The following is a 288,358-nucleotide window of genomic DNA, read 5'->3' as shown; positions in this document are numbered from 1 at the left end:
CTTATCTAGATGTGTGGTGAGCACTTTGAACCCCCAAGTGCTTCACAGAAGTTTATAACACAGAATCATGAAAATAAAAAATCTTTTTTTTCCTCAAAAAATGATTTTTCGCCGCAATTTTTTATTTTCACAAGGGTAACAGGAGAAATTGGATCACAAAAGTTTTTGTCCTGCGTATGCTGGTACCCCATATGTGGGGGGGAACAACTGTTTGGGCACACGCCGGGGCTCAGAATGGAGGGAGCAACGTTTGAGTTTTTGAACGCAAAATTGGCTGGAATCAATGGTGGCGCCATGTCGCGTTTGGAGACCCCCTGATGTGCCTAAATAGTAGAAACCCCTCAATTCTATCTCAACCCTAACCCCAACACACCCCTAACCACAATCCTAATTCCAACCTTAACCACAAGCCTAACCATAATCCCAACCCCAACACACCCCTAATCTTAACCCCAATTCCAACCCTAACCCCAATTCCAAGCCTAATTCCAACCCTAACCCAAATTCTAACCCTAGCCCTAATGGAAAAAAAATCTTTATTTTATTATTTGTCCCTACCTATGGGGGTAATAAACGGGGGTTAATTTACTTTTTTTTATTTTGATCACTATGATCGGGTCTATCACAGTGATCAAAATGTACCTGAATGACTCTGCAGCCGGAAGATTCGACAGGCGCACTGCGCATGTGCCCACCATTTTGGAAGATGGCGGAGCCCATGCAAGATTCAGCAGGGACACCGGGAGAGGCGCCAGGACTCAGGAGGTACCGAGAGGGTGGAGGAGGGGATCAGAAGTTGGGGAAGGGGAGGGGGAGCAGAAGCTGACGGCGGCGACTGATCGCTGCCGTCAGTCGGTGGCGGGGGCCGATCGCCCCCGTCAGTAGTGGGGGGGGTAAGATCTCGGTTTTCCAGCCATGGCCAATGGTATTGCAGCATCGGCCATGGCTGGATTGTAATATTTCACCAAATTTCATTGGTGAACTATTACAATTGCTCTGATTGGCTGTTTCACTTTTAACAGCCAATCAGAGCGATCGTAGCCATGGGTGGGCTAAGACACCCCCCTTGGAGTGAAGTACAAAAGGTCTCCTCATGACACAGTATACGCGTCACAGGTCGGATTGGCACCGACTTTCAGGACGCATACGTTGTGTCACAGGTCGGGAAGGGGTTTTAATTAACAGAACTATGGCGTTTAGAATTATGCCAAAAAAAAGTTTTGTTTTTTTATTATTCAACTGTACATAAGTAATTTTCCAGGATAGATTTGGCCTATGCATCTCATGATCTTGAATTCTCAGTTCATGATATTATTTATATGCCATGGGGAATATCTTATCATCCCACCTTGTAGCTAAATAGTTCTAAAATCTGACATGTATCCTTCCTAGCTAGATTCTCTGGCAGTTTCTGAGGCAGTTTATGCTGTACATGTTGATTTTCTGTGCTCACAATATTGATCACCGTAACCTATTTTTATCAAGATTTCAATGAAGGTGTTTCTCACAAAATTAAAATATCATCAAAAAGTTAAATTATTTCAGCTCTTCAATACAAATAATTAAACTCATAGAGTCATTACAAACAGTGATTTATTTTAAGTATTTATTTCTGTTAAAGTTGATGATTATGGCTTACAGAAAATCAAAACCCCAAAAAGTAGTGTTGAGCGATACCTTCCCATATCGGGAAATATCGGATCGGATTGGATCGGACCGATACCCCAAAAATATCGGATATCGCCGATTCCGATACCGGAAACCAATGCAAGTCAATGGGACAAAAATATCGGAATGAAAATAAACCCTTACTTTCCTTGTACGTTAATTCTACATGAAGGAAAACAACTAAGAATAATGTAGAATGTATTGGGGGAGGTGGAGGAGACATTAAAGGTATAGAGGTTTAGCCCAATCAAATGAAATAGCAGGAATTAATTTTTTTTTTAAGACGTTCGGAGTTACAAAGATATTGACTATGTTAAGCTTTTTTATATTTTGTCAAATATTTATGATTCACTACTTCCATGCTCTTCACCTTCTTTTTTACTTCTCCCACACTTTCGCCTTCATCATCCACTTCAGGGTCATCTTCTTGGTCTTCTTTGGGGGTGGTCTTCAGGGTCGTCGTTTTCCAGGTCGTCGTCGTCTTAGGGGTGGGCTTCAGGGTCGTCGTCTCCAGGGTCGTCGTCTTCTTCGGGGTGGTCTTCAGGGTCGTCGTCTCCAGGTTCGTCATTTTCGGGGTCGTCGTCTTCGGGGTGGTCTTCAGGGTCGTCGTCTTTAGGGTCGTCATCAGGGAGATCCAGAGTGATTACCAAAAACCATTTCAAAAAGCTTGAACTTGGAAATGTAGCAGAAGGTACAAGAAGGCTGAGGAACTGCTGAAAACCAGCTAACGGTACTGGAACCTGGATGGGTAGCCGAAGGTACAAGAGCCAATGGAACTACCAAGGACCAGCTGATGGTACTGGAACCCGGTTACTGAGCAGGAGGTACCTGTGCCAGAAAGCACTACCAAGGACCAGCAGACGTTGGTGGAACTCGGATACCGAGAAGGAGGCACCTAAGCCAAAGGCTCTGCCTGGAACCATCTGACGTTACTGGAACCCAGGGAGACATATTCAAGATTGACTTCCAAAGAAACAACTAATGGTACTGGAACTCGGGCAGCAGAAGGTACACATGAAAAAAAAAGTTGCAAGGCCGCGATCCAGCCGGAGTTACCGAAAACCACAGTCCTACAGGGGGAACTTGTCCTATTGGCACTACGGAACCAGCCTTCATTGCCAGATCCCGCAGTCCACATAGGAAGCACCTAAACTGCAGGCACCATAGAGTCGGCTAACCCGACCACAACACGACAGGACAACGTATTGGAGGCAAAGTGACGCTGACACTACCTGAAAACAGCTGGCGTGCTGGAACCAGGCTGGGCAGGAGGGAGTACCCGTGCCAAAGACACTTCTGAGCAGCAACTGGCGGTGTTGGAGCCCAGGGATTACAGTAGAAACAGAATGTAGCCAGAGGCCTAATTGGAGCAAGTTTAATGTCTGTAGTAGTGTGAATGTGGACAGAGCAGGAGAAATTGGCGGACACACAGCAGGGGATCAGCTGACATTACTGAACCCCAATAACACTGGAGCATGTGTTGACTGTGCAGACGACACTTCTGAGCAGCAAGTGGCGGTGTTGGAGCCCAGGGATTACAGTTCAGGTGGTAGAAACATGAACACAACAGGAGACCTGGATACTGTTGCCAACCAATTATTTAATCTGGAAGAGGACTGGCAAATTCCTGCGAGATCCAGGCCTTGTTCATTTTCAAAAAAGTAAGCTGGTCAACGTTATCGGAGGATAGTCGCATGCGACAGTCTGTTAGTACACCTGCGGCACTAAAGACGCGTTCCGATAATACTCTAGCAGCAGGGCAAGCCAGCACCTCCAATGCATACTGGCTAAGCTCTGGCCACGTATCCAGCTTAGAGACCCAAAACTCGAAGGGGGAAGAGCAGTGTGGGAGAACACTGAGAGGGCAAGACATGTAGTCTGTCACCATCTGACGGAAACATTGCCTCCTGCTGACTGGAGCTGTCTGTGATGGTGTAGACCTTTGTGGCGGGGACACAAAACTTTGCCACATTTGGGCCATACTGGTCTTGCCTTGTGCTGAGGCGCTGCTTCTGCTCCCTCTTTGTGCAGAGCTTCCTCCACTGCCTCGACGCACTGAGCTGCTTTGTAAAGCACTAGCAGCACTGCTCTCGGGTGGAATGGAGAACATGATGGAATGCACCAGTGTGTCTTGGTACTCCCGCATTTTACGCTCCCGGTTCAACGGTGTTATGAGGCTTTGTAAGTTGTCCCGGTAGCGAGGATCTAGGAGGGTGTATACCCAATAATCAGCCGTGTTGAGAATGTGGGTGTTGCGGCGGTCGTTTCTCAGGCACTGCAGCATGAAATCAACCATGTGCTGCAGACTGCCAACTGGCCAAGAAACGCTGTCCCCTGCTTGAGGTGTCATCTCTGCCTGCTCTGCATCACCCCACCCTTGCTCTACATACTCACTACTAGAGCATTGTGTACCTCCCTCCTCTGGACAGATGTCTTCCTCCTCTATTGACTCCTCCTCATCCTCCTCACAAAGTGTCCCCTGCCTAGGCCTTTGTGAGGAACCACATTGCGCAGACTGTCCAGAAAAAACAGAAAGCAAAAAACACAAATATCCTGAACTAAAAGTAAAAAATATACTGCAAATAATGCATAAAGGTAATAATAATAATAAGGGTATTTAGTAAACATAATTTTGATCAAAATAATGTACAAGCCATCCCGCCACGTCACGGCAACCCTTGTGGGACAGTCCCTACTCTAGTATTTAAAACCTTATCACTTGCCAAGTGGCGTGAATGTGAATAAGGGTCGAGCGGCTGAACCACTTGTAACAGCTTAGGCCAGACTGGATGGCTTTCCCAGCTCAGAAAAAGGGCGGTCACACCCCTATATGCACTGAATGCACAATGAAATGAATAAAAAACAAATCTGAACTGAGACAAGTAAGTTAATGTGTATGCACAATGTAAGTGCATTTTAACACATGACCATTAACCAGAGAAAACAGAAAGCAAAAAACACAAATATCCTGAACTAAAAGTAAAAAATATACTGCAAATAATGCATAAAGGTAATTATTATTATTACCTTTATGCATTATTTGCAGTATATTTTTTACTTTTAGTTCAGGATATTTGTGTTTTTTGCTTTCTGTTTTCTCTGGTTAATGGTCATGTGTTAAAATGCACTTACATTGTGCATACACATTAACTTACTTGTCTCAGTTCAGATTTGTTTTTTATTCATTTCATTGTGCATTCAGTGCATATAGGGGTGTGACCGCCCTTTTTCTGAGCTGGGAAAGCCATCCAGTCTGGCCTAAGCTGTTACAAGTGGTTCAGCCGCTCGACCCTTATTCACATTCACGCCACTTGGCAAGTGATAAGGTTTTAAATACTAGAGTAGGGACTGTCCCACAAGGGTTGCCGTGACGTGGCGGGATGGCTTGTACATTATTTTGATCAAAATTATGTTTACTAAATACCCTTATTATTATTATTACCTTTATGCATTATTTGCAGTATATTTTTTACTTTTAGTTCAGGATATTTGTGTTTTTTGCTTTCTGTTTTCTCTGGTTAATGGTCATGTGTTAAAATGCACTTACATTGTGCATACACATTAACTTACTTGTCTCAGTTCAGATTTGTTTTTTGCAGACTGTCCAGAAGCAGATGGCATTTGTGACTCCTCATCCTCCACCTCTTCCACAACCTCCTCCCTTAGTGATTGCAGTGTTTTTTCAAGCAGGCAGATAAGGGGTATAGTCATGCTGACTAGTGCATCATCTGCACTCGCCATCCACGTGGAATCATCGAAGGCACGCAAAACATGGCAGATGTCCTTCATAGAGGCCCATTCAGTGGTGGTGAAGTGTGAACGGCGAGCAGTGCGACTTGTTTGCGCCTGATGCAGCTGGTACTCCATTACTGCTGCCTGCTGCTCACACAACCTCTCCAACATATGTAACGTTGAATTCCACCTGGTGGGTAGGTCACATATGATGCGATGTTCCGGAAGGCGGAATCGGCGCTGCAGAGCTGCCATGCGCGATCTTGCCATGCTGGAACGCCGCAAGTGAGCGCACTCTATGCGGACCTTGTGCAGCAGTGCATCAAGATCCGGATAGTCCCTCAAAAAACTGCACGACCAAGTTGAGCACATGTGCCAGACATGGGATGTGAGTGAGGTTGCCTAGGCCCAGAGCTGCCACCAGATTTCGGCCATTGTCACACACTACCATGCCTGGCTGGAGATTCGCTGGCACAAACCACACGTCGCTCTCCTGCTTGATGGCATTCCAGAGCTCCTGCGCTGTGTGGCTTCGATTCCCCAAAGAAATTAATTTCAATACCGCCTGTTGACGTTTGGCCACGGCTGTGCTCATATCGGTCGTAACAGGTAAGCGTTCACGTGTCCATGTGGAGGTAGACTGTGACTGCTCCTGCCGCTCTAATTCAGAGGAACTGGAGAATGAGGAGGAGTCAATGTGTACAGACTGGATTCCTGCAATCTTTGGAGTTGGCAGAACACGTACAGCACCACTCTCAAGATCTGTACCCGGCTCCACAACATTTACCCATTGGGCAGTGAGGGAAAGATATCGTCCCTGTCCATGGTTACTGGTCCACGCATCGGTGGTCAGGTGGTCCTTGCTACTGATGGCGTTTAGTAGCGCATGTTTAATTTTTCCCTCCACATGCTTTTGCAGGGCAGGGAAGGCTTGCCCGCTGAAATAAAAGCGGCTGGGCACGTTGGATTGTGGGACTGCCAATGCCATGAAGTTATGGAAGGTGTCAGACTCCACCAGCCTGAATGAGAGCATTTCAAGGGACAGTAGTTTTGCAATGCCAGCATTCAGAGCCTGTGCTCAGGGGTGGTTTGCCGAGTATGGGCGCCTTTTCTCCCATGCCTGTGCTACCGATGGCTGTAGACTGGCCTGGGAGTGTGAGGATGACAGGGAATGTGGTGCTGTGGGTGGAATGACACTGTGTCTCTGTACAACAGTGCCAGAGGTTCTTCCATGGTGATCCTGTGAGGAAGCCAAACCAGCTGTGTGTGAGCTGGAGGAAGAGGCTACAACACGAGCTGAAGAGGTGGTAGGTGGCGCTGTAGGTTGGCCTAGGTCTTCAGTGTGTCTTTGTAATTCCACCACGTGCTTGGTCCGCACATGTTTCCACATATTTGTGGTATTGAGGTTGCTGACACTTTTCCCTCTTTTCACTTTCTGATTACACAGCTTGCATTTGACAAAGCAAATGTCATCTGCAACTGTGTCAAAAAAGGACCAGGCACTGCAAATCTTGGGAGCGCCCGTTTTGGGTTTTGGAGGAGGCATGCTCCTAGTGGGTGCCGAAGTGGAGGCTACAGGCAACCGAGTCTGCCCCCTCCCTCTCCCTTCTTTTTTGACTGTTCGGGGAATCTCTTCCTCAGAGCTGCTCCCACCACCTTCCTGTACCTCACGCCATGATGGGTCAAGGACCTCATCATCTACACTATCCTCTTCAAACGACTGCTTCTCCTGGGTAGTCTCGACAGCACAGTACGCACCAGAAAGTGGCACCTGAGTCTCATCATCAGATGCGTACTGAGGTATGCTGACTATAGGCACTGGCCCACCTGCCTCTTCAGATTCAGAGAGACAAAGCTGTTGCGCATCACTGCATACTACCTCTTCAAATTCTCGAATGCTGCTTGGCTTGCCACCTCTTTCCAAGCCAACAGATTCAGAGAACAGAAGTAGAGATGGCTCCTGTCCAGGGCTCTCTGACTGCCTGGGCAATTTGGCAGGTGGTGAAGAGACAGATGGGTGCTCTTCAGTGCTCTGGACCTGAGAGGATCTGGAACTAATTGAAGTCAATGCGTTAGCTGCTATTCATCCGACAACAGCTTCACTTTGTTCGTCCCGCAGCAGTGGGGTACGGTGAGCTTCAAAGCTGCGCATAAAGGACTGTTCACCGGTAAAACTGGGGGATGCTGAGTCACTGGTGCCCGTAGCAGGCACAGAATCCCCACGTCCTCTCCCTGCAGAAACTCCACGACCACGTGCCTTACTCCCTGCCTTCTTCATCTTGGTAGACTGAGAAAGATAGGCAGAAAAGTACTAAGGGCTTAGTGTGCTTATTCCTGAACAGCTGCTTACAGGTATAAGAAACACTAATTTTATAAAGTGTGGACTAGATTTTAATATGAGCTAATGTGGCCTACACAACTGTAAAGTGGAGTGTTTGGTGAACTTTATTAACTTTTTTTTTTCACAAAAAGACACTGGATGTGCCCAAAGATGTAAAACCGATAGTATCACAAACTTTTTGTAGCTATTACAATGCAGGAAGGTAACCTACAATGCAATAGATGAGGCTCCAAAAAATAGGCTAATACTAATCTGGCTGTGGCTGCAGGGCACAAACCAGCAGAAAGGCTCCTCTATCTACTCCTATATAGTGTTTGCAAATATTCTAGCTGGATACGGATGAAACCACACTAATAGGAGAAATCTGGAAAATTGAGCAGCACTAATGCAAAAAAGGACAATGTATGAGGCAGTGATACACGCTGAGCGGACTACAACCGGAGGTGGCTGCAGAACACACTACAGCTTGAGCTGCACTCACACACACAGACCTCACAGACAGCCATGAACAGCGCTGCAAGGCTGCAGAAAAGCTCCTCTATCTACTCCTATATAGTGTTTTCAAGCAATCTAGCTGGATATGGATGGAACCACACTAATAGGAGAAATCAGGAAAAATGAGCTGCACTAATGCAAAAAAGGACAATGTATGAGGCAGTGACGCATGCTGAGCGGACTACAACCGGAGGTGGCTGCAGAACACACTTCACCGTGAGCTGCACTCACACACAGAGACCTCGCAGACAGCCGTGAACAGCACTGCAAGGCTTCAGAAAAGCTTCTCTATCTACTCCTATATAGTGTTTTCAAGCAATCTAGCTGGATACAGATGGAACCACGCTAATAGGAGAAATCAGGAAAAATGAGCTGCACTAATGCAAAAAAGGACAATGAATGAGGCAGTGACGCACGCTGAGCGGACTACAACCGGAGGTGGCTGCAGAACACACTACAGCATGAGCTGCACTCACACACAGAGACCTCGCAGACAGCCGTGAACAGCGCTGCAAGGCAAAAGAAAGCTTCTCACACAGCGGTTACTAAAGTAGCCTGGGTAAAGCACAATAAAGCAAATCGCTAGCTCAAACTGTCCCTCAGAGTCAGAACAGCAGCGTCCTATCCCTAAGTAAATTCACAGCAGAGTGAACCCAAAATGGCGGCGGCGGCTTTTATAGTGCATCATGACATCATTTCAGCAGCCAATCACAGCCATGCCATTAGTTAACATGCCTAACATGCATAACAGGATGTGCCCACACTTCTTAGGATTCCTCATTGGCTGAATAAAATCAAACTGGTTCATTGCATTATGGGAACTTCCGATTCCGGTATTCGATATTCTAAAAGTATCGGAACTCCGATACCGCGAATATCGGCCGATACCCGATATTGCAGTATCTGAATACTCAACACTACCCAAAAGTCATTATCTCAGTAAATTAGAATACTTTATAACACCAGCTTGAAAAATTATTTTAATATCTGAAATGTTGACCTACTGAATGTTCAGTAAATCCACTTAATACTTGGTCAGGGCTCCTTTTGCATCAATTACTGCATCAATGTCTTGTGGCATGGAGGCGATCAGCCTGTGGCACTGCTGAGGTGTTATGCAAGCCCAGGTTGCTTTGATAGCAGCCTTCAGCTCATCTGCATTGTTGGGTCTGGTGTCTCTCATCTTCCTCTTGACATTACCCCATAGATTCTCTATGAGTTAAGGTAAAGCGAGTTTGCTGGCCAATCAAGCACAATGATACTATTATTTTTAAACCAGGTATTGGTACTTTTGGCAGTGTGTACAAGGGCCAAGTCCTGCTGGAGAATGAAATTTTGATCTCCAAAAAGCTTGTCGGCAGAGGGAAGCGTGAAGTGCTCTAACATTTCCTGGTAGACGGTTGCACTGACTTTGGTCTTGATAAAACACAGTGTACCTACACCAGCAGATGACATGGCTCCCCAAACCATCACTGATTGTGGAAACTTCACACTAGACCTCAAGCAGCTTGGATTGTGGCCTCTCCACTCTTCCTCCAGACTCAGGGACCTTGATTTCCAAATGAAATGCAAAATTTACTTTCATCAGAAAACAACACCTTGGACCACTGAGCAACAGTCCAGTTCTTTTTCTCCTTGGCTCATGTAAGACACTTTTGGCATTGTCTATTTGTCATGAATGGCTTGACACAAGGAATGTGACACTTGTAGATCATGTCCTGGATACGTCTGTGTGTGGTGGCTCTTGATGCAAGGAGTCCAGCAACAGTCCTCTCCTTGTGAACCTCCCCCAAATTTTTGAACAGCCTTTTCTTAACATTCCTTTCAAGGCTGTGGTTATCCCAGTTGCTTGTGCACCTTTTTCTACCACACTTTCTCCTTCCACTCAACCTTACATTATTATGCTTGGATACAGCAATGACCTTTCGTTGCTTACCCTCTTTGTGGAATGTGTCAATGACTGCCTTCTGGACATCTGTCAAGTCAGCAGTCTTCGCCATGATTGTGGAGCCTACTGAAACAGACTAAGGGACCTTTCTAAACGCTTAGGAAGCCTTTGCAGGTGTTTTTTTTTTCATAAATTCTTTATTTAAGAATATTATTACAGAGATATTAACGGCATAGAAGTCAATATAATGAACATTCAATTTTCTTTATGGGGAGTGAAATTCAGGGAAAGAAATTAGGAATAAGGGGAGAAGGGGACGGGAGAACAGGCATGACTGATGTGGGGGAGGGAAAGGTAGGGATGACAGTCCTGCCGTTTGATGACCTCTATCATTTTATCCAAAATATAAGAAATTGAAATGTATACAATCATGTATAGCACAAACAGTGTATAGTAAGATAATTCCGGGTGTTAAAGTTTGATAGTATTTTGATATATGAACCATTGGTTCCAATTTCTTTGTAGCTTATCCTGATTACGATAAGTCAGTCGAATTTTTTCCAAAGAGTAAATGCTATTGGTGCTTTTTGTTAATTATTTTAATTTACCGAGATAATGACTTTTGGGCTTTCATTGACTGTAAGCCATAATCATCAACATTAATAACAGAAATAAACACTTGAAATAGATCACTCTGTAATGACTCTATAAAATGAGTTTCACTTTTTTGTATTGAAGAGCAGAAATAAATTAACTTTTTGATGATATTCAAATTTTGTGAGAAGCACCTGTACTTCTAAAAATGACAGTGTCTCCCTGGTAGTAGACTCCTTTATATCCGGTCTTTCCCTTTGGTGCTTGTCTCATAAGCAGTCAGAGGCAATAGATGCCCCGATTAGTGAAAAAAGAGAGAACATGCTATTAAAGCACTACCTTCTAGGAAATCTGGCACCGATGGTTTGGTATAAGACTGTGATTTTGTTAAACACCGTTTGTCTGGGCTCTGAGACATTTCTTAAGCGAGATGAGCTCCCTGACTTTATGAGGGAGGCACTAGTGGTTGTCTGACTGAAGCCAAGGAAGGACCCCATGTCTCCAGATTCTTCTCGCCCTGTTTCGTTACTTAACATGGATATCAAAATTCTAACTAAAACTCTTGCTTTGAAATTGAATCGGGCATTGTCATCATAATTCACCGAAAATGGTGGCACTTAAACAGTTAGTTAAAATGTAACCTTTAATTAGATAATGTACAAATATATATAAAAAAGACAAACAATTACAATAATAAGCCTAGGGGGAAAAAGATGTCACTGTTTCGTCTCTTATTCTTTGGCCTGTTTCACACTTCATTTTTTTTTGTTTCAGTTGCAATCTGGCAAAGATGGCAAAATCTGATTAGTTTCCGTTGTGACACCAACGGATGTCATCAGACCGTTTTTTTTGACGGATCTGCTGAAGTTGGAAAGGTTGGGAAATTTAAAGGAACCGCGGCCTACAGAGAGAGAGATTTTTTTTCGCCACTTCCAGACGGCATTTAGGGTTAAAATGCATCGCTGACAAATTCTCCCGGGCAGGCGCAGTCAGAAAAAGCAGTCCGCCAGTGTAAAAAAAAAAGTTTCATTGTCCGTCTGCTCCGCCCGGGAACTGCTAAAATTTTAGCGAGTCCGTCAAAAAAACGGATGCAACGGATGACCATCAGTCAAAATCTACCGCTAATGTAAGTCTATGGGGAAAAAAAAGGGGAGGATCCGTTATTTTCTAAAAGTGGCGGATTTTGAATGACGTAAAAAAACTGAAGTGTGAAACAGGCCTTACTTCTACCTTACATCGGAGTTTGGCACCCAGCTCACCAACAGCTCACCCTTCTTTTTCTATTAATCCCTAGGGGCAAAAAGGGATAGGATTATCAACAGTTACTAGTGCCAATTCATGCATAGGTTTTATTGATATGTGGTCAAATTTGCATGCAATTCATTTAAGAGTTGTGTCCTCATTTGTCTGCATCTTCTAATAACCTTAGATCATCAAGTAGCTAAAAGAAAAACATCTCTATCCACCATGAGATCACTTAATAAAGTAGGAGTCAACCTTATTTAGTCCAATATATACACCAAAAAGTGGCTCAATCATATGTACACCACCTCAAAGCAAAAAAATATGCAAACAACATCAAGGAATAACGCTTTACAAAAGTGACCATTAGATGAATAAAGTTCATTGTAAACAAAATAGAACCAAAAGGTTCATAAAAAGAATAAAAAAAAACTAATGGGGTGGGAAGCAGCGGGAGTCTATGCGGGGAGCGGCCGCCGATGCAAGTCTCTCACGTGTCACTTGTCGGTGAGTCCGCAGCTTTCCTTTCACAGGCCCCTGTCGGTCTCTCCACAACACACCGTCTGCTCCCTCGGTCCTCTCTGTCTCACACGGCTTCCTGTCTGTTGTTCTGCTCTCTGTCAGCTGCCACTTCAGAGCGCCCCCTGCTCCTTTTAAGCTTGCTCCGCCCCCTGTTTCCCTGACAACTTCAGTCAAGTCTTTCCTTTTACTGTCCTCCCAGTATCGTTCCCTCAGGAACCCTGATGGCGGTCCCCTGGGTACCTGCCCGGTCACTGTCTGGGAGTCCTCCTCCCCACACTCCCCCACCCTGTAAGCTCGCCAGTCCTCGGGCGAGGGCCTTAGTCTATTGAGATCGTTCTGTAGAGGTTTCAATGTTCGTTGCCATATGAATTGATCTTGCTCATATCGTTCAGGGGGTTTACCGGCTGTTGACCGCTCGGAGCGTCTAAGTTCGACTGAGGCAGAGTCGTCTGGGGTGGTGGACATCGGTGGGCTGGTTGGTGCGGGCGGGCTAATTGTGTCAGATGATTCATTACTGAGTGAAGGGCCTCCGGGTCCTGGGAGACAATCTTCGTCATCGTCCGGGTCCCAACATACGGAAGACGGTTCAGATGTCGACGGTATAGGCTCCGGTTGCTTCAGGTCGGAGGAAGTACATGGGCGTAACGTTTTACGATGCACAACACGAGTGGGCAGTGTTTCATCCTCCTCGGGTCGTATTTCGTACACCGGTCCGTCCGGATGGATACGGCGTAAGATCCGGTAAGGACTTTCTTCCCAATGCAGCTCCAGTTTGTTCTGGGGGTGTTGATCTAGTACAAGCACCCGGTCCCCACTTTGGAGGTGAGGAGGCGGGGTTGCATTCTTCCCTGGGTGCTCCCAGTCTCGGAGCTTGGTGTGTACAATTCGGTGAAGAGTTTGCAGCCGATGGCGATGATTTCGGACCCAAGACAACATTCCAGTCCAGGGCTGAGGCTCTTTGGGGTCTAAGTCCACCTCCGTGATTCCTTTACCTTCTCGCCCAAACAGGGAATAGGGGGTATAGCCAGTCACTCGATGTACCCTATTGTTATAAACCCAAACTAATTCGAAAACATATTCGGGCCAACAGGCCTTCTTGTCACACTCCAGAGTGCGCAACATCTGAATCAATGTCCGATTAAATCTTTCACAAGCCCCATTCCCTTGCGGGTGATACGGTGTGGTCCGGGATTTGTGAATTCCATAGAGGTGATGTAGTTCTTCCATGACTTTTCCCAAAAAACATGCTCCCTGATCAGAATGTATTAGTTGAGGACAGCCGTATACTTGGATAAAGTTTCTACAAATGGCGGAGGTACCTGACTCTGCGGTCTGATCCCGAGTGGGGGTGACCACACCGAACTTGGTGAAATGATCTACCATAACGAGACAGTGTTCGTATCCCTGAAATGCAGGCCCAATGGTCAGATAATCGACCGTCAAGAGCTCAACGGGCGCTGAGGTCACAATAGTCTGTGTTGCGGCTCGCTGAGCAGGTGGTTTGGCTAGTTCACACAAGCGACAGGTCTGGCAAATTTTGTCCACAACAGCCGGCAAGTGCAGGTGGTAAGCTTTCTGTTGCAGCCATTGCAAAGTTTTTTTTGTACCGAAATGGGCCCCTTTTTTGTGAGCCTCCCGAGCCAGTACGTGAAGTTGGGCTCCTGGCGTTACCACCTGCCAAACCGTCATTGAGGTTGTTTGTGATGTTATTTTACGATACAATAATCCCTTTCGGATAACCAACCTCTCCCATTGTCGCAGCATAAGCAACAGGTCTTGAGTCAAATTTTGCTGTTGAGAGTCAGGGGGTAATTGCCCAGCGGCGACCCATGTCCTGAGAAGGCCAACCTCTTCATCTTCTTGTTGCTGTTATATCCACTTATCCTGGGATTGTTCTAATATGCCCCTTGGGGTTTCAGAGGAAGATATTTTTTTATTGTCAGTTGTGAGCACGGCAGCAGTGAGAGCGAACGGTATTTCCTCTCCTAATTCTTCGTCTCGATTCTGTCCTGGAGTTGTATGTTGAATCCTGGAGAGGGCGTCTGCAAGGACATTCTCGGCCCCTCTTTTGTAGATAATCTTATAATTGTACTTCGCCATCCGGGCCACTCATCGCTGTTCCAGAGCCCCCAATTTGGCGTTTTCCAAATGAGCCAGCGGGTTGTTGTCAGTTCTCACCACCACCTCGGAGCCCGCTAGGTACTCTGCGAATCTCTCCGTCATAGCCCACACCACTGCGAGGAGCTCGAGCTTAAAAGAACTGTGATTGTCAGGGTTATGCTCAGAGTCATGGAGTGAGCGACTTCCATATGTGATCACTCTCTCCTGGCCATCCTGAACCTGTGACAACACAGCCCCCAGCCCGTGAAGACTCCCGTCAGTGTGCAGGATGAACGGTTGGGAGAAATCCGCATAAGCCAACACTGGGGCATCCGAGAGCACAGCCTTGAGGTCTCGGAAGGCCTCTTCCTGAGGGTGTTGCCACTGGATTTTTTGCCCATTGGCCCCAGCGGGAGCCCCCTTCAGTAGATCGTGCAGGGCTCGAGCTCGACATGCAAAATTCTTTACGAAGCGACGGTAATATCCGGCTAAACAAACGGGTTCTTAACTCTCCCACATCAGTAGAGTCCCCATGGGTCTGTGCGTCACCTTGCTACAGGCAGTAGTAGAGGCCCCCATCCGGTTTGCTAAGGGACCCTGAGCAGAGGTTGGTGAGCGGTTATATTTAGAGACTGCGTCATTACCGCGCCCCATCAGCACCGTTTCTTCAGGGCCTGTTGCGCCCCACCGGCATCACTTCTTCAGGGCCTGTTGCGCCCCACCGACACCGTTTCTTCAGGGCCTGTTGCACCCCACCGGCATCGTTTCTTCAGGGCCTGTTGCACCCCACCGGCATCGTTTCTTCAGGGCCTGTTGTGCCTTCTAGCAGGTTCGCAGGATGCAGTGACAAGACACGAGACTGGGTGTGATTTGTGAAAATAACTTTTAGAAACTGTAGCCGCTGGGGCTATATTGAGCAAACAAAAAGTATGAACAAAACACCAGTCCACACAGGGACTCAACAAGCCTAACAATACTTTCTTGTGGTAAATGCGACTAACCCGGTTGGCCCGGGTGCTATAGGCCACGTTTGACCAAACTGGGGGTCCTTATCTCCTATAGTACACTTATCCTTCCAGGGGTCTGTCAGGATCACAGGCGTGGCCGCGGAGAGGTCGCTGATGCGGCTGCCTTGACGCCTCGATACTCCGGGATGAAACTGGGCTCGACAGGCCCTTGAAGAAACGATGACAGTGGGGCGCAACAGGCCCTGAAGAAACGATGCCGGTGTATGGGACTGTATGCGGGGAACGGCCGCTGGTGCAAGTCTCTCACGTGTCACTAGTCGGTGAGTCCGCAGCTTTCCTTTCACAGGCCCCTGTCGGTCTCTCCACAACACATCGTCTGCTCCCTCGGTCCTCTCTGTCTCACACGGCTTCCTGTCTGTTGTTCTGCTCTCTGTCAACTGCCACTTCAGTGCGCCCCCTGCTCCTTTTAAGCTTGCCCCACCCCCTGTTTCCCTGACAACTTCAGTCAAGTCTTTCCTTTTACTGTCCTCCCAGTATCGTTCCCTCAGGAACCCTGATGGCGGTCCCCTGGGTACCTGTCCTTTCACTGTCTGGGAGTCCTCCTCCCCACACAGGAAAAAATGGTGGGTATGGCTAAATATGGCAAAATGTATAATGCACAGTTGAGGGAGTACACCATTAAACATTATAAAGTGCAAGTGCCTATATTGACTCCTCAAAGTGACCTCAAATGTGATGTGGTCCCTAAAAAAAATGGTTTTGTAAATTTTGTTGTAAAAATGAGAAATCGCTGGTCAACTTTTAACCTCTATAACTTCTTAACAAAAAAATTTTTTGTTCCAAAATTGTGCTGATGATAAGTAAACATGTGGGAAATGTTATTTATTAAGTATTTTGTGTGACATATCTCTGATTTTAGGCCGGTTTCACACTAGCGCTTTTTCAGCGCGCGCACGGCCGGGGGTAGCTCCGCCCCCGAGCCGGCTCTCTGCCCGGCGTGCCCGCCCCTTCCTTGTAGCGCCGCCTCCTAGCGGACAGCGGCGCCTGCGATCGGCGCACCCTATCTTTAGCATAGGGTGCGCCGATCGTGCGCAGGCCGTGCGCTAGTTGCGCTTTGACCTGCGCTGCGCACTTTTGACGGTGCGCCGTGCGCGCCAAAATCAAACTTTTCGGATTTTGCCGCGCACGGCGCACCGTCAAAAGTGCGCAGCGCAGGTCAAAGCGCAACTAGCGCACGGCCTGCGCACGATCGGCGCACCCTATGCTAAAGATAGGGTGCGCCGATCGCAGGCGCCGCTGTCCGCTAGGAGGCGGCGCTACAAGGAAGGGGCGGGCACGCCGGGCAGAGAGCCGGCTCGGGGGCAGAGCTACCCCCGGCCGTGCGCGCGCTGAAAAAGCGCTAGTGTGAAACCGGCCTAAGGGAATAGAAATTTGAAAATCGCAAAATGTTAAAAATTTTCACCATATTTCCATTTTTTTCATAAATAAATGCAAGTCATATCAAAGAAATTTTACCACTATCATGAAGTAAAATATGTCATGAAAAAACATTCTCAGAATCAGCGGGATCCGTTAAAGTGTTCCAGAGTTATAACCTCATAAAGTGACAGTGGTCAGAATTCTAAAAATTGCCTGGTCATTAAGCTGCAAATTGGCTCTGTCACTAAGGGGTTAAAAGTATACATTTTCAAAGTGTGGAAATTGTAGATTTTTCTACATTTTCATAAAATTTGAGTTATCATAAAATCCCACAAACAGAAATGACAATATGTAGGAAAAAATCACAATCTCTGGGATGTGTAGAAGAATTTGTTATTGCCACATAAATTGATATGTCAGATTTGAAAAAATGTGTCCTAGTCAGGAGTGCCAAAATTGCTTCAGTCAACAAGATGGTCAGCTGTGTGTATCTGTCTATAAAGTAACTATTTTACGTTGTGTCATTATGTATATTTGTATTTCTTGTGTGTTAGGTGAAAGTGTACAGGTTATAAAACGCCTTCAGATATTTAAGGCATATTTACTACATTTAATTTAATTGGAGCACATGGCTGTCACAGACCCACCGCTGACACCGGTATGTCACGGACGGGGGGATGCGATGCACTGCCAACACACGGCTATCACAGGCACCGGGGGGCTTATCTTAGTTATCCCACCGCTGGCACCATGTGATAAAAACAGCAAGCTATTCTTGCCGTAACAATTTATCGCAGGAGGGCTATTTTGGATGTCCCACCACTGCTAACAATCTCCCACGGACTGCGGGGACTTACAGTGCCTACAAGTAGTATTCAACCCCCTGCAGATTTAGCAGATTTAGCAGTTTTACACATTCGGAATTAACTTGGCATTGTGACATTTGGACTGTAGATCAGCCTGGAAGTGTGAAATGCACTGCAGCAAAAAAGAATGTTATTTCTTTGTTTAATTTTTTTTTAAATTGTGAAAAGTTTATTCAGAGGGTCATTTATTATTCAACCCCTCAAACCACCAGAATTCTGTTTGGTTCCCCTAAAGTATTAAGAAGTATTTCAGGCACAAAGAACAATGAGCTTCACATGTTTGGATTAATTATCTCTTTTTCCAGCCTTTTCTGACTATTTAAGACCCTCCCCAAACTTGTGAACAGCACTCATACATGGTCAACATGGGAAAGACAAAGGAGCATTCCAAGGCCATCAGAGACAAGATCGTGGAGGGTCACAAGGCTGGCAAGGGGTACAAAACCCTTTCCAAGGAGTTGGGCCTACCTGTCTCCACTGTTGGGAGCATCATCTGGAAGTGGAAGGCTTATGGAACTACTGTTAGCCTTCCACGGCCTGGACAGCCTTTGAAAGTTTCCTCCCGTGCCAAGGCCAGGCTTGTCCGAAGAGTCAAGGCTAACCCAAGGACAACAAGGAAGGAGCTCTGGGAAGATCTCATGGCAGTGGGGACATTGGTTTCAGTCAATACCATAAGTAACGTACTCCACCGCAATGGTCTCCGTTCCAGACGAGCCCGTAAGGTACCTTTACTTTCAAAGCGTCATGTCAAGGCTCGTCTACAGTTTGCTCATGATCACTTGGAGGACTCTGAGACAGACTGGTTCAAGGTTCTCTGGTCTGATGAGACCAAGATCGAGATCTTTGGTGCCAACCACACACATGACGTTTGGAGACTGGATGGCACTGCATACGACCCCAAGAATACCATCCCTACAGTCAAGCATGGTGGTGGCAGCATCATGCTGTGGGGCTGTTTCTCAGCCAAGGGGCCTGGCCGTCTGGTCCGCATCCATGGGAAGATGGATAGCATGGCCTAACTGGAGATTTTGGCCAAGAACCTCCGCTCCTCCATCAAGGATCTTAAGATGGGTCGTCATTTCATCTTTCAACAAGACAACGACCCAAAGCACACAGCCAAGAAAACCAAGGCCTGGTTCAAGAGGCAAAAAATCAAGGTGTTGGAGTGGCCTAGTCAGTCTCCTGACCTTAACCCAATTGAAAACTTGTGGAAGGAGCTCACGATTAAAGTCCACATGAGACACCCAAAGAACCTAGATAACTTGGAGAAGATCTGCATGGAGGAGTGGGCCAAGATAACTCCAGAGACCTGTGCCGGCCTGATCAGGTCTTATAAAAGACGATTATTAGCTGTAATTGCAAACAAGGGTTATTCCACAAAATATTAAACCTAGGGGTTGAATAATAATTGACCCACACTTTTATGTTTAAAATTTCTTAAAATTTAACTGAGCAACATAACTTTTTGGTTTGTAAGATTTATGCATCTGTTAATAAATCCTGCTCTTGTGTGAAGTTTGAAGGCTCTAACTTATTTGCATCTTATCAAACCTGCTAAACCTGCAGGGGGTTGAATACTACTTGTAGGCACTGTATGTATATCCCACTTTTCAGTTCCACTTTGGAACTCGCAGCTCTCCGGTGCCCCCCCTTACCTCAGGTTAGTCAGGGATTTACACCTGGGATAATGGGTCGCCGGCTAGCTGCTTCAATGAGGTGTGGCCACCCGGCACGCTGCAGTGAGGGAATTATAAAATGCTCTGGCCGCAGCCACCCAATTAGCTTATAAAATCCCTTCCGTCACTCTCAGCAGTACCCAGGGCCCAGATCACACTTTGCCGCCACCAGCTCCAGAGTTTCTCTGATTAAGTTATAAACTTAATAGAGGGGTTCGAAGCCAACCCAATTCAGTAGCAATTATCTTAAAGGCACATGTTCATTTCTAGAGCATGAAAACAGCCTAATAAAGTTATAATTTATTCCCCAAAAGGAGGGGGCAGTGATTACACAGATAAAAGATGTTACAAAGTTGAGACATTAGGTATGTACAATGCAAATATAAAATAAATGGGATTAACATAGAAAATCAACACTTGCAGTTGCTTAATGGTCTTTAGGCTGACCATGTGGTGAGGTGGGGCCACACGTCGCCCTGCATCTGGGGTCCTTTCGGCAACAAACCTCCAGCTCGAATGAATGATTTCAGGGAGGGAGTACCTTATAGTTTTGGGTTTGTGACATCACGAAAGGGCGGTCTGGTGATGTTCCTCCTCCTGCTCTAGAAGTTACAATTCTGACTACAAAACCTATGACTATATCTCGCAGAGGGTACCTCGTATAAACACGCACTTGGTATCATTCTTTTTAGCCTGTCGCAGGCAATAGTTAAAGACCAAACATGCAGTCACACCGTTTAGGAGGAATCCAGTTCTCGATTTCTGTGAGTGCTGGAACCGTGAAAATTATGGGCCAGAATGCTGGTTTCGTGCATTTTGCAGAAATGTAATTTTCATGTCTCTGCCACGTATGGTTTTCGAGATTCAGCCTCTTGAATATTACCCATACTTATATACAGCCGCATGTTGCTTCAAACAAAGACATACTTTCCACCTAGCTCATTAACATTCCTTAGCTGTGGCGAGGAGAATGTTTGCACAGGAAACATCTGGTGTAGGGTTACAAGCAGGCACATAACTGCGGTGTGAGTGTAAACTGTTGGCGAAAAGAGGAGGGGTGGCAGCTATGTGACAGGCTGGTTCTAATCTGTAGTGTAATTATCAGGGAACCTTAAGTCATACCTTACAGACATATCTTACTTATTATATTTTGATCATGCGCTTTTGAATGAGTCAATACTAAAATATGTGTTGTTTTTTTTATTTTATTTTTAGCGGGACAAAAGGGGAGTGTTTTGAATTTTTTTTATATATTTTAATTTTTTGAAAAACTTTTTTTTATACTTGTTTCAATAGTCTCCTTAGAAGACTTGAAGCTGCAATCTTATGATCACTTGTGCTACACATAGCAGAAATGTTCATCTGCTTTGAATGCCGGCAGAGCTAGTGACGCACTTTCGACACGAGCATGTTAAATGCCTTTGTCAGAGATTGACAGCGGCATTTAACATGTTAACAGCTGCATTTGGATCGCGATTCCACCTGCGGCTGTTAGAGTCACATGATGGCTAATCAGATCAGTTGTTATGTGCCTGAAAACATGCGGGCTCAGCGCCAGAGTCTGCATCAATAAGGGGAAGGCGACCTCTGATGTACCTATACGTCATAGGCTTTAAAGGGGTTAATTTATAGAACTGAATGGTGAGAAGCATGCAACAAAAGCTAAATCACCTTTCACAAAGACACAGCTAGACTTTTTGCCGAGGGAAAGACTTGTTGATGTCTCCCTGTGATAGACTGAATCAGTGGCCGGTAACCTTGATAACAAGCTGTAAACTATTAATTTAAAAATCCTTCTGTGCTGGATTTGGCAAGCACCTAGCAAATTTACCTAATCAAGATGTTGAGTAACCTACCGGAAGGAGTAAATTAACACAGAAAGAGATAGATAGATAGATAATTTTTTTTTTAAAGGTAAAATTTTATTAGCACATAAAATCAAAAGCAAATAAAAATAGTGGGGGCTATGTACAGAAGAAAGTTCCACGATAACACATATAATGAATGGGTGAAATATAAATAATGGTGGTGTATTTTCTAAAAATGTATACTGATCTGTATATAGAACACAAAGCAAAAAAAAATTTAGTATATAAAAGTGAGTGATTAGTTCTAAAACACTTGAATAGTTAAATATAGTGAAAAAACTTTGCTTCTATCAAATGATAGACGTAATATAAGGAAAAAAAACTACACAAGTATAGAAACCCCAAAATTCCAACGTACGTTTCACTCAGTGGCAAATTACAGTTTTCTGCAACATGATATCTTGCTGCATTGTGGTATGCATGATAGATTAAGAATTGCTATGTTATGGAAGAAACTATACAAAAGGAAGCCTAAATCATTTTGCTTGGGATGCAAAAGATGGTCACCTTCCCAAGCATGTCTCATTGGGAAAATGAATTGAATGAGAAAATGAGTTAAAAATGCATGGGTATGTAGCACGGGCTGGGATTGGGGGGTGGTCCACTGCTTACCACGACCGGACGATGCAAAGACGAGACGGAGGCAGAGTTCAGTTGTAACAGATCCGGGTTTATTGGCCGTCCTCCTGACGACCTTAGCCATGTAAAGCAGTTCCTTCACAGCTCTCCGTTTCCAGGCCCGGGTACCTTTCAGCTTTCCTTTAGTCGTGATGAAGTTCCTTGCGGATCTTTTGCTGGGGCTGACCTAGACCAATCTACCGCCAGCGCTTCACCTGCCCGAGGTCGTCGTCTTATCGGTACCCCCGGGGCCTCGACTGTCCTGCAGTACGTCGTCTCAGGGCCATCCCCCAGACTGTCTTCTCCTGTCAGTCCCCTGGTCGAGCTCTTCACTGTTCTCCGTCTTCTGTCCTGAGTCTTCCGCTGCTGAGCTCCTCCCTGGACTAACCTCTCTGGAACCCCAACCAGTCCTATTTATCCCCTCTCTCACTGGGAATTCCTGGGTTCCTATCTCCCCACCCCCATGACTAAGCAGTTTCTATAGCCGTAAGCTGATGTTAAGTCCTGAACTACACTCCCCCCTGCCATCTTGTGGTCAAATTTCAGTACTGCACTCCATTTCTGTCTTTCCCTGCTGTTACCTTTCTGTCATTACCAATCTCCGTCTGTAGTGCACACATCGTCCCCTCCTACTTCCAGTCAAGTCTGTCCGTCGAGTCACCTTCCCCACAGGTACCAAAGACATTCAGCATAAAGCCATCCCTGTACATCGCTGTGACTACCGTCCCCATATCTCTGCAGATCCACTACATTTGGTTTTTGTTAGGTTACACCTGATCAGAGGCTTTGCACACACTTATTAAACTTTCTTAAAATTATTATGTATTTAGTTGTTGACATTTTATGGAAAGTTCACATATGTGAATTTAGGATGCAGGTTATCCTGACAGCCAGGCATTATAGGGGTTGTCGAGGACTTTTATATTGATGGCCTACCCTTGGGCCATCCTTGCAACCCCACCAGCTGTTCACAGAGCCTGCGACGGCCGAATGTGCAGAATTGTGGAGCTGCATACCTTCGTCAACCTCATAGTGGCCGTGGATAGGTACTGCAGATCAGGCTCCTACTCAAATCAATAGAGGGCGGATGTGCAGTACCTGGTCACAGACACTATACAGTTGATGGAGCTATGCAACATCTGGAAGCCATAGGCATCGGGAACAGCTGTTCAGCGAGGATGACACAGTTCAGATATTGATGGCTGATTCAAAGAACAGGCCAGAAATATAAAATAACAGGGCAAACCCTTTAATGATCCCAGGTAAAAACTTGGTAGACATTGTTCATAATAAATGTCTTTTACATAATTTGTAGGAGTGGATAGCAAAAAAAAAAAGTCCCAATGATAAAGCATTGTGAATCATTTCCCTAACGTTCTCTTCTGGGAGCAACTGCCACATCTGGTCATAAAAAAACTTCTGTATGGGGGAGTCTTCCAGAGAAGTACAGGAACTTGTGAACACTTATCTAGAATACAAGCTGCTTTCTGACCACATTGCTGTGTCATCATGAAACTTTAAGCTTCCCTGCAGAAAGCACACAGAGACCTTGTGCCCCCTTCCATAGAGGCAGTATCCAGGGGTTATTACCGCTTTACCCTAATTAGGTATTCTTGTATCAAGCACCCCCCACACTATTGTGTCAGCTTCAAGCTCCCCTCTAACTTACTAGATTTACATCTTTCTCCCTTTTTCCCCCCACCAGTATATGCACATCCAGATATATTGAGGCTACTCCTCAAAGTCACCATCTGGAGACCTTCTCTTCATAACTGGTTGCAAGACCTGGTGCTAATGTGGCTTCGAACTGTCGAACTGTAGGATGGGAATCCCTGCATTAGTATTAGCTTCATCAAACCGTTATATGGCCAGATAATCGTGTATAAACTATTGCATCAGCTCTCATCCTGACAAGCAGCCATCTTTTGTCATTAAATTTAAGCTGCATTTAGATGGGCCGATTTCTGTCCATAAAATGAGCACAGATCAACTATGCACAAGTCCATCTTTAGTAGGAATTTTTAGCCCCATTTAAAATGTGCTGTGCATTGCAGACATGGAAAGGTGCTTCCGACAGTCGTGATTTTAATGTTGGCATAAAATTCAGATTATCGGCCTGTGTTCGATCTTTTGGATTATGGAGACGGGATTTATTCTGCCATAGTTAGGAAAATAATCTTAAAGGGAACCTGTTCCTTGATTTATTCTGCGCAAAGCACGGGCAGCAGGAATCAGCCTGGCTGTACCACTGCAGCCAAATATATGAAAGCCGGAAATCTGGAGCTGCACCAGACTAATCTCATATATATTCTGATTAAGGCGGCATGACCGCTGAAACGCGTATGATTTTAAATCCACTTTAAACCTGTGACTCTCACTGGTAAAGAACTACCCGTTTGTGTGTCTCTGGATATAAAGATGGATTTTGGGACTAATGTGCTTTTAAAGAAAATGGAATAAAAGTTATTTTTTATGGACCTCACCCACGCTAGACTTCTACTTTTTACATACCACCCGACAAAATCCCTCTAGTGGGCTTGGCCTTGCTCCATATAATTGTATAGAGCAAGGCTGCTCCCTGTCTAGTGATGCGGCTATCAAGTGGGTGTGGTGGACTAGAGGGCACGGTTTTGTTTAATATTAATCTATGGAATCGAGGCTGCACCCTGTCTACTGCTGTGGCCGTCAAGTGGGTTTGGCTGACTTGAGGGCACAGCTTCGCTTAATAAAAGTGTATGGAGCGAGGCCACGCCAACTGGCTGGGGAGTTTGGATAACACATACATACCCTCCAGTCCCAGGTCAGAAACCAGTGGAAATCCCAGTGCACAGCAGGGATTCATAAGTCTGCAGTCACAGATGGCAACATATGAGTTAATTAGAGAAACGCCTACGGATGTATTTTAATGCACACCTGAAACACACTGCTTCTTTGTGTAGCATGATGGGATAGTCTCAAGAAACCAGCCAAGATATCACAAAGAGAATTGTGGACTTGCACAAGTATGGCTCATCCTTGGGTACAATTTCAAGATACCTGAAGGGGCCTTGCTCATCTTTACAAACAATTATATGCAAGTACAAACAAGATGGGAATGTCCAGCCATCATACCGCTCAGGTAGGAGACAGGTTCTGTGTCCCAGAGACACGTACTTTGGTCCGACATGTGCATATCAACCCAAGGACAAAAGCAAAAGACCTTGTGAAGATGATAGCGGAGGTTGGTAAGATTGTGTCAATAGCCACAGTGATACAAATACTGTATCATCATGGGCTGAAAGACTACTCTGCCAGAAAGAAGCCATTACTCCAAAAGAGACATAAAAAAGCTAGATTAATGTTTGTAAATACACACAGGAAGAAAAACCTTAATTTATGGAGACATGTCCTGTGGTCTAACGAAACATTAATTGAACTTTTGGGGCATAATGATCGTTATGTTTGGAGGAAAAAGGGAGAAGCTTGGAAGCCTAAGAACCCCATCCCAACTGTGAAATAAGGGGGTGGCAGCATCATGTTGTGGGGTTGTTTTGCTACAGGAGGGACTGGTGTGCTTCATAAAATAGTTGGTCATGAGAAAAGAAGATTATATGTGGCAATACTAAAGCAGCATGTTAAGACATCTGCCAGGAAGTTAAAGCTTAGGCGGAAATGGGTCTTCTATATGGACAATGACCCGAAGCTTACTGCCAAAATGGTAACAAAGTGGCTTAAGGATAACAAAGTCAATGTTTAGGAGCCATCACAAAGCCCAGATCTCAATCCTATTGAAAATTTATGGGCAAAGCTGAAAAGGCAGGTGCAAGCAAGGCGGCCTAAAAACCTGGATCAGTTACACCAGTTTTGTCAGAAGGAATGGGTCCATATTCCAACCAACTATTGTGAGAAGCTTGTGGAAGGACATCCCAAACATTTGACCCAAGTCATCCAGTTTAAGGGCAATGGTACCAAATACTAAAAAATGTATCTGTATGTAAACATTTGACTTTGCAATAAGTAAAATGCCTTAAAGCATTCTCTCTCTCATTATGGAATTTGGCAAATATTAATAATTATGGCAATCCTAATTGACCTAAAACTCGAAAGGTTTATTCTGTTTTCATGTCAGACATTGAGAAAAGCATTCATATGTCTCTATATAGTGTATGTAAACTTATGGTTTCAACTGTGTGTCTGCCGCATTATAGTGAATGGATCACTCAGGAATTTCATCTGAATCACGTCACTCAGAGATTTAGCTGGATACCACATTTAGCATCCACATGTTTGGCATTTCTGCAGTGATGACGGCCCACCTAATTTACTTGTGCGTGTCTTTAGAAGTACAAGCTGGGCACAATGTACTGGTCAATACAATGTACTGATCAATATAACGGCAGTTTGCAGTTTTCACTCAGCAACATCCACTGCTGCTTGTTTCTAGAAAAATCATCACTACACCTGTAGATAAATTGCCAAAACGGTGTAATTTACAAAATGGGGTCACTTGAGGGGAAATTCTGCTCTTCTAGCACTTAGGAGCTCTGTATATGGAGTCCACAAATTATTCTAGGAAAATCTTTTCTCCAGGAGGCAAATAGCGTTTCATCCCACCTGAGTCTCGCCGTGTGGAAAAGCAGTATGTTACAGCCACATATGGGGTATTTTCTAGATTGAGCAGTAACTGTAGAACAAATTTTGGTGCCATTTTTACCCATTTTGCTCATGTGAAAATGTGAAATGTGGGGCTAAAACAAATAGTATAAAATTCTGTGACACACCTGTCGTGTAAATATGATCACTACACCCTTAGATGAATTAATTGAGAGGTGTAGTTTGTATAATGGGATCACTTATTAGGGGTTCTGCTGTTATGGCACCACAAGGGCTCTCTCAGTGGGATAAGGCACCAGGAAACCATAACAGTAAAATCTGCACTATAATATGGCGCTCCATCCATTCAGAGCTTTGCACTGTGCCTGAAAAGTATTTCCCGATTACATTTAGAACATTGGTTGCCATGTCGCATTTGGAGAGCCCCTGTGTGCCTAAACATTGGAGCTCCCCCACAAGTGACCCCATATTGGAAACTAGACCCCCCAAGGAACTTTTCTAGATGCATAGTGAACACTTTGAACCTCCAGGTGATTCACAAATTGATCCGTAAAAAAAGTACTTTTTTCACACAAATTTTCTTTTAGCCTCAGTTTTTTCATTTTCACATGAGCAACAGGATAAAATGGATCCTAAAATTTGTTGGGCAATTTCTCCTGAGTACACCGATACCACATATGTGGTCATAAACAACTGTTTCGGCGCACGGCAGGGTCCAGAAGGGAAGGAGAGCCATTTGACTTTTTGAGTGGAAAATTAGCTCCCATCGTTATTGGACACCATGTCACATTTGGAGAGCCCCTGTATGCCTAAAAAGTGAAAAACCCCCACAAGTGACAGCATTTTGGAAACTAGACTCCTTAAGGATCTTAACTAGATGTGTAGTGAGCACTTTGAACCCCCAAGTGCTTCACAAAAGTTTATAACAGAGCAGTGAAAGTAAAAAATCATTTTTTTCCCTCAAAAATTATATTTTAGCATGCTATTTTTTATTTTCACATGGCTAACAGGAGATATTGGACCCCAAAAGTTGTTGTCCAGTTTGTCCTGAGTACGCTGGTACCCGATATGTGGGGGGGAACCACTGTTTGGGTGCACGGCAGGGCTCAGAAGGTAAGGCGCGCATTTGACTTTTTTAAATGAAAATTAGCTACAATCGTTAGCGGATACCATGTCGTGTTTGGAGAGCCCCTGTGTGCCTAAACTTTGGAGCTCCCCCACAAATGACCCCATTTTGGAAACTAGACTCCCTAGAACTTATCTAGATGCATAGTGAGCACTTTGAACCCCCAGGTGCTTCACAGAAGTTTATAACGGACAGCCGTGAAAATAAAAAATATTTTTTTTCCTCAAAAAATTATTTCTTAGTCCGCAAATTTTTATTTTCACAAGGGTAACAGGAGAAATTGGACCCCAAAAGTTGTTGTCCAGTTTGTCCTGAGTACGCTGGCACCCCATATGTGGGAAGGACCATTGTTGGGGCACACGTCGGGGCTCGAAAGGGAAGTAGTAACATTTTGAAATGCTGACTTTGATGGAATGGTCTGCAGGCATCATGTTACATTTGCAGAGCCCCTGATGTACCTAAACTGTGGAAACCCTCCACAAGTGACCTCATTTTGGAAACTAGACCCCCCAAGGAACTTATCTAGATGTGTGGTGAGCACCTTGAACCCCCAAATGCTTCACAGAAGTTTATAACGCAGAGACATGAAAATAAAAAAATCATTTTTTCTTCCAAAAAAATTTTTTTAGCCCCCAATTTTTTATTTTCACAAGGGTAACAGGAGAAATTAGACCCCCAAAGTTGTTGTACAATTTTTCCTAAGTACGTTGATAAACCATATGTTGGGTTAAACCACTATTTGGGCACACATCGGGGCTTGGAAGGGAGAGAGCAAAATTTGACTTTTTGAACGCAAAATTGGCTGGAATCAATGGTGGCACCATGTCGCATTTGGAGACCCCCTGATGTGCCTAAATAGTGGAAACACCTCAATTCTACCTCCAACCCTAACCCCAATACACCCCTAACCACAACCCTAACCCCAGCACATCCCTAACTCTAATCCCAACCCTAACCATAACCCTAACCCCAACACACCCCTAACCCTATTCCCAACCCTAACCACAAGCCTAAACCTAATCCCAACCCTAACCCCAACACAACTCTAATCCCAACCCGAACCCTAATTCCAACCCTAACCCTAATTCCAACCCTAACCCTAATTCTAACCCTAACCCTAATTCCAACCCTAACCCTAATTCCAACCCTAACCCTAATTCCACCCTAACCCTAATTTCAACCCTAACCGTATTTCCAACCCTAACCCTAATTCTAACCCTAATCCTAATGGAAAAATAAAAATATTTTCTTTATTTTATTATATGTGCCTACCTATGGGGTTGATAAAGGGGGGTTTTATTTACTTTTTATTTTATTTTGATCACTGTGAAAGTTTATCACAGTGATCAAAATGAATGAATGGAATCTGCAGCCGCAGATTCCAGCGGGCACACTGCCAAGATGGCGGCGCCCATGATCCGGGACCGCGGGACACCGGGAGCAACAGCAGCGCTCGGAAAGTACCGGGGGATGGGAGGGGAGGTGATCGGAAGGCGGGGGGAGCAGATGATGACAGCGGCGGCCGAATGCCACTGTCATTCAGTGGCCGGGGGCAGATCGCCCCCGTTACCCAGTGGGGGGGTCGGATCAGTGTCTCCAGCCATGTCTGATGCTACTGCAGCATCGGCCATGGCTGGTTTGTAATATTTCATCAAATTTCATTGATGAAATATTACTATTGCTCTAACTGGCTGTTTCTCTTTTAACAGCCACTCAGAATGATCGTAGCCACGTGGGGGTGAAGCCACGCCCCCTGTGGTGAAGTACAAAGCCCCCTGAATCTGTGGGTCGGGTGACCTTTCATTGACCCCGATCACCCGACCCGCAGGGGTTGCTTTAAAGTCATGACACAGCATATGCGTCATTGGTCGGATTGGCACCGACTTTCATGATGCATACACTGTGTCACTGGTCGGGAAGGGGTTAATGGTGACAATTATTCTTTCTGAGGAAAGTAAAAAAAAATCCCAGCTTCACAAAAGATCCATATTTATTATAAAGGTTAAAAAACCATGACAGAGTCCACATGAATGTTCAAAAGTGACGCTTTTCGAACACTGAAACCGTGTTCTTTCTCAAAAAGCTGATAGTCAAACTGACTTGAAAAAGTTTTATACACAGCTTTGACCAATGACAGCAGTATACACACATATGTTGCATGAAATTAATTAAAATTTTGAACACCAGCATAAGATCAAATTGTAACTGCACAAACAACATACAAAGTTACATCAAACAATATAAGGTGAAAAAAAACAGAAAAAAGAAAATAGTTTTATACATAAGTTGCACATTAATAGTGATACATCATTTCTCTGCGTGCATTTAAGTCAGCTGGAGCACATGTTCCCAGAGAGAATATCCAATATGCTTCACGTGTTAATAGTAGCTTTCTAATATTTCCTCCTCTTGGTTGAGTGGCAATTCGTTCTATACCAATGCTTTTAACGCAGCAGCATTTCTCTGGTGGTGGAAAATAAAATGTTTAGAAACAGAGGACAAATTACGATTAGAACTACCCACAGAAATAATATCAGTTATGTGTTCTGAGATTCTAGTTTTCAATTGTCGGGTAGTGCAACCAACATAATAAAGATTGCAAATAGTGCAACTAATTAAATAAACTACATTTTTAGAGTTGCAATTTATATACTGGTTTATTTTGTATTTTTTAGAATTATCACAATTAGAAAAACTGTGAGCAACCGCAGAATGTGCACAAGTCCTTCAGCGCAGGGTGCCACATTTATAAAAAACAAGATAATACAACCAGTTTTTTTTTTTTTTTTGCCTTATTTGGATTAAAAAGACTAGGCGAAATCAAATTACTAGTAGTGATTGTTTTTTTTGCCACAATATGACAACCAGATGAAGGAATAGAAGAAATAGAAGACAAAATGTCATCTTCGTATAATATTGGAAGATGTTTCTGAATAATAGATTTTATAGATTGGAACTGGGTACTGTATTGTATGGATAAAACCATTTTTTGGGCTAAATTATTATTATAATGATTATCTTTGGGAAAAAAAAATCTTCTCTCTTTTTTCTGTTGGACAATATTAACGGCTCTTCTCAAGGACCATTCAGGGTACCCCCTCTTTTTCAATTTTTACAACATACTTCTATCTCATCTTTCAGTTGTGACAAATTGTTACAGTTTCTAGAAATTCTGGTTAATTCCCCAACAGTGATGGACTTTAGAGGTGAGGCTCGGGAGAGAATGTGTTTTCAAAGTTGGATATGGAATCAGTCATTGTTTGTGGACCATTTACACAATACAAGGGATAAATTGCGATATTCATCCCTAACGTCCTATATTTTATATGTCAGACCCAAGGACGGTCATGGAAACTAATATGTATTAAAGCGAACCTGTCAGTAGAATTTTGCTAAGTAAACTACAGACACTATCAGGTTGATGCTGTTATACTGATTAAAATGATACCTGGGATGAAGAAATCTGTCTTGTAGTTCTTGTGCATTCAGTGTTAGAAGATTTCAGTTAACGATATGCCCGTGCTGAGGGGAGGCCTGTAGGCAGAGTGTTAGCTTCCTGCTCTAAGCCAGAGAAACCAAGGAAAGACCTGCCCACAGGCCACCCTGAAGCACAAACAGTCTGTCTCTCTCTCTGCCTCTATGATGAGGTGATGAGGAACATGTTGGTGTGGAAAAGAATCCACAGCTTTGTCAACGTGACATCAGCAGGGACAGCTGAATCGCCAGAAGGAATTGTCTGAGACCGTTCTATGCCAGGGAAGAATGGCGTCGTGCAACGGCAGGCTGGTAAGTAGCAACTACCTGATTGTTAGTGCTTAAGCACATTTTTTGTTTTTAAGAAAGTACCAGCTATACCATTTAATATATTGCAGTCATCATATTATACAGCACTGTGTACTTACAATTGCTCATTTTGCCTTTCTACCCAGTTAATTCTTCCCTTTTCCATTAGGTCTATGACATCACGTGATTAATAACTGATGAGCTAAATCCTTCTAAGTATCTCATGATAACAGATCCAGCAGCATAATCAGTGCCAGGGGAAGGGGCACACAATGGTAACCCCCCTCTTAGATATCAACACCCACTCCACAATACATAAGAAAATAGGAGAAAATCGGAGTACCCGGAGATAATTATAAAATTAAATATAATATTTATTGGATTTCAAAAATATAAAACCAGTAACAGCATCACATTATAACAAGAACTTCAAGACGATACAAAAAATGGGTGGCAGTCACCGCTCAAAAGTAAAGGGATAAAGTACTCATATTAAATCAGAAATGGATTAGAGTTGAGCGAAACGGGTCGGTCAAATTCAAAAGTTGCCGACTTTTGCTAAAGTCGGGTTTCGCCGATCGAAACCCGACCATAGCGTGAGGTCGGCCATGCGGTCTCCGACTCAAGCGCCAAAGTCGCGTTTCCCATAATGCTTTCAGGCGCCTTTTCTCTGCCAATGAGCAAGGGCGCACACTGTGGGCAACGCGATGACATGGGCAGCAGCCACCACCATCTTAGCGAAGGCCATTGCAGTGATTGGCTTGCTTTATGTGGCGTCACAGGGGCTATAAAAGCCCTGAACCCCGACTGCCATCTTACTTCTGCCGATCTTAGCATAGGGAGAGGTTGCTGCTGCTTGTTCTCAAAAGGGAGAGTGTTTAGGCAGGAAAGAAAAAAAAAATCTGTGCTTCTGCTGATAGCGATTTTCACTGTACAGTGTGTTAGTGTGCAGTGACAGGGGAGGATATTTGTTGTGTGCAGCAGCGCTGGTGGTTATTAGGCTGCCTTATAAGGCTACCTGATAGCTGCATTGCTGTGTGCACACTGCTGTGCAGACTGCTTTTTTCAAAGCAAAAATACTTTTATTCCTTTTTTCTGCACAGTTACAGAGTGTTCATTCTTTCACACACCGTATAGAGGTGTACGCTCCTCATACACTACCGTGTACCGACTGGTATCACGGACGAATACTATGCTATATGTGTGTGACGCCGTAAAAAAATAGACGGAGATTTACCTTTTTCCATACATACACCGTATAGAGCTGTTCACTTCTCAAACAGTATCGTATATCTGCTGTTTGGATTACAGTCACATCTATACAGAGACAGCGCGTGTGTGTGACTCCGTTAAAAAATAGACGAAGATTTAAAATTTTCCATACATACACCATATAGAGCTATCCGCTTCTCAAACAGTATCGTATATCTGCTGTTTGGATTACGGTCACATCTATACAGAGGGAGCGTGTGTATGTGAGACTCCGTAAATACATATATGGACATTTCCATTTTTCCATACACCGTATAGAGCTGTCCGCTTCTCAAACAGTATCGTATATCTGTTGTTTGGATTACTGTCACATCTATACAGAGACAGCGTGTGTTTGTGAGACTCCGGAAATACATATATGGACATTTCCATTTTTTCATACACCGTATAGAGCTGTCCGCTTCTCAAACAGTATCGTATATCTGCTGTTTGGATTACAGTCAAATCTATACAGATAGAGCATGTGTGTGTGAGTCCGTAAATACATATACGGACATTTCCATTTTTCCATACACTGTATAGAGCTGTCCGCTTCTGATACAGTACCGTATATCTGCTGGTTGTATTACGGTCAAATACATACTGGCAGAGCGTCTGTGTGTGACTCCGGAAACAAATATGCGGAGATTGACATTTTCCAAAAAAAAGTATACAGCTGTACACTTCTGATACAGTACCGTATATCTGCTGGTTGGATTACGGTCAAATACATACTGGGAGAGCGTCTGTGACTAAGGAAATATATACGGAGATTTTAACTTTTCCATACACCTTATACAGCTGTACGCTCCTCATACAGTACCATATCTCTGCATATCTCTGCTGGTATTTTTGTTACATTTTCCCCAAACATGAGGAAGTATGGTGGAAGAGGCCGTGTTTGTGGGCGGGGGAGGCGCAGCTGGTGCTGATGGTGGTGGTGCATCTGCTGGTTATGCCAAAAGCACAATAGCAGCTAAGGTAGGAGGTGTTGAGCCTGCGTCATCGTCTGGCACAAGAAGGCCTTTAAGGTTCCCTTTTCTGGGAGTAGGTAAACCGCTTTTAAAGCCGGAACAGGTTTTGGCTTACATTGCCGAAACAGCCTCCAGCTCTATTGCCTCCTCTTCTGAAGTTTCAAAAACTGCAAGCACTGAGTCGTCAGTGCAGGCTTCTGGTCAGGAACAACACCTTTCCTTGTGTCCTTCACCCACACCAAAAGTGAAGGATGCGGCAGGCCACACTTCAGATTACTCCATGGAGCTCTTTTCACATACCATGCCTGGGTTATCAAGTCAAAACCTGAATTCCCCAGTCCAAGATGACTCTGACATGGAGTGCACTGATGCACAGCCACTGCTAGATGATTCTGCTGGTACATTGACCCAGAGCAACACATTTCCCTCGCCGTCTACTGAGCCGGAATCACTCCCTGATGAAACTCAGGTGCCCCTTCTCGCATACTATACCACCTTACACGGTGACACAGAGGAAGGTGCAGATGAAATTGAAGAGGAGGTGATGGATGACCCAGTTGTTGGCCCGGATTGACATCCATTGGGGGAAGAGTGTGGTACTGGCAATAGCTCAGAAGAGGAGAAGGATCCGCAGTAGGAATCAACATCGCAGCAGCGGCTATCTGACAGGCCCGTAGCTGTACAAATGCTTGTTAAAAAAAACAAAAGAGTTGCAGGACAGCTTGGCCAGACGGTCAAATTAGCACAGTGTGCAAGCCGTGAAAATTTATACCATAATAGGAAGAGTGCAGTGTGGCACTTTTTTGACCAAAATCCTATTGATGAGGCAAAGGATATCTGTAAGAAGTGCGGAAGGACCTTTAGCCGAGGTAAAAATCTCCAAAATTTGAATACCAGTTGCATGCTTAGACATTTAACCACCATGCACTTGCAAGCGTGGACGGACTACAAGACCTCAGGTAACACGTGCACCTGCTCCGACTGAAGGTAGCCAGCAACACTCCATCGCTTCCCCCACTGAAAGCCCATCGGTAAGCACACCACCAGCAAGAAATGTTGAGGTGTCTTCGCAAGGCCAAAGCAGTCAGGGAATCACAATGTTTTTGCAACGAAAGACTGAATCTAGGCCATCACCACCATCACCAACCCCCTCTCAATCCGTCAGGTCCACCGCTAGTTCCCCCATATGCAGCTCTCAAGTCCATCTCACCCTACTAGACACTCTGAGTAGGACAAGAAAGTACTCATCCGCGTACACTGGCTTTGAACGCCTTCATTGCCAAACCGATCTCATTAGAGATGATGCCCTTCTGTTTGGTTGAAAGCAAAGCATTCCGAGAGCTCATGGCTTACACTGTCCCACACTATGACCTACCCAGTCGGCACTTCTTTTCTCAAAAAGCCATACCTGCCCTCCACCTGCATGTGAAAGACCGCATTGTCCATGCACTCAAACAATCAGTGAGTGGAAAGGTGCACCTCACAACAGATGCATGGGACAGTAGGCATGGCCAGGGCCGTTACGTGTCCATCACTGCGCACTGGGTTAATGTGGTGGATGCAGGCTCCAAAGGGGACAGCGACGGTGGAACAGTGCTGCCTAGCCCATGGTATAGGAAACAGTTGGCTGTAGGCGTTTGACCCTCCTCCTCCAGAAGCGAAAGCTCGTCGACAGAGCGCAGTCGCATGAGCACTCCATCTGCAGCTGCCAGTGTTGCACACGAGATGTCCCACTATCGAATAGCTAGTGGTAAAGTGGCAGCAGGCTGTTTTAAAGATGATGTCTTTGGGCGACAACAGACACACTGCGGAGGTACTGGCCGACTACTTGCATCGACAAACTGAGTCATGTTTGGGCAGTCTACATTTTGAGCCAGGCAAGGTAGTCAGTGATAACGGCTGGAATTTTGTGGCAGCCATAGCCCTTGCAAAACTCAGACACATACCTTGCCTGGCTCACACCTTGAACCTGGTGGTGCAGTGCTTCCTAAATAATTATCCGGAGTTAACAGCCCTGCTCCATAAGGTGCGAAGACTGTGCTCGCACATCTGTCGCTCGCCCATACACTCCAGTCATATGCAGAAGCTGCAGCGATCGCTCCACCTCCCCAAGCACCGCCTAATCATAGACGTTGCAACAAGGTGGAACTCCACCATGCACATGGTTGAGAGGCCGTGCGAACAGAGGCAGGCTGTAATGCATTTGTGGGAGGATACATTGGCAGGCAGTTTGAGGGCAGACATGGAGTTGTCGGGAGGGCAGTGGTCATAGCTGAAAGACCTCTGGAAAGTCCTTCAGTGTTTTGAGGAATGCACACGGCTGGTAAGCGCAGACGACGCCATCATTAGCATGAGCATACCACTTGCAGCAGAGGAGGAGGAAGAGGAGGAGGGAAGCCTTGATGACAGTCAGCCATTGTCAGCGAGGGCAACTGACCTGGATAAGGTGGAGGAAGAGGAGGAGGAGGATGAGGGGGATGATTATTTTGGGGAGGAGGATGTTTCTCAGGGGGCAAGAGAAAATGTTGGCGTGCCAAGGTCAGGTACAGGGTTTGTGCGTGACTGGAGGGATGTGGATTTGCCAGAAAGTGCTCCTCCACCCACCACTGGAAGTGCATCATTGACACCTGCAACATTGGCCCACATGTGTGATTATGCCTTGCGGATCCAAAAAAGGGACCCCCGCATTGCCAAAATGATAAAGGAGGACGACTACTGGTTGGCCAGCATCCTCGATCCACGCTATAAAGGCAAATTACAGAACATCATGCCACTGGACAACCTAGAGATAATATTGGCTAACAAACAAGCAACTCTGGTAAACCGTTTGTTGGAGGCATTCCCAGCACACAGCAGCGGTGATGGTTCTCCCACGAGCTGTAGAGGGCAAAATGGAAGAGGTGTTTGTGGTGCACACAGCTGAAGTGGCGTTGGAGACAGGGGTTTCATGACCATGTTGTGGACTGATTTTTCAAGTGCCGCTCACACGACTGGTAATACTCTATCGATTGCAAGTGACAGGAGACAGCAGTTGTCAACTATGGTTACAAACTACTTCTCATCCCATATCGATGTTCTCCCTCACAGGCCATTCCCCTTTGACTATTGGGCCTGTAAACTGGACACCTGGCCTGAATTGGCACAATATGCCTTACAGGAGCTCGCTTGCCCTGCTGGTAGTGTGCTATCTGAAAGAGTCTTCAGTACTGCTGCATCAATCCTGACATAAAAAAGGACCCGTCTGTCGACCCAAAATGTTTATGATCTAACCTTCATTAAAATGAACCATGCATGGGTTTCAAAGGATTTTGTCCCACCATCCCCTGATGACACATAGGTTGCAATAAAAATGGCTCGCTTTTGTCCTCATCTTCCTCGTACTTCTCCACTTCCTCCATTTGCAGCTGCTGAATGTCCATCCTACACATCAACATATGCCATTTTTTCAACCTCCCTAACTGGGCTTTCCCCACCCCAGGGCCGGAGTCACCACCTGGCACACCCGGGCAAGTCGCGTTGCCCTGAACAGGTGGGTGGGCCCACTTTTGGGCGACGGCTCTGGCACAGGGCCCCTCATAGTACAATAAAGTGTCTCTGACGGTGGGGGGCCCACTCGCCGTCAGACACACCGGCGTACTATGAGGGGCCCTGTGCCAGTGCCACCGCCCATGAGTGGGCCCCCCCCCTGCTTGTTCAGGGCCCCAGGACTTGCAATACTTACCTCTCCCTGCTCCACCGCTGTGTAGTCTGGGCAGTTAAATCCTTCACAGGGACGGTCACTACAAATTTGGTGAACTGATCGATGATGGTTAAGACGTAGCTATGGCCTGTCCTGCTGGGCTCTACCTTCAGATGATCAATAGCTACCATTTGTAATGGACGTCGACTCACAATCGGATGCAGTGGTGCTTTATGATCAGCTTTCACAGTTTTCCTAGTCACAGACGTGTGACATTCCTGCCACCATTTTTCAATGTCTCCTCTCATGCCAATGCAATAGAATCGCCTACGGCCTGTGGCTTCTGTCTTTTGCACTCCAAAGTGAACAGACAGATCATGATAGGCAGTGAGGACCATGTCTACATCTCTCCCTGTGATCACAATTTGATGGAGACAAGTAACGGTCATGGGATCCACGCTACTGCAATACAGCAACCCTTTCTTCACAAAGAACCGTTTTCGCAGTCTCCACAGACAAAGTAATTGAGGGTCAGCATCGCCTCTGCGAATTCTCCAGGGATGTTTTCCTGTAATTAGTAATTTGAAAAATTTCGGCAATCACTCCACTTTCCGTCTGTACTTGTATTCATCTAGTTTCCTGTTGCGGAGAGTCTGGACTGGCTTACTGACACTGAAATATATACGAAGATTTAAAAGTACCCCAACACTGTATACTGGTGTACGCTTCGAATACAATTCCCTTTTTCTACTTTTTATATTCTGGTGTAATCCATACTGAGCCTGTGAGAGTTTGTGTCTGACTCTGGTAAAATATAAGGAGATTTCAAATGACACCAACACTGTATGCAGCTGTACGCTTGTAATACATTACCCTTTTTGGACTTTTTATATTCTTGTCTAATCCATACTGAGCCTGTGAGTGTCTTTGTCTGACTCCGGAAATTTAGACGGAGATTTACAATTACCCCTAGACTGGATACACCTGGTATCTGCTGATACAGTACCTTTTTTCAACATTTTGGATTACGGTTAAATCCATACTGACTGGGTGAGTGTCTGAGGGTGACTCCTGAAATCCGGTGGTTGGACAAAATAATGGAAACACCTGGAAACATCAATAAAAGTTAGTTAAATAAGTTGTAGGTCCACGTTTTGCAGCGATTACAGCCTCAATTATCAGAGGTATGGATTCATACAAGGAGTGAATTGTTTCCAAAGTAAGTGTAGCCCATTCTTCAGTTAAAACACCCTCCAGTTCTTTGAGCGACGATGGCGGCGGAAATCAACGTCTAAGGCTGGTTTCACATTAGCGCTTTTTAAGCGCACGCACGGCCGGGGGTAGCTCCGCCCCCGAGCCGGCTCTCTGCCCGGCGTGCCCGCCCCTTGCTTGTAGCGCCGCCTCCTAGCGCACAGCGGCGCCTGCGATCGGCGCACCCTATCTTTAGCATAGGGTGCGCAGATCGTACGCAGGCCGTGCGCTAGTTGTGCTTTGACCTGCGCTGCGCACTTTTGACGGTGCGCCGTGCGCGCCAAAATCAAACTTTTCGGATTTTGGCGCGCACGGCGCACCGTCAAAAGTGCGCAGCGCAGGTCAAAGTGCAACTAGCGCACAGCCTGCGCACGATCTGCGCACCCTATGCTAAAGATAGGGTGCGCCGATCGCAGGCGCCGCTGTGCGCTAGGAGGCGGCGCTACAAGCAAGGGGCGGGCACGCCGGGCAGAGAGCCGGCTCGGGGGCGGAGCTACCCCCGGCCGTGCGTGCGCTTAAAAAGCGCTAATGTGAAACCAGCTTAACTTGAATCTCTAAAATCGGCCATAAGTGCTCAATAATGTTGAGGTCTGGGGATTGTGGGGGACAGATGAGATGCTCAACTTCATTACAATGTTCCTTGTGCCATGCTTTAATGATTCTAGCTGTATGAATTGGTGCATTATCATCCTGAAAGATGGCGCTCCCCACTGGGAACAGTGCTTGAACCATAGGATGCACTTGGTTGCCCAAAATGCCTAAATAATCGCGGCTGTTAATTTTTCCATGAAGGGATATCATTGGCCCGGCGGATCTCAATGAAATAGCACCCCAGATCATCACAGAACCTCCGCCATGTTTTACGGTTGGGAGAAGGCAGTCTGGATGGAATGCTTCTTTCGGCTGTCTCCAAACGTACAATCGGGCGGAGATCAGAAATAGGGTAAACAATGATTCATCTGAGAATATCACATGTTTCCACTGCTCGAGGGTCCTATTCTGGAGGTTTCTACACCACTCTAAATGCTTGGAAATATTTGTCATTGAGAGCAGCGTTTTTAAAATTGCAGCTCTTCCGTGGAATCCTGATTTGTGCAGCTCCCGATGAACATTTTTCGTGGAAACTGTGTTCTGTAGGTGTTCTTTGAGCTCAGCATTGATTTTCCGAGCCGTGGTCTTGCAATCCTCTCTCACAATTTGCTTTACAGTCCGACAGTCTCTCTCAGTCAACTTCGACTTTCGGCTGGACCTGTGCTTTGCTGCGGACGTTTTTCCTTCTCTTTCAAATGCAGTCATTACTTTGGAGACAGTACCTCTTGACACGCCAAGCATACGGGCACTTTCTGCTACACTAGCGCCTGCCATACGAGCATCAACAATTTGGCCTCTTTGAAAATCAGAGAGGTCTGCCATTGGTATCGGGTTTTCCTCAATGTTCTTACAATTATGCAAAACAAACAGTTAATTTACATACACATATCACATAACACATCTGGACGCTTCTGATACAGTACCCTTTTTTGCTATTTAGATTCTGGTGTAATCCATACTCAGCCTGTGAATGTCTGTCTGTTACTCCGGAAATATATTTGGAGATTTACGATGACCACAACACTCTATACAGCTGTACGCTTGTGATACATTACCCATTTACTGCTTTTTATATTCTGGGCTAATGCATACAGAGCCAGTGAGAGTCTGTTTCTGACTATGGAAATTTATACAGAGATTTACAATGACCCCTACACTGTATACAGCTGTACGCTTCTGATCCATTACCCTTTTACTGCTTTTTATATTGTGGTGTAATCCATACTGAGCCTGATAGCGTCTGTGTCTGCTTACTGAAATATATACGGAGATTTAGAATGTTTAAACTATACTATATATACCTGATATCTGGTGTTACTGTACCCTTTCTCAACTTACTATATTCTTGTCGAATCCATACTGAGCCTGAGAGCATCTGTGTCTGCCTCCTGAAGTATATATGGAGATTTAGAATGTTTAAACTATGCTATATGTACCTGGTGTCTGGTGATACTGTACCCTTTTTCAACTTTTTATATTCTTGTCTAATCCCTACTGGGCCTGAAAGCGTCTGTGTCTACCTCCTGAAATATATGCGGAAATTTAGAATGTTTCAACTACACTATATATACCTTGTATCTGGTGATACTGTACCCTTTTTCAAATTTTTATCTTATTGTCTAATCCATACTGAGCCTGTGAGTGTCTGTGTCTGACTCATGAAATATATACTGAGATTTACAATTATCCCTAGACTGTATACAGCTGTACGCTTCAGATACAGTATCATAAATCTGCTGGTATTTTGTGTTTTTTTTTTCACAAAAATTAGGAAGTATGGTGGAAAAGGCCGCATATGTGGGCGTGGGGGGCCAGCTGGTACTGATGGTGGAGGTGGTGCATCTGCTGGTAGTGCCAAAAGCACAATAGCAGCTCAGGAAGGAGGTGTTGAGACTGCGGCATGGTCTGGCTCCAGAAGGCCTGGAAGGCTCCCTTTTCTGGGAGTAGGTAAACTGCTTTTAAAGCCAGAGCATCAGGAACTGGTTTTGGCTTACATTGCCGAAACAGCCTCCAGCTCTATTGCCTCCTCTTCTGAAGTTTCAAAAACTGCAAGCACTGAGTCGTCAGTGCAGGCTTCTGGTCAGGAACAACCCCTTTCCTTGTGTCCTTCACCCACACCAAAAGTGAAGGATGCGACAGCCCACACTTCAGATTACTCCATGGAGCTCTTTTCACATACCATGCCTGGGTTATCAAGTCAAATCCTGAATTCCCCAGTCCAACATGAATCAGTGATGGAGTGCACTGATGCACAGCCACTGCTAGATGATTCTGCTGGTACATTCACCCACAGCACTACATTCCCCTCGCACTCTACAGAGCCATAATCTGACCCTGATGAAACTCAGGTGCCCCTTCCCGCATACTGTACCACCTTACAGTGACACAGAAGAAGGTGCTGATGAAAGTGCTGGTTCCCTGAGCAGGTGTGGGGGGCATACTCGTGGGCGACGGCACTAGCACATGGCCCCTCATAGTACGATAAAGAGTGTCTGCTGGTGGGAGAGCCCACTCGCCGTCAGACACACCGGCGTACTATGAGGGGCCCTGTGCAAGTGCCGTCTGCTTGCTCAGGGCCACAGCACTTGCAATACTTACCTCTCCCTGCTCCACCGCTGTGACGTCTTCCGCATTTCCTGACAGCGACATTCAGGTCAGAGAGCACGATGACATCACGTCTGCATGTCCTCTGCCTAAACAGTCCAAGTGCAGAGAGCTGGAAGATGGCAATGCTGAGGAGTCCAGACTAGAGCAGTGCCCAGTGAGGAGAGGTATTTAATTTTTTCAAAGGTTGGGAGCAATTTTTGGTGAGCACTATATATTGGAGAATGATATATGGGGCCCATCATACACTGGAGCATCATCCATGAGGCCCATCATATACTGGAGCATTCCAAATGGGGGACATCAGACACTGGAGCAGCATTTACGGGGCCCATTATACACTGGAACATTAGATATGGGGCCCATTATATATGGAGCATTATTTGGGCCCATAAGACACTGGAGCATCATCCATGGAGCCCATCATATACTGGAGCATTCTAAATGGGGCAAATTATATATGGAGCATTATTTGGGCCCATCATACACTGGAGCATCATCCATGAGGCCCATCAAATACTGGAGCATTCCAAATGGGGGGCATCAGACAATGGAGCAGCATTTACGCGGCCCATTATACACTGGAGTGTTAGAAATAGGGCACATTATATATGGAGCATTATTTGGGCCCATAAGACAATGGAGCATCATCCATGGGGCCCATCACATACTGGAGCATTGTAAATGGGACAGATTAGATATGGAGCATTATTTGGGCCCATCATACACTTGAGCATCATCCATGAGGCCCATCATATACTGGAGCATTCAAAATGGGGGACATCAGACACTGGAGCAGCATTTACGGGACCCATTATATATGGTGCATTATTTGGGCCCATCATACACTGGAGCATCATCCATGAGGCCCATCATATACTGGAGCATTCCAAATGGGGGACATCAGACACTGGAGCAGCATTTACAGGGCCCATTATACACTGGAGCATTAGAAATGGAGCCCATTATATATGGAGCACTATTTGGGCCCATCATACACTGGAGCATCATCCATGAGGCCCATCATATACTGGAGCATTCTAAATGGGGCAGATCAGACACTGGAGCAGCATCTATGGGGCCCATTATACAATGGATCATTAGAAATGGGGCACATTATGTATGGAGAATTATTTGGGACCAGAAGACACTGGAGCATCATCTATGGGGCCCATCATATACTGGAGCATTCTAAATGGGGCAGATTATATATGGAGCATTATTTCGGCCCATCATACACTGGAGCATCATCCATGAGGCCCATCATATACTGGAGCATTCCAAATGGGGGACATCAGACACTGGAGCAGCATTTACGGGGCCCATTGTACACTGGAGCATAAGAAATGGGGCCCATTATATATGGAGCATTATTTGGGCCCATAATACAATGGAGCATCATCCATGGGGCCCATCATATACTGAAGCATTGTAAATGGGGCAGATTAGATATGGAGCATTATTTGGGCCCATCATACACTGGAGCATCATCCATGAGGCACATCACATACTGGAGCATTCTAAATGGGGGACATCAGACACTGGAGCAGCATTTACGGGACCCATTATACACTGGAGCATTAGAAATGGGGCCCATTATATATGGAGCATTATTTGGGCCCATAATACAATGGAGCATCATCCATGGGGCCCATCATATACTGAAGCATTGTAAATGGGGAAGATTAGATATGGAGCATTATTTGGGCCCATCATACACTGGAGCATCATCCATGAGGCACATCACATACTGGAGCATTCTAAATGGGGGACATCAGACACTGGAGCAGCATTTACGGGACCCATTATACACTGGAGCATTAGAAATGGGGCCCATTATATATGGAGCATTATTTGGGCCCATCATACACTGGAGCATCATCCATGAGGACCAACATATACTGTAGCATTATGTGGAGCTCATCATATACTGTATGGAACATTATATGGGACCAATTATTCGTATGGAGAAATATATGGGGCTCATTATTCTGTATGGTGCACTATGTGGTGGCCATAATACTGTATGGAGTAATATACTGTCCGTTTTTGAGCTATTGTAGAACTTAAAATAGATATCAGTTATGTCATGTAAGCAGTGAAGTATTTTTCATTGTACTATACCTATATTTCTGTGCCGTATCGGAGCATTATGAATTGTGGTATGTGTTAAAAGGGCGCACTGACACTCTTTGGCCCAGGGCAAACGAAAACCTGGTGCCAGCCCTACCCCCCCACAACTTTAGCCAAATAGCCCCCAGTTTTCAATGCGTAACTAAAGTAAATTAAGGTTGACAAGCTTAAGTAATAAGAATTGATGTTGTTGGCATTGAAATGGGCACTGTAGGTTTGTTTACTGTCCTCCACTCCCTGTCGGACCCACGACTTTTCCCTATAGTTGGCCGATTTCGTTCGACTCGACTCTTGAGAAAGTTGGGTTTCATGAAACCCGACTCGACCCTAAAAATGGATTAGAACCCCCACAAAAGTCATTACAAGTTAATGTGCAAGTAAAGAGTGAGTCACATAATTACAAAAGGGGAGAGCTTACCAAGGCTGATGAAATGGTATGGTGGTGGCCCCCAGCTGGATGTAGAGCCCGGACATGCGTTTCGCTGACTAGAACACAGCTTTCTCAAGGGGATAGTGAAGTACCTCATGAGGACCTTCAAATAGCCCCTATATTAGGTCACACAGTCAAAATTTGACCAATCGCGGCGGCGCATGTGCAGTGTGTGTCGCAGGTCCTGAATAATTCCCCCTGGCGTGTCCAGGGGACATAAATACACCTGACCGTGCGCAGGACATGATCAACAACAGCGCACATGCGCACAGCCAGGCGATACCTCATAGGTGCTGGATATATTGGGCATAAAGGCAGAAGTATGATAAGAACAAAACGGCCGCTCAGAAAGAGAAATATTTACCGATATGGGTATGAAATTATTCAAAAATACTGTAACCCTTACATATAATAACACATATGATAAACATAAACATGCAGCAACAAAAGGAAATATCATATGAATAAATAGCATCACAATCAACACATCTGAGGCAAATATAGAGTAGGACATTAAAATATTACAAGAAAACCTAGGATGATAATTGCTTCATCAGCATACTTGTTCCTAATGCCAAGAGGATGGAGACTGGAGGGCGAAGTGAAGTTGAAAGTACACACTAAAAGTCAAGAATTCACTACAAAAAATATAAAATAAAAAAATTATTAAAAACAGAATAAAAACAACATCCGGAAGAAAGGTACCCAAGGACTTAGGAATCCATTACAGAAATGAGGCAAAGCTTAAGGACTCATTCAAACCCTTAGGAACCATCGTATCCAAGGTGACGATGCACCTAGTTTCCATCTGGGCAAGAAGTTTTTTTTATTGTCGCTACCTCTAATGCCTAACTGTAGCCTGTCAATCCACCTAACCCTAAGTGATCTAGCGTCACAATCATGAAACAACTTGAAGTGGCGTTGAATGGTTTTTAAATCAGAGTGATCAGACACAGTGTTAGCTGTCCTGATGTCCTGCACATGCTCCTGTACCTGTACACGGAGTTCCCTAGTAGTCAGGCCAACATATATCTTGGAACAGCCACACGTGGCATAGTAGTCAACATTTGTGTTGCCACAAGATATACGCTGGCGAATGTCAAAATTCCTAGAGCCATCAGAAGATTGGCCACTCAGAAATAGAAATATTTACCGATATGGGTATGAAATGATCCAAAAATACTGTAACCCTCTGTCACCGCTGCTGTGCACGTTACTGTGCCTGCCTCCACCACTGCTGTGCCTACCACCGTCGCTGCCATGGATAGTGGTTCCTTTTGCTTCTCCCCCAGGTCTCGGCGCGCCCTTCCCGCACAGTCCCGCCGCGTCTCCCCTCTGCTTCCGGCCTCTCGTTCCTCCCGGCATCTGCGCATGTGCCAGATCCCTTAAGGGGCACCCGCACCTGTCTCACGCATTATTTTCTCGGATGCCTCCGCCCTCTGAAACTCGGTAGCCAATCTGGGTTAGTCAGGGGCTATTTCTGGACACCTCATCTATGGGGAAGTGCCTGGTTATTCAGTCCATAATCGCTCTATAACTCGGGCCTGCGCTTGCGGCCTCGTGCGCTTGCGTCTCTACAGATCCCCTGTGCACTCTTGCATTGCCTTGCTTGCTATCGCACTCTCGTTCATTAGTGTTTGTCGAGCCTGCTCTATCCCCTTACTCTCTCCACAGCTACCTCCTGTTGCAGCCATCCTGATGTCCACTTCCGGAGTCCCTCTTGTACGTGCCTGTGTCCTGGGATCCATGTCTCTGACTCCTGTTCTCTCCAAGCCTCCATCCTCCCGTGGCTCCACTCTGTCTCGTTCCCCAATCTCTGCTTGAGCTGCCCCTCTTGGTATCGGCTGCTGTGATGCTGTGACCTCTGGGCTTGCTCATGACAATCCCTGTATAGGGGTCGGCTTCCACTAAGTCTACTCGCCCAGGGGTAGGACAGTTCCACAGTCCAGAGGGTCCACTCTTGCCCTCTCTTCCTGCAGCGTCACAGAATAACCAGGCTATGGACCCCACCGGTACCGCATTTTTGGCCCAGGAAGAGCTGGGTCACTTGCACGAGAATCAAAAGTGCATCATGACCTTCATGCAAACCACGGACTCCTGTCTAACCTCGTTATAGGCCTCTGATCCGGTTAATGCCACTCAGCTTGCTGGTCTCCAGCAGGAGCTCACTCAGCAACATAACACACAGGTTCATATGCTGAGTTATATGGCCTCAGTTGATGACCGCCTGTATAACCTGCAGACCGCTGCGGCAGTCCTCGCTCAAGCAGCTTCCTGAGGCCTTAGCTCGACTTCCCAGCCCCATCCATGCCGCATTTTGGTAAGCCATCCAGGTACAGAGGGGACCCCAAACTCTGCAGTGGATTTTGAATCAGTGCCGTCTCCAGTTTGAGCTCCTCCCCCATCAATACCCCACCGATCACGCCAAAGTAGCTTTTGTAGTATCCCATCTAGAGGGGGAGGCTTTGGATTGGGTTAATCCCCTGTGGGAACGTGATGATCCCATAGTCTCCCAGTTGGCGGTATTCCTAGATACCTTCCGTAGGGTCTTTGACGAACCCGGACGGTTGGCATCCATGACTGAATCCCTTTTCATTCTCAATCAGGGTTCACTGTCGGTGGGTCAGTTCGCCATCCGCTTTCGCACCCTTGTAGTGGGGGCCCAGATTGGGGGGTGGTCCACTGCTTACCGCGACCAGACGATGCAAAGACGAGACGGAGGCAGAGGTCAGTTGTAACAGATCCGGGTTTATTGGCCGTACTCCTGACGACCTTAGCCATGCACCGCAGTTCCTTTACAGCTCTCCGTTTCCAGGCCCGGGTACCTTTCACCTTTCCTTTAGTCGTGATGACGTCCTTCGCAGATTTTTCGCTGGGGCTGTCCTAGACCAATCTACCGCCAGTGCTTCACCTGCCCGAGGTCGTCGTCCAGTCGGTACCCCCGGGGCCTCGTCTGTCCTGCAGTACATCATGTCAGGGCCACCTCCCTGACAGTCTTCTCATGTCAGTCCCCTGGTCGAGCTCTTCACCATTCTCCCTCCCGGGACTAGCCTCCTCTTTTGGCCTTTTGCAGCTTGCTAACTCTCCTAAGCATGAAGATGGAAACTCCCTCGATTCGGTCTTCTCCTGGATTCGCTCAGTGGATGATTTCACAAACTCCCCTCTCCCACTCTCTGACCAGAAGTTTCTTTCATTCTCTATCAAGAACTGCCATTCCGCTCAGTTCACCCCCACTTTCCACAATTTTAGAAATATACAGGCCATTAACACCCAGAAAGTTATGAAGAACTTGCAGTCATCATTGGCCCCTTGGCCCCTATCTCCTCCCTCTCATGTCCTGATTCTGCACTGAACCATTATAATGAAACACTGCAAAGTACCCTGGGTGAAACTGCACCTCCGATACATAGAACAACTTGGCACAGACAGCGACAACCCTGGCACACGCTGCCAACATGTTTCCTACAGCGGTGCTCCAGGTACGCTGAACGTCTGTGGAGAAAACCCGAAGATTTCATCCCTTATAAGTTTATGCTTAAAACATACAACACTACCCTTCACCTTTCCAAACAAACCTATATCAACACCCTCATCACCTCATTATCCAATAACCCTGAACTACTCTTTGACGCTTTTTATTCCCTACACAACCCAAGAGTGCAGACCCCAACAACGGATCTCCACGCTGATGATCTGGCCAATTATTTCAAAGAAAAAATTGACCATATCCGACATGAAATTATCTACCAATCCTCTTACCACTGTTCACTGTCCTCGCTCCCCCACTGCATCAAGTTCACTCTCTTGTTTGGAACCAGTCACAGAAGAAGTAGTAGTCAGGCTCCTTGAATCTTCTTGCCCTACCACTTGCACCAGTGAGCCCATTCCGTCACATTTCCTCCAGTCCCTTTCCCCTGCTGTCACCACTCGCCTAACAAAAATATTCAACCTCTCTCTCACTTCTGGTATCTTTCCCTTCTCATTTAAGCATGCCATCATACATCTATTACTTAAAAAACCATCCCTCGACCAAAACTGTGCTGCTAACTATAGACCTGTCTCTAATCTTCCCTTCATCTCTAAACTCCTGGAGCGCCTGGTCCACTCCAGTCTTATCACCTATTACTCAGATAACTCTCTTCTTGACCCTCTACAATCTGGTTTCTGCTCTTTACACTCTACTGAAACTGCCCTCACTAAAGTCTCTAATGATCTACTAACAGCTAAATCTAATGGTCACTACTCCATAATTCTCTTGGATCTCTACAGCATTCAGCACTGTGGATCATCAGCTCCTCCTCACTATGCTCTGTTCCATTGGCCTCAAGGACACCATTCTCTCCTGGATCTCTCTGACTGCTCCTTCACTAGATCTTTTGCTGGTTCCTCCTCCTCTCATCTTCCCCTTACTGGTGGGGTTCCTTAAGGATCGGTTCTAGGCCCCTTCCTCTTCTCTTTGTACACTGCCCCTATTGGGCAAACAATCAGTAGATTTGGTTTCCAGTACCATCTCTATGCTGATGACACCCAATTATACATTTCTTCTACTGATATCATGCCTGCCTTTTTAGAAAACACCAGTGATTGTCTTACCGCTGTCTCTGACATCATGTCCTCCCTCTATCTGAATCTGAACCTGTCAAAAACGTAAATCCTTGTGTTTCCACTCTCTACTAACCTACCTATGCACGACATTGCCATTTCTGTGTATGGTTCCACCATTACTCCATAGTATAGCATCATGCCCGCTGTTTTGGGGTCATACTTGATTCCGAGCTTCCATTCACCCCCCCCACATCCGATCACTGGCTCGCTCTTATCCGCACCTCAAAAGCATTTCTAGAATTCAACCCTTTCTTTCGACTCTGCAAAAACTCTTACTGTTTCCCTTATTCATTCTCCTCTGGACTATTGTAACTCTCTACTAATCGGTCTCCCTCTACCAAACTCTCCCCTCTCCAATCTGTCTTGAATGCTGCAGCCAGGATCATATTCCTCACCAGTCGTTATACCGATGCCTCTACCTTGTGCCAGTCATTTCACTAGTTACCCATCCACTCCAGAATTCAGTACAAACTTATTACCCTCACCCACAAAGCACTCCATGGCTCAGCACCACCCTACATCTCCTTCCTCGTCTCAGCCTACCACCCTACCTATGCCCTCCATTCTGCTAATGACCTGAGGTTAACATCCTCAATAATCAGAACCTCCCACTCCCGTTTCCAAGACTTTTCACATGCTGCTCCAATTCTTTGTAATGCACTACCCAGGTTAATTCGATTAATCCCCAATACCCACAGTTTTAAGTGTGCCCTAAAAAGCATTTCTTCAGACTGGCCTACCACCTCAAAACATTAGCCTAACTATCCCTGTGTTACCCATTCAAAATTTTTACCATAACCATGTTCCTCGTATCATGTTCTCACATGCTTTATGCATTTAATAGCCCTGTGTGTCTGTACTGTTACATACTTAGGCTGATAACTGGTTCACGCAGCATTACATGAACACCCGATTCTTACACCATGGCTGTTCCGAACAACGAAAGCAATTGTTACCATCTACCTTTCGTGTCTCCCCTTTTTTCCTCATAGATTGTAAGCTTGCGAGCAGGGCCCTCATTCCTCTTGGTTTCTGTTTTGATCTATGTGTTTATTGTTATGCTGTAATGTCTATCGTCCGTACAAGTCCCCTCTAAAATGTAAAGTGCTGCAGAACTTGTTGGCGCTATAGAAATAAAATTATTATTATCTACAAATGGTAAAGACATGGAGCAGTGGTGAACCTTCCTAGGAGCGTCTGGTTGACCAAAATTACCCCAAGAGCATAGCAACGACTCATCCAAGGGGTCACAAAAGACCCCACAACAACATTCAAAGAACTGCAGGCCTCACTTGCCTCAGTTAAGGTCAGTGTTCATAACTCCACCATAAGAAAGAAACTGGTAAAAAAAAAATGGCCTTGGCAGAGTTCCAAGACGAAATCCAATGCTGAGCAATAAGAACATAAAAGCTTGTCTCACTTTTGCCACAAAACATTCTGACGATCTTCAAGACTTTTGGAAGAATACTGTTGACTGACGAGACAAAAGTTGAATTTTTTAGAAGTTGTATGTCCCATTTTATCTGGTGTTGAAGTAACATCATTTCAGAAAAGGAACATCATACCAACAGTAAAATGTGGTGGCGTGGGCTGTCTTTCTGCTTCAGGACCTGGGAGACTTGTTATGGTAAATAGAACTATGAACTCTACTGTCTACCAAAAAATCCTGAAGGAGAATGTCTGGCCAGTGAGAGTATGCTGGTATCCAAGGTACACAGCGGGTAACTAAGCGCGCGCGGCGCTTAGTTACCCGCTGTTTACCTTGGATACCAGCTCTCAGCGTCTGCTTACAGCCCTGGGAGCTCGCTGATCGTTGGTCTCCCACTGCCACACGCCATGCGTGCTGGCCAGTGGGAGACCAATGATCAAACAATGGCCTAGGACATTCCTGCACGAACGGCGATACCCGGTGAGGGGGGGGGCGGTCGCTGTTGCGTGCCACACACAGCGAGATCGCTGATGCGTCACAAAATCGGTGACTCATCAGCAATCTCGCTAGCGATCTCGCTTAGTGTGAAGTACCCCTTAGATAAGTGGCTCTGCGGGCTGTATTACACATGAAGGGCATTGGATACGTGGCACTGAGGGCTGTATCACAAATGATGGGTTTAGATATACGGCTCTATGGGCTGTATCACACATGGTAGAATTAGATATGCAACTCTGAGGGTTGTATCACACATGATTTGCAACAGATAGGCGGAACAGTTAGCTGTATCACACATGATAGGATTAGATACTCGGCTGTGCTATGGCAGTGTTACTCCTCCTTCAGATGCTGGATCATCTGAATGAAGCTTAAACTGACATAGCAGAGCTCAGTCAGTGTTCAGAGAATAGCAGCGGGATAATTACACTCCTGTGCTTAGAACACGGCTGTGACAGCGGCGGTGGGCGGAAACTTGATATTGTGCTACCAATCCCAGGCTCACCACTGGAAGAAGTTGCCACCGTTGCTTTCACCACTCAGAGTAGCGCTGTGGTGAGGTCTTATCCAATGGTAAGAACAGCACAGTAGCCTGACAGTAAAAAGATTTGACTGAAGTCTGGAGAAAAAGCTTTGATGAATCGGCAACATAGTGCTAACCACTGAGCCACTCTGCTGTCCACGGAACATGTGATATTTTGTTTCAAAAAGGTAACAAACAAAAAAACTGCATTTTTGATTTTGAGTAAAATTCAATATACAAAAATTAAAACCGAAAGAAACGAACTGAAGCATAAGTTCGTATACATGCAATGTATAGGAGCATGTTCACACTGACCCTTAAATAGACAAAACCTAAGATAGAAACAAAATGAACATACACCCTGCTATAAGTAAGCAAAAAGCAATAGTGCATATAAATAACACAGGACACTTAGGCAACACCGTTTTTGTTAAAAAAAACAAACAAACATAAAATCCATCCCAACAGAACCATGATGTACCCAAATCGGGATGGTCCTAACTTCTAGTATTAATACCTTGCCATGTGTCAAAGTGACATCAATGTGAATAAAGGTCAAACAGGACCAGAGCCACCTACTGATACCCTGCAATGGAAAGCTATATAAACATAATATCCAGCTCAAAGAAAGGGAGGCTACGAATTGTAGTTGTGAGAAGCTTTGATACCATTGTCCATTTTACTTGTGAACATTTCCTCATACTGTCTTGTGGTTCTGTGCACACAGAGCTATTAATAACGTAAATTATCTGTTGCCACATACCAGACTGCAGCTGGTCCCAAATGATAAAGAATGATCTTTCCTGCTCTAATGTCTCTCTGGTCATGGAGGGAATAAAGCAAAAGCCTAGTGGCAGTAGTGTTACTAGAGTCTGATGGGCAAGATTTGGACCATCCTGGTATATATCCCCCTATCCTGATATAACGTGTCGGACTAGGGTGCAAAGGGCCCACCAGTAACATTGACTTTGGGGTTCCCACTTTTCACCTACATACAAATATTACATTACCCTCGCTCACAGACTTACTTATATCTCTGTACAGAGTGGATCAAGTGAATTATGCCAAGTACTGACCATACAGTGGGGTTGGGGGCCCAGATCTGAACAGGCACTCCCCCTGTTTCCCTATGGTTCATTCCGAGCCTGCTGATATATATGTTTCTTAGTCTGCTAGGGACTCATAATCCTATACACAGTGGGTGAAAATATATATGTCCTCCATCCTGGTATATATCCCCCTATCCTGATATACCGTGTCGGACTGGGGTGCCAAGGGCCCACCAGTAACATTGAATTTGGGGTTCCCACTTTTCACCTACATACAAATATTACACTACCCTCGCTCACAGACTTACTTATATCTCTGTACAGAGTGGATCAAGTGAATTATGCCAAGTACTGACCATACAGTGGGGTAGGGGGCCCAGATCTGGACAGGCACCCCCCCTGTTCCCCTATGGTTCAGTCTGAGCCTGATGATACATATATATATATATCTTATTCTGCTAGGGTCTCATCATGCATACACAGTGGGTGAAAATAAGTATTTGATACACTGCAAATTTTACAGATTTTCCCACCTACACAGAATGGAGAGGTCTGAAATTTTTATTGTATGTACACCTCAACTGTTGGAGACAGAATCTTAAAAAAATACAAAACAATGATACTCCCCTTCTCTTCATGCCCCCACTGCGCAGCTTCCTCTTGTGAAGCCAGCAGCTGACTTCATCATGAAAGTGATGGGAGCACATGACGTCACTGCCACGTGTCCCCAGTCACGTGCACTCCAACATCAGCTGCTGGCCTCTGATTGAGCAGCAGCATGAATTGCAATACACTTCAACTGGATGTGCGTTCAAGGACGCACTTCAAGTTGGACTGTATGCTGGCATCGACGGACCGCTCACCCACACGGCCCCCACCCGCATGGGCTCGGTCGTGATCTCTGCGACTGAGGTTGTTATGCCCCTGCATATTGGTAAATACCAGATGCAGCATATTCCACAAAAATGATAGCGAATACGCTATACTGACCAAAATTGAATTTCCCGAACTAAAGAGCTAAATCATGGGGAAACTCATTCAGATCCAATAATGTTTTTGGAGAGTATGAGAAACAACATCTAAAAACACTATGCAAACAAGGGCAGGATATAGAAACGACAGCATAAATGCTGGAGGTCTAAGGAAGTCTAAGAGAATGTGCACATGTTGCGGATTGGGCTCAGGAATTTCCTGAGCAGATTCTGCATCAGCAGGTCAAAAATCCGCACAAAGAATTGACATGCTGTGGAAAATAAACCCCTGCGGATTCCGTGCGGAATTTTCCGCAGCATGTGCACAGCAATTTTATTTTTCCATTGGTTAACATTGTATGGTCAAACACTTGCGGATCTGCAGCGATTTTGCGTGGAAAATCCGCTGCGGATCTGCAACAAATCTGCAACGTGTGCACATACCCTAAGGCTATGTGCACACTTTGCGGATTTTGATGTATTTCCGCAGCGTTTTATGGTCGCGCAGAATTGCATCAAATCAGCAGTGTAGTACAGTACCAATGATAGTCAATGGGAATTTGAGAATTGGTGTGCACATGCTGCGGAAGAATCCACGCGGATTCGCAGCGTTTTATTTTCCGCAGCATGTCAATTTTTTGTGCGGAAATGCAGCGTTTCTGCACCCTTTGACTATACATTGAGTAAGGCAAATCCACACATTAAAAAACGCATGACAATCCGCAAGAAATCCGCATCAACTTCGCAAGAAATCTGCAAGCATTTTTGCCTGCGTTTTCTGCCAAGAGATGCAGATTCTGAGCTGAAAATTCCGCAGGTCAATCCAAAACGTGTGCACATAGCCTTAGACCGGGGTCACACCTGCGAGTGTGATGCAAGAAACTAGCGCGAGTCTCTCGCATCAATACCCGGCACTGCCACCGGCACTCGGGAACGGAGCGCTCAGCTGCATAGAAATACATGCAGCCGCACACTCCAGTCCAGAATGCCGGTGGCGGCAGTGCTGGGTATTGAGACGAGAGACTCGCGTGAGTTCCTAGCATTGCAGTTGCAAGTGTGACCCCTGCCTAAGACTCAATTGCTCTAGAGCAGTCAATGAATATTGCGGGACAAATTGCATTTTCCCTGAAGGGATCCATTTCCATTTTTTGGTGAAAGAAATTAAATTGCATGACAATAAATGTAAACATGTGCATATGCCCTTATTGAAGGGATACTATAATGTACATAAATTATCAGCTGTCCCCTGTATATTGTAGGTGGAAATTGTTAGATTGGTGTGGGCACATCAGCTAGCACTACCATTGAGTGTCACTGCAGGGGTCTTGTTTCCCCTTGAAACAACAGCCAGAAAACGTTAAATGGAGTAGCTTGCATGCATTTCTATTTTTAAGTCTGTAGCTCTAGCAATCTGAAAATGGTTCTGTGCTCTGCTATCTTTTCAGTGCCATTGACTTTGAATGTGTGACCAGGGTTGCCACTAGGAATTTTAGGGCCCCATACTGGCAAAATTTTTGGGGCCCCCTTGAAACTCCACCCAGGCTCCACCCTAGCCTCGCCTCCACCCTGAAAACCTTCCACAGTCCCACCACCCTCTCTTGGAAAAACTACACTTCTGCACCACGTCCTCACCAATCACACATTAACCACATGCATAGCCAGCAGCTTTTGTTTTGACCAAGAGATATTTTAATCCACCACTATGACAAGGTAGATTCTTTTGGCCGGGCTCTACGCTACTGTAACTTATTAAACATTTGTTAAAATATCCATTACAATTTTAGGTATATTTTTATTTATTTTTCAAATTTTAAAATGGCCAATAATATCACATACAAGAGACAAATACCACCGCACCATGACCAGACAACATATTATCACCACAGTAAGCGAATAATATCATATACAAGGAACAAATACTGCCACACCATGACCAGACCACATATTACCTCCACAGTGACCGAATAATATCATATACAAGGAACAAATACTGCCACACCGTGACCAGACCACATATTACCACCACATAGTGACCAAATAATATCACATACAAGGAACAAATACTGCCACACTGTGACCAGACCACATATTACCACCACATAGTGACCGAATACTACATACAAGTAACAAATACCGCAGCACAATGACCAGACCACATATTACCACCACACTGTGACCAATAATTCCACATACAAGGAACAAATGCAACCACACCATGACCAGACCACATATTACAACCACAGTGACCGAATAATAGCACATACATGGAAGAAATACCACCACACAATGACCAGACCACATATTACCACCACATAGTGACCGAATACTGCAATACTGATCATTAATAAAAAAAAACACAATACCAATGCCATTATACACAGGAGATCTGTACTTAGTAAGCAGTGTCCGTGTACAGCTAATACAGTAATCACCAGTGACATTATACACAGGAGCTCTGTATATAGTGTAAAGTGTACAGGTAATACAAGGATCAACGGTGACATTATACAAAGGTGCTCTGTATATAATTTCAGCATACAGGTAATACAGGGATCACCGGTGACATTATGGACAGGAGGTCTGTATACAGTGTATAGTGTCAGTGTACAGGTAGTACAGGGATCATCAGTGACATTATACACAGAAGCTCTATATATAGTGTCAGTGTACAGGTAATACAGTGATCACTAGTGATATTAAACACAGGAGCTCTGTATATAGTATGCAGTGTATAGTGTAAGTGTACAAGTAACACACTGACTCACCGGTGACATCTCTAGTTGAAGTCCTTCATCTTCGCTTTTCTTTTTCATCCTCTATATCCATTTCAGACTGCCATCACTTCTTCCAGCCAGGACTAGTCTCTGAAGAAAATAACACAATTATCTAGAGCACATTCCCCAATTTTTCCCCAACCTCTGTATTACGCCAGATGAAGAAAAAAGTGACCGTGTTGCCTTGCACAGTAGCAGGAGCACTCCTCTCCCACACTGAAAACAGTATCCTCAAAAATATTATCTTTTAATTAGCCCATACAGTAATAATATACCACATTCTGGACATCACATGTCCACTCATTCTACCTCATATCTCTCCATATTGCCCCCATAGTCACCCATAAAAGTATAATGTATCCCATAGTAATATAGAGTAGCATAATGCAGCCCCATAGGGGTATAATGCCACCCTATAGCAGTACAATGCAGTCACATAATATAATGCATCCCCACAATCTAATGCACCCCATAGTGGTATAATGCAGCCCCATAGGGGTATAATGCACCCCCATATGGGTGTAATGCAGCCCCTATAATATAATGCACCCCATAAGGGTATAATGCATGCCCATAGGGGTATCATGAGCCCTATAGGAGTATAATGCCGCCCCATAGGGGTATAATGCCGTCCTATAGCAGTACAATGCAGTCACATAATATAATGCATCCCCACAATCTAATGCACCCCCATAGTGGTATAATGCAGGGCCATAGGGTTATAATGCAGCCCCATAGGGGTATAATGCTGCCCCATAATATAATGCACCCCCATAAGGGTATAATGCATGCCCATAGGGGTATAATAAGCCCTATAGGGGTATAAAGCACCCCCATAGGGGTATAATGCAACACCATAATGTAATGCCCCCCCATAGGGGTACAATGCATGCTCATAGGGGTATAATGTGCCCCCATAGGGGTTTAATGCGCCCTCATACCGTGGCTTTACAACAAAATAAAAAAAGTTTCTCCTTACCTGGCCGAGCTCCAGCGATGTCCCCCATCCACGCATCTGAGGAGCAGACCTTCGATCTGGCGTATGACAGTGATGTCATACGCCGGCAATGTGCCCGCTGACGTCAGCTTCCGACCTGTGATTGGCCGGCGGCTGTTAACTGTTGCCGTTCGGGAGGAATGTCCCACACGACAACAAATTTGAACTGCCCGTGTGTCTGAGGACACACGGCAGTTACTGAGCTGACAGAATCCTGCGCTGGGGTCCGATGACCAGAAAAATGGGGTCCACTGCGGGCCCCCTCTGGTCATCGGGCCCCATACGCCAGTAAGGGCAGTTATGCCCTGATGGCGGCCCTGGTGTAAAATATAACTCCATTTATCTTCTGGCTGTGGACTTGCAACTAGCGGAGAACAGAGTTGAGGTTTCCATTGATTGACTTTCACCAGTTTAACAATTTTCACATCTCACAAGTGGACAGATGGTAATATATGTAGGCTTAAATACTCCTTTAAAAATGTACAGTGGATATAAAAATCTTTACACCCCTGGTAATATGCCAGGTTTATGTCATGTAAAAAAAATCATACCAAGAAGAATAATTTCAAATTTTTTTTTGTTTTTTAGTGTCAATCATAATCTGTACCATTCAATTGAAAAAGAAATTGAAATCTTTTTTGGGTGGAAAAACTAAAATAAAGAGCTAAAATAATGTGCTTCCATAAATATGTACCCTCTTAAACTAATACTTTGTTGAAGTACCCTTGGATTTATGATATCATTCAGACTTTTTGGGTAGGAGTCTATCAGCATGGCACATCTAAAATTTGCAATCTTTTTCGCTCTTCATTTGTCAGATTGCGAAGGAGATCTGTGGAAATTTTCATCTTTAGGTCAACCTACAGGTTTTCTATAGGTTTCATTTCTGAGCTCTGGCTGGGCCATTCCAATACTGTGACCTTGTTCTGGCGAAGCCATTCTTTTGTTGATTTGGAGGTACAGTGTGGAAAAAAAGTATTTAGTCAGCCACCAATTGTGCAAGTTCTCCCACTTAAAAAGATTAGGGAGGCCTGTAATTGACATCATAGGTAGACCACAACTATGAGAGTCAAAATGAGAAAACAAATCCAGAAAATCACCTTCTTTGATTTGGGGCAAGATTTATTTTGCAAATGATGGTGGAAAATAAGTATTTGGTCAAAAGTTCAACTCAATATTTTGTTACATATCCTTTGTTGGCAATGACAGAGTTCAAACGTTTTCTGTAAGTCTTCACAAGGTTGGCACACACTGCTGGTGGTATGTTGGCCCATTCCTCCATGCTGATCTCCTCTAGAGCAGTGATGTTTTGGGCCTGTCGCTGGGCAACACGGACTTTCAAATCCCTCCAAAGGTTTTCTATGGGGTTGAGATCTGGAGACTGGCTAAGCCACTCCAGGACCTTCATGTGCTTCTTACAAAGCCACTCCTTCGTTTCCCTGGCAGCGTACTTGGCATCATTATCATGCTCAAAGACTCATCCACGTTTCATCTTCAATGCCCTTGCTGATGGAAGGAGGTTTGCATTCAAAATCTCACGATGCATGGCCTCATACATTCTTTCATGTACACGGATTTGTCATCCTGGTCCCTTTGCAGTGAAACAGCCCCAAAGCAAGATGTTGCCACCCCCATGCTTCACAGTAGGTATGATGTTCTTTGAATGCAACTCAGCATTCTGTCTCCTCCAAACATGACAAGTTTTGTTTCTGCCAAACAGTTTTACTTTGGTTTCATCAGACCATATGACATTCTCCCAATACTCTTTTGGATAATCCAAATGCTCTCTAGCAAACTCCAGATGGGCCCAGACATGTACTGGCTTAAGCAGAGGGACACGTCTGGCATTGCAGGATCTGAGTCCCTGGCGGTGTAGTGTGTTACTGATGGTAGCCTTTGTTACGTGGTCTCATCTCTATGCAGGTCATTCACTAGGTTCCCCTGTGTGGTTCTGGGATTTTTGCTCACCGTTCTTGTGATCATTTTGACCTCATGGGGTGAGATCTTGCATGGAGCCCCAGATTGAGGGAGATTATCAGTGGTCTTGTATGCCTTCCATTTTCTTATTATTGCTCCTACAGTTGATTTCATCACACCAAGCTGCTTGCCTATTGCAGATTCAGTCATCCCAGCCTGGTGCAGGGCTACAATTTTGTTTCTGGTGTTCTTTGACAGCTCTTTGGTCTTCACCATAGTGGAGTTTGGAGTGTGACTGTTTGACGTTGCGTACAGGTCTCTTTTATACTGATAACAAGTTCAAATAGGTGCCATTACTACAGGTAATGAGTGGAGGACAGAGGAGCCTCTTAAAAAAGAAGTTACAGGTCTGTGAGAGCCAGAAATCTTGCATGTTTTTAGGTGACCAAATACTTATTTTCCACCATAATTTGCAAAATAAATCTTGCCAAATCGGACAAGGTGATTTTCTGGATTTGTTTTCCCATTTTGACTCTCAGTTGTAGTTCACCTATGATGTCACTTACAGGCCTCTCTCATCTTTTTAGGTGGGAGAACTTGCACAATTGGTGGCTGACTAAATACTTTCCCCCCCCACTGTATGCTTAAGATAATTTTCATGAAAAAAGTGAAATTCATCTACAGCTTTTTAGCAGAGGCCTACAAAATGACTGATAGCTGGAACTATTCACAATTCCTTCCACCTTGAATAGAGCCCTAGTTCCAGATGCTGAAAATCATACTGAAAGCAGTGCCTCCAACGTGCTTTACTGTGGGTATGGTGTTCTTTTGGTGATACCAGATTTACTTTTGCGCTAAACATACTTTTTGGAGTGATGGCCAAAAAGTTGATCTCATCAGACCATAACATGTTTTTCCACATGCCTTTGGCAGACTTGATGTAGGTTTTGGCAAAATATAGCAAGGCATGGATGTATTTCTTCATAAGAAAAGGCTTCTGTCTTGCCACTCTAACCCACAGGCCAGAACACTGTGTGCACAATTATTAGGCAAGTGAATATTTTGACTATACCAATATTTTTATGCTAATTTTCTAACTCCAACGTGCATAAACTTGAATGCTTATTGGATGAAGCAGATCAGGAGATGTGTAATGTGGGAGGACATGGCCAATTCTTTAGCAATGTGTGCAGAATTATTATGCAGCTTGTTTTTCTCACAAAATGAGCCAAAAAAGATATTTAATTGACTCTGAAAAGTCAAAAATTGCTAAGCTTTACAGAGGGATGGCACACTCTTGAAATCTGCTAATATATTGTGACGTGATCACCGAGCCATCAAAAGTTTTGCTGGTTGCAAATAGTAAAAAAAAACATGTTTGAGAAAAAAATGCAGCATATTAACTGCCAAAGATTTGAGAAGAATCAAACGTAAAGCGACCAGGAAGCCATTATCCTCCAATTCTATAATATTCCTAATCTGCAACCTCCTTGAACAAGTACAATGTGCTCAATGCTCCCAGACATGGCCAAGGTAAGGAAGGCTGGAACGCAACTATCTCTGAGCAAGACACAGAAGTGAAAATGTAAAGACAGGGCCATGATATATTTTTAGACAGATTTTTCAAATGTTTTATAGACTGACGAAATGAGAGTGACTTTTTGTGGACTAGATGTATGGGCCTGTGGCTGGATCAGTAATGGGCATAGAGATTCACTTTGACTCAGATGCCAGCAAGGTGGTGGTGGGGTACTGCTAAGTGTTGACATTATAAAAGATGAGCTAGTTGGACCTGTTCAAGGTAAAAATGGACTCAAAATCCACTCCCAAACCTACTTTCAGTTTTTAGAAGACACTTTCTTCAAGCAGTAGTACAGAAATAAGTGCATCTGTCAAGAAAACCAAGATTTTCACGATCCATAGCATGCAGCCATTCTTGGTTAGCCAGTACATTCTTAAACATAACAGAAAAATGACCTAAACACTGTGGAGAACATCTTAAATGGGAGATTCATGGTGAAAGAATACAGTACACTTCTCTGAACAGTGTCTGTTAGTTAGCCTCTGGTTGGTGCTGGCCAAAAAATTGATGGTCAACAGATTAAGAAACTGACAGACTGCTTTCATGGAAGGTTTAGGACTGTCATTGAAAAGAAGGGCGGCTGTATTGGTCTCTGGTATTTTATTGAAATGTATTTTTGTACATTTTGAGTTGATTAGTTATTATTCTCTCTTTAAAAGATGAAAATAAAGAACTAAGATAGAAAAATTTACTTATCTAATTTAGTTGCATAATTGTGTACACTAATAGTTGTTCAATATTTATGCACACAGATATTCTTATAAGAAAGACAAAACCTCACTTTTACTTTCTTAACTATTCAGGGTTCAGGTTTATTTATAGAACTGTAGTTATTCAAGAATTAAATTAATAATAAACAAATATAAATTGTCTAATAATTGTGCGTACAGTATATGTAGAACACGTGAAAATTCTTGTCACATGCAGTACACAACCAGCACTTGCCACAAATTCCTGCAGCTCCTTTAATGTTGCTGTAGATCTCTTGGCAGTCCTTTCATCAATTTCAGGGCTGTCTTCTTGTCACTGTCCAGAAGTGTGTAGATTTTTCTATCCACTGTATTTATAATTGAAAAAGCTGTGTGTATATGGATGGGTAGACTGAACTATATCTTCAGAATATTACCTCCTAAAATGACTACCCCTGGCTAGACCTTTCTGGGTGGTGGTTTCCACTGTGTGCTTGACATAGATAATATTTTCGCATAAATTGGCCTTTCTGAAAACAATGACACTTGCTCAGGACTACTCAGTTTCACTGAATTTAAACATTAACCAACTTGCTTAATGTCCGGTACTAGGGAAAAGCTGCTATGACTAAAATGTCTGACAATTTAGACGTGGAGGGGAGGGGTGATTTTCCTGATGGAGGAAGTAGTGGTGAAACATAATAGCTTGGAGATAAGATGTGTAACATATGAGTGAGCTTTGTCGCAGTCACATTTATGGATGAGGGCTGATGACAATATAGCTGGAGGTAGGTGTAGAACTGAGCCATGGATATTAGGTAATATTGGGATGTGTATTGTAATATTGTAGATTAGTACTGGAAGGCAGTGTCTGAGGCGTTTTCTCATCAGGAACATTCATAAATGGATGGTATTTTGGAAAGTTGAGTGCAACTATAAAGAGAGGAGAAAAATATTTTCCTTTTGTTTTTTTTTTCCAGATCTTGAAGTGGTGACACCATGTTACGGCACCTTCTTCCCTTGCTCTTTCAGTATACTTATGCTTTGAACCTGGAGACCCAGAATCCCAAAACCTTCTCTGGACCCAAAGGCAGCTACTTTGGGTTTTCAATTGATATTTATGAGCCTGGAAACAAGGGGTAAGTACATTTAGTGATTCTGAGCCTGGTGTCACATTTGTATTCTGTGGTGGAATCCAAAGGGATCTTTTGTGTTGTAGCCTGAAATGTGTGTTTCCCAATATTCCTTGTTTATTGATTACATTTGGAAAAGTAATACTTGTGTTGAAAGTTTGGTAAGTTAGAGAACTTGTATGGTTGTACAAAAATGCTTGCAGGTGGATTCCACTGCTTGACTTTAATTTTCTGTTGCTAAAAGTTAAACTTCGGACTCTGCCGCCTGCCTTTTTTTTCTATGGCTGTTCATCTTTTTTTGTTGGCGACAATAGTATAGCCTACCATGCTAGTGGGCCAGACAAAAAATACCGGGGTTGACAAATAGGAGGTCAAATTGAGTCCAAAGTTTCAGATTTTAGAATCTGCATTATTGAAGTCAACGGATACATTGGGGGTATGTCTGAAAACCATTTTACTTCTGACAGAAGTCCTTGGAGGCCTGCTAAAATGGGAGGAGAACATGGTGGTGTACGACACAGCGAGTCAAAGTATTGGTCCCTCAAGCTACAATTGTAACTTGTGTTTATAACTGTATGAAAAACTCCGGTTTAGAAGCCCTAAGGCGACAAAACAAAATGAAGACTAAGGGGGTTCTCACAGAATCCAAAGAACTGAGCTTTGCTGAGCACTAGTTGATGTGATGGTGGTGGTGTGCATGCTTCTTCTTCATTCATTGTCTACTGGACTGCTGGAAACAGCCAAAGGTTGCATTCTGCTGTCTCTGGCAGGCTAATAAATAGTTAATGGAGCAGATCTGGACAATCTCTGCTGTACTCAAAACACAGCTTGATAAATTGTAGGAATAACCCATTAAAAAAAAAAGAAGCTAATAAAGATTCCTTTTAAAAAAGGGCAAATTTCCTGCCTAAAACAATCTCCAATCGGCGCGCTACTTATGCTGAGCAATTAGCATTGAGCAAATTCTACAAAGACAAATGATTGTTACCACATACAGTTTGCATTATTGCCAGCTGCACATCCCCGGTTTCCATGAGGAGATATGTTGCATTATTTTTATGCCTACATAAAAGATGCAATCAGCTGACAAAACATTTGATATTTAAAGAGTAACCATCGTTTTAATTTTTAGTGCATAAATCAATAGTACATGTGAAAATAAGCAACTTTGTAATATATATTATCAGAGAAATCTACTTATTTCTCTGTCAAAATTGATCAATCATTATCAAAACTCTCAATTCCTGGGTAAAATCTGTATTCAGTGAAGACATATTGCTACATTAATGAGATAGTAGATGACGGTTGTTACTGCTAAGATTCTATGTAGATTGAAGGGTGAGAAAGAGAGGGAGGAGCTCTGGCTCTAGCTCCACCCTCTTCCCGCCTACCTATAATCTTAGCAGTAGCAGCCGCTATCTCCTATCTCAGTAATGGAGAAGTCTGTCATCATTAAATACAGATTTTACCTCAGAATTTAGAATTTTGATCATGAGTGAATGACAAGATATATTACAAAGTTGCTTATTTTCACGTGTGCTATTGGTTTATGAAATAAAAATTAAAACAATGGTTACTCTTTAAACTAATGACATGTGCCAGTGACTACAATCTTTAATGTACACATGGATTTAAACCATTGAAATAACTATTTTTTCAAATACATTCTTATTTCATATTTGCCTGTGAGCGGCGTGGGTATTGCCCCTCATCACTGCGTTGAGAAACACGTGATGGTGTCTCCGCAGTGTCGGATGTTGATCTCCATGAGTTCATTCATCCTCCTCTTCATAGTCTTTTTACTAGGCATTGCTCCTACCAGCCAGTTTCCTACTCCACACTGATGAGGGGCAATACCCTGAAACAGCTGTATGTGGATGGATACCATGTTTTGGCATAGGTGGTTTCCTTCATTGGAGACTGCCCTTCCCGTGGTTGTTCCTTCCCGGGCAAAGACCTGGCTGGTCATTGCTTGCGTTGAGAAACACGTGATGGTGTCTCCGCGGCTTCTGTTTTGCATGCTTTACATATTTCCCATAAGGGATGGGGGCAGTGCTCTAGAATCACTGCGTTGAGAAACACGTGATGGTGTCTCCGCAGTGTCGGATGTTGATCTCCATGAGTTCATTCATCCTCCTCTTCATGATGTTCAGTGATGTCACGTCAACTTCCGGAGTCTGGTGGTTGAGGTTGCATCACGGAAGCCTGACTGAGTCTCACGTAGACTGCGGACACTCGACTGAGTTGTGGATGGTGTTTCACTGCACGTCACAGCCCAGTATCGAGTGCGAGTTGTAGAAGATTTTTCTCTCTCCTCTGCTTTCGTTGGCACATGCTTGCGAGGCTCTGCCAATGAAAGCATGTGTCACAGTCTGGGTATGGACCATAATTCACCATGTCTCCTGGGCTGAACATGACAGCCTCATATATGCCTGTGGGGGTCTCACAGTGACTGGACTGGGAATCTTCTACTTTGGCTATGACACACAAATGTGTGAATTAGGCTTTTGGCCCATTTAAAGAGGACGATTTCAATCTGTTGGAAGGAATCTGTCAACAGGTTTTCGCTTCCTCATCTTAGAGCAGGGGTGGGCAATTAATTTTCCCGAGGGGCCACAAGAGAGACTGTGACTGTTGTAGAGGGTCGAACCAATAGGCCGAAATTAATTCTACTCAATATTAATATCGATATATTATAATTATATTATTGGTAACAATATTAATTGTATCACTTAATACTGAGCAGAAATAAGTATGCTGACATCCCGGTATATATCGTTTGAACCCGAGTACAGACCCTCCCTATATATACTGCATGAGCCCTACACAACCTCCCTATATATACTGCATGAACCCAAGACAGCCTCCCTATATATACTGCATGAGCCCCACACAGACTCCCCTATATACAACATGAGCCCCACACAGCCTCCCCCATATACAGCATGAGCCCCACACAGCCTCCCCCATATACAGCATGAGCCCCATACAGCCTCTCCATATACAGCATGTGCCTTACACAGCCTCCCTATATACAGCAAGAGTCCTACACAGCCTCTCCATATACAGCATGAGCCCCACACAGCCTCCCCCATATACAGCATGAGCCCCACACAGCCTCCCCCATATACAGCATGAACCCCACACAGCCTCCCCCATATACAGCATGAGCCCCACACAGCCTCCCCATATACAGCATGTGCCTTACACAGCCTCCCTATATACAGCATGAGTCCTACACAGCCTCCCCATATACAGCATGAGCCCCACACAGCCTCCTCAAACCAGGGGAAGAGTCTTGAGGAGATCATTTGCATATTCCCAGTGCCTTCTGGGATAAGTGAAGAGTCTCCGCGAGCTCAACGATCACTGGGTTTTGGCCGTTGCAGCTGAAAAGAGGAAATCGGAAAACCAGGGGAAGAGTCTTGAGATCATTTGCATATTCCCAGTGCCTTCTGGGATAAGTGAAGAGTCTCCGCGAGCTCAACGATCACTGGGTTTTGGCCGTTGCAGCTGAAAAGAGGAAATCGGATAAACCGCGCGCTGATCTTTCATCGTTTTTAAGAAATCTCAAGATGGAAGAGGCCAGCAGCCATTTGGTGAGCTGCATTTCTTGCTACATGTTCACAGATTTACCAGTGGAAAAGCCAAACTTCACATGCCACAAATGCAAGCTTGTGACCCTGTTGGAGGAAACGTTGCAAAATCTCGAAGAGAGGTTAGCTACGTTGAAGATCATTAAGGAAGGTGAAGAGTTCTTGGACAGAGCAGAATTATCTCTTCATATTACAGAAAGAGAAGAAATTCGAAGTGCACCTGAAGAAACAGAGGAATGGAGACATGTGACCCAGAGAAGCAGGAGGATCAGGAGGCAGTCAGCACCCATACTGCTCAGAAACCAGTACCAGGCTCTCACGCAGGAAAACGATGAAGAAATACATCAGGATAAGACTTTGCCAACAAACAGCAACCTTGTACGCCTTCAGAGTCCTCCTGGATGGAGAAAGAAAAATGTTGTGAAGAAGAAACGGAGAGTGGTGGTCATGGGGGATTCCCTGTTGAGAGGAACAGAGGCCGCTATCTGCAGGCCGGATATAACTTCAAGAGAAATGTGCTGTCTTCCAGGTGCAAAAATTAAAGATGTGTCTGACAGGATATCAGGACTCTTCAGACCTACAGATGACTACCCATTCCTGCTACTACATGTGGGGACAAATGACACCGCAAGAAACGACCTGGAAACCATCTGCAGAGACTTTGAAGACTTAGGCAAGAAAGTGAAAGAACTGGGAGCGCAGGTGGTCTTCTCTTCCATCCTCCCAGTGGATGACCATGGAACAAGGAGGTGGAATAAGATTCTGCAGGTGAACAACTGGCTACGTCGATGGTGCCGTCAGCAACGATTTGGATTTCTGGATCACGGAGTGAACTACTTATACGATGGACTACTTGCTAGAGATTGGGTGCACCTTACGAAGACTGGAAAGCAGGTATTTGGAAGTCGCCTTGCTACACTTGTAAGGAGAGCTTTAAACTAGAACAACATGGGAAGGGAAGCAAAAGACCAGAAAAAGCCATACACCTGACAAATGCTATTGAGAACTCTGCTATTAGAAGTGGAAAGGAAGAACAAAGACGAAAGAATCTAATTAATAAAAATATTGGAGAAAGAGAAACCAATCACAAACTAAAATGTTTCTATACTAATGCACAAAGCATGGGCAACAAACAAGGAGAATTGGAACTACTAACACAGGAAAAGAAATATGATGTCATTGGAATCACGGAAACTTGGTGGGACAATACACATGATTGGAATACAAGACTAGAAGGATACAACTTATTTGCAAGAAACAGACTTGATAAACGAGGAGGGGGTGTCGCATTGTATGTTAGAAATGCGTATATCTGCACAGAGATTGAAGCTTTAGAGACTGGGAGTTCTGTGGAAACTGTTTGGGTAAGAATACAAGGACAGAACAATGGAAAGGACACCATTGTAGGCATTTACTACAGGCCGCCTGTGCAAGCTGAAGATATGGATGAACTCTTTATGCATCAAATGGCCAAGTTCTCCAAAAAATATGACATAGTTGTCATGGGAGATTTCAACTATCCAGACATTTGTTGGGAATCTCTCTCAGGCAAAACTAACAGGTCAAGGAAATTCTTATCCTCTCTTGCTGACAACTTTATCTTCCAAAAGGTAAAGGAGAAAACAAGGGGAACTGCTACCTTGGATCTAATCCTTATAAACAGGGAGGAAATGGTTGAGGAGGTAAAAGTGGCTGGGACCCTAGGAGGTAGCGACCATGCTATTTTAAAATTTTGGATAACTAGAGGCGGAAGGCCTGTGAAGACTCAGACGTCAAGGTTAGATTTCAGAAAGGCAGATTTTAAGGGATTCAGAAAGAGAATTGGAGGGATCCAATGGCTGGATATCCTTAAAGACAAAAATGTCCAGGAAGGATGGGAAATCTTGAAAAATGAAATTCTCAAAGCACAGTTGTTAACAATTCCGAAAAGAGGGAAGAATAGGAAGCATTTAAGGAAACCAGGATGGATGAACACAGAACTTAAGCACATGCTAAAAAGGAAGAAAAAAATGTTTATAAAATGGAAAGAGGGAGGCATATCTAAAGAAGAATATAATGCTGTCTGCAGAACCTGCAGGGCACAAATCAGATTATCTAAAGCTGAAAATGAATTGAGGCTTGCAAGAGATGTCAAAAGCAATAATAAAAGATTTTGGGGATATGTCAAAAGTAAAAGAAAAGTCAAAGATGCTATAGGATTTTTACAGGATGAAAATGATGAAATGGTAAGACAGGATGTTGAGAAGGCTGAACTTTTAAATTCCTATTTTGCATCTGTTTTCTCCCAGAAAGGAAATGTAACATCAACTGTTATTCACTGTCCTATTAAGGGAATAGAAGAATCCAGGATATCTATAAACAGAAAGATAGTGAGGAAACACTTAGCTAACCTAAATGAATTCAAGTCTCCAGGTCCAGATGAATTACACCCCAGAGTACTGAAGGAGATAGCAGAAGAAATTTTTGAACCCCTCTCCATAATCTTTGAAAATTCTTGGAGAACAGGAGAAGTGCCAGAAGACTGGAGAAGAGCAAATGTTGTTCCTATCTTCAAAAAGGGGAAGAAGGTGGACCCAGACAACTATAGGCCGGTGAGTCTGACTTCTATACCAGGAAAGATCTTTGAACAAATTATTAAACAACATGTATGTCAATACCTGGATAAGAATGAAGTGATTAAACAGAGTCAGCATGGGTTTGTAACTAATAAGTCATGTCAGACTAATTTAATTTCCTTCTATGACGGTATTACTGATTGGGTGGATCAAGGAAATGCTGTAGATATAGTATATCTTGACTTCAGCAAAGCATTTGACAAAGTCTCTCATACAATCCTTATTGAAAAAATGACTAAGTATGGAATGGACAAGGCAACTGTTAGGTGGATTCATAACTGGCTTAGTGATCGGACCCAAAGAGTGGTCGTAAATGGCTGCACATCCAGTTGGAAGAATGTCTCAAGTGGGGTACCACAGGGCTCTGTCCTGGGCCCTGTATTGTTCAACATCTTTATCAACGATTTAGATGAAGGAATTGAGGGTAAACTGATTAAATTTGCTGATGACACAAAGCTAGGAGGGATAGCTAATACTAGAGAAGAGAGAGAGAGGATTCAAAAAGATTTAAATAAACTGGAGAAGTGGGCAGCAACTAACAGAATGGTTTTTAACAGGGAGAAATGCAAAGTACTACATCTGGGCAATAAAAATGAAAAAAGCATATATAGAATGGGAGGAATAGGGCTAAGTGACAGCACATGTGAAAAAGACTTGGGTATACTAATAGATCACTGACTGAATATGAGTCAACAGTGTGATGCAGCAGCAAAAAAGGCAAATGCAATTCTAGGATGTATTAACAGAAGCATACAGTCTAGATCACGTGAAGTAATTATTTCCCTCTACTCCTCTTTGGTCAGACCTCATCTGGAATATTGTGTCCAATTTTGGGCACCACATTTTAAAAAAGACATCAACAAACTGGAGCAAGTTCAGAAAAGAGCGACCAGAATGGTGACCGGTCTGCAAACCCTGTCTTATGAGGAAAGGTTGCAGGATTTGGGAATGTTTAGTTTGCAAAAGAGAAGACTGAGAGGAGACTTAATAGCTGTCTACAAATATCTAAAGGGCTGTCACATTGTAGAAGGATCAACTTTATTCTCATTTGCACAAGGAAAGACTAGAAGCAATGGGATGAAGCTGAATGGGAGGAGACACAGATTAGATATTAGAAAAAACTTTTTGACAGTTAGAGTGATCAATGAGTGGAACAGGCTGCCACGAGAAGTGGTGAGTTCTCCTTCAATGGAAGTCTTCAAACAGAGGCTGGACAGACATCTAACTGGGATGATTTAGCGAATCCTGCTTTGAGCAGGGGGTTGGGCCAGATGGCCCAGGAGGTCCCTTCCAACTCTACGATTCTATGTTTCTATGTTTGTTTCTATATACAGCATGAGCCCCACACAGCCTCCCTATATACACTGCATGAGCCACACACAGCCTACCTATATACACTGAATGAGCCCCATACAGCCTCCCCATATACAGCATGAGCCCAACACAGCCTCCCTATACACTGCATGAGCCTCACACAGCCTCCCTATATACACTGCATGAGCCCCACACAGCCTCCTCATAAACAGTATGAGCCTCACATAGCCTCCCTATATAAGGTATACCGCATGAGCCCCACACAGACTCCCCTATATACAACATGAGCCCCACACAGCCTCCTCCATATACAGCATGAGCCCCACACAGCCTCCCCCATATACAGCATGAGCCCCACACAGCCTCCCCATATACAGCATGTGCCTTACACAGCCTCCCTATATACAGCATGAGTCCTACACAGCCTCCCCATATACAGCATGAGCCCCACACAGCCTCCCCATATACAGCATGAGCCCCACACAGCCTCCCTATATACACTGCATGAGCCACACACAGCCTCCCTATATACACTGCATGAGTCCCACACAGCCTCCCCATATACAGCATGAGCCCCACACAGCCTCCCTATACACTGCATGAGCCTCACACAGCCTCCCTATATACACTGCATGAGCCCCACACAGCCTCCTCATAAACAGTATGAGCCTCACACAGCCTCCGTATATACACTGCATGAGCCTCACACAGCCTCCCTATATACACTGCATGAGCCACACACAGCCTACCTATATACACTGAATGAGCCCCATACAGCCTCCCCATATACACTGCATGAGCCCCACACAGCCTCCCTATACACTGCATGAGCCTCACACAGCCTCCCTATATATACTGCATGAGCCCCACACAGCCTCCTCATAAACAGTATGAGCCTCACACAGCCTCCCTATATAAGGTATACTGCATGAGCCCCACACAGCCTCCCTATATATACTGCATGAGCCCCACAGCCTCCCTATATACACTGCATGTGGCCCCCACAGTCTCTCTATATATACTGCATGAAGCCCCCACAGCCTCCCTATATATAGCATGAGGCTCCCACAACCTCCCTATATACTGCAGGAGGCTCCCACAGCCTCCCCATATACTGTATGTCGCCCCACAGCCTCCCTATGTGCAACATATCATCCCCATAGCATCCCCATGTGCAGCATGACACCCCATAGCCTCCACACATGCAGCATGTCACCCCATAGCCTACCCATGTGCAGCATGTCACCCCCATAGCCTCCCCATGTGCAGCATGTCACCCCCATAGCCTCCCCATGTGCAGCATGTCACCCCCATAGCCTCCCCATGTGCAGCATATCACCCCCATAGCCTCCCCATGTTCTGCATGACACCCCCATAGCCTCCCCATGTTCTGCACGACACCCCCATAGGATCCCCGTGATCAGCACAACACCCCCATAGCCTCCGCATGCCCACCCAAACATCCCATTCCAACGATGTGTCCCTTACTGGGCTGCTTGCTGTCGTTCTGTTAAAATCACTGTTTTATCTCCTACAGATCTACCAGTTCTCTGAAAGCTGACCTCTGTATAACGCACCCCACCATTAGTTGGCAGGTTTCTGTGTACACTGCACAGTTAGAAAGCTGCCAATCAGTGGAGGGGTTGGGTTCATACAGAACTCATGAATATGGTGGACTACATGGCAGCAGCTTTACTAGTCCTCTAGTGGTAATAGATAGACTCCTATCGATAAAACAGTAATTTTATCAAAACTAAAACAAGCAGCCCAATAAGTGACACATCGTTAGAATAAGGTTCTTTGTCCCTAAGTTATGCTGCTGTAAGAGTAAGAGAAGGAACGTGGGATGCAGTGACGGGATGCAGGCACAGCAAGGGATAACAGGTTTATTTACAGGGGAATACACCACGCAGGGAGGTAAAGAGTTAAAGAGTCGGGAGCTAAAGATTTAGTCAGGGGAGACAAATGGTACATTAAGGCAAAGGATATAACAACGGTTCACATAACAGCAGGCAGTTCCTTAGCACAGATGTAAGGCAATCCTTAAACTGCAGCTCCTGCTGCGAACTCAATGATGTCGGCAACGGCTGTCGCGGTGTCCTCTCCAGTGGGGTCCAGCAAGCAAACAATACCCCTTCTGCTGGTAACAGTGGTCGGTCTACGGTACCTTCCACTGCCCCAGTCCTTATACTGTAGATGCCTACAAGGTTACGGGCCACGGTGCTGTCTAAGCCCGACGTGACTCCTGCACAACTCTCCTCACAGTCTCAGTCAAGCGAGCCCACAGTGGCTGACGGTCGCACAGGTCACGGTCTTGTATGAGTCCAACGTGGCTCGGCAGTTGTTTAATGGCCCAATCAGGGTGCAAGCAGCGTCGGATTGGAGTACCTCGGGCCCACCAGAGAAAATCGCTCTTGGGGCCCACTATGTAGCTACATAGAAATAAATAGAAAACCACCAATTGTGTGGTAAAACACAGTAATATCAGGGTATAATATAAGGTAGTACACGTTTTAATTATGTAGCAGGGGTTGGGGTAGAATCATAGAGGGGTAGCCCCCTCATAGAATATAATGTAGCCCCCTCATAGAATATAATGTAGCCCCCCTCATAAAATATTGTAGCCCCTCTCATAAAATATAATGCAGCCTCTCTCCTAAAATATAATGCAGCACCCCACAAAATATAATGCAACTCCCTCATAAGGTATAATGCAGTCCCCACCATAGAATATAATGTAACACCCCTCATATAGTATAATGCAGCCCCAACACAGAATATAATGCAGCCCCCTCATAGAGTATACTGTAGCCAGCTCATAGGGCATAATGCTGCCCCCCTCATATAGTATGATGTAGCCCCCCCAGAATATAATATAGTGTAGTCCACTGAGAGAATAATGCAGCCCCACCACAGAATATAATTCAGCCCCCATAGAGTATACTGTAGCCCCCTCATATAGTAATATGTAGTACCCCAGAATATAATGTAGTCCCCTGAGAGAATAATGCAGCCCCACCACAGAATATAATGCAGCCCCCCATAGAGTATGATGTAGCCCCCAGAATATAATGTAGTCCCCTGAGAATAATGCAATCCCCGAACAGAATATAATGTAGCCCCCTCATAAAGTATAATGTAGCCCCTCTCCACCCCCATCATTGTCCTCATCACCACCTCCATCATTGCCTTCTCCCCCACCACCCCTATCATTCTCCCCCACCACCCCCATTACTGACCATTCCACCACCTCAATCATTGCCTCCTCCCTCACCACCATCATTGTCCATTTCATCACCTCCATCATCACCTTCATCATTGCCTCCCCCTCTACCATCATTGTCAATTTCATCACCTCCATCATTGCCTCCCCCACCACCATCATTGCCCATCACTTCCATCATTGCCTCCCCCACCGCAATCATTGTCCATCACCTCCATTATTGCCTCCCCCTCACCACCATCAATTTCCATCACCTCCATCATTGCCTTCCCCACCATCTTTGCCCATCACCTGCATTCTTGCCTTCCCCACCATCATTGCCCATCACCTCCATTATTGCCTCCCCACACCATCATTTTCCATCACCTCCATCATTGCCTTCCCCCACCATCATTGCCTATCACCTCCATCATTGCCTCCCCACCCTCATTGCCCATCACCTCCATCATTGCCTCCCCCACCGCCATCATTGCCCCCCACCACCATCATTGCAGATCACCTCCATCATTGCCTCCCCCACCAATATTATTGTCCTTCCCCACCACCCCTCTCACACACACACACACACACACACAAAGCACCGCATCACTCTCTCACACTTACACACAAAGCACCGCACCACATACACACACACACACAGGCACACATACATACAGCACAGCTCACCTCCCCACAGCAGCAGCACATCCTGGCAGCATCTTCTTCGCTGGCAGCTTTCTGTCTGAGACAGCGCGCTGGATGATGACGTCATCCAGCTGGGCTGTCTCAGACAGGAAGCGCCGGGCAGTAGGCAGGATGCTGGGATGTGCTGCGCTGTGTGTCTGTGTGCCTGCATGTGTGTATGTGGTGCGGTGCTTTGTGTGTGTGTGGTGCGGTGGTGGGGTTTTACATTTGGGCACTGTTTGCTGTAGCCTGCAGCTAACGCTGCCCGCTATTAAAGAGAAATGGGTGTGGGGAAGCATGAATATTCATTTCGCTTTAGCAGCGGGGACAGGATCCTTTCTCCAGCTGCTGCTACACTGGCGCAGGGCAGGCCCCCTTGACTCGGGAGTCAAATAGCCACTGGCTGGAATTCTCCGGTGGGCCAGACCGAGCCTGGGTGCAAGTGTCTGTCCTGTCCCCGGTCACTCTTATGGGGCACGTGTGTTGTACTCACGGATACGGAGCATTATGCGCCTTGCTTTCTGGCAGCCACCGGGCTTACACTGCATGTCACCTTCTCTCTGGTCCTCGCAGTTGGTGGCGGACGACGACGGGCACTGGTGCTCCCGGCTGAAGCACTCCTCTCTGTGGCTGCTGCAATACCCCACTCAGCTTTGCTCTGTATGTACGGCTCTACTTCTCCGGACGTGGTAAACAGTGGACCACCCCCCATTCGGGCCCCCACCACAGCAGCAGCCACAGTGAGTAGTGCTCCGGCCGGGAGCACTAGCGCCAAGCAGATCAGCGTCGCCCGCCGCCAACTGCGGGGACCAGGAAGAGCAGGACGTGCGGTGTGTGTCCAGTGACCGCCAGAGAGAACCAGGTGCCGTACACTACGTGACCGTGAGTACCGCACACGTCCTGCCCAGGAGGGACCGCGTATTAGACTGACACTTGCACCCTGACGTTGTCAGCAGATAGTTGCCCTGACACTTCTGACCTGACTGCACTGAAGATAGTTTAGGAGCCACGTTGGGCTCGTACAGGGCTGTGACCCGTGCCTTTGTTAGCCACCCGCAGTATATGGTCTAGGGGCAGTGGAAGGTACCGAAGACTGACCACTGCTGCCAGAAGACGGATCATCGTCTACGGTCTGCTTCTGGAAAGGACACTGCTCCCGTTGCTGGCGCTATTGAGTTCGCAGCAGGAGCTGCAGTTTAAGGACTTCCTGACGCACGTGTTAACGAACTGCCGTTATCGGAAACATTGTTCTCCTCTTCACCATAACCTTTGCCTTTTATCCCTTATTTATCCCTTTACCTCCCTGCGTGGAGTGTTCCCTGTTATTAAACCTGTTAACCCTTGTTCTGCCTCCTGTCCGTCACTGCATCCCGCGTTCCTGTGATAACCTTGCAAATATTTTACAGTTATGTTATGCATCTAACTCCTGATCATGTATTATTCTCACATATACCTATATGGATGTGTCACTGCTATCTTACAATACTTTCGCCATAAGTTTGCATATAATTAGGGTATGAAAGCGTATGTTCTCCTGGTATTTCTATGGCTTTTTTTCCAGGATTCATTTCTTTCCATTCTCTGAAAAATGGCTTCCTATAAAATTAGCTTGTGTTTGGTTATGTGCATGAGAATTAATTCTTTGCACATTATTTTGGTTGGGATTGTTAACCCTTTAATGACCAGGCCTGAAATGGCCTCGATGACAAGCTTTATTTTTTTCAACATTTCAGCAGCCATTACTTTTTAATATTTTCGCTGACACAAATGTTCCTTGTTTTGTATGGGAGAAAATGTATTATTTTTATTATGTTTTGCTTTATATTTACATTTCCAAGTCATTTATATAATTATTTTTTGTGATGCAAATATAAAAAAAGTGACTTGGTAATTAAAAAAAAAATTACTATTCATGATTCACACTAAATAAATAAGATTTTGAATGAATCCTTTGGATCATTTTGGTCATTGTTTTTTTTAAGTGCTATGTGATAAAATGTATGCATATGAATAATAAACAGGTGGTGTTTTGGACTTGTGAGAAGAAGGTTATTTAAATTTTTTAAATATTTTTCCTGACAAAGCTGATTTGGGTCTGCCACGACGCTTCAGCTCTGCTATGCCGGGTGGACATCTGGTGATCACGGGATAGAAGGATTGGTATTGCTGATACTCCTATTCCACGCATATGAGTGCTATGCAGATGGCAAAAGAGACTACAGAGGCGGTACTGAACTGCTTTTGTCCTCTCATCACAGCCAGGGACCAAGCCTGCTCATGAAGGAGTCAGAGCTATAATCCTGCTCCATAAATTTCCATTGCCTTGGGATTGAAGCCCAGGACTAAGCATCATAATTTTACAGTGCTTGTGTAAGCAGGTTGCGGGATGCAGTGACAGACAGAAGGCAGAGCAAGAGTTAATAACATTACTTGAACAGGGAATACTCCACGCAGGGAGGTAAATGGTTAACACGGACGTAAGCCGTTCAAAGTACTGTATAAACAGTATGCAGAGTTAAAGAACAGCAGAAAGGGTATCCTGTCAGACGTTCCCCAGGATGGGATGAATCACAGAGCAGAAGATGATCCACAAAAACCGGCGTGTCACTTGTCCGGCGGGGTCCTGAAGAAAACGCGGATCTGTCTTCTGGAAACAGTGGTTGGTCTATGGTACCTCCCGCTGCCCCTAGTCCAATGTCTGCACCCACCGTGGTCTGGCCGATATACACTGGAGAATCAAGGTGCAAATGACGGTCCCGTACCCGGTCTCTCTTAGGCGGCATGCGCACAGTACTCAGGCTCGGATTGTCTGGCACCTCCTTTCGTGGCAACCAATGTGCACACTGCACGTCTCTCCTCACAGTCTCTGCCAGTGGCGGCGGTGGTGCTCTAGCGCAGGCCGGCGCTGTACGGATGCTCCAGGGCCGGAGCACTCACTCGTCCCTGCTGCGTGCTGTCTGTTCCCGCCAAAACTACCTGTTTCCACGGGCGCTGAAGCTGCCCCCATTAACCACTCCCCATACTTCCGCATACAAGGAGTTTTAAGTCCCTTAAGCTTTCCCCAGGAGAACACAGGAGACAGCCCCAACAGTTCAAGAACCGGCACAGAACAGGTACCCGCGGCACGGTCCTTCTTCTTACACTTGATCGCTATCAGTTTAAATTATTGCATAACAAACTAAAAAAGGGTCTGTTTTTAACCAATAATAGCACCACTCTTGTCCATGAGTCATGTCTGGTAGCTGTTCAATCATTAATATTTTATGTTGGGGATTTGTATGAATGTGTATTAATATTATGTTCCACTGTACAAATCTAACTTTTTGGTAAAATATTTTTCTACTCAGATTAAGCATTGTTGTGGGTGCTCCAAAATCTAACACATCGCAGCCTGGGGTCTCTAGCGGTGGAGGGGTCTTCCTGTGTCCCTGGCAGTCAGGAAGCAATGACTGCTCCATCATACCATTTGACCAAACAGGTGCAGTAAAGCAATTCATTCAGTAAAAATTACTCCAATCTGCCTAGCGATCAGGGATGAGGATAAAAGCAGGTGAGGGGTCCTGTTTAGTTTTTTATGTGATTGTTGGCAAAGTGGGGTGGGGGCCTCAGCTTTTACGAAGAGACCCAGGAGCTTTTGAGATGCTCTTTTGACATCAGTTTTCCTTAAACACAATATAAAAATAATTTAAATACTTTCTGATGTCACAAATTAATCCATTACATAGGAACCAATATATCAAAGCTTTCACGCCAGAAAACTGGCTTAAAAAGCTTTGAAAAGTTGCAAAATGCTTGTGCAATTCAAATATGCGCACACTTTTTGAGACTCTTAGTATTTACGAGTACACTCCATTTTTGCCCAGCTCTGCCAAAATGCCTAGAGCTGGGTTGGACGCATGTCAAATTCATGAGGAGTGGTGATGTCCCTTAGGAGGCAGACAGACAGACATATTTCTCACTCGAGGATCGCATCTCAATCCTTGGACTGACTGTCGGCTCTCCTGACCTGAGCGTGATAGCTACATAGAGATACATCACGCTGTCACGCTTAGGTCAGGAGAGGTACCGGGCCAGTCCGTGCATTGCAATACGATACTTGCACGAGAAATATATCTGTCTGCGCCCATGTGCCACAAATCTTACTCCAGTCATTGACTGGAGTAAGTCAGTCAATGACTGAGTCAATGAGTAAGTCAGTCAATGTTCAGCCCCATAGAATCCCCATGTTCACCTCCATTGACTGGAGTAAGATTTGTTGCAAGATGCACATGAAGGAGAACGGCACTTCCCGCCTCACCTAATTAATTGAGAGGAATGCACATCTTAATGAATCAGGCACCTTGCACTACAACCCGCACCCTCACCAAGATCGGCTCATGGCCTCAATTCATCAAAGCTAATTTTTTTTCAGGCCCGATTTTATGAGGTGGTGGGAAGGAGTGCTTGGAGCTTAGGAGAGAACATCATGACTATCAAGCAGAAAACCACGTGGAAGAGAAGTGGTGTGCTGCTGAAGACATAACACAGGATAAATTCTTTAAAGAGAGCCATCTGTTGTAGAATACACAAATGTGTGTTGCTTAAAGGTTCCCATAGACATTACCTGAAAATTTCCAAACCTGCCGATTTCAGTTGGGACTGGCTGACCATCTGATATCTACAGGGGCCTCCTGACTTTTCCCTGAGACATAATGTAGAGCAGAGGTGGGCAATTAATTTTCACGAGGGGCCACATGAGAAACCATGACTGTTGTGGAGGGCCGAACTAATACGGTAGCTTGAAACTAATTATACTGAATATTAATTTATTAATATTAATTGTATCACTTAATATTGAGAATAATTAAGTATGCTGACACCCCCATATATATCTTTAAACCCCCCACAACCCCTTATATAAAGCATGAGCTCTACACAGCTTCCCCCATATGCAGCATGAGCCTCACAGAGCCTCCCCATATACAGCATGAGCCCCACACAGTCTTCCTATATACGGCATGAGCCCCACACAGCCTTCCCATATTCTGCATGACAGTAAACAGCCTTCCCATAGCCTCCCTATGTGCAGCATATCACCCCCATAGCCTCCCCATGTGCAGCATGTCACCTCTATAGAATTCACATGTGCTGCATGTCACCCCAATAGAATCACTATGTGCTGTACGTCACCCCCATAGAATCCTCATGTGCTGTATGTCACTCCCATAGAATCCCCATGTTCACCCCTGTGAAATCCCCATGTTCACCCCCATAGAATCCCTGTGTTCATGTCCATAGAACCTCCATGTTCACTTCCATAGAATCCCCATATTCACCCCATAGAATCCCCATGTTCACCTCCAAAGAATCCCCATGTTCAGCCCCATAGAATCCCCATATTCAGCCCCATAGAATCGCCATGTTCACCTCCATAGAATCCCCATGTTCAACCCCATAGAATCCCCATGTTCAGCCCCATAGAATCCCCATGTTCACTTCCATAGAATCCCCATGTTCACTTCCATAGAATCCCCATGTTCACCCCAACAGAATCCCCATGTTCAGCCCCATAAAATCCCCATGTTCAGCACCATAGAATCCCCATGTTCACCCCAATAGAATCCCCATGTGCTGCATGTCACCCCAATAGAATCCCCATGTGCTGTATGTCACCCCCATAGAATCCCCATGTTCACCCCTGTAAAATCCCCATGTTTACCCCCATAGAATCCCCATGTTCACTTCCATAGAATCCCCATGTTCCTCTCCATAGAATCCCATGTTTACTTCCATAGAATCCCCATGTTCAGCCCCATAGAATCCCCGTGTTCAGCCCCATAGAATCCCCATATTCAGCCACATAGAATCCCCATGTTCACCCCATACAATCCCCATGTCCACCTCTATAGAATCCCCATGTTGACCCCCATATTCATTCACATGGAAAAAAAAAACACATACTCACCTCGGTCCCATTCCCAGGCACCCTGCTTCTGCCTCCGGAACGCTGACTTTCCGGCGGTACACAGCTGACGCAATGAAATGATGTCATTGCGTCAGCTGTTTCACACGCTGATTGGTGGAGATAGCAGCCGGAGGCCCCTCCTCCACCAGTGCTGACTGCGGCAGACAGCAAGCGAGTGGGCGAGCACGGTGCAGCCCGCGGACCTCAGGTTTCCAGCCCCACGGCTGTCTCGCACTTTGCCCAGGTCTGGTCAAGAGGGAGACATTGCACTACCATTTCCTCAGCCTGTACGTGGGAGACAAGATGCAGTTCTGCAAAGTGCGATGCAGGAAAGGCTGGTACGCCGTGGACAACACACGGCCCACCTCCAGTGAGGAGATCTCAAAATGGGAGGAAGAAGCGAACTTTGAGATGTCCCAGCACCGGCACCCACCATCTCAGCCCATGTACAGAGGACAGGAAACTCCCAGGGTACCAAAGAGGGAGAGTACTGCTACCCGTTTGGGCTAAAGATAACCAACACTTTTGGCGCTGAAGTGTCTCCAGTGGCCGGTACAGGTACCAGCATCTGCCTTCCACTCAAGTTTTTATCTTTGGGACCGGTCTTTTGGAGAATGACCATGGGAGGCAGAGACCACCAGACCAACGATGGAGGTGGGACCGACCTCCATCTCCTAACACCTGAGAAGCCTGGAAGAAGACAAAGTAGTGGACATTTCAATTTATTACCAGGTATTTCCCTTTTCTCCAGTTTTTTTCCTGTATGCCCGTGTTATAGACACCATTCCTTGAGTCAGTGTTATCCGAACTCAGTAAGTGTTCCAGTGTTCCAGATTTTTCAGTAGCCTGTTGCTATATGGGTGTCTGTTGCCTTAACTACAAGGGACATGAACACTCCGGTCGGGTCACTCAGCATACATGACTGACAGTTCCTAACAGAGGAAGACGTCATGCATGGGAGAAAGAAGAGGGGTTTAGACTGGTTTTTGTGAAGTGTTTTATGTGTTTATGATTATACAAATTGATGGTTGGGGACGACCATATTTTGCTGTGGGAGCATGTAGGGGGCTAACCAAAGATGTTGTGGCAAGAATGAGTTCATATGAATAGTGTTATATGATAATGTTATTTGTTTGATAAAGAGTGTTGCATTTTATCCTTATGGCTGGTTTGCATATCGGTTCTTCTGGAGATTGGGGAACCTGGGGATTGGGGAAGTCTGTCCACTAGGAGAACTATTACAAGGGATAGGGATATAGCTGGCATCACACAGGGTAGTATACAGTTAACAACTTGGGATTAGCCCACTAGTTGGGAGGGGTGAAATCAGTTACTAAGGGAAGCACTTCCTGCTTCAGTCAGAGGAGTGTGTAGTCAAGTTCAGAGGCAAGTGTGTGAGTGGAGTCCAAAAGAAGTGCTAGATAATGACAGCGTTCTTCAGGTTCCAAGTAAACGGATGCAGCATAGGCGAAAGGGTCCTTTCAATGCAAGTCTCCAAACAGTATGAGGACACATCTTAAGCTTCGTGAGGATGCCGGGGCAATCTCAGCCTAGGGCAATGAAAAGGTATTGAGGAAGATGTCGTCCGGGTCTCAGCAAAAGGGAAGGATGGTGGGTCTCAAGGATGCTGTTATGCCAGATAGAAGGTACCTGGTACCAACAAGAGCTGTTAAGGTGGGGGCATGTCGGGCACAACGAAGTCAAGGATTGATAAGACACTGGACAGAGGGAACATCATCCAGAAGGGACTCTGTCTCACTCTGTGTACTACAACCGCATTTATCCGAATTGCACAGTAAATCTGAACCTGTTGAACCGGATCTGCTACGATTCGTCCCATTACCTTTTTGGCTTGCTAACTCTGGACCATCCTGCTAGGCCCCCTACCCCAGATCCCATCTCCGGAGAATCACTCACTACTTCCATCTCTTCCCATCTCCGGAGAATCACTCACTTCTATCTCTTTTCCTCGTCACTACTCTGTATCACGCTATCTGTTGCCTCGGTCTCCTCTCACTTCAGGGACACCCACTCCATGCGACCCTGCTCTCTGGTCAGACCATAGGTCTGCCTCTACTGCAAGCTGGACCCTATCTGACTTCCTGGCAGGAAACTCCCTCTGTCCCTTCACTTTAGCCTCTCCCAATCTGGGCTAATCCCAACTATTAACCCTAACTATCCCTAATAGAACGATACTGCTGGACAGAATACAATCTATAACTAATAACACACATTACTAAATGTGGCGCACATAAAATACATTGCAACAATACACATCTTTTAGGGTAAATATTGACAACACTTCCATCCTTTTTCAGAGGTACAGCATGGGTCTGTACTCTGTAGAAGTCTGTGGGTGACCTGGTACTGCTCCCTGACACTCGCAGTCTGTGTACAGGACCTTGCTAAACTTACATTGTTGTATCTCTCCCATAGGTGACATATATGACACCAGCAATGAAGTAGTACAGGTTTTTAAGTCTAACCAATGGCTTGGAGCAACCGTGAGAACATGGAACAATATTATTCTGGTATGAGTGCATAATACTTGATATATATTAATTGAGGTATAGAATCGTCAGGAATTTAGTATATGCAGATCAAGTTATTGAAACATCAGAGTTTTTTTCTACTGAGCGAGAGATGCTTGATGTTTGATGCTGGGCCGATGCCCACAAGACCGCAACAAAGTCTGTCTTACCATTAGTAGCAGATGTGAATTAATTGAATTGTTTTGCTGCTGTAGCTTGGAATATCAATTAGTGGAAGTAACTACTCAGACATGCACATAAAGGGGCTTTCCAGGCTTAAGATATTGATGACCTATCCTTAGGGCAGGTGACCGTATTTATAGTCTGGGTGTGATCTGACAAAACTTTGGAACACATTCGGGCCAGTGTTAATCTATAGAGCCATGCGCATGTCCGATTTTTTCCTCAGACAGAGTCTGTCCAAGGAAAAATCACAGCAAGCCAGAATTTGATTTGATATTTGATTTGATTTGATATTTGAATCCCAATTGGCCATGCAAGTCAATGAGTCCGTGGAACTATTGGACTGCGCTGGAAAGACATCTGAGTGCAGTCCGATTTCCAAGCACTGACACAATAGAGATGATGGAACATTTTTTTCTTCATCTTGTCGTCAAAGAGAATCATGTCACACTCTGATCACACTGTTATCAGATTGTGTTTAGTATAATTGGCCCAATTCTCTTGGATGAGGAGATGAAGCCAGATCCTGGAGCAGGTAAGTGCTTGCAGAGCCGAAGATGCAGCTTGACGGTGATGGTGGTGGTGGTGGGGGGAGCACAGTTGGAGAACATGGAGGGGAGAATGGTATGGAGAACATAGGGGGGAAGCACGGTATGAGAACATGGGGGAAAGCATGATATGGAGAACATGATAGGTGAAAGCACAGTATTGAGGGAGGATGCACATTAGGGACGTACATAGAAATGAAGGGGCCCCATAGCAAAAGTCTAAATGGAGTTCCCCCCCAAAAAAATCACCGCCGGGCCCAGCTCACCGTCTTGCATCTCCACACAGCCTCAGCTCCTCACACTCCACCTCTAACAGCCGGTAGCTGACCTCACATGTGCAACTACTTCCGGCCGGGCCCAGCTTACACTGCTCTCTCTGGCTGGAAAGCTACATCAGCCAGAAGGCGTGGCGTCCTTATGCACATCCAGCCAGAGAGTTCAGCCGGGAGCAGTGCAGGACTAGAAAGGAGGAGTTTGGAGGAGCCAGGTACAGCATGACGGCGGCGCACATATTTAATTAAAGGCACACGGCACAGCACAGCCCACCGGCGGACACTAACAGCTTAGGGCCCCTGTGCAAGAAATGTGTCTGAGCCCCCTACTTTTATGGGGACAAAGTTACGTACAGTGGGGCAAAAAAGTATTTAGTCAGTCAGCAATAGTGCAAGTTCCACCACTTAAAAAGATGAGAGGCGTCTGTAATTTACATCATAGGTAGACCTCAACTATGGGAGACAAACTGAGAAAAAAAAATCCAGAAAATCACATTGTCTGTTTTTTTTTCCTTTTATTTGCATATTATGGTGGAAAATAAGTATTTGGTCAGAAACAAAATTTCATCTCAATACTTTGTGATATATCCTTTGTTGGCAATGACAGAGGTCAAACGTTTTCTGTAAGTCTTCACAAGGTTGCCACACACTGTTGTTGGTATGTTGGCCCATTCCTCCATGCAGATCTCCTCTAGAGCAGTGATGTTTTTGGCTTTTCGCTTGGCAACACGGACTTTCAACTCCCTCCAAAGGTTTTCTATAGGGTTGAGATCTGGAGACTGGCTAGGCCACTCCAGGACCTTGAAATGCTTCTTACGAAGCCACTCCTTCGTTGCCCTGGCGGTGTGCTTTGGATCATTGTCATGTTGAAAGACCCAGCCACGTTTCATCATCAATGCCCTTGCTGATGGAAGGAGGTTTGCACTCAAAATCTCATGATACATGGCCCCATTCATTCTTTCATGTACCCGGATCAGTCGTCCTGGCCCCTTTGCAGAGAAACAGCCCCAAAGCATGATGTTTCCACCACCATGCTTTACAGTAGGTATGGTGTTTGATGGATGCAACTCAGTATTCTTTTTCCTCCAAACACGACAAGTTGTGTTTCTACCAAACAGTTCCAGTTTGGTTTCATCAGACCATAGGACATTCTCCCAAAACTCCTCTGGATAATCCAAATGCTCTCTAGCAAACTTCAGATGGGCCCGGACATGTACAGGCTTAAGCAGTGGGACACGTCTGGCACTGCAGGATCTGAGTCCATGGTGGCGTAGTGTGTTACTTATGGTAGGCCTTGTTACATTGGTCCCAGCTCTCTGCAGTTCATTCACTAGGTCCCCCCGCGTGGTTCTGGGATTTTTGCTCACTGTTCTTGTGATCATTCTGACCCCACGGGGTGGGATTTTGCGTGGAGCACCAGATCGAGGGAGATTATCAGTGGTCTTGTATGTCTTCCATTTTCTAATTATTGCTCCCACAGTTGATTTCTTCACTCCAAGCTGGTTGGCTATTGCAGATTCAGTCTTCCCAGCCTAAACTGGTGCCATTACTACAGGTAATGAGTGGAGGAAAGAGGAGACTCTTAAAGAAGAAGTTACAGGTCTGTGAGAGCCAGAAATCTTGATTGCTTGTTTCTGACCAAATACTTATTTTCCACCATAATATGCAAATAAAAGGAAAAAAAAACAGACAATGTGATTTTCTGGATTTTTTTTTCTCAGTTTGTCTCCCATAGTTGAGGTCTACCTATGATGTAAATTACAGACGCCTCTCATCTTTTTAAGTGGTGGAACTTGCACAATTGCTGACTGACTAAATACTTTTTTGCCCCACTGTATATATAAATATACTCAGGACAATAATCATCAAGCATAACATTAAATTGCGGCTGAGAGTGAAAAAATATTCCTCTCCCAACATCAACACCCAAAATCACTGGGTTAACAGGACAACTCCAAGAAACACGAAAAACAAAAAAATGGCGTAGAAAGGTCCCACAAAGCATAGTAACAACTAAACAGATTTTCATTGAAACAGAATCACATATAAATATATCAATCAGTAAATACTAATATTGCACATACAGAGAGGAAATATGGAGGCGACATGAAGACATGAGACCCCTTTTGAGAAAGCTGGACCGCGAAACGCACGTCAAGGGGCTGCTGGGCGAGTTGGGGAAGCCACCCTTTGACTTATGGGTAAGCATGAATGAATGAATATATGAGCTGGAGTTAATATGGGGTACTGCTTTTTGGCACCTTTATATGTTTTTAGCTCTCCTAAAGGCCCCGTCACACATAGCGATCTCGTTTGCGAGATCGCTGCTGAGTCACAAGTTTTGTGACACAACAGCGATCTCACCAGCGAGATCGCTGTGTGTGACAGCGATCAGCGACCGGCCCCCCTGCCGGTATCGCTGATCGCTCTGGGAAATCTCTGGACATTTCTTTCGTCGCTGATCTCTCGCTGGCCAGCACGCATCGCTGTGTGTGACAGGCGGGAGACCAGCGATCAGCGATAAAATAATAATAAAAAAATAAAAAATATTGTTATTCTCACCTTCCACGTCCTGCGCAGCATTCCCGCCTCTCTCCACGCTCCGGTCCCAGTAATCCTTTGCAAGAATGACCGCGAGACTTCGCGATCCCGCGAGAACGGACGTCATCGCGGTAATTCTCGCAAAGGATTACTGGGACCGGAGTGTGGAGAGAGGCGGGAATGCTGCGTGGGATGTCGGAAGGTGAGAATAACAATATTTTTTATTTTAATTCTATTTTTGACATGAATCAGCGCTGAACACAGCGATGCCGCATGCGCGGTGTCGCTGTGCTAATCGCTGGTGAAGCTGTCTGTTTGACAGCTCACCAGCGATCATGTAGCGATTAACCAGCGATCCTGACACGTTGATATCGCTGTCGGGATCGCTGGTAAGTCGCTTAGTGTGACGGGGCCTTAAGCCTTTGGGCACTATGGATTAATAGATGTCATTCTTATTCATTTCCCTTAGGATGTATTTAGCTTTCCCTTCTCACCCCAGCTTACCTTCGTGTCTCCTCCATATTTCCTCTCTGTATGTGCAATATTAGTGTTTACTGATTGATATATTTATATGTGATTCTGTTTCAATAAAAGTCTGTTTAGATGTTGCAATGCTTTGTGGGACTTTTCAACTCCATTTTTTTGTTTTTCAGATATAAATATATACACTCCCTGACAGAAGTTATGTCGCTTATCCATGTTATGTAAATAAAAGCTTATAACCTGATGTTAAATTCATCTATTGGTTTATAAATTATTGTTTTGAAAGCTGAAACCCCCCAAAATGTGGCTTAGGTTAAGCAAATAAATTGCCATGAATGCAGAAATATTGATCATTTAATGGACACAGAATGGTCAGATTTTGGCAAGACAAAAGTTTTGTTGGCCACAGAAAGTAATGTGATATTCAAACAAATAATTAACTTAAAATACAAATATATGTTGCATAACATTGGTGAATGAAGTTGTGGTGCTATTAGAGTCTTATTTAATATTTTGTGTGACTTCCATGAGCTTTAAGGACTGCATCCATGTGGTTCAACAATGATTCATACAATTTATTAATGAAGTCATCAGGCATAGCAAAGAATGCAGTCTTACATGCCTCCCAGACCCCTTTTCTGATTTGGAATATAAGAGGTAGCTAATACTTCGTGATATTGTAGGCTATTGATATTGCCTTCCACCTTGCAAATGTTTCGCACACCCCCATGCTGAATGTAACCCCAGACCATGATCTTACCACCACCAAATTTAACTGTTTTCTGGGTGTATTTTGGATCCATATGAGCTCCAGTAGGTCTCCTGCAGTATTTGCGGCGGCTTTGGTGTAATTCTACTGAAGGTTCATCTAAGAAATTCACCTTCTGCCACTTTTCCAGCGTCCATCTGTTTAGCAGGTTGTGGGACTTTGCAAATGCCACATGGTTTTTTATTTGCCTTTTGTTAGTGCTGGCTTCTGGACACTGATTTGACCATGGAAGCCATTTTGAGACAGAATCCTACAAACTGTTCTAGTTGACACAGGGACTTGAGGTGACCAGACCTGTTGGAGCTCTGCTGCAGTGGAAGAGGGGCTTGCTTTGGATTTTCTAGCCAACAAACGTTCCTCCTGAGCAGTTGTCTTGTGGGGTCTGCCGGACCTGGGCTTGTCAAACACATCTCCAGTCTTTTCGAGTCTTTTTTTAACTCTTTGTACTTGATGCTGAGACACATTAATGGTGCCCGCCACCTCTGCAGTGGATCTGGTATTCAGCCTCTTGATATTCCAGGCTTTGGTCACAGGGTGGATTTTTGGCATATTGTCAGAGCTCAAGTTGCAGCTCAAGTGAAGGTCTGGGGTGCTGGGTTTCCTTTTATACACACCCACTAATTAACCGATCATTTACTGAGCACAGGTGAGGATGTAAACTAGGATTGGGTGCATTATATAACCAGGCGACACAACTTTTGTCTTGCCAAAATCTGACCATTCTGTGTCCATTAAATGATCAATATTTCTGCATTGATTCCAATTTATTTTCTTAACCTAAACCACATTTCGGAGGGTTTCAGCTTTCAAAAGAATAATTTATACAACCAATAGATGAATTTAACGTCAGGTTATAAGCTTTTATTTACATAACATGGATAAGCGACATAACTTATGTCAGGGAGTGTATATTTATATATATATATATATATATATATATATATATATCCACACACACATACATGTATATACAGTATATTACATTGTCTCCTTCATTATGTATATTGCTGTCCCTTATACAGTGCTGTCTCTTGCTATGTACAGCACTGTCCCATGCATACTGGATTATATAGAGCCCTATTTTTTATTATATACCATCCTCTCTTGTTAGATATATAATGCAGTGATGGCTGATGGAGCACGGGAAAGCTTCTTTCTAATGGAGAAGATGATGGAGTGTTAGTCTGGTCACCGGCTCCTCCATCAGCAGTCATTTTATATTTAACAAGAGAGCGGATTATGTAATAAAAGAGAGTGCTTTGAATAACAAAAATAACAAGAATACACTATGTAAGAGACAGCACTGTACATAACAGCAGAGGAAGCTATATAATAAGGGACGGCACAATATATAACTAGAGAGGATGGTGTGTAATAAGGGATGGTGTTATACATGATAAAAGTGGAAACTATGTAACTAAGGATGGTGTTATACATAATAAGTGAGTACACTATATACTAAGGGACTGTGTTAGACATAATAAGTGAGTACACTGTATACTAAGGAACTGTGCTATACATAAAAAGTTACTACACTATATACTGAGGGATGGCACTATACATAATAAGCGAGTACACTATATACTAAGGGACTGCTATACAGTACATAATAAGTGAGTACACTCAATAATGAGGGGCTGTGCTATGCATAATAAGGGAGTACACTATATTCTAAAGGACTGTGTTAAACATAATAAGCGATAATAACATCTTCCTCCACCTCCCCCTGTTCCTAAATCCATTATAAATCCCTCTTCCTCCCTTCCCAATCCCCCAAACCCCTCATTGTCCTCTTCCCCCCGCATCCCATTATTGTCCTCTCCCTCACTCCCATCATTGCCTTCTCCCCCACCACCCCATCATTGCCCATTCCACCACCTCCATCATTGCCTTCTCCCCCACCACCCTCATTTTTGCCCATTCCACCACCTCCATCATTTCCTCCTCCCCTATCACCCCCATTATTGCCCTTTCCACCATCATTGACCTTTCCACTACCACCATCATTGCCTTTTCCCCCACCACCCCCATCATTGCCCATTCCACCATGTCCATCATTTCCTCCTCCCCCACATCCCCATCATTGCTCATTCCACCACCTCCATCATTTCCTCCTCCCCACCACCCCATTATTGCCCTTTTGACCAATATCATTGTCCTTTTCACCACCTCCATCATTGCCTTCTCCCCCACCACCATCATTGCTCATTCCACCACCTCCATCATTTCCTCCTCCCCCACCCCCCATTATTGCCCTTTCCACCACCCCCATCACTGCTTTCTCCCCCACCACCCCATCATTGCCTTCTCCCCATCAAAAAACTAATTTTCTAAAATGTATATATTTTATTAGTTATTATAAAACCATAGAACATCCGAAGAAAAATAACAAGCAACTAAATGCTGATCAATCTCCAACTATAATCAACGTGTTGGAAAAAAGAGTCTAGGATAGGGGGGATGGATAGCCTATATCCTTAATAAGCCCTATAATGCCCCCTACCTGACAGCGGAGGTTGACACCCTCTTGTGACGCAAATGGCGCCCCCGCTCCACAGTGGCTGTCCCTACTCACCCTGTTGAATACTGTTCTCAGGATGAATACCAACACAAACAATCAAAAAGACATGTTAAATAAATAAGCTACCTGGTTAAGGCTAGCTTCACACTAGCGTTTTGGGCTGCAGCCCTGCCCCCTCCGGTCATCTCCGCCTAGTATCGCACACGGCTGCATGCGATCTGCACACCCTATCTTTATAGGGTGCGCAGACCGTGCGCTGACCGTGTGCTAGTAGAATTTTGCGTGCGCTGCGCCCTTTTGACGGTGCTCCGAGCGCACCAAAATGCAACTTGGTGCGTTCGGCGCACACCGGCGCACCGTCAAAAGGGCGCAGCACATGCAAAATTCTACTAGCGCACGGTCAGCGCTCCCTATGCTAAAGATAGGGTGTGCAGATCGCTTGCAGCAGTGTGCGATACTAGGCGGAGATGACCGCAGGGGGCGGGGCTTAGCGGCAGCCGTGCGCTGCGGCTCAAAATGCTAGTGTGAAGCTAGCCTAATTAAATAGAAACAGTCCAAAAAATGTATATATCGTTCCAGTGAAAATCCATTATCACAGACCACCAAAACTTATGTGAAGAGGGGTACAACCAGTAACCAAAATTTTTTTTACTTTTGGGAAGAAACAGGAGGGAAATTCTCTAACTGGATTCCCTATTTAAACAGTCCCTGCCTACCAGCGGAGCTTTTTCACCCTGATTTGTACTGGTGCCCCCGCTCCGCGTCGGCTGTCCCTTAATGACCCTAATATCACCCTTTTGAATATGAAAATTACTCTATACTCACAGGGAGAAAAGACAGGGCCAATAGAGTATGTAGGGATTTAAAATGGACTGTTGACCAGTACCCTCCTAATCTTATCCGACAACTACATTAAATGAGGGCTATCGTGTATGAAAGCTCTAAAGGTAAAGACACAGATAAAAAAATCAATGGTGCCAAAATGGAGACTCCCTCATAGGAAAAAAGCATATAGTATTAAATCTCCTTTAATAAATACAGGGATTAGTATTCCTAGGAGTCTCTATGAAATTCCCACTCCAGATTGAAATCACATTAGCTCCCATATACATAGATAGATGTCAGCACAACTGATATTGCTATATACCCTCATATTGCACTATGCCCAAAACATAGATTGAAACTTAGCTTAATGCAGATTCAGTTTCGCCTCGCCTCGACATGTTTCCCTCCCACAAAAGGAGTTCCTCAGGAGGCACATGATAGTCTTTTTATGCTCACACAGAGCACCAAAAATATGGCGCCATATCCAATACCTGCAACCAGGCGCCATATCTGATGCTCTGAGTGAGCATCACTAACTATTGCATAACTAATTTACTTTTGGACTTGGTTTTTGATTAACCTTCTCCCCATCACCCCCATAATTGCCTTCTCCCCATCACCCCCATCATTGCCTTCTCCCCATCACCCCTTCATTGCCCTCTCCTCCACCTACACACAGACACATACAGCACCATTCACTTCTCTGCATGTTCCCCTGCAGTGTTACGCACGCATTCATGTATGCATGCACGCACGCACACACACTACCTCTCATCTCTACACACAAACACACATGTACGTACACACACACACTCAGCACCTCTCATCCCTCTGCACGCTCTCCCGCAGCCACAGCATCACCGTCGCTGGCAGCTTCATCTCACTGGCACAGGGGCAGCTGTGCTGAATGATGATGTCATCCAACCGCGCCACTGACTGCTGTGTGAGACAGGAAGCGCGTGCAGGAAGCAGGGCGAATCCACTGCCATTTTCTCTTGTAGGCAGCAGAGCTGCAGGGATGTCTCCCTGCCCACCACTCATGAGGGCAATCTGGCCAAGGGCTAAACAGGCAAGATTGCCCTCATTATTAGCCGCCGTGCAGGGGCCACCAGGAGAGTCTGGGCCTCGGTGCAGCCGCACCGGCCGCACATGTGGTATGTCTGCCCCTTGCACAGCTGTGGCGGTCTGACTCCGGCGGACCCCCTCACCCCTAGGGGCCACATAGCAGTCGTGTGGCCTGCCGCCATTGGGGGTACCCCACTGGGTCCAACCTCTGGCATCCCAGAAGATAATGGCATATCGTAATGATATGCCTTTATAATACTTGGTACTAAAACTCCTTTAATGCAAGCATGCAACAAGAATAGGAAAAGCCTGTTTATGGGAAAAATATTATGCCTGTGGGTTTATAAAAAAAATAAAAGTAAAAAAATTTTGGGACGTCTTTCATTGTGGTAGGATTTTGAGTATGTAAATCCAACCAAATGTCTGTGCTACAGTAAATATCTGTATATCTTAAGATATTTTCTCACTTTCTCTTTACAGGCGTGTGCCCCCTTTCAGCATTTTACATTCCAGCTTAGTACAAATCATTTTAATCAGTCTGGCAAAACTCCTACTGGGGCCTGTTACCTGACTACGGATCTGAAGAACAGCTACGAATTTGCTCCATGTCGAGAGCTGAAAGTAGAGCACACCTACACTCTGACGAGTTTTAGTATGGCTGATAGTCCTCCATAGCATGATCTACGTTACATGTTTTTTCAGCAATTCCTTGTCCTTGCTGTAGTATCCTTAGTAAAGTGTCATAAGTCATAACCTCATAACATTAATTAAACGCTTAAAAGAGTAAAGTTTAGTAACTTTAAAAATATTTTTGCTCTACATTTGTGCTAATTTTGAAGTGTTTATTATATTTGGTACATGTAAGTCATATAAACAATATATAATAAATGCAGGCTTTTTGTCTCAAAAATATAGCTTTGTCGCGTTGTCTGCAAATGGAGAGGAGGCTGCACTCCTGCAGATTTCCTAATTCAATTGTTTTGGAGTTCCTCCCATACAAGTGAATAGAGAGAGCCAAGCATGCGCAGCCTCCTCTCCATTACAGATGTGAGCAACACGTCTCCATTTTCAAGATAAATGCAGACTCTATTGGAGGTATCTGCACTTATCCCTTTATCTTGTGGAGATGGGAATATGTCTTTTTCTCCATATGCATAGTATCAGAACTCCTAACGTACACAATACAAAATACAGATCTGTATTGTATTTTTTTCTACAATGTTTTTTTTTTTCATTTTTTAATCTGTATTAAATGAAAAATAGAAATCTTGCAATTTTCACACTGGCCACTTGATCTATTTTAGACTCTTAACTTCACGTTGTTTCAGGAAACAACACATGTACGTTAACCATAATAAAAAAGACTGTGACCCCAACATTTTCTGCTGAAGCATCTGATGATAAGCTTGTGCCGAGATTATTTCGAATGGAGGGAAGCAGGGGGAAGTGTGACATCACCTATGGTGATAGGGGGATTCTGTATAGAAGGGTTACCTGTCAGTGCAGTCCTGCCTCTGCTGATACATAAACTGCAGTAAACTCCTAAAACAGCCCCAGAGGCCAATGGGAAAGTTGCAAGATTACTCATTTTACTTTTCATTCTTAAAGTTTGTGATATGAAAAAACTATTCCAAAGTGTATAAAAAAATGTAACCCCCCCCTCCTGAATTAAACAATAGGTTTCTGACAATAGTTGCCCTTTAAAAGTAAAGATTGTTTGATACAAAATCTGTACAAGTTAAGTAAAATATTTCCAAAGTTTCTTTATATAGATTTTACCATGGCATGTTGTAAAATGTTGTTTAGATGTAGTTTCTGGAATAGATTTTCCTTTGTAGGTTCACTTCCCACAATTTTTTTGAGTTTTTGATGCTGAGTATTTTCTCTGCACCAAAAACGCAGCGTCTTACACTTCCAGCAGAGTGGATGGGATTTCTAAAAATCTCATGTCCATTGTTCTTTCATTTTACACAGTGTAAACTGACCCGCGTTGTTTGAAATCCGCAACATGTCAATTTCTCTTGCAGGTGCGCCGAGTTTTTCTTCCCCATAGAATTCCATTAGATGTGGAGAATCCACAGGTTAAAAATGCTACAGAAAAGCACAAGAAACATCTGGAAACTCCACATGACTGTATAATAAAAAAATTTTCAAAGCCAGTTTACCTAATATGTGTAAAAAATAAAAAAAAACTCACCAAATAGTCATCATGGGAACATAGCCTTAGAATCAGACAACTTTAGGCTATGTTCCCACGTTGAGCTTTTGATGTTGTACCTCTTAAGTAAATTAGGTTACTTGCGGTTTTTTATTGTGTTTTTGTGTGTTTTTATCACGTTTTTGACGCTGCAGTTTTTATCTCTTGTTGGTATCGCACGTTTTAAATAAAGCTGGCATTATTTTGATAATTCCTGGTATTTGGCTTTGACAAAACTTTGTTGATATTGTTATGGTCAAGTTACTCACGGTTTTGGTGGTTTTCCGCAGTGGACACACGCTAAAGCATAAGCATTTTTCACCTGTGGATTTTCTGCACCTAATACAAGTCTACGGGAAAAATCTGCAAATAAAACTCAGCGTACCCGCAAGAGAAACTGACATGTGGGTTTGAAACTTGCAGGTCAGTTTACACTGAGTAAAAAAGAAGCACCGTGGGCAGGAGATTCTATACATCCCATCCACTTTGCTGGAGCTGTAAGATGAAGCATCTTTGATGCAGCGAGAATAAACAGCGTCAAAAATTCATTATGGGCACACGGCCTTATATGTCATAGCTGGATGTTCTGACTGATGTAAGAGAGCGCCACCTGCAGATAATTGATGGGAACTACATAACTGTCACCATTTACAATGTATGGAAAGTTGCAGCATGTCCTCATACATACATTGTCCTTTCATCCCACAGTGAATGATACACGCGACTGTGAGCTCGGGTTTAGCGCAGAAATAAGCAAGGTGAGTTATCGTGAAGATTTATTATTTCACAGCTCCAACTAATTAGGCAGATCTGTGAAAAACAAGCAATAAATTCAAATGCAGTATATATCTGCTAATATTCTATGCCTGGTGCGGTGCATGGGGTCAGAGCATGACACATGGATGCCCAAATACTAGTGTCTTTTTCGTTCCTTTGTCATACATCACTGTCTCCCCCCAACAGTTTATCGGTTATGCTAAAGTCTTCCTTTCGTCACTATCAATTCCACGGCACCATTGTATTAACTCCTTCATGATCAAACAATTTTACTTTTTTTTTCTTCCCTCTAGTTTTGCATCCCTGTCTTCAAAGAGCCATAATTGTTATATTTTTCCATCTACGTAGCCATCTGAGGTTTTTCTGTGTGGAAATGAGCTATTTTTTAATGACACTGCTCAACTTATTATATAATGTATTAAAAATGGGAAAAAATATATTTTGGAGGTGAACCAGAAAAAATCCTCTTAATTTTGCAGGTCTGCCCAATTATGGCAATACTAAACATTTTTTTTTTATAGTTTACATCATTAAAATGAAAAGCAAAGTATTTTTAATGCCATATTCTGAGGCCCAAATATTTGCAGTTTATTCTAGTGTTTTATATATTTTGCAATCTCTTTTGAAGCCCCGTCTACTGTGACAGGCCATTGGCCCACCCCCTATGTCGATCTACTTAGATGCTGAGTGTGTATTTACCGCAGCATTTAAGAAATTAAAGTGGTTTCCCGGTTTCAAAAAACCCCTGTCCCCGACTGTAGTTTGTTTTAAAAGAAAACAGATAAGCTGTAGATAAGCCCCCAATGTAACCTGAAAGATAAGAAAAACGAGTTATATTATACTCACCTGGGGGGCGGTCCGATCCGATAGGTGTCGCCGTTCGGTCCGGCGCCTCCCATCTTCTAGCAATGACATCCTCCTTCTTTCTTCTGCCGCGGCTCCAGCGCAAGCGTATTGTATCTGCCCTGTTGAGGGCAGAGTAAAGTACTGCAGTGCGCAGGCACCGGAGTACTTTATTCTGCCATCAACAGGGCAGATAAAGTACACCTGCGCAGGAGCCACGGCTGAAGTAAGGTTACAGGTTACATTCGGGGCTTATCTACAGCATTACAGAATGCTGTAGATAAGCCCCTAATGGTGGTGGCCGCATCTCATAGGCCAAAAATGTGGTGACAGATTCCCTATAAAGTGAAATGGTATTCACTCCTCTTCATGCCCATAGGGGCATGGGGAAGCATGAATATTCATTTCTCTTTAGCAGCGGGGATAGGCTCCTGTCTACAACTGCTGCTCTGCTGGCACCGAGAGGGCCCCCCCTTGACTCAGGGACTTCATAGCAGCTGGGTGTGCCGCTATTAGTGACACACCACTGGCTGGGGGCCCCTGGAGCAGTGGGGCCCCTAGGTAGCTGCTGGCCAATATGCCAGTAGGTGTCAGTGTCTGGGCCCACCGGAGAATCCTCCGGTTCTCCGGTGGGCCAGTTCGACCCTGGCAGCAGTAGAGACTCAGTGAGAAGGCAGGGTCACACTTGGTGTGTAATGCGAGAAACTCGCATCAACACCCGGCACTGCCGTCCGGCACTCGGGACCAGAATGTGCGGCTGCATGTATTTCTATGCATCCGCACACTCCGGTCCTGAGTGCCGGCGACAGTGCCGGGTATTGATAGGAGAGACTCGCGCAAGTTTCTCGCATTACACACGCAAGTCTGACCCCGGCCAGAGAGTGAGTATAGCAAAGTTTTGGATTGTTTTTCAACAATGTGAAATCAAGGAATAGGGGTTTTCCAAAAGTGTAAAAATCCCTTTTAGCTGCAGCGATAGGAGTTATCTCAGATCACTGTAGCTACAGGCCTTTGTCAGCTGCTTAACACAGCAGCCATCCGTATTGCATGGCGAAACTCCTTCCCTTCTCACTCTATCATGTAGTATTACTTTATGGACTCGGTGCGGGTATATGGAATGGGCTTAGGAGCTGAGAAATTCGGCATTAGGCTGTGTTCACACACAGCGCTTTTTTAGCGGTTTTTACCCCAGTTTTCACTATAAAACCACTATAAAACCGCTAAAAATAAGCTTCACAGTCATTTCTATGCATTTTGCACTTTTTGTGCACATTGATGCGTTTTTTACCGCGAAAAAACCGCATCGCGGTAAAAAACCGCAGCATGCACATTAATTTTGTGGATTTTTCCGCGGTTTTGGCTTCTTCCATGCGTTTTGTAACCGCTGCGGAAAAAAACGCATAAAAAACGCATCAAAACCGAAATTTTCTGCAACGTGTGCACTTAGCCTTACACTGTTCTCATTGACGTCACTGCTCTGACGTTGAAGCACGTGAAGATTACATTAGCCAGAAGTAATTGTCTCTGAAAGCCTGGTTTAAACAGAGGGAATGATTGTGATTTGGACCTATTCACCATCGTAATCCTGGTTACTCTTCTGCAGGATGGGACTCTGTTAGCTGGAGCTCCGGCTGGCTTCTTTTTTGATGGTAAGTGTTTTCTTTTGCCTGCTTCTCCTCTCACCTTATACACACATTATACACAAGCCTACTTTCTAGTTTATAGGGGAATTGACTATTCTTATTGCTTAACCCTAGAACTCATAACCATAGAAATCTACACTTTCACATACCTGGGGCCTTTTAGGCCTGTGTGCAAATAACATGGAATAACATGGAAAATTGCAAAGTAAGGATACATTCCCACTAGCGCTGGGGTCTGCCAGGAGGGGATCCATAATGGATCTGACCTCCTGGTGACCCCAGCTAAGGCTGGCGGAATCCCGGCATTCTGGCAGCCTTAACTGGAGTTATCAGGAGGTCAGATCCAATACGGATCCCCTCCTGACGGATCCCAGCGCCAGTGGGAACGCAGCCTAAGATGTGAATATTTCAAAACATTATAATTATGTGCAAAAAACAACAAAAAAGTAAGTACATGGGCTTAAATCGCCCAATATATGCATTCTATATAATTCTTTACAATATCGATTTTTTTTTGTCTAAACGTTTTTTATATAAAAGTTGCCATAAGCATGGTGCAGGAATATTTCTTGTCAAACTTTCCTTTTCAACTTTACTGATGACCCCAACAATTTTCATATGTTATCTGTTTGGAACAATGTTCCTTGCAGACATTTTGTCCACAAGTAGTACAGATACGCTCAGATTTCCTTTCCTTCTTTGCTGGACAAATATTACAACGCTTTCTTTTTTTTCTCTTGGCTCTGGATGCTCCTGAAAATGTATACCACATAGGATCATAGCTTCCGTAGCTTGCCTTGACAAGCATTTCGTGTTGCTTCGCTCCATCATGGTAGGCATTAAAAGTTCATAGCAAAGTTCCGTCAGGAATAGACGTCTCTTGTCCTTCCTGTTGGCATGGAATTCTAGATGAGTTTCACTATAAACAATAAAGTTATTGAGGGCTGACACCAGGGCTGTGGAGTCGGAGCCGGTGCTCATTTTGGTGGAGTCGGAGCTGGAGTCGGTATAAAATGGACCGGCTCCGACTCCTAAAATATATAATAAATTGGGTACAGCAGTTCAATGCAGAATGCGCTGAATATTTTTTCATAGGAATTTGGGAAAGTTATGAAATGTCCTATAAATGACTGTTCTATTCCTGATCTAAGGCTACATTCACACACAGCATTTTTGCTGCGTTTTTTGTGGATACGTTTTTCAGCTGCAAAAGCAGATCAGATTTTTAAAAAACCGCATCACCTGAAAGGTTTTTGAGCTCATAGATAATGTTTTCAATATCAAAAGCAGATTAGAAATCTGCTCTATCTATCCATTTATCCATATCTGTCTATCCATATCTTATCTGTACCAAAAAGAGTGAAAGCCGGATAGCACACAGACTTAAGGTACTGTCACACTTAGCGATGCACCAGCGATCCTGACCAGCGATATGACGCGGTCAGGTTCGCTGGTGCATCGCTAAGTGGTCGCTAGTGAGCTGCCACACAGGCAGATCTCACCAGCGACATAGCAGCGGTCGGGGGTCGTTACTTACCTGTCAGACGCGGCGATACTGACGTCCTCCCGCCCGCGTCCACGCATCACTCGTCGGCGCCACAGGAAGCTGACGACGAGAAACGGTCCAGGACGTTCTCGCGCGATCAGCGATAATCAGCGGGGGAGCTGGTCGGAGGTAAGTATCACACATAGCAATATCGCTAGCAATATCGCTATAACGTCACAAAAACCAGTGACGTTATAGCGATATTGCTAGCGATATCGCTTAGTGTGACCGGCCCTTTACACTTCCTGCCAGGCAAAGGAGGAGGAAAGAGCGTCTCAAACATCATTAACAAGATATTTTGTAAGTGACAAAGTTACTGTAACAATGACAGCAGATATGTCTAAAAGACAGCTCATCCAGCTTGTTGTGAAGGACGGTGTACCATTATTATTATTTGCACGACCAGCTTTTACAGCTCTTAGGCCTCATACCCATTGGCGATTAAAAAAAGGTCCGATTTCTAGACTGGAAAAAAGGGTGGAGTGTTATGCCAGTGTCATGTGATTTCTATGCAATTTTTTATTTTTCCATCTGTTTTCCATCCGTTTTTCATCGTTTTTTTTTTCCCAGCCACTCTTTTTCTACAATCATTCACAGGACCATTTACAGTGTTCTATACCAGAGAATGGTGACGTATGGCCTCGTACTCACTGGCGATAAAATCGGACGATTGCAATCCGATTTTTAATCGGATTGCACTCTGACCCATGTTAGTGAATGGGTGACATCTCACTTGCGATTTTTTTCTCAGCCAAAATCGGTCTGAGAAAAAAATTTGCAGCGATTTTAGCCAATAGAAGTCAGTGGGTGCGATTAAAAAAACGGACCAAAAACGGACCATCCGTTTTCCATCTGTTTTTAATGGATACATCACCATTCTGTGCTATAGAACGCTGTAAATGGTCCTGTGAATGACTGTAGAAAAAGAGTGGCTGGGAAAAAAAACGGATGGAAAACGGATGGAAAAATAAAAAATCGCATGACACTGGCATAACACTCCACCCTTTTTTCCAGTCTAGAAATCGGACCTTTTTTTAATCGCCAATGGGTATGAGGCCTATCCTTTAAAACGGATGGAAAACGGATGGTCCATTTTTGGTCCGTTTTTTTAATCGCACCCATTGACTTCTATTGGCTAAAATTTCTCAGACCGATTTTGGCTGAGAAAAAAATCACAACTGAGATGTCACCCATTCACTAACATGGGTCAGAGTGCAATCCGATTAAAAATCGGATTGCAATCGTCCGATTTTATCGTCAGTGAGTATGAGGCCTTAATGGAGAAATGGCCCGCAAACTTGGTGTTTCTCTGGAAAGAGAAAGTATTAGAAAATTAGTGATTGAAGAAGCCCTTAACCAAAAGGAAGATCTTAAAAGACCCTCAAAAGACGCTTCATGTTTCTTAAAATGGATGCCTGCACACGTCACAGAGTGAACTATTTTGCCATCAATGTTTGATATGTTTGTGACAACAAAAATTGTTACCAACACGCTGGCAGTAAAAGATACTAAAGCTCATCACAGCAGCCAGTTTCTCCAGAGCTTAGTGGAAAAAGTCCTGCAACATTACGAACTCAAAAAAGAACAGGTTCTTGCTATTGTAACGGACAATGCTTCAAACATAAATACAATTAAACTGATGAATGAGTGTAATGAACAACAGCTAGAAGAAAATTTAGGATTCAATATGTTTGAGATGGAAGGCCACAGTGCTGTTCATGTAACGGAGTAACAAATAGATATTACAACAGAAGAACAGCAAAATTCTACTGTAGAAATAGATGATCTTGTTGAAGCTGCTTCAAAACACTTTCCTATTCATCACATGCGCTGTGTTGTGCACACGCTGCAGCTGGCAAAAAGAGATAGTCTGCAAGAGGGACATGCTGGAAATTTGATTGGAAAAGTGAGGAAATTGGTTATTGCCGCCAGAACCCCTAAAATTGATTCCATCTTGAAGAGACGTGCTGGAAAAGGGCAATTGTTGATCAAGCCACTCGGTGGGGCAGCACTTATTTAATGATTGAGCGATTGCTTGAACTAAAACCGTTTCTTATAGATATGGCGAACCCTCGGGTAACCCTAAATTAAGGTCAATGGACACAGGTGGCTGAATTAAAGGATTTGCTTAACCACCCATTTACTGTGACTAAAAAATTACAAGCTAAGGATTTAACTCCTGGCATTTTCATGAGGAAGTGGAAGAACTTGCTATTTTGCTGTTTAATCGCAGATGGCATTTCTGCTTCAGTGAAACGGAGAGAGACACAGCTATTGGAAAATAAATTTTTTCTGGTAGCTGTTTATGTGGACCCAAGTCAACATATACTGCTTAATAATCAACAGCTTTCTAAAGGAAAAGAAGCTCTGACTGAGGTAGCAGTTAGGAAGAGTGGTCTACAGGAGGACTGCCAGGCGCAAGAGGACTTGAGTCCTGACAGTGCTACTGCTGCCATATCTTCAGTCTCATAAAATGAGGAGTTTGACTTTGACAAGTATTTGGATGACATGGAGCAGGCAAAGCGTTGCCGCAAGGAAAAAGATTTCACTCTGTCTCCTATAGCAAGCAGATTGACCATATTTCAGCAAAAAGTTTCACTTGCTCTCAAAGAAATAGAAAAATTCAACCATTCATCAAAACTGACTGTGCATGAGGCAATTCCTTTATACCCGGAAATTGTTAGAGATGTTGCCCATGATGTTATTTAATATGTTTTTGTTTGAAAACTGTTTTTTGCCACTTATAGTTTATTACATAGTGTTATATATACACTCACTGGCCACTTTATTAGGTACACCATGCTAGTAAGGGGTTGGACCCCCTTTTGCCTTCAGAACTGCCTCATTTCTTCGTGGCAGAGATTCAACAAGGTGCTGGAAGCATTCCTCAGAGATTTTGGACCATATTGACATGATGGCATCACACAGTTGGCGCAGATTTGTCGGCTGCACATCCCTGATGCGAATCTCCCGTTCCACCACATCCCAAAGATGCTCTATTGGATTGAGATCTGGTGACTGAGGAGGCCATTTGAGTACAGTAAACTCATTGTCATGTTCAAGAAACCAATCTGAGATGATTCGAGCTTTATGACATGGCGCATTATCCTGCTGAAAGTAGCCATCAGATGTTGGGTACATTGTGGTCATAAAGGGATGGACATGGTCAGCAACAATACTCAGGTAGGCTGTGGCGTTGCAACGATGCTCAATTGGTACCAAGGGGCCCAAAGAGTGCCCAGAAAAAATTCCCCACACCATGACACCACCACCACCAGCCTGAACCGTTGATACAAGGCAGGATGGATCCATGCTTTCATGTTGTTTACGCCAAATTCTGACCCTACCATCCGAATGTCGCAGCAGAAATCGAGACTCATCAGACCAGGCAACGTTTTTCCAATCTTCTACTGTCCAATTTCGATGAGCTTGTGCAAATTGTAGCCTCAGTTTCCTGTTCTTAGCTGAGAGGAGTGGTACCCAGTGTGGTCTTCTGCTGCTGTAGCCCATCTGCCTCAAAGTTCGACGCACTGTGCGTTCAGAGATGCTCTTCTGCCTACCTTGGTTGTAACGGGTGGCAATTTGAGTCACTGTTGCCTTTCTATCAGCTCGAACCAGTCTGCCCATTCTCCTCTGACCTCTGGCATCAACATGGCATTTCCGGCCACAGAACTGCCGCTCACTGGATTTTTTTTCTTTTTCGGACCATTCTCTGTAAACCCTAGAGATGGTTGTGCGTGAAAATCCCAGTAGATCAGCAGTTTCTGAAATTCTCAGACCAGCCCTTCTGGCACCAACAATCATGCCACGTTCAAAGGCACTCAAATCACCTTTCTTCCCCATACTGATGCTCGGTTTGAACTGCAGGAGATTGTCTTGACCATGTCTACATGCCTAAATGCACTGAGTTGCCGCCATGTGATTGGCTGATTAGAAATTAAGTCTTAACACACAGTTGGACAGGTGTACCTAATAAAGTGGCCAGTGAGTGTATATATATAATAATATATAATCAAGATATTTAGATAGAACATAATATTTATTGGAATACAACTTTAGAACTCAAAAAACTGTAATAAATTGTAAATATGTAATACACTATGTAATATCGATCACACATATATATATATACATATACAGTGGGGCAAAAAAGTATTTCGTCAGTCAGCAATAGTGCAAGTTCCACCACTTAAAAAGGTGAGAGGCGTCTGTAATTTACATCATAGGTAGACCTCAACTATGGGAGACAAACTGAGAAAAAAAAATCCAGAAAATCACATTGTCTGTTTTTTTTTCATTTTATTTGCATATTATGGTGGAAAATAAGTATTTGGTCAGAAACAAAATTTCATCTCAATACTTTGTGATATATCCTTTGTTGGCAATGACAGAGGTCAAACGTTTTCTGTAAGTCTTCACAAGGTTGCCACACACTGTTGTTGGTATGTTGGCCCATTCCTCCATGCAGATCTCCTCTAGAGCAGTGATGTTTTTGGCTTTTCGCTTGGCAACACGGACTTTCAACTCCCTCCAAAGGTTTTCTATAGGGTTGAGATCTGGAGACTGGCTAGGCCACTCCAGGACCTTGAAATGCTTCTTACGAAGCCACTCCTTCGTTGCCCTGGAGGTGTGCTTTGGATCATTGTCATGTTGAAAGACCCAGCCACGTTTCATCTTCAATGCCCTTGCTGATGGAAGGAGGTTTGCACTCAAAATCTCACGATACATGGCCCCATTCATTCTTTCATGTACCCGGATCAGTCGTCCTGGTCCCTTTGCAGAGAAACAGCCCCAAAGCATGATGTTTCCACCACCATGCTTTACAGTAGGTATGTGTTTGATGGATGCAACTCAGTATTCTTTTTCCTCCAAACACGACAAGTTGTGTTTCTACCAAACAGTTCCAGTTTGGTTTCATCAGACCATAGGACATTCTCCCAAAACTCCTCTGGATCATCCAAATGCTCTCTAGCAAACTTCAGACGGGCCTGGACATGTACAGGCTTAAGCAGTGGGACACGACTGGCACTGCAGGATCTGAGTCCATGGTGGCGTAGTGTGTTACTTATGGTAGGCCTTGTTACATTGGTCCCAGCTCTCTGCAGTTCATTCACTAGGTCCCCCCGCGTGGTTCTGGGATTTTTGCTCACCGTTCTTGTGATCATTCTGACCCCACGGGGTGGGATTTTGCGTGGAGCACCAGATCGAAGGAGATTATCAGTGGTCTTGTATGTCTTCCATTTTCTAATTATTGCTCCCACAGTTGATTTCTTCACTCCAAGCTGGTTGGCTATTGCAGATTCAGTCTTCCCAGCCTGGTGCAGGGCTACAATTTTGTTTCTGGTGTCCTTTGACAGCTCTTTGGTCTTCACCATAGTGGAGTTTGGAGTCAGACTGTTTGAGGGTGTGCACAGGTGTCTTTTTATACTGATAACAAGTTTAAACAGGTGCCATTACTACAGGTAATGAGTGGAGGAAAGAGGAGACTCTTAAAGAAGAAGTTACAGGTCTGTGAGAGCCAGAAATCTTGATTGCTTGTTTCTGACCAAATACTTATTTTCCACCATAATATGCAAATAAGATGAAAAAAAACCAGACAATGTGATTTTCTGGATTTTTTTTTCTCAGTTTGTCTCCCATAGTTGAGGTCTACCTATGATGTAAATTACAGACGCCTCTCATCTTTTTAAGTGGTGGAACTTGCACTATTGCTGACTGACTAAATACTTTTTTGCCCCACTGTATACACTATATATATGTGTGATCGATATTACATAGTTTATTACATATTTACAATTTATTACAGTTTTTTGAGTTCTAAAGTTGTATTCCAATAAATATTATGTTCTATCAAAATATCTTGATTATTGTATCATAAAAGTGATTTAATGTCTGATGTTCACATTGTACTACAATAAATTTTTCACTTAAATATAAGCAATATATGTGGGAGTCGGAGTCCTGGAGTCGGAGTCGGCGTAAGGGAAATTGAGGAGTCGGAGTCGCAGGTTTGGCTTACCGACTCCACAGCCCTGGCTGACACATCAAGCATATTAGAAAAAATGACTACAGGCCAACATTTTGTCTGCCTATTGCACGAATACTGTCCAATCATTTCGTCCATCTTCAACCTCCTTTAGGTTTATTATAATGCAAGATGATTTCTGGTTTCTGTTTTGTCATTGGTGTCAATACTTCCATCATGATGCATGATACTCAGTTATATCATGGATTTTTCTTTCTTCGCTTTGTAAGACACCATTGTCGCTTGATTGCAGAAACCAAAGACACTCTCATAAAGTGTTCGCTGTAGATTGTGCTTCATGATTGGAAGAATTTCTCGGCGGTTTTGCTTCATAGTACCAACAAGTGTAAGTTGTTTCTGAAGCAAAATTTGCCCAGTTCAAGAATGGTAAAGTAGTTGACTATTGTTATATTTTTTCCAGAATTAAAATTGGTACAGCAGGTGTTTTTACTATGTCGGAACATAGGTCTTTCTGGACTGGAGCATCAACTTCTTTGCCATAGTAAATCAGACCATTCATCCCATAATAGCTTGCTGAATTACACATCCAGAAAATTTTCATTCCATACTTGGCTGGTTTACTGGGCATATACTCAATGAATCATAAAGACTGAGAGAGTCATAAAGACTAAGTCATAAAGACAAAGTCTTCCCCAGCAACAGTAAAGACAAAAAGACTGAGGATCACATGTAAACCTAGTACAGGCCTAAAAGGCCCCAGGTATGCGAATATAGGGTATTCCCAAAAAAGAGTTGTTTCACCGAAATGCCTGTAACATAAAAATATATGAACAACTGGAAATTACTAACAACTATATACCTGAGGAATACCCAGAGTTTCAGAATTATAACTAAAGTAAACATGCAGAAAATAGAAAACAATTAACCTAGCAGGCCTGCGAGGCCAGGCCCGGATTGGCAATATGCGAATCGGGCAGATTCCCGGTGGGCCGGTGGCTCTGAACTAGGAAATGGGCCGCCGGCCCTTTAAAACCTTTGACTAGGCCCTGTGTGCGTGCTCCCTCTCATTGCATGCGCTGACAAGGGCTGCATCTGCCGGCATCAGTGCGTGAGCGTGCCCCACGTCCATGACTGTGTGCGCCGCTGCTGCCCTCCTCGGTGCAGGCGAGCAGGAGAGCTTGCGCCGCACACTGGACCTTGTCAGAAGTTTGAAAAGGCCACAACCGCAGCACGCACAGGACTCCTGCCTCTCTGTCTGACGCTGCAAAGTACCAGCGTCAGAGAACAGTGGAGAGAGCCAGCAGCACGCAAGATTAAAGGTAATACCTGCCTGTGAGTGCTGTGCTTCCAGGGAGAGCTAGGGAAGCAGCTCAAGTCAGCACGGTGATATCGTCTTCTGCTCTGATCTGCATCGGGGAAGGTGACTGGACAGAGCTGCTGTGAGCACTAGAACCTGAGGAGCTGCATATGGACTTTAGCCTCTTCTGCACCACAGAAGAGAGAGTATGTGTGTGTAAGTAATACATGTGTGTGGTATCTGTAGTGTGTGTGTGTATTTGTGTGTGTGTGTGTAATGTGTGTGTGCAGTATCTGTAGTATGTAAGTGTGTAATGCTTGTGTGTGCGGTATCTGCAGTGTGTGTGCGGTATCTGTAGTGTGTGTGTGCGGTATCTGTAGTATGTAAGTGTGTAATGCTTGTGTGTGCGGTATCTGTAGTGTGTGTGCAGTATCTGTAGTGTGTGTGCAGTATCTGTAGTGTGTGAGTGTGTAATGTGTGTGTGGTATCTGTAATGTGTGTGCGGTATCTGTAATGTGTGTGCGGTATCTGTAATGTGTGTGCGGTATCTGTAGTGTGTGAGTGTGTAATGTGTGTGTGGTATCTGTAATGTGTGTGCGGTATCTGTAATGTGTGTGCGGTATCTGTAATGTGTGTGCGGTATCTGTAATGTGTGTGCGGTATCTGTAGTGTGTGTGTGTAATGTGTGTGCGGTATCTGTAGTGTGTGTGCGGTATCTGTAGTGTGTGTGCGGTATCTGTAGTGTGTGTGCGGTATCTGTAGTGTGTGTGCGGTATCTGTAATGTGTGTGAGTGTGTAATGTGTGTGCGGTATCTGTAGTGTGTGAGTGTGTAATGTGTGTGCGGTATCTGTAGTGTGTGTGCGGTATCTGTAGTGTGTGAGTGTGTAATGTGTGTGCAGTATCTGTAGTATGTAAGTGTGTAATGCTTGTGTGTGCGGTATATGTAATGTGTGTGCGGTATATGTAATGTGTGTGCGGTATCTGTAGTGTGTGTGCAGTACCTGTAGTATGTGAGTGTGTAATGTGTGTGCGGTATCTGTAGTGTGTGAGTGTGTAATGTGTGTGCGGTATCTGTAGTGTGTGTGTAATGTGTGTGCAGTATCTGTAGTATGTAAGTGTGTAATGCTTGTGTGTGCGGTATATGTAATGTGTGTGCGGTATCTGTAGTGTGTGTGCAGTATCTGTAGTGTGTGAGTCTGTAATGTGTGTGCGGTATCTGTAGTGTGTGAGTGTGTAATGTGTGTGTGGTATCTGTAGTGTGTGTGCGGCATCTGCAGTGTCTGTGTGATATCTGTAGTGCGTGAGTGTGTAATGTGTGTGCGGTATCTGTAGTGTGTGTGCGGTATCTGTAGTGTGTGTGCGGTATCTGTAGTGTGTGAGTGTGTAATGTGTGTGCGGTATCTGTAATGTGTGTGCGGTATCTGTAGTGTGTGAGCGTGTAATGTGTGTGCAGTATCTGTAGTGTGTGTGCGGTATCTGTAGTGTGTAATGTGTGTGCGGTATCTGTAGTGTGTGTGCGGTATCTGTAGTTTGTGTGCGGTATCTGTAGTTTGTGTGCGGTATCTGTAGTGTGTGTGTGTAGTGTGTGTGCGGTATCTGTAGTGTGTGTGTGTGTGTAATGTGTGTGCGGTATCTGTAGTGTGTGTGCGGTATCTGTAGTGTGTGTGCGGTATCTGTAGTGTGTGTGCGGTATCTGTAGTGTGTGTGCGGTATCTGTAGTGTGTGTGCGGTATCTGTAATGTGTGTGAGTGTGTAATGTGTGTGCGGTATCTGTAGTGTGTGAGTGTGTAATGTGTGTGCGGTATCTGTAGTGTGTGTGCGGTATCTGTAGTGTGTGAGTGTGTAATGTGTGTGCAGTATCTGTAGTATGTAAGTGTGTAATGCTTGTGTGTGCGGTATATGTAATGTGTGTGCGGTATCTGTAGTGTGTGTGCAGTACCTGTAGTATGTGAGTGTGTAATGTGTGTGCGGTATCTGTAGTGTGTGAGTGTGTAATGTGTGTGCGGTATCTGTAGTGTGTGAGTCTGTAATGTGTGTGCGGTATCTGTAGTGTGTGAGTGTGTAATGTGTGTGCGGTATCTGTAGTGTGTGTGTAATGTGTGTGCAGTATCTGTAGTATGTAAGTGTGTAATGCTTGTGTGTGCGGTATATGTAATGTGTGTGCGGTATCTGTAGTGTGTGTGCAGTATCTGTAGTGTGTGAGTCTGTAATGTGTGTGCGGTATCTGTAGTGTGTGAGTGTGTAATGTGTGTGTGGTATCTGTAGTGTGTGTGCGGCATCTGCAGTGTCTGTGTGATATCTGTAGTGCGTGAGTGTGTAATGTGTGTGCGGTATCTGTAGTGTGTGTGCGGTATCTGTAGTGTGTGTGCGGTATCTGTAGTGTCTGTGTGGTATCTGTAGTGTGTGAGTGTGTAATGTGTGTGCGGTATCTGTAATGTGTGTGCGGTATCTGTAGTGTGTGAGCGTGTAATGTGTGTGCAGTATCTGTAGTGTGTGTGCGGTATCTGTAGTGTGTAATGTGTGTGCGGTATCTGTAGTTTGTGTGCGGTATCTGTAGTTTGTGTGCGGTATCTGTAGTTTGTGTGCGGTATCTGTAGTGTGTGTGTGTAGTGTGTGTGCAGTATCTGTAGTGTGTGTGTGTGTGTAATGTGTGTGCAGTATCTGTAGTGTGTGTGCGGTATCTGTAGTGTGTGTGTGTAATGTGTGTGCAGTATCTGTAGTATGTAAGTGTGTAATGCTTGTGTGTGCGGTATATGTAATGTGTGTGCGGTATCTGTAGTGTGTGTGCAGTATCTGTAGTGTGTGAGTGTGTAATGTGTGTGCGGTATCTGTAGTGTGTGAGTGTGTAATGTGTGTGTGGTATCTGTAGTGTGTGAGTCTGTAATGTGTGTGCGGTATCTGTAATGTGTGCGGTATCTGTAGTGTGTGAGTGTGTAATGTGTGTGCGGTATCTGTAGTGTGTGAGTGGGTAATGTGTGTGTGGTATCTGTAGTGTGTGTGCGGTATCTGTAGTGTGTGAGTGTGTAATGTGTGTGTGGTATCTGTAGTGTGTGTGCGGTATCTGCAGTGTCTGTGTGACATCTGTAGTGCGTGAGTGTGTAATGTGTGTGCGGTATCTGTAATGTGTGTGCGGTATAAAGTATGTCTGCGGTATCTGCAGTGTGTGCACGGTATCTGTAGTGTGTGAGCGTGTAATGTGTGTGCAGTATCTGTAGTGTGTGTGCGGTATCTGTAGTGTGTGAGCGTGTAATGTGTGTGCGGTATCTGTAGTGTCTGTGTGGTATCTGTAGTGTGTGAGTGTGTAATGTGTGTGCGGTATCTGTAATGTGTGTGCGGTATCTGTAGTGTGTGAGCGTGTAATGTGTGTGCAGTATCTGTAGTGTGTGTGCGGTATCTGTAGTGTGTGAGTGTGTAGTGTGTGTGCGGTATCTGTAGTGTGTGTGCGGTATCTGTAGTTTGTGTGCGGTATCTGTAGTTTGTGTGCGGTATCTGTAGTGTGTGTGCGGTATCTGTAGTGTGTGTGTGTGCGGTATCTGTAGTGTGTGTGTGTGTGTAGTGTGTGTGCGGTATCTGTAGTGTGTGTGTGTGTAATGTGTGTGCAGTATCTGTAGTGTGTGTGCGGTATCTGTAGTGTGTGTATAATGTGTGTGCAGTATCTGTAGTATGTAAGTGTGTAATGCTTGTGTGTGCGGTATATGTAATGTGTGTGCAGTATCTGTAGTGTGTGAGTGTGTAATGTGTGTGCGGTATCTGTAGTGTGTGAGTGTGTAATGTGTGTGTGGTATCTGTAGTGTGTGAGTCTGTAATGTGTGTGCGGTATCTGTAATGTGTGTGCGGTATCTGTAGTGTGTGAGTGTGCAATGTGTGTGCGGTATCTGTAGTTTGTGTGCGGTATCTGTAGTTTGTGTGCGGTATCTGTAGTGTGTGTGTGTAGTGTGTGTGCGGTATCTGTAGTGTGTGTGTGTGTGTAATGTGTGTGCAGTATCTGTAGTGTGTGTGCGGTATCTGTAGTGTGTGTGTAATGTGTGTGCAGTATCTGTAGTATGTAAGTGTGTAATGCTTGTGTGTGCGGTATATGTAATGTGTGTGCGGTATCTGTAGTGTGTGTGCAGTATCTGTAGTGTGTGAGTGTGTAATGTGTGTGCGGTATCTGTAGTGTGTGAGTGTGTAATGTGTGTGTGGTATCTGTAGTGTGTGAGTCTGTAATGTGTGTGCGGTATCTGTAATGTGTGCGGTATCTGTAGTGTGTGAGTGTGTAATGTGTGTGCGGTATCTGTAGTGTGTGAGTGTGTAATGTGTGTGTGGTATCTGTAGTGTGTGTGCGGTATCTGTAGTGTGTGAGTGTGTAATGTGTGTGTGGTATCTGTAGTGTGTGTGCGGTATCTGCAGTGTCTGTGTGATATCTGTAGTGCGTGAGTGTGTAATGTGTGTGCGGTATCTGTAATGTGTGTGCGGTATAAAGTATGTCTGCGGTATCTGCAGTGTGTGCACGGTATCTGTAGTGTGTGTGTGTGTAATGTGTGTGCGGTATCTGTAGTGTGTGAGCGTGTAATGTGTGTGCAGTATCTGTAGTGTGTGTGCGGTATCTGTAGTGTGTGAGCGTGTAATGTGTGTGCGGTATCTGTAGTGTCTGTGTGGTATCTGTAGTGTGTGAGTGTGTAATGTGTGTGCGGTATCTGTAGTGTGTGAGCGTGTAATGTGTGTGCAGTATCTGTAGTGTGTGTGCGGTATCTGTAGTGTGTGAGTGTGTAGTGTGTATGCGGTATCTGTAGTGTGTGTGCGGTATCTGTAGTTTGTGTGCGGTATCTGTAGTGTGTGTGCGGTATCTGTAGTGTGTGTGTGTAGTGTGTGTGCGGTATCTGTAGTGTGTGTGTGAGTGTAGTGTGTGTGCGGTATCTGTAGTGTGTGTGTGTGTAATGTGTGTGCAGTATCTGTAGTGTGTGTGCGGTATCTGTAGTGTGTGTATAATGTGTGTGCAGTATCTGTAGTATGTAAGTGTGTAATGCTTGTGTGTGCGGTATATGTAATGTGTGTGCAGTATCTGTAGTGTGTGAGTGTGTAATGTGTGTGCGGTATCTGTAGTGTGTGAGTGTGTAATGTGTGTGTGGTATCTGTAGTGTGTGAGTCTGTAATGTGTGTGCGGTATCTGTAATGTGTGTGCGGTATCTGTAGTGTGTGAGTGTGTAATGTGTGTGCGGTATCTGTAGTGTATGAGTGTGTAATGTGTGTGTGGTATCTGTAGTGTGTGTGCGGTATCTGCAGTGTCTGTGTGATATCTGTAGTGCGTGAGTGTGTAATGTGTGTGCGGTATCTGTAGTGTGTGTGCGGTATCTGTAATGTGTGTGCGGTATCTGTAATGTGTGTGCGGTATCTGTAGTGTGTGAGTGTGTAATGTGTGTGCGGTATCTGTAGTGTGTGCGGTATCTGTAGTGCGTGAGTGTGTAATGTGTGTGTGTGTAATGTGTGTGCAGTATCTGTAATGTGTGTGCGGTATCTGTAGTGCGTGAGTGTGTAATGTGTGTGCGGTATCTGTAATGTGTGTGCGGTATCTGTAATGTGTGTGCGGTATCTGTAATGTGTGTGCGGTATCTGTAGTGTGTGTGTAATGTGTGTGCGGTATCTGTAGTGTGTGCGGTATCTGTAGTGTGTGCGTGTGTAATGTGTGTGTGGTATCTGTAGTGTGTTGAGTGTGCAACGTGTGTGCGGTATCTGTAGTGTGTGTGCGGTATCTGTAGTGTGTGAGTGTGTAATGTGTGTGCGGTATCTGTAGTGTGTGTGCGGTATCTGTAGTGTGTGAGTGTGTAATGTGTGTACGGTATCTGTAGTGTGTGAGCGTGTAATGTGTGTGCAGTATCTGTAGTGTGTGTGCGGTATCTGTAGTGTGTGAGCGTGTAATGTGTGTGCGGTATCTGTAGTGTCTGTGTGGTATCTGTAGTGTGTGAGTGTGTAATGTGTGTGCGGTATCTGTAATGTGTGTGCGGTATCTGTAGTGTGTGAGCGTGTAATGTGTGTGCAGTATCTGTAGTGTGTGTGCGGTATCTGTAGTGTGTGAGTGTGTAGTGTGTGTGCGGTATCTGTAGTGTGTGTGCGGTATCTGTAGTGTGTGTGCGGTATCTGTAGTTTGTGTGCGGTATCTGTAGTGTGTGTGCGGTATCTGTAGTGTGTGTGTGTAGTGTGTGTGCGGTATCTGTAGTGTGTGTGTGTGTGTGTGTAGTGTGTGTGCGGTATCTGTAGTGTGTGTGTGTGTAGTGTGTGTGCAGTATCTGTAGTGTGTGTGCGGTATCTGTAGTGTGTGTATAATGTGTGTGCAGTATCTGTAGTATGTAAGTGTGTAATGCTTGTGTGTGCGGTATATGTAATGTGTGTGCAGTATCTGTAGTGTGTGAGTGTGTAATGTGTGTGCGGTATCTGTAGTGTGTGAGTGTGTAATGTGTGTGTGGTATCTGTAGTGTGTGAGTCTGTAATGTGTGTGCGGTATCTGTAATGTGTGTGCGGTATCTGTAGTGTGTGAGTGTGTAATGTGTGTGCGGTATCTGTAGTGTATGAGTGTGTAATGTGTGTGTGGTATCTGTAGTGTGTGTGCGGTATCTGCAGTGTCTGTGTGATATCTGTAGTGCGTGAGTGTGTAATGTGTGTGCGGTATCTGTAGTGTGTGTGCGGTATCTGTAGTGTGTGTGCGGTATCTGTAATGTGTGTGCGGTATCTGTAATGTGTGTGCGGTATCTGTAATGTGTGTGCGGTATCTGTAGTGTGTGAGTGTGTAATGTGTGTGCGGTATCTGTAGTGCGTGAGTGTGTAATGTGTGTGTGTAATGTGTGTGCAGTATCTGTAATGTGTGTGCGGTATCTGTAGTGCGTGAGTGTGTAATGTGTGTGCGGTATCTGTAATGTGTGTGCGGTATCTGTAATGTGTGTGCGGTATCTGTAATGTGTGTGCGGTATCTGTAGTGTGTGTGTAATGTGTGTGCGGTATCTGTAGTGTGTGAGTGTGTAATGTGTGTGCGGTATTTGTAGTGTGTGCGGTATCTGTAGTGTGTGCGTGTGTAATGTGTGTGTGGTATCTGTAGTGTGTTGAGTGTGCAACGTGTGTGCGGTATCTGTAGTGTGTGTGCGGTATCTGTAGTGTGTGAGTGTGTAATGTGTGTGCGGTATCTGTAGTGTGTGTGCGGTATCTGTAGTGTGTGAGTGTGTAATGTGTGTACGGTATCTGTAGTGTGTGAGTGTGTAATGTGTGTGTGGTATCTGTAGTGTGTGAGCGTGTAATGTGTGTGCGGTATCTGTAATGTGTGTGCGGTATCTGTAGTGTGTGAGTGTGTAATGTGTGCAGTATCTGTAGTGTGTGTGCGGTATCTGTAGTGTGTGTGCGGTATCTGTAGTGTCTGTGGTATCTGTAGTGTGTGAGTGTGTAATGTGTGTGCGGTATCTGTAATGTGTGTGCGGTATCTGTAGTGTGTGTGCGGTATCTGTAGTGTCTGTGTGGTATCTGTAGTGTGTGAGTGTGTAATGTGTGTGCAGTATCTGTAGTGTGAGTGCGGTATCTGTAGTGTGTGTGCGGTATCTGTAGTGTGTTAGTGTGTAATGTGTGCGTGGTATCTGTAGTGCGTGAGTGTGTAATGTGTGTGCGGTATCTGTAATGTGTGTGCGGTATAAAGTATGTCTGCGGTATCTGCAGTGTGTGCACGGTATCTGTAGTGTGTGTGTGTAATGTGTGTGCGGTATCTGTAATGTGTGTGCGGTATCTGTAGTGTGTGAGCGTGTAATGTGTGTGCAGTATCTGTAGTGTGTGCGGTATCTGTAGTGTGTGAGCGTGTAATGTGTGTGCGGTATCTGTAGTGTCTGTGTGGTATCTGTAGTGTGTGAGTGTGTAATGTGTGTGCGGTATCTGTAATGTGTGTGCGGTATCTGTAGTGTGTGAGCGTGTAATGTGTGTGCAGTATCTGTAGTGTGTGTGCGGTATCTGTAGTGTGTGAGTCTGTAATGTGTGTGCGGTATCTGTAGTTTGTGTGCGGTATCTGTAGTTTGTGTGCGGTATCTGTAGTGTGTGTGCGGTATCTGTAGTGTGTGTGCGGTATCTGTAGTGTGTGTGTGTAATGTGTGTGCAGTATCTGTAGTGTGTGTGCGGTATCTGTAGTGTGTGAGTGTGTAATGTGTGTGTGGTATCTGTAGTGTGTGTGTGATATCTGTAGTGTGTGAGTGTGTAATGTGTGTGCGGTATCTGTAGTGTGTGAGTGTGTAATGTGTGTGCGGTATCTGTAATGTGTGTGCGGTATCTGTAATGTGTGTGCGGTATCTGTAATGTGTGTGCGGTATCTGTAGTGTGTGAGGGTGTAATGTGTGTGCGGTATCTGTAGTGTCTGTGTGGTATCTGTAGTGTGTGTGCGGTATCTGTAGTGTATGTGTGGTATCTGTAGGGTGTGAGTGTGTAATGTGTGTGCGGTATCTGTAGTGTGTGTGCGGTATCTGTAATGTTTGTGTGGTATCTGTAGTGCGTGAGTGTGTAATGTGTGTGCCGTAACTGTAATGTGTGTGCGGTATCTGTAATGTGTGTGTGTGTGTGCGGTATCTAGTGTGTGTGCGGTATCTGCAGTGTTTGCACGGTATCTGTATTGTGTGAGTGTGTAATGTGTGTGTGCGGTATCTGTAGTGTTTGAGTGTGTAATGTGTGTGCAGTATCTGTAGTGTGTGTGCAGTACCTGTAGTGTGTGAGCGTGTAATGTGTGTGCAGTATCTGTAGTGTGTGTGCGGTATCTGTAGTGTCTGTGTGGTATCTGTAGGGTGTGAGTGTGTAATGTGTGTGCAGTATCTGTAATGTGTGTGCGGTATCTGTAGTGTGTGAGCGTGTAATGTGTGTGCAGTATCTGTAGTGTGTGTGCGGTGTCTGTAGTGTCTGTGTGGTATCTGTAGTGTGTAATGTGTGTGCGGTATCTGTAATGTGTGTGCGGTATCTGTAATGTGTGTGCGGTATCTGTAGTTTGTGTGCGGTATCTGTAGTTTGTGTGCGGTATCTGTAGTGTGTGTGCGGTATCTGTAGTGGGTGTGTGTAATGTGTGTGCGGTATCTGTAGTGTGTGAGTGTGTAATGTGTGTGCGGTATCTGTAGTGTGTGCGGTATCTGTAGTGTGTGTGCGGTATCTGTAGTGTGTGTGCGGTATCTGTAGTGTGTGCACGGTATCTGTAATGTGTGTGCGGTATCTGTAATGTGTGTGCGGTATCTGTAATGTGTGTGCGGTATCTGTAATGTGTGCGCGGTATCTGTAATGTGTGTGAGTGTGTAATATGTGTGCGGTATCTGTAGTGTGTGTGTGTAATGTGTGTGTGGTATCTGTAGTGTGTGAGTGTGTAATGTGTGTGTGGTATCTGTAGTGCGTGAGTGTGTAATGTGTGTGCGGTATCTGTAGTGTGTGTGCGGTATCTGTAGTGTGTGCGGGTGTAATTTGTGTGTGGTATCTGTAGTGTGTGAGTGTGTAGTGTGTGTGCGGTATCTGTAGTGTGTGTGCGGTATCTGTAGTGTGTGTGCGGTATCTGTATTGTGTGTGTGTGTATTGTGTGTACGGTATCTGTAGTGTGCGGTATCTGTAGTGTGTGTGCGGTATCTGTAGTGTGTGTGCGGTATCTGTAGTGTGTTAGTGTGTAATGTGTGCGCGGTATCTGTAGTGTGTGTGCGGTATCTGTAGTGTGTGAGTGTGTAATGTGTATGCGGTATCTGTACTGTGTGTGCGGTATCTGTAGTGTGTGTGCGGTATCTGTAGTGTGTGTGCGGTATCTGTAGTGTGTGTGCGGTATCTAGTGTGTGCGCGGTATCTGTAGTGTGTGAGTGTGTAATGTGTGTGCGGTATCTGTAATGTGTGTGCGGTATCTGTAGTGTGTGAGCATGTAATGTGTGTGCAGTATCTGTAGTGTGTGTGCGGTATCTGTAGTGTGTGAGCGTGTAATGTGTGCGCAGCATCTGTAGTGTGTGCGCAGTATCTGTAGTGTGTGTGCGGTATCTGTAGTGTCTGTGTGGTATCTGTAGTGTGTGAGTGTGTAATGTGTGTGCGGTATCTGTAATGTGTGTGCGGTATCTGTAATGTGTGTGCGGTATCTGTAGTGTGTGTGCGGTATCTGTAGTGTGTGTGCGGTATCTGTAGTGTCTGTGTGGTATCTGTAGTGTGTGAGTGTGTAATGTGTGTGCGGTATCTGTAGTGTGTGTGCGGTATCTGTAGTGTGTGAGTGTGTAATGTGTGTGCGGTATCTGTAGTGTGTGAGTGTGTAATGTGTGTGGTATCTGTAGTGTGTGCGCGGTATCTGCAGTGTCTGTGTGATATCTGTAGTGTGTGAGCATGTAATGTGTGTGCAGTATCTGTAGTGTGTGTGCGGTATCTGTAGTGTGTGAGCGTGTAATGTGTGCGCAGTATCTGTAGTGTGTGCGCAGTATCTGTAGTGTGTGTGCGGTATCTGTAGTGTCTGTGTGGTATCTGTAGTGTGCGGTATCTGTAATGTGTGTGCGGTATCTGTAATGTGTGTGCGGTATCTGTAATGTGTGTGCGGTATCTGTAATGTGTGTGAGGTATCTGTAGTGTGTGAGTTTGTAATGTGTGTGCGGTATCTGTAGTGTGTGAGTGTGTAATGTGTGTGCGGTATCTGTAATGTGTGTGCGGTATCTGTAGTGTGTGAGTTTGTAATGTGTGTGCGGTATCTGTAGTGTGTGAGTGTGTAATGTGTGTGAGGTATCTGTAGTGTGTGTGCGGTATCTGTAGTGTCTGTGTGGTATCTGTAGGGTGTGAGTGTGTAATGTGTGTGCGGTATCTGTAATGTGTGTGCGGTATCTGTAATGTTTGTGTGGTATCTGTAGTGCGTGAGTGTGTAATGTGTGTGCGGTATCTGTAGTGTGTGAGTTTGTAATGTGTGTGCGGTATCTGTAGTGTGTGAGTGTGTAGTGTGTGTGCGGTATCTGTAGTGTGTGTGCGGTATCTGTAGTGTGTGTGCGGTATCTGTAGTGTGTGAGTGTGTAATGTGTGTGCGGTATCTGTAGTGTGTGTGTGCGGTATCTGTAGTGTATGAGTGTGTAGTGTGTGCGCGGTATCTGTAGTGTGTGCGGTATCTGTAGTGTGTGAGTGTGTAATGTGTGTGCGGTATCTGTAATGTGTGTGCGGTATCTGTAATGTTTGTGTGGTATCTGTAGTGCGTGAGTGTGTAATGTGTGTGCGGTATCTGTAGTGTGTGAGTGTGTAATGTGTGTGCGGTATCTGTAATGTGTGTGCGGTATCTGTAATGTTTGTGTGGTATCTGTAGTGCGTGAGTGTGTAATGTGTGTGCGGTATCTGTAGTGTGTGTGCGGTATCTGTAATGTGTGTGTGCGGTATCTGTAATGTGTGTGTGCGGTATCTGTAATGTGTGTGTGCGGTATCTGTAATGTGTGTGTGCGGTATCTGTAGTGTGTGTGCGGTATCTGTAGTGTGTGAGTGTGTAATGTGTGTGCGGTATCTGTAGTGTGCGGTATCTGTAATGTGTGTGTGGTATCTGTAGTGTGTGAGTGTGTAATGTGTGTGCGGTATCTGTAATGTTTGTGCGGTATCTGTAGTGCGTGAGTGTGTAATGTGTGTGCGGTATCTGTAATGTGTGTGCGGTATCTGTAGTGTGTGAGTGTGTAATGTGTGTGCGGTATCTGTAGTGTGTGAGTGTGTAATGTGTGTGCGGTATCTGTAGTGTGTGTGCGGTATCTGTAGTGTGTGTGCGGTATCTGTCGTGTGTGAGTGTGTAATGTGTGCGCGGTATCTGTAGTGTGTGCGGTATCTGTAGTGTGTGTGTGTATTGTGTGTGCGGTATCTGTAATGTGTGTGCGGTATCTGTAGTGTCTGTGTGGTATCTGTAGTGCGTGAGTGTGTAATGTGTGTGCGGTATCTGTAGTGTGTGAGTGTAATGTGTGTGCGGTATCTGTAGTGTGTGTGCGGTATCTGTAGTGTGTGTGCGGTATCTGTAGTGTGTGAGTGTGTAATGTGTGTGTGGTATCTGTAATGTGTGTGCGGTATCTGTAGTGCGTGAGTGTGTAATGTGTGTGCGGTATCTGTAATGTGTGTGCGGTATCTGTAGTGTGTGAGTGTGTAATGTGTGTGCGGTATCTGTAGTGTGTGAGTGTGTAATGTGTGTGCGGTATCTGTAGTGTGTGTGCGGTATCTGTCGTGTGTGAGTGTGTAATGTGTGCGCGGTATCTGTAGTGTGTGCGGTATCTGTAGTGTGTGAGTGTGTAATGTGTGTGCGGTATCTGTAATGTGTGTGCGGTATCTGTAGTGTCTGTGTGGTATCTGTAGTGCGTGAGTGTGTAATGTGTGTGCGGTATCTGTAGTGTGTGTGCGGTATCTGTAGTGTGTGTGCGGTATCTGTAGTGTGTGAGTGTGTAATGTGTGTGCGGTATCTGTAGTGTGTGAGTGTGCAATGTGTGTGCGGTATCTGTAGTGTGTGTGCGGTATCTGTAGTGTGTTAATGTGTAGTGTGTGCGCGGTATCTGTAGTGTGTGTGCGGTATCTGTAGTGTGTGAGTGTGTAATGTGTGTGCGGTATCTGTAGTGTGTGAGTTTGTAATGTGTGTGCGGTATCTGTGGTGTGTGTGCGGTATCTGTAGTGTGTGTGCGGTATCTGTAGTGTGTGTGCGGTATCTGTAGTGTGTGAGTGTGTAATGTGTGTGCGGTATCTGTAGTGTGTGAGTGTGTAATGTGTGTGCGGTATCTGTAGTGTGTGTGCGGTATCTGTAGTGTGTGTGCGGTATCTGTAGTGTGTTAGTGTGTAATGTGTGCGCGGTATCTGTAGTGTGTGTGTGTGTGTGTGTGTGTAATGTGTGTGCGGTATCTGTAGTGTGTGAGTGTGTAATGTGTGCGGTATCTGTATTGTGTGAGTGTGTAATGTGTGTGCGGTATCTGTAGGGTGTGTGCGGTATCTGTAGTGTGTGTGAGTGTGTAATGGGGCAGCATGGTGGCTCAGTGGTTAGCATTGCAGCGCTGGGGTCCTGGGTTCGAATCCCACCAAGGACAACATCTGCAAGGAGTTTGTATGTTCTCCGCGTGTTTGCGTGGATTTCCTCCGGGTACTCCGGTTTCCTCCCACATTCCAAAGACATACAGATAGGGAATTTAGATTGTGAGCCCCATCAGGGACAGTGATGATAATGTGTGCAAATTGTAAAGCGCTGCTGAATATGTTAGCGCTATATAAAAATAAAGATTATTTTTATTAATGTGTGTGCGGTATCTGTAATGTGTGTGCGGTATCTGTAGTGTGTGAGTGTGTAATGTGTGTGCGGTATCTGTAGTGTGTGAGTGTGTAATGTGTGTGCGGTATCTGTAGTGTGTGTGTGTAATGTGTGTGCGGTATCTGTAGTGTGTGAGTGTGTAATGTGTGTGCGGTATCTGTAGTGTGTGAGTGTGTAATGTGTGTGGTATCTGTAATGTGTGTGAGGTATCTGTAGTGTGTGTGCGGTATCTGTAGTGTCTGTGTGATATCTGTAGTGTGTGAGTGTGTAATGTGTGCGGTATCTGTAATGTGTGTGAGGTATCTGTAGTGTGTGTGCGGTATCTGTAATGTTTGTGCGGTATCTGTAGTGTGTGTGTGTAATGTGTGTGCGGTATCTGTAATGTGTGTGCGGTATCTGTAGTGTGTGAGTGTGTAGTGTGTGTGCGGCATCTGTAGTGTCTGTGTGGTATCTGTAGGGTGTGAGTGTGTAATGTGTGTGCGGTATCTGTAGTGTGTGTGCGGTAACTGTAATGTTTGTGTGGTATCTGTAGTGCGTGAGTGTGTAATGTGTGTGCGGTATCTGTAGTGTGTGAGTTTGTAATGTGTGTGCGGTATCTGTAGTGTGTGTGTAATGTGTGTGCGGTATCTGTAGTGTTTGTGCGGTATCTGTAGTGTGTGTGCGGTATCTGTAGTGTGTGTACGGTATCTGTAATGTGTGTGCGGTATCTGTAGTGCGTGAGTGTAATGTGTGTGCGGTATCTGTAGTGTGTGCGGTATCTGTAATGTGTGTGTGGTATCTTTAGTGCGTGAGTGTGTAATGTGTGTGCGGTATCTGTAATGTGTGTGCGGTGTCTATAATGTGTGTGCGGTATCTGTAGTGTGTGTGCGGTATCTGTAGTGTGTGAGTGTGTAATGTGTGTGCGGTATCTGTAATGTTTGTGCGGTATCTGTAGTGCGTGAGTGTGTAATGTGTGTGCGGTATCTGTAATGTGTGTGCGGTATCTGTAGTGTGTGTGCGGTATCTGTAGTGTGTGTGCGGTATCTGTAATGTGTGTGCGGTATCTGTAGTGTGTGTGCAGTATCTGTAGTGTGTGAGTGTGTAATGTGTGTGCGGTATCTGTAGTGTGTGTGCGGTATCTGTAGTGTGTGAGTGTGTAATGTGTGTGCGGTATCTGTAGTGTGTGTGCGGTATCTGTAGTGTGTGAGTGTGTAATGTGTGCGCGGTATCTGTAGTGTGTGCGGTATCTGTAGTGTGTGAGTGTGTAATGTGTGTGCGGTATCTGTAATGTGTGTGCGGTATCTGTAGTGTCTGTGTGGTATCTAGTGCGTGAGTGTGTAATGTGTGTGCGGTATCTGTAATGTGTGTGTGGTATCTGTAGTGTGTGTGCGGTATCTGTAGTGTGTGTGCGGTATCTGTAGTGTGTGAGTGTGTAATGTGTGTGCGGTATCTGTAGTGTGTGTGCGGTATCTGTAGTGTGTGTGCGGTATCTGTAGTGTGTTAATGTGTAGTGTGTGCGCGGTATCTGTAGTGTGTGTGCGGTATCTGTAGTGTGTGAGTGTGTAATGTGTGTGCGGTATCTGTAGTGTGCGGTATCTGTAGTGTGTGTGCGGTATCTGTAGTGTGTGTGCGGTATCTGTAGTGTGTGAGTCTGCAATGTGTGTGCGGTATCTGTAGTGTGTGTGCGGTATCTGTAGTGTGTGTGCGGTATCTGTAGTGTGTTAGTGTGTAATGTGTGCACGGTATCTGTAGTGTGTGTGTGTAATGTGTGTGCGATATCTGTAATGTGTGTGCAGTATTTGTAGTGTGTGAGTGTGTAATGTGTGTGCGGTATCTGTAGTGTGTGTGTAATGTGTGTGCGGTATCTGTATTGTGTGAGTGTGTAATGTGTGTGCGGTATCTGTAGTGTGTGTGCGGTATCTGTAGTGTGTGTGAGTGTGTAATGGGGCAGCATGGTGGCTCAGTGGTTAGCATTGCAGCGCTGGGGTCCTGGGTTCGAATCCCACCAAGGACAACATCTGCAAGGAGTTTGTATGTTCTCCCCGTGTTTGCGTGGATTTCCTCCGGGTACTCCGGTTTCCTCCCACATTCCAAAGACATACAGATAGGGAATTTAGATTGTGAGCCCCATCAGGGACAGTGATGATAATGTGTGCAAATTGTAAAGCGCTGCTGAATATGTTAGCGCTATATAAAAATAAAGATTATTATTATTAATGTGTGTGCGGTATCTGTAATGTGTGTGCGGTATCTGTAGTGTGTGAGTGTGTAATGTGTGTGCGGTATCTGTAGTGTGTGAGTGTGTAATGTGTGTGCGGTATCTGTAGTGTGTGAGTGTGTAATGTGTGTGCGGTATCTGTAGTTTGTGTGCGGTATCTGTAGTGTGTGAGTGTGTAATGTGTGCGCGGTATCTGTAGTGTGTGCGGTATCTGTAGTGTGTGAGTGTGTAATGTGTGTGCGGTATCTGTAGTGTGTGTGGTATCTGTAGTGCGTGAGTGTGTAATGTGTGTGCGGTATCTGTAATGTGTGTGCGGTATCTGTAATGTGTGTGTGGTATCTGTAGTGTGTGTGCGGTATCTGTAGTGTGTGTGCGGTATCTGTAGTGTGTGAGTGTGCAATGTGTGTGCGGTATCTGTAGTGTGTGTGCGGTATCTGTAGTGTGTTAATGTGTAGTGTGTGCGCGGTATCTGTAGTGTGTGAGTGTGTAATGTGTGTGCGGTATCTGTAGTGTGTGAGTGTGTAATGTGTGTGCGGTATCTGTAGTGTGTGTGCGGTATCTGTAGTGTGTGTGCGGTATCTGTAGTGTGTGAGTGTGCAATGTGTGTGCGGTATCTGTAGTGTGTGTGCGGTATCTGTAGTGTGTGTGCGGTATCTGTAGTGTGTGTGTGTAATGTATGTGCGATATCTGTAATGTGTGTGCAGTATTTGTAGTGTGTGAGTGTGTAATGTGTGTGCGGTATCTGTAGTGTGTGAGTGTGTAATGTGTGTGCGGTATCTGTATTGTGTGAGTGTGTAATGTGTGTGCGGTATCTGTAGTGTGTGTGAGTGTGTAATGGGGCAGCATGGTGGCTCAGTGGTTAGCATTGCAGCGCTGGGGTCCTGGGTTCGAATCCCACCAAGGACAACATCTGCAAGGAGTTTGTATGTTCTCCCCGTGTTTGCGTGGATTTCCTCCGGGTACTCCGGTTTCCTCCCACATTCCAAAGACATACAGATAGGGAATTTAGATTGTGAGCCCCATCAGGGACAGTGATGATAATGTGTGCAAATTGTAAAGCGCTGCTGAATATGTTAGCGCTATATAAAAATAAAGATTATTATTATTAATGTGTGTGCGGTATCTGTAATGTGTGTGCGGTATCTGTAGTGTGTGAGTGTGTAATGTGTGTGCGGTATCTGTAGTGTGTGAGTGTGTAATGTGTGTGCGGTATCTGCAGTGTGTGTGCGGTATCTGTAGTGTGTGAGTGTGTAATGTGTGTGCGGTATCTGTAGTATGTGAGTGTGTAATGTGTGTGCGGTATCTGTAGTGTGTGAGTGTGTAATGTGTGTGCGGTATCTGTAGTGTGTGAGTGTGTAATGTGTGTGCGGTAGCTGTAGTGTGTGTGTAATGTGTGTGCGGTAGCTGTAGTGTGTGTGTGTAACGTGTGTGCGGTAGCTGTAGTGTGTGTGTGTAACGTGTGTGCGGTATCTGTAGTGTGTGAGTGTGTAACGTGTGTGCGGTATCTGTAGTGTGTGAGTGTGTAATGTGTGTGCGGTAGCTGTAGTGTGAGTGTGTAATGTGTGTGCGGTATCTGTAGTGTGTGAGTGTGTAATGTGTGTGCGGTAGCTGTAGTGTGTGAGTGTGTAATGTGTGTGCGGTATCTGTAGTGTGTGAGTGTGTAATGTGTGTGCGGTAGCTGTAGTGTGTGAGTGTGTAATGTGTGTGCGGTAGCTGTAGTGTGTGAGTGTGTAATGTGTGTGCGGTAGCTGTAGTGTGTGAGTTTGTAATGTGTGTGCGGTATCTGTAGTGTGTGAGTGTGTAATGTGTGTGCGGTATCTGTAGTGTGTGTGCGGTATCTGTAATGTGTGTGTGCGGTATCTGTAATGTGTGTGTGCGGTATCTGTAATGTGTGTGTGCGGTATCTGTAGTGTGTGTGCGGTATCTGGAGTGTGTAATGTGTGTGCGGTATCTGTAATGTGTGTGCGGTATCTGTAGTGTGCGGTATCTGTAATGTGTGTGTGGTATCTGTAGTGTGTGAGTGTGTAATGTGTGTGCGGTATCTGTAATGTTTGTGCGGTATCTGTAGTGCGTGAGTGTGTAATGTGTGTGCGGTATCTGTAATGTGTGTGCGGTATCTGTAGTGTGTGTGCGGTATCTAGTGTGTGAGTGTGTAATGTGTGTGCGGTATCTGTAGTGTGTGAGTGTGTAATGTGTGTGCGGTATCTGTAGTGTGTGTGCGGTATCTGTAGTGTGTGTGCGGTATCTGTCGTGTGTGAGTGTGTAATGTGTGCGCGGTATCTGTAGTGTGTGCGGTATCTGTAGTGTGTGTGTGTAATGTGTGTGCGGTATCTGTAATGTGTGTGCGGTATCTGTAGTGTCTGTGTGGTATCTGTAGTGCGTGAGTGTGTAATGTGTGTGCGGTATCTGTAGTGTGTGAGTGTGTAATGTGTGTGCGGTATCTGTAGTGTGCGTGCGGTGTCTGTAGTGTGTGAGTGTGTAATGTGTGTGCGGTATCTGTAATGTGTGTGCGGTATCTGTAGTGCGTGAGTGTGTAATGTGTGTGCGGTATCTGTAATGTGTGTGCGGTATCTGTAGTGTGTGAGTGTGTAATGTGTGTGCGGTATCTGTAGTGTGTGAGTGTGTAATGTGTGTGCGGTATCTGTAGTGTGTGTGTGCGGTATCTGTAGTGTGTGTGCGGTATCTGTCGTGTGTGAGTGTGTAATGTGTGCGCGGTATCTGTAGTGTGTGCGGTATCTGTAGTGTGTGAGTGTGTAATGTGTGTGCGGTATCTGTAATGTGTGTGCGGTATCTGTAGTGTCTGTGTGGTATCTGTAGTGCGTGAGTGTGTAATGTGTGTGCGGTATCTGTAGTGTGTGTGCGGTATCTGTAGTGTGTGTGCGGTATCTGTAGTGTGTGAGTGTGTAATGTGTGTGCGGTATCTGTAGTGTGTGAGTGTGCAATGTGTGTGCGGTATCTGTAGTGTGTGTGCGGTATCTGTAGTGTGTTAATGTGTAGTGTGTGCGCGGTATCTGTAGTGTGTGTGCGGTATCTGTAGTGTGTGAGTGTGTAATGTGTGTGCGGTATCTGTAGTGTGTGAGTTTGTAATGTGTGTGCGGTATCTGTAGTGTGTGTGCGGTATCTGTAGTGTGTGAGTGTGTAATGTGTGTGCGGTATCTGTAGTGTGTGTGCGGTATCTGTAGTGTGTGTGCGGTATCTGTAGTGTGTGAGTGTGTAATGTGTGTGCGGTATCTGTAGTGTGTGAGTGTGTAATGTGTGTGCGGTATCTGTAGTGTGTGTGCGGTATCTGTAGTGTGTGAGTGTGTAATGTGTGTGCGGTATCTGTAGTGTGTGAGTGTGTAATGTGTGTGCGGTATCTGTAGTGTGTGTGCGGTATCTGTAGTGTGTGTGCGGTATCTGTAGTGTGTGAGTGTGCAATGTGTGTGCGGTATCTGTAGTGTGTGTGCGGTATCTGTAGTGTGTGTGCGGTATCTGTAGTGTGTTAGTGTGTAATGTGTGCGCGGTATCTGTAGTGTGTGTGCGGTATCTGTAGTGTGTGTGTGTGTGTGTAATGTGTGTGCGGTATCTGTAGTGTGTGAGTGTGTAATGTGTGTGCGGTATCTGTATTGTGTGAGTGTGTAATGTGTGTGCGGTATCTGTAGGGTGTGTGCGGTATCTGTAGTGTGTGTGAGTGTGTAATGGGGCAGCATGGTGGCTCAGTGGTTAGCATTGCAGCGCTGGGGTCCTGGGTTCGAATCCCACCAAGGACAACATCTGCAAGGAGTTTGTATGTTCTCCGCGTGTTTGCGTGGATTTCCTCCGGGTACTCCGGTTTCCTCCCACATTCTAAAGACATACAGATAGGGAATTTAGATTGTGAGCCCCATCAGGGACAGTGATGATAATGTGTGCAAATTGTAAAGCGCTGCTGAATATGTTAGCGCTATATAAAAATAAAGATTATTTTTATTAATGTGTGTGCGGTATCTGTAATGTGTGTGCGGTATCTGTAGTGTGTGAGTGTGTAATGTGTGTGCGGTATCTGTAGTGTGTGAGTGTGTAATGTGTGTGCGGTATCTGTAGTGTGTGAGTGTGTAATGTGTGTGGTATCTGTAATGTGTGTGAGGTATCTGTAGTGTGTGTGCGGTATCTGTAGTGTCTGTGTGATATCTGTAGTGTGTGAGTGTGTAATGTGTGCGGTATCTGTAATGTGTGTGAGGTATCTGTAGTGTGTGTGCGGTATCTGTAATGTTTGTGCGGTATCTGTAGTGTGTGTGCGGTATCTGTAATGTTTGTGCGGTATCTGTAGTGTGTGAGTGTGTAGTGTGTGTGCGGTATCTGTAGTGTCTGTGTGGTATCTGTAGGGTGTGAGTGTGTAATGTGTGTGCGGTATCTGTAATGTGTGTGTGTAATGTGTGTGCGGTATCTGTAGTGTTTGTGCGGTATCTGTAGTGTGTGTGCGGTATCTGTAATGTTTGTGTGGTATCTGTAGTGCGTGAGTGTGTAATGTGTGTGCGGTATCTGTAGTGTGTGAGTTTGTAATGTGTGTGCGGTATCTGTAGTGTGTGTGTGTAATGTGTGTGCGGTATCTGTAGTGTTTGTGCGGTATCTGTAGTGTGTGTGCGGTATCTGTAGTGTGTGTACGGTATCTGTAATGTGTGTGCGGTATCTGTAGTGCGTGAGTGTAATGTGTGTGCGGTATCTGTAGTGTGTGCGGTATCTGTAATGTGTGTGCGGTATCTGTAGTGCGTGAGTGTGTAATGTGTGTGCGGTATCTGTAATGTGTGTGCGGTATCTGTAATGTGTGTGCGGTATCTGTAATGTGTGTGCGGTATCTGTAGTGTGTGTGCGGTATCTGTAATGTGTGTGCGGTTTCTGTAGTGTGTGTGCGGTATCTGTAGTGTGTGAGTGTGTAATGTGTGTGCGGTATCTGTAATGTTTGTGCGGTATCTGTAGTGCGTGAGTGTGTAATGTGTGTGCGGTATCTGTAATGTGTGTGCGGTATCTGTAGTGTGTGTGCGGTATCTGTAATGTGTGTGCGGTATCTGTAGTGTGTGTGCGGTATCTGTAGTGTGTGAGTGTGTAATGTGTGCGCGGTATCTGTAGTGTGTGCGGTATCTGTAGTGTGTGAGTGTGTAATGTGTGTGCGGTATCTGTAATGTGTGTGCGGTATCTGTAGTGTCTGTGTGGTATCTAGTGCGTGAGTGTGTAATGTGTGTGCGGTATCTGTAATGTGTGTGTGTTATCTGTAGTGTGTGTGCGGTATCTGTAGTGTGTGTGCGGTATCTGTAGTGTGTGTGCGGTATCTGTAGTGTGTGAGTGTGTAATGTGTGTGCGGTATCTGTAGTGTGTGAGTGTGCAATGTGTGTGCGGTATCTGTAGTGTGTGTGTGCGGTATCTGTAGTGTGTGTGCGGTATCTGTAGTGTGTTAATGTGTAGTGTGTGCGCGGTATCTGTAGTGTGTGTGCGATATCTGTAGTGTGTGAGTGTGTAATGTGTGTGCGGTATCTGTAGTGTGCGGTATCTGTAGTGTGTGTGTGCGGTATCTGTAGTGTGTGTGCGGTATCTGTAGTGTGTGAGTCTGCAATGTGTGTGCGGTATCTGTAGTGTGTGTGCGGTATCTGTAGTGTGTGTGCGGTATCTGTAGTGTGTTAGTGTGTAATGTGTGCACGGTATCTGTAGTGTGTGTGTGTAATGTGTGTGCGATATCTGTAATGTGTGTGCAGTATTTGTAGTGTGTGAGTGTGTAATGTGTGTGCGGTATCTGTAGTGTGTGTGTAATGTGTGTGCGGTATCTGTATTGTGTGAGTGTGTAATGTGTGTGCGGTATCTGCAGTGTGTGTGCGGTATCTGTAGTGTGTGTGAGTGTGTAATGGGGCAGCATGGTGGCTCAGTGGTTAGCATTGCAGCGCTGGGGTCCTGGGTTCGAATCCCACCAAGGACAACATCTGCAAGGAGTTTGTATGTTCTCCCCGTGTTTGCGTGGATTTCCTCCGGGTACTCCGGTTTCCTCCCACATTCCAAAGACATACAGATAGGGAATTTAGATTGTGAGCCCCATCAGGGACAGTGATGATAATGTGTGCAAATTGTAAAGCGCTGCTGAATATGTTAGCGCTATATAAAAATAAAGATTATTATTATTAATGTGTGTGCGGTATCTGTAATGTGTGAGTGTGTAATGTGTGTGCGGTATCTGTAGTGTGTGAGTGTGTAATGTGTGTGCGGTATCTGTAGTATGTGTGCGGTATCTGTAGTGTGTGAGTGTAATGTGTGTGCGGTATCTGTAGTGTGTGAGTGTGTAATGTGTGTGCGGTATCTGTAGTTTGTGTGCGGTATCTGTAGTGTGTGAGTGTGTAATGTGTGCGCGGTATCTGTAGTGTGTGCGGTATCTGTAGTGTGTGAGTGTGTAATGTGTGTGCGGTATCTGTAATGTGTGTGCGGTATCTGTAGTGTGTGTGGTATCTGTAGTGCGTGAGTGTGTAATGTGTGTGCGGTATCTGTAATGTGTGTGCGGTATCTGTAATGTGTGTGTGGTATCTGTAGTGTGTGTGCGGTATCTGTAGTGTGTGAGTGTGCAATGTGTGTGCGGTATCTGTAGTGTGTGTGCGGTATCTGTAGTGTGTTAATGTGTAGTGTGTGCGCGGTATCTGTAGTGTGTGTGCGGTATCTGTAGTGTGTGAGTGTGTAATGTGTGTGCGGTATCTGTAGTGTGTGAGTGTGTAATGTGTGTGCGGTATCTGTAGTGTGTGTGCGGTATCTGTAGTGTGTGAGTGTGCAATGTGTGTGCGGTATCTGTAGTGTGTGTGCGGTATCTTTAGTGTGTGTGTGTAATGTGTGTGCGATATCTGTAATGTGTGTGCAGTATTTGTAGTGTATGTGTGTGTAATGTGTGTGCGGTATCTGTAGTGTGTGAGTGTGTAATGTGTGTGCGGTATCTGTATTGTGTGAGTGTGTAATGTGTGTGCGGTATCTGTAGTGTGTGTGCGGTATCTGTAGTGTGTGAGAGTGTGTAATGGGGCAGCATGGTGGCTCAGTGGTTAGCTTTGCAGCGCTGGGGTCCTGGGTTCGAATCCCACCAAGGACAACATCTGCAAGGAGTTTGTATGTTCTCCCCGTGTTTGCGTGGATTTCCTCCGGGTACTCCGGTTTCCTCCCACATTCCAAAGACATACAGATAGGGAATTTAGATTGTGAGCCCCATCAGGGACAGTGATGATAATGTGTGCAAATTGTAAAGCGCTGCTGAATATGTTAGCGCTATATAAAAATAAAGATTATTATTATTAATGTGTGTGCGGTATCTGTAATGTGTGTGCGGCATCTGTAGTGTGTGTGCGGTATCTGTAGTGTGTGAGTGTGTAATGTGTGTGCGGTATCTGTAGTGTGTGCGGTATCTGTAGTGTGTGAGTGTGTAATGTGTGTGCGGTATCTGTAGTGTGTGAGTGTGTAATGTGTGTGCGGTATCTGTAGTGTGTGAGTGTGTAATGTGTGTGCGGTAGCTGTAGTGTGTGTGTGTAATGTGTGTGCGGTAGCTGTAGTGTGTGTGTGTAACGTGTGTGCGGTAGCTGTAGTGTGTGTGTGTAACGTGTGTGCGGTATCTGTAGTGTGTGAGTGTGTAACGTGTGTGCGGTATCTGTAGTGTGTGAGTGTGTAATGTGTGTGCGGTAGCTGTAGTGTGAGTGTGTAATGTGTGTGCGGTATCTGTAGTGTGTGAGTGTGTAATGTGTGTGCGGTATCTGTAGTGTGTGCGGTATCTGTAGTGTGTGAGTGTGTAATGTGTGTGCGGTATCTGTAGTGTGTGAGTGTGTAATGTGTGTGCGGTATCTGTAGTGTGTGAGTGTGTAATGTGTGTGTGTAATGTGTGTGCGGTAGCTGTAGTGTGTGTGTGTAACGTGTGTGCGGTAGCTGTAGTGTGTGTGTGTAACGTGTGTGCGGTATCTGTAGTGTGTGAGTGTGTAACGTGTGTGCGGTATCTGTAGTGTGTGAGTGTGTAACGTGTGTGCGGTATCTGTAGTGTGTGAGTGTGTAATGTGTGTGCGGTAGCTGTAGTGTGAGTGTGTAATGTGTGTGCGGTATCTGTAGTGTGTGAGTGTGTAATGTGTGTGCGGTAGCTGTAGTGTGTGAGTGTGTAATGTGTGTGCGGTAGCTGTAGTGTGTGAGTGTGTAATGTGTGTGCGGTATCTGCAGTGTGTGTGTGTAATGTGTGTGCGGTATCTGTAATGTGTGAGTGTGTAACGTGTGTGCGGTATCTGTAGTGTGTGAGTGTGTAATGTGTGTGCGGTATCTGTAGTGTGTGAGTGTGTAATGTGTGTGCGGTATCTGTAGTGTGTGAGTGTGTAATGTGTGTGCGGTATCTGTAGTTTGTGTGCGGTATCTGTAGTGTGTGAGTGTGTAATGTGTGCGCGGTATCTGTAGTGTGTGCGGTATCTGTAGTGTGTGAGTGTGTAATGTGTGTGCGGTATCTGTAATGTGTGTGCGGTATCTGTAGTGTGTGTGGTATCTGTAGTGCGTGAGTGTGTAATGTGTGTGCGGTATCTGTAATGTGTGTGCGGTATCTGTAATGTGTGTGCGGTATCTGTAATGTGTGTGTGGTATCTGTAGTGTGTGTGCGGTATCTGTAGTGTGTGTGCGGTATCTGTAGTGTGTGAGTGTGCAATGTGTGTGCGGTATCTGTAGTGTGTGTGCGGTATCTGTAGTGTGTTAATGTGTAGTGTGTGCGCGGTATCTGTAGTGTGTGTGCGGTATCTGTAGTGTGTGAGTGTGTAATGTGTGTGCGGTATCTGTAGTGTGTGAGTGTGTAATGTGTGTGCGGTATCTGTAGTGTGTGTGCGGTATCTGTAGTGTGTGTGCGGTATCTGTAGTGTGTGAGTGTGCAATGTGTGTGCGGTATCTGTAGTGTGTGTGCGGTATCTGTAGTGTGTGTGCGGTATCTGTAGTGTGTGTGTGTAATGTATGTGCGATATCTGTAATGTGTGTGCAGTATTTGTAGTGTGTGAGTGTGTAATGTATGTGCGGTATCTGTAGTGTGTGAGTGTGTAATGTGTGTGCGGTATCTGTATTGTGTGAGTGTGTAATGTGTGTGCGGTATCTGTAGTGTGTGTGAGTGTGTAATGGGGCAGCATGGTGGCTCAGTGGTTAGCATTGCAGCGCTGGGGTCCTGGGTTCGAATCCCACCAAGGACAACATCTGCAAGAAGTTTGTATGTTCTCCCCGTGTTTGCGTGGATTTCCTCCGGGTACTCCGGTTTCCTCCCACATTCCAAAGACATACAGATAGGGAATTTAGATTGTGAGCCCCATCAGGGACAGTGATGATAATGTGTGCAAATTGTAAAGCGCTGCTGAATATGTTAGCGCTATATAAAAATAAAGATTATTATTATTAATGTGTGTGCGGTATCTGTAATGTGTGTGCGGTATCTGTAGTGTGTGAGTGTGTAATGTGTGTGCGGTATCTGTAGTGTGTGAGTGTGTAATGTGTGTGCGGTATCTGTAGTGTGTGTGCGGTATCTGTAGTGTGTGAGTGTGTAATGTGTGTGCGGTATCTGTAGTGTGTGAGTGTGTAATGTGTGTGCGGTATCTGTAGTGTGTGAGTGTGTAATGTGTGTGCGGTAGCTGTAGTGTGTGTGTGTAATGTGTGTGCGGTAGCTGTAGTGTGTGTGTGTAACGTGTGTGCGGTAGCTGTAGTGTGTGTGTGTAACGTGTGTGCGGTATCTGTAGTGTGTGAGTGTGTAACGTGTGTGCGGTATCTGTAGTGTGTGAGTGTGTAATGTGTGTGCGGTAGCTGTAGTGTGAGTGTGTAATGTGTGTGCGGTATCTGTAGTGTGTGAGTGTGTAATGTGTGTGCGGTAGCTGTAGTGTGTGAGTGTGTAATGTGTGTGCGGTATCTGTAGTGTGTGAGTGTGTAATGTGTGTGCGGTAGCTGTAGTGTGTGAGTGTGTAATGTGTGTGCGGTAGCTGTAGTGTGTGAGTGTGTAATGTGTGTGCGGTAGCTGTAGTGTGTGAGTTTGTAATGTGTGTGCGGTATCTGTAGTGTGTGAGTGTGTAATGTGTGTGCGGTATCTGTAGTGTGTGTGCGGTATCTGTAATGTGTGTGTGCGGTATCTGTAATGTGTGTGTGCGGTATCTGTAATGTGTGTGTGCGGTATCTGTAGTGTGTGTGCGGTATCTGTAGTGTGTGTGCGGTATCTGGAGTGTGTAATGTGTGTGCGGTATCTGTAATGTGTGTGCGGTATCTGTAGTGTGCGGTATCTGTAATGTGTGTGTGGTATCTGTAGTGTGTGAGTGTGTAATGTGTGTGCGGTATCTGTAATGTTTGTGCGGTATCTGTAGTGCGTGAGTGTGTAATGTGTGTGCGGTATCTGTAATGTGTGTGCGGTATCTGTAGTGTGTGTGCGGTATCTAGTGTGTGAGTGTGTAATGTGTGTGCGGTATCTGTAGTGTGTGAGTGTGTAATGTGTGTGCGGTATCTGTAGTGTGTGTGCGGTATCTGTAGTGTGTGTGCGGTATCTGTCGTGTGTGAGTGTGTAATGTGTGCGCGGTATCTGTAGTGTGTGCGGTATCTGTAGTGTGTGTGTGTAATGTGTGTGCGGTATCTGTAATGTGTGTGCGGTATCTGTAGTGTCTGTGTGGTATCTGTAGTGCGTGAGTGTGTAATGTGTGTGCGGTATCTGTAGTGTGTGAGTGTGTAATGTGTGTGCGGTATCTGTAGTGTGTGTGCGGTATCTGTAGTGTGTGTGCGGTATCTGTAGTGTGTGAGTGTGTAATGTGTGTGCGGTATCTGTAATGTGTGTGCGGTATCTGTAGTGCGTGAGTGTGTAATGTGTGTGCGGTATCTGTAATGTGTGTGCGGTATCTGTAGTGTGTGAGTGTGTAATGTGTGTGCGGTATCTGTAGTGTGTGAGTGTGTAATGTGTGTGCGGTATCTGTAGTGTGTGTGTGTGCGGTATCTGTAATGTGTGTGCGGTATCTGTAGTGTGTGAGTGTGTAATGTGTGCGCGGTATCTGTAGTGTGTGCGGTATCTGTAGTGTGTGAGTGTGTAATGTGTGTGCGGTATCTGTAGTGTCTGTGTGGTATCTGTAGTGCGTGAGTGTGTAATGTGTGTGCGGTATCTGTAGTGTGTGTGCGGTATCTGTAGTGTGTGTGCGGTATCTGTAGTGTGTGAGTGTGTAATGTGTGTGCGGTATCTGTAGTGTGTGAGTGTGCAATGTGTGTGCGGTATCTGTAGTGTGTGTGCGGTATCTGTAGTGTGTTAATGTGTAGTGTGTGCGCGGTATCTGTAGTGTGTGTGCGGTATCTGTAGTGTGTGAGTGTGTAATGTGTGTGCGGTATCTGTAGTGTGTGAGCTTGTAATGTGTGTGCGGTATCTGTAGTGTGTGTGCGGTATCTGTAGTGTGTGAGTGTGTAATGTGTGTGCGGTATCTGTAGTGTGTGAGTGTGTAATGTGTGTGCGGTATCTGTAGTGTGTGTGCGGTATCTGTAGTGTGTGTGCGGTATCTGTAGTGTGTGAGTGTGCAATGTGTGTGCGGTATCTGTAGTGTGTGTGCGGTATCTGTAGTGTGTGTGCGGTATCTGTAGTGTGTTAGTGTGTAATGTGTGCGCGGTATCTGTAGTGTGTGTGCGGTATCTGTAGTGTGTGTGTGTGTGTGTAATGTGTGTGCGGTATCTGTAGTGTGTGAGTGTGTAATGTGTGTGCGGTATCTGTATTGTGTGAGTGTGTAATGTGTGTGCGGTATCTGTAGGGTGTGTGCGGTATCTGTAGTGTGTGTGAGTGTGTAATGGGGCAGCATGGTGGCTCAGTGGTTAGCATTGCAGCGCTGGGGTCCTGGGTTCGAATCCCACCAAGGACAACATCTGCAAGGAGTTTGTATGTTCTCCGCGTGTTTGCGTGGATTTCCTCCGGGTACTCCGGTTTCCTCCCACATTCTAAAGACATACAGATAGGGAATTTAGATTGTGAGCCCCATCAGGGACAGTGATGATAATGTGTGCAAATTGTAAAGCGCTGCTGAATATGTTAGCGCTATATAAAAATAAAGATTATTTTTATTAATGTGTGTGCGGTATCTGTAATGTGTGTGCGGTATCTGTAGTGTGTGAGTGTGTAATGTGTGTGCGGTATCTGTAGTGTGTGAGTGTGTAATGTGTGTGCGGTATCTGTAGTGTGTGTGCGGTATCTGTAGTGTGTGAGTGTGTAATGTGTGTGCGGTATCTGTAGTGTGTGAGTGTGTAATGTGTGTGGTATCTGTAATGTGTGTGAGGTATCTGTAGTGTGTGTGCGGTATCTGTAGTGTCTGTGTGATATCTGTAGTGTGTGAGTGTGTAATGTGTGCGGTATCTGTAATGTGTGTGAGGTATCTGTAGTGTGTGTGCGGTATCTGTAATGTTTGTGCGGTATCTGTAGTGTGTGAGTGTGTAATGTGTGTGCGGTATCTGTAATGTGTGTGCGGTATCTGTAGTGTGTGAGTGTGTAGTGTGTGTGCGGTATCGGTAGTGTCTGTGTGGTATCTGTAGGGTGTGAGTGTGTAATGTGTGTGCGGTATCTGTAATGTGTGTGTGTAATGTGTGTGCGGTATCTGTAGTGTTTGTGCGGTATCTGTAGTGTGTGTGCGGTATCTGTAATGTTTGTGTGGTATCTGTAGTGCGTGAGTGTGTAATGTGTGTGCGGTATCTGTAGTGTGTGAGTTTGTAATGTGTGTGCGGTATCTGTAGTGTGTGTGTGTAATGTGTGTGCGGTATCTGTAGTGTTTGTGCGGTATCTGTAGTGTGTGTGCGGTATCTGTAGTGTGTGTACGGTATCTGTAGTGTGTGTGCGGTATCTGTATTGTGTGTACGGTATCTGTAATGTGTGTGCGGTATCTGTAGTGCGTGAGTGTTGTGTGTGTGCGGTATCTGTAGTGTGTGCGGTATCTGTAATGTGTGTGCGGTATCTGTAGTGCGTGAGTGTGTAATGTGTGTGCGGTATCTGTAATGTGTGTGCGGTATCTGTAATGTGTGTGCGGTATCTGTAGTGTGTGTGCGGTATCTGTAATGTGTGTGCGGTATCTGTAGTGTGTGTGCGGTATCTGTAGTGTGTGAGTGTGTAATGTGTGTGCGGTATCTGTAATGTTTGTGCGGTATCTGTAGTGTGTGTGCGGTATCTGTAGTGTGTGAGTGTGTAATGTGTGTGCGGTATCTGTAATGTGTGTGCGGTATCTGTAATGTGTGTGCGGTATCTGTAGTGTGTGTGCGGTATCTGTAGTGTGTGAGTGTGTAATGTGTGCGCGGTATCTGTAGTGTGTGCGGTATCTGTAGTGTGTGAGTGTGTAATGTGTGTGCGGTATCTGTAATGTGTGTGCGGTATCTGTAGTGTCTGTGTGGTATCTAGTGCGTGAGTGTGTAATGTGTGTGCGGTATCTGTAATGTGTGTGTGTTATCTGTAGTGTGTGTGCGGTATCTGTAGTGTGTGTGCGGTATCTGTAGTGTGTGTGCGGTATCTGTAGTGTGTGAGTGTGTAATGTGTGTGCGGTATCTGTAGTGTGTGAGTGTGCAATGTGTGTGCGGTATCTGTAGTGTGTGTGTGCGGTATCTGTAGTGTGTGTGCGGTATCTGTAGTGTGTTAATGTGTAGTGTGTGCGCGGTATCTGTAGTGTGTGTGCGATATCTGTAGTGTGTGAGTGTGTAATGTGTGTGCGGTATCTGTAGTGTGCGGTATCTGTAGTGTGTGTGTGCGGTATCTGTAGTGTGTGTGCGGTATCTGTAGTGTGTGAGTCTGCAATGTGTGTGCGGTATCTGTAGTGTGTGTGCGGTATCTGTAGTGTGTGTGCGGTATCTGTAGTGTGTTAGTGTGTAATGTGTGCACGGTATCTGTAGTGTGTGTGTGTAATGTGTGTGCGATATCTGTAATGTGTGTGCAGTATTTGTAGTGTGTGAGTGTGTAATGTGTGTGCGGTATCTGTAGTGTGTGTGTAATGTGTGTGCGGTATCTGTATTGTGTGAGTGTGTAATGTGTGTGCGGTATCTGCAGTGTGTGTGCGGTATCTGTAGTGTGTGTGAGTGTGTAATGGGGCAGCATGGTGGCTCAGTGGTTAGCATTGCAGCGCTGGGGTCCTGGGTTCGAATCCCACCAAGGACAACATCTGCAAGGAGTTTGTATGTTCTCCCCGTGTTTGCGTGGATTTCCTCCGGGTACTCCGGTTTCCTCCCACATTCCAAAGACATACAGATAGGGAATTTAGATTGTGAGCCCCATCAGGGACAGTGATGATAATGTGTGCAAATTGTAAAGCGCTGCTGAATATGTTAGCGCTATATAAAAATAAAGATTATTATTATTAATGTGTGTGCGGTATCTGTAATGTGTGTGCGGTATCTGTAGTGTGTGAGTGTGTAATGTGTGTGCGGTATCTGTAGTGTGTGAGTGTGTAATGTGTGTGCGGTATCTGTAGTGTGTGTGCGGTATCTGTAGTGTGTGAGTGTAATGTGTGTGCGGTATCTGTAGTGTGTGAGTGTGTAATGTGTGTGCGGTATCTGTAGTTTGTGTGCGGTATCTGTAGTGTGTGAGTGTGTAATGTGTGCGCGATATCTGTAGTGTGCGGTATCTGTAGTGTGTGAGTGTGTAATGTGTGTGCGGTATCTGTAATGTGTGTGCGGTATCTGTAGTGTGTGTGGTATCTGTAGTGCGTGAGTGTGTAATGTGTGTGCGGTATCTGTAATGTGTGTGCGGTATCTGTAATGTGTGTGTGGTATCTGTAGTGTGTGTGCGGTATCTGTAGTGTGTGAGTGTGCAATGTGTGTGCGGTATCTGTAGTGTGTGTGCGGTATCTGTAGTGTGTTAATGTGTAGTGTGTGCGCGGTATCTGTAGTGTGTGTGCGGTATCTGTAGTGTGTGAGTGTGTAATGTGTGTGCGGTATCTGTAGTGTGTGAGTGTGTAATGTGTGTGCGGTATCTGTAGTGTGTGTGCGGTATCTGTAGTGTGTGTGCGATATCTGTAGTGTGTGAGTGTGCAATGTGTGTGCGGTATCTGTAGTGTGTGTGTGTAATGTGTGTGCGATATCTGTAATGTGTGTGCAGTATTTGTAGTGTGTGTGTGTGTAATGTGTGTGCGGTATCTGTAGTGTGTGAGTGTGTAATGTGTGTGCGGTATCTGTATTGTGTGAGTGTGTAATGTGTGTGCGGTATCTGTAGTGTGTGTGCGGTATCTGTAGTGTGTGAGAGTGTGTAATGGGGCAGCATGGTGGCTCAGTGGTTAGCATTGCAGCGCTGGGGTCCTGGGTTCGAATCCCACCAAGGACAACATCTGCAAGGAGTTTGTATGTTCTCCCCGTGTTTGCGTGGATTTCCTCCGGGTACTCCGGTTTCCTCCCACATTCCAAAGACATACAGATAGGGAATTTAGATTGTGAGCCCCATCAGGGACAGTGATGATAATGTGTGCAAATTGTAAAGCGCTGCTGAATATGTTAGCGCTATATAAAAATAAAGATTATTATTATTAATGTGTGTGCGGTATCTGTAATGTGTGTGCGGTATCTGTAGTGTGTGAGTGTGTAATGTGTGTGCGGTATCTGTAGTGTGTGTGCGGTATCTGTAGTGTGTGAGTGTGTAATGTGTGTGCGGTATCTGTAGTGTGTGCGGTATCTGTAGTGTGTGAGTGTGTAATGTGTGTGCGGTATCTGTAGTGTGTGAGTGTGTAATGTGTGTGCGGTAGCTGTAGTGTGTGTGTGTAATGTGTGTGCGGTAGCTGTAGTGTGTGTGTGTAACGTGTGTGCGGTAGCTGTAGTGTGTGTGTGTAACGTGTGTGCGGTATCTAGTGTGTGAGTGTGTAACGTGTGTGCGGTATCTGTAGTGTGTGAGTGTGTAATGTGTGTGCGGTATCTGTAGTGTGTGAGTGTGTAATGTGTGTGCGGTATCTGTAGTGTGTGCGGTATCTGTAGTGTGTGAGTGTGTAATGTGTGTGCGGTAGCTGTAGTGTGTGAGTGTGTAATGTGTGTGCGGTAGCTGTAGTGTGTGTGTGTAATGTGTGTGCGGTAGCTGTAGTGTGTGTGTGTAACGTGTGTGCGGTATCTGTAGTGTGTGAGTGTGTAACGTGTGTGCGGTATCTGTAGTGTGTGAGTGTGTAACGTGTGTGCGGTATCTGTAGTGTGTGAGTGTGTAATGTGTGTGCGGTATCTGTAGTGTGTGAGTGTGTAATGTGTGTGCGGTATCTGTAGTGTGTGAGTGTGTAATGTGTGTGCGGTATCTGTAGTTTGTGTGCGGTATCTGTAGTGTGTGAGTGTGTAATGTGTGCGCGGTATCTGTAGTGTGTGCGGTATCTGTAGTGTGTGAGTGTGTAATGTGTGTGCGGTATCTGTAATGTGTGTGCGGTATCTGTAGTGTGTGTGGTATCTGTAGTGCGTGAGTGTGTAATGTGTGTGCGGTATCTGTAATGTGTGTGCGGTATCTGTAATGTGTGTGCGGTATCTGTAATGTGTGTGTGGTATCTGTAGTGTGTGTGCGGTATCTGTAGTGTGTGTGCGGTATCTGTAGTGTGTGAGTGTGCAATGTGTGTGCGGTATCTGTAGTGTGTGTGCGGTATCTGTAGTGTGTTAATGTGTAGTGTGTGCGCGGTATCTGTAGTGTGTGTGCGGTATCTGTAGTGTGTGAGTGTGTAATGTGTGTGCGGTATCTGTAGTGTGTGAGTGTGTAATGTGTGTGCGGTATCTGTAGTGTGTGTGCGGTATCTGTAGTGTGTGTGCGGTATCTGTAGTGTGTGAGTGTGCAATGTGTGTGCGGTATCTGTAGTGTGTGTGCGGTATCTGTAGTGTGTGTGCGGTATCTGTAGTGTGTGTGTGTAATGTATGTGCGATATCTGTAATGTGTGTGCAGTATTTGTAGTGTGTGAGTGTGTAATGTATGTGCGGTATCTGTAGTGTGTGAGTGTGTAATGTGTGTGCGGTATCTGTATTGTGTGAGTGTGTAATGTGTGTGCGGTATCTGTAGTGTGTGTGAGTGTGTAATGGGGCAGCATGGTGGCTCAGTGGTTAGCATTGCAGCGCTGGGGTCCTGGGTTCGAATCCCACCAAGGACAACATCTGCAAGAAGTTTGTATGTTCTCCCCGTGTTTGCGTGGATTTCCTCCGGGTACTCCGGTTTCCTCCCACATTCCAAAGACATACAGATAGGGAATTTAGATTGTGAGCCCCATCAGGGACAGTGATGATAATGTGTGCAAATTGTAAAGCGCTGCTGAATATGTTAGCGCTATATAAAAATAAAGATTATTATTATTAATGTGTGTGCGGTATCTGTAATGTGTGTGCGGTATCTGTAGTGTGTGAGTGTGTAATGTGTGTGCGGTATCTGTAGTGTGTGAGTGTGTAATGTGTGTGCGGTATCTGTAGTGTGTGTGCGGTATCTGTAGTGTGTGAGTGTGTAATGTGTGTGCGGTATCTGTAGTGTGTGAGTGTGTAATGTGTGTGCGGTATCTGTAGTGTGTGAGTGTGTAATGTGTGTGCGGTAGCTGTAGTGTGTGTGTGTAATGTGTGTGCGGTAGCTGTAGTGTGTGTGTGTAACGTGTGTGCGGTAGCTGTAGTGTGTGTGTGTAACGTGTGTGCGGTATCTGTAGTGTGTGAGTGTGTAACGTGTGTGCGGTATCTGTAGTGTGTGAGTGTGTAATGTGTGTGCGGTAGCTGTAGTGTGAGTGTGTAATGTGTGTGCGGTATCTGTAGTGTGTGAGTGTGTAATGTGTGTGCGGTAGCTGTAGTGTGTGAGTGTGTAATGTGTGTGCGGTATCTGTAGTGTGTGAGTGTGTAATGTGTGTGCGGTAGCTGTAGTGTGTGAGTGTGTAATGTGTGTGCGGTAGCTGTAGTGTGTGAGTGTGTAATGTGTGTGCGGTAGCTGTAGTGTGTGAGTTTGTAATGTGTGTGCGGTATCTGTAGTGTGTGAGTGTGTAATGTGTGTGCGGTATCTGTAGTGTGTGTGCGGTATCTGTAATGTGTGTGTGCGGTATCTGTAATGTGTGTGTGCGGTATCTGTAATGTGTGTGTGCGGTATCTGTAGTGTGTGTGCGGTATCTGTAGTGTGTGTGCGGTATCTGGAGTGTGTAATGTGTGTGCGGTATCTGTAATGTGTGTGCGGTATCTGTAGTGTGCGGTATCTGTAATGTGTGTGTGGTATCTGTAGTGTGTGAGTGTGTAATGTGTGTGCGGTATCTGTAATGTTTGTGCGGTATCTGTAGTGCGTGAGTGTGTAATGTGTGTGCGGTATCTGTAATGTGTGTGCGGTATCTGTAGTGTGTGTGCGGTATCTAGTGTGTGAGTGTGTAATGTGTGTGCGGTATCTGTAGTGTGTGAGTGTGTAATGTGTGTGCGGTATCTGTAGTGTGTGTGCGGTATCTGTAGTGTGTGTGCGGTATCTGTCGTGTGTGAGTGTGTAATGTGTGCGCGGTATCTGTAGTGTGTGCGGTATCTGTAGTGTGTGTGTGTAATGTGTGTGCGGTATCTGTAATGTGTGTGCGGTATCTGTAGTGTCTGTGTGGTATCTGTAGTGCGTGAGTGTGTAATGTGTGTGCGGTATCTGTAGTGTGTGAGTGTGTAATGTGTGTGCGGTATCTGTAGTGTGTGTGCGGTATCTGTAGTGTGTGTGCGGTATCTGTAGTGTGTGAGTGTGTAATGTGTGTGCGGTATCTGTAATGTGTGTGCGGTATCTGTAGTGCGTGAGTGTGTAATGTGTGTGCGGTATCTGTAATGTGTGTGCGGTATCTGTAGTGTGTGAGTGTGTAATGTGTGTGCGGTATCTGTAGTGTGTGAGTGTGTAATGTGTGTGCGGTATCTGTAGTGTGTGTGTGTGCGGTATCTGTAATGTGTGTGCGGTATCTGTAGTGTGTGAGTGTGTAATGTGTGCGCGGTATCTGTAGTGTGTGCGGTATCTGTAGTGTGTGAGTGTGTAATGTGTGTGCGGTATCTGTAGTGTCTGTGTGGTATCTGTAGTGCGTGAGTGTGTAATGTGTGTGCGGTATCTGTAGTGTGTGTGCGGTATCTGTAGTGTGTGTGCGGTATCTGTAGTGTGTGAGTGTGTAATGTGTGTGCGGTATCTGTAGTGTGTGAGTGTGCAATGTGTGTGCGGTATCTGTAGTGTGTGTGCGGTATCTGTAGTGTGTTAATGTGTAGTGTGTGCGCGGTATCTGTAGTGTGTGTGCGGTATCTGTAGTGTGTGAGTGTGTAATGTGTGTGCGGTATCTGTAGTGTGTGAGCTTGTAATGTGTGTGCGGTATCTGTAGTGTGTGTGCGGTATCTGTAGTGTGTGAGTGTGTAATGTGTGTGCGGTATCTGTAGTGTGTGAGTGTGTAATGTGTGTGCGGTATCTGTAGTGTGTGTGCGGTATCTGTAGTGTGTGTGCGGTATCTGTAGTGTGTGAGTGTGCAATGTGTGTGCGGTATCTGTAGTGTGTGTGCGGTATCTGTAGTGTGTGTGCGGTATCTGTAGTGTGTTAGTGTGTAATGTGTGCGCGGTATCTGTAGTGTGTGTGCGGTATCTGTAGTGTGTGTGTGTGTGTGTAATGTGTGTGCGGTATCTGTAGTGTGTGAGTGTGTAATGTGTGTGCGGTATCTGTATTGTGTGAGTGTGTAATGTGTGTGCGGTATCTGTAGGGTGTGTGCGGTATCTGTAGTGTGTGTGAGTGTGTAATGGGGCAGCATGGTGGCTCAGTGGTTAGCATTGCAGCGCTGGGGTCCTGGGTTCGAATCCCACCAAGGACAACATCTGCAAGGAGTTTGTATGTTCTCCGCGTGTTTGCGTGGATTTCCTCCGGGTACTCCGGTTTCCTCCCACATTCTAAAGACATACAGATAGGGAATTTAGATTGTGAGCCCCATCAGGGACAGTGATGATAATGTGTGCAAATTGTAAAGCGCTGCTGAATATGTTAGCGCTATATAAAAATAAAGATTATTTTTATTAATGTGTGTGCGGTATCTGTAATGTGTGTGCGGTATCTGTAGTGTGTGAGTGTGTAATGTGTGTGCGGTATCTGTAGTGTGTGAGTGTGTAATGTGTGTGCGGTATCTGTAGTGTGTGTGCGGTATCTGTAGTGTGTGAGTGTGTAATGTGTGTGCGGTATCTGTAGTGTGTGAGTGTGTAATGTGTGTGGTATCTGTAATGTGTGTGAGGTATCTGTAGTGTGTGTGCGGTATCTGTAGTGTCTGTGTGATATCTGTAGTGTGTGAGTGTGTAATGTGTGCGGTATCTGTAATGTGTGTGAGGTATCTGTAGTGTGTGTGCGGTATCTGTAATGTTTGTGCGGTATCTGTAGTGTGTGAGTGTGTAATGTGTGTGCGGTATCTGTAATGTGTGTGCGGTATCTGTAGTGTGTGAGTGTGTAGTGTGTGTGCGGTATCGGTAGTGTCTGTGTGGTATCTGTAGGGTGTGAGTGTGTAATGTGTGTGCGGTATCTGTAATGTGTGTGTGTAATGTGTGTGCGGTATCTGTAGTGTTTGTGCGGTATCTGTAGTGTGTGTGCGGTATCTGTAATGTTTGTGTGGTATCTGTAGTGCGTGAGTGTGTAATGTGTGTGCGGTATCTGTAGTGTGTGAGTTTGTAATGTGTGTGCGGTATCTGTAGTGTGTGTGTGTAATGTGTGTGCGGTATCTGTAGTGTTTGTGCGGTATCTGTAGTGTGTGTGCGGTATCTGTAGTGTGTGTACGGTATCTGTAGTGTGTGTGCGGTATCTGTATTGTGTGTACGGTATCTGTAATGTGTGTGCGGTATCTGTAGTGCGTGAGTGTTGTGTGTGTGCGGTATCTGTAGTGTGTGCGGTATCTGTAATGTGTGTGCGGTATCTGTAGTGCGTGAGTGTGTAATGTGTGTGCGGTATCTGTAATGTGTGTGCGGTATCTGTAATGTGTGTGCGGTATCTGTAGTGTGTGTGCGGTATCTGTAATGTGTGTGCGGTATCTGTAGTGTGTGTGCGGTATCTGTAGTGTGTGAGTGTGTAATGTGTGTGCGGTATCTGTAATGTTTGTGCGGTATCTGTAGTGTGTGTGCGGTATCTGTAGTGTGTGAGTGTGTAATGTGTGTGCGGTATCTGTAATGTGTGTGCGGTATCTGTAATGTGTGTGCGGTATCTGTAGTGTGTGTGCGGTATCTGTAGTGTGTGAGTGTGTAATGTGTGCGCGGTATCTGTAGTGTGTGCGGTATCTGTAGTGTGTGAGTGTGTAATGTGTGTGCGGTATCTGTAATGTGTGTGCGGTATCTGTAGTGTCTGTGTGGTATCTAGTGCGTGAGTGTGTAATGTGTGTGCGGTATCTGTAATGTGTGTGTGTTATCTGTAGTGTGTGTGCGGTATCTGTAGTGTGTGTGCGGTATCTGTAGTGTGTGTGCGGTATCTGTAGTGTGTGAGTGTGTAATGTGTGTGCGGTATCTGTAGTGTGTGAGTGTGCAATGTGTGTGCGGTATCTGTAGTGTGTGTGTGCGGTATCTGTAGTGTGTGTGCGGTATCTGTAGTGTGTTAATGTGTAGTGTGTGCGCGGTATCTGTAGTGTGTGTGCGATATCTGTAGTGTGTGAGTGTGTAATGTGTGTGCGGTATCTGTAGTGTGCGGTATCTGTAGTGTGTGTGTGCGGTATCTGTAGTGTGTGTGCGGTATCTGTAGTGTGTGAGTCTGCAATGTGTGTGCGGTATCTGTAGTGTGTGTGCGGTATCTGTAGTGTGTGTGCGGTATCTGTAGTGTGTTAGTGTGTAATGTGTGCACGGTATCTGTAGTGTGTGTGTGTAATGTGTGTGCGATATCTGTAATGTGTGTGCAGTATTTGTAGTGTGTGAGTGTGTAATGTGTGTGCGGTATCTGTAGTGTGTGTGTAATGTGTGTGCGGTATCTGTATTGTGTGAGTGTGTAATGTGTGTGCGGTATCTGCAGTGTGTGTGCGGTATCTGTAGTGTGTGTGAGTGTGTAATGGGGCAGCATGGTGGCTCAGTGGTTAGCATTGCAGCGCTGGGGTCCTGGGTTCGAATCCCACCAAGGACAACATCTGCAAGGAGTTTGTATGTTCTCCCCGTGTTTGCGTGGATTTCCTCCGGGTACTCCGGTTTCCTCCCACATTCCAAAGACATACAGATAGGGAATTTAGATTGTGAGCCCCATCAGGGACAGTGATGATAATGTGTGCAAATTGTAAAGCGCTGCTGAATATGTTAGCGCTATATAAAAATAAAGATTATTATTATTAATGTGTGTGCGGTATCTGTAATGTGTGTGCGGTATCTGTAGTGTGTGAGTGTGTAATGTGTGTGCGGTATCTGTAGTGTGTGAGTGTGTAATGTGTGTGCGGTATCTGTAGTGTGTGTGCGGTATCTGTAGTGTGTGAGTGTAATGTGTGTGCGGTATCTGTAGTGTGTGAGTGTGTAATGTGTGTGCGGTATCTGTAGTTTGTGTGCGGTATCTGTAGTGTGTGAGTGTGTAATGTGTGCGCGATATCTGTAGTGTGCGGTATCTGTAGTGTGTGAGTGTGTAATGTGTGTGCGGTATCTGTAATGTGTGTGCGGTATCTGTAGTGTGTGTGGTATCTGTAGTGCGTGAGTGTGTAATGTGTGTGCGGTATCTGTAATGTGTGTGCGGTATCTGTAATGTGTGTGTGGTATCTGTAGTGTGTGTGCGGTATCTGTAGTGTGTGAGTGTGCAATGTGTGTGCGGTATCTGTAGTGTGTGTGCGGTATCTGTAGTGTGTTAATGTGTAGTGTGTGCGCGGTATCTGTAGTGTGTGTGCGGTATCTGTAGTGTGTGAGTGTGTAATGTGTGTGCGGTATCTGTAGTGTGTGAGTGTGTAATGTGTGTGCGGTATCTGTAGTGTGTGTGCGGTATCTGTAGTGTGTGTGCGATATCTGTAGTGTGTGAGTGTGCAATGTGTGTGCGGTATCTGTAGTGTGTGTGTGTAATGTGTGTGCGATATCTGTAATGTGTGTGCAGTATTTGTAGTGTGTGTGTGTGTAATGTGTGTGCGGTATCTGTAGTGTGTGAGTGTGTAATGTGTGTGCGGTATCTGTATTGTGTGAGTGTGTAATGTGTGTGCGGTATCTGTAGTGTGTGTGCGGTATCTGTAGTGTGTGAGAGTGTGTAATGGGGCAGCATGGTGGCTCAGTGGTTAGCATTGCAGCGCTGGGGTCCTGGGTTCGAATCCCACCAAGGACAACATCTGCAAGGAGTTTGTATGTTCTCCCCGTGTTTGCGTGGATTTCCTCCGGGTACTCCGGTTTCCTCCCACATTCCAAAGACATACAGATAGGGAATTTAGATTGTGAGCCCCATCAGGGACAGTGATGATAATGTGTGCAAATTGTAAAGCGCTGCTGAATATGTTAGCGCTATATAAAAATAAAGATTATTATTATTAATGTGTGTGCGGTATCTGTAATGTGTGTGCGGTATCTGTAGTGTGTGAGTGTGTAATGTGTGTGCGGTATCTGTAGTGTGTGTGCGGTATCTGTAGTGTGTGAGTGTGTAATGTGTGTGCGGTATCTGTAGTGTGTGCGGTATCTGTAGTGTGTGAGTGTGTAATGTGTGTGCGGTATCTGTAGTGTGTGAGTGTGTAATGTGTGTGCGGTAGCTGTAGTGTGTGTGTGTAATGTGTGTGCGGTAGCTGTAGTGTGTGTGTGTAACGTGTGTGCGGTAGCTGTAGTGTGTGTGTGTAACGTGTGTGCGGTATCTAGTGTGTGAGTGTGTAACGTGTGTGCGGTATCTGTAGTGTGTGAGTGTGTAATGTGTGTGCGGTATCTGTAGTGTGTGAGTGTGTAATGTGTGTGCGGTATCTGTAGTGTGTGCGGTATCTGTAGTGTGTGAGTGTGTAATGTGTGTGCGGTAGCTGTAGTGTGTGAGTGTGTAATGTGTGTGCGGTAGCTGTAGTGTGTGTGTGTAATGTGTGTGCGGTAGCTGTAGTGTGTGTGTGTAACGTGTGTGCGGTATCTGTAGTGTGTGAGTGTGTAACGTGTGTGCGGTATCTGTAGTGTGTGAGTGTGTAACGTGTGTGCGGTATCTGTAGTGTGTGAGTGTGTAATGTGTGTGCGGTAGCTGTAGTGTGAGTGTGTAATGTGTGTGCGGTATCTGTAGTGTGTGAGTGTGTAATGTGTGTGCGGTAGCTGTAGTGTGTGAGTGTGTAATGTGTGTGCGGTAGCTGTAGTGTGTGAGTGTGTAATGTGTGTGCGGTATCTGCAGTGTGTGTGAGTGTGTAATGTGTGTGCGGTATCTGTAATGTGTGAGTGTGTAACGTGTGTGCGGTATCTGTAGTGTGTGAGTGTGTAATCGGTGTGCAGTGAGGACATTCATTGTATGTGGGCTGGTGAATTTTTCTTGTGCCAGGGCTGCTTTTTGGTCCCAGTCCGGCCCTGTGCGAGGCCCCAGGTATGCGTTCTAGTATTAATTGATGAGATGCTAATTTAAAGCGATTGTCTAATAACAGCCTACACATTGGTGACATAACACTGGTTCAGAACTGGTAGACACAGACAGAAGAGGGCCCATGTGTAAGAACACAATATGAGCCCTTTGCAGTCCAATAGGTCCAAGAGCTCATCATAATGCACAATTCTACCTGGTTTGGAGGCAGATGTGGGCCATCTTACCCCTTGGGCCACTGTGTGGTAGGATAGCTTACACCAATGATATGTCCACCCCTGTAATGGCATAATTCCCAAATATGTGGTCTTTGGGGCTGATTGATCAAAGCTTTTAAGTCACAAAAATGGCATAAAAGTTTTCAAAGTCGCAAAATTTTGCTACTTTGGCGTTTTGACACTACATTGGATCAACTCTGCCAATATGGGCAAAGCCATGGGCTGTGACATGCCCCTAGTCAAATTCATAAGATCTGTCAACGTTTTCCAGAAATGCTACGCCGGTCTCTGAATGGAGTAGCATTTATGCTGCAGCACATGGGGGCACACGCCACTTAATAGAGGTGCTGAATTTGTTAAAGGTTTTTTTCCCAGAAACAAAGTACATTTTAATTAATACATCTTGGAATAAAAATGTGTTCCACAATTGGATGTGTTAACAAAAAATGTTCCTGTGCTGAGATAATCTTATAAATGTGCCCCTGCTGTGTATTGTGTACTGTCTGTGTCTGACTGTACAGGAACCTGGTCTGATCATACCACAGCTCCTGGGCAGGGGAGCAGAAAAAGAGAGGATACAGACAGGACAACAGGGGATCGCAAATGATTCTTTTTGTGAGGTAAAATATTTAACTGCCTGTTTTTTACCAATTTTTTTACCTCAAAGAAAGAATAATCTGTGATCCCATTCTGTAATGTCAATATACTCTTTTTCTCCTCCCTTGCCCAGGAGCTGTAGTATGATCAGACCATGTACCTGTACGGTCAGACACAGACATTACACAGTACACAGCAGGGGCACGTTTATAAGATTATCTCAGCACAGGAACATTTTATTTAAACACATCCAATTGTGGAAATTATTATTATTCCAAGATCTATTGATTAAAATGTTGATTAAAATTAACTTTGTTTGTGGGAAAACTCCTTTAATTGGCATGAACTCTGTAAAGACTGGTGAACCGTGAGCTTGTGCTTCGCTACTCTTGATGGAATTGCCCCTTTTTCTTCGGAGAGCACAGCATTGCTTCATTGCGGTTTGATTAGTTTAAAGAAAGTTGCTTTCGCCTTTATCTTACTTTATCTTAAATTTACCTTTTCCACATTTTATTAAATCAATTTGTTTTTACCCCATGTAGGACTCTTCATGACTGTGCCCCTGTCCTCTATTCAGAACGCTCCCAAAAACACCATACAAAGTTTCAGCGACTTGTTCACCTCACCTGAGTTTACAGTTTCAGTAGGCGCACATCAAGGTACAAATCAATATCTATGTCGCCGTCATTTCCATCTAAATCAACAGTATAAAAAAATGAATGCGGAATTAGTTACAGATATAGTGAGCCCAACTTCTACACTATAAGGATATCTGCAGAAATCAATGTGATGGATATTGAGGAGGGCTGTTACTGATTTTGCAAAGAACCCAAGAAATTTCAAGCTACGATTCTGGTTGTGTGTTTTATGTCCAGTCATTGGTTTTCTCTTTTTCTGACCTCGCAGGTTTCTCGGTTGCTTATGGTGAATTCTCATATGATGATAAACCAGGTACTGAACTGAAGCCATATGCTGGATGGACTAATCTGTGATGGGAGGCTGCTATTTTACATTTATATTACTTAAAGGGAGTGTATGAGAAAAGAGAAAAATGCTTACTTTCTAATTGCCCCAGTCACATCCATGGGACATTTGTCATTACAGCTCAGCTTTATTGAGTTTTGCTGTAATACCAGACCAGACCATAGACATGTGTGGCGCTGTGTCTGAAAACAAAAAGTGTAGACCCTTTCTCTACTTACCGTATGTTAGCAGCGGATTAATCAGCGTAACATCCAGAGTCAGCAACACAGAATGTAGATTTATTCATATCCAGGTTGAACAGCTTACAGCATGAAATGTGATCAGTCTGGTATCTGCTGTGGCTTGCAGCATGGGAGCATTACAACAACAAGAAGGGAAGAGAAGGAGGGGGCATCCTGTCTTTTTTTTTTGTCACTGAACTTTGTTAACAATCTCACAATATGCACAATATATAAAACAGTACAGTAGTAGTTGTTGCAATACATACAGATCAATATGCTTTATTCCAACACCGTACATAAAACTCCTTTGAAAGGTTGATACAATCCAAGAAGTTTACATAAGTAAAGTGTATCTATCATGAGCCATCCTCTTGTCAGTGCTATGACTTCTTATCTTCCCGGTATTTATCAAACCTGACAGTTTGTCTGGTGCTTTTCAGACCTGGTGATTGGAATCCCAAACTATCTTGATGTTGGAGCCGTAAGTAAACTTTCAATTACAGTCCCTAATCTTTTGTATAGTTTTCTGTTGATGCTAATGAACATTTTTAGTCAGTCATGCTAGGTTGAGCTAACTCTAAAATTTCACTATCCTTCCTTGATAGTCACTTTGATTCAACACTGCATGCTGTTCAGATGCATGGGCCCATGTAGTGTTCTGGATCCTATGAAGACATGCTCGCCCCCCATGTAATAATGTCACTAGTCCTGTTTCCTGTAGTAATCTCCTACATCATGGCTTCCATCCTGTAGTAATGTCTTTCATCCTAGGCCCCTTAATGGTACAATGTCCCCCATCCTGTGCCCCTCCCTGTTATAATATCCCACATCCTGGGCCTCTTCATGTTATAATGTCCCCCATCCTGGATTAATGCCCCCTTCCTGGTTTGTCTCCCTTCATGGGCCCTTCCTGGCATAACGTCCCCCATCCTGAGCACCTTCCAGTAATAATGTACCCCATCCTGGGCCCCTTCCTCATGTAATGTCCCTTGACCTGGGCTCCTTACTGTAATAACGTCCCCCATACTGGTCCTTCCTGTAACAATGTCCTCCATGCTGGTATACTGTCCAGTATCCTGTGCAACATTCTGGTATGAAGCCCCCCATCTTCAAATCCCTCCTTGTATAATGGCCCCCATCCTGGGCCCCTATCTTGTATAACCCTCTCCATCCTGGGACTCTTCCTTGTACTATCTTAGGCCAATCTTCATCCAGAAACTTGTGGAGATGAAACCAGTAACCAAACATCTGACTTAGGCTGGTTTTACACTTGCCGTAGTTTTTGCGGTCTGTTTTTGTGGTCCTTTTTTGGGCCATATGGCCGTAATTTCCATGTTCTCCCGCAAAAACGGGCCGCAAAAAACCTTCTCGGATCCCCGTTTTTCCCTGTTATAATAAATAGCAGGGAAAAAAACGGAGATCCGCAAATATGGTGTACTGCAAAAACAAGCTAACGTTGTTTTTGCTGTACCATTGAAATGCATTGCGGCCATGTCCATAAGCCGTGAAAAATATCAAGCAAGCTTGATATTTTTTCACGGCCGCAAATACAGCCCTCACGGCCATACGGAGCACGGTCCTCCTACTAATTTTTGCGGCCCCATAGAAATGCAATGGGGCCGCAAAAACGGCCAGCAAAAACACGGCAAGTGTAAAACCAGCCTTAGTTATACATGCCCAGTCAGGCATGTGGAGAGCTAATGAAGATGTCGCATGTGTGATGGATGTCAATCATGTCCAGGGTGTGTGATTACAAGATCCGAGGCCAGACTAGTCTGGGGGAATTAGCATCATGCCAGACTAGTCCTGATTAATTTGGTTAGCGAAAGTGAGTCTTAAAATGTTCTAATCCAGGAATAGGCTTATTTAATGTTATGGTGACAGTTTAATAGCTGTAGGGGAGTTGACAGGTTCCCTGTACTCCTGGATTTAAAAGTGTTTTCCAGGACCTTGATATTGATGTCCTACCTTTAGGTAGGCTTTTAGGGACCAACTCCTGACATCCTCATGATCAGAGAGATGACTGAAGCGGCACAGAGATCCATCTCCTCTTCATTGTTTAAGAGCCGCGGGTATGCATATTTTACTGTCGGGGCCGGATATTGCAGGTCTTCGTAAATCAGTCATATTCAAGTGAATGGGATGGAGCTGCAGTACCGGACACAGTCACTAAAAATTGTGCTGAGCTGTGCCTGGGGAACAACTAAAGCAAGTAACTACAACTAGATCTGCATGGAAGTCACTTATTTTTCACTTCCATCCATATTTAGCTGTCTATCTTTTACAGAGGTGTATCTAGGTTTTCCAGCACCCAGGGCAAGAATTCAGTTTTGCTCCATGCCCCCCAAGCGGTTTGAGTAGTCGTCATATGACCAATCATTCATATGCAATTTGCACACTTACGGTCATGTGCCAACGAACTGCTCTCCCTAATTCTCTCAATGTTCAGTGAAAAACTGAGAGAAACAGATAGAAAAACTAGTTGTCCTGTGACTGTAAGTATGAAAATCGCATATGAGTGAAGTAGCCATGTGATGACTGCTGGAACCAGCAAGCAGAGCTGAATCCTGACAGTGAGCATAGTAAATGCCGTTAAGATTGGCATGCTACAGAGCTTCATTTTATAATTAAAGGGCTTGCTCAGGTTTGAAATGAAAGTCTGCAGTCAATCTAGTGTTCTCCCTTGCCACTGTCAATAATAGACAGTCACGTGAGCACAAGTATGCGATTTGTACACTTCTGGCCACACTCTGACTAGACTTACCCGGCCTCGCTCAATTCATTTTCATTGAAAGAGGCCACACATGTCTAGTCGGCACATGACCATATGTATGCAAATCGCATACGTGCAGTTTCGTGACCTCCCACTCTCACCGCCGGCACCAGAGAGTCCTGACAGCGTGTAGGGCGCACTGTGAGAATTCAGAAGTCTATAGTCACATAGAATGACTGCAGACTCATCACAAACTTGGACAACCCCCCCTAATGCTTGTAACATAAATAAAACATAGTAACCCTTATCTTGTCAGACAGAACAATACTTTATTAACATAGCCATGTATCACATAATCTTACAAGTTATGGATTGTTACAGGATCAGAACCAATAACAACACAAGAAGCCATCACCAGAACCACCAGGAGTACAGAAATATATCAATAGAACCCCCATCAGTACAGAAACACAGAATCACATCCATTATCAGTACAGAAATACATCACCAGAACCACCAGCACTACACAAATTCATCATCAGAACCACCAGCAGTACAGACAAACATCCGTCTAACACTCATCGGTACAAAAACACAGTATAAAACCCCTCATCAATACAGGAATACATTACAAGAACCACCTTCAGTACAGGAATACATCACCAAAACCACTATCATTACATGAATATATCACCAGGGCCTCTATCAGTACATGAATATATCACGAGGACCACCATCAGTACATGAATTCAGCACTAGAAACACTATCAGTACATGGTACATTAATTGTAATGTCTCGTCAGACCAATATACATTTGTATCGCCTGACCTTTCAACTTTCAGTACTTCTTTAGCAATGGCAAGGAGATACTGGGAGTTGTTGATATCAGTCATCATCAGACTGAGGACCATACAGGAACCACAGTACTGATGAGAATTAGTCAGTATCTCAAGTAAATATTTACATCCAGGTACCTTCTAGATGACATCTCTGATTGGAGTCGTTCTCTTTCATTTCTTCATGTAGTCCAGATGCCACTGCTGTACGCTGTGCTTCTGAATACATAATTTTTCCTTCCTACCTCCCCATGCTGTGTCTGCATCTATTACCCCCTTGCTCCCCATACTGTGTCCTCAAATTTACTCAACTCGCTCCCCATACTTTGTCTGTACCTATCCCACCCCGTCGCTTCCCATACTGTGTTGGCACTCCAACTCCTCTCGCTACCCATACTGTGTCAACATGCACTCCCAGTTCGCTGCCCATACTGTCTGCACCCATTCCCCCTTGCTCCCCATACTGTGTCCGCATACATTCCTCCACCCTCTCTCTCTCCCTCTCTCCCAATACTGTGTACTCAAATTTATTCCCCCATCGCCAAATTACAATAAATCTTCATCTCCATTGGAGCACTTACCATACCAAACTTCTGCCGCCTATCACGGCGCTGAGGATAGACGTCAGCAGTGTGATAACATAATCTGATCATGCTGCTGATGTCAGCAAGACCTGGAATTGATGGCAGCTAGGGCTTAAATTGTAATCGCACCTAAAGATGCAAGTACAATTAATCATTGTAAACCAGCGTTTTGCACCTTCTTTGAGCTGGGGAGACACCTCTGACCCCCTCTCCCTTTTGATATGCTTATGAACTATTGTATGGTCTGCTGGTCATCATCTACTGATTGAGTCTCCTATGTATTATACCAGGCATCCCATCTGCAGTAATGACAGTCCTGAGCTTCCCATATCTACTGTCTTGTTTCCTTTATAGGTTCACCTATATTCTAATTCACGTCTGCTACGTGTCATCAAAGGGAAGCAGGTGTGTACCTAAGAATCTAAATGGTATATCCAGTCCAGCTACAGGTCCAGTGCGAGAACAAAGCATGGTGGAGATTTATTTATACTATCCCAAAAATAGATCAAATTAGCAGAAATGCACTAAATTTATTAGTGTCGCAAGCTGTATTATAAGTTTAGAGCATCTTGCTGAAAACCTTTTTTGACTCCAGTTCTTGTCTGGCTTAAAGAGAACCTGTCTGCAGTTTTTGTTATGTAATCTGAGAGCAGCATGATGTAGGGGCAGAGATCCCGATTTCAGCGATGTATCACTTACTGGGCTGCTTGGTGCAGGTGTGATAGAAACCCTGTTTTTTTCTACAGTAGATCTAGCAGTTCTCTAATGCTGAGCTCTGAATAATCCGTTTACACCCCTGCTTGGCAGCTTCCTGTGTACAATGTACATTGCCAGCAAGCTGCCAATCAGTGGTGGGGGCGGCGTTACACAGACTATCTGGACTAGGTTGCACATGAGATATAGTCCTCTAGTGTTAATCTCCTACTTATAAAACACTTATGGTATTGAAACTATAGCACACAGCCTAATAAGTCACGCATCATTGGAATTAGGCACTATTAGCCTAAATTTTGCTGCTGTTAGATTAAATCACAAAAACCTGCTGACAGATTCCCTTTATAACTACATAGTGGTGCTAATAAGTCTGGAGGATTTCCCATCTCCACTAAGCCCCTCCATGTTCTCTACACTCATTACAAAGATGTCTAGTGCGGTGCAAAAATATGCCTGAAAAACAATACAGGAGATTTATCACTGCTGTCTAATGCTAATGCAGTGCAAACTTAGACTAGACAGTGTAATAATGGCTCATGGTATGTGATTAATCTGCCATTTCAAGACTGTCCAGTCTGTTTTCAGGACGTATTAGTTGGCTTAATTTGTACCAGAAATGTCGGCCACAATGTTGCATAGCTATTTCCATACCTAATAGCCATCTCATTTTCTTCATTGTGGCTAATAATGTGCATCTAAATTAGGATGGGTGACAACCAGGTGTGTGAGAGGGGTGCGATCCTAGGCGGGCCTATCTATATATATATATATATATATATTTTATTTATTTTATTTATTTATTTTACTGATTTATATAGCGCCATTAATTCCACAGCGCTTTACAGACATTATCATATATATATATATATATATATATATATATATATATATATATATTTATGACTAATGTGTGTTTTATTTATTGCAGGTTGCTGCACATTTCGGTTACGCAGTGGCTGTCACAGATATCGACAATGATGGGTGCGTTAATAGCCCTCTAGTGTTTGACCTTAGGTAATGCAATATTTGTTCAGAAAGCTTCCCTCGCCATCTAGTGTTTGAATTATTATTAGGAGGCAACATTTGAAATATTAACCACTTCAGGATCAGGTAATTTTAAAATTGGGAACTTTTGTTTACGCCTTCCCTTTTTCTCAAGAGCCAAAACTTTTCTTTTTGCCGTTGACATTGCTATATAAGGTTTTTTTTTCGGGGATGAGTTACAGTTTTAAATGAAAATAAAATGCAATTCCACCATTATTTTTTTAACGTTTTATTTTTATGACATTCACTGTATGGTAAAAATCTCCCTGTCAATATATTTTTCCAGGTTCGTATTATTACGGCGATACCAAAGTTGCATAGTTTTTTTTTTAAAAACACACTATTTAATTTTTTACAATGGGCCTAAGAACAAACAGGCAGGTAGTTACTAACCACCTGCCCGTTACAGTGGGGCAAAAAAGTATTTAGTCAGTCAGCAATAGTGCAAGTTCCACCACTTAAAAAGATGAGAGGCGTCTGTAATTTACATCATAGGTAGACCTCAACTATGGGAGACAAACTGAGAAAAATAAATCCAGAAAATCACATTGTCTGTTTTTTTTTCCTTTTATTTGCATATTATGGTGGAAAATAAGTATTTGGTCAGAAACAAAATTTCATCTCAATACTTTGTGATATATCCTTTGTTGGCAATGACAGAGGTCAAACGTTTTCTGTAAGTCTTCACAAGGTTGCCACACACTGTTGTTGGTATGTTGGCCCATTCCTCCATGCAGATCTCCTCTAGAGCAGTGATGTTTTTGGCTTTTCGCTTGGCAACACGGACTTTCAACTCCCTCCAAAGGTTTTCTATAGGGTTGAGATCTGGAGACTGGCTAGGCCACTCCAGGACCTTGAAATGCTTCTTACGAAGCCACTCCTTCGTTGCCCTGGCGGTGTGCTTTGGATCATTGTCATGTTGAAAGACCCAGCCACGTTTCATCATCAATGCCCTTGCTGATGGAAGGAGGTTTGCACTCAAAATCTCACGATACATGGCCCCATTCATTCTTTCATGTACCCGGATCAGTCGTCCTGGCCCCTTTGCAGAGAAACAGCCCCAAAGCATGATGTTTCCACCACCATGCTTTACAGTAGGTATGGTGTTTGATGGATGCAACTCAGTATTCATTTTCCTCCAAACACGACAAGTTGTGTTTCTACCAAACAGTTCCAGTTTGGTTTCATCAGGCCATAGGACATTCTCCCAAAACTCCTCTGGATCATCCAAATGCTCTCTAGCAAATTTCAGACGGGCCCGGACATGTACAGGCTTAAGCAGTGGGACACGTCTGGCACTGCAGGATCTGAGTCCATGGTGGCGTAGTGTGTTACTTATGGTAGGCCTTGTTACATTGGTCCCAGCTCTCTGCAGTTCATTCACTAGGTCCCCCCGCGTGGTTCTGGGATTTTTGCTCACCGTTCTTGTGATCATTCTGACCCCACGGGGTGGGATTTTGCGTGGAGCACCAGATCGAGGGAGATTATCAGTGGTCTTGTATGTCTTCCATTTTCTAATTATTGCTCCCACAGTTGATTTCTTCACTCCAAGCTGGTTAGCTATTGCAGATTCAGTCTTCCCAGCCTGGTGCAGGGCTACAATTTTGTTTCTGGTGTCCTTTGACAGCTCTTTGGTCTTCACCATAGTGGAGTTTGGAGTCAGACTGTTTGAGGGTGTGCACAGGTGTCTTTTTATACTGATAACAAGTTTAAACAGGTGCCATTACTACAGGTAATGAGTGGAGGAAAGAGGAGACTCTTAAAGAAGAAGTTACAGGTCTGTGAGAGCCAGAAATCTTGATTGCTTGTTTCTGACCAAATACTTATTTTCCACCATAATATGCAAATAAAATGAAAAAAAAACCGACAATGTGATTTACTGGATTTTTTTTTCCCAGTTTGTCTCCCATAGTTGAGGTCTACCTATGATGTAAATTACAGACGCCTCTCATCTTTTTAAGTGGTGGAACTTGCACTATTGCTGACTGACTAAATACTTTTTTGCCCCACTGTATGTCCAGTGCAGATCTCTGCCGGCACAGAGAGGTCACAGACCGCTCCTGCAGGCGAATCAGCGGCTTCAGCTGACGTCATGTCCACAGAACAGCTACTCTTCTTCTCTCCTCTGTTATGACTGGTTATGACTGCCGGTTTCATGCTGATTGACAGCTGGTTGTTAATCAGCATGACGTCGGCAGTCACATTCCATCGAGAGTATAGACCATAAGAAGAGCAGCTCTGTTGACGTGGAGCAGCTGACTCTCCAGCTTGAGCAGTCGGTGACACAAATTTGCAATAAATTGCCAGCACATTCAATGCTTTACGGTCTTATACATCTACTTGCAGATATGATGACCTCCTGGTCGGAGCACCTGTTTTCTTAGAGTGGCGTATTGGTGGAAAGTTACAAGAGGTTGGGCAAGTTTACGTGTACATGCAGAAGCTGACGAAGATTCTTGGCAGAGATTATCAAACCCTCAGTGGGAACTACATTTATGGGCATTTTGGTGCCTCAATTGCTCCTTTGGGGGACCTGGACTTGGATGGATACAATGGTAAGCAGAAGGCGCCATGTTGTTGACCATTAGTTGTTGTCTTTCTCTTCCTTCCTTCTGCAAACCAAGAAAGTACAACATAATATATGACTATACTTTTTTGAAAGGTGCCATGATATTGCAGTTTTTTCTCATCCTAGATGTAGCTGTTGGGTCTCCATTTGGAGGAAAATCTGGAGGGGGTTGTGTGTATATTTATAAAGGAGAAAGGTCTGGGCTTTCAACCCAACCATCCCAGATCGTGGAGAATCCCCTATCAATACCTTCCAAGTTTGGTTTTACGCTCCGAGGAGGAAAAGATATTGATGATAACGGGTATCCAGGTAATAACCGAAGCTGGAATGTTTTGGCATCTATGGCCTCCATTCTGTATTCTCATGTATTGTGATTTGTGCCTCATGTAGATCTGATTGTCGGTGCATTTGGAGCAGACACAGTGTATGTATACAGGTGAGACCATGCCCACATACATCCTTATCACTGAGCATTGATCTTGATGCAGCTTTATTCCTAATTGTATGTGCTTAGATTGGGTAATACAGAAGGATTGTCATCTAGAATCAGAAATTCTGCCTAGTTAAGTAGTCTTAACTAGTGATGAGCGAGTGTGCTTGTTACTCGAGTTTTCCGAACATGCTCAGGGGTTCTCCAAGTATTTTGGGTGTACTCGGAGAATAGTTTGTGTCGCCGCAGCTGCATGATTTGCGACTGCTAGACAGTCTGAATACATGTGGGGATAGCCTGTTTGTTAGGAAATCCCCACATGTATTCAGGCTGTCTAGCAGCCGCAAATCATGCAGCTGTGGTGACACAAACTAATTCTCCGAGCATGCCCAAAATACTCGGAGAACACCCAAGCATGCTTGGAAAACTTGAGTAACGAGCATACTCACTCATCACTAGTCGTAACATAGCTAGCTAAATATCAGGTCTTCGCTACGCAGATTTGCCTTCAGGAGTCTGAGAAAACTTGATGGGAGCTGCAATGTATGAATAATAGTTTACTCAAAGTTTTTTAGGAAACAAATAGCACTAAGAAACAGCAGACAGCTTAGACTAGTCTTCTGGGACTAAGACATGAGGAGGTACAGGGATCTATCCCTTGGGACCATTGCCTATCATACAGCGCAGCTTAGTATCTACTGCTCCATTGAATATTGAGATAGATGCCGGTATGGCGTTGAAATGCATAGTGGTTAATAAAGGACCTTCAAGGAATATTGCAGCAAGAGATTTCTTTTCCAGTATCGCAAATGTGCTTTTAATCCCAGTTTACTTTGAATGTTTGTATTTATACCTCTCTTCTTTCCCTTTTCTCTATTTGTCATGTTCTTGTACCCTCTTACTCAGAGCACTGCCTGTTGTTACCCTACATGCCTCAGTCACTTTTTCGCCAGATACCTTGAACCCTGGTATGAAGCCGTGTATGCTTGGTCCAAGGGCTGTTAGCTGGTAAGAAAAATGTCACCATTTGCCATTGTAATGATGACTCGCAGTCTGATGGGGAGACATGAATGACTAATGGAATTGTGCTTAAGCAGAATCTGACAGCTGATACATGGTGCCCAATCTACAGGCAACATGTACAGTATCTGGCCAGGTATGTTTTCTCAGAAAACACTGCAGAGTTTTATAGAAAAAGTTACTTTCAAAGCCACCAGTGACCAAACCGCTTGGGAGAATGTTCGAATATGTAGGGCCTCGGCAGTTCTAACCACCCATTGCCCTTGAGGAGAATTTCTCCCTGTGTATAGGAATAGATCTTTGAGTCATTGGCAGTGGGCGAGGAGAAGCCATCAGGAACTCGCTTGTCGGACTATTGCCACGTACAGCTCAGTCTCTGGCTTTCTTTAAGGTATGTTTTTCTCTGAGTTAAACATACCTGGCTGAGATCATACCTCCTGCGCCTGATACATACATGCTGCCTCTAGATCGGGCTGCATGTATAACCTGTCAGATTGACTTTAATACAATCCTGGAGGTCTGTTAACCTCCACACACTGACATTTGTGAAGCAAACAAGCCTCATTTTACAATGTGAACTACATCCATGGATGGAGATATGGTGAGCGACCATCTCTCCCAACTCTTCAGCTGCTCACCATATCTCCCAATCAACCTGTCATGGCTAGAGTTGAGCGATACCGTCCGATACTTCAAAGTATCGGATCGGAATGGATCGGCCGATCTTTAAAAAAAGTATCGGTATCGCCGATTCCGATACCGGAAGTCCCATTCAAGTCTATGGGACTTCCGGTATCAGAATAAGAAAAACCCTGTTTTTGCCTTGTACAGCCTCTCTGGGGTCTGTACGGGCCTTTCGGGGGGCTGTGCCGGCCTGCCAGGGGGTCTGTGCAGGCTCCGGTGGTCTGTGCCGGCCTGCCGGGGGGCTGAGCCGGCCTGCCGGTGGTCTGTGCAGGCTCCGGTGGGCTGTGCCGGCCTGCCGGGGGGCTGTGCCGGCCTGCCGGGGGGCTGTGCAGGCTCCGGGGCTCTGTGCCGGCCTGCCGGGGGGCTGTGCCGGCCTGCCGGTGGTCTGTGCAGGCTTCGGGGGTCTGTGCAGGCATCGTCCGATGGGACTACAAGTCCCATCGGGCGATGCCTGCTACCATGACAGTGATTGACACATTAGCCAATGATGGGACAGTAGTAGTCCCATCATCCGGCTAATGTGTTGAATGTAAAAAAAAAAAATAAAAAAAAAATTACATGCTACATACATACAACATGCATACTACATACATGCTACATTCATACTACATACTACATACATGCTACATTCATACTACATAAATACTACATGCAACATACATACTACATATATACTACATGCAACATGCATACTACATATATACTACATGCATGCAACATATATACTACATACATGCTACATACATACCACATATATACTACATACATACTACATGCTACATACATACTACATTCATACTACATACATACCACATATATACTACATACATACTACATGCTACATACATACTACATTCATACTACATACATACCACATATATACTACATACATACTACATGCTACATACATGCTACATACATACCACATACATACTACATGCATGCTACATACATACTACATGCATGCTACATACATACTACATGCTACATACTACATATATACTACATGCATGCTACATACATACTACATGCTACATACATACTACATATATACTACATGCATGCTACATACATACTACATGCTACATACATACTACATATATACTACATGCATGCTACATACATACTACATGCTACATACATACTACATATATACTACATACATACTGCATGCTACATACATACTACATGCTACATACATACCACATATATACTACATACATACTACATGCATGCTACATACATACTACATACATACTACATGCATGCTACATGCATGCTACATGCTACATACATAACACATATATACTACATGCATGCTACATACATACTACATGCTACATACATACCACATACATACTACATGCATGCTACATACATACTACATGCATGCTACATACATACTACATGCTACATACTACATATATACTACATGCATGCTACATACATACTACATGCTACATACATACTACATATATACTACATGCATGCTACATACATACTACATGCTACATACATACTACATATATACTACATGCATGCTACATACATACTACATGCTACATACATACTACATATATACTACATGCATGCTACATACATACTACATGCTACATACATACTACATATATACTACATGCATGCTACATACATACTACATGCTACATACATACTACATATATACTACATGCATGCTACATACTACATGCTACATACATACTACATATATACTACATGCATGCTACATACATACTACATACATACTACATGCATGCTACATACATACTACATGCTACATACATACCACATACATACCACATATATACTACATGCATGCTACATACATACTACATGCTACATACATACTACATATATACTACATGCATGCTACATACATACTACATACATACTACATGCATGCTACATACATACTACATGCCACATACATACCACATATATACTACATGCATGCTACATACATACTACATGCTACATACATACTACATATATACTACATGCATGCTACATACATACTACAAGCTACATACATACTACATATATACTACATATATACTACATGCATGCTACATACATACTACATGCTACATACATACCACATACATACCACATATATACTACATGCATGCTACATACATACTACATGCTACATACATACTACATATATACTACATGCATGCTACATACATACTACATGCTACATACATACTACATATATACTACATATATACTACATGCATGCTACATACATACTGCATGCTACATGCATGCTACATACATACTACATACATACTACATGCTACATACATACCACATATATACTACATACATACAATACATTCATACAATACATACATAGACATACAGTACATATAACATAGAGTAACATACTTACCAATACTTGTCACATTGTTCCCCGAAGCCATTGTCTTTTCCGGAATAAATATTAACATAACAAACCACAAAAATACTCACCCACGATCCGAAGCAGTCCACGAGTGTGTCCCACGACGATCTTGGGTAGAGAACTGCAGCATCAGCTGATGCTGCCGTTCTCTACGGGCTGCAGGAATCCAATGACGGAAGGTAGGTATCCTTCCGCACTGTATTCCTCCGCCACTTAAAAAAAAAAAAGTCCCTAGTCTCACTTTATGCCATTGCTGTGTGGGAATTTCCCACGCAGCAATGGCATAAAGTGAGACTAGGGACTTTTTTTTTTTTAAGTGGCGGAGGAATACAGTGCGGAAGGATACCTACCTTCCGTCATTGGATTCCTGCAGCCCGTAGAGAACGGCAGCATCATCTGATGCTGCAGTTCTCTACCCAAGATCGTCGTGGGACACACTCGTGGACTGCTTCGGATCGTGGGTGAGTATTTTTGTGGTTTGTTATGTTAATATTTATTCCGGAAAAGACAATGGCTTCGGGGAACAATGTGACAAGTATTGGTAAGTATGTTACTCTATGTTATATGTACTGTATGTCTATGTATGTATTGTATGAATGTATTGTATGTATGTAGTATATATGTGGTATATATGTAGCATGTAGTATGTATGTAGTATGTATGTAGCATGCATGTAGCATGCAGTATGTATGTAGCATGCATGTAGTATATATGTAGTATATATGTAGTATGTATGTAGCATGTAGTATGTATGTAGCATGCATGTAGTATATATGTAGTATGTATGTAGCATGTAGTATGTATGTAGCATGCATGTAGTATATATGTGGTATGTATGTGGTATGTATGTAGCATGTAGTATGTATGTAGCATGCATGTAGCATGCATGTAGTATGTATGTAGTATGTATGTAGCATGCATGTAGCATGCATGTAGTATGTATGTAGTATGTATGTAGTATGTATGTAGTATGTATGTAGCATGCAGTATGTATGTAGCATGTATGTAGCATGTATGTATGTATGTAGTATGTATGTAGCATGTAGTATGTATGTAGCATGTAGTATGTATGTAGCATGCATGTAGTATATATGTAGTATGTATGTAGCATGTAGTATGTATGTAGCATGCATGTAGTATATATGTAGTATGTATGTAGCATGTAGTATGTATGTAGCATGCATGTGGTATGTATGTAGTATGTATGTAGTATTTTTTTTTTTTTTTTTTTAAATTTAACACATTAGCCGGATGATGGGACTACTACTGTCCCATCATTGGCTAATGTGTCAATCACTGTCATGGTAGCAGGCATCGCCAGATGGGACTTGTTGTCCCATCGGACGATGCTTGCACAGACCCCCGGACATCAGCACAGCCCCCCGGCAGGCCGGCACAGCCCCCCGGCAGGCCGGTACAGACCCCCACAGGGTGCACAGACCACCGGCAGGCCGGCACAGCCCCCCGGCAGGCCGGTACAGACCCCCACAGGGTGCACAGACCACCGGCAGGCCGGCACAGCCCCCCGGCAGGCCGGTACAGACCCCGGGCAGTCCACACAGCCCCCCGGCAGGCCGGCAGAGACCCCCGGAAGGCCCGAAATGACGGCGCATCATGATGCGCACACACCGCGCATCATGATGACGTCAGGCTGTCAATCAACTTTGAACTTCCGATTCCGATGCCGAATTCCGATATTGAAAAAATATCGGAAGTCGGTATCGGAATTCCGATACAGCAAGTATCGGCCGATACCCGATACTTGCGGTATCGGAATGCTCAACACTAGTCATGGCCAACTAACCCCTCTTAGTACTGTGTGTACTAGAGCATTACTCCAGGTTTATTTGACAGAGGACATGCACCTCTGTAATACATATCTCGCATCCACTATCTTTCCGGCAGCCACCTTACATACCTCTCCCTTTGCCTAAAGCTGTGATACTTGTCACCTGTTACCATTAAACATGGGATTCTCGAGAGAACATCAGCATTAACATGTAATTTCCCGTCTGTTTGTTCCACATGGAAGTGGAAATCCTGCATGAATAGAAACCAGAGGGTAACACATTTCCCCATTTTCTCACACCTGAGTGGGGCATGGTCTGAAAATAATTAAAATTTTTGCCCTAAGAGATAGTATCACAATGTGTCCACCACCCAGTTTATGGCCAAGCATTCCTTTTCTACAATGGAATAATTTTTTTCACATGACGACAGTTTCCTACTCAGGTAGAGAACAGGATGCTCCTCTCCGTGTATCTCCTGAGAAAGGACCGCTCCTAATCCAACTTTTGAGGCGGCCGTTTTGGAGTACAAATTTTTTCTTAAAGTCGGGGGTCTATCAGGACCAGCTGCTTACAGGGAGATACTCTCAGTTGTTTAGAGGCCATTTCCACCTATGAAGTCTATTTGACCATAGCCGATTTTGTGTCCTTAAGGAGGTCATTCAGGGGTGAGGCCATCATGGAAAAGTTTGGGATGAACCTCCTGTAGTACCCAAGAATTCCTAGAAAGGCCCTAACTTGTATTTTTAGAGGGGTCTCAGCCAGTTCTGAATTGTGTTAACTTTATTGATCTGCGGCTTGATTTCACTTCTACCTCTTTCATATCCCAGGTATTTGGCCCCCTCTTTCCCCATGGCACATTTTTTTGAATTTACAGAAATCCCTGCCTTTCTGAGCGCATTGAACATTGCCTGGACCTTTTCCAGATGACTTTCCCAATCCTGGCTGAACATTACAATATCGTCCAGGCATGCTGTGGCATAGCTCTTATGGGGTGTGAGGATCTGGTCCATGGGCCTCTGGAAGGTGGCCTGAGCTCCCTGCAGTCCAAACTACATCGTTTTGGAAGCATCTGTTGGGGGTAGAGAAAGCCGTCTTAGCATTAACTTTTTGTGACAAGGGGATTTGCCAATATCCCTTTGTTAGATGGTGGTTATGTATCATGCCAGCCCAAGCTCATCGATACGAGGTATCGCATATGCGCCGAACTTGGAGACTTTGATCAGCTTCCGATAATCATTACAAAATCTCCATTCTCCATTTGGTATTGGAACATGAAGAATTGGGCTAGACCACCCACTCTGATTCCTCAGTGACTCTGAAATTTAGCATACGCTTCACTTCCTTGAAGATCAGTTCTTGGCTGACCTCGGAAATTCGGTAGGGCTCAAGTTCACCCACTAAGTGGGTTCTGGCAGAACTGCGTTTTCTTTGACATCTGTACACCCTGGCAAATCTGAGAACAGGTCCCGATTTTTCTGCAGCAATTCCCAACACTATTGTTTTTGGGCCTTCCACAGCATGGAATTTCAACTGGGTCCCTGTCGTGCCATGGCTTGATAAGATTGATGTGGTAGACCAGGTATGGATTACGTCTTCCTGGTTGATGAACTTTGCAGTTCATTTCGCACAGCTTTTCTAACACCTCATAGGGGCTTTGCCATTTGGCCAAAAACGTTCTATCTACCGTGGGAATAAGCACAAGGACTCAGTCTCTCGGGCTAAACTGCCTCACCCTGGCTGGACATTTGTATACCCGGGATTGAGCCTCTTGGGCCTGAAGGAGATATTAATTTACGATATACATTATCTTCTCATCCCTCTCCTGCATCTGGTTGACGTTCTCGATGATGCTCCAAAGGGGCGTGACCTCAGCTTCCCAAGTTTCCTTTGCTATATCAAGGAGACCCTGGAGATGTCGGCCATACAGGAGTTCAAATGGATAGAATCCAGTAGAAGCTTGGGGAACCTCCCGGATAGAGAATAATAGATGTGGGAGGAGACAGTCCCAGTCTTGTCTGTCCTTTTCTTTGACTTTCTTAAGCATACTCTTTAGGGTTTTAATGAAGCTTTCCACAAGGCCGTCTGACTGGGAATGGTAAACTGATGTCTTCAGTTGTGTAATTTGCAAGGCCTTACACAGTTCCTTCATCACTTTACTCATAAAAGGTGTTCCTTGGTCAGTCAGGATCTCTCTTGATAGTCCAGTTCAGGCAAAGATGTGGACCAACTCACGGGCTATACTCTTCGCAGAGGAGTTTCTCAGGGGAACCGCTTCTGGGTATTGCATAGCATAGTCCTGGGCAACCAATATATAATTATGCCCATGAGCAGACTGAACAAGGGGGCTGACCAGGTCAATGGCAATTTGCTCAAATGCTACCTCTATGATGGGTAGTGGCACAAGGAGATTTCAGAAGTGAGAAGTGGGAGCGGTTAACTGGCAGGTGGGACAGGACTTGGTGTCAGCCTCTGGCTCCTGCGAGTTAGGTCCCTATGTTGGGCAAACCCAAAATCCTGTCATCCCTATCTCAGGAATGTCGGTCTCAGGGGATACTACCTCCTCATCTCCCACCATTACACAGAAGTGAAATCCATCAGACTCTGGGTGTGGGGAGACTTCTTTAGGAGCAACCCATCTCTTATCCTAGCAGTCGAGGCCTCAACCCTCTCCCACAAGTCCCAGCCCAAAACAAAGTCCCTGCCTATAATAATTGAGTGGAAGAAATTCTGGTCCACATTGACTTCATGGGACCAGACCTTGGGCTGTCTCAATGACCACTATGGCCACCGGATAGTCTTTAGCATCGCCATGAATGCCGCGGACACCCACCTTCTTCCCAATGATAAATTGGAGAAGGAGTGTGGCCCTCACGAGGGTCACCAAGCTCCCTGAATTTAGTAGACCAGTCTTTTGCAGACCATTAATTTTTACAGGACAAGCTTGAGGCCCCTCACTGAGTTGACTGTCCACACTGCAGGCCAGATATGCATAGAACGAACACTGGAGTCCAATGCTATAGTCTATTTTCTTGGTGGCGAGGGGACACTGGGTGGCTATATTATCTGGGCCGTGACATTTACAGCAAATTACATGTCCCGATGGGACCTTCGGCATGACCTCCGCAATGCCCTTGGACTTTAGACGCCCAACCTCCTTTTGAGCATCCGTCCCGTGGTGGGACCCCAGTATGGAGTGGGTTGCCTCCCTAAGGAACCCTCGATCCCCTGATACCTTTTGACCAGTCAGACTAAGTCATCGGCATTCCGGGGATCTCTCTAGACAATCAAGTCTGCATCAGCCTTGGAAGGGAGTGCATGAACTGGTTCATTACAACTCTTTCCAGCTTCTGCACCAGCGTAGAGGACTCTGGTTGCAACCACATTTGGATGAGGTACAGCAAACATTTGGGAGCGAGGGGGTTTGTCACAGTGAAATACCCAGTGGTGAACCCGTTGTGCCCTGACAATCATTGTCACCCCCAAGCGCGCCAAAATTTCAGTTTTCAATTTTGCATATTCTTTGGCGTCCTGTAAGGTTAGATCATAGGAGACCTTTTGTGGCTCCCCCATTAAGTATGATGCCAGGACTTCCACACTGCTTTGGAGGGAGTTTCTCCATATCGGTGACTCTTTCAAAAGCAGTTAAAAATGCCTCTATGTCGTCACCTGGGGTCATTTTCTGAAAGGCTCTTCTCATTGCCTTCTGGAAAGAGAAATCATCAGCTGACCTTGGAGTCGGAGCCGCCGTCGTGCTACGAACCGCCTCTGTGAGTAATTCAATCAGCTGCTGCTGTTGTCAGTGCTGTTGCTGGTGCTGCTACTGCTGGAGCTGTTGTATAAACAGCTTATTTGTCTCCTGTTGTGCCAGCTGTTGTTGCTGGGCTTGCGCCTGGTGATTAATCAGGTACTCCATGGTGTCTCACATTGCTTCCTGGCTTATAGCTGCCTTTACCAAGACATGCAGCACTTCTGCAATAGTACCAAGTGTTCTTTGGGAATGCTGCAGCACTTCTAACACCAAATGTAACAATGCTACTCACGTTTCTATTTAAAAGTCTGTCTGGTTTATTTCAATCTTCATAAACTGCATGCCAGGAAAACTCAAATACAGCCTTTGTCCTGCACAAAGTGAAGCATAAAGTAACAAGTCCATACAATAGTGCGGGTTCACTCACTTGAGTTAGGGTCCGACCTTCCTAGTCCCTTAGCAAAGGCACACAATCCCTGCAAAACACACTGACATCTGTGAGCCAAATAGGCTTCATTCTACAATGAAGCCACACCCATGGATGGAGATATGGTGAGTAGCCTTTCTACCCACTCTTCAGCTGCTCCCAATCAATCTATCATGGCTGATTAACTCATTAGTACTAACACATAGTACTATGTGTACTAGAGGATCCACTCTGCCATCCACTCTGTCTCTGGCAGCCATCTTACAGTGTATAAGTTGGGGTGCCAACTCTCCACATATTCTAACTTTCAAAGAAAATGTACTTTCAACAAATTTTGCATAAGTCAATAGTAATACACACTGATGAGCAAAAGGATAGCAATGTTTTAAACTTTTGAATTTCAGGCTCCATATCTCACCATCAACTACTGCTTCAAATGTGAGACCGCCATTATTTTATAAACAATCATCTTGGCTATCTCATACATAATTTTGACTGTCCACTATTTAGCATATGACTAGTTATGCACATTCTTGTCATGTCACTGCATTGTTACTGTTTTGCTCCTAAAATCTAAATTTTAATTTTTATTATTTTGTTGGTATTTTGTAAATCCACCTTTGGCTTTCGCAATACTGAAAAAAACTTACATATGAAAGGTAGACTCACCAAACCCTGACTGATGCCCTAGCAGGATGCAGCAGGCCTCCGTTGATAAAGGCTTAGGGCAGCACAGGTGCAACCCACTGATGAAGTCAGCCAGTAACCAGATGAAAAAGAGGAGCTGGCTGCCTAGTGGGAAAAATGCACACAGATAAGGCTCGCATAGGACATCAGTCACACAGTGCGGTGCAAAGTGTCTGTACAGCTATTGATCACGCCCATAGTATTAGCAGGCGGGCTCTTCTGCACTATATACATGCATCACACAGAAAAAAACAAGCCAACATAAAGAGAACCAGCTGCATCCTGCAAAAATGATAAAAAGTGCAAAAAGATAAAAAGACATGGGGTATTAGTTACTATTTTGGCCAAGACAGATAAGCTCGCAATAACCATAATATAACATTAAAACCTGGGTAAATTGCGCTCTGCATTGATAAAACTTCTGTCCTGTGGTTTTCAGGAAATATGTCATTCTTACCTCTGTGATCTTATAACCTAATAATACCAGTCAGCACATGGTCAATAATTGTTGTAATCTGTTGCTGCTCACTTGTAAGGTCCAACCTGGTGAAAGGGACAATTCTTGGAAATTACACTTACTAATTCATATCCCATTTTTTCAGCTTTGAAGTAATCGTCTGCATCCAAACCTCAGGAAAAAGCTTGCCCAAGACATTAAGTAAGAGTGAATTTCAATCATGCTCTATAATGGACTGAGTATGCAATTGTTATCCTATTGGGAATATTCCCTTTAAATATCACAGTTCATGTCATTGCAGGAGAAAGATAGCCACCCAGGCATCCCCTTTCTCACTGGTCCCTACTGCATCTGCCTGTATGGCACTATATAGGACTGTATTCCTGGTGTTATGTAGATCACTACCTTTAGCTTTTCATCTATCCATCATATTGTCTTTTATCACCACTCTTCAGATTTCTTAGCTGACATTCAGCTGGACAGCCAAAAGAGCAGATTTCTACGTAGAACCCTCTTCCTCGATTCTTCAACACCTAGCAAAACAATTTTTATTACGATGACGGATAATAGGGCTCCTGTCTGCAGCAATACCACAGCCTACCTGCGGGTATGTATCAGGTAGAGATAAAGATAAGAAGAGGCAGCAAACTTAGCTTGCGAAAGGTTCTGTGATAGGACCGAAACATTGCAACATGGGCTAATAAAGTCACACTTTTCGCCTATTAATGGAGTGCTGCCTCTTCTTATCTTATCTTTATATATCTAACAAATTATGGGATTGTTAATCCAAGAGGCTTGCACTGTGAGTTTTGTAAAAAAATTTCTTGCATTTTTTTGCATTTTGTGCTGCTTCATTTTTCTCTATTTAGATAGACAGAATATGCAACAGCATTCTGGAATTGATGTATACATAAACTCCACTATTGCTACACATGGTGAACATGAGGTTTCTTGGTTTGCATTTTTGACCAAAAGTGTATAAACCCATTTAGCAAGACACAGTAGCCATATTTCAGATGAGACCCTAAACCTACAGATTCTCCTCTCCACATGTTTGGGCCTCAAGTGACCCAAGGCTGAAAATTATCTAGTTATATTCTGATCAAAAAGAGTCTGGGATAGATGGATGGATAAGAGCATGTGGCCTTGGTGATGGATAGATGGCATCAAAGAAAGGAGCACTATTTAAAACTAATATAGTAAAATGTTGCAAGCATCATGGTACTGACCCTATAGCCTCTATAAACAATATAGTTGTGTGAAAAAGTGTTTGCTCCCTCCCTGATTTCCTATTCTTTTGCACGTTTGTCACACTTAAATGTTTCAGATCACCAAACAAATTTAAACATTAGACAATGATAAGACAAGGAAACAAAAAAATGAAGGTATTTACTATTAAAGGAAAAAGAAATCCAAACCTACAGGGCCCTGCGTGAAAAGTGATTGCCTCCTAAACCTAATAACTAGTTGGGCCACACTTAGCAGCAACAACTGCAATCAAGCGTTTGTGATAACTGGTTGGCAATGAGTCTTTTGCAACTCTCTAAAGGAATTTTAGCCCACTCATATTTGCAGAATTGTTGTAATTCAGCCACATTGGAGGGTTTTGGAGCATAAACCGCCTTTTTAGGGTGTGTGCACACGCTGCGGATTCTGCTGCGGATCCGTCTGCACTGCGGTTTTTGATATCCATAGGATACAGTCATATGTAAAAGTTTGGGCACCCCTATTAATGTTAACCTTTTTTCTTTATAACAATTTTGGTTTTTGCAACAGGTATTTCAGTTTCATATATCTAATAACTGATGGACTCAGTTATATTTCTGGATTCAAATGAGGTTTATTGTACTAACAGAAAATGTGCAATCTGCATTTAAACAAAATTTGACCGGTGCAAAAGTATGGGCACCCTTATCATTTTCTTGATTTGAACACTCCTAACTACTTTTTACTGACTTCCTGAAGCACTAAATTGGTTTTGTAACCTCATTGAGCTTTGAACTTCATAGCCAGGTGTATCAAATCATGAGAAAAGGTATTTAAGGTGGCCACTTGCAAGTAGTTCTCCTATTTGATTCTCCTATGAAGAGTGGCATCATGGGCTCCTCAAAACAACTCTCAAATGATCTGAAAACAAAGATTATTCAACATAGCTTTTCAGGGGAAGGATACAAAAAGTTGTCTCAGAGATTTAACCTGTCAGTTTCCACTGTGAGGAACATAGTAAGGAAATGGAAGAACACAGGTACAGTTCTTGTTAAGCCCAGAAGTGGCAGGCCAAGAAAAATATCAGAAAGGCAGAGAAGAATGGTGAGAACAGTCAAGGACAGTCCACAGACCACCTCCAAAGACCTGCAGCATCATCTTGCTGCAGATGGTGTCACTGTGGATCGGTCAACAATACAGCGCATGCATAACGCCTTTTTGTATGACCAAACAACTCAATCTTTGTTTCATCAGTTCACAGGACCTTCTTCCAAAATGTAACTGGCTTGTCCAAATGTGCTTTTGCATACCTCAGGCGACTCTGTTTGTGGCGTGCTTGCAGAAACGGCTTCTTTCGCATCACTCTCCCATACAGCTTCTCCTTGTGCAAAGTGCGCTGTATTGTTGACCGATGCACAGTGACACCATCTGCAGCAAGATGATGCTGCCGGTCTTTGGAGGTGGTCTGTGGATTGTCCTTGACTGTTCTCACCATTCTTCTTCTCTGCCTTTCTGATATTTTTCTTGGCCTGCCACTTCTGGGCTTAACAAGAACTGTATCTGTGTTCTTCCATTTCCTTACTATGTTCCTCACAGTGGAAACTGACTGGTTAAATCTCTGAGACAACTTTTTGAATCCTTCCCCTGAAAAGCTATGTTGAATAATCTTTGTTTTCAGATCATTTGAGAGTTGTTTTGAGGAGCCCATGATGCCACTCTTCATAGGAGAATCAAATAGGAGAACTACTTGCAAGTGGCCACTTTAAATACCTTTTCTCATGATTTGATACACCTGGCTATGAAGTTCAAAGCTCAATGAGGTTACAAAACCAATTTAGTGCTTCAGGAAGTCAGTAAAAAGTAGTTAGGAGTGTTCAAATCAAGAAAATGATAAGGGTGCTCATACTTTTGCACCGGTCAAATTTTGTTTAAATGCAGATTGCACATTTTCTGTTAGTACAATAAACCTCATTTGAATCCAGAAATATAACTGAGTCCATCAGTTATTAGATATATGAAACTGAAATACCTGTTGCAAAAACCAAAATTATTATAAAGAAAAAAGGTTAACATTAATAGGGGTGCCCAAACTTTTACATATGACTGTATTATGGTACTGTACACCCTATGGATATCAAAAACCGCAGTGTAGACGGTGCGGATTTTTCCGCGCGGATTTGCTGCGGTTTCTAAACTGCAGAAAGAATTGACATGTCAATTCTTTCTGCGGATTCCGCTGCGGTTTACCATCTCCTCCATTGTAGAGATGATAAACCGCAGGGCAAAACCGCAGGTAAAACCGCAGGTCTTTTGACCTGCAGATTTACCTGCGGATTTTTCAAAATCCGCGCGGCCAAATCCGCAGCGCATTCCGCAGCTTGTGCACGTACCCTAAAGGTCATGCCACAGCATCCCATTCAGATTAAGGTCTGAACTTTGACTAGACCACTCCAAAGTCTTAATTTTTTTTTTTCATAAGTCATTCAGATGTGCACTTGCTGGTGTGTATTGGATCATTATTCTGCTGCATAATCTAAGTGCACATCTAGCTTGAGGTCACGAACAGATGGCTGGACATTCTCCTTCAGAATTTTTTGGTAGACAGCAGAATTCATGGTTCCTTTTACCACAGCAAGTCTTCCGGGTCCTGAAGCAGAAAAACAGCCCCAGACCATCCCATTAACACTACCATATTTTACTGTTGGTACGATGTTCCTTTTCTAAAATGCTGTTATATCCACGCCAAATGTAATTGGACATACACCTTCCAAAATGTTCAACTTTTGTCTCGTCAGTCCACAGAGCATCCTCTCAAAACTCTTGGGGATCAGCAAAATGTTTTCTTTTAAAAGTGAGACGAGCCTTTATGTTCTTATTGCTCAGCAGTGGTTTTGGAACTTTGCCATGCAGGCCATTTTTGCCCAGTCTTTCTTATGGTGGAGTCATTAACACTGACGTTAACTGATTCAAGTGAGGCCTGCAGGTCTTTGGATGTTGTTGTGGGGTCTTTTGTGTCTCTTGAATGAGTTATCACTGTGCTCTCTGTGTAATTTTGGTTGTCCAGCCACTACTGGGAAGGTTCACAACTGTTCCATGATTTTGCCATTTGTGGATAATGGCTCTCACTGTGGTTCTCTGGAGTTCCAAAGTTTTAGAAATGGCTTTATAACCTTATTCAAACTGATAGATCTCAATTACTTTGTTTCTCATTTGTTCCAGAATTTCTATGGATCATGACATGATATCTAGCTTTTGAGGATCTTTTAGTCTACTTCACTTTGTCAGTCAGGTCCTATTTAAGTGATTTCTTGTTTGAGAACAGGTGTGGCAATAATCAGGCCTGGATGTGGCTAGTGAATTTGAACTCAGTTTCCCAAAGATGTGATAAGCTACAGTTATTTTATGTTTCATGGGGCGTGAGGGTGGAGCAATCGCTTTTTCACTTAGGGCCCTGTAGGTTTGGATTTCTTTTTCCCTTAACAATAAAGGCCTTCATTTAAAAACTGCATTTTGTGATTACTTGTGTTACCTTTGTGTAATATTTAAATTTGTTTGGTGATCTGAAATGTTTAAGTGTTTTTCAAACATGCAAAAGAATAGGAAATCAGGAAGGGGGCAAACACTTTTTCACACAACTGTCCATACAGCAAAAATGTCAGCAGTCCAGACATAGTGAAAAAAAACTGTGGTGTGTATTTGTCTGTGTATGTGTGACTTTCAGTTGTTCAAATAGTGACTTGAGAAAGACTCACAATTTGAAGGACAAAAATGTCGTACATACATGGGTGAATAAAAACCATAGTTTTTTCACTATCCCACCTCTGGAGTGCTGACATTTTAGACAGACAGACATAACACACAAATCATTGTTTCTTACAGGAAGAATCAGAGTTTAAGGATAAACTCAGTCCTGTAGCTGTCAGTGTTAACTTCAGTTTGGCTGTTCTATCTACAAGTGTTTTACCTCCTATAATACACGGAAACACCTTTCTTCAGGGGCAGGTAAGACATGGAGAATACATGGATGTTTAACCTGAATGTTATGGTTCTTACATACAGCCTCATACCATACCTCGTTGTAGACTACAAATGGTAGGAGAAACACATTTTGGCTGCTGATCAATGGCTACCAAAGATGGCTTGTTCTGTTCAGGAGAATGATGTTATAGCAAGTCCTAATGTAAGACAAATTGTGATAAGTTCTATATGTACATACAGCAAAAGTCTTGGAAGAGGGGTCATGAAAAACTTTAGTGACTGTTGACCCTAAAACACACTTGGTTTGTGTCGTTGCTGCAAATACAAACCATGGAAACCAACACAAGTTGATGCTCATGCACTTACTATCTTTAATTAGTATTTAGGCTTGTTGGAAACTAGAATGTTGTCTCTTCTGTTAACTTGTTATGGGTGAAAGATGGTACTTTTACTTTAAGGAATTGCCATTTCACATACCGCTTACCTTTCGTATTCTAGATTCATATCCTTTTGGACTGTGGTGAAGACAATATCTGCATGCCAGATCTTCAGCTAGGAGCAAACTGGTCAGTTTTGCTAATAATTCCTAATTCTGTTTTGACTGGCTAAACTGGACTAGCTGGTAGACATGTGATTGTACCATAAGTCTCCACCATAAGGGACAAAGTACATATTAAAGTTGACCAAATCTGCTAATTTTACCGTGACCTGCAGCCCATGTAATGTATCTATCTAATGTGTATGGGGGCCTCCCAACTCTACCAGAAATAGAAAGATCAGCCATGTTGAATTTGTACACCAATTCTTTTATATATATATATATATATATATATATATACACTCACTGGCCACTTTATTAGGTACACCATGCTAGTAAGGGGTTGGACCCCCTTTTGCCTTCAGAACTGCCTCAATTCTTCGTGGCAGAGATTCAACAAGGTGCTGGAAGCATTCCTCAGAGATTTTGGACCATATTGACATGATGGCATCACACAGTTGGCGCAGATTTGTCGGCTGCACATCCCTGATGCGAATCTCCCGTTCCACCACATCCCAAAGATGCTCTATTGGATTGAGATCTGGTGACTGAGGAGGCCATTTGAGTACAGTAAACTCATTGTCATGTTCAAGAAACCAATCTGAGATGATTCGAGCTTTATGACATGGCGCATTATCCTGCTGAAAGTAGCCATCAGATGTTGGGTACATTGTGGTCATAAAGGGATGGACATGGTCAGCAACAATACTCAGGTAGGCTGTGGCGTTGCAACGATGCTCAATTGGTACCAAGGGGCCCAAAGAGTGCCCAGAAAAAATTCCCCACACCATGACACCACCACCACCAGCCTGAACCGTTGATACAAGGCAGGATGGATCCATGCTTTCATGTTGTTTACGCCAAATTCTGACCCTACCATCCGAATGTCGCAGCAGAAATCGAGACTCATCAGACCAGGCAACGTTTTTCCAATCTTCTACTGTCCAATTTCGATGAGCTTGTGCAAATTGTAGCCTCAGTTTCCTGTTCTTAGCTGAGGAGTGGTACCCAGTGTGGTCTTCTGCTGCTGTACCCCATCTGCCTCAAAGTTCGACGCACTGTGCGTTCAGAGATGCTCTTCTGCCTACCTTGGTTGTAACGGGTGGCAATTTGAGTCACTGTTGCCTTTCTATCAGCTCGAACCAGTCTGCCCATTCTCCTCTGACCTCTGGCATCAACATGGCATTTCCGGCCACAGAACTGCCGCTCACTGGATTTTTTTTCTTTTTCGGACCATTCTCTGTAAACCCTAGAGATGGTTGTGCGTGATAATCCCAGTAGATCAGCAGTTTCTGAAATTCTCAGACCAGCCCTTCTGGCACCAACAATCATGCCACGTTCAAAGGCACTCAAATCACCTTTCTTCCCCATACTGATGCTCGGTTTGAACTGCAGGAGATTGTCTTGACCATGTCTACATGCCTAAATGCACTGAGTTGCCGCCATGTGATTGGCTGATTAGAAATTAAGTCTTAACACACAGTTGGACAGGTGTACCTAATAAAGTGGCCAGTGAGTGTATATATATATATATATTTTTATGTGGAAGTTGCTCTATACTTTCCACTTAAAACACATGCATGCTTGGCCAAACTGAGCGCTTATGTACAAAGGTGGATAGAGAGATACAGCTGTCAGCAGAACGAGCATTGACTGACTGTTATTCAAGGTACATGTACAACTGAATTTATACTTGTTCATTAAACACCGGTACATTGGAAAATCACATTAAAAAAACACTTCCATCAAAGTTGTTATCCTCTTAATATATTGCAGTCATCATATTATGTAGCACTGTGTACTTACAATTGCTCATTTTATCTTTCTACCCAGTAAATTCTTCGCTATTCTCTACTCTGTATAGAAACAGGAAGTCTCTTTTCCCCACTCTTATCATTCCCCACTTCAACTCCTGAACCAGCTGCCCCCCCCCCCCGCCAGGAACTTTTACAGTGACTCATGAATCACACAGGGAAATTTTACCTCCTGTTTCTACATAGAGCTTAGAAGGAATCAGTTAGTCAGTTTTTAATCACGTGATGTCACATACTTAATGGAAAAGAGAAGAGTTAACTGAGTGGAAAGGCAAAATGAGCAATTGTAAGTACACAGGGCTAGAAAATATGATGATTGCAATATACCTGTATTAAGAGGATGAAAACTTTGATGGGAGGAGGGCTTCTTTAACTGTTGTATTTATCCTGGAGATACAGTCCTGGAGAAATACATGGAGAATTTTGGGACATATAGGATTATGGTTTGCTTGAATTGCGGCAGGGTTTTGTTTTTTTGTTTTTTGAAATTTGGGAAATAAGCAGAAATCAGATTATGGCGGTAATGCTGCAAAATCTAATGCTGAAAAGCGGACTGATTGTGCAGGTGATCTGATGTGACTTAAGGTTATTCCTCCTGATTTAGTGAATTCACTAAAGTAAAAGTCACATTAGATGATAAATGACTTTCTACTTCTTTTCCAAGGAATGAAGACCCTCTTGTTATTGGGGTAGATAATCTTGCACAAATCCATTTCCATGCCAGAAACCACGGAGAAGGAGCCTATGAAGCAGAACTCTACATCTGGCTTCCATCTGGAGCACACTACATGCAAGTTTTAAGTCAAACTAAGGTGTGTTGGTTCCTACAGTAGCCAATACTATGGTCATAAAAGAGCTTCTATAGTAAACCATTAGCTTATATTTTATTTTAAAAAAAAGCGATAAAAAGTAGTTGTAACTAATGGTAATAATAGTTTGGTGTTTTTTTTTAGGAGAAAATAATTTGTGCTCCCAGAAAAGCAAATGAAACTGAACTTGTTATTTGTGAGTTGGGGAATCCCATGAAGCAAGGGGCAGAGGTGAGTTGCATGGAACAAAGACATTGTAGAGAATATTACAGTACAGTTATCAGAGGTTTATAACAAGCCGTACCCCTGTGGGTCCATCACATGACATAGACACATTTATCTGCCTTGGATGTAATTAATGACTTTCTAATAACGAATATGAATGTCTTCGTAGATATTTTTTTTTCCCTTAGATGAATGTATCTTGGGTTAAAAAACATTTTGTAATTGGGTTTTATTAAATATTTTGCACCGTTTGGCTTTTACAGTCTCTTTCTTTCCCAAGCACATTGCCATCTCCAGAATCAGTTAACTAAAAATTAATCATTGAGTGTAATCTGACAACGAGTTTGTAATCTTCTGTGCTGAATTATGACCACCTACCACACAAAGTTGAGTTGAATTTTGATGTGGTCATACAACAGTTAGGAGGACCTCACTTAAAGAGGCATTCCCAGCAAAATGTTTATCCTCTTAATATATTGCAGTCATCATATGATACAGCACTGTGTACTTACAATTGCTCATTTTGCCTTTCTACCAAGCTAAATCTCTTTTCAATTAGGTCTGTGACATCATGTGATTAAAAACAGACTAGCTGAATATAGTTAATAAATAACATCTTCCACATGTCTACTTTACATCAGTGTACAAATCACTCGTCAGACCACACTTGGAGTAGTGTGTGCAATTTTGGACGCCGGTGCTCAAGAAAGACATTACTGAACTTGAAAGGGTTCAAAGGCGGGCTACTAAAATGATAAATGCAGTTGGTTCACTACAATACCCAGAAAGGTTATCAAAATTAGGTCTATTTACTCTAGAAAAGAGAAGACTTAGGGGAGACTTAATATATATGTACAGTTGTGGCCAAAAGTATTGACACCCCTGCAATTCTGTCAGATAATACTCAGTTTCTTCCTGAAAATGATTGCAAACACAAATTCTTTAGTATTTTTATCTTAATTTAATTTGTCTTAAATGAAAAAACACAAAAAGAATTGTCCTAAAGCCAAATTTGATATAATTCCACACCAAACATAAAAAAGAGGGTGGACAAAAGTATTGGCACTGTTCGAAAAATCATGTGATGCTTCTCTAATTTGTGTAATTAACAGCACCTGTAACTTACCTGTGGCACCTAACAGGTGTTGGCAATAACTAAATCACACTTGCAGCCAGTTGACATGGATTAAAGTTGACTCAACCTCTGTCCTGTGTCCTTGTGTGTACCACATTGAGCATGGAGAAAAGAAAGAAGACCAAAGAACTGTCTGAGGACTTGAGAAACCAAATTGTGAGGAAGCATGAGCAATTTCAAGGTTACAAGTCCATCTCCAAAGACCTGAATGTTCCTGTGTCTACCGTGTGCAGTGTCATCAAGAAGTTTAAAGCCCATGGCACTGGGCTTTAAACTTCCTCCCTAGATGTGGACGGAAAAGAAAAATTGACAAGAGATTTCAACACAAGATTGTGCGGATGTTGGATAAAGAACCTCGACTAACATCCAAACAAGTTCAAGCTGCCCTGCAGTCCGAGGGTACAACAGTGTCAACCAGTACTATCCTTCGGCGTCTGAATGAAATGGGACTGTATGGTAGGAGACCCAGGAAGACCCCACTTCTTACCCCAAGACATAAAAAAGCCAGGCTGGAGTTTGCCAAAACATACCTGAAAAAGCCTAAAACGTTTTGGAAGAATGTTCTCTGGTCAGATGAGACAAAACTAGAGCTTTTTGGGAAAAAGGCATCAACATAGAGTTTACAGGAGAAAAAAAGAGGCATTCAAAGAAAAGAACACGGTCCCTACAGTCAAATATGGCGGAGGTTCCCTGATGTTTTGGGGTTGCTTTGCTGCCTCTGGCAATGGACTGCTTGACCGTGTGCATGGCATTATGAAGTCAGAAGACTACCAACAAATTTTGCAGCATAATGTAGGGCCCAGTGTGAGAAAGCTGGGTCTCCCTCAAAGGTCATGGGTCTTCCAGCAGGACAATGACCCAAAACACACTTCAAAAAGCACTAGAAAATGGTTTGAGAGAAAGCACTGGAGACTTCTAAGGTGGCCAGCAATGAGTCCAGACCTGAATCCCATAGAACACCTGTGGAGAGATCTAAAAATGGCAGTTTGGAGAAGGCACCCTTCAAATATCAGGGACCCAGAGCAGTTTGCCAAAGAAGAATGGTCTAAAATTCCAGCAGAGCATTGTAAGAAACTCATTGATGGTTACCGGAAGCGGTTGGTCGCAGTTATTTTGGCTAAAGGTTGTGCAACCAAGTATTAGGCTGAGGGTGCCAATACTTTTGTCTGGCCCATTTTTGGAGTTTTGTGTGAAATGATCAATGTTTTGCTTTTTTCTTCAGTCTCTTTTGTGTTTTTTTCATTTAAGACAAATTAAATGAAGATAATAATACCAAAGAATTTGTGTTTGCAATCATTTTCAGGAAGAAACTGAGTATTACCTGACAGAATTGCAGGGGTGTCAATACTTTTGGCCACAATTATACAATTGCTCATTTTGCCTTTCTACCAAGCTAAATCTCTTTTCAATTAGGTATGTGACATCATGTGATTAAAAACAGACTAGCTGAATATAGTTAATAAATAACATCTTCCACATGTCTACTTTACATCAGCACAATATTGGAACCAGTTTTTGTTTGTTAGGATGTTATAAAGGTTAGAAGCGATTAAAGAGAATCTGGCCCCCATCAGCGATCTTTTCCAGAATTCTAGTAGTTCAACTCTATAGTGCACAAAGCAATCTTGCTTCGCGCACGCGCAGCATGCTTTGCCCAGCTGCGGGCAAAGCCGAAAATCATTACTGCGCGTGCGCCGGTACACTATGTCCCGGAAGTATTTCGCTGTGTTCCGGGACAAAGTGTACCATCATATTCCACAGTGTTTCACATACATTGAAATTGCTGACCCCATTGAGGCTCATAATATAAATCGGTATGTCTTTCGAGTGTGGGAGGAAGCCGGAGAGAACATAAACACTCCATACAGATGTTTTCCTTGATGGGATTTGAACCCAGAGCCCCCCCCAGTGCTGCAAAGTAACAGTGCTAACCACTGAACCTCCTTGCTGACCATTTTTGACCACTTGTACAGCATTTGCACACTCATAAATAATTGTATAACAAATTACCTTCTGTTAAATCTTGTTAGGAGTGCATTTTCCAAAATGAGGTCATTCTTGGGTTGTTTCTGCAGTTTTGGTACCTTGGGGACTCTGCAAATCCAACATGGCATTTGCAATGTATTCCAGTCAAATTTGTAATCCAAGTCAAATAGCGCTCCTTCCTTTCGGGGCCCTTCTGTGGGCCCAAGCAGTAGCTTCTGAAAACATATGGCCTATCGCTGTATTAAAGAGAAGACTTGCATCAAATTCTGAGGTCTATGTTCTCCTGTTAGCCTTGTGAAATTTAAAATTTTGGCCTTAAACAGCATTTTAGTTTAAAAAAAAAAATTACATTTTTTTTCTTCCTTTTTGCGTTTATTCTTATGAAATCCCTAAGAATCAATGAACTTTCTGAATTTGTTTTGAATACCTTGAAGGGATGAATTTTTTTTTCTAAATTGGGTCCTGTTTGGTGGATTTCTGACATATAAGCCCGTCGAAGTTGCTTCAAAAGTGAAGTGGTCTCGAAAAAAATTGTGTAAATTTAATTGTAAAAATGGAAAATTGCAGCTAAACTTTTAACCCTTCTAACATCATAATAATTAAAAAAAAGTTTAAAAACTCACGCTGATGTAAAGTAGACATATAGTAAATTATGTTTATTAGCTATTTTTGTGCTATGACTATTTTATGGGCATAAAAATTTTTCACATTTCAGATATTTTCATAAATAAATGCAATTCATATTGACCTAAATATACCATTATAATAAAGTGTAATGTGTCATGAAAAATATTCTGAGAATCACTGGGATATGTAGAAGAAATTCAGAGTTATTACCATATAAAATGACACAGTTCAGATTTAAATAAAATTTGCCTTGATCAATGAAGGTAAAAACTGTCTTTTGCAGAAATGGGTTAATGCAATTTTTTTATTTTTTATTTTCCAGAAAATGGACAACCCCCTTTAACTTGCATGTAAACCTGTGTATTGTGTGGTTGTGGTTGCAGTTACATAAACCCCACTTATTGATTTTGCCGCTTCCATCATCGTCATTAGTGTTTTCCAAAAATTGTTTTACATTTTTTTTCTGCTGTTTCCCGGCATATATTACAGATACCGGCTACATTACAGCTGACCATAAGTAACCTGGAAGAGAGTGGAAGCAACATTTCATTCCCGATGCAGATAAAGAGGTGAGACACAGGTTTTCTTATAGCATCCAAAATTCTCCATATACAGTCATAAAAAAAACTTAGCACACCCTCCTTGAATTTTATGTTTTTTTGCTTCAAGAAATAATAAAAAGAAAACATCTGGTACAACCGCAAATGGACAACACATGACAATTTGCACTATGTCATTATTTATTTAACAAAAGCTATTAGGCCAAAATGTAGGAATGTGTAAAAAAAATTACATCCTTATTGCTAACAAAGAAATTAAGAGGGTAAGTAAAGTGCCCTTGATTAATTGCTCTTCAGCAAATGTGCCCACATGCATAAGGGCAGGAATTGTGGCAGTATGCTTATCTGGAGAATTCAGACGTGTGTTAACATGACGTCAAGGAGGAAAGACCTCAGCAATGATCATAGAGAAGCAACTGTTAGGATATGTGCGCTCTTTGCGGATTTGCTTGCAGAAAGTTCTGCTCGATTTCTGCATCTCTTGGCAGAAAAACAGTGGAAATTCCAAGCGTTTTTTGTGCGGATTTCATGCATTTTTTATGCGGATTTGTATGTGGATTTGTTTGCGGATTTGTTAGTTAGATAAAAATGTAGTATTTAAAAAAAAATGATGTCATGTTCAAGTCCAACCTCCATTGTTAATAATAATAGTAATGATAATTTTATTTCTACAGCGCCAACATATTCCACAGCACTTTACATTTTAAAGGGGACTTGTACAGACAATAGACATTACAGCATAGCAATAAACACATAGATCAAAACAGATACCAAGAGGAATAAGGGCCCTGCTTGCAAGCTTAAAATCTATGAGGAAAACAGGATTTTTCTTACTGTAAAATCTGTTTCGAGGAGCCTTTATTTCACAGGAACCATGGGTGTATGCTGCTGCCACTAGGAGGTTGACACTATGCACATAAAAAGTTAGCTCCTTCTCTGCAGTATACACCCCACCGACTGGCACTAAATTAATCAGTTAGTGAGAAAGCAGTAGGAGAAGCAACAAGATAGAAAAGAGCAAACAGATAACTCAAACTGTAACAATAGCACACAGAAGAAAGAGCAAGAGCTGTTAAACATGGGAGGGTGCTGTGTCCCGCAATGAAGGCTCCGAGAAACAGATTTTAGGGTAAGCAGCCAAAAATCCTGTATTCTCTATCGCTTCATTGGGGGACACAAGAACCATGGGACGTCCCAAAGCAGTACCTGGGGAGGGAAACAGCAGTAAACTCCATTCAGGTCGGAGAACTCACCACTGCTGCCTGCAAGATCGTTCTGCCTAGGCTGGCGTCTGCCGAAGCATAGGTATGGACCTTATAAAATTTGGTAAACGTGTGAATGGAAGACCAGGTTGCTGCTTTGCAAAGTTGTAGGGTGGATGCCCCATGGTGTACCGCCCAGAAGGCGCCCACTGCCCAGGTAGAGTGAGCCTTAATCCCAGGGGGAGGCACTCTGTTCTTGACCCAGTAAGCCTCCAAAATTGCAGTTCTGATCCAGCGTAGCCTTGGAGGTCGGCAGGCCTCTTCACGCACCATCTGGAATGACGAATAGAAGGTCTGTCTTCCTAAAGGGGGCAGTCCTAGCCAGATAGATCCCCACCGCCCTGACCAGGTCTAGCCTGTTAAGTGAACGCTCCAGAGAATGAGCCAGAGCAGGACAAAGGGAAGGGAGGACAATATCCTCATTCAAGTGAAAGGTGGACACCACCTTGGGAAGGAAAGAAGGCGGAGGCCGCAAAACCACCTTATGCTGGTGAAGAACAAAGAAAGGAGGGCGACAGAATGGAGGTGTTGGCCACAAGAAACACCACCTTCCAGGACAGAATGGACAGGGAGACCTCTCGGAGAGGTTCAAAGGGAGAACCCTTCAGGGCCTCCAGAATAAGATTGAGGTCCCAGGCGTCCACGGGAGTCCGGTATGGGGGAGCCTCATGTGCCACTCCTTGAAGAAAAGTTCTGACCTGAGAATGGAAGCTAAGGACTTCTGAAAGAGAATGGAGAGGGCTGATGCCTGACCCTTTAGAGAACTGAGAGCAAGGTCAGCATCAAGTCCTGCCTGTAGAAAAGCCAAAATGGAAGGAAGAGACAAGGTCATTGGCGGAATGTCATTAGACTCACACCAGCAGAAATAGACTTTCCAGGTCCGATAATAGACACTGGAAGATGATGGCTTCCTAGCCTGGATCATGGTGCGTATCACCCAATCAGAAAAACTCTCTTTTTTAACCTATGAAATAAAAAAATATGGAATATCATCTTTGGATGTGAGTCCTGGGAAGCGCTGCCGTTTATGGGCTGGATGTGCCTTTCTTGATTTAGTCAGAAAAAACGGGCGCCCTCAGAACACGCCGTTAAATTGAGCGCCCGAGAACTCTGGTGGCAGATCGGTCCTTGGAACAGATGATCTGGGCTGTCTGGGAGCCTCCAGGGGGTGTCCGCAAGAAGACTGACGATCTCTGCAAACCAGGACCTTCTGGGCCAATCTGGTTAGATCAGAATGACCGGCACCCCCTCCGCTTTGATCTTTTTCAACAGCCTGAAAAGAAGGGGAAGGGGAGGAAACAGATAGGGAAGCACGAATTGTGACCAGGGAATGGCCAGAGCATCGGTGCCCACCGCGAGAGGATCACGGGGCCTGGAGACAAACCGTGGAACCTTCCTGTTCAGCTGGGATGCCATGAGGTCCACATCCAGAGTTCCCCATCAAAGGCAAATCTGATGGAAGACTTCCTTATGCAGTGACCACTCTCCTGCCTCGAGACCCTCATGGCTGAGAAAATCGGCGGCCCAGTTGTCCATGCTGGGAATATGCACTGCGGATATCGCCGGAACCGTCGCCTCTGCCCAGAGGAGGATCTTGGATACCTCAGCCATTGCGAAGGGACTCCGAGTCCCTCCCTGGTGATTGACATATGCCATAGTTGGGGCATTGTCCATTTGAATTCTGACTGGCAGACCCCTGAGAAGCCTTTCTCATTGACAGAGGGACTGAAGGATGGCCCTTATCTCGAGGATGTTGATTGTCAGGGAGGACTCATGTGCCGACCAACACCCTTGGACCATCAGATGGCAAACAAACCGCACCCCAGCCGAGAAGGCTAGCATCCGTCGTCACCACCTGCCAATGGATGGGAAGGAAGGACTGGCCCTGGAGGATGAGGGGGATGACAGCCACCAGTTGAGAGACCACTTGACTCGGGAAGAGAGACGAATCAGATGATCCAGAGACAGGACAGGCCTGCCCCACTGCAAAAGGAAGGCCTGCTGAAGTGGTCTTGAGTGGAATTGCGCAAAAGGGATTGCTTCTGACGCTGCCACCTATCTGCCCAGGACCTTCATTGCTGAACGGAAGGAAGCCAAGGGCCTTGCAGGGAGCGAACTCCCTGCTGGAGGATTCCTCTCTTCGGGGAGAAAAACCCTCATCTACAGCATGCCTAAGAAGATATGGCGCTGAGTCGGAACAAGGCAGGACTTTGTTCTGTTGACTAGCCACCCGAAACGGGACAGGGAGTCGAGGATGATGGTCAGACTCTCCTGGGCCTGAGAGAGAGACAGAGCCTTGATGAGGATGTCAGCGAGGTACGGAATGAGCACTAGGCCCCTGATCCTCAAAATGGCCATCAATGCCGCCATGATTTTTGTGAAAACCCTGGGTGCGGTCGCAAGTCTGAACAGCAGGATGACAAACTGGAAATGGTCCTGCTGTACTGCGAAACACAGGAATGCAAGCATCTTCATTCCTTGTGCTGGCATTTTAACCTCGTATTTTGCATGAATTGAAGTCAATAAAGAAAATACTATTTTGTCACTACATCGTGGAGCTGGACAATCTCTGCTTTCTCATGCTACAATACAAGTGCCTTGACAAGGCGGGTCCGTGCACCGATGCCTAAAGATGCCTTGTCTGGTGAGCTGGGTTTTCTATTTAAACCCAGGAACCTCTGATGTGCTGGGAAAATTGGAACATGGAGGTAGGCGTCTTGGATGTCTATGGAGCACAGGAATTCCTGCGCCTTCATGGAAGCAATTACTGAATGGAGGGACTCCATCCTGAAATGTCGCAGGCGGACCCTTCTGTTCAGTATCTTCAGATCTGGGATAGGCTGAACCGCGCCGCCCTTCTTCAGCACTACAAACAGGTTTGAATAGAAACCTGTAAAATGTTCCCGTTCTGGGATGGGAATGATAACCCCCGAACTGAGAAGGGAGGCGATGGATGCAAAGAAACCCGGAACCAGAGCAGGATCTCTTGGAGGACGGATTCGAAGAATTGATCTTGAGGCCGCGAAGCGAACTCTATTTTGTATCCTGAGGGTACCACCTCCCTGACCCATGCGTCCTCCACCGAGGTGAGCCAAACATCCCTGAAAAACAGGAGACAACCGCCTAGCCTGGGAGATACGCTGGGTTCTTGACACGAGACATGCCAGGTCTGGGCCTGGTGGACCTACCGTGGGAGGATCGAGAATGCCAGGAAGGGGTGAGCTTGAAGGAAGACTTTTTCCTGACCTGGTGAGTCTGCAGCCTGTGCTGGCCAGAAGAATCCTCTGTCGCCGCCTAAAGGTGAAAGGGCTGAAATGAGCAGAACTGCCGCTTAAGGGGAGGCCGGCAAGGTTTGGACTGGGGAAGGAGGGAACTCTTGTCCCCCCGTGGCATCCTTAATAATTTTATCCAACATGGAGCCAAACAGGGGAGTCCCTTGGAAGAGGAGGCAGAGACTTCTTTGATGACAAGTCCGCCTGACATGTTTTGGGCCAAATATTCTGCTGGATGGCCACCATATTGCTGGATGCCTGAGCTGCGCAAGACGCAGGATCCAGGGAGGCAGATACCAATATTTCCCACCGTGTTGGTGGACAGTCTGGAGACTGGCGGGTCCACAGCCAGGGAAGCAGTCAAGTTAGCGGTGAGCTCAGGGGAGAAGGGATACAGGATGCTGAGGCTCTTCCTTCTTTGATAGCATCTGGTAGGGTTCTCCCTTTCCCTGGCGAGTCCCTCCACAAATTCACCATTTGGAGCGAAGACCTTAGAAGGTGGTTTTGACTGTCTAAGCAAAACTGCCTGATCTGCGGGTTCTGTAGAGGTATCTCTGATGCCTAAGGTTTGATTGACTGTGACAATAAGGCTTTGGACCATATCTTTCATGTTAGAAGCCTGTTCTGAATCCAGATCCGAATCATCCTTTGAAAACTCTTCTGAAGAAGCCTCGCCTGACTCGAGAGAGGAGCATCTGGAAGAGGTGAGATGGATCGGGAAGAGGACCTAGAACGGTGCTCCTCTCTGGATCTCTTGCGGCCTGTGTTGGAAGGGCCGGACGGAAAAATCCTGTGACCCACTGGCAACAGCGAGAGCTGGAAGGGGCAATCTGTTAAGCAAGGACACCAGGGTCTGCGACACCCTGGTAAGGTCTGCCACAGACTGCGGCAGAGAGGAAGACCCCCTGCAATAGGGATCTCAGTCTCGCCCGGGGTAGGAAAGGACTCCTGGGCAGTGGGTACAGTGGGGTTGCTGCAGCCCTGTCAGAGGGGAGAGGACTGACATGAAGGGAGTGTGCATTTGCACGAAGAGCACGCAAAGTGTCTGACAAGAGTAGAGGAAGAGGAAGCAGGAGGACGAGAATGCTCTCCTTTATGATTAGGCATGATGAGCAGACCCACTAACTGATGCCAGAAGGTTAGGGGACAGGAAAGATGCAGAGGGGAGTGTCAGTCAGCAGAGCAGAGCTACTCACAGTAGGTGTAGTGTCCTGTAGTCTACTCCCAGGCTGTAGCTGCAATAAGTACACAGAGCTCAGGTCCAGGCAGGAGAATACGCCATCCAGGTGCACCAGCCGGAAGATGGCGACTTTTAGGAGGATGCAGGGGACCCAGCCGATGAAAGCGCTTGCTGCAGAGAAAGATCCCACTCTCAGAGGCCGGAAGAGGGGCGGGGCTAGCCTCCGGGTTGAGGGGGAGCAAGATGGCATTGATCCCAGGCAGACTGGAGAGGCTGGGAGTAGTGGGCGGAGCTAACTGCTGTGCGCAGGAAGAGAGTGAATGACGGGTGGGAAAAAAGCCCTCGCGAAGAGCTGAGAGGATGGGGGGCGGCACCAACGCTGTAAATAGGCCCGAGAGAACCTGGGACATAGATTACAGATAGTGACCGCCGGAGCGTGGTGGAGCGGCACAGAGGCCCCAAAAATGCCGCAGAAGGTATGCCCGGAGCTGCCAACCATTCGAATTAAAGGGGAAATTCTCCTAATGCCCTCTAATAAAATAAAGGAAAAAATATACCTTTTATGATTTATTTTTTTTATCCTCCGTGATCTCCTCTTCATAACTTTTTCTTTACTCGGGTCCTCACCATCACCTGGGAGGGGGAGGGGGGGAGAAAGAGAAAGTACCTCCCCATCCGTAAAGATTGGACGTTCGAAAATCCATAGTTGTGGGACGTCCGCATCTTCTCAAACCGACAGACTCTGGTGGGTGAGTGGGTAGGGGGACGGAGGCAGGACCGGGTCCAGATCACCTGAACACGCTTCTGTGTTAGAGGTTGGGGTCCTGCCGAACCGACGTATGAGGATACGGGGTGGCAGTACACGCCATACTCATAGTCTCTGTGTGGGAATACAGTAGTGACCGTTCACACTGTATCCCTCCGGATACTGTATCCCTCCGGAAATCTGAAAAGGAACAACGCATATTAGGTAGATATGGGTCTAATGAAAGACCCGTGTCCACCTCCTACTGACACTAAGCTAAAACTGATTAATTTAGTGCCAGTCGGTGGGGTGTATACTTCAGAGGAGGAGCTAACTTTTTTAAGTGCATAGTGTCAGCCTCCTAGTGGCAACAGCATACACCCATGGTTCCTGTGTCCCCCAATGAAGCAATAGAGAAAAAGGGGAGACACGAAAGGTGGATGGTAACAATTGCTTTCGTTGTTCGGACCAGCCATAGTGTAAGAATCGGGTGTTCATGAAATGCTGTATGAACAGGTTATAAGCCTAAGTATGTAACAATACAGACACAGAGGGTTATTAAATGCTTAAAGCGTGTGTGAACATGATACGAGGAACCTGGTTATGGTAAAAATTTTGAATGGGCAACACAGGGATAGTTAGGTTAATGCGTTGAGACGGTAGGCCAGTCTGAAGAAATGTTTTTTTTTAGGGCACACTTAAAACTGTGGGTATTGGGGATTAATCGAATTAACTGGGTAGTGCATTCCAAAAAATTGGCTCAGCACGTGAAAAGTCTTGAATGGGAATGGGAGGTTCTTATTATTGAGGATTTAACCTCAGGTCATTAGCAGAACGGAGGGCACGGGTAGGGTGGTAGGCTGAGACAAGGGAGGAGATGTAGGGTGGTGCTGAGCCATGGAGGGCTTTGTGGGTGAGGGAAATAAGTTTGTACTGGATTCTGGAATGGATGGGTATCCAGTGTAATGACTGGCACAAGGTAGAGGCATCGATATAACAATTGGTGAGGAATATGATCCTGGCTGCAGCATTCAAGACAGATTGGATAGGGGAGAGTTTGGTAAGAGGGAGATCGATTAGTAGAGATACAATAGTCCAGACGAGAATGAAAAAGAGAAACAGTAAGAGTTTTTTCAGAGTCGAAAGTAAGAAAGGGTCGAATTCTAGAAAGTTTTTTGAGGTCCAGATAACAAGAGTGAGCCAGTGATCGGATGTGGGGGGTGAATGAAAGCTCAGAATCAAGAATGACCACAAGACAGCGGGCATGTCGCTGTGGAGTAATGGTGGAACACCACGGAAATGGCAATGTCAGGCTTAGGTAAGTTAGTAGAGGGAGGAAACACAAGGAGTTCAGTTTTTGACAGGTTCAGTTTCAGATAGAAGGAGGACATGAAGTTAGAGACAGCGGTAAGAGAATCACTGGTGTTCTCTAAAAAGGCAGGCGTGATATCAGGAAAAGAAGTGTATATTTGGGTGTCATCAGTATAGAGATGGTACTGGAAACCAAAACTACTGATTGTTTGTCCAATAGGGGCAGAATACGAAGAGGTGGGGGCCTAAGACTGATCCTTGAGGAACCCCAACAGTAAGGGGAATATGAGAGATGGAGGAGCCAGCGAAAGATACAGTGAAGGAGCGGTCAGAGAGATAGGAGGAGAACCAGGAGAGAACGATGTCCTTGAGGCCGATGGAGTGGAGCATAGTGAGGAGGAGCTGATGATCCACAGTGTCGAATGCTGCAGAGAGATCCTGGAGAATTACCATGAAGTAGTGATCATTAGATTTAGCGGTTAGTAGATCATTAGAGACTTTAGTGAGTGCGGTTTCAGTAGAGTGTAAAAACCGGAAAACCAATTGAAGAAGGTCAAGAAGAGAGTTATCTGAGAGATAGCGGATCAGACGGGAGTAGTGATGAGCGAGTATACTCGTTACTCAGGTTTCCCAGAGCATGCTCGGGTGTACTCCAAGTATTCTGTAGTGCTCGGAGATGTAGTTTTCATCGACTCAGCTGCATGATTTGCGGCTGCTGGACAGCCTGAATACATGTGAGGAATGCCTGCTTGTCAGGGAATCCCCACATGTATTCAGTCTGTCTAGCAGCCGTAAATCATGCAGCTGCGGCAACGAAAACTAAATCTCCGAGCACTACAAAATACACGGAGACCACCCGAGCATGCTCTGGGAAACCCGAGTAACGAGTATACTCGCTCATCACCAGAAGGGAGTGGACCAGGCGTTACAGGAGTATGAAGGGAAGATTAGAGACAGGTCTATAGTTAGTGGCACAGTTTTGGTCAAGGGATTTTTTTTAAGTAATGGATGTGTGGTGGCATGCTTAAATGAGAAGGTAAAGATACCGGAAGAGAGAGAGGTTGAATATTTTTGTTAGGTGGTGACAGCAGAGGTAAGGAACTGGAGGAGTTGTGACAGAATGGGGTCACTGGCGCAGGTAGTTAGGCATGAAGATGCAAGGAGTCTGATTACTTCTTCTTCTGTGACTGGTTCAAAATCAGAGAGTGAGCCTGATGCAGTGGGGGAGGGAGTACAGTGCATGGTATGAGGGGTGTTATGAATGAGTCACCGTAGGAGGCAAAAGCAGAAATACAAGCTAAGTCCAGAAAACCAGAGAAGTTGGCAACTATCAGATTGCAGACCCCTGAACCTATCAACACAACTAGCAGTAGCCGTGGGGGGTTCCTACAATGCCCTAGACCCCTCGATCACAGCCGGAGAATTACATAGGCCTAAAGAAAGAAACGGGAAATCTAAACTGCCCCAGAGCAGACCCCAAAGCAATAGGCAGCCCCCAACATATAATGACGGTGAAGCAAGATGAAAATACCAACACAGACAGAAAGATAGACTGAGCAAAGACAGGGCCCAAAACTACCTAGATAGGAAAGGACAGGAAGGCTGCTGTCTGCAATCTGCCAAAACCCTATCAAAGACATAAGCCAACAAGCTGATATGAAAAAGGCCCTGAAGCAGCTAGGCTTCAAAAACTAAATCAGCACTCAGGTATTTTCAGAAGACAGAGCTAAATGAATTCAGCACACCCCAGCAGGGAATGGCAGAAATCCAGAAAAACAAAGCAAAACAAAGTCAAAGCACCAAAGCAAAAGGCCGAGCAGCAAACTTAGCTTTAGAGGAGCAGGAATTCAGACTGGTCTCCAAGGATCCCACAGAGAAATCACCCGCAGGGCAGAAGGGCGTCGGCAGCCTTATATCCAGTCAGTAACTCCACTCAGCCAGTCATCATCATCAGCCTCAGGTGTTTGATAATCAGGCTCACTACCTTTCTTTACCAGAAGAGGGAGTTCCTCGGGCCTCAGTAATGAAGGGGAAAATTAACTCACAACAGTACCTCCCCCTTGAGGAGGGGTCACCGAACCCTCAACTACGCCACCAGGGCGATCAGGGTGAGCCCGATGAAAGGCACGCACCAATCTTTTGGCATGAATATCAGAGGCAGAGACCCAGGAATTATCCTCCTGACCATAACCTATCCTGACCTATCCACTCTCTGTTCAACAATTAAATCGTCATGTGTAGACTATATACTGTATCTGTCTTGTTAGATGTTACTTGTTGTATCTGTTGTTATATATTATGTTGCCTCTTTGCCACAAAGAATTCCTTGTATATATGTAATATGTACTTGGCGATAATAATAAATTTGATTTGAATTTGATAACCCTTCCACTTAACCAAATACTGGAGTCTCCGTCTAGCCAGACAGGAATCCAGTAGTTTCTCTACCTCATATTCCTTGTTACCTTCAACCAATACAGGGTCTGGAGGTGCCACCCCCGGAACAACAGGTTCAACAAACCTCTTCAACAAAGATTTATGGAACACATTATGGATTTTAAATGTGACAGGAAGAGCCAAACGAAAAGAGACCGGATTAATAATCTCCACAATCTTGTAAGGTCCAATAAATCTAGGCTTAAACTTAGGAGAAGCCACCTTCATAGCAATATTTTTTGATGATAACCACACCATATCACCAACCTTAAACTGGGGACCAATGGTCCTATGTCGGTTGGAAAACCGCTGGGCCTTTTCCTGGGAGAGAGATAACTTATCCACCACTTGGTCCCAGATCTGTGCATTCTCTCCACCACAGTGTCAACACCTGGGCAGGCAGAGGGCTCCACCTGCTCTGAAGAAAATCGAGGATGAAACCCAAAGTTACAAAAAAAGGAGACATCAAAGTGGCAGAACTAGCTCTATTATTTAAAGCAAATTCGGCCAAGGGCAAAAATGAAACCCAATCATCCTGATCAGCAGAAATAAAACATCTCAAATATGACTCCAAGGTCTCGTTTGTTCTCTCTGTCTGCCCATTGGTCTGAGGGTGAAAAGCAGAGGAGAAGGACAACTGAATTCCCAGCCTGGAACAGAAAGTTCTCCAAAATCTAGACACAAACTGGACTCCTCTGTCAGATACAATGTTCTCAGGAATCCCGTGCAAACGAACCACCTGTTGTAAAAACAGGGGCACCAACTCAGAGGAAGACGGCAACTTAGGGAGTGGTACAAGATGAACCATCTTAGAGAACCTATCACAAATCACCCAAATAACAGTCATCCTCTGAGAGACAGGCATATCAGAGATGAAATCCATTGAAATATGGGTCCATGGCCTCTTGGGGACAGGCAAAGGCATCAACAACCCACTAGAGCGAGAACACGATTTAGACCGGGAGCACGTCCCACAGGACTGCACAAAATTCCTGACATCATGAGACAAGGAGGGCCACCAAAAAAAACGACTCACCAGATCTCTAGTACCAAAAATACCTGGATGACCAGCCAAAGCAGAGCAATGAACTTCAGACATCACTCTCTTCTTCCACTGGTCAGGAACATACAACTTTCCACTGGGACAACGCTCAGATTTGTCCTCCTGGAACTCTTCCAGAGCACGTCTCAAATCGGGCGAGATGGCAGAAAGAACTACTCCTTCGCCTAAGATGGTAGCAGGCTTGGTCACTACAGGAGAATCAGCAAAGAAGCTCCTAGAGAGGGCGTCTGCCTTGACATTCTTTGTTCCAGGAAGAAAAGAAACCACAAAATCAAAACGTGTAAAAAACAAGGCCCACCTAGCCTGTCTAGGGTTCAAGCGCTTAGCCGACTCTAGGTAAATCAAATTCTTGTGGTCAGTGAGGACCACGACTTGATGCTTAGCTCCCTCCAACCAATGTCTCCACTCCTCAAATGCCCATTTCATGGCCAACAGTTCCCTATTCCCCACATCATAGTTACGTTCAGATGGAGAGAACTTTCGGGAAAAGAAAGCACAGGGATTCATTTTAGAAGTTACAGGATCCTTTTGGGACAAAACAGCTCCTGCACCAATCTCAGAAGCATCCACCTCTACCTGGAATGGAGGTGAGACATCAGGTTGCCGCAAAACCGGGGCGGAGGTGAATCTTTGCTTCAGCTCCTGAAAGGAAGAAACAGCCTCCGGAGACCAATTTAACACATCAGCACCCTTTTTAGTCAAATCAGTCAATGGCTTGGCAATACTAGAAAATTTTGCTATAAATTTCCGATAAAAATTAGCAAAACCCAAAAACTTCTGGAGGGCCTTCAAAGAAGTGGGCTGAACCCAATCGTGAATGGCCTGTACCTTGGCCGGGTCCATTTCAATAGTTGACGGGGGCAAAATAAATCCCAAAAAAGAAATCCTCTGTACTCCAAAAAGGCATTTAGATCCTTTGACACACAGGGAATTCTCCCTCAAGATCCGGAACACAGTCCGAACATGTTCCACATGAGAATCCCAATCCTTGGAGAAGATCAAAATATCATCCAGATAGATAATCAAAAATTTATCGACAAAATCTCGGAAAATATCGTTCATGAAGCACTGGAAGACAGAAGGGGCATTAGTGAGCCCAAAAGGCATCACCAGGTACTCAAAATGTCCCTCCGGAGTATTAAACGCCGTCTTCCATTCATCCCCATGCTTAATGCGAATAAGATTATACGCCCCCCTGAGGTCAAGCTTGGTAAACCAGCAAGCACCTTTAACTCTGGAAAATAGATCAGAAATCAGGGGTAACGGATACTGATATTTAACAGTAATTTTGTTGAGGGCACGATAATCAATACAAGGTCTTAATGATCCATCCTTTTTGGCTACAAAAAAAACCCCGGCACCTAAGGGTGACGAGGATGGTCTAATATGACCCTTCTCCAACGCCTCCTTAATATAGGATCGCATAGCCTCGTGCTCGGGTACAGATAAATTGAAGAGCCGACCCTTGGGAAATTTACACCCCGGGCTCAGTTCAATTGCACAGTCATAACTCCTATGAGGAGGCAGAGACGCAGACTCATTCTCACTAAATACATCATAAAAGTCCGCCAAATAATCAGGAACATCATGCGACTGAGGAGAGGTGGAAAACACCGGAGCCTCACTAAAGGCACACCGACAACCCCAACTCACCACAGACACAGATTTCCAATCCAACACTGGATTATGAATCTGTAACCAGGGAAACCCCAGAACAATAGTATCATGCAGATTATGCAACACCAAAAATCTGCAATTTTCTTGATGGTCTGGGGCGACCCGCATTACCACCTGGGTCCAAAACTGGGGTTTATTTTTAGCCAAAGGAGTAGCATCAATCCCCCTCAAAGGGATAGGCATCTGCAGAGGTGTCATCGGAAATCCACAACGTTTAGCAAAATCCAAGTCCATTAGGTTTAGGGCTGCTCCCGAATCCACAAAAGCCTTGGCGGAAAATGTGGACAGGGAGCAGATCAGAGTAATAGCCAGAAGAAACTTAGGTTGAACACCCCCAACAGAAAACGTGTGTGCAAAGCGTTTCTCTCGTTTAGGACAGACAGAAATAATATGCGAGGCTTCTCCACAGAAAAAACACAACTTATTACGCCTTCTGAACTCCTGACGCTGCTCTCTGGAAAAAACTCTATCACATTGCATAGGTTCAGACATTTGTTCTCTCGTGCAGCTTTGCGTTCGCGCAAACGCCGATCAACCTGAATGGCTAATGACATAGAATCGTCAAGACCAGAGGGAACAGGAAATCCCACCATAGTATCTTTTACGGCTTCTGACAACCCCTTCCGAAAGAGAGCAGCCAAGGCATTATCATTCCAGGTAGTAAGTACTGCCCACTTTCGGAATTTTTGACAGTACAATTCTGCAGAATCAAGACCCTGGCTCAATGCCAGCAGGGTCTTTTCAGCCTGATCAATGGCATTAGGTTCGTCATACAACAACCCCAAAGCTTGAAAGAATGCGTTCACATTAGTCAGAATAGGATCATCTGGTTTCAAAGAAAACGCCCAATCCTGGGGATCGCCACGCAGCAAAGAGATGACAATTTTAACCTGCTGCGCGGAGCTCCCTGACGAGTTAGGCTTCAAGGCAAAAAATAATTTACAATTATTTTTAAAATTCAAAAATTTAGACTGATCCCCAAAAAATACATCAGGTGTAGGAATCTTTGGTTCAGCAGCATGTGAATGAGCAAGGTAGGCGGAAATTCCCCGCACTTCCGCAGCGAGCTGCTCCACATGATCAGACAATTGCTTTATCTCCATTGAGAGAAAAAAACTTCCCCCTACGGCCTCAGAGATATAGAGGAAAAAATATACACACTTTTTTTTTTTTACAATTCTTTCCTGCTATTGAGTACTCTAGGATCTGCGGTATGGCGGGTGATTCTGTTATGAATGAGTCACCGTAGGAGGCAAAAGCAGAAATACAAGCTAAGTCCAGAAAACCAGAGAAGTTGGCAACTATCAGATTGCAGACCCCTGAACCTATCAACACAACTAGCAGTAGCCGTGGGGGTTCCTGCGATGCCCTAGACCCCTCGATCACAGCCGGAGAATTACATAGGCCTAAAGAAAGAAAGGGGAAATCTAAACTGCCCCAGAGCAGACCCCAAAGCAATAGGCAGCCCCCAACATATAATGACGGTGAAGCAAGATGAAAATACCAACACAGACAGAAAGACTGAGCAAAGACGGGGCCCAAAACTACCGAGATAGGAAAGGACAGGAAGGCTGCTGTCTGCAATCTGCCAAAACCCTATCAAAGACATAAGCCAACAAGCTGATATGAAAAAGGCCCTGAAGCAGCTAGGCTTCAAAAACTAAATCAGCACTCAGGTATTTTCAGAAGACAGAGCTAAATGAATTCAGCACACCCCAGCAGGGAATGGCAGAAATCCAGAAAAACAAAGCAAAACAAAGTCAAAGCACCAAAGCAAAAGGCCGAGCAGCAAACTTAGCTTTAGAGGAGCAGGAATTCAGACTGGTCTCCAAGGATCCCACAGAGAAATCACCCGCAGGGCAGAAGGGTGTCGGCAGCCTTATATCCAGTCAGTAACTCCACTCAGCCAGTCATCATCATCAGCCTCAGGTGTTTGATAATCAGGCTCACTACCTTTCTTTACCAGAAGAGGGAGTTCCTCGGGCCTCAGTAATGAAGGGGAAAATTAACTCACAACAGAGGGGATTGGGAGAAAATTTCCTGTCAGATATGGTCAATTTTTTCTTTGAAGTAATTGGCCAGATCGTCAGCTTGGAGATCCACGGTTGGGGCCTGCACTCTCGGGTTGAGAAGGGAATGAAAAGTTTCAAAGAGATGTTTTGGGTTATTGGATAGTGAGGTGATGAGGGTGTTGAAATAGGTTTTTTTTTAGAGGTAAAGGGCAGTGTTGTATGTTTTAAGCATAAATTTATAATGGATGAAATCTTCGGGTAGATTGGATATTCTCCACTGATGTTCGGCGCACCTGGAGCAGCTGCAGGAAACGTGTTTGCAGAGTGTGCCAGGGTTGTCGCCATCTGTGCCAAGTTGTTCTATGTATAGGAGGTGCAGTTTCATCCAGGGCACTCTGCAGTGTTTCATTGTAATGCTTCAGTGCAGAATCAGGACATGAGAGGGAGGAGATAGGGGCCAATGATGACTGCAAGTTCTTCATAAGTTTCTGGGTGCTAATGGCCTGTATATTTCTATAAGTGTGGAAAGTGGGGGTGACCTGAGCGGGATGGCAGTTCTTGATAGAGAAAGAAAGAAGGTTGTGATCAGAAAGTGGGAGAGGGGAGCTTGTAAAATCATCCACTGAGCAAAGCCGGGAGAAGACCAAGTCGAGGGAGTTTCCGTCTTCATGCGTAGAAGAGTTAGTAAGCTGTGAAAGGCCGAAAGTGAAGGTTAGAGATAAAAGGTGAGTAGCAGATGGGGAGAGGGGAAAAGCAATGGGGATGTTGAAATCACCCATGATGAGGGTGGGGATGTCACAGGAGAGAAAATGTGGAAGCCAAGGGGTAAAGTAATCCAGGAATTAATGGGAGGGTCCCGAAGGACGTTACACCACCGCCACTTGCATGGAGAAGGGCATGTAGAGTATGACCGCATGGACCTCAAAAGAAGGGAAGATAAGTGAGGGTACTTGAGGAATAACCTGAAAGGTACATTTGGGTGATAGACCAATGCCTCCACCAGCTCTGTTGCCTGATACTGGCGTATGAGAGAAGTGTAGTCCACCATATGAAAGAGCAGCAGCAACGGAGGTGTTTGACTGCTGGATCCAGATTTCCGTAAGAGCCAGAAGGTTAAGAGACTCAAAAAGGAAGGAGTCATGGATGAAGGAGAGTTTATTACACACTGAGCGAGAATTCCAAAGGGCACAATTAAGAGACAGAGGGCATGCAGGGAATATTAATGAGATTTGAGGGGTTTCTGAGTGTAGCAGTTGAGGGGTTTGACTTACTATAACATGGGGGGGTTGGGAGAGATATCTCCTACGACTAGGAGAATAGATAGAGTAAGCAGATGGTTACGTGATTTTTGAGCGTGTCTCTTTTGTTGGATGGTGGGACTGAATGGATCTGTGCAGTTTAGCAATGTGAAAAGAGCGTGAGTGCTATACATAGGAGATGAGAGGACTGAGAGACCGATATGGATGGAGTGTAAAGAGTGAATGCAAGGATGGTGGATGTGAGTGTATGCAGCAGCCAGGATATAAATTATACAAATGCATATGGTGAATATTTGTTGCAATCTAAATGTCCTGGGAATAGGTTTGTTTAATTGTCTTACATGTCTCCTGCCCTGTCTAACTGCCATGAAATATCTGGCATTTACTTTGATAAATGTACTTAGATTAAATGTACTGTACATTAATGCTACCCCTACATAGATGCATTCACAAGCTATGTCTGAATATATAGGAGATCTCTCACTATTTTACCTCATTAGCAATCAACTAAGTTAAGACAGCATCAAAAAGAAGAGAAAGGAATCTATATGCCATAAAAATGGAAGAATTTTATTAATATAAATTAAAATGAATATGCAGATAAAATATAATCAACAGGAACAGCAAATCCAAAAAAGTAGCCACAAGAAAGGACACAGTGTCAAAAAGTGTATGTTCACTGCACAATAGATCCTCTGGATAAAGTTACACGTGAAATGCGCGTCGGAGTGCCACCGTCGGAGTGTACAGCGTCTATTTTCTGCTAACATTCATTCCTTCCCTTTGGTCTTTATTACATGACTTCTAATTATCAGCATTTATTTTGGTATAATACCAATTCATGTACAAGCTTTGTCTTCATTCTTTGACCTTGAGCAAGTGGATAGCTGTTTTGATCCTTTTGATGTAACATACATGATCTTTTCTATATTTGGCCTAAAGATATATGGTACTTTCTTGGAAGCTGATATTTTGCTACTTATATTTAATGACATACATACTTACCCACTACTCTTTGGCCGCATAGTAATATTAATTAACAGGAATCTATTGTGCAGTGAGCATACACTTTTTGACACTGTGTCCTTTCTTGTGGCTACTTTTTTGCATTTGCTGTCCCTATTGATTATATTTTATCTGCATTGTAATTTTAATTTATATTAATAACATTCTTGAATTTTTATGGCATATAGCTTCCTTTCTCTCCTTTTTGATACATGCTTTTTTGGAAATGCTATTAATCTAGGCAGCCCCATATTTTGATGTAATTAAAGACAGCAGGAGACAATAAATGAAGAGACAAATAAACAATATGCAGGCCTACTTGGTTCATAAACCTCTTTGAAAAAGTTACATGACCTCACAGCATAAAGGGACAAGCAGAGTAAGATGAATTCGCTATATACCATTAACATATGCTTGCAGAGATGAATAGGAATGACTGGACACATGCAGGATCTATGTAGCAGTTGAATTAGCTATATACCATTAACATACTGTATGCTTGCAGAGATGAATAGGAATGACTGGACACATGCAGGATCTATGTAGCAGTTGAATTAGCTGTATACCATTAACATATGCTTGCAAATATGATTAGGAATGACTGGACACATGCAGGATCTATGTAGCAGTTGAATTAGCTATATACCTGTATGAAGAGAATAGAGATGAGTGTTAGCTTCTGCCATGAAATAACTGCCAGGTACTTTGAGAAATGTACTTAGATTAAATGTACCTAAATGCTGGTCCAAACAATCAGGGCAATTGTTACCACCCACCTTTCGTGTCTACCTTTTTTCCTCATAGATTGTAAGCTTGCGAGCAGGGCCCTCATTCCTCTTGGTATCTGTTATGATCTATGTGACTATTGTTATGCTGTAATGTCTATTGTCTGTACAAGTCCCCTCTGAAATGTAAAGTGCTGTGGAATATGTTGGCACTATAGAAATAAAATGTATTATTATTATTATAAATGCTACCCCTCATGAGTATGACTGCTTAGTACAGTCGAAACACGTCGACTGGGTCATGTTGACCATGAAAATTTTATTTTGTATGATTTCTTTTGAAAAAGAAAAAGAAAAGGAAAATCCAGTCCTGTTGAGCCAATTTTTTCTATTATCCAAGATAGGCTCTAATCTAGATTCTCTGCCCACACACTCTTCCTCCTTCTGACATCATGTCCTTTTACAAATTTGTTGCGTTTTTGGCACCAAATCCGCATCAAATCCGCAAACCTTTTTACACCTGTGTTTTTGCTGCAGATTTGAGTGACTCAATGGAATTCAATGGGTGAAAGACGCTGCAGATCTGCAAAAAGAATTGACATGCTGCGGAAAATAAAATGCTGCGAATAAGGATGGAATTTTCCGCATCATGTGCACAACAGTTCTGGATTCTGATTGATTAACCTTGCTTTAGTAATCCTTTGCGTTTTTGGTGCATTTCCTCACAGAAAAAAAACGCTGCGGAAACGCAACAAATCTGCATTGTGTGCACATAACCTTGTTGTCCATCAGTCTGGGAAGGCTTTAAAGGACATTTTTAACAAAATGGAGACCATAATTCTACAGTGCAAAGACTATTCCTAAGTGGAAAATTATCAAGACAGTCATCCCAGTAAATTTACCCCGAGGTCAAATCATGAAATGTTCAGAGAAATTGCAAAAAAAATCCCAAAGATCTACAGCTCAGACTCTCAAAGCCTCAATTAGCATGTTAACCCCTTAACAGCCACTGATACGCCTTTTAACGGTGGCAATTAAGGGTATTTATGCCTCAGCGCCGCTTTTTAACAGTGCTGAGAAATAAGTGTATAGCGCCCCCAGCGTCGGAATTTCTCCAGGGTCTCGGCTACCAGGGGTAGCTGAGACCACAGAGAACATGATTTGGGTCAGTTCTTACTGACTCCGGAGTTGCGATCGCCATTATTAACAGAATAACAGCAACCGCAAAAAAAGTCTGATTTCCCATTTAATTTATCTCTCCTCTGATGTGATTGCATCATTAAGGGAGACAGAAATGGATGGGGTCCCCCGATCCCGTGGTACCTCCAGTGTCCCTGTATCCTCCTGCATCCCCCCATGATGTTCCCCGGCCGGCGGCGTTTTCTTCCGGGAAGAAAATGGCAGGTGCATGCACACCCAGCAACAATAGGAAATTTTTCCTATTGGTTAATTTTGATCACTGTGATAGACCCAATCACAGTGATCAAAATAATGAAAAATAGTAAATCAAACCCCCCTTTATCACCTACATAGTTAGGAAAAAATAATAAAATTAAAAATATTATTTATTTCCAGTTTTCCATTAGGGTTAGGGTTGGGCTAAAGTTAGGGTTGGGCTAGGGTTAGGGTTGAGGCCAGGGTTAGGATTGGGCTAAAGTTAGGGTTGGGCTAGGGTTAGGGTTGGGTTAAAGTTAGAGTTGAGCTAGGGTTAGTGTTGTGGTTATGGTTGAGATGGCGGTTAGGGTTGGGATTAGGGGTGTGTTACGGTTAGGTTTGTGGTTAGGGCTATGGCTGGGGTTGGGATTAGGGTTAGGTGTGTGTTGAGGTTAGTGTTGTGGTTAGGGTTGGGATTAGGGTTAGGGGTCAGTTGAGGTTAGGGTTGGAGTTTGAATTAGGAGGTTCTACTGTTTAGGTACATCAAGGGGTCTCGAAACGCAACATGGCACCACCATTGATTTCAGCCTATTTTTCGCTCATAAAGTCAAGCAGTGCTCCCTCCCTTCTGAACCCTGCCATGTGCCCAAACAGTGGCTTTCTCCCACATTCGGGGTATTGTTGTACTCAGGAGAAATTGCACAACAAATTGTGTGGTCCATTTTCTCCTGATACCCTTGTAAAAATAAAAAAAATGGTTCCAAAGTAAATTTCTTGTGAAAAAAAGTAAAATGTTCATTTTTTCCTTCCACATTGCTTTAGTTCTCGTGAAGCACCTGAATGGTTAATAAACTTCTTGAATATGGTTTTGCGCACCTTGAGGGGTGCAGTTTTTAGAATGGTGTCACTTTTGGGTATTTTCTGTTATATTGACCCCCCCAAACTCACTTCAAATGTGAGGTGGTCCCTAAAAAAATTGTTTCGTAAATTTTGTTGGAAAAATGAGAAATCGCTGGGTAACGTTTAACTCTTATAATGTCCTAACAAAAAAAAATATGTTTCCAAAATTGTGCTTATGTAAAGTTGACATGTGGTAAATGTTATTTATGAACTATTTTTGTGTGACAACACTCTCTGATTTAAGGGTACAAAAATTAAAATTTTGAAAATTGCAAAATTTTCAAAATTTATGCCAAATTTAAATTTTTTCATAAATAAATGCAAGGTAAATCGAAGAAATTTTACCACTAACATGAAGTAAACTATGTCACGAAAAAACACTCTCAGAATCAGTGGGATCCGTTGAAGCGTCCTAAAGCTATAACTTCATAAAGTGACAGTGGTCAGAATTGTAAAAATTGACTTGGTCATTAAATACCGCATTGGCTCTGTTACTAAGGGGTTAAATGTTCAAGCTCATGAGAATACATCATGTCCCACAACTTTGGAATCATACAGTATTGCATTGTTGTCCTATTGTAACACAATAAGGTTTCCCTTTTAGACATTTGTCATCCCTCTCTCCCTGTCTGCCTCCTTGCTCTGATTTCAGCAACCCCCCTTCTTTTTCTTCCTTATTCTGTGTCCACCATCTTAGAAAGTACATGTCTAGCAGCTCTGGTTTAGAATAGTCTTTTTTACCTACTGCAATCATTGCAGTTACTGTAATTGAATATTCAAGAATTCAGCCTGAAAATAACCCGTCTTCTGGAATCTTCCTACGTGCAGTTGAGTCAAGCTATCTGATGAAATCTCTTTGTGTGAGTAATGATACATAGAGACAGCTTAGAAATGGTGTATCAAGAGCCCCAGACTTGCAGCCTACAGTGCTGTGCAAATTAATTGGGACAAAGCATTTTTTTACGTAAAATTGTAAAATGGTTACCAGTCAGTGATTCAAACCAGTTTTAACTGCTTTGAACAAGTGCGAGTGCCTGTTCAAAGCAGTTAAAACTGGTTTGAATCAATGACTGGTAACCAACTTACGATTTTATTTAAAAAAATCCTTTGTCCCCATTAATTTGCACAGCACTGTAGTTAGTCAGAATAATACATTTAGAGGGAGACAAAACAAGTATTGTTTGTTTAGAAGGATTGTTTATCTGAGGTTGTATTTACCTGATTTTAAGATATTTTAAGGACCTATTTAAGGACCATAAAATTCAAATAGGGCGTGCTTTTATCATGACTGTAAATGCAAATGACTTTTTTCAATTCTGAATTTTCTGTAATTGAGCAAAAAGACTTCCTGAACCCTTGCTATCATTGTGACATGCATGAAAGGGTGCCGAGTCTTCTAATCAGAGGAGGTGCCAGGGATCTCAGGACCTAGCAGGTTAGGCAACCACAGACTACCAACATGACCGCTGGACCAGGTTTTTGATAAACTTTTTGTTCAGCTGTAGAATTATCAGTCATATGGCAGAAAATGGAAAATAATCTTATAAGTAGGTTGTTTGTAGCCTTTTTGGTAGCCCCCATAGGTTATGTTCTTCTTTACCTATTCAGTATTACATAATAGAGATGTAAATAACCCTGTATAAGGTACTCCAGCAAGAGCCATTCTGTCCCTTACCAAATATTTTGGTAATTTAACCCCTTTCTGCCATCCGACGTACTATCCCGTCCACGGTACCCGGGCCCGTATGACCGGGGACGGGATAGTACGTCGGCGCGATCAGCGGCGCCCACGTGGTGAGCGCCGCTGATCGCGGCCGGGTGTCAGCTGATTATCACAGCTGACACCCGGCACAATGTGTCAGGGGCGGTCACGGACCGCCCCCGACACGTTAACCCCTTGCACACCGCGATCAAACACGATCGCGGTGTACCGGGGGTTAAAGGGAAGCATCGGCAGGGAGGGGGCTCCCTCCGTGCTTCCCTGAGCCCCCCACGGCAGCGCAATGTGCAGCGCTGCTGCGGGGGACTCCCTTCCTCCAGGCCCCCGAATCCAAGATGGCGACGGGGGCCTTCGGGGGCCTGCGGAAGCTGGCTTCCTCAGTGCCTGCAAAGCGCAGGCATGAGGAAGCCTTCTGCACTGCCTGTGTCAGATCGCTGATCTGTCACAGTGATCTGTGATGTGACAGATCAGCGATCTGTCACAGGACAGTGATGTCCCACCTGGGACTATTTAATAAAGTAAAAAAAAAAATTAAAAAAAGTGTAAAAATAATAAAAAAAAAAAAATCGCCAAATAAATTAGAAAAAAAAAAAAAATATTCCCCCAATAAATCCATTTTTTGGAAATAATAAAAAAAAAAAACAATAAAAGTACACATATTAGGTATCGCCGCGTCCGTAACGACCTGCCCTATAAAACTGTCCCATTAGTTAACCCCTTTAGCGAACCCCTTAAAAAATAAAAATAAAAAACGAAGCAAAAAATAATGATTTATTATCATACCGCCAAACAAAAAGTGTAATAACGCGCGATCAAAAAGACGCATATAAATAGCCATGGTACCGCTGAAAACGTCATCTTGTCCCACAAAAAACGAGCTGCCACACAGCATCATCAGCGAAAAAATAAAAAAGTTATAGCTCGCTGAATAAAGCGATGCAAAAATAATTATTTTTTATATAAAATAGTTTTCATTGCATAAAACCGACAAAAACATAAAAAACGACCTAAATGAGGTATCGCTGTAACCGTACTGACCCGATCAATAAAACCGCTTTATCAATTTTACCGCACGCGGAACGGTGTAAACGCACCCCCCCCCAAAAGAAATTCATGAAACGCTGGTTTTTGTTCATTCTGCGTCCCAAAAATCGGAATAAAAAGCGATCAAAAAATTTCACGTGCCCGAAAATGGTACCAATAAAAACGTCAACTCGTCCCGCAAAAAATAAGACCTCACATGACTCGGTGGGTCAAAATACGGAAAAATTATAGCTCTCAATATGTGGTGATGCAAAAACTATTTTTACAATAAAAAGCGTCTTTTAGCGTGCGACAGCCGCCAAACATAAAAACCGCCATAAATAGTAAATCAAACCCCCCGTTATCACCCCCTTAGTTAGGGAAAAATAATAAAATAAAAAAAATGTATTTATTTCCATTTTTCCATTAGGGTTAGGGCTAGGGGTGTGTTGGGGTAGGGTTAGGGTTAGGGTAGGGTTAGGGTTAGGGCTAGGGCTAGGGCTAGGGTTAGGGTTAGGGCTAGGGTTAGGGTTAGGGCTAGGGTTAGGGCTAGGGTTAGGATAAGGTGTATGTTGGGGTTCGGGTTGGAGTTAGAATTGGGGGTTTCCACTGTTTGGGCACATCAGGGGCTCTCCAAATGCAACATGGTGTCTGATCTCAATTCCAGCCAATTCTGAGTTGAAAAAGTCAAATGGTGCTCCTTCCCTTCCAAGCTCTGCTATGCGCCCAAACAGTGTTTTACCCCCACATGTAGGGTATCAGCCTACTCAGGACAAATTGCAAAACAATTTTTGGGGTCCAATTTCTCCTGTTACCCTTAGGAAAATAAAAAATTGGGGGCAAAAATATCATTTTTGTGGAAAAAAATGATTTTTTTATTTTCACATCCGAGTGTTATAAACTTCTGTGAAGCACTTGGGGGTTCAAAGTGCTCACCACACATCTAGATAAGTTCCGTGGGGGGTCTAGTGTCCAAAATGGGGTCACTTGTGGGGAGTTTCAATAGTTTAGGTACATCAGGGGCTCTCCAAACGCACATGACACCCGCAGACCATTCCATCAAAGTCTGCATTCCAAAACGTCACTGCTTCCCTTCCGAGCCCCGACGTGTGTCCATACAGTAGTTTTCTCCCACATATGGGGTGTCAGCGTACTCAGGACAAATTGGACAACAACTTTTGGGGTCCAATTTCTCCTGTTACCCTTGGGAAAATGAAAAAATTGGGGACTAATTGATCATGTTTGTGGAAAAAATACGATTTTTTTATTTTCATGCCCTGGCATTATAAACTTCTGTGAAGCCCTTGGGGGTTCAAAGTGCTCACCTCACATCTAGATACGTTCCTTAGTGGGTCTAGTTTTCAAAACGGGGTCATTTGTGGGGGGTTTCCACTGTTTAGGTACATTAGGGGCTCTCCAAAGGCAACATGACACCCGCAGACCATTCCATCAAAGTCTGCATTCCAAAACGTCACTACTTCCCTTCCGAGCCCCGATGTGTGCCCATACAGTAGTTTTCTCCCACATATGGGGTATCAGCATACTCAGGACAAATTGGACAACAACTTTTGGGGTCCAATTTCTCCTGGTACCCTTGGGAAAATAAAAAAATGGTGACTAAAAGATCATGTTTGTGGAAAAAATACGAATTTTTTATTTTCACGCCCGGGTGTTATAAACTTCTGTGAAGCACTGGGGGGGTCAAAGTGCTCACCACACATCTAGATAAGTTCCTTAGGGGGTCTAGTTTCCAAAATGGTGTCATTTGTGGGGGGGTTCCACTGTTTTGGTACATCAGGAGTTTTCCAAACGCGACATGGTGTCCGATCTCAATTCCAGCCCAAAACGTCAAATGGCGCTGCTTCCCTTCCGAGCTCTGCCATGCGCCCAAATAGTGGTTTACCCCCACATGTGGGGTATCAGCGTACTCAGGACAAATTGCACAATAACTTTTAGGGTCCTGTTACCCTTGGAAAAATAAGAATTGAGGGTGAAAAGATCATTTTTGTGGAAAAAATATGATTTTTTAATTGTATGGCTTTATGTTATAAACTTCTGTGAAGCCCATGGGGGTTCAAAGTTCTCACCACACATCTAGATAAGTTCCTTAGGGGGTCTAGTTTCCAAAATGGTGTCATTTGTGGGGGGTTTCCACTGTTTTGGTACATCAGGGGTTTTCCAAACGCGACATCGTGTCCGATCTCAATTCCAGCCAAAAACGTCAAATGGCGCTGCTTCCCTTCCGAGCTCTGCCATGCGCCCAAATAGTGGTTTACCCCCACATGTGGGGTATCAGCGTACTCAGGACAAATTGCACAATAACTTTTAGGGTCCTGTTACCCTTGGGAAAATAAAAATTGGGGTGAAAAGATCATTTTTGTGGAAAAAATATGATTTTTTAATTGTACCGCTGTACGTTATAAACTTCTGTAAAGCCCTTGTGGGTTCAAAGTTCTCACCACATATCTAGATAAGTTCCTTGGGGGGTCTAATTTCCAAAATGGGGTCACTTGTAGGAGGTTTCCACTGTTTAGGTACATCAGGGACTCTCCAAACGTGACATGGCGTCCAATCTGAATTCCAGCCAATTTTGCATTGAAAAAGTCAAAAAAGTCCTTCCATTCTGAGCTCTGCCATGCGCCGAAACAGTCGTTCCCCCCCACATATCAGGTATCTGCGTACTCAGGACAAATTGCACAATAACTTTTGCAGTTCAATTTCTCCTGTTACCTTTGGTAAAATAAAAAAAAATTGAACCTGAAGTATTTTTTTAATGAAAAAAAGTTAGAAGTTCATTTTTTTTTAAATATTCAAAAAAATTCCTGTGACGCACCTAAAGGGTTAATAAACTTCTTGAATGTGGTTTTGAGCACCTTAAGGGGTGCAGTTTTTAGAATGGTGTCACTTTTGGGTATTTTCTATCATATAGACCCCTCAAAGTGGCTTCAAATTGTCATGTCGGACGCTGTTCACACCACAGCATCCGGCAGGCAGAGGTAGTTCCACCTCCAGCCACTATAGCCTCAGTGGCGCCGGTTTGATCTTCAGGCTCTCGGGGGTTAATCCTGCTGGAGACCAGGTTGGAAGGTTAGTCACGCCCACGGTCTTTAAATAGTCATACTGGCATATGGGCGTCGCCGATTATAGCTTGTGTTTCATACCAAGTGGTTCCGGTCTGGAGTGGAGGTGTTCAAGAGAGAGAGATTCATATCTGGTGTCGTATGATCCGTCGTTATCCTTTCTCCTTCCCATATTTGTGTTTAGTTGTGCCCTGTTCACATTACTGTTTATTCCTGTGTGTGTGCGGCGCAGTGCAGTTTAAGTTCTCCCTGTCTGTCATTATTTGTGTGGGAGCTTTGGTGGTGTGACTCCTCACTGGGTGGAGGGTGGAGGGTTAAGTGCAGGGCTGAGCAGGAGATAAGGAAAGGTCGGAGGCTCAGGCATTTGCACCTTCAGCAAAAACCCTGGGTTGAGGGTCAGACAGGGTTTCCCCTAGTAAAAGGGACACCACAGGGGCCCCGGGTATTTCAGCCTTAGTTGAACTAAGCCCCCGTGACACAAATGTGATGTGGTCCTAAAAATAAAATGGTGTTGTAAAAATGAGAAATCGCTGGTCAACTTTTAACCCTTATAACTTCCTAACAAAAAAAAATTTTGGTTCCAAAATTGTGCTGATGTAAAGTAAACATGTGGGAAATGTTAGTTATCAAGTTTTTTGTGTGCCGTATCTCTGTGATTTAAGGGCATAAAAATTCAAAGTTAGAAAATTGCGAAATTTTCAAAATTTTCGCCAAATTTCCGTTTTTCTCACAAATAAACGCAAGTTATTTGAATGAAATTTTACCACTAACATGAAGTACAATATGTCACGAGAAAACATTGTCAGAATCACCGGGATCCATGGAAGCGTTCCAGAGTTATGACCTCATAAAGGTACAGTGGTCAGAATTGTAAAAATTGGCCCGGTCATGAACGTGCAAACCACCCTTGGGGGTGAAGGGGTTAAGGATGAACATAAATGGACTGTACAAGATTAGAAAAGAAATTTAACTGTATTTTTTTTCCCAGAAAGAGCACCACTCTTGCCCATTAGTAGTGTCTGGTGTGAAACTGCTTAGCGCCATTAACTTGAGCATAAAGTGTATAGGTCAATAATGTTGCCACATATTGAAATTAAAACATGAAAGCTTATAAGTATTATTACTTTTCAGCCGAAACAGCCACAACTCAAGCAGCCCTATAGTTTGGGTACACTTGGACATCGTAGTGAAAATGTCACTTGACCTCAGAGGGTAAGTATGTTTGTATGGGATTTTTATAAATGGATGTAATCTATTGATAAAATAAAGATTCAAGTCTTGTAATATGACTTAGGATAAAAGCCAAACCAGAATCTCAATATGCAGACATGATGTTTCGAGCTATTGGCTCTCGTCAGTGCAAAGTATGAGAACTGATCTGGCTAGGTGAGAGGCTCTGGACTGAGGTCTAAGGGGTAAGGTTTCTCCTTGTGGAGAGTGACATGCCAGCTCTGGCTTGTCAAGGTAAGGAGGCTTATTCGCCGTGCAATAGCTGTGTACGAGGCATACAAAGTGGGCTTTTCCCGCGGACACAGGAGTACACGGCGGAGCCCCGAGGAGCACTTTAAAACTCGCACATCACATTCCACCGGAAGTGATGTGCTGGAAGCTGACCGGAAATGAGGTAATTTCATGAGGAGATTGTGACGGAACCATGGAGGCACTTCAGGGCATGCTTCAGATCCATCACCATGTCCTCCTCCGACAGCACGGACAGCGGGATCGCCTTGGAATCGGGGATGCCGGCCATGTGAGCGGATCATGATATGTCCTGCACAGGCTCAGGTGGGCATTACAATGGGAGCCGGGCTGCTATAGTATCTTTAAAGAATCTTTCTTTAGTTCTTTCTTTCTCTCTCTGTTTCTTTCTCTGTTCTTTCCTTCTCTCTCTCTGTTTCTATCTCTCTGTTATTTCTTTCCCTCTCTCTTTCTTTCTCTCTCTCTGTTCTTTCTTTTTCTCTCAGTTCTTTTGTTCTCTCTCTCTGTTCTTTCTTTCCCCTCTTTCTATTTCTTTCTCCTCTTTCTTTCTCTCTGTTCTTTCTCTTTCTCTCTTCTATCTTTCTTTCCCCTCTTTCTTTCTCTCTCTGTTCTTTCTTTCCCCTCTTTCTTTCTTTCTTTCGCTCTCCCTCTGTTCTTTTTTCTGTCCCCTCTTTCTTTCTCTCTCTGTTCTTTCTTTCTCTCTCTGTTCTTTTTTTCTTTCCCCTCTTTCTTTCTTTCTTTCTTTCTTTCTTTCTTTCTTTCTCTCTGTTCTTTCTTTCCCCTTTCTTTCTCTCTCTCTGTTCTTTCTTTCTCTCTCTGTTCTTCCTTTCTCTTTCTCTCTTTGTTCTTTCTTTCTCCCTCTATTCTTTCTTTTTATCTGTTCTCTCTCTGTTCTTTCTTTCCTCTCTTTCTTTCTTTCACTCTCCCTCTGTTCTTTTTTTCTGTCCCCTCTTTCTTTCTCTCTCTGTTTTTTCCTTCTCTCTCTGTTCTTTCTTTCTTCCCTCTTTCTTTCTCTCTCTGTTCTTCCTTTCTCTTTCTTTCTCTCTGTTCTTTCTTTCTCTCTCTGTTCTTTCTTTGTATCTGTTCTCTCTCTGATCTTTCTTATCCCTCTTTCTTTCCCCTCTTTCTTTCTCTGTTCTTTCTTTCTTTCACTCTCTATTCTTTCTTTTTATCTGTTCTCTCTCTGTTCTTTCTTTCCCCTCTTTCTTTCTTTCTTTCTTTCTCTGTTCTTTTTTTCTGTCCCCTCTTTCTTTCTCTGTGTTCTTCCTTTCTTTCTTTCTCTTTCTTTCTTTTTCTCTTTTATTTCTTTCTTTCTTTCTTTCTTTCTTTCTTTCCCCTTTCTTTCTCTCTCTCTGTTCTTTCTTTCTTCCCTCTTTCTTTCTCTCTCTGTTCTTCCTTTCTCTTTCTTTCTCTCTGTTCTTTCTTTCTCTCTCTGTTCTTTCTTTGTATCTGTTCTCTCTCTGTTCTTTCTTTTCCCTCTTTCTTTCTTTCTTTCTTTCTTTCTCTCTCTCTGTTCTTTTTTCTGTCCCTTCTTTCTCTCTGTTCTTTCTTTCTCTTTCTTTCTTTCCCCTCTTTCTCCCTCTGTGTTCTTTCTTTCGCTCTCTATTCTTTTTTCTTTCCCCTCTTTCTTTCTCTCACTGTTCTTTCTTCTTTCTCTGTCGTTTCTTCTCTCTCTGTTCTTTCTTTCTCTCTCGCTCTCCTTTCTTTCTCTCTCTCTGTTTTCTTTCTTTTCCTCAGTACCTGTCAGTGTGCCCACAGTTCCAGCCACAGTGCCCATAATGCCAGCCACTGTGCCCTCAGTACCAGTCAGTGTGATCAGCAGTGCTAAATGGGTGCGGTTGGGTGCAGACATGGGTGTGACTAGTTGTAAATGGGTGTGGTCAGGGCATGGCCTAAAATTTGCTGTGGTGTGCTGCACGCACCGCAGCCTTTGTTCCTCTTTCCCTTCTTCAGAAATTGGGAGGTATGCTGGCAGTGAGTATATTACATGCTGATTGGATTGGCTACAGGGCTTCATTTTATAATTATAGGGCTTGTTCAAGTTAGAAATGAAAGTGTGCAGTCACACTATGTGACTACAGGTTTCTGAATTCTCACAGTGTATGCACCGCACACTTTTATAATTCTCCCTTGCACAAGTATGTGATTTGTAAACTTCTGGTCACATTCTGACTAGACGTGTCCGGCTTTGCTCAATTAATTTTCATTGAGTGAGGCCATGCATGTATAGTCAGCGTGTAATCGCATGTATACAAATCACAGGCATGAGAGAATTCTGACAGCGTGCGTACAGTGTGCAGTCTCATCATAAACTTGGACAACCCCTTTAATGCTCCTAACATAAAGAAAAATATGAGCATTAATCAGTATAACAAAAAACATTTACATCCAGGTACCTGATAGATGACGTAGTCGCTGAAGTCGTTCTCTTTCTTTTCTTCTTCATCTTGTCCAGGTGCCATGATCAGTTTTCTCATCCACAGCACATCTCTGCAGACTTCCATCTTCTCCGGTCTTGTGCATCACATCCCCACATGACACCCTTAAAGAGAGCAGTCTCATTTTAATGTTCCTGAATAAAAATCTTTCCTACACTGAGCCCCTGAATAAATAATTGCCCTTCACTATATTCGCTGCACAAAATATGACCCCCACACTGTCCCATGTTAGGAACGGCGGAACGCACTAAATAAAAATAAATAATAAAGTGCGTTCGCTGCTCGGGGTCCACCGTGCAGTAGGTGTAACAACCGCTGCTGAGTGATGACAGAGGAGCAATATGGCGGTATGATGCACACGGGTTCAACTTCACCCGGAGTGCGCAGAGCGGGCTCTGTTCACACACAGAGGTGCCGCAACAAAAACATACAAAACACTGAACCTGTTAGTGACACAGGCTTCAGATAGCATACAAAACGCTGAACCTGTTAGAGACGCAAGCTACAGGTAAATGCACACACGGTATCTGGTCACAGGAGCAGGACCCAAGACAGAGGAGCTGCGTCCCTCTAGACCTACCGTGTGTGCGGCGTCGCTGCTGCGAACGCCAAGAAGGGCTGCAACTGCAGCACGGCGTAGGATACTTCCGCTCGACGACAAAGCCAGATAGAAAGCGCAATGTCAGATGCTAGCGTAGCGGTGCGGTGTGCACAGGGGCTTAAGGCTTGCCACTGACTGGCGCTGACTGCTAAACTAATTCCCTATCACCATGCGTAATATCAGAGGGAAGGGGTTTCAAATGAGTCAGTCACCAGAATCATACATCCGTCACCATTCACACATAGCAAATATAGTCTATACTATACGTTCCGCCATGCGCGCTTTTTATAGCAGACGGGACCTTCAGGAAGCCTCCAGATCTCCGAGATGGACCAATGAGATCTGGAGCAGGACCTGAGCACATGACTCCCGATCTCCAATGGGAGATCGTCTCATGAGCATGCTCAGTAGGAGCACAGAGGAACTTAGTCTCTGGAGCGGTCTGCTGCAAAGTAATCTTCTCTGCAGTAGATGGACAGCAGGAGACTGCAGAATGTAAGGCCCTGGATTCCTGCAGAGCAGACGCAGAAACCAGATGCCTAACAGTCCCTGTTATGGTACATGCTCTCCACACTGCCTTCTCCTTTCCATACTTGGCATCCTCTTCCCACTATCCTCTCACACTGTGTCCCCCCTCTAGGGCCTTGTTTCTATACTATGCCCCCTCACCACACTCCACTTCCTTTGCTTACTGTCCCTTCCTGGCTGTGCACTTACACTTTTTCCCATGCTACACTGTTGTGAATGGGTCGCCGAGAAAAAAAAACAACACAAGCTAAGTCTCAGAAAACCAGAGAGGTTGGTAACTATGCAGACTGCAAATCCCTGATTCTAACCACGCAACTAGCAGCAGTCGAGGAGCGTTCCTAACTGCCCCAGAGCAGACCCCAAAGGAAAGACAGCCCCCCACATGTATTGACGGTGAATCAAGATGAAAACACACACAAAGGCAGGAAAATAGGCTAAGCAAACGATGGGGCCCGACTAACTAGAAAGGACAGTAAATGAAAGACACTGTCTGCAATCTGCCAAAAACCCAACCAAAAATAATGTCCAACACAACTGATAGCAAAATTAACCCTGAAGTCACTAGACTTCTCCCACTATATCAGCACTCTGAAATATTCTGAGACAGAGCAAAAAGAGGCCAATCTAAAAAGGGACAAAAAAGGCAAATTGGCAAATACAGATAAATAAGAGTGGAAATTCAGCACAGCCCAGCCGGGCTGGCTCACCACACAAAAAACTGAATCGACCAACAAGAGCAAGTGTGAACATTAGCAAAAACAAACTTAACTTGAGAAGGCTGGAACAGAGCTGAGTCCAAGACCTGAGAAGCAGACTAAATCACCAGCAACAGAATAGTGCGTCGGCTGTCTTATATGCAGTCCTATACTCCAGAGATCCAATTGTTATCTTCCTCATCAGGTGGCAGATCACTACCAATTAAACCAACCTCACTACCTCCTGTCACCACCAGAGGGAGAACGGAAGGAGAACTCTCAACTGGTGGAGCAGAAAATGAGCTCATAACACCACACACTACTTAGTCTTTATTCTGTGCCCACACACACTTTTCTCTCCCCATATTTTCTCCTCACACTATTCCCCTCAATAGTCTTCTCACACATTCCTCCTCCCTCCTCATACATTTAGCCTCTCACTCTCCAAACTGCCTCCTCACACATCCCCCGACTCCCCATACTGTGTCCACACCCATCCCATCACCATTGCTCCCCATACTGTGTCCGTACCCACCCCCACTTATCATACTGTGTCCACACCCATTCCCTCACTCACCATACTGTGTCTGCACTCATCTCCCCATTCACCATACTGTCTGCACACATCCCCCATAATGTTTCCTCATACATGTCCCCATCTCTCCCCTTGCTCCTCATATTGTGTCTTTAAATTTCTCCCGCTCCCCATATTGTGTCTGCACCTGTTCCTTTCTTGCTCCCCACACTTGTGTTCTCAAATCTTCCTGTTACACTACAGTAAATCTCATTCACCACAATAAATCTCCCCCCACACACACAGTGAATCTCTCCCACACACAGTACATCTCCCCCATACACAGTAGATTTCCCCCTACACAGTAAATCCCCCCACACAGTAAATCTCTCCCCACCACAGTAAATCGCTCTACACACAGTAAATTTCCCCACCACAGTAAATCTCCCCCCCACACACACACACAGTAAATCTCCCACACCCTAAATCATCCCCCGTTACATTTAATCTTTGGTGTCTTCAGCTCCACTAGTGTGGATCACCAATGTTCTCCACCCTTCTGCACTTCGGTGAGTGATATCAACAGCGTGATCACATGACCTGATTATGCTGATGATGTCGCTCTGACCTGGCAGACAGAGCTTCAGTTGTACTCACGTCTAGAAGACGACACGCTGCACCTTCTGTAAGCCGGCTGTCAAGAGAACGTCAGTCTAGAAGGTGCCAAAATGCAGCCGCCTTGTGAGACATCTCGGACTGCCACATTTTGCGGCCCAAATGCAGGAGCCTGCCGGCTGCGATTGGGGCACACGCCTCTGCTCTATTTGTTTACTTACTAAAGTGTATCTATTCATTGTTTTTATTCTAAGTTATATTTCTCGCTTTCAGCTAATGTTTGGCCCAGACTGTAGTCTGTTAACTCCTTTCTGACATGTGATGTACTATCCAGTCCGAGTAACCTGGGACTGTCATGATCTGCTGAGTTCATGGGATCAGGTAGTTTAGAGGTTAATCTGGACAGCCTCACTCTGGGATTCTGGGAGGCTTTTTATAGCCTCATTGTGGGCTCACTCCTTGTCGCTTATACTCAGACCCTTCGCCGAGTGTGTGACCCTAGTGTGCTTTGTGACTGTGATACTTTATGCTTTCTTGGTTTTGATCCGGTTCTGTCCCTGTTACGAGTTCTGCCTGTTCCTTTTGTACTGCTCTGCTATCTCCGTGTATGACTCTTTTGCCTTGGATCTGACTACTCTCTGACTGCCTCCCTTGTACTGCGTTGCTATCTCTGTGTATGATTCATTGCTTATGTCTTGACTATTCTCTACTTGTCCCTCTGGTACCGCGCCGCCCTCTCCATGTATGACCCGTTTGTCTGACCTGAGTTTCCCTAGCCTTTACTCCAGGATTCCTGTAATAGAACCCTACAGCCCTCTCCTGCAGCAGGATGCTAAGCCACACCCCCTGTGGTCACATGATCGTAGGTCCTTGTACTGCTAACTACTTTCAGTGTCGCAGGTCCTGTTGTCTGAATTTTCCCTGCAGTATCAGACCCCGGGTCCTCCCGTAGTCTGGGTGAGTTTCCCTGTTGAGCCACTGCAGTCCGCCAGCGCTGACAGGATCCTGAAAGGGACTTAATGCCCATGGACGGGATAGTATGTCTTACGCGATCAGCCGCGCTCAGGGGGGGGAGCGCAGCTGATCGCGGCCGGGTGTCAGCTGATTATCATCTTGTCCTGCAAAAAACGAGCCACCATACAGCATCATCAGTGAAAAAATTAAAAAGTTATAGCTCTCAAGAATAAAGCGATGCAAAAATAATTATTTTTTATATAAAATAGTTTTTATTGTATAAAAGCGCCAAAACATTAAAAAAAACTGAGGTATCACTGTAATCACACTAACCCGAAGAATAAAACTGCTTTATCAATTTTACCACACGCGGAACGGTATAAATGCCCCACCCAAAAGAAACTCATGAATTGCTGTTTTTTGTTCATTCTGCCTCCCAAAAATCGTAATAAAAGCGATCAAAAAATGTCATGTGCCTAAAAATGCTACCAATAAAAACGTCAGCTTGTCCCGCAAAAAACAAGACCTCACATGACTCTGTGGGCCAAAATATGGAAAAATTATAACTCTCAAATGTAGTGATGCAAAAACTATTTTTTGCAATAAAAAGCGTCTTTTAGCGTGTGACAGCAACCAAACATAAAAACTCTCTATAAAAACCCGCTATAAATAGTAAATCAAACCCCCCTTTATCACCCCCTTAGTTAGGGAAAAATAATAAAATAAAAAAATGTATTTATTTCCATTTTCCCATGAGGTTTAGGGTTAGGGTTGGGGCTAAAGTTAAGGTTATTGTTGGGGCTAAATTTAGGGTTAGGGTTGGAGATAGGGTTAGGGTTGGAATTAAAGTTAGGATTAGGGTTGGGGCTAGTTAGGGTTATTGTTGGGGCTAAAGTTAAGGTTAGAGTTGGAGCTAAAGTTAGGGTTAGGGTTGGGGCTAAAGTTAGGGATATTGTTGGGGCTAAAGTTAGGGTTAGGGTTGGGGCTAAAGTTAGGGTTAGGGTTGTGGCTAAAGTTAGAGTTAGGGTTTGGATTATGGTTGGGATTAGGGTTAGAGTTGGGATTAGGGTTAGGGGTGTGTTGGGGTTAGGGTTGGAGTTAGAATTTGGGGGTTTCCACTGTTTAGGCACATCAGGGGCTCTCCAAAGGCGACATGGTGTCTGATCTCAATTCCAGCCAATTCTGCATTGAAACAGTCAAACTGTGCTCCTTCCCTTCCGAGCTCCGATGTGCGCCCAGACAGTGATTTACCCCCACATATAGGGTATTTTCGTACTCGGGACAAATTGGACAACAACTTTTGGGGTCCAATTTATCCTGTTACCCTTGAGAAAATAAAAAATTGGGGGCAAAAAGATAATTTTTGTGAAAAAAATATGATTTTATATTTTTATGACTCTACGTTATAAACTTCTGTGAAGCACTTGGGGGTTCAAAGTGCTCACCAAACATCTAGATAAGTTCCTTAGGAGGTCTAGTTTCCAAAATGGGGTCACTTATGGGGGATTTCCACTGTTTAGGCACATTAGGGGCTCACCAAATGCGACATGGCGTCCAATCTCAATTCCAACCAATTTTAGTTTGAAAAAGTCAAACGTGCTCCTTCCCTTCCGAGCCCTGCCATGCGCCCAAACAATGGTTCATCCCCACATATGGGGTATCAGCGTACTCAGGACAAATTGGACAACAACTTTTGGGGTCCAATTTCTCCTGTTACCCTTGGTAAAATAAAAAAAAATGGATCTGACGTACGTTTTTTGTGAAAAAAAGTTAAATGTTCATTTTTTTTAAACATTCCAAAAATTCCTGTGAAGAACCTGAAGGGTTAATAAACTTCATGAATGTGATTTTGAGCACCTTGAGGGGTGCAGTTTTTAGAATGGTGTCACTTTTGGGTATTGTCTATCATATAGACCCCTCAAAGTGACTTCAAATATGATGTGGTCCCTAAAAACAAATGGTGTTGTAAAAATGAGAAATTGCTGGTCAACTTTTAACCCTTATAACTTCTTAAACAAAAAAAAATTTTGGTTCCAAAATTGTGCTGAAGTAAAGTAAACATGTGAGAAATGTTATTTATTAACTATTTTGTGTGAAATATCTCTGTGATTTAAGGGCATGAAAATTTAAGTTTGGAAAATTGCAAAATTTTCAAAATTTTCAAAATTTCCATTTTTTTCACAATTAAAAGCAAGACATATCAAAGAAATTTTACCACTTTCATGAAGTACAATATGTCACGAAAAAATAACGTCAGAATCACTGGGATCCATGGAAGCGTTCCAGAGTTATTACTTCATAATGGAACAGTGGTCAGAATTGTAGAAATTGGCCCGGTCATTAACATGCAAACTAGCCTTGGGGGGCAACGTGGTTAAAAAGTAAAAAACCGCAATATGCACAAATTCCCCTTGTCCACCATTTAGTCTCCACCTCAGCTCCCGGTGTCTGCAATGACTGTGGCGCTGACATCCTGTTGACAAAGTGGCATTCAATTAGGTAAGGGGATACTGTAGACTGAACTCCCCCTTAAAAGCTGCTGAACTCACTGATTGATTGTCTGCTGAACTGTTGATGTGATGTCAGTACCGCAACCAACTCCAGATGCAGGGAGCAGTGGCGAAACTCACTGATTGACCTGGGGGAAGGTGAGTAAAGAACATATTGTTGTTGGTTTTTTTTTACAATCTGTAGCCAACATTATTTGAAAGGGAACAACCCCTTTAATGCACAATACAGTAGGGACACTCAAAGAGTTTGCTTTAGTTTAAAAAAGGCTCGTCTTTTGATCCTAGAAATAGCACTGCTCCCTCTCAATATTGTTACAGCTCGATATCATTTATGTGAATGGATCTGAGCTGTCTGTAGAAAAAAATAGTAAACCACTCTTTCTTATGATCTCATGCAATGCCCTTTAGTCACACATTGGGATCTCTTAAAAGAGGTTTTTTTTTTTTGTTTTTTTTTTTATTATGATTTTTTTTAAGCATTTTTCATGTGGCCTAAATAAAAAAAAATATTTTTCACACTGGCAAATTGGTTAATCCTAACCTTGCACTCCCTATTCTGTACAGAAGACGTTTCAGCAGTTTCATTATCATCACAGGCAGGATTATAATGACAGATGACACCTGTATACACAGTAGATAACACAAGATCCTCCCTTCACAATAGGTGATAGTCACAACTCATCCATCCGCCCCTGTCTTCACAATGGCTTTTGCGCAGATTAGAGCATGACCAGGTTATAATTCTATAATTGTGTTCCACCACAGATATTTTAGAAATATGACCATCCCTGAGCACAGGGGAATGGCATTTTTCACTCCCATCACCTGGATTATACTCAGGAATGACAGTTCTGCATGGGTATCTATTTCCTATTGCATTGATATAGTGCCTCCCTGGCCATTGATCCGCACTTTCTCCTGCTTCTGCAGTCTCCCAGGGTCTGTGCACGTCTGACAGATTCCCCAGGCACTGCGCTTGTGCGTGCACTTGTGCTCTCTGTTTCTTAAAGAGACAGCACGCACTGTTCTAAAGTGTCCTCAGCCAATGGCTATGAGACACTTATTATTTAAGGCACCTCCACCTGTTGGGAGGTGACTGAGCAATGTGTTCTGTCAGTTTTATACATGCTTGCAAGTTATCAGGTCCCCTACCTCTGTACCCACCTGTTCCTGCCAGCACCTGCTGTCTTCCTGTATAACAGTCCTATCTGCCTGTACTTGCAGTGCTTTCCTGTATACCAGCTGTGCACACCAGCACCTGCCGTGCCTTCCTGTATACCAGCTCTGCCTGCTAGCCCTTGCCGTGTCTTCCTGCATGTCAGCTGTGCCTGCCTGTACCTGCCATGTCCACCCATTCCTGGTTGTTCAAGCTTCCTACCCCTTTGGGGGTCAACTGCTGTGTGTCTTTTAGTAGAACCTTTTGTCCATCTGGAGCCGAATCTAGCCACACCATCAGGGGCACTAGCAAAGAGTCAGGTGGTTTAGTCCCACCCCTTCAGGCTCTTCTCGGTCCACATCACAGTGCTTCCACTACCACGTGCGTTACAATAGATAGGTGTATGCATCTGTCCATATGCTATACCCGAAAGAAACTACTTAAAAATCAGACTTTTTCATAATGCTCTTCAAATAAACAATTTTTATTAATTATAGACACCAACAAGAGATTTTTTTAAAAATTGTTACAATACAATAGAGGAAACAGGTCAACACACACTATAAGAATGTAATAAATCATGACCCAGGCTATATGATATCTCTAAGAGGTTAGGGAACAAATAACATTACCATCTGTGAAAAAGTGCAGTGCTCATGTGCAATCTATTGCTAATATACTTCATCTACACTAATGGAGATATCATATAATATATCAAGTGACACAATATTATCATTATATATTAGAGACTCTATAAAGTGCATAGTTCATGTGAACGCTGTGGAGTGAGAGGCCACAGCGTTCACATGCACAGCATGAATCCAGGTTGGTAGTTTACTTAACCCCTTATCTTTATGGCTTAAATTTACTTTCAAAACATGAAAAATGCACTATGCACTTTATAGAGTCTCTAATATATAATGATAATATTGTGTCACTTGATATATGATATCTCCATTAGTATAGATGAAGTATATTAGCAATAGATTGCACATGAGCACTGCACTTTTTCACAGATAGTAATGTTATTTGTTCCCTAACCTCTTAGAGATATCATATAGCCTGGGTCACGATTTATTACATTCTTATAGTGTGTGTTGACCTGTTTCCTCTATTGTATTTTAACAATTTTTAAAAAAAATCTCTTGTTGGTGTCTATAATTAATAAAAATTGTTTATTTGAAGAGCATTATGAAAAAGTTTGATTTTTAAGTAGTTTCTTTCAGGTATATGATTCTAGTGTGTCTACTTAAATAAATAATGATAAAAATTTTTTAGGGTGGATATATATTCTTTTCTCCTTTTGTTTGGAATAAGTATAATCTGTCCATATGCTACCTTAACCCATGAGACTGCAGTGACTATAAAACTCCTGCTATGCCTCCATTTCTATGCTTCCCCTTGAAGAAGTGACAGCGAAACGCGGGTCAGGCACTGCAAGGTTATACATACTTGCAACATATAATAGTTATTTTACAAATGTATACGGATATAACTAGGGTTTGTATCACTCAGAGACCACAATTATCATATCTTAGAGCAGGGATGCACAACTCCAGTCCTCAACAGTGCATGTTTTCAGGATTTATTTAGCATTGCACAAGGTGTTGGAATAATCACTTGTGCAGATAATTAAATTATCACCTTATTTTTATTTATTTTTACTTCTTTATATAGCGCCATTTATGTCACAGCCCTTTACACACATTATTTGCACTGTCCCCGATGGGGCTCACAATCTAAATTCCCTATCAGTATGTCTTTGGAATGTGGGAGGAAACCAGAAAACCTGGAGGAAACCCACCCAAACACGGGGAGAACATACAACCTCCTTGCAGATGTTGTCCTTGGTGGGATTTGAACACAGGTCACCAGCGCTGCAAGGCTCTTGAGGACTGGAGTTATGCACTTCTGTCTTACGTTTTCCAATACTGATCCATATTAACTAACACTTTGCCCAGCTTATATATTTGTTACAGCTATCTTTCTCCGCCTCTGGCTCTCTTTTTGCTTGTATTATACCTACATTAAAGTGCCAATGAGAAGTGTCTGCATTTTAAACATTCAAATGTCAGCATAGCAAATATTGGCAGACATAAATAGAGGAACAATATGGACAGTCGCAATTACAAGAATAAACTGAGCAATAGCTCCAAAAAAAAGGCGACCACAAAATCCAAGGTAAAATCAATGGTTTTTATTAGGACAAATCCAGATACAAAAAGGGGGGAGTGGCCAATGGAGTGCAGGAATCCGCAAACCGCACGGGTTAAACAAGGTGTTACTGGACAGTCAGAACCGATATATCACACATGTATAAATAAAGTGTATAAATTATCACAAAGTGCATATAGTACATCCATGTGTATGATCAAAACAAGTGCGCCGCCAGAGCAATTATATTATATTGGCTAAATTAGATGAAAAAACTTCTAAAGACGGATTAAAAACATAAGGAGCGTATACATTTGTAATAACGGTACTCCAATTAGTTTCCTTAATTATTGTAAAATGATTGTTAAAAAATAATAACCGTCCTACTTCCCTATTGTTTTTGTATGTAAGGTGCTTCGCTATACTTCCTTTTAAACTGTAATGTTATCACCCACTTTTATCTTTATATTTTATGCTTTTAACCAATAAAATTGTTACTTTTATACATGTGTGGTCACACTTTTTTTTTTTTTGGCATGTGCTGATGATGACCACCATTTCTTTACATCTGTCACTCCACTGGCCCACTGGTTTGCTGCCAATTCTGTAGGTTATATAATTCTATCCAAACAGATTTTTTTTTTAATTTCTTGCTGCCAATGTCCATGTGTAAAACAGAAAGTTGGAGTCTAATACTAGGCCTGGTAGCCAGTGTGACAATTGCAAAATGTTTTCTTTCCTTTCCTTTGAAATAGGAGCATTCACCCCGCAGAAGTCATTCTCCCATTACCCAACTGGGAGCTAAAAGAGGATTCGACAAACCCCAGTGATAGAGGAGAAATGGTGACTCAGATCTATGAGGTAAACATTTTCCTGTATTTGGACTTGACTTCGCGCATGAACAGATACATAGCAGAAATGTGGCTTATTTTCTGACAAGTCAATGGAAAATTTGTGGTGCTGCTGAGGCCACAGAAACTTCTGTGAATTTTTTCTACGTATGACAATGTTGTATCACACAATGAACCTCGTTGGAATAAGCCAGATCTGTAGAATTACATCATAATTAGTTGACCACGTAATGGTTGCATAGGCTAGGCACACAAGAGTGTTTCTGAGTCTCTTCCTTCTGGCTCATAGATTGGATTCCGAATCCACGAGGGTGGTCGACTTAATAAAAAAAATCCCCTTTTAGAATATCAGGCATCATTGTATGCTGTCTGTTACACTATTATCTATTTTATGTTCTTCTGTAGCTGCACAATGGTGGGCCAGGCACTGTCCACGTTCAACTAGTCATTCAAAGCCCTAAGGACTACGAAGGCGAGCTGTTTCTGTACCCATTCAGTCTAATGATAGATGACAACATGAAATGTTCTCCCATGCCACTTATAAATGCTCTGCAGGTCAGTGGATCCCGCCATCTTATCACATGCCAACACTTGTCTCTGCTCCATATTTCTTTCCCAAAGGATACGCCGTCTCTCTAGCTTGGTTTCTGATTGTTCTTACATTAATGAAAATCTGTCTCCATCCTGTGTCCGTGACTGCAGATTATCTTTCAAATTCACTATTGCTCCAGTGGATTTGCTAACTTGTTCTGAAGCCAAATATTTTGTAGATAAATCTGTGATTATAATCTTTGTTATAGGATTTGTTTTTTTTATATTTAGCTTATGCAGCCAACTGAGGCCCCTGTCAGCAAGGCAGACAGTCATAGAGTGAATAGGAGAGAATTGCCAAGAGGTGATCAGGATGTTGTAATGACAGAAAATGGAAACAAAACCACTGCAGAAGATGTTCTCCACCCTAAACTACCCATTCTGCTGGTATGTACCAAGGATGATCATTCTAGTATATCACCAGGTATAGTTCAGTTTACCTTACAGGGTCATTCCTCACCCACCCCACTGCCCAAGTTCATCCTTCACCCGATTCTCTGCTCACTCCCTGTGGTTTTCCGGTGATGACTTTTAGGCCTCTAGCACGTCCCACACTGAATAGTCTACAGGCACGACATTGGCATCTATGATGTGGGTCACGCCCCATATGTGGGTCGCCATTTTGTTTGATTGGAGGGAATCAAATCTGTAAGTAAATTCTAAATATAATGAATCTGAATTTTTTGGCAAAAAATGTAATTTAAAGCTAATTCAAATTTCATCAAATGAATTCACTAATCTTTAGTGACAACCCATAATGTCATGGTAAGGGCTGCCATTAATGGTTGTCACTGAGCATCTGCTGTCTCTGTAGGAAATGGCTCATGTCAGATAGGTAAATATTAAATATTAAAGGGTTTTTATGGTTTTAGCAAATAAAGCTATGGTTTGTATAATGAGTTGTTAAAGTCTTCAATGTACCAGTTCCAATCCATTTTCCGGGTCTCTGGTTACCGTCATTCAAGTAGTCGTGCAGTGGTTGGACATCTTTCCTCTCCTCATTACAGTAGAGAGAGAACTATAAATTCTAGTAGACTGAGTTCCTGTGTGGCCATCACTGGACTTGGAATAACTTCTATCCCCTGAAAATATTTAATGGAGGACAGCAAAGAGAGATCTGTAAAACCATGAGCAATTTGTATAGAAAGAAAACTGCATGACTATATGTGGAATAACCTTTATTTGCTGAAACTGTTTAAGACTAAGGCTATGTGCCCACGTTGCAAAAATGCTGCAGAAATGTCCGCAGCATTTCCGCAACTCCCTGCCGCGGATAAAACGCATGCGGAATTCGCATGCGTTTTCCCGCAAACCACAAACGTTTTTAGCTTGCAGAATGCTTGCGCTTTTCCAAGCGATTTGAAGCATCGCTTGGAAAAGTGATTGACAGGTTGGTCACACTTGTCAAGCATAGTGCTTGACAAGTGTGACCAACTTTTTACTATTGATGCTGCCTATGTAAAAGATAGAATGTTAAAAATAATTAAAAAATAGGGATATACTTACCCTCCGTCGGCCCCCGGAGTCGCCCGCCCCTCATTGGCGCTGCCGGCAACTTCCATTCCCAAGGATGACTTTGCGACAATGACCTCTGATGACAATAGACAAAAGGGATGGAGGGCACCACTTAATATATTCCAAAAAGACAGGAGGGCTCAGTAAGGGCATGTAAAGAACATGGAATCCAAGAACAAGAAAAAGATCACGCCCATAATCAAGGAGCACCTCAAACATGTATAAAAAACATGACACTTTATTAAACAGCTATGATACAACAGCAAAAAAAACACATGATATTAAAAACATTAAAAAAGAGAAATCCTGTTTAAAATCATGCCCTATAATAAAGGCAATGATAACCCCACACCTGAAAATCTCCCCTGAACAGCACAAAAGATATATATGTGTATATATATATAGGAACTGCTACAGGTGGTCCAACATTCACCACTGGGATACTAATTAGACAATTCTGGGAGAGATCAAAAAACAGCTGCTATGTCACATCAATGTTGCATGAATTTATAACTAATACAGTTGCAAATAATTGCTGTCATACAGACCCAGATATGAAAAGTAGATTAAATATATAAAAGTCCCAGCAAGGGACTTAGAATGGATACCAAAAAAATACCCCAGAAGAACTAGATAGTATACACAATAATTTTAAAGTGCATGTAGCTGAAGCATCACGGGAGACCACTACGTCATCAGAGGTCATTCGTGCAATGCATCCCTGGGAACGGAAGATGCTGGCAGCGTGACTGAGAGGCGGGAGGACTCCGGGGGCCGACGGAGGGTAAGTATATTTAATTCTATTTTTTGCAGGAATATGGTACCCAGGGCATGGAGGAGAGTCTCCTCTCCTCCAGACCCTGGATACCATCCGCACATGAAGCGCTCACTTTACGCATGGTGGGCACAGCCACATGCATAAAGTGAGCGTTTCAATGCAATTCTATAGTGGCGGAATCACCGTGATTCCGCAGAAATAATGGACTTGCTGCGGATTTTACCGCTATGTGATTCCGCAGCAGTAAATTCCACAGCATGGGCACAGCAACTACAGAATCCCATAGGATTGCATGGGGATGCGTTTAATTAGCGTTTTTTAAGCGTTTCCGCTGTGGCAAAAACGCGGCGGAAACCAGGTACAGACTGGGACTGAAATTCAGCCCTGGCATTTGAAATCACACAGGCCCATGTTATTCCCATCCCCAAACACCAGATGATGGAGGAAACCAAGATTTACTACATTACCAATATTATTAATGATTCCCGTGACCTGCTGGGATAAGTGATGGATTTTTGGTGACTTTGTGCTTCGTCACAACTCTTAACAGTATGGGTGTCTTGAGAACACCAATTCTGTTAACAAGGTAGCAGCCAAAGCAGCCCATGACCAGATTGGCCCTTCTGGCATTTGCCAGAATTGCCAAATGGCCGGTCCGACCCTGGCGGAAACGCATAAAAAACGCAACGTGGGCACACAGCCTTATACATGTGGACAATTTGTGGAGTTTTAATTTTTTTTGTGTTTCAGAATTGCATGAATTCTTCTTGCTGGGAGATAAAATGTGTCATTCATGATATGGAGAGAGGACAGAGAGCAACGCTAAAACTTGATTCTATTCTGTGGGTCTCAAGCTTCCTCAAGGTAAGCCCGAATTTAGATGTCCGCATCGAAAACTGGTGCTGGAGCTGCCTTTACTTTGCATTCACTGTTCTGGTCTGTGTGGAAAAACACCCATGTGCACACTGGCACACTGGCTATAATGGGTCAGTGTGTTGTGTGTGCGATCAGTGGCGCACACATGTGTAAGTCGGCCAGGGTGTTAGTCTTGGCAACAGGCTCTACTATTCCCACACCCTGGCGCCCCACAGAATACAGTGTCCCTTCTGCCATATGTGCAGTGTGCGCAGCAATTCACTTACATTCAATGCCAGGATCCTCTCAGGTTCTGTCACTCTGGCTCTGCGTTTCCGAGCTCCACAAAACATCTCAGAGTCACAGTTCTTTTCCAGCAGATTAACTTTACTATTCAACAAGGTGTTCATCACACTGGCAGTACAGGTTAAACTTGGGTTTAATTAATAACAATTGGACCCATGCAAGACATTCTCCACTCCCAATGTACAATCCTGGCACAGGAGTATTGCACCATGCTGAATAGGTTGCAACAAAAAAGTACTGTATTTTGCGGTTAACCGGATTATAAGAATTTTGAGGCGCAACATAGGAAAAAAACTTTTTTTTTAATCAAATGGTGGTGCTTCTTACAATCCATGCGTCTTATTGCTTTAGGGGGAGTCGTGGCTGCGGTGAAGCGGGGTCCCAGGGTCGCTGCTAGTGGAGGCAGGACAGGGACAATGCTGCGGACCCCAGACTGGAAGAAAGGGGTATTCGGATGTGTGAAGCTGTGGGTGTTCGGTGGTGCAGGGGTTCCGCCATCATTTTGTGAAAGCCCGGAGCCCCTGCCATGGTTTACATTGCAGTGGAAAATGGCTGCTGGGCAGCGCATGTGCAGATGGAGATCTTGGCGCTGAGATCTCATCTCCCGAGATCTTCATGCCGAGATCTCTATCTGTGTATGCATTGTCCCCGGCAGCCATTTTCCCAAAGTCCACCGTAATGTAAACCATAGAAGTACGGGGTCTCCGGGCTTTCACAAAATGTCGGCTGAGTCCCCGTACCACCGAACACCCGCAGTGTCACATCTCCAAAAACACACCCTCATCCCATTCTGCGGCCTGCAGCAACGCGCCACGCTTGCCTCCTCCAGCAGCGACCCTGGGACCCTACTCTACCGCAGCTGGTAAGGTATATTCGAATTATAAGACGCACCCCCATTTTCCCCTCAAATTTGGGGGGGGGGAAGTGTGTCTTATAATCCGAAAAATATGGTATGTGTATAACTTGTCTTTTATAAACTTTTATACCCTAGGTAAAATACTTTACATTTGCATCCACTTAAAGAAGCACTCCTCCTCCAATCAAAGTTTTTATTCTCTTACACTGCGTTCCAAATTATTATGCAAATTGGATTTAAGTGTCATAAAGATGTAATTTTTTGTTTTTCAAATAAACTCATAGATGGTATTGTGCATCAGGGCTCTTTGGATCACTGAAATCAATCTCAAATTCCTGTGATAATTAGTTTACCAGGTGAGCCCAATTAAAGGAAAACTACTTAAGAATGATGTTCCACATTATTAAGCAGGGCACAGGTTTCAAGGAATTTAGGAAAGAAAAAGGACCTCTCTGCTGCTGAAAAGCATCAAATAGTGCAATGCCTTGGTCAAGAGATGAAAACATTAGATATTTCCCAAAAATGTAAACGCGACCATCGTACTGTTAAGAGATTTGTGGTTGATTCTGAGCACAGACATGTTTGTGCTGATAAAGGCAGAATGAGGAAGGTTTCTGCCAGGCAAGTTCATCGGATTAAGAGAGCAGCTGCTAAAAAGCCATTACAAACCAGCAAACAGATATTTAAAGCTGCTGGTGCCTCTGGAGTCCCTCGAACCTCATGGTGTAGGATCCTTCAAAGGCTTGCTGTGGTGCATAAACCTACTATTCGGCCACCCCTAAAAAGTGTTCACAAGCAGAAATTGTAGCAGTGGGTCCAGACATACATGAAGACTATTTTTCATACAGTCTTCTTTACTGATGAGTGTCGAGCAACCCTGGATGGTCCAGATGGATTGTTGGTGGATGGCCACTATGTCCCAACAAGGCTGCGACTTCAGCAAGGAGGAGGAGTCATGTTTTGGGCCGGAATCATGGGGAAACAGCTGGTAGGGCTCTTTAAGGTTCCTGAAGATGTGAAAATGACCTCTGCAAAGTACTGTATATAGAGTTTCTGACTGACAGCTGTCTTCCATGGTATAAAAAGCAGAAATGTGCCTTCAGGAGCAAAATCCTCTTCATGCATGACAATGCACCATCTCATGCTGCAAAGAATACCTCTGAGTCATTGACTGCTATAGGCATAAAAGGAGATAAACTCATGGTGTGGCCACCATCTTCCCCTGACCTCAACCCTGTAGAGAACCTTTGGAGTATCATCAAGCAAAAGATCTATGAGGGAGGCAGCTCACATCAAAACAGCAACACAGCAACTCTGGGAGGCTATTCCGACTTCATGCAAAGAAATCCAAGCAGAAACTCTCCAAAAACTCCCAAATTCAATGGATGCAAGAATTGTGAAGGTGATGTCACAGAAGGGTTCCAATGATAGCATGTAACTTGGCCTGTTAGGATGTTTTGGAGTTAAATAGCTTTTTTGTTCAGTGAATGTGACCTCCTAATGCTGCAAATTCCACAAATGAACATTTTCAGCTCTTTAAAACAGATCAAATGTTTAGAAATTCTACTGTGCCTAATAATTTGGAACAGTGCAATTTGAGTTTTTATTCATTTTGGAGATTATACTGCTATCATTGGGAGGTTTCTTCAATAAAATTTGATGTATACTCTAACGGGTGATGACTTTTATTAGAATGACTGTCATTTGTACTGACTATTTAGGAAAATCATAGAAAAATATCATTTGCATAATAATTTGGAACACAGTGTAATATACAGTGGGTATGGAAAGTATTCAGACCCCTCTAAATTTTTCACTCGTTGTTTCATTGCAGCCATTTGGTAAATTCAAAAACGTTCGTTTTTTATCATTAATGTATACTCTGCACCTAATCTTGACTGAAAAAACAGAAATGTATACATTTTTGCAGATTTATTAAAAAATAAAAACTGAAATATCACATGGTCATAAGTATTCAGGCCCTTTGCTCAGTATTGAGTAGAAGCACCCTTTTGAGCTAGTACAGCCATGAGTCTTCTTGGGAATGTTGCAACAAGTTTTTCATACCTGGATTTGGGGATATTCTGCCATTCCTCCTTGCAGAACCTCTCCAGTTCTGTCAGGTTGGATTGTGAACGTTGGTGGATAGCCATTTTCAGGTCTCTCCAGAGATGCTCAATTGGGTTTAGGTCAGGGCTCTGGCTGGGCCAGTCAAGAACGGTTACAGAGTTGTTCTGAAGCCACTCATTTGTTATTTTAGCTGTGTGCTTAGGGTCATTGTCTAAATTCAGGGGCTGGCTGGCAAATTTTAGCCTGGGGGGCAAGCACAATGCAGTGGCCCACTGTGACGCGGGCCGCGGCCCATTTTAAAGGGAATCTGTCACCCCTTTTTTTTCGAATATGAGCTGCCGGCACCGACATCAGGGGCTTATCTACAGCATTCTGTATAGATTCCCTTTAAGGTTTGGGTCTCCTGTAGTAGCACTTGAGTATAGCACATGTGCGTCAGAGGTACACCTTCTAACAGCCCATTTCATAAAAATGGTTGAGAAACAATAAATACTTATCAATAGAGAAAAGCCTCTGTTAGTGTATCACCACCGAAAACACAAGTAAGTGCTCAATTAACAAATTAATTTCTCTCATTTGCTTCATATCAGCGTGTCAGCCAGGGGTCCACAGCATACCATAAATTGATATCAGCACAAATCCTGCCTTGCTGCAGGTCCAGCTCTCTGAACCCTTGGCACGCTATACCACCACCATCAGTACATGGTAATACTACCATAATTTTACTAAATTATTGGTAGAGGTTGTAGTAGTGCCTATACAACCAGCCGATATCTCAGCCCCATATTTTCAGCGCGGTGATATATATATATATATATATATATATATATATATATATATATATAGAGCCAGATTCTGACCCTGATGAGACTCAGGTGCCCCTTCCCGCACACTATACCACCATATACGGTGACACAGAGGAAGGTGCACATGACATTGAAGAGGAGGTGATGGATGACCCAGTTGTTGACCCAGATTGGCATCCATTGGGGGAAGAGGGTGCTGCTTCCAATAGCTCAGATGAGGAGCATCCACAGCAGACATCGACATCGCAACAGCTGTTATCTGGCAGGCCCGGAGCACTCCAAAGACAGGTTCCAAAAATCAAAAGAGTTGCTGGACAGCTTGTCCAGAGGGTCAAAAGATCACAGCGTGCTAGGCCGCAAAATGTCTGCCAAAGTAGGAAGAGTGCAGTGTGGCACTTTTTTGAACAAAATCCTCATGATCAGGCCAAGGTTATCTGTAAGAAGTGCGCAAAGACCTTTAGCCGAGGGAAAAATCTGAAAAATTTGAATACCAGTTGCTTGCTTAGACATTTAACCACCATGCACTTGCAAGCGTGGACACAACACCAAACCTCAAGTGCCACATGTGCAACTGATCACAAAGAAGGTAGTCAGCAACGCTACATTGTTTCCCCCACTGTAAGCCTACCGGTTAGCACAGCAGCAAATGTTGAGGTGTCGTTGCAAGGCCACAGCAGTCAGGGAATCCCACTGTTATATCAACGAAATACTGAATCTAGGCCATCAGAAAGAACACCAACTCCATCACCATCATCAACCCTCTCTCAGTCCACCCTGTCCACCGCTACTTCCACCATATGCAGCTCTCAAGTCCAGCTCACCCTCCCAGACACTATGAGTAGGTCAAGAAAGTACTCAGTCTCTCATCCGCGTACACTGGGTTTTAACGCCCACATTGCCAAACTAATCTCATTTGAGATGATGCCCTATCGGTTGGTGGAAAGCGCAGCTTTCCGCGAACTCATGGCCTATGCAGTACCACGCTATGACCTACCCAGTCGCCACTTCTTCTCTCGCAAAGCCATCCCAGCCCTCCACCATCATGTAAAAGACCGCATTGTCCATGCACTCAAGCAGTCAGTGAGTGGAAAGGTGCACCTCACAACTGATGCATGGTCCAGTCGGCATGGCCAGGGCCGTTATGTGTCCATCACTGCGCACTGGGTTAATGTGGTGGATGCAGGGTCCACAGGGGACAGCGGTGGTGGGACAGTGCTGCCTAGCCCACGGTATAGGAAACAGTTGGCTGTAGGCGTTCGACCCTCCTCCTCCTCCTCCTCCTCCTCCTCCAGAAGCGAAAGCTCGGCCACAGAGCGCAGTCGTACGAGCACTCCATCTGCAGCTGCCACTGTTGCACACGAGGTGTCCCCCTATCGAGCAGCTAGTGGAAAGCGTCAGCAGGCTGTGTTGCAGATGATGTGTTTGGGCGACAGACACACCGCCGAGGTGCTGGCCGAGTACTTGAAGCGACAAACTGAGTCATGGCTGGGCAGTGTACATCTTGAGGCAGGCAAGGTAGTTAGTGATAACGGCCGTAATTTTGTGGCAGCCATAGCCCTTTCAAAACTCAGCCACATACCTTGCTTGACTCACACCTTGAACCTGGTGGTGCAGTGCTTCCTCAAAAATTATCCGGAGTTAACAGCCCTGCTCCAGAAGGTGCGAAGACTGTGCGCGCACATCCGCCGGTCGCCTGTACACTCCGTTCGTATGCAGAAGCTGCAGCGATTGCTCCACCTTCCCAACCACCGCCTCATTATCGACATTGCAACAAGGTGGAACTCCACCCTGCACATGGTGGAGCGGCTGTGCGAGCAGAGGCAGGCCATAATGCATTTGTGGGAGGATACACGGCCAGGCACTTTGAGAGCAGACATGGAGTTGACAGGTGTGCAGTGGTCGAAGCTGAAAGACCTCTGTAAAGTCCTTCAGTGTTTTGAGGAATGCACACGGCTGGTAAGCGCATCCGACGCCATCCTAAGCATGAGCATCCCACTTATGCGTCTGCTCATGCAAACTTTTACGCACCTTAAGGAGCAGGCGGCTGCAGCCAATGTTGACGAGGAGGGAATCCTTGATGACATTCAGCCATTGTCTGCTCAGGGACCTCTCCTGGACGAGGTGGAGGATGAAGAGGAGGAGGAGGATGATGATGGGGATGATTACTTAGGGGAGGAGGATGCATCTCGTGGGGCAAGTGAAAATGTTGGCGTGGCAAGGTCTGGTACAGGGTTTGTGCGTGACTGGAGGGATGTGGATTTGCCAGAAAGTGCTCCTCCAACCAGCACTCGCAGTGCATCATTGACACCGGGAACATTGGCCCACATGTCAGATTATGCCTTGCAGATCCTAAAAAGGGACCCCCGCATTGCCAAAATGATGAACGATGACGACTACTAGTTGGCCAGCATCCTGGATCCACGCTATAAAGGCAAATTACAAAACATCATGCCACAGGAGAACCTTGACCTGATATTAGCTAATAAACAAGCAACTCTGGTAAATCGGTCATTCCCCTTTGACTATTGGGCCGCTTAACTGGACACCTGGCCTGAATTGGCACAATATACAGGAGCTCGCTTGCCCAGCTGCAAGTGTGCTATCGGAAAGAGTCTTCAGTGCAGCTGGATCAATCCTGACAGAAAAAAGGACCCGTCTGTCAACCCAAAATGTGGATGATCTAACCTTCATTAAAATGAACCATGCATGGGTTTCCAAGGATTTTGTCCCACCTTCCCATGATGACACATAGGGTGACAGAAAAATGGCTTGCTTTGGTCCACCTCTTCCTGGGACTTGACCTATTTCACCTTTTGCATCAGCTGAATGTCCAACATCAACATATGCCACTTTCTAAAACTCCCTAACTGTGCTGCCTCCCCCCCCCATGGCCGGGGTCACCACCTAGCGCACGACACCGTGCGAGTGCCGTTGCCCTGGACAGGTGGGTAGGCCGACTCTTGGGCGCGGGCACTGGCACAGGGTCCCTCATAGTGTAATCAAGTGTCTCTGACGGTGGTGGTGCACACCCGCCTTCAGACACACCGCCGTACTATGAGGGGCCCAGTGCCAGTACCGACGCCCACGAGTGGGCCCCCCTTGCTTGGGCAGGGCCCCAGCATTTGCAATCTTTACCTCTCCCTGCTCCTCCGCTGTGTAGTCTGGGCCGTCAAATCCATACTGTGCCTGACACCGTCTGAGCCTGCCTCCTGATGTATAGACATATATTTTGAATGTGTACGCTATCCATACATGTTATCCGGGGATACGGTACCCTTTCTCACCTTTGTGCAATCACGTGTAATCCATACTGGGCGTGAGAACGGCTGGCGAGCTGTTAAGCAAGCTACAGCACCTGTGGTTTGCACACGTAAGTTTTTCATTTTTTCAGGAATGACGGTTAGGCCTAATTCCGGAACTGCGGTTGACCTGCACTTACTGGGAAATCATCGTTCGCGGGTAATAATTGTAATCAGTGATCCCCATCACTAACGTTGTTCAGCGGGTTATCTGCACCTGTAAGCGACAAACGCTGGCCTTTTCAGTGTAGTGCACATGCAGCCACGGACATGTAAGGGCATGACACACCAGTTATTGGCCAATCTCATGTGCCAGAGCCTCACGTGTCCCTCTAGTAAGCCGGACTCGGACCGCGGGGCATGACGGAGTCTCGTTCGTTAACGGAATTAAGCTTGCAATGTGTGCATCTTTTCTGTAGCTGGCATGGTTGAGGTTTCCCAGGTGGAGTCGAATTTAACCGTAGGCTCCACTCCTGGTGGTGCCCTTCTGGACATTCCTTTAAGGTTCAGCTTTGCAACCATACTGCCCACGTAAAACAAACACTTTGCCTTCATGAACGCTGTTTGGAGGGTCATGACTCGTGGGAATAACGCCGCCCAATCAGTTAACCTGCTAGAGAGATCCTTCGTTGCTCCCAAGCATGACATCACACTCCCTAGGAGGAAGGTAATGCCACTGTGGCGACCGTACTCCTGGGGGCGACACAAGTGCACTGATGCCCAGCCACTGCTCGATGAATCTGCTGGTACATTGACCCAGACCACTACATTCCCCTCGCACGCTACACGGCCTGAATCTGACCCTGATGAAACTCAGGTTACCCTTCCCATATACAGTTCCATCTTACACGGTGACAAAGAGGAAGCTGCAGATGAAAGTGCAGATTCGGCCCACCCGCCATCAGACACACCACCGTACTATCAGGGGCCCTGTGCCAGTGCCGTCGCCAACGAGTGGGCCCCCCCTGCTTGCTCAGGATAGCAGCACTTGCAAGGTTGAAATACTGTGCAGTGAGATGGAAGATGGGGACGACGAGGAGTCCAGACTAGTACAGGGATTCCCTAGCGAGGAGACTTATTTGATTGTTTTCAATGTTGGGCAGCAATTTTTGGGGAGCACTATACTCTGGAGAATGATAGATGGGGCCCACCATACACTGGAACATTCCAAAGGTGGACATCAGACACTGGAGCAGCATTTACAGGGCCCATTATACACTAGAGCATTAGAAATGGGGCCCATTATGTTTGGAGCATTATTTGGGCCCATAAGACAGTGGAGCTTCATCCATGGGGAACAACATATACTGTAGCATTATGTGGAGCTCATCATATACTGTAGCATTATGTGGAGCTCATCATATACTGTGTGAGGTGCCAAGGGGAGAGGTACTAGAAAACAGGTATGTTTCTCCCCGTTTCATTTCATATGTCTCCCTGTACTGATGATGAAGCCAGTTTATTTCACTGTAATCCAGTCCTGGTTTCCTTAGTGATCAGCATGGAAAGGACTGGTAGTTCCCCCTCCACTAATTCAATACAGGTTTTGGTTTCCTGACTGGTCCAGCTGATATAATCAGGAGGAGCTGGGATCTCTCAGTCTATCATCTGCTGAGCTGGGAGCTGACACAGTAAGATAACATGGACTTGTTTGCTGTTATATAGGTTTATTTTGTAGTTAGCCTGCTATTGTTAGTTAGTGGCCAGACGGCCTTAGACGTTTTATTTCATGTTTGGCATGTGTAACATTGGATAACAAGTGTGCACAATAAAGATGCCGTGTCCATATTGCTAGTCTGCTGAAGTGACTTCATAGCCACACGCTTGTGCCAAAGCAAAGATCCCCAGCTGAGCTATCTATTCCCCACAAATGGTGTTTCGAATGCGGGCACTTGTGGCTGCTGGACTGTGACTGCAGAGAAAACGCTGTGTATGTCCTGGCTGAAAGCTTCTGCGCTTTTGAAGAGCCCAGAGTCCAGTAATATGGAGGAACTAGTGAAGCAGTTATTGCAAGCAAATGTGCAGCAACAGCAGACTAATGCTTGCTTCCAGAAGGCTCTGGAGCAGCAACACCAGATGCAGCAAGAGCAGTTGGAGGCAATAAAGCAGGCCTTGGTTCGGCAACCCCGAGATGAGGGAGACCGTGCACAAAGCGCTGCTAGTGCGCAGAAAGCCGTACAGAAGACTTTGCTTAAAATGACCGCAGACGATGATGTGGAAGCATACCTCACCGTGTTTGAACGTATTGCAGAACGTGAGCACTTACCACTGGACAGATGGGCTGAGGTAGTTGCTCCATTTCTGAGCGGAGATCCACAAAAAGCCTATTACGATCTGAGTGGAGCGGATGCTATGGACTATATCAAACTCAAAGGCGAAATCCTGGCAAGGCTGGGAGTAAACACGTATGTACGTGCACAGAGGGTGCATTTATGGAATTTTGTGGAGCATCAGCCAGCCCGCTCACAAATGCATGATCTCATCCATCTAGTAAAAAAATGGCTGCAACCGGAGGCTTTAACGTCCGCACAGATGGTGGAGCGTGTTGTTCTAGACAAGTACCTGCGGTCCTTACCCGCTAAGGTCCAGAGGTGGGTTGGACAGGGTGACCCAACTACCGCTGACCAGTTGGTGAATATGGTCGAACGCTACAATGCTTCTGAAAGCCTACTCCAAGGGACGTTAGCACCCCACTGGCCCCCCAAGAAATCGCTGGAGAGTCCTGCGAAACCTACTCCATCTTCAAAAGAAGAGAACGTCACGATGAAGGGTAGCAGACCTACAAAGGACTATGGAGGTGGTACGGGCTCACATCAAGCCAGCAGACCTCGTCTGGGAACTCCATCGAGGAGACAAGGGCCTATACAATGTTGGCGATGTCGCGGGCTTGGCCATGTAGCAGCTAACTGCCCAATGACTACAGAGCCAATGGACTGTAATGCTATGAGGCGTCTTTCATTATATGTGCAGTCAGTCTGTGTGGCGGAGACCCTCACGGGAAATGAACAACACGTGTGCCATGTCGAGGTTGACGGTTATAGTGTGAATGCCGTCTTGGATTCCGGCAGTCAAGTAACTTTGGTACATGCCAGTTTGGTGGACTCTAGCGCCCTAACGAACTTAACCGTGGGCATTAGTTGCATCCATGGGGATACTAAGAACTACCCCACTGCCTGGGTTACTCTTGCCACGCCAGTAGGGACGAAAAGACATCAGGCGGCAGTCATAAAGTCTATGGGACACAGTGTAATCCTGGGGAGAGACTTTCCCTTATTTTGGGACTTGTGGAACTTCAAAAGTGGCATGAACCCTCTAGTTGAAGACGGTGCTCCGGAGCTAGCCCCTGAACCATTGCAGCAAGATGACGGAGAACTCATCTCAGAGGAAGTACTAGAATCTGTGGACTCTCCTCTGGCTGTGTATGCAGGCGAGGCAGACCAGCTAGAGGATGTTTTAGAAATGCCTGACCTTGAGGTGGCCCGTGGTAAGTTCGGGACCGCTCAGCACCAGGATCCCACTCTAGCAAGGGCGTGGGAAAACATAAAGGTCTCCGAGGGAAGACCATTGTACCCAGGGGCTCAAAACGAGTTCCCACACGTGGCGGTGCAGCAGGATATGTTGTATCACATAGACAAGGTGCGAGGGGTGGTGGTAGAACAACTAGTGGTACCTAAGTCCTTTCGCCAGGTAGTTTTGGAGTTGGCACATAAACATCCCTTGGGAGGACACCTGGCGGTAGAAAAGACAAAACACCGTATTCTGCAACGTTTCTTTTGGCCGGGTCTAGTGGGAGACGTGACCCAGTACTGTCGGTCATGTCCTACGTGTCAATTGACCGCACCTATGTCACACTTTAGAAGCCCCTTAGTGCCCTTACCAATAATAGAGGTGCCCTTCGAGAGGATAGCAATGGATATAGTCGGTCCATTAGTTAAATCTGCCAGGGGTCATCAGTACATTTTGGTAGTATTGGATTACGCCACGCGTTATCCCGAAGCAGTGCCCTTGCGGAATGCCAATGCGAAATCAATTTCAAAGGAGCTGGTTAATATGTTTTCCCGCACTGGCATTCCGAAAGAGATACTTACGGATCAAGGGACCCCCTTTATGTCTCGTATACTTAAGGATTTATGTAAACTGCTAAAAATCTCCCATTTGCGTACCTCAGTATATCACCCTCAGACTGATGGTTTGGTGGAGCGCTTTAACAAAACCCTAAAGGGAATGTTGAAAAGGGTGGTGGATAAGGACGGGAGAGATTGGGATGCCCTACTACCATACCTCCTGTTCGCTATACGTGAGGTACCCCAATCCTCCACAGGCTTTTCACCTTTTGAGTTGGTTTATGGGCGGTGTCCTAGAGGCCTGTTAGATATTGCCAAAGAGACTTGGGAACAAGAGGTAACTCCTTATCGCAGTGTAATTGAACACATAACACTTATGCAGGACCGAATTGCAGCAGTTATGCCAATAGTTAAAGAGTGTTTAGAGCGCGCACAACATGCCCAAAGCACGGTATACAGCCGAGCGGCAAAAACACGAGTCTTTCAACCCGGAGACAGGGTGTTGGTATTGGTGCCTACCATAGAGAATAAATTTCTTGCGAAATGGCAGGGACCATACGAAGTGCTGGAACGAGTAGGTGAAGTAAATTATAAGATACACCAACCAGACAAGAGAAAGCCCGAACAAATATACCACATAAACTTGCTTAAGGCCTGGCGGGACAGGGAGAGTCTGGTGGCAGGAGCTGCCCTTGAGGATGGGCCTCGAGGGGCACCACCTTCTAAGGTAAAGGACCCCCAGGTAGCTCCGCCAGAAGTGGGTATTGCAGACACGCTATCCGAAAGGCAAAAACGAGAGACCAGGGAGTTCATACAGAGGAACGCAGATATTTTCTCGGAACTTCCTGGCCGGACTCACCTAATTAAACATGACATTATTACTGATCCACAGGCGCGGGTACGGCTTAAACCATATCGAATTCCGGAGGCTCGGAGACAAGCCATTGCCCAGGAAGTGAAGAAGATGTTAGAGCTCGGGGTCATTGAGGAGTCCCGGAGTGATTGGGCTAGCCCTATCGTACTGGTGCCCAAACCCGATGGGACTATCCGATTTTGTAACGATTTTCGGAAAGTAAACGAAGTATCGAAATTCGATGCCTACCCGATGCCAAGAGTCGATGAACTGATAGAGAGACTGGGTTCGGCTAGGTACATATCTACTATTGACTTAACAAAAGGTTATTGGCAGATTCCCCTCACGGAATCAGCCAAAGAGAAAACTGCCTTTGTTACGCCCCAGGGATTATTCCAGTACCGAGATATGCCATTTGGGTTGCATGGTGCCGCAGCCACCTTCCAACGTCTAATGGATATTGTCCTAAAACCCCATGGCCAGTATGCATCTGCGTACTTGGACGACATTATTATCTTTAGCAATGACTGGGACACACATTTGTCAAAAGTACAAGCCGTCTTAGACTCCTTAAAAACAGCTGGGTTGACTGCCAATCCCAAGAAATGTACGTTGGGATTGGAAGAGGCTCGCTATCTGGGATATAGCATAGGGAGAGGCGTCGTGAAGCCTCAAGCCAATAAAGTGGATGCTATTCAAAATTGGCCACGACCGGTAACCAAAAAACAGGTTGGAGCTTTTTTAGGGATCGTTGGTTATTATAGGCGGTTCATCAAACATTTTGCGACCATCGCAGCTCCTCTCACAGATCTTACTAAGGGGTCGAAATCTGTCACAATAAAGTGGAACGCAGAAGCAGAGGAGGCCTTTCAGCGATTGAAAACAGTCCTCTGTGACCAACCAGTGTTGGTTGCACCAGACTTTAAACGGGAGTTTATTGTCCAAACAGACGCCTCTGGGGTGGGCCTCGGCGCGGTTTTGTCTCAAGAAGTAAATGGCGAGGAACACCCAGTGGCCTATCTAAGCAGAAAGCTTACGAGAGCAGAAAAGAACTACAGTGTAGTTGAGCGGGAAGCCCTGGCTGTGAAATGGGCCCTGTGCACCTTGCACTATTATTTACTAGGTCGCCAGTTTAGGCTAGTGACGGACCATTCGCCCCTAACATGGATGTCCCGGGCAAAAGAAGGCAATGCACGGGTGACACGCTGGTTCTTAGCATTACAAGGGTTTAAATTTTCCGTTGAGCACAAGGCGGGCACAGCGCACAGAAATGCAGATGCGTTGTCTAGAACGCACTGCTTGGTGACTCGTCGTGTCCGACCCCACGGGCTCGAACAGAGGAGGGGGGTGTGTGAGGTGCCAAGGGGAGAGGTACTAGAAAACAGGTATGTTTCTCCCCGTTTCATTTCATATGTCTCCCTGTACTGATGATGAAGCCAGTTTACTTCACTGTAATCCAGTCCTGGTTTCCTTAGTGATCAGCATGGAAAGGACTGGTAGTTCCCCCTCCACTAATTCAATACAGGTTTTGGTTTCCTGACTGGTCCAGCTGATATAATCAGGAGGAGCTGGGATCTCTCAGTCTATCATCTGCTGAGCTGGGAGCTGACACAGTAAGATAACATGGACTTGTTTGCTGTTATATAGGTTTATTTTGTAGTTAGCCTGCTATTGTTAGTTAGTGGCCAGACGGCCTTAGACGTTTTATTTCATGTTTGGCATGTGTAACATTGGATAACAAGTGTGCACAATAAAGATGCCGTGTCCATATTGCTAGTCTGCTGAAGTGACTTCATAGCCACACGCTTGTGCCAAAGCAAAGATCCCCAGCTGAGCTATCTATTCCCCACAACTGTTTCAAACATTATATGGGACCAATGATTCTGTATGGAGAAATAGATGGGCCTCGTCATGAGATGTAAAAAGTGAAGTATTTTTCATTGTACTATACCGCTATTTCTCTGCCGTATCGGAGCATGATGAGTTGTGGTATGTGTTAAAGGGGCGCTCTTTCGCCCAGGGCACATGAAAACCTGGAGCCAGCCCTACCCCCCCACAACTTTAGCCAAATAACCCCCATTTTTCAGTGCGTAACTTGTATTATGAAGTTAATTAAGGTTGACAAGCTTAAGTAAGAAGAATTGATGCTTTTGGCATTCAAATGGGCACTGTAGGTGTGTTTCCTGTCCTCCTCTCACTGCCGACTGTTATTCCCCATTGACTTACATTGGGTTTCGTGTTTCGGGACGACCCCGACTTTTCCCTATAATCGGCCGATCTTGCTCGACCCGACTTTTGGAAAAGTTGGGTTTCACGAAACGAAACTCGACCCTAAAAAACCAAAAGTCGCTCGACTCTAGTTATTCCACAAAATATTGATTTCTGATCTCTTCCTGAGTTAAAACATGAGTATTGTTGTTTCTAAATTATTATGAACTTGTTTTCTTTACATTATTTGAGGTCTGCAAGCACTGCATTTTTTTCTAATTTTGACCATTTCTCATTTTCAGAAAATAAATACAAAATTTAGTGCTTGGAAATTCGGAGACATGTTGTCAGTAGTTTATAGAATAAAAGAGCAATTTGCAAATACCAAGAGAAAAATCAGACAAACTGAAAATTTTAAAGTGATCTCTTGATTTTTGCCAGAGCTGTATATACTGTGTATATATATATATATTCTTTACAATCAGCTATAGTGTGCTATGCACTACAGTATTGAAGCACCCTCAGGGATAGCACCCATTTGTCAAATAGGGATAATATTGGATGTGGACACCACTTACCGCATGGCGCAGGCACTGGGCAGCAGGGACTGGAGTAGGAGTGGGACTCAGACTGGCCTGTATGCTGTGGCACACTGTAACCTAGAGGGTCACATCCAAAAATAGAGGGTCACATTCATATTACAGAGGTTGAAATCCACATTACAGAGGGTCACATCCACATTACAGAAGGTCACATCCACATTACAGAGGGTTACATCCATATTATAGAGCATACCTGGGCAAAGTGCGACCCGGGAGCCACATCTGGAACGAGACAGCTGTGAGGCTGGAAATCAGAGGTCCACGGGCCGCACAATGCCCCCTGGCCTCTCGCTGTTTCCATGTGCGCCGCGGTGCTGCTGACTCCTTTGGCGGGGGAGGGGCCTCCGGCCACTTCCTCCACCAGTATGTGAAACAGCTGACACGATGAAATGACGTCATCGCGTCTGCTGTTTACTCCGGAGAGTCCGCGCACCAGAGGCAGGGAGAGAAGCACAGTGACAAGGAACGGGATGAGGTGAGTATGTGGTGTTTTTTTTCCTTATGTGTATGGGCCATTTGGGTGGGCATGGGGAGGATAAGGGGGTGCGACATGGTGCTGCACACCTGGGGTGGGTGACGACATGGTGCTGCACACCTGGAGTGGGTGACGAGATGGTGCTGCACACCTTGGGTGGGTGATGACATGGTGCTGCACACCTGGGGTAGGTGACAACATGGTGCTGCACACCTGGGGTGACATGAGGGGGTGCTGCTGCTGCACATGTTGTATATAGGGAGGCTGTGTGGGGCTCATGCCGCATATGGGGTAGGCTGTGTGGGGCTAATGCAGTATATAGGGAGGCTGTGTGGGGCTCATGCAGTATATGGGGAGGCTGTGTGGGGCTCATGCACTGTATATAGGGAGGCTGTGTGGGGCTCATCCAGTATATGGGGAGGATGTGTGGGTCTCATGCAGTATATGGGGAGGCTGTCTGTGGCTCATGCTGCATATAGGGAGGCTGTGTGGGGCTCATGCTGTATATATAGGGAGGCTATGTGGGCCTCATGCTGCATATAAGGGGCTGTTGGGGGGCTCATACAATATACTGAAGGGGCTGTGCTTGGGTTCAAGCGATATATAAGGGGGTGTCGTCATTCTTAATTCTGCTCAATATACAATTCTGATACGGTTAATATTAATAAAATGATCAACAATATAATAATTATAAAATCAATATCAATATCGAGAAGAATTAATTTTGGCCTATTGTTTCGGCCCTCCACGACAGTCATGGTCTCTCATGTGGCCCCTCAGGAAAACTAATTGCACACCCCTGTTATAGAGGGTCGCAACCACAATACAGAGGGTCACATCCACAATACAGAGGGTCACATCCACAATACAGAGGGCCACATCCACAATATAGAGGGTCACATCCTCATTGTAGAGAGTCACATCCACATTTTAGAGGGTCACATGAGGTGACCCTCTAAAATGTGGATGTGACTCTACATTGTGGATGTGGTCCTCTAAAATGTGGATGTGGCCCTCTAAAATGTGGATGTTACTCTCTAAAATGTGGATTTTACTCTCTAAAATGTGGATGTGACCCTGTGTAATCGGGATGTGACCCTGTGTAATTGGGATGTGACCCTCTGTAATGGGGATGTGACCTTCTAAACTGTGGAGAGAGAAAGAACAGATTGAAAGAAAGAAAGAAAAAAAGAAAGAACAGAGAAAGAGAGGAAAGAAAGAAAGAACAGGGAGAGAAGGAAAGAAAGAACGAACAGAGAGAAAGAAAGGAAGGGGAAAGAAAGAGAACAGAGAGAGAAAGAAAGAACAGAGAGAGAAAGAAAGATTAGAGAGAAAGAGAGAAACAGAGTGAGAAAAAGAAAGAAACAGAGAGAGAGAAAGAAAGAGAACAGAGAGAGAAAGAAAGATCAGAGAGAGAAAGAAAGAGGGGAAAGAAAGAAAGAACAGAGAGAGAAACAGAGCGAGAAAAAGAAAGAAACAGAGAGAGATAAAGAAAGAGAACAGAGAGAGAAAGAAAGATCAGAGAGAGAAAGAGGGGAAAGAAAGAAAGAACAGAGAGAGAGAAACAGAGTGAGAAAAAGAAAGAAACAGAGAGAGAGAAAGAAAGAGAACAGAGAGAGAAAGAAAGAGGGGAAAGAAAGAAAGGACAGAGAGAAAGAAAGAGCAGAGAGAGAGAAAGAAACAGAGAGAAAAAGAAAGATTCTATAAAGATACTATAGCAGCCCGGCTCCCATTGTAATGCCCACCTGAGCCTCCCAATGCAGGACATATCATGGTGGACATCCCCGAGTCCAAGGCGATCCCGCTCTCCGCGTTGTCGGAGGAGGACACAGTGATGGATCTGAAGCATTCCCTGAAGTGCCTCCATGGTTCCGTCACAATCTCCTCCCAAAATTACCTAATTTCTGGTCAGCTTTTAGCACGTCATTTCTGGTGGAACGTCACGTGCAAATTTAAAAATGATCCTCGGGGCTCCGCCGTGTACTCCTGTGTCCATGGGAAAAGTAAGCTCCCAGCCGGGACAGACTCTCACTCAAAATCAGGACTGTCCCGCTGGATCCGGGATGGTTGGGAGGTATAAATGCTCCCCACAATACAACTTTTACACGCATGGCTCTGCACACCTCATACACACACGGTTCCGCTTTCTATGCCTCGCACACACACGGCTCCGCTCCGTACATCTTGCAGACACACGGCTCCACTCAGTACACACATGGCTTCACTCCCATAAACCTCGTACACATGCGGCTCTGCTTCATACACCTTGTACACAAGCAGCCACGCTCTGTACACCTTGTACACACATGGCGCCACTCCGTAAACCTTGTACAAATGCGGCTTTGTTCCATACACCTCGTACACAGGAGGCTCCGCTCCATACACACGCGGCTCCACCCCGTACACACATGGCTCTGCTCCGCTCCGTACACACACACGGCTCACCTTCGTACACACAGGGCTATGTTTTGCACGCTCTGTACACACGCAGCTTCGCTCCGTACACCCAGTACACACACGGCTCCGCTCCATATACACGTGGCTCCACTCAGTACACCCTGTACACACACGGCTCTGCTCCGCTCTGTACACACGTGGCTCTGCTCCGCTCTGTACACACACGGCTCAGCTCCGTACACTTTGTACACACAAGGCTCCGCTCAATACACTTCGTACAAACGCGGCTCTTCTCTGTACACGTCATACACATGCGGCTCCACTCCGTACACCTCGTACACACGGCTCCGCTCCGTACACCTCGTACACACACGGCTCCGCTCCGTACAACTCGTACACACACGGCTCAGCTCCGTACACCTTGTACACATATGACTCCACTCCGTACACTTTGTACACACAGGGCTCCACTCAATACACTTCGTACAAATGCATCTCTGCTCCGTACACATCGTACACACGCGGCTCCGCTCCGTACACCTCGTACACACACGGCTCCGCTCCGTACACCTCATACACATATGGCTCCACTCCGTACACTTTGTGCACACAGGGTTCCACTCAATACACTTCATACAAACACATCTCCGCTCCGTACACCTCGTACACATGCGGCTCCGCTCCGTACACCTCGTACACATATTGCTCCGCTCCGTACACTTTGTATAAACGCGGCTCCGCTCCGTACACCTCGAACACACGGCTCCACTCCGTACACCTCGTACACACATGGCTCCGCTCCGTACACCTCGTACACACGGCTCCGCTCCGTACACCTCATACACATATGCCTCTGCTCCGTACACCTTGTACACACGCGGCTCCGCTTCATACACCTCATACACATATGCCTCTGCTCCGTACACCTTGTACACACGCGGCTCCGCTTCATACACCTCGTACACACACAGCTCCACTTCGTACACCTCGTACACATATGGCTCCGTTTTGTACACCTTGTACTCATGCTCCGCTCCGTACACCTCGTACACACACAGCACTGCTACATCCACCCTGTAAACCTCTCCTGACCCCACACATACACTTCCCCTCATCCAGCACGATGACAAGCAGCACAGCAGAGTCCTGCATTCACTGAGGGCCCTCATCATGTGACCCCTGACTCCTCCCCTCCTGTAACCTCATCTCAAGTCCTGTGTACTGCACACACAGAGGAGATTAGAACATAGTGGCCGGGCGGCGGAGCATGGAGATCGATTCTTCCTGCTCTGCCGCAGAATGTAACAGTAGCGAAGCTCCAGGTGGGCCCCCTCAGAGTGCGGGGCCACCGCCCCCTCTGCTCCCCAGTAGCTACGCTACTGCTCCAATCCAGCGCGCCGCCGGTTGCCACGGCAACGCAGTCTCAGCCTGTAGTCAGTGCAATGACTGAGTCCTGCCCCGCGCTTTGTCTGCTCTGTGTGTGGCCGGCCGCTCACTCTCCTCTCCACTACCGCGGGCCGCGCCGGCGTGGCCGCGACCATGTTGTTTTCTATCATGTAATGTACACGCTGTGGCTGCGGGGCGGGCAGGCGAGCGGCTAATTAACCAGCCTGGGGGGAAAATGCCTCTCTGCCACCCGGCCCAGCCCGCCCCTGATTGTCTTGTTGGAAGGTGAACCTTTGGCCAAGTCTGAAGTCCAGAGCACTCTGGAAGAAGTTTTCATCCAGGATATCTCTGTACTTGCCCGCATTCATGTTTCCTTCAATTGCAACCAGTTGTCCTGTCCCTGCAGTTGAAAAACACCCCCATAGCATGATGCTGCCCCAACGTGTTTCACTGTTGGGATTGCATTGGGCAGGTGATGAGCAGTGCTTGGTTTTCTCCACACATACCGCTTAGAATTATCACCAAAAAGTTCTATCTTCGTGACCGTCTCATCAGACCAGAGAATCTTATTTCTCATAGTCTGGGAGTCCTTCATGTGTTTTTTAGCAAATTCTATGCAGGATTTCATATGTCTGGCACTGAGGAGAGGCTTCTGTCGGGCCACTCTGCCATAAAGGCCCGACTGATGGAGGGCTGCAGTGATAGTTGACTTTGTGGAACTTTCTCCCATCTCCCTACTGCATCTGTGGAGCTCAGCCACAGTGATCTTGAGGTTCTTCTTTACCTCTCTCACCAAGGCTCTTCTCCCACAATTGCTCAGTTTGGCTGGATGGCCAGGCCTAGGAAGACTTCTGGTGGTCCCAAACTTCTTCCACTGAAGGATTATGGAGGCCACTGTGCTCTTAGGAACCTTGAGTACTGCAGAAATTCTTTTATAATCTTGTGCCTTGCCACAATTCTGTCTCTGAGCTTCATGGCCAGTTCCTTTGACCTCATGATTCTCATTTGGTCTGACATGCACTGTGAGCTGTGAGGTATTATATAGACAGGTGTGTGCCTTTACAAATCAAGTCCTATCAGTTTAATTAAACACAGCTGGACTCCAATGAAGGAGTAGAACCATCTCAAGGAAGATCACAAGGAAATGGACAGCATGTGACTTAAATATGAGTATCTGAGCAAAGGGTATGAATACTTATGATCATGTGATATTTCAGTTTTTATTTTTTAATAAATTTGGGAACATTTCTACATTTCTATTTTTTTTCAGTCAAGATGGGGTGCAGAGTGTACATTCATGAGAAAAAAATGATTTTTTTTTTAATTTACCAAATGGCTGCAATGAAACAAAGAGTGAAAAATTGAAAGGGGTCTGAATACTTTCCGTACCCACTGTATTGCAGTCATCATTTTATTTGTCACAGTCTACTTACAGTTGCTCATTTTGCCTTTCTACCCAGCTAATTCTTCGCCTTTCTCTGCTCCATGTAGAAACAGAAATCTCTTTTCCCTGCATTTATCATTCCCCTCTTCAACTCCTGACTCAGCTGCTCCCTCTTCCCCCTGCCAGGGACTTTGGCAGTGACTCATGACTCATACAGGAAAATATTTTCCTCTTTTGTATACATATAGCTTAGAAGTATTCAGCTAGTCAGTTGTTAATCATGAGCTGTCTCAGGTCCAGTGGAAAACAGAAGAATTTCCTAGGTAGAGTGGCAAAAGAGAAATTGTAAGTACACAATGCTATTTACAGAGTCATGTAAAAATCTGGGTGCCCCTGGTGAAAATTAAAGTTTTAGTGAACAGTTAAGCAAGCTTACGCTGAAATGATCTCTTAGGGTACGTGCACACGCTGCGGATTGGGGTGAGGATTTGGTTGCGCGGATTTTGTAAAATTCGCAGGTAAATCTGCAGGTCAAAAGACCTGCGGTTTTAGCTGCGGATTGCTCTGCGGTTTTGCCCTGCGGTTTTTCATCTCCACGATGGAGGAGATGGCAAACTGCACCGTCTGCACTGCGGTTTTTTATTCCCATAGGGAATAATGGCACTGTACACCGCAGCAAAAACTGCTGCGGACCCGCAGCGGCCGAATCCGTTGCGGAACCGCAGCAGAATCCGCAGAATGTGCACACACCCTAAAAGGCCTAAAGTTAAAGATGACACATTTCTAGAGTTGAGCGAAATGGGTCGAAAAATTTCAAAAGTCGCCGACTTTTGGCAAAATCGGGTTTCATGAAACGAAACCCGACCCTAGGATGAGGTCGGCCACGAGGTCGGCGACTTACGCGCCAAAGTCGCGTTTCAAAAGTTTGTTTTGCGCTCTTTTTCAGCCAATCAGGATCCACGGACACTGAGGGCAACGTGATGACATAGGCACGGGTCACCACCATCTTTCAGAAGGGCATGCAAGTGATTGGCTTGCTTTGGGGGGCGTCACAGGGGGTATAAAAGGGCGTGCATGCCAACCGCCATGTTACTCATGCTGATCTCAGAATAGGGAGAGCTGCTGCTGATGATGATTTTGTAGGGAGAGCGTTAGGCAGGGAAGAAGACACCAAAAACTGCTTCTGCTGCTAGCGATTTTGCCTGTACAACACACCAGTCACTGTGTGTGCAGTGCAAGGGGAGGCTATATAGTGGTGTATCAGTGGTGTTGGTTGTTGGGCTGCCTTCTAAGGCTTCCTGACATTCCTGCATTGCTGTTTACCCACTGCTCCGCAAACTGCTTTTTTAAAAGCAATCCCAATTTTTTTTTTTGTCCTGCTGAGAAGAAAAAAAAACTGCTTCTGCTGCTAGCGATTTTGCCTGTACAACACATCAGTCACTGTGTGTACAGTGCAAGGGGAGGCTATATAGTGGTGTATCAGTGGTGTTGGTTGTTGGGCTGCCTTCTAAGGCTTCCTGACATTCCTGCATTGCTGTTTACCCACTGCTCCGCAAACTGCTTTTTTAAAAGCAATCCCAATTTTTTTTTTTTTGTCCTGCTGAGGTACTGAGCGTGCATTTTTTCACACCATACAGCGGTGTACGCTCCTCACACAGTACCGTGTAACGGCTGTTATCACAGCCACAGTGAAGCTATCAGTGTGTCACTCTGTGAGAATAAAACGAGGACATGTTCCGTTCTTACAGACCTGCACTCTAGGGAGATTCCTATTCTGCCCAATTCTACATACACCTTGTAGTTTGTGATACACTAGCCAATTTCTGCCTGTGACATAGCGCTGTGACATTCAGTGGGCCTCACACAATCCAAAAGTGTCCAGTGTCCACAAGTGTCTGCAGAAATTCAAAATCTCCCTTATCCTCTCGTCACTTTTGTCACAGCTGTGCCATCGAGCCTGTCACATAGCGCTCAGATATTCATTGGGCCTCACACAATCCAAAAGTGTCCAGTGTCCACAAGTGTCTGCTGAAATTCAAAATCTCACTTATCCTCTAGTCACTTTGGTCACAGGCACAGCTGTGCCATCGAGCCTGTCACATAGCGCTCAGATATCAGTGGGCCTCACACAATCCAAAAGTGTCCAGTGTCCACAAGTGTGTGCAGAAATTCAAAATCTCCCTTATCCTCTGGTCACTTTGGTCACAGCTGTGCCATCGAGCCTGTCACATAGCGCTCAGATATTCATTGGGCTTCACACAATCCAAAAGTGTCCAGTGTCCACAAGTTTGTGCAGAAATTCAAAATCTCCCTTATCCTCTAATCACTTTGGTCACAGCTGTGCCATCGAGCCTGTCACATAGCGCTCAGATATTCATTGGGCCTCACACAATCCAAAAGTGTCCAGTGTCCACAAGTGTGTGCAGAATTTCAAAATTTCCCTTATCCTCTAGTCACTTTGGTCACAGCTGTGCCATTGAGCCTGTCACATAGCGCTCAGATATTCATTGGGCCTCACACAATCCAAAAGTGTCCAGTGTCCACAAGTGTCTGCTGAAATTCAAAATCTCACTTATCCTCTAGTCACTTTGGTCACAGGCACAGCTGTGCCATCGAGCCTGTCACATAGCGCTCAGATATCAGTGGGCCTCACACAATCCAAAAGTGTCCAGTGTCCACAAGTGTGTGCAGAAATTCAAAATCTCCCTGATCCTCTAGTCACTTTGGTCACAGCTGTGCCATCGAGCCTGTCACATAGCGCTCAGATATTCATTGGGCCTCACACAATCCAAAAGTGTCCAGTGTCCACAAGTGTGTGCAGAAATTCAAAATCTCCCTTATCCTCTAGTCACTTTGGTCACAGCTGTGCCATGCCATCGAGCCTGTCACATAGCGCTCAGATATTCATTGGGCCTCACACAATCCAAAAGTGTCCAGTGTCCACAAGTGTCTGCAGAAATTCAAAATCTCCCCTGTCCTATAGACACCTTGTACCTTGTTTTACATTACTATATAGTTTGTTGGATTTTGTCTACATTTCTACCAAAAATGAGGAAGGCTGGTGGAAGAGGCCGTGGAATTGGGCGGGGGTTGGCAGCTGGTAATGATGGTGTTGGTGGTGGATCTGATGGTAGTGGCAAGAGCAAAATAGGACCGAATGCAGGAGGTGTTGAGCCTGCGTCATCGTCTGGCTACATAAGGCCTCGAACGCTTAGTTTTCTAGGAGTTGGCAAACCGCTTTTAAAGGCAGAGCATCAGGAAAAAGTTTTGTCTTACATTGCTGACTCAGCCTCCAGCTCTATCGCCTCCTCTTCTTCAGTTGTAAAAAGTAAAAGCACTGAGTCGTCATTGGAGGCTCATGTTCATGAACCACCCCTTTCCTTGTGTCCTTCACCCCAACCAAGATTGAAGGATGACGCAGGCCATACTACTGATTACTCCATGGAGCTGTTTTCACATACCATGCCTGGATTATCAAGTGAAATGGTGAATTACCCAGGCCAAGATGAATCTGACATGGAGTGCACTGATGCACAGCCGCTGATGGATGATTCTGCTGGTACATTCACTCAGAGCACTACATTGTCCTCGCAGTGTACAGAGCCAGATTCTGACCCTGATGAGACTCAGGTGCCCCTTCCCGCACACTATACCACCATACACGGTGACACAGAGGAAGGTGCACATGACATAGAAGAGGAGGTGATGGATGACCCAGTTGTTGACCCAGATTGGCATCCATTGGGGGAAGAGGGTGCTGCTTCCAATAGCTCAGATGAGGAGCATCCACAGCAGACATCGACATCGCAACAGCTGTTATCTGGCAGACCCAGAGCACTCCAAAGACAGGTTCCAAACATCAAAAGAGTTGCTGGACAGCTTGTCCAGAGGGTCAAAAGATCACAGTGTGCTAGGCCGCAAAATGTCTGCCAAAGTAGGAAGAGTGCAGTGTGGCACTTTTATGAACAAAATCCTCATGATCAGGCCAAGGTTATCTGTTAGAAGTGCGCAAAGACCTTTAGCCGAGGGAAAAATCTGAAAAATTTGAATACCAGTTGCATGCTTAGACATTTAACCAGCATGCACTTGCAAGCGTGGACACAACACCAAACCTCAAGTGCCACATGTGCAACTGATCACAACGAAGGTAGTCAGCAACGCTACATTGTTTCCCCCACTGTAAGCCCACCGGTTAGCACAGCAGCAAATGTTGAGGTGTCGTTGCAAGGCCACAGCAGTCAGGGAATCCCACTGTTATATCAACGAAAGACTGATTCTAGGCCATCAGAAAGAACACCAACTCCATCACCATCATCAACCCTCTCTCAGTCCGCCCTGTCCACCGCTACTTCCACCATATGCAGCTCTCAAGTCCAGCTCACCCTCCCAGACTCTATGAGTAGGTCAAGAAAGTACTCAGTCTCTCATCCGCGTACACTGGGTTTGAACGCCCACATTGCCAAACTAATCTCGTTTGAGATGATGCCCTTTCGGTTGGTGGAAAGCGCAGCTTTCCGCGAACTCATGGCCTATGCAGTACCACGCTATGACCTACCCAGTCGCCACTTCTTCTCTCGCAAAGCCATCCCAGCCCTCCACCATCATGTGAAAGACCGCATTGTCCATGCACTCAAGCAGTCAGTGAGCGGAAAGGTGCACCTCACAACTGATGCATGGTCCAGTCGGCATGGCCAGGGCCGTTACGTGTTCATCACTGCGCACTGGGTTAATGTGGTGGATGCAGGGTCCACAGGGGACAGCGGTGGTGGGACAGTGCTGCCTAGCCCACGGTATAGGAAACAGTTGGCTGTAGGCGTTTGACCCTCCTCCTCCTCCTCCTCCTCCAGAAGCGAAAGCTCGGCCACAGAGCGCAGTCGTACGAGCACTCCATCTGCAGCTGCCACTGTTGCACACGAGGTGTCCCCCTATCGAGCAGCTAGTGGAAAGCGTCAGCAGGCAGTGTTGCAGATGATGTGTTTGGGCGACAGACACACCGCCGAGGTGCTGGCCGAGTACTTTCAGCGACAAACTGAGTCATGGCTGGGCAGTGTACATCTTGAGGCAGGCAAGGTAGTTAGTGATAACGGCCGTAATTTTGTGGCAGCCATAGCCCTTTCAAAACTCAGCCACATACCTTGCTTGGCTCACACCTTGAACCTGGTGGTGCAGTGCTTCCTCAAAAATTATCCGGAGTTAACATCCCTGCTCCAGAAGGTGCGAAGACTGTGCGCGCACATCCGCCGGTCGCCTGTACACTCCGTTCGTATGCAGAAGCTGCAGCGATTGCTCCACCTTCCCAACCACCGCCTCATTATCGACATTGCAACAAGGTGGAACTCCACCCTGCACATGGTGGAGCGGCTGTGCGAGCAGAGGCAGGCCATAATGCATTTGTGGGAGGATACACGGCCAGGCACTTTGAGAGCAGACATGGAGTTCACCGGTGTGCAGTGGTCGAAGCTGAAAGACCTCTATAAAGTCCTTCAGTGTTTTGAGGAATGCACACGGCTGGTAAGTAGAGTTGAGCGAAACGGGTCTAAAAAATTCAAAAGTCGCCGACTTTTGGCAAAGTCGGGTTTCATGAAACGAAACCCGACCCTAGGATGAGGTCGGCCACGAGATCGGCGACTTACGCGCCAAAGTCGCGTTTCAAAAGTTTGTTTTGCGCTCTTTTTCAGCCAATCAGGATCCACGGACACTGTAGGCAACGTGATGACATAGGCACGGGTCACCACCATCTTTCAGAAGGGCATGCAAGTGATTGGCTTGCTTTGGTGGGCGTCACAGGGGGTATAAAAGGGCGTGCACGCCGACCGCCATCTTACTTCTGCCGATCTTAGTATAGGGAGAGGTTGCTGCTGATTCTGTAGGTAGAGCGTTAGGCAAGGAAGAAGACCAAAAAACTGCTTCTGCTGCTAGCGATTTGGCCTGCACAACACACCAGTCACTGTGTGTGCAGTGCAAGGGGAGGCTATATAGTGGTGTATCAGTGGTGTTGGTTGTTGGGCTGCCTTTTAAGGCTTCCTGACAGGCTGGCATTGCTGTTTACCCACTGCTCCGCAAACTGCTTTTTTAAAAGCAATCCCAATTTTTTTTTTTTTTGTCCTGCTGAGAAGAAAAAAAAACTGCTTCTGCTGCTAGCAATTTGGCCTGCACAACACACCAGTCACTGTGTGTGCAGTGCAAGGGGAGGCTATATAGTGGTGTATCAGTGGTGTTGGTTGTTGGGCTGCCTTCTAAGGCTGTGTGCACACGCTGCGGAAAAGGTGCGGATTCATCCGCGCGGATTTTGTACAATCCGCAGGTGAAACCGCAGGTCAAAAGACCTGCGGTTTTACCTGCGGATTGCTCTGCGGTTTTGCCCTGCGGTTTTTCATCTCCTCAATGGAGGAGATGGCAAACCGCAGGAGAATCCGCAGAAAGAATTGACATGTCAATTCTTTCTGCGGATTGAAAACCGCAGATAATCCGCGCGGAAAATTCCGCACCGTCTGCACAGCGGTTTTTGATTCCCATAGGGAATCATTGTACTGTACACCGCAGCAAAAACTGCTGCAGGTCCGCAGCGGCCAAAACCGCTGCGGAACCGCAGCAAAATCCGCAGCGTGTGCACACAGCCTAAGGCTTCCTGACAGGCTGGCATTGCTGTTTACCCACTGCTCTGCAAACTGCTTTTTTAAAAGCAATCCAATCTCCCTTATCCTCTAGTCACTTTTGTCACAGCTGTGCCATCGAGCCTGTCACATAGCGCTCAGATATTCATTGGGCCTCACACAATCCAAAAGTGTCCAGTGTCCAAAAGTGTGTGCAGAGATTCAAAATCTCCCTTATCCTCTAGTCACTTTGGTCACAGCTGTGCCATCGAGCCTGTCACATAGCGCTCAGATATCAGTGGGCCTCACACAATCCAAAAGTGTCCACTGTCCACAAGTGTGTGCAGAAATTCAAAATCTCCCTTATCCTCTAGTCACTTTTGTCACAGCTGTGCCATCGAGCCTGTCACATAGCGCTCAGATATCAGTGGGCCTCACACAATCCAAAAGTGTCCACTGTCCACAAGTGTGTGCAGAAATTCAAAATCTCCCTTATCCTCTAGTCACTTTTGTCACAGCTGTGCCATCGAGCCTGTCACATAGCGCTCAGATATCAGTGGGCCTCACACAATCCAAAAGTGTCCACTGTCCACAAGTGTGTGCAGAAATTCAAAATCTCCCTTATCCTCTTGTCACTTTTGTCACAGCTGTGCCATCGAGCCCGTCACATAGCGCTCAGATATCAGTGGGCCTCACACAATCCAAAAGTGTCCACTGTCCACAAGTGTGTGCAGAAATTCAAAATCTCCCTTATCCTCTAGTCACTTTTGTCACAGCAGTGCCATCGAGTCTGTCACATAGCGCTCAGATATCAGTGGGCCTCACACAATCCAAAAGTGTCCACTGTCCACAAGTGTGTACAGAAATTCAAAATCTCCCTTATCCTCTAGTCACTTTTGTCACAGCTGTGCCATCGAGCCTGTCACATAGCGCTCAGATATCAGTGGGCCTCACACAATCCAAAAGTGTCCACTGTCCACAAGTGTGTGCAGAAATTCAAAATCTCCCTTATCCTCTAGTCACTTTTGTCACAGCTGTGCCATCGAGCCTGTCACATAGCGCTCAGATATCAGTGGGCCTCACACAATCCAAAAGTGTCCAGTGTCCAAAAGTGTGTGCAGAAATTCAAAATCTCCCTTATCCTCTAGTCACTTTTGTCACAGCAGTGCCATCGAGCCTGTCACATAGCGCTCAGATATCAGTGGGCCTCACACAATCCAAAAGTGTCCAGTGTCCAAAAGTGTGTGCAGATATTCAAAATCTCCCTTATCCTCTAGTCACTTTTGTCACAGCATGCCATCGAGCCTGTCACATAGCGCTCAGATATCAGTGGGCCTCACACAATCCAAAAGTGTCCAGTGTCCAAAAGTGTGTGCAGATATTCAAAATCTCCCTTATCCTCTAGTCACTTTTGTCACAGCATGCCATCGAGCCTGTCACATAGCGCTCAGATATCAGTGGGCCTCACACAATCCAAAAGTGTCCAGTGTCCAAAAGTGTGTGCAGAAATTCAAAATCTCCCTTATCCTCTAGTCACTTTTGTCACAGCTGTGCCATCGAGCCTGTCACATAGCGCTCAGATATCAGTGGGCCTCACACAATCCAAAAGTGTCCAGTGTCCAAAAGTGTGTGCAGATATTCAAAATCTCCCTTATCCTCTAGTCACTTTTGTCACAGCAGTGCCATCGAGCCTGTCACATAGCGCTCAGATATCAGTGGGCCTCACACAATCCAAAAGTGTCCAGTGTCCAAAAGTGTGTGCAGATATTCAAAATCTCCCTTATCCTCTAGTCACTTTTGTCACAGCAGTGCCATCGAGCCTGTCACATAGCGCTCAGATATCAGTGGGCCTCACACAATCCAAAAGTGTCCACTGTCCACAAGTGTGTGCAGAAATTCAAAATCTCCCCTGTCCTATAGACACCTTGTACCTTGTTTTACATTACTATATAGTTTGTTGGATTTTGTCTACATTTCTACCAAAAATGAGGAAGGCTGGTGGAAGAGGCCGTGGAATTGGGCGGGGGTTGGCAGCTGGTAATGATGGTGTTGGTGGTGGATCTGATGGTAGTGGCAAGAGCAAAATAGGACCGAATGCAGGAGGTGCTGACCCTGCGTCATCGTCTGGCTACATAAGGCCTCGAACGCTTAGTTTTCTAGGAGTTGGCAAACCGCTTTTAAAGGCAGAGCATCAGGAAAAAGTTTTGTCTTACATTGCTGACTCAGCCTCCAGCTCTATCGCCTCCTCTTCTTCAGTTGTAAAAAGTAAAAGCACTGAGTCGTCATTGGAGGCTCATGTTCATGAACCACACCTTTCCTTGTGTCCTTCACCCCAACCAAGATTGAAGGATGATGCAGGCCATACTACTGATTACTCCATGGAGCTGTTTTCACATACCATGCCTGGATTATCAAGTCAAATGGTGAATTACCCAGGCCAAGATGAATCTGACATGGAGTGCACTGATGCACAGCCGCTGATGGATGATTCTGCTGGTACATTCACTCAGAGCACTACATTGTCCTCGCAGTGTACAGAGCCAGATTCTGACCCTGATGAGACTCAGGTGCCCCTTCCCGCACACTATACCACCATACACGGTGACACAGAGGAAGGTGCACATGACATAGAAGAGGAGGTGATGGATGACCCAGTTGTTGACCCAGATTGGCATCCATTGGGGAAGAGGGTGCTGCTTCCAATAGCTCAGATGAGGAGCATCCACAGCAGACATCGACATCGCAACAGCTGTTATCTGGCAGGCCCGGAGCACTCCAAAGACAGGTTCCAAACATCAAAAGAGTTGCTGGACAGCTTGTCCAGAGGGTCAAAAGATCACAGCGTGCTAGGCCGCAAAATGTCTGCCAAAGTAGGAAGAGTGCAGTGTGGCACTTTTTTGAACAAAATCCTCATGATCAGGCCAAGGTTATCTGTAAGAAGTGCGCAAAGACCTTTAGCCGAGGGAAAAATCTGAAAAATTTGAATACCAGTTGCATGCTTAGACATTTAACCAGCATGCACTTGGAAGCGTGGACACAACACCAAACCTCAAGTGCAACATGTGCAACTGATCACAACGAAGGTAGTCAGCAACGCTACATTGTTTCCCCCACTGTAAGCCCACCGGTTAGCACAGCAGCAAATGTTGAGGTGTCGTTGCATGACCACAGCAGTCAGGAAATCCCACTGTTATATCAACGAAATACTGATTCTAGGCCATCAGAAAGAACACCAACTCCATCACCATCATCAACCCTCTCTCAGTCCGCTCTGTCCACCGCTACTTCCACCATATGCAGCTCTCAAGTCCAGCTCACCCTCCCAGACACTATGAGTAGGTCAAGAAAGTACTCAGTCTCTCATCCGCGTACACTGGGTTTGAACGCCCACATTGCCAAACTAATCTCGTTTGAGATGATGCCCTTTCGGTTGGTGGAAAGCACAGCTTTCCGCGAACTCATGGCCTATGCAGTACCACGCTATGACCTACCCAGTCGCCACTTCTTCTCTCGCAAAGCCATGCCAGCCCTCCACCATCATGTGAAAGACCGCATTGTCCATGCACTCAAGCAGTCAGTGAGCGGAAAGGTGCACCTCACAACTGATGCATGGTCCAGTCGACATGGCCAGGGCCGTTACGTGTCCATCACTGCGCACTGGGTTAATGTGGTGGATGCAGGGTCCACAGGGGACAGCGGTGGTGGGACAGTGCTGCCTAGCCCACGGTATAGGAAACAGTTGGCTGTAGGCGTTCGACCATCCTCCTCCTCCACCTCCTCCAGAAGCGAAAGCTCGTCCACAGAGCGCAGTCGTACGAGCACTCCATCTGCAGCTGCCACTGTTGCACACGATGTGTCCCCCTATCGAGCAGCTAGTGGAAAGCGTCAGCAGGCTTTGTTGCAGATGATGTGTTTGGGCGACAGACACACCGCCGAGGTGCTGGCCGAGTACTTGAAGCGACAAACTGAGTCATGGCTGGGCAGTGTACATCTTGAGGCAGGCAAGGTAGTTAGTGATAACGGCCGTAATTTTGTGGCAGCCATAGCCCTTTCAAAACTCAGCCACATACCTTGCTTGGCTCACACCTTGAACCTGGTGGTGCAGTGCTTCCTCAAAAATTATCCGGAGTTAACAGCCCTGCTCCAGAAGGTGCGAAGACTGTGCGCGCACATCCGCCGGTCGCCTGTACACTCCGTTCGTATGCAGAAGCTGCAGCGATTGCTCCACCTTCCCAACCACCGCCTCATTATCGACTTTGCAACAAGGTGGAACTCCACCCTGCACATGGTGGAGCGGCTGTGCGAGCAGAGGCAGGCCATAATGCATTTGTGGGAGGATACACGGCCAGGCACTTTGAGAGCAGACATGGAGTTGACAGGTGTGCAGTGGTCGAAGCTGAAAGACCTTTGTAAAGTCCTTCAGTGTTTTGAGGAATGCACACGGCTGGTAAGCGCAGACGACGGCATCCTAAGCATGAGCATCCCACTTATGCGTCTGCTCATGCAAACTTTGACGCACCTTAAGGAGCAGGCGTCTGCAGCCAATGTTGATGAGGAGGAAGAGGAGGAGGGAATCCTTGATGACATTCAGCCATTGTCTGCTCAGGGACCTCTCCTGGACGAGGTGGAAGAAGAAGAGGAGGAGGAGGAGGATGATGGGGATGATAACTTAGGGGAGGAGGATGCATCTCGTGGGGCAAGTGAAAATGTTGGCGTGGCAAGGTCTGGTACAGGGTTTGTGCGTGACTGGAGGGATGTGGATTTGCCAGAAAGTGCTCCTCCACCCAGCACTCGCAGTGCATCATTGACACCGGGAACATTGGCCCACATGTCAGATTATGCCTTGCGGATCCTAAAAAGGGACCCCCGCATTGCCAAAATGATGAACGATGACGACTACTGGTTGGCCAGCATCCTGGATCCACGCTATAAAGGCAAATTACAAAACATCATGCCACAGGAGAACCTTGACCTAATATTGGCTAATAAACAAGCAACTCTGGTAAATCGGTTGCTTGAGGCATTCCCAGCACACAGCAGCGGTGATGGTTCTCACACGAGCCGTACGGGCCGGGGGCAGCTTGGCAGAGGTGTTCGTGGTGCACACAGCAGAAGTGGCATTGGAGACAGGGGTTTCATGACAATGTTGTGGACTGATTTTTCAAATACCGCTCACACAACTGGTAATACTGCATCGATGGAAAGTGACAGGAGACAGCAGTTGTCAACTATGGTAACAAACTACTTTTCCTCCCATATCGATGTTCTCCCACACAGGTCATTCCCCTTTGACTATTGGGCCGCTAAACTGGACACCTGGCCTGAATTGACCCAATATGCCTTACAGGAGCTCGCTTGCCCAGCTGCAAGTGTGCTATCGGAAAGAGTCTTCAGTGCAGCTGGATCAATCCTGACAGAAAAAAGGACCCGTCTGTCAACCCAAAATGTGGATGATCTAACCTTCATTAAAATGAACCACGCATGGGTTTCCAAGGATTTTGTCCCACCTTCCCCTGATGACACATAGGGTGACAGAAAAATGGCTTGCTTTGGTCCACCTCTTCCTGGTACTTCACCTATTTCGCCTTTTGCATCAGCTGAATGTCCAACATCAACATATGCCACTTTATAAAACTCCCTAACTGTGCTGCCTCCCCCCCCATGGCCGGGGTCACCACCTACCGCACGACACCGTGCGAGTGCCGTTGCCCTGGACAGGTGGGTAGGCAGACTCTTGGGCACGGGCACTGGCACAGGGTCCCTCATAGTGCAATCAAGTGTCTCTGACGGTGGTGGTGCACACCCGCCGTCAGACACACCGCTGTACTATGAGGGGCCCAGTGCCAGTACCGACACCCACGAGTGGGCCCCCCTTGCTTGGGCAGGGCCCCAGCATTTGCAATCTTTACCTCTCCCTGCTCCTCCGCTGTGTAATCTGGGCCGTCAAATCCATACTGTGCCTGACACCGTCTGAGCCTGCCTCCTGAGACATATATTTTGAATGTGTACGCTATCCATACATGTTATCCAGGGATACGGTACCCTTTCTAACCTTTGTGCAATCCATACTGGGCCTAACGCCGTCTGAGCCTGCCTCCTGAGACATATATTTTGAATGTGTACGCTATCCATACATGTTATCCGGGGATACGGTACCCTTTCTAACCTTTGTGCAATCACGTGCAATCCATACTGGGCCTAACACCGTCTGAGCCTGCCTCCTGAGACATATATTTTGAATGTGTACGCTATCCATACATGTTATCCAGGGATACGGTACCCTTTCTAACCTTTGTGCAATCACGTGCAATCCATACTGGGCCTAACACCGTCTGAGCCTGCCTCATGCTGTATAGACATATATTTTGAATGTGTACGCTATCCATACATATTATCCAGGGATACGGTACCCTTTCTAACCTTTGTGCAATCACGTGCAATCCATACTGGGCCTAACACCGTCTGAGCCTGCCTCATGCTGTATAGACATATATTTTGAATGTGTACGCTATCCATACATGTTATCCGGGGATACGGTACCCTTTCTAACCTTTGTGCAATCACGTGCAATCCATACTGGGCCTAACACCGTCTGAGCCTGCCTCCTGAGACATATATTTTGAATGTGTATGCTATCCATACATGTTATCCAGGGATACGGTACCCTTTCTAACCTTTGTGCAATCACGTGCAATCCATACTGGGCCTAACACCGTCTGAGCCTGCCTCATGCTGTATAGACATATATTTTGAATGTGTACGCTATCCATACATGTTATCCAGGGATACGGTACCCTTTCTAACCTTTGTGCAATCACGTGCAATCCATACTGGGCCTAACACCGTCTGAGCCTGCCTCCTGAGACATATATTTTGAATGTGTACGCTATCCATACATGTTATCCAGGGATACGGTACCCTTTCTAACCTTTGTGCAATCACGTGCAATCCATACTGGGCCTAACACCGTCTGAGCCTGCCTCTTGCTGTATAGACTTATATTTTGAATGTGTACGCTATCCATACATGTTATCCAGGGATACGGTACCCTTTCTAACCTTTGTGCAATCACGTGCAATCCATACTGGGCCTAACACCGTCTGAGCCTGCCTCATGCTGTATAGACATATATTTTGAATGTGTACGCTATCCATACATGTTATCCGGGGATACGGTACCCTTTCTAACCTTTGTGCAATCACGTGCAATCCATACTGGGCCTAACACCGTCTGAGCCTGCCTCCTGAGACATATATTTTGAATGTGTATGCTATCCATACATGTTATCCAGGGATACGGTACCCTTTCTAACCTTTGTGCAATCACGTGCAATCCATACTGGGCCTAACACCGTCTGAGCCTGCCTCATGCTGTATAGACATATATTTTGAATGTGTACGCTATCCATACATGTTATCCAGGGATACGGTACCCTTTCTAACCTTTGTGCAATCACGTGCAATCCATACTGGGCCTAACACCGTCTGAGCCTGCCTCCTGAGACATATATTTTGAATGTGTACGCTATCCATACATGTTATCCAGGGATACGGTACCCTTTCTAACCTTTGTGCAATCACGTGCAATCCATACTGGGCCTAACACCGTCTGAGCCTGCCTCTTGCTGTATAGACTTATATTTTGAATGTGTACGCTATCCATACATGTTATCCAGGGATACGGTACCCTTTCTAACCTTTGTGCAATCACGTGCAATCCATACTGGGCCTAACACCGTCTGAGCCTGCCTCATGCTGTATAGACTTATATTTTGAATGTGTACGCTATCCATACATGTTATCCAGGGATACGGTACCCTTTCTAACCTTTGTGCAATCACGTGCAATCCATACTGGGCCTAACACCGTCTGAGCCTGCCTCATGCTGTATAGACATATATTTTGAATGTGTACGCTATCCATACATGTTATCCAGGGATACGGTACCCTTTCTAACCTTTGTGCAATCACGTGCAATCCATACTGAGCCTAACACCGTCTGAGCCTGCCTCCTGAGACATATATTTTGAATGTGTACGCTATCCATACATGTTATCTGGGGATACGGTACCCTTTCTCACCTTTGTGCAATCACGTGTAATCCATACTGGGCGTGAGAACGGCTGGCGAGCTGTTAAGCAAGCTACAGCACCTGTCCAGACAAGTACAGGGATTCCCTAGCGAGGAGACTTATTTGATTGTTTTCAATGTTGGGACAGCAATTTTTGGGGAGCACTATACTCTGGAGAATGATAGATGGGGCCCACCATACACTGGAACATTCCAAAGGTGGACATCAGACACTGGAGCAGCATTTACAGGGCCCATTATACACTAGAGCATTAGAAATGGGGCCCATTATGTTTGGAGCATTATTTGGGCCCATAAGACAGTGGAGCTTCATCCATGGGGACCAACATATACTGTAGCATTATGTGGAGCTCATCATATACTGTTTCAAACATTATATGTGACCAATGATTCTGTATGGAGAAATAGATGGGCCTCGTCATGAGATGTAAAAAGTGAAGTATTTTTCATTGTACTATACCGCTATTTCTCTGCCATATCGGAGCATGATGAGTTGTGGTATGTGTTAAAGGGGCGCTCTTTCGCCCAGGGCACATGAAAACCTGGAGCCAGCCCTCCCCCCCCACAGCTTGTAGCCAAATAACCCCCATTTTTCAGTGCGTAACTTGTATTATGAAGTTAATTAAGGTTGACAAGCTTAAGAAAGAAGAATTGATGCTTTTGGCATTCAAATGGGCACTGTAGGTGTGTTTCCTGTCCTCCTCTCACTGCCGACTTTTATTCCCCATTGACTTACATTGGGTTTCGTGTTTCGGGACGACCCCGACTTTTCCCTATAATCGGACGATCTTGCTCGACCCGACTTTTGGAAAAGTCGGGTTTCACGAAACGAAACGCGACCCTAAAAAACCAAAAGTCGCTCAACTCTACTGGTAAGTGCAGACGACGCCATCCTAAGCATGAGCATCCCACTTATGCGTCTGCTCATGCAAACTTTGACGCACCTTAAGGAGCAGGCTTCTGCAGCCAATGTTGATGAGGAGGAAGAGGAGGAGGGAATCCTTGATGACATTCAGCCATTGTCTGCTCAGGGACCTCTCCTGGACGAGGTGGAGGAAGAAGAGGAGGAGGAGGAGGATGATGGGGATGATTACTTAGGGGAGGAGGATGCATCTCGTGGGGCAAGTGAAAATTTTGGCGTGGCAAGGTCTGTTACAGGGTTTGTGCGTGACTGGAGGGATGTGGATTTGCCAGAAAGTGCTCCTCCAACCAGCACTCGCAGTGCATCATTGACACCGGGAACATTGGCCCACATGTCAGATTATGCCTTGCAGCTCCTAAAAAGGGACCCCCGCATTGCCAAAATGATGAACGATGACGACTACTGGTTGGCCAGCATCCTGGATCCACGCTATAAAGGCAAATTACAAAACATCATGCCACAGGAGAACCTTGACCTAATATTGGCTAATAAACAAGCAACTCTGGTAAATCGGTTGCTTGAGGCATTCCCAGCACACAGCAGCGGTGATGGTTCTCACACGAGCCGTACGGGCCGGGGGCAGCTTGGCAGAGGTGTTCGTGGTGCACACAGCAGAAGTGGCGTTGGAGACAGGGGTTTCATGACAATGTTGTGGACTGATTTTTCAAGTACCGCTCACACAACTGGTAATACTGCATCGATGGAAAGTGACAGGAGACAGCAGTTGTCAACTATGGTTACAAACTACTTTTCCTCCCATATCGATGTTCTCCCACACAGGTCATTCCCCTTTGACTATTGGGCCGCTAAACTGGACACCTGGCCTGAATTGGCCCAATATGCCTTACAGGAGCTCGCTTGCCCAGCTGCAAGTGTGCTATCGGAAAGAGTCTTCAGTGCAGCTGGATCAATCCTGACAGAAAAAAGGACCCGTCTGTCAACCCAAAATGTGGATGATCTAACCTTCATTAAAATGGACCACGCATGGGTATCCAAGGATTTTGTCCCACCTTCCCCTGATGACACATAGGGTGACAGAAAAATGGCTTGCTTTGGTCCACCTCTTCCTGGGACTTGACCTATTTCACCTTTTGCATCAGCTGAATGTCCAACATCAACATATGCCACTTTCTAAAACTCCCTAACTGTGCTGCCTCCCCCCCATGGCCGGGGTCACCACCTAGCGCACGACACCGTGCGAGTGCCGTTGCCTTGGACAGGTGGGTAGGCCGACTCTTGGGCGCGGGCACTGGCACAGGGTCCTTCATAGTGCAATCAAGTGTCTCTGACGGTGGTGGTGCACACCCGCCGTCAGACACACCGCCGTACTATGAGGGGCCCAGTGCCAGTACCGACGCCCACGAGTGGGCCCCCCTTGCTTGGGCAGGGCCCCAGCATTTGCAATCTTTACCTCTCCCTGCTCCTCCGCTGTGTAGTCTGGGCCGTCAAATCCATACTGTGCCTGACACCGTCTGAGCCTGCCTCCTGATGTATAGACATATATTTTGAATGTGTACGCTATCCATACATGTTATCCGGGGATACGGTACCCTTTCTAACCTTTGTGCAATCACGTGCAATCCATACTGGGCCTAACACCATCTGAGCCTGCCTCCTGATGTATAGACATATATTTTGAATGTGTACGCTATCCATACATGTTATCTGGGGATACGGTACACTTTCTAACCTTTGTGCAATCCATACTGGGCCTAACACCGTCTGAGCCTGCCTCCTGATGTATAGACATATATTTTGAATGTGTACGCTATCCATACATGTTATCTGGGGATACGGTACCCTTTCTAACCTTTGTGCAATCACGTGCAATCCATACTGGGCCTAACACCGTCTGAGCCTGCCTCCTGATGTATGGACATATATTTTGAATGTGTACGCTATCCATGCATGTTATCTGGGGATACGGTACCCTTTCTAACCTTTGTGCAATCACGTGCAATCCATACTGGGCCTAACACCATCTGAGCCTGCCTCCTGATGTATAGACATATATTTTGAATGTGTACGCTATCCATACATGTTATCCGGGGAAACGGTACCCTTTCTAACCTTTGTGCAATCACGTGCAATCCATACTGGGCCTAACACCGTCTGAGCCTGCCTCCTGATGTATAGACATATATTTTGAATGTGTACGCTATCCATACATGTTATCCGGGGAAACGGTACCCTTTCTAACCTTTGTGCAATCACGTGCAATCCATACTGGGCCTAACACCGTCTGAGCCTGCCTCCTGATGTATAGACATATATTTTGAATGTGTACGCTATCCATACATGTTATCTGGGGATACGGTACCCTTTCTAACCTTTGTGCAATCACGTGCAATCCATACTGGGCCTAACACCGTCTGAGCCTGCCTCCTGATGTATAGACATATATTTTGAATGTGTACGCTATCCATACATGTTATCCGGGGAAACGGTACCCTTTCTAACCTTTGTGCAATCACGTGCAATCCATACTGGGCCTAACACCGTCTGAGCCTGCCTCCTGATGTATAGACATATATTTTGAATGTGTACGCTATCCATACATGTTATCTGGGGATACGGTACCCTTTCTAACCTTTGTGCAATCACGTGCAATCCATACTGGGCCTAACACCGTCTGAGCCTGCCTCCTGATGTATAGACATATATTTTGAATGTGTACGCTATCCATACATGTTATCCGGGGAAACGGTACCCTTTCTAACCTTTGTGCAATCACGTGCAATCCATACTGGGCCTAACACCGTCTGAGCCTGCCTCCTGATGTATAGACATATATTTTGAATGTGTACGCTATCCATACATGTTATCCGGGGATACGGTACCCTTTCTAACCTTTGTGCAATCACGTGCAATCCATACTGGGCCTAACACCGTCTGAGCCTGCCTCCTGATGTATAGACATATATTTTGAATGTGTACGCTATCCATACATGTTATCTGGGGATACGGTACCCTTTCTAACCTTTGTGCAATTACGTGCAATCCATACTGGGCGTGAGAACGGCTGGCGAGCTGTTAAGCAAGCTACAGCACCTGTGGTTTGCACACGTAAGTTTTTCATTTTTTCAGGAATGACGGTTAGGCCTAATTCCGGAACTGCGGTTGACCTGCACTTACTGGGAAATCATTGTTCGCGGGTAATAATTGTAATCAGTGATCCCCATCACTAACGTTGTTCAGCGGGTTATCTGCACCTGTAAGCGACAAACGCTGGCCTTTTCAGTGTAGCGCACATGCAGCCACGGACATGTAAGGGCATGACACACCAGTTATTGGCCAATCTCATGTGCCAGAGCCTCACGTGTCCCTCTAGTAAGCCGGACTCGGACCGCGGGGCATGACGGAGTCTCGTTCGTTAACGGAATTAAGCTTGCAATGTGTGCATCTGTTCTGTAGCTGGCATGGTTGAGGTTTCCCAGGTGGAGTCGAATTTAACCGTAGGCTCCACTCCTGGTGGTGCCCTTCTGGACATTCCTTTAAGGTTCAGCTTTGCAACCATACTGCCCACGTAAAACAAACACTTTGCCTTCATGAACGCTTTTTGGAGGGTCATGACTCGTGGGAATAACGCCGCCCAATCAGTTAACCTACTAGAGAGATCGTTCGTTGCTCCCAAGCATGACATCACACTCCCTAGGAAGAAGGTAATGCCACTGTGGCGACCGTACTCCTGGGGGCGACACAAGTGCACTGATGCCCAGCCACTGCTCGATAAATCTGCTGGTACATTGACCCAGACCACTACATTCCCCTCGCACGCTACACGATCTGAATCTGACCCTGATGAAACTCAGGTTACCCTTCCCATATACAGTTCCATCTTACACGGTGACAAAGAGGAAGCTGCAGATGAAAGTGCAGGTTCGGCCCACCCGCCATCAGACACACCACCGTACTATCAGGGGCCCTGTGCCAGTGCCGTCGCCAACGAGTGGGCCCCCCTGCTTGCTCAGGATCACAGCACTTGCAAAGTTGAAATACTGTGCAGTGAGATGGAAGATGGGGACGACGAGGAGTCCAGACAAGTACAGGGATTCCCTAGCGAGGAGACTTATTTGATTGTTTTCAATGTTGGGACAGCAATTTTTGGGGAGCACTATACTCTGGAGAATGATAGATGGGGCCCACCATACACTGGAACATTCCAAAGGTGGACATCAGACACTGGAGCAGCATTTACAGGGCCCATTATACACTAGAGCATTAGAAATGGGGCCCATTATGTTTGGAGCATTATTTGGGCCCATAAGACAGTGGAGCTTCATCCATGGGGACCAACATATACTGTAGCATTATGTGGAGCTCATCATATACTGTTTCAAACATTATATGGGACCAATGATTCTGTATGGAGAAATAGATGGGCCTCGTCATGAGATGTAAAAAGTGAAGTATTTTTCATTGTACTATACCGCTATTTCTCTGCCGTATCGGAGCATGATGAGTTATGGTATGTGTTAAAGGGGCGCTCTTTCGCCCAGGGCACATGAAAACCTGCAGTCAGCCCTCCCCCCCCCACAACTTTAGCCAAATAACCCCCATTTTTCAGTGCGTAACTTGTATTATGAAGTTAATTAAGGTTGACAAGCTTAAGTAAGAAGAATTGATGCTTTTGGCATTCAAATGGGCACTGTAGGTGTGTTTCCTGTCCTCCTCTCACTGCCGACTTTTATTCCCCATTGACTTACATTGGGTTTCGTGTTTCGGGACGACCCCGACTTTTCCCTATAATCGGACGATCTTGCTCGACCCGACTTTTGGAAAAGTCGGGTTTCACGAAACGAAACTCGACCCTAAAAAACCAAAAGTCGCTCAACTCTACACATTTCCTTTGTATTTTAGGCAAATACATATATATATATATATATAATGGTTACGTGCACAGCCTAAGACATGGGAGACTGGCGTTCAAATCCTGGCTCTGCCCTGTGGAAGCATAAATTAAATAAATTTTATACCAAGGTTCCTAACTCTATAATACCTACCTTAGGTGGCTGTTATAGTGTAGTGGTTGAAAAATAATATACACTGCGTTCCAAATTATTATGCAAATTGGATTTAAGTGTCATAAAGATGTAATTTTTTGTTTTTCAAATAAACTCATAGATGGTATTGTGTATCAGGGCTCTTTGGATCACTGAAATCAATCTCAAATTCCTGTGATAATTAGTTTACCAGGTGAGCCCAATTAAAGGAAAACTACTTAAGAATGATGTTCCACATTATTAAGCAGGGCACAGGTTTCAAGGAATTTAGGAAAGAAAAAGGACCTCTCTGCTGCTGAAAAGCATCAAATAGTGCAATGCCTTGGTCAAGAGATGAAAACATTAGATATTTCCCAAAAATTTAAACGTGACCATCGTACTGTTAAGAGATTTGTGGTTGATTCTGAGCACAGACATGTTTGTGCTGATAAAGGCAGAATGAGGAAGGTTTCTGCCAGGCAAGTTCATCGGATTAAGAGAGCAGCTGCTAAAAAGCCATTACAAACCAGCAAACAGATATTTAAAGCTGCTGGTGCCTCTGGAGTCCCTCGAACCTCATGGTGTAGGATCCTTCAAAGGCTTGCTGTGGTGCATAAACCTACTATTCGGCCACCCCTAAAAAGTGTTCACAAGCAGAAATTGTAGCAGTGGGTCCAGACATACATGAAGACTATTTTTCATACAGTCTTCTTTACTGATGAGTGTCAAGCAACCCTGGATGGTCCAGATGGATGGTTGGTGGATGGCCACTATGTCCCAACAAGGCTGCGACTTCAGCAAGGAGGAGGAGGAGTCATGTTTTGGGCTGGAATCATGGGGAAACAGCTGGTAGGGCTCTTTAAGGTTCCTGAAGGTGTGAAAATGACCTCTGCAAAGTACTGTATATAGAGTTTCTGACTGACAGCTGTCTTCCATGGTATAAAAAGCAGAAATGTGCCTTCAGGAGCAAAATCCTCTTCATGCATGACAATGCACCATCTCATGCTGCAAAGAATACCTCTGAGTCATTGACTGCTATGGGCATAAAAGGAGATAAACTCATGGTGTGGCCACCATCTTCCCCTGACCTCAACCCTGTAGAGAACCTTTGGAGTATCATCAAGCAAAAGATCTATGAGGGAGGCAGCTCACATCAAAACAGCAACTCTGGGAGGCTATTCCAACTTCATGCAAAGAAATCCAAGCAGAAACTCTCCAAAAACTCCCTAGTTCAATGGATGCAAGAATTGTGAAGGTGATGTCACAGAAGGGTTCCTATGATAGCATGTAACTTGGCCTGTTAGGATGTTTTGGAGTTAAATAGCTTTTTTGTTCAATGAATGTGACCTCCTAATGCTGCAAAATCCACAAATGAACATTTTCAGTTCTTTAAAACAGATCGATTGTTTAGAAATTCTACTGTGCCTAATAATTTGGAACAGTGCAATTTGAGTTTTTATTCATTTTGGAGATTATACTGTTATCATTGGGAGGTTACTTCAATAAAATTTGATGTATACTCCAAAGGGTGATGACTTTTATTAGACTGACTGTCATTTGTACTGACTATTTAGGAAAATCATAGAAAAATATCATTTGCATAATAATTTGGAACACAGTGTACAAGTAGTGGTCCTTGGGCAAGACTACTAACACTATAGTGCATTTTAAAAATTACAAAAAGGAAAATGGGACAATGCAAAAGTTTAGACACCCAGCATGGTTAGTACCTAGTAGCAACTCTTTTGAAAGTATGACAGCTTGTAAACGCTTTTCGTAGCTAGACAAGAGTCCTTGGAAAATTCTTCCAGTTCAGGGAGATTCTTGGGTCACCTTGCATGCACTGCTATTTTAACCCCTTCCTGACATCAGACGTACTATCCCGTCCATGGGACCCGGGCCCCTATGCCCATGGACGGGATAGTACGTCTAGCGCGATCAGCGGCGCCCACGTGGTGAGCGCCGCTGATCGCGGCCGGGTGTCAGCTGATTATCACAGCTGACACCCGGCACTATGGTGATGCAAAAACTATTTTTACAATAAAAAGCGTCTTTTAGCGTGCAACAGCTGCCAAAAATAAAAACCGCCATAAATAGTAAATCAAACCCCCCGTTATCACCCCCTTAGTTAGGGAAAAATAATAAAATTAAAAAAATTTATTTATTTCCATTTTTCCATTAGGGTTAGGGTTAGGGCTAGGGTTAGGGTTAGGGCTAGGGCTAGGGTTAGGGCTTGGGTTAGGGCTGAGATTAGGGTTAGGGGTGTGTTGAGGTTCGGGTTGGAGTTAGAATTGGGGGTTTCCACTGTTTGGGCACATCAGGGGCTCTCCAAATGCAACATTGCGTCTGATCTCAATTCCAGCCAATTCTGAGTTGAAAAAGTCATATGGTGCTCCTTCCCTTCCAAGCTCTGCCATGCGCCCAAACAGTGTTTTACCCCCACATATAGGGTATCAGCCTACTCAGGACAAATTGCAAAACAATTTTTGGGGTCCAATTTCTCCTGTTACCCTTAGGAAAATAAAAAATTGGGGGCAAAAATATCATTTTTGTGGAAAAAAATGATTTTTTTATTTTCACGTCCGAGCGTTATAAACTTCTGTGAAGCACTTGGGGGTTCAAAGTGCTCACCACACATCTAGATAAGTTCCGTGGGGGGGTCTAGTGTCCAAAATGGGGTCACTTGTTGGGAGTTTCAATAGTTTAGGTACATCAGGGGCTCTCCAAACGCACATGACACCCGCAGACCATTCCATCAAAGTCTGCATTCCAAAATGGCACTGCTTCCCTTCCGAGCCCCGACGTGTGTCCATACAGTAGTTTTCTCCCACATATGGGGTGTCAGCGTACTCAGGACAAATTGGACAACAACTTTTGTGGTCCAATTTCTCCTGTTACCCTTGGGAAAATGAAAAAATTGGGGACTAATTGATCATGTTTGTGGAAAAAATACAATTTTTTTATTTTCATGCCCTGGCATTATAAACTTCTGTGAAGCCCTTGGGGGTTCAAAGTGCTCACCTCACATCTAGATAAGTTCCTTAGTGGGTGTAGTTTTCAAAATGGGGTCATTTGTGGGGAGTTTCCACTGTTTAGGTACATTAGGGGCTCTCCAAAGGCAACATGACACCCGCAGACCATTCCATCAATGTCTGCATTCCAAAACGTCACTACTTCCCTTCCGATCCCCGACGTGTGCCCATACAGTAGTTTTCTCCCACATATGGGGTATCAGCATACTCAGGACAAATTGGACAACAACTTTTGGGGTCCAATTTCTCCTGTTACCCTTGGGAAAATAAAAAAAATGGTGACTAAAAGATCATGTTTGTGGAAAAAATACGAATTTTTTATTTTCACGCCCGGGCGTTATAAACTTCTGTGAAGTACTGGGGGGTTCAAAGTGCTCACCACACATCTAGATAAGTTCCTTAGGGGGTCTAGTTTCCAAAATGGTGTCATTTGTGGGGGGTTTCCACTGTTTTGGTACATCAGGGGTTTTCCAATTGCGACATGATGTCCGATCTCAATTCCAGCCAAAAACGTCAAATGGCGCTGCTTCCCTTCCGAGCTCTGCCATGCGCCCAAATAGTGGTTTACCCCCACATGTGGGGTATTAGCATACTCAGGACAAATTGCACAATAACTTTTAGGGTCCTGTTACCCTTGGGAAGATAAAAATTGGGGTGAAAAGATCATTTTTGTGGAAAAAATATGATTTTTTAATTGTACCGCTGTACGTTATAAACTTCTGTAAAGCCCTTGTGGGTTCAAAGTTCTCACCACATATCTAGATAAGTTCCTTGGGGGGTCTAGTTTCCAAAATGGGGTCACTTGTAGGGGGTTTCCACTGTTTAGGTACATCAGGGACTCTCCAAACGTGACATGGCGTCCGATCTGAATTCCAGCCAATTTTACATTGAAAAAGTCAAACGGCGCTCCTTCCATTCTGAGCTCTGCCATGCGCCGAAACAGTCGTTCCCCCCCACATATCAGGTATCGGCGTACTCAGGACAAATTGCACAATAACTTTTGCAGTCCAATTTCTCCTGTTACCCTTGGTAAAATAAAAAAATTGAACCTGAAGTATTTTTTTTGTGAAAAAAAGTTAGATGTTCATTTTTTTTAAAATATTCAAAAAAATTCCTGTGACGCACCTAAAGGGTTAATAAACTTCTTGAATGTGGTTTTGAGCACCTTAAGGGGTGCAGTTTATAGAATGGTGTCACTTTTGGGTATTTTCTATCATATAGACCCCTCAAAGTGGCTTCAAATGTGATGTGGTCCTAAAAATAAAATGGTGTTGTAAAAATGAGAAATCGCTGGTCAACTTTTAACCCTTATAACTTCCTAACAAAAAAAAATTTTGGTTCCAAAATTGTGCTGATGTAAAGTAAACATGTGGGAAATGTTAGTTATCAAGTTTTTTGTGTGCCGTATCTCTGTGATTTAAGGGCATAAAAATTCAAAGTTGGAAAATTGCGAAATTTTCAAAATTTTTGCCAAATTTCCATTTTTTTCACAAATAAACGCAAGTTATTTGAATGAAATTTTACCACTAGCATGATGTACAATATGTCATGAGAAAACAATGTCAGAATCACCGGGATCCATAGAAGCGTTCCAGAGTTATGACCTCATAAAGGTACAGTGGTCAGAATTGTAAAAATTGGCCCGGTCATGAACGTGCAAACCACCCTTGGGGGTGAAGGGGTTAAGGTCTAGCCACAGATTTTCAATGATGTTCATATCAGGGGACACTGAGGGCCACTGTAAATCCTTTAGCTTGCGCCTTTTGAGGTAGACAATTGTGGATTTTGATTTGTGTTTCGGATTATTAACCATTTGTAGAAGCCATCCTCTTTAACTTCGGTGTTATCTTTGCATCAAGAATTTGTTGAAATTTCATTAAATCCATTCTTCCCTCTATACCCATGAAATGTTCCCCGTACCATTAGCTTCAACACAACAACCAAAGCATGATTCATCCACCCCCATGCTTAATTGTTGACGAGATGTTCTTTTCCTGAAATTCTGTGCCTTTTTTTCTCAACACATACCTTTGATCATTGTGGCCAAAGAGTTATATTTTAACCTCATCGGTCCACAAATCTTGTTTCCAAAATGCATTAGGCTTTTTAGAAGTTGTTTTGCATAGTTCATAGTTCTGATGCTGAATTTTATGATGAGGTTGCAAGAGAGGTTTTCTACTGATGACTCTTCCATGAAGCCCATATACAGCTCTGGCAAAAATTAAGAGACCACTTCCAAACGTTCAGTTTGTCTGATTTTTCTCTTTATAGGTATATTTTTGAGTAAAATGTAAATTGTTCTTTTAGTCTACAAACGTCTGACAACATGTCTGCCAATTTCCAATTAATAATTTTTTTTGTTTCTGAAAAGGAGAAATGGTCAAAATAAAAAAAAAACAAAAACAGTGCTTTCAGACGGCAAATAATGCAAAGAAAACCAGTTCATAATCAATACTAATGTTTTAACTCAGGAAGAGTTCAGAAATCAATATTTAGTGGAATAGCCATGATTTTTAATCACAGCTTTCTTGCGTCTTGGCATGCTTTCCACCAGTCTTTCACACTGCTTTTGGCACAAAAATTTAAGCTGTTCTTCTTTGATGGCTAATGACTACCCATCATCCTCTTGATTACATTCCAGAGCTTTTCAATGGGATTCAGGTCTGGAGAATGGGCTGCCCATGACATACGTTTGATGTGGTGGTCTCTTAATTTTTGCCAGAGCAGTATATGCAGGTGTCTCTGAACAGTAGAGCAATGTATCACAACTTTAGAGTCTGCTTAATCTTTCTGAAGTTCTTTTGCAATTGAGTGGGGGTTCTGATGTGCCTCTGTAGCAATCCTTCAAGCAGCTCTCACTGAAACTTTGCTTGGTCTTCCAGACCTTATCTTGACCTCTATCTGTTCCTGTTAACTGCTATTTCTTAATTATATTTCAATCTGAGGAAAGGGCAACTTGAAAATGCTTTGCCATCTTATAGCCTTCTCCTGACTTGTGGGCCTCCACCATTTTCATTTTCAGAGTGCTAGGCAGCTGCTTAGAAGAACCCATGGCTGCTGTTTTTTGCACAAAGTTGTATTTTATAAAGCTGGGAAGTTTGCATCACCTGGCCTGTCCTAATGATCATAGTGAACAAGCCATAACCCTTACAGGCTAATTTATGTCAGAAATCTTGGTCAAAGTTATGTGAGCACACAAATCTCCAAGGGTACTCAAACCTTTGCATTGGCCCATTTTCCTTTTTGTAATTTTTAAAATGAAAAAAAATGACAAATTTTTTTTTGCCTAAAATATAATGGAAATATGTCATCTTTAATTTTAGGCCTTTTAGAGATCATTTCATTTTCAACTTGCTTAACTTTTCACAATAAGAGTAATTTAAAACATTTACATGCTACTGTAATATGATGACTGTAATATATTAAGAGGATACAATTTTTACGGGAGTGTGTTTTTGAAATGATTGCATATGCCCGGTATCCATCAGGTGGCATCTAGCACCTGGTGTAGAATAACCCTGGCCTCTAGATATTATATCCAGTCTGAAATGTTATGTTCTCTTTTCCCATTGTACAGAGACCACAGCAGCGATTTACTTTGCGTTCCAATGGCCACTTCGAGGTGACAGGTGTCCCTTACAGGATCCAGCCTACAGCCCTGATAGCCAACCAGACCTCTGTAGGTTTTCTCACCTTAACTTTGTATAAAGCTTTGGGACCTTACATACTCAGTTATACTGGGCCAGTTTGACAGATCTAAGTGATGTATTGCTTTTAATGTCTGGCTATAAAACACTGATTTTATTAGTGGAGTGGTTATGTAGCCCTAAATATATAATACATGATGCCATTCTATGTTTCTGCTTGCAGGCTGACCTGGTGGTCCAGTGGGTAACCCCTGATGGGCAGAAGGAGATCCCCTTATGGTGGATAATCCTTGGAGCCCTTGGGGGGCTGCTAATCCTGATGCTGTTTATATTTGTCATGTGGAAGGTAAGTGGGAAAAATGGTCGCCATTACTGGCTGAGCTTGCTTCCATAACATCCATTTGGGTTTATTTTTCTCTCTCTTAAATTTAATCTACGTCTCGTGATTTTTGTAGTGCGGATTCTTCAGAAGGCACCGACCACCAACTGATGATGAGGACAGCTTAACCGGCGGGCAGTAATGGATGACCTCTCTTCCTGTGGAATGTCTTCACAACTTGAAGAACCTTTTGTACATGTCCAAAGCCTAAAACTTTTAAGGACCCAGAAAATGCCTGTTGAACACCTTTTTTGCATTGACGGTGGACAGTGATGCATTTTATTACTTTTAGTGTTTTGTGATTAAACAAAAAGTCCTTGTTTCTGTGGTAGTACACACTTGTGGGTCCAGCTCTTGATGCTTTTAATGTCCTGGCTTGTAGCACTATGGTCCTGGGTCCATTTCTGGATAGGGACTTCTTTGCCATGCTTTGCCTGTGTATGTGTGACTTTTCTCCGACATGTCAAATACATACTTCTAGATAAACTAGCCCTGGTGTGTTTTTAGTGAAGGAAAAGTAGATTGTGGGCCTCATTAGGGACAGAGAGTGACATAGGCGATTGCTATCTGTGTACATAACAGTTACCGCTGTCATAGTTTTCCTTCATCTCGTAGCTGTGTCTGACATTCTCACTCATACTCACTTATTTCTCACTTATTTCTCATGTCTTAACTCCCTAAAAAGCCTGGTTTACTTTAACCCCTTCTGAATTTTTTTTGGGTCTGGCTGTATTATACAGTTGACATCTGCCTTTAACAGCAAAGGCCAGAACATGGTATTCAAGTAGTCAAACAAAGGAGAGTATCGTTACATCTGTAAAAGTCTGATCTTTTATAATATCATATTATTTAACTTGTAATAGTGGATTCAATAAACCAATAAAAAAATGCTAAAATCGCTGACGCTGTCCCAACCAAAAAAATTGAATAAAAAGTTATATGCACACTAAAATGATACCAGGAATTTTTTTTTGTGGTTTAAAAAAAATTAAATAAAGAAAGCAAGTGTGTCTACTAACACCAGATCACAATCTTGTTGTTCTGCAAGATGCAGCAGATCCCCATGTAAAGGTGGAGGCGGCACAGGTGCAAAATACTGATGAAACAATCACTCAAATAGCTACCATTCATGGCTGGGTTATTGACTAGTTTGATAAATACATCAATAAGCCTCGTAGGATATGCAGTCACACAGACAAACGTACAGTGTCTGGCTTACACCTTATTACTGATGACGGTTAGATCATTAGATCAGGTGAGCTGCCCAGCACTATGTAAGTGCACCCCAACAAAGGTTAAATGGTCGGTCTGTGAGTGGCTGTTTCATCGGTATTTCACACCTCTACTGCCTTCACCTTTATCATGGGGGCTTGCTGCACCCAATAGTGGTCTTTTCTTCCAGACTCTGGAAGGGACGGTGCTTGAGCAGCACATGCAACGAAGAGCTATGGCTTGACACTAGCCTGTTCATTCTTTGTGGGCGTAGATAGCGTTCTCTGTGCTCCCGTCCTGTTTCTAAAGGCAGCAGTTGCACTGTCTCCTATGTAATGAATACACCTGTCCCAGTGTATCTTTTCTTATGAAAATACACGATTTACAGTGTCTCCTATATGCATACCTCCCAACTTTTGAAGAAGGAAAAGAGGGATAAAGGCTGCGGTGTGTGCAGTGCGCCACGGCAAATTTTAGGCCATGCCCCCAATGACACCCATTTCAAACCACACCCATTTAGCACTGCTGATCACACTGACTGGTACTGAGGGCACAGTGGCTGGCATTATGGACACAGTGGCTGGCATTATAGGCACAGTGGCTGGTACTGTGGGCACACTGATTGGTACTGAGGAAAAGAAAGAAAGAACAGAGAGAGAGAAAACAGAGAGAAAGAAAGGAGAGAGAAAGAAAGAAAGAACAGAGAGCAAAAGAAAGAACAGAGAGAAAGAAAGAGGGGAAAGAAAGAGAGAACAGAGAGAGAGAAAGAAACAAAGAAATAAAGAACAGAGAGAATGAAAGAGGGGAAATAAAGAAAGAAAGAACAGAGAGAGAAGGAAAGAAAGAACAGAAAGAGAGAAAGAAAGAGGGGACAGAAAAAAGAACAGAGAAAGAAAGAGGGGACAGAATGAAAGAACAGAGAGAGAAAGAAAGAGGAGAAATAAAGAACAGAGAGAAAGAAAGAGAAAGAAACAACAGAGAGGGAAAGAAAGAAAGAACAGAGAAAGAAAGAACACAGAGAGAGAAAGAAAGAACAGAGAGAGAACAAAAGAAATAACCAGAGAAAGAAAGAACAGAGAGAGAGAAACAAAGCAGAGAGAGAGAAAGAAAGACTAGAGAGAAAGAAAGAACAGAGAGAAAAAGAAAGATTAGATAGAGAAAGAAAGAACAGAGAGAGAGAAAGAACAGAGGCAGAGAAAAAGAAAGAACAGAGACAGAGAAAGAAAGGGGGAAAAAAAGAACAGAGATAAAGAAAGAGCGGAAGGAAAGAAAGAACAGAGAGCAAAAAAGAAAGAGGGGAAAGAAAGAACAGAGAGAGAAAGAAAGAGGGGAAAGAAAGAACAGACAGAGAGAAAGAAAGAAAAAAGAGAAAGAGGGGAAAGAAAGAAAGAACAGAGAGAAAGAGAGAAAGAAAGAGGGTACAGAAAAAAGAACAGAAAGAAAGAAAGAACAAAGAGAGAAAGAAAGAGGAGAAAAAAAGAAAGAAAGAAAAAAGAGAGAAAGAACAGAGAGAAAGAGAAAGAAATAGGGGAAAGAAAGAAAGAACAGAGAGGGAGACAGAAAGAAAGATGGGAAAGAAAGAACAGAGAGAGAAAAAAAGAGGGGAAAGAAAGAAACAACAGAGAGAAAGAAAGAGGGAAAATAAAGAGAGAACAGAGAGATAGAAAGACAGAAAGAACAGAGAGAAAGAAAGAGGGAAAGAAAGAGAACAGAGAGAGAAAGAAAAAGAGAAAGAGGGGAAAGAAAGAAGAGAGAGAAAGAATAGAAAGAGAAAGAAAGAGCAGAGAGAGGAAAGAAAGATTAGAGAGGGAATGAAAGAAAGGAGAGAAAGAAACAGAGAGAAAGAAAGATTAGAGAGGGAAAGAAAGATTAGAGAGAGAAGAAAGAGCAGAGAGAGAACGAAACAGAGAGAAAGAAAGATTCTATAAAGATACTATAGCAGCCCGGCTCCCATTGTAGTGCCCACCTGAGCCTCCGGATGCAGGACATATCATGGTCTGCTCACATGGCCGGCATCCCTGATTCCATGGCGATCCCACTGTCCGTGCTGAAGGAGGAGGACACGGCGATGGATCTGAAGCATTCCCTGAAGTGCCTCCATGGTTTCGTCACAATCTCCTCCCAAAATTACCTCATTTCCGGTCAGCTTCCAGCACATCACTTCCGGTGGAACGTCACGTTCGAGTTTTAAAGTGCTCCTCTGGGCTCCACCGTGTACTCCTGTGTCCGCGGGAAAAGTAAGCTCCCGGCCGAGACAGTGGGGCAGACTCTCAAAATAAGGACTGTCCCACTGGATCTGGGATGGTTGGGAGGTATGAATGCTCCCCCCATAAACGTTAGTCACACATGGCTACGCACGCCTCATACATGCATGGTTCCGCTTTGTATGCCTCGTACACACATGGCTCCACTCAGTACACACGCAACTGCTCCACTCCGTACACATACAGCTCAGCTCCGTACAATTCTTACAGAAAGGGCTCTGTTTTGTACACCCCATACACATGCTGCTCTTTGTCGTACACCCCATACAGACACACAGCTCCAAACACTTCATACAGACAGGGCTTCATTCGTACACCTCTTACACACACGGCTCCACTCCGTACACCAAGTACACACGTGGCTCCGCTCCACACTCCCCATACACACGCGGCTCCGCTCCATACACCTCGTACACATACGGCTCCCCCCGTACACCTCTTACACACACGCTATGCTCTGTACACCTCGTACACACACGGCTCTGCTACAATCACCCTGTAAACCATACACGTAAACTTCCCCTCATCCAACACCATGACAACAACCAGCACAGCAGAGTCCTGCATACACTGAGGCCCCTGATCATGTGACCCCTGACTCCTCACCTCCTGTGACCTCATCACAGGTCTTGTGGGCACAGAACAGCCTAGCAATGTCATTGCTGGGATTTATTAGCAGTGAGGGGCTGCGGTGGGTCTTATCAGTGCAGTGCAGGAAAAGTAAACTCCCGGCCGGGACAAAGAGGCAGACTGTAAAAATCGGTACTGTCCCGCTGGATCCGGGATGGTTGGAAGGCTTGCTTATATGATGTATATACACCAGTCTCGGTGTTGTTGACATGCATTGAAATATACATCTGTGTTTGGAACAACTTCAGCGAGCCAAATCAACAGCGTTCTAGACCAACGCAAACCTGGAAAAGCAGTTGTGAATAGCAACATCATCTATACCACCTAAGCGCACACGCCTCAGCAAAGAGAAGCCATTCTTGACATCACATTAGGAGTGAGTTAATTATTGCACCAAATATAGCAGGGTCATTTTTAATCTGTCACGCACTAAAAGATGATTTTTATTGCAAAAAATAGTTTTTGCATCACCACATTTTGACAGCTATAATTTTTCCATATTTTGGCCCACAGAGTCACGAGCTGACGTTTTTATTGGAACCATTTTTGGGCACATGACATTTTTTGATCGCTTTCTATTCCTATTTTTGGGAGGCAGAATGAACACAAACCAGCAATTCTGTAATTTCTTTTGGGGGGGTTAATGCCATTCCGTGTGTGGTAAAATTGATAACGCAGTTTTATTCTTCGTGTCAGTACGATTACAGTGATACCTCATTTATATCATTTTTTTTATGTTTTGGCGCTTTTACCCAATAAAACCTATTTTAAAGAAAAAATAATAATTTTTGCATCCCTTTATCCTGAGAGCTAAAACTTTTTTATTTTTCCACTAATGGAGATGTATGGCAGCTTGTTTTTTCTGGGACAAGATGACATTTTCAGAGGTACCATGTTTATTTATATCCGTCTTTTTGATCGCGTTTTATTCCACTTTTTCATCAGCGGTATGATGACAAGCATTGTTTTTTGCCTTGTTTTTTATTTTTTTTGATGGTGTTCAATAAAGGGGTTAACTAGTGGGACAGTTTTATAGATTGGGTTGTTGTGGATGCGGCGATACCAAATATGTGTACTTTTATTGCTTTTTTCACACAAATATTTATTTACAGTATACTGTAGCTACAATATCTTTTTGATTTTTTATTACTTTTGATATTTTTTTAATTTTTACAACTATTTAAAAACTTTTTTTAAACTTCTTTACTTTGTCCCAATATGGGACTACCATTCTTCGCAGGCTGATCACTTGTACAGCATGGGGATGCTGCTGAAAAACTGTCATCTCTGCACTGACGGAGAAGCTTTCTGATCATGCATGATTTTCTGTCACAGCATTTAAGGGGTTAAAGTGTCGGGTGCGGTGTGAGACTGCTCTTGACACTTAGCGCCAGGTGTCAGCTGCCAGAATCAGCTGACACCCGGCAGCGATTCCCCCCCCCCGCACACAGCCCGTGTGTGTGGGCGATCGCCATGCAGTAATAATATGTCCCTGGTCAAATAGGCCCAGGTCAGAGGGAAGTATTATTATGACAAATGTCAGAGAGGGGTTAAAACTTCCTAACAGCCTGAAAATTAATCCGGGATTTCTGGCATCACTACTCAAACTATTCAATGAGAATACCTTTCTGGTCAAAAGTTTAAAGTGGGGCCCTAAATGTTAACATGTTGCACCATCACACTCAAACATTTATGTTGCATTTACATGCGCTGAGTTGAGGCCGTCCAATGAGCACGATCAACGAAATTGACATTGTGGGGAAAGTGACTTGACAGACAGACTTGACTGGAAGTAGGAGGGGACGATTTGTGCACTACAGACGAAGATTTGGCAATGACAGAAAGGTAACAGCAGGGAGAGACAGAAAAGGGAGTGCAGTACTGAAATTTGACCACAAGATGGCAGGGGGGAGTGTAGTTCAGGACTTAACATCAGCTTACGGCTATAGAAACTGCTTAGTCGTGGGGGCGGGGAGATAGGAACCCAGGAGGGAAATTCTCAGTGAGAGAGGGGATGAATAGGACTGGTTGGGGTTCCAGAGGTTAGGCTAGTCCCGGGAGGAGCTCAACAGAGGAGGATTCAAGGCAGAAGACGGAGAACGGTAAAGAGCTCAACCAGGGGACTAACAAGAGAATACAGTCAGGGGGGTGGCCCTGACACGACGTACCGCAGGACAGACGAGGCCCCGGGAGTACCGACTGGACGACGACCTCGGGCAGGTGAAGCGCTGGCGGTAGATTGGTCTAGGACAGGACCAGCGAAAGATCCGCGAGGGATGTCATCACGACTAAAAGGAAGGTGAAAGGTACCCGGGCCTAGAAACGGAGAGCTGTAAAGGAACTGCGGTGCATGGCTAAGGTCGTCAAGAGGACGGCCAACAAACCCGGATCTGTTACAACTGACTTCTGCCTCCGTCTCGTCTTTGCCGCGTCTGGTCATGGTAAGCAGTGGACCACCCCCCAATCCCGGCCCCTACCAAATTTGTCGTAGTCGGCAGGATCGCCGCCGCTAATATGACATCTTCCGCGGCAGGCCTGCGCCAGGAGGTCTCCAAAAGAACTGTTCACCTGTGGATTGCAAATACCTGTGGATTACAAAACTGCTCACCTGTGGATTATAATTTGGAGACTTGGTTCTGGTTCATCGCTTGTCATCAGAGGATCCGGCGTGGTACCAGAAGCCGATCAACATGGCTGTGGTACTCCAACACCAGGAAGAGGCCCTGGCGTTTGCAGTTATTCTGGATGAACAGGAGGAGCGACTGCGGACCCTGTGGGAGCAGCCGCCGAAGACATCACCTGGGAGCCTCCCTGCGGGACCCACGAGCCTGGAGGCTGATCCTGCCGGACGACGGGGTGAAAATCGGAGGTTGCGGGAGGAGTCGCGGGGTGACCTGTCGGAGGCCGTGGCGCCAGAGAAGGTGAGAGGTCCCCCGGCCCAGCCGGCGGCTCCGCGGCCAGTCCCCACCACCCGGCCTCCCCGCACGGCCTCCTGCATTGCTGTAGATCCGGCTGCGGAGGGCTCTGCGGCCTCCACTGGGCTGAGCGACGCCGCTGTCCACGTCCCCAAGCCACCCCGCCTGGCGGCTCCACGTCCGGTGTCGCCGGTGCGGGAACAGCCCGCGGCCGACGCTGCTGCATTCCACCTGCCAGCAGCGGCCTATCCCCTGAAGCCGGCCGCCACTCTGGCCCCGTCCACTACTCCGTTTATGGTCTGCCCCGCGGCTGCATCTGCGTCACCCCCGGAGTCAGCCGCGGCCTGCTTATCGGGCCCTGCGGCATACCCCTCGGGAACCACGGCGGCCCCTGCCCGCCGCCTGGCCCCAGTAGCTGCTGGGTTGCCGGAATCTGCAGCCGCCTCTGCCCCGCTCTCAACCCTGGCCGTGTCCCACCCACCGGACACGGGCCTACACTGGACCCTCCGTCTGGGTCGCGGAGGTCACACGGAAGAAAAAGGCCAGGGAGCAGGAGGTCTGGAACCTGCTCCATGAGAGAGGGGAGGCTAGCATGGCGGCTTCGCAATCTATGGGGCGGCTCGTGTACACCAACTTGGAGAAGGAATACGGGTTCATTCGGGACCTCGCAACCGGCCAGAAGGTGTACATCAACGTGACCTCCATCCGTCACGGCCGGGCGTTGCGGGAGGGGGACATGGTATCGTACTACAAGGAGTACTGTCCCCGCGGCTACTACGCAGTAGCCATAATCGCTAAACCCGAAGACCACAAGCCCCAATAAAAAGGACCACTAGAGACACTCCCTGCATCCCGGGAGCTCCACGGCTGTGGAGCCGCCTTACTACTGATGAAACATCGGCCGTCAGGATATAGCCCGGACTGTCGGGATATTGCTGCACCATTGTGCAGGCCTAAAAGGACAGATATGCGTCCAAGTTAAGGAAAATGTTTTACTGGTTATTGTTTTCTCCAGATATAGCGGGGGTGCGAAGGAGGAAGTACTAATGCTAAAGGAAGGGGGAGTAGTTATATTCTGTTTTAAAGATGCTGTGAGAAAATGTTATGTTGAAAGAAAAGGAAAAAAAGAAAAAGAAAAAGCAAAAAAAAAAAAAAGGGGGGGTTACTCCAGTTGAGTAATTCCTATTGTTATTGAAGTAGTGGTAATCGTATATACGGTATGTTAAAAGTCGATTTAATGAGTAGTGTGTGTAACCAAAAAATAAAAAAATGTGTGTAACAGGTCCCAGGTACAAGGTAGATGTGACGAAGACGCTGACCATGACTCTTTTAAGTGAAGTACAAAGAGACGAGAGATATCGAAACAGACAGTGGTCCGTCAGTCAGGTCCCCGACACCACAGACACCCCAAAAGGACGGGCGGGTGCCAATGATGACCCGGCAGGCAAAAGGCCTCAGTCATGGCGTCCCAGACAGCTGAAGGTAGTAGAAGGGGAGAGTAGTGGGAGGTACACGCCGTAGAGTAGTCCGGGTGGACCTCGCCAACCTGAAAGAGGTTGTCATGTGGCGTGCGCGCCCGCGAGTAGCAGTAGGCTGCTCGGAGCATGGTGCTCCCGGTTTGGTTCGGCCCCCGTGGGTGGCGGGGTTGGCCCAATGACCAGTCCGACAACAGACGGTGGACAAGGTTTAGGATGACGTAGGTAGGGAGTATGATTTTTTGGGACGACAATGGACAAAGGAAGGAGGAGTGTGGGGAAGGTAACTTGACGGACAGACTTGACTGGAAGTAGGAGGGGACGATTTGTGCACTACAGATGAAGATTTGGCAATGACAGAAAGGTAACAGCAGGGAGAGACAGAAAAGGGAGTGCAGTACCGAAATTTGACCGCAAGATGGCAGGGGGGAGTGTAGTTCAGGACTTAACATCAGCTTACGGCTATAGAAACTGCTTAGTCATGGGGGGTGGGGAGATAGGAACCCAGGAGGTAAATTCCCAGTGAGAGAGGGGATAAATAGGGCTGGTTGTGGTTCCAGAGGCTAGGCTAGTCCCGGGAGGAGCTCAACAGAGGAGAACTCAGGACAGAAGACGGAGAACGGTAGAGAGCTTGACCAGGGGACTAACAAGAGAAGACAGTCTGGGGGGTGGCCCTGACACGGCGTACCGCAGGACAGACGAGGCCCCGGGAGTACCGACTGGACGACGACCTCGGGCAGGTGAAGCGCTGGCGGTAGATTGGTCTAGGACAGCCCCAGCGAAAGATCCGCGAGGGTCGTCATCATGACTAAAGGGAAGGTGAAAGGTACCCAGGTCTGGAAACGGAGAGCTGTAAAGGAACTGCGGTGCATGGCTAAGGTTGTCAGGAGGACGGCCAATAAACTCGAATTTGTTACAACTGACTTCTGCCTCCGTCTCGTCTTTGCTGCGTCCGGTTGTGGTAAGCAGTGGACCACCCCCAATCCCGGCCCCTACCACAACGTCATTCGATGCTTGTTTACCGGCCTCTTTACACCGGCTGAGGAAGAATGATGGGCAAACAATGATCGCTAATATCAATCTGTCCCCAAACAGTATCATGTTATCAGCAGCATATCTGCCGTATGCATCGGTCAAAGTGCTGCTGAGAACAATGATTTCTGTTCCGGCATGAACAATCCAATCAGCTGATGAATGAGCAGCATTTTTCTCGTCTGCGCTCCCGGGATTTATAAATGTGGATGCTACATACTGTACATACAAGATATGTGACACACACATAGCACACGCATGTGTACACTGAGAACATACACACATGTATGCAAAGCACGTACATAGACATATATGTATACACTTATAGCACACAAGCATGTATACACACATCAAAAAGAACACAAGCATGTATACACACACACAGAGCACATACACACATATATACAGAGCATATACATACACATATATGTCTTCACACATATACATCACCAAGAGTCCATACATTCTAGGCTATACCACATACTGTACACAGAGACAGACACTCATTCACATCAATGGGTTGTCTATGTCATGCAGGACCGGTCGTCCAGAGAGGGATGCTCTTTGTAACCACTTATATTCTGACCAAAAGATGAAGATTCTGATCACAGGACTCCTTAAATTAATTAACAAGCCTCAGCCCATTTTCTTTTTTTCATTTCTGTCCCCCCCCCCTTCTTCCCAGAGCCATAACTCTTTTATTTTTCTGTCCACATAGACATATGAGGGCTTGTTTTTTGCGAGTCGAGTTGTACTTTTGAATAACACCATTCATTTTACCACATAGTGTACTCTAAAATGGTGAAAAAATTCCAGGTGCGGTAAAATTGTGAAAAAAAAACCCACAATTCTGACATTGTTTTTTTGGGAATTGTTTTTAATATAAGCATGCAATACGATTCTCATCATCAATACATTTATGACGATACCAAACATGTCTCATTTTTTTATTATTTTAGTGGTGAAAAAAAATCTGAAGTTTGCAAAAAAAAATGTTTGGAGTTATGTCGCCATTTCCAAGACCCATATTCATTTTTATTTTTCATCTGATGGAGCTGAGTGATAGCTTATTTTTGGTGGGACGAGATGATGTTTTTATTAGTACTATTTTGAGATAGATGTGACTTTTTTATCACTTGTTGCAGTAATTTTTGTGGAATTGTAGTGACCAATAAAACACAATTTTGAGATTCTTGATTTTTTTCCGTTTATGATGTTTACCATTCAGGGTAATTGTTTTTATATTTCGATAGATCGGACTTTTCTGAATGCAGCAATACCAAATATGTGTAATTTGTGATTTGAGCTTTTATTCTTTTCATATTTTTTAAAACCTTTTTTTACTGATTTTGTTAGCTTGAAGATGAGATCATCCGATCACTTATGCTATATGCACTGATGCTTCAGCATAGCTTCATATAGCAGAAATCACAATTTTCTTTGAAGCTCTGTCACAGACAAAGTTTCAAAGGAGTTCCGTAATGGCAGTCACGGGGATCATCAGTTGACCCTCAGCTGTCATGACAACCCATCGGCTGCCCATGATCGGGTCACGGGTGTGCCGATGGCCGGAAGTAAAGACACGTCGGCGCAACTTAAATCCCGCTGTCAGACATTGACAGTGGCATTTAACAGGTTAATAATCGGGTGCGGAGCTCCGCTGCACCAGCGATTGTTAGGCCAGGGTCAGACTTGTGAGTGTGATGCGTGAGCAGCGAGAAACTCGCGTGAGTCTCTCGCATCAACACCCGGCACTGCCATCGGCACTCAGACCGGAGTGAGCGGCTTCATGTATTTCTATGCAGCCACACACTCCGGTGCCAAGTGCTGGCGGCAGTGCCGGGTGTTGATGTGCGAGTTTATCGCATCACACTCGCAAGTGTGACCCCGGCCTTAGTGGCAGATCCTGGCTATAATACTCAGCCATTACCTGCTGGGCATGGGGAAGGCTCTCTGCGTGAGACCGCTCCATACACTCGCTTCTGACTTGTGCCGTATATACTGTATATGGCATATCTCGTGAAAGGGTTAAGAATGACTTAAAAGTGTTTAATAAAATAGGTTTCACAAACTGGAGAGTCAATAAGATGAAGGTTTTCATAGGATATTCATCTACTTAAGCTAAGTTAAATTTGAACTAAGCACCATCCTGGTGTTCCAAAATCACCATGACTACTTTGGTGGAAATGTTGAACTTAATGCCTTGTAAATTCTGCCTGCCTGATAACTGTCTACACATTTAGGAATTAAGGATATACCCTGACCCTAATTACATTTTATAGATATGATCATTTTTTTAGTTTGTTAGTACACCATCATGAACATCTGACGAATGAAGCCTGCCGAGAACTCTTGTGCTGCTGTTAACCCCTTAACGACCGCCGATACGCCTTTTAATGGCGGCAGTTAAGGGTACTTACTTATTCCTCAGCTCTGCTTTTTAATGGCTCTGACAAATAAGGTTATAGCACCCCCCCCAAGCTTCTGAAAATCCGTTGGTAGTCGAGACCCTGGAGAACATGATTTGTGTCGGTTTTTACTGTCCCAAGATTGTAGACACCTGTGATGCTAATTAGTACACATACCTTGATTTAACATGTCCCTTTTGTCACATTATTTACAAGGGTACCATCATTTCTGTCCAGGCCTATTTCCTGAGTTTTATTTTTTTCTAAATTTTGTTAATTTTAATAGCTTTTTGATTTATTATTACTTTTGTCAGATTCAAGATATTTCTGTCACTATTGAGGGTTTTTCTGTCCTTAAACGAGAGGTACCAACATTTTTGACCACATGTGTACATATCTCACACTGGTAACGTCCCCCTTTATTTATTATAATCTCTGGAGGCAGATTACCATGCAGATCAGTGACCGGTAGCCTGGAACAGCTCATTTACGCATAAGAAAAACATGGATTTCTTGGGGATAAGAGATCGCAGATATCAAGGTATCACTTTTTTCCTATGACTTACTGTACATGCCCATATAGATGGCTTGGGAGGGTTGATCTTACTGACAGATTTCCTTTCATTAGAAATTGGAGTTAAATTTCTAGTATTGTAAATTCCGGGATTATGTAGCATCTCTATGAAATATGCATGATTATAATGCTCCTGTGTATGATACTTGACTTGTTTCCAACCTGACAAGTGCAGCTGCTTCGAGTCTATGTCATTTTCTACATTTCCAGTAAGAGTTAGTACGGTTTATTCTTTCAGTGTTTTCTTTTGGGACTGGTCCTAATCACAGTCTCTTCTATTTTGCCAAGTTCTGGATTGTTCACTTTTCATCTTGGAAAATGCACTTACTTATTTCATTTATTTACATCCCTTAATATAAGAATTTGCTTACTTTTTTAACCCAGTTAATGCTACCTCTGTATGGATTGTTTCATGATGACAGCTCTGTTCCCTAGAACATATGAATGTCAGTCTCTTCCTTTTTGAGACTCTGTAAGAGCTGCTAAAAAGAGTGGTTCTCGAGGACCACAAGCCAAATAGGGAAGGGGTCACTGAATGCGGAACCTGTGTTTCAAAGGGCAAAGGGTTAACGTTTCTCTCTTCTTGCTTGCTCTTCCATCTTCCCCTTATGGCTGGTTTGAGTGGGGTTAAATTCTGGTCCAGCCCAGCTTTAACAAGGGGTAGTTAGCTTCCTAGGGATCCTCCCAACAGGTGTTTTACATAGACTTGGTAAGGAATTTATCGTCCTGTTCTATGCTTCCCCCCTTCTGGTTTTGATGTTGGCACTGTCCCATAATAAATACCCCCTTATTTGCCCGACCTGCCTCTTCACCGGTTCCTGCTGACTGAGCTTGAAGTGTTGTAGGATTCGGCAAGGACCATAGTCGTGGCTGAGGACACCAGGGCCCTGGTGTCCTGGCCTCCTCCCACAGGAAAATTGTCAGCTTCTGCCAGCTTGCCTGTTTGGGGTTCTGGTTCACTGTCAGGGATTCCACTGCGGTGTTGAACAGCTCCTTTACACTCAGTTTCGGTGCATAGGGTGGTAAGAGCGGACACAGAAGCCGGTTCAGATGCCAGAAAAACAACTTTACTTTTCCCTTCAACTGTCCCGGGCACTTCAGTAACATTACAGTCCACACAACATTCCTCCGGCACTTTCCCTTTCCTTCCTTCTTTGTCCTCACACACATCACGGGGTAGTAGCGCTCTAGGCGGTACTGCAGCTTCACTTCTGTAGGACCTCAAGACATAGGGGATCCTGTTCTTCCGTTTTGCCCCGGACTTACAAGTTTCAGCCCTATTTAAGATCTGCCACATTGTGAATATTCTGCGCCCTGCACGACTCTTGGACCCAAAATTCTCTTCTCCCGTCCTAGCTGTAGAACCGTACTTCTTTGGTGCTCCTCTTCTATCCATCACCCGTCTGTCTGTGCCCATGCTCTTTTTTCACTTTCTAAATGTTGCGTAGCTGCTATGTCGTCCTGGGCCTAGAGCCCTTGTGGACATTTCGGGCATGCTCTCCATTCTCCCCTGTTCCTATATCCTACACTCACTAATCCCATAGCAGCTCCTCCTACAATTAACCCTCTATGAACTTCCTGCAAGATATATCTACAAGGCCCACTAGTATGCCCCCATCTAGTGGCCCGCAACAGAACTACATCTATGAGAAATATATACTAAAAGTGCCCATCTCTAATGACCTCAAAGGATGCACTGACTTACTCTAATCTATACATAAATATGCAGAACATTATACAACACAATATATTACAATCTTTACAGCATGGTAACACATATATGATGTGGCAGTACCTAATCAACAGACAATGATAATAAGTGTAGCAGTACCATAGACTTATTACATATATACATTAAGACTACTTAAAGGGAGGTGAAATTAAAGGGGACATCTTACTTCAATCCCCTTCAGTGTCACACCAACAGATTTGGCCGATGAGGACCTCTTATCAGCCCTGATACAAGCAGAAGCAACAGTGCCTCCATGCAACCACAGATATTTAGCCCCAACCCCTTCCCCCCTCGATCCTGTTCTTGCCCTGTACTTTTCAGGATACGCTGGCTCAGGCAGTGTCTGAGATCTCCTCGGAGTTGCTTGGTGTAGAGTGGGGTGACAACCCCCCCAACACACACACATTTTCCCTCAGAGTCAATTCCCTATCAGGCAACAGATAACACTAGTTACCCCTCCTTTAGGCAATTACTGATATAATAATAATAATGTCAAGATATGGAAAAGGAGGGCACCACAAAGTAACAGGGATACACCAGAGGCCTGTTAAGAACCAAGACTGAAAAGAAAAGGCAAAAAGACACAAGCCATGTGCACAGGGATCACCTAAAATGAACAAATATTTTATTTGGTACTATAGAAAGCCGAACAAAAACATAAAAATATTTAAAAGTCATAAAATGACATGAATGTTATACACAGTTGCTCACAATAGAGCTGCCAGCTTACCATATTATACCATCTGACTCTACCTCATGC

General features: G+C 44.8%; 1 protein-coding gene across 1 annotated transcript; it reads left to right on the top strand.

Moving 5' to 3' along the window:
• The first annotated feature begins 62,189 nt into the window (after nt 1–62,189).
• ITGA2B (integrin subunit alpha 2b) lies at nt 62,190–274,308 on the top strand. Its single transcript, XM_073572841.1, has 31 exons — nt 62,190–62,234; nt 62,427–62,585; nt 77,338–77,468; nt 82,371–82,465; nt 92,153–92,324; nt 94,578–94,627; nt 97,093–97,138; nt 147,058–147,174; nt 147,422–147,466; nt 148,161–148,201; nt 152,209–152,259; nt 153,497–153,549; nt 155,959–156,167; nt 156,308–156,490; nt 156,572–156,617; nt 157,518–157,619; nt 167,995–168,050; nt 168,305–168,456; nt 172,935–173,057; nt 173,532–173,599; nt 176,050–176,197; nt 176,339–176,425; nt 180,657–180,736; nt 207,903–207,983; nt 221,171–221,276; nt 221,672–221,821; nt 222,089–222,244; nt 224,901–225,014; nt 272,908–273,009; nt 273,201–273,323; nt 273,433–274,308. Exons 2-31 carry the CDS (start codon nt 62,446–62,448, stop codon nt 273,496–273,498), a joined length of 3,093 nt encoding a protein of 1,030 aa, XP_073428942.1. The 5' UTR covers nt 62,190–62,234; nt 62,427–62,445; the 3' UTR covers nt 273,499–274,308.
• The last annotated feature ends 14,050 nt before the right edge of the window (nt 274,309–288,358 follow it).

This window comes from Dendrobates tinctorius, unplaced genomic scaffold (genome assembly GCF_039654945.1).
Source record: "Dendrobates tinctorius isolate UK_male_01 unplaced genomic scaffold, ASM3965494v1 ptg000032l, whole genome shotgun sequence".
NCBI lineage: Eukaryota > Metazoa > Chordata > Amphibia > Anura > Dendrobatidae > Dendrobates > Dendrobates tinctorius.
This window is presented reverse-complemented; position numbering and strand designations above follow the sequence as displayed.

Coding starts and splice junctions, on each gene's coding strand:
- ITGA2B (XM_073572841.1), top strand. CDS start 62,446: ATGTTACGGCACCTTCTTCCCTTGCTCTTTCAGTATACTTATGCTTTG. Junction 148,202..152,208: donor ACTATCTTGATGTTGGAGCC/GTAAGTAAACTT, acceptor TTTCCTTTATAG/GTTCACCTATATTCTAATTC. Junction 153,550..155,958: donor ACAGATATCGACAATGATGG/GTGCGTTAATAG, acceptor ATCTACTTGCAG/ATATGATGACCTCCTGGTCG.